Source organism: Sorex araneus, chromosome 1, assembly GCF_027595985.1.
Source record: "Sorex araneus isolate mSorAra2 chromosome 1, mSorAra2.pri, whole genome shotgun sequence".
NCBI classification, from domain to species: domain Eukaryota; kingdom Metazoa; phylum Chordata; class Mammalia; order Eulipotyphla; family Soricidae; genus Sorex; species Sorex araneus.
In genome coordinates this window covers 331,005,729-331,273,274 of record NC_073302.1, presented here as the reverse complement: position 1 = coordinate 331,273,274, position 267,546 = coordinate 331,005,729, and the positions used below count along the sequence as shown (strand labels likewise).

The 267,546-nt window shown below is 40.9% G+C and overlaps 1 non-coding gene and 1 pseudogene across 1 annotated transcript; one reads left to right on the top strand and one right to left on the bottom strand.

Annotated features, from left to right (window-relative positions):
* Positions 1 to 23,964: 23,964 nt before the first annotated feature.
* Positions 23,965 to 150,821, bottom strand: LOC129402299 (uncharacterized; annotated as a pseudogene).
* LOC129401364 (U1 spliceosomal RNA) lies at positions 112,010 to 112,174 on the top strand. The gene has a single exon (XR_008628292.1). It is a non-coding gene; the product is annotated as a U1 spliceosomal RNA (small nuclear RNA).
* Positions 150,822 to 267,546: the final 116,725 nt, after the last annotated feature.

Here is a 267,546-nt window from a genome sequence, read left to right as displayed (position 1 = left end):
CTCCATGTTTGTATGGGGCCCATAGAGTCAGTGCCTTCCTCAAAAACAGTGAAAAAGTTAGTCAGGTTTTAGAGATGCTGAAAAAACACAGTTCTGGAATTTTTAGCCCGTAGCTCAGCTTACCTTCTCCCTCCTGAAAAGAATTGAATTCCCACAGTAACCACAGCAGCTGAGAAGTCAGGCTTCCAGCAACTCTCATGCACATCCTTGGCACGGATCTCTCTGCTGTTCTTGCTGTTCATATTCCGGCCCCGCTGGCAGATGAGCTGTTTGTATGGGTCCCCAATGAGACACAAATTCAAACATGGACTGATTTCATTTTTCTAATGATAGTGCTTCTAGTCTTCCCACAACACTAATAAATTGCCTCTACAGTATTACTTGTTTAAATTATTTTCTCCCTTCTTTGCTTTTGGAGAACTAGGCAGTGCAGGAATCTCATTTAACTTCGTGACAACCCCTTCTTTGGCTACTCTGAGTTACTTTGGCTACTTTGTCTTCTTTGGCTACTCTGGGTACTCTCCACTACCTAGCCACCTCCATGCTCCAGGCCACTTTCCAGACACCTGGGCCAAACCTCACGCATGAGTGAAGCCCTACAGAACCAGATAAAGCAGAACTTTGCAACCGTGGACTCCAAGCTCAACAAGACCCAGAAACATGACCCTCTGTCTGCCTCCTCCAATCTTTGAAACTCCAGGGATCAAACACAGATGCCCCACCCTACCAAAGCCAGAGAAATACTTCACCGGCAGACCTCGACTACCTCCACTACCCAGCCAAAGCCATGCTTTAGGCCACTTTGCAGACCACGTGGGCACTTTGTAGCAGCGTAACACACGATAAGACACTTAATACCCATTTTCCATAATTTCTGCACCATATTTGATGGGGTTCATCAAATGTTGTGTGAACCATGGGAACACCTGTAAGGGTGATTGGAGACTGCCCTAAAAGCCTCCATCCCTCTCAGAGAGCCTTGCAAGCTACTGAGAGTACCCTGCCGACAGAGCAGAGCCTGGCAAGCTACCCATGGTGTATTGGATATGCCAAAGACAGTAACAGCAATGGGCCTCATTTTCCTGACACCAAAAGAGTTCCCAATATGGCAGGTTAAGAAGAATGAACAAGGAGAGGCTGATAAAATCTCAGGGACAAACTAGATTGCCAAAAACAAAGAAAGACTAACATGACTGTCTGTACTTTCAGCACACATATGCTGGCATCAGAAGCATCCATTGAGGACATGATGGTGCAAGTGCAGAAGATCAAGTATGACATCATTGGTCTGACTGAAATGAGAAAGCAAAAATCACATCACACCATTTTCGACACTCAGAACATGTGACAACAGAGGCATCCATGGAGTCAGTGTCCTTGTCAACATGAACTTGGCAATGAGTATTGATTCATTCCAATGCCTAACAACCCAAATTGGATGATTACGCACGAATAGATGTGGCTCACTGCCGGCAGTTTCTATCTTCATCGTCTATGCACCAACATCCAACTATGATGAAGAAGAAATTGAGAAGTTCTACATGGAGCTGGAGAGATTCTATAAAGAAGACCACACCTTCTACAAGATCATTGTTGGTGATTTCAATGCCAAGATAGGACTGATAAGGTCGCCCAAAGAAATCCACATTGGGACCCATGGCCTAGAATGAAACAAACAGGGTGAAAGACTGTCTGAGTTCATCATGTCGACCAAGACCATCTATGGCAACTCACAGTTCCAGAAGGCTGAATCTAAACACTGGACATGGGAGTCTCCCAGTGGACAGTTTCACAATGAAATTGACCACATCATATTCAATCGAAGGTTTTGCCTGACTGATGTCACTGTTGTCCCAAAATTCCAAATGGGATTGGACCACCATCTCTACTTCACAGAGCAGAGAGAAAGGTCTGCAAAGTTTAAGTTTAAGAAGAGAACTCCCAGAATGACCACCAACTGGGAGCTCTTTGGCACTATTACGGCAACATTGGAAGATGCTGTCATTGACAACATCAATGAGGAATAAGCTCGACTAGTTCAGTACCTCCAAGACTGCGCGAAAAATTCTGGGAGTGGGAAAGCCACAAACAGATGCCTATCTTTGAAACTTCCAAGCTCATTTGCCAACGTGATTTGGCATGAGCCTCAGGCAACCACAAGCTAACGTCCAAACTTGCAAAGCTGTGCAGAGAATCAATAAAGGAAGACCTCAAAGAGAGAAGAGCAGCAGTGATTGCCGATGTGGCAGAAGCCGGAAAAAGTATTTGCAACTCTTGCCTGTCCTTCGCCAAGTACAAGACCAAGATGACTGCCCTTGAGACATCCTGATGGATCTATCACAATCTTCCAGAAGGGCAATGGAGAGGATTATTTACAACTTCTACTAGGATCTCTTTGACAGCCATGTCCACTTGCCCACATACCAAATTCCACAGGATGGATATGTCATTCCCAACGTCCTCTTTTCCAAAATCCGACACACCATTTCATCAGTAAAGACACATACAGCACCTGGTCCAGACAAGATCAGACCCGAACACCTGAAGAATCTGCCACCAGTACTCGTCAATACACTGACTTGGCTCTTCCCATGCTACCTGTCTGAATGCAAGGTAAAACGGAAAACCGTGTCACCTTTGAAGATACCTTTATCTTCAATATCGTGGAGGGTTTCGCCGACCTTGTCTTCAATGTACCTTATGGTTTGTGGTCTAATGTTGAGGTCTTTAATCCATTTTGATCTGACTTTTGTGCATGGTGTCAGGTCAAGGTCTAAACCCATTTTTTTGCATGTGGTTGTCCAGTTGTGCCAGCACCATTTGTTAAAGAGGCTTTCCTTGCTCCACTTCACATCTCTTGCTCCCTTATCAAAGATTAGATGGTCATACATTTGGGGTTGTGTGTAGGGATATTCCACCCTGTTCCATTGGTCTACGGCACTGCCTTTGTTCCAGTACCATGCTGTTTTAATTGTTACTGCTTTGTAGTAAAGTTTGAGGTTGGGGATGGTGATGCCTCCCATCATCTTTTTCCCAAGAATTGTTTTAGCTATCCTTGGACGTTTGTTATTCCATATGAATTTTAGGATTGCTTGACCCATTTCTTTGAAGAATGTCATGGGTATATTTATAGGGATCGCATTGAATCTGTATAATGCTTTAGGGAGTATTGCCATTTTGACAACATTGATTCTCCCTATCCACGAGCAGGGTATATGTTTCCATTTCCTCATGTCCTCTTTGATTTCATGGAGTAGCATTATGTAGTTTTCTTTGTAAAGGTCTTTTACTTCCTTGGTTAAGCTGATTCCGAGGTACCTGATTTTCTGGGGCACGATTGTGAATGGGATTGCTTTTTTCATGTCCCTTTCCTCAGCCTCATTGTTTGCATATATGAAGGCCATGGATTTTTGGGTATTGATTTTGTAGCCTGCAACTTTACTGTATAAGTCTATTGTTTCTAAGAGTTTCTTAGTAGAGGTTTTAGGCTTCTCTAGATATAGTATCATGTCGTCTGCAAATAGTGAGAGTTTGATTTCTTCCCTTCCTATCTGGATGCCCTTAATCTCTTTTTCTTGTCTAATAGCTATCGCAAGTACTTCCAGTACTATATTGAAGAGGAGTGGTGAGAGTGGGCATCCTTGTCTTGTGCCTGATCTCAGAGGAAAGGCCCTTAGTTTTTCCCCGTTGAGGATAATGCTTGCCGTAGGCTTGTGATAGATGGCTTCGACTATCTTGAGGAAAGTTCCTCCAAACCCCATTTTGGCGAGGGTTTTCATCATGAAAGGATGTTGGATCTTGTCAAATGCTTTCTCTGCATCTATTGATATGATCATATGGTTTTTATCTTTACTTTTGTTGATATGCTGGATTATGTTGATTGATTTCCGAATGTTAAACCATCCTTGCATCCCTGGGATGAATCCCACTTGGTCGTGATGTATGATCTTTTTGATGAGTTGTTGGATCCTATTTGCTAGTATTTTGTTGAGGATCTTCGCATCGGTGTTCATCAGGGAAATTGGTCTGTAATTTTCTTTCTTAGTGGTGTCTTTGTTTGCTTTTGGTATTAGGGAGATATGTGCTTCATAGAAACTGTTTGGGAGAGTTCCTGAACAGAGATCAACAAATGGGACTACATTAAACTAAAAAGCTTCTGCACCGCAAGAGATACAGTGACCAGAATACAAAGACTATCCACAGAATGGGAAAGGATATTTACACAATACCCATCAGATAAGGGGTTGATATCAATGGTATATAAAGCACTGGTTGAGCTCTACAAGAAGAAAACATCCAACCCCATCAAAAAATGGGGCAAAGAAATGAACAGAAACTTTACCAAGGAAGAAATACGAATGGCCAAAAGGCACATGAAAAAGTGCTCTACATCACTAATCATCAGAGAGATGCAGATCAAAACAACCATGAGATACCACCTCACACCACAGAGACTAGCACACATCCAACAGAACAAAAGCAACCGCTGTTGGAGAGGATGTGGGGAGAAAGGGACCCTTCTTCACTGCTGGTGGGAATGCCGACTGGTTCAGCCCTTCTAGAAAACAATCTGGACGACTCTCAAAAAATTAGATATTGAATTCCCATTTGACCCAGCAATACCACTGCTGGGAATATATCCCAGAGAGGCAAAAAAGTACAATCGAAACAACATCTGCACATGTATGTTCATCGCAGCACTGTTTACAATAGCCAGAATCTGGAAAAAACCCGAATGCCCCAGAACGGATGACTGGTTGAGCAAACTTTGGTACATCTATACAATGGAATACTATGCAGCTGTTAGAAAAAAGGAGGTCAAGAATTTTGTAGTTAAGTGGATGGGCATGAAAAGTTTCATGCTGAGTGAAATGAGTCAGAAAGAGAGAGACAGACATAGAAAGATTGCACTCATCTATGGTATATAGAATAACAGAGTGGGAGACTAACACCCAAGAACTGTAGAAATAAGTACCAGGAGGTTGACTCCATGGCTTCGAGGCTGGCCTCACGTTCCGGGGAAAGGTCAACTCAGAGAAGCGATCACCAACTACATTGTAGTCGAAGGCCATGTGGGGGAAGGGAGTTGCGGGCTGAATGAGGGCTAGAGACTGAGCACAGCGGCCACTCAACACCTTTATTGCAAACCACAATAGCTAATTAGAGAGAGAAAACAGAAGGGAATGCCTTGCCACAGTGGCAGGGTGGGGTGGGGGGGAGATGGGATTGGGGAGGGTGGGAGGGACACTGGGTTTACGGGTGGTGGAGAATGGGCACTGGTGAAGGGATGGGTTCCCAAACTTTGTATGAGGGAAGTATAAGCACAAAAGTGTATAAATCTGTAACTGTACCCTCACGGTGATTCTCTAATTAAAAATAAATAAATTAAAAAAAAAAAAAACGGAAAACCAGCAGGACCGTTCTGTTATACAAGAAGGGAGACATCCATGACATCAGCAACTATCACCAAATCTGCCTGTTATCCGTCATCTACAAGTTGTTCACTCGAGTCATCCTGAATAAAATAGGCAGAACACTAGATGAAGGACAACCATGCGAGAAAGCCAGGTTCCAAAAAGGATTCAGCATGATCGACCATATCCACACAGTGACCAAGCTCTTTGAAGTTTCCTAAGAGTTCAAGATGCCGCTCTGTCTACCGTTCATTGATTTAAAGAAGGCTTTTGATTCTGTTGAGACTGAAGTGGTCACCGAAGCCCTAGCCAAACGAGGCATTCAAACAGTACATCAAGATACTCCAAGAGCCATATTGCGGATTCACCACCAGGATCTCACCATTTTACAAGGAAGTGATCATTGTTGTAAAGAGAGGGATTAGGCAGGGTGATAGCATTTCACTGAAACTTTTCAGTGCCACCCTCGAGAATCTCATAGGATGACTGAAATGAGAAGGAATGGGAGTGAAGATAGATGGCCAGTAACTACACCACCTCCGCTTCACTGATGACATCATTCTCATAGCACCAAACATTATCCAAGCAGCACAAATGCTGGCCAACTTTGACCGCGAGTGTTGAAAGATCTGACTGAAGCTGAATCTCACCAAAACAGTGTTCATGAAAAACGAACTGGTTCCCAATGTTCCATTTGCTCTCAGTGGAATGAACTTCTTTTTTATTATTAAAATTTTATTTTATTGAATCACCATGAAATAGTTTTAAACTTTCATGTTTGGGTTACAATCTCACAATGATCAAACACCCACCCCTCCACCAGTGCAATTCCCCACCACTGATATCCCAGGTATACCCCCCTTCCCCCCCGTCTCTGTGGCAGACACTATTTCCCATAATCTCTCTCTACTTTTGGGCATTATGGCTTGCAACACAGACACTGAGAGGTCATCATGTTTGTCAACTCAACAAAATTCTCCGAATGCAGCAGCTATGTGTACCTAGATTGAGAACTCAACATGAGGAACGACTTGGCACCAGAACTGCACAGGAGGAAAAGAGCAGCGTGGAACACCTACAAGAGCATCGAAGAAGTTGTTAATAGGACAAAGAACCTCCGGCTCTGGGCACATCTTTAGACTCCACTGTTCTTCCTGCACTAACGTATGCCTCAGAGACCTTGGTCCTACAAAAACAGGATGAGAACGCTATTAGAGTATCCTAAAGAGGAATCAAAAGAGCTATGCTTCGAGTTTCATGTTTCACTCAAGGGAGAGAAGGAATCTGGAGTTCCATCCTCTGTCAACAATCAAGAATCAAGGATGCTCTCTTGTTTGCCAAGGCATCAAAAATCAGATGGGCCGGACATGTAATGCGATTTAGAAAACGGCAACTGAACTAGAGCTGTTACTGACTGGATTCCACAGGATGTAAAAAGACCACGTGGCTGCCCACCAACGAGATGGCCAGACTTCTTCATCAAATCCCTGAATGAATGGTTTGAGGCTCTTCGTTTTCCTAGAGTGAGCAGATACCATTGGGTTACACTAGCATGCTACAGGGACGAAATGTGACGTTACTGGTGCCCACTCGAGCAAATCAAAGATCAACAGGATGACAAGTGATACTAGTGATATAAGTGAATGATAGCACTACTAGTCTTCCCACAACACTAATAAATTGCCTCTAGAGTATTACTTGTTTAAATTATTTCCTCCCTTCTTTGCTCTGGGGAACTAGGCAGTTCAGGAATCTCATTTAACCTCATGACAGCTCCTTCTTTGGCTACTCTGAGTTAGATCAGATTTAAATTTTTTTGCTTTATCTTTAATTTTTCAAGCAGGCTTTCTTATCTGTTTATCCTTTTTGGAATGCTCACTTCTCTCTCTCTATGTCTTTCCTTCCTTCCTTCCTTCCTTCCCTCCTTCCTTCCTTCTTTTCTTCCCTTCTTTCAGCTATGATTGGTATTAAGACTGAGATAAGACACTGGGCAGAATTCATTGCAATGAAATGACCAAGAGAATAGAGATATCCTTTTCAGGTCAGTCTGTTATTTTTCTTGTAAAAATGGTGCATGGCTCAAAAGCAAAAGCAAAAACACAGGAAATGAGAAAGTTAAATATTAGAAATGAAAGGGCTAAAGTATATAGTTGGCAGTTGGTCACTGTATAGATTATGGTGGGAGTGGTGATCATTGTGAACAGTATCTTCTAGAATTGTGCAACACACAGCCATACACTTGCACACTCACACAAGTGGCTGTAACAATTGGCACCAGAATTATAAAGAGCTTTTCCAAGTGTTCTAACTCTGGCCAAAGAAACTCAGGATGCCACTGGTCTGATCAGTAGTGTAATGATGAGATTCAAGGTTTTGGGTCAGTGATGATAGGTTTGAATATAAATACTGTCTCTTCTTAACTGTGGGCCCTTGGATAAGTAAAATACCAAGTGTCAATAAAGATTAGATAAGTAATCATGATTATTCTCACTATTGGCAGCATGGCTTTGATCGGGCTGAATTGCCTTTGCAGCTCTGGTTTCTGGGTGTGATTGTACACTGCCCGTTCTAACAGGAGGAACTTCTCCTCCTCCCAGCTTAGTTATTTGACAAGGAAAAAATGGGTTCTTTCTCTGCAAACTCATTTCAACTTTCTTCATAGACTAATGTGTTTTCAAAAAACAAGTTTTACCAGCATTTTGAATGAGAAATTAAAAGGGATGAATTTAATATCTCACAAGGAATATACATTTATAACAAATGACAAAGCTTATGGATTTTAAAATGAATCTAAGGCCCTCTATTTCTTTCTTGTATTTTGGTGATATTTTTCAAACAGAGTTTACTCCAAATATTTCTGAGTTTGCTGTATGATGCTATTTTGAGTTCTCTCACATGTGGAATTTATTCCTAAACTTAGCTCTTATACAGCATCCATGAGTATTGGAAAGTGTTTTCAATTGACCAATTGTAATGTATTAACAAATTCTTGCTTATACTTCTATCCTACCCAATTACCATACCAGTTCCACTCCCAAACAGAACTTTGTTAACTGCACCATTTTTCAAACTTTTGATACAAAAAAGCTCTTGGCTCAGGTTCACCATATTCACAGCCAGCCAGCAGGACAACCAGATTAGTGGATGAACCACACACAAAAACAGCACTCATCCACAAAGGAAATGTTCAGATAAATTATAATCAGAGGAAAACATTAGAAATGTATGTTATTAAAATTATTGTGTGGAGGTTAAATAACCAGTGTGTTCAGGGTTTATTCCTGTCTCTGCACTCAGGGATAATTCCTGGCTGAGCTTGGGGTTCCATACCAAGTGGACCTCATGCAAAGGAAATGCCCTACCTTGCTGTACTATTGCTCTGGCCCCAAAACAACGCCTTGCCCCTCTGTGTTGATAATCTCTGGTCAGAAATCCTAGTAGTAGTTGGTCTGACTTCCATTATGCATGAGCATAAACAAAAAATTTTGAGTGTCAAGCTCTGATTCACCCATCTTTTCTAATTGCCAAACAAAGTCTTCTGAGTCAACATTACCCCAGGAAAGCACAAACAATTGTCTACCCAGGGAACAGGGAGGGTGGACAACGTTTTGTGGTGTTGCTCTCTGTGGCATAAAGAATGAAAGTTGACACTCCCAGACCCTAGATGATTCAGTCCAAATGAAGCACTTTTGAAGCAAAAGATTGCCATAGCCCTTCCTCTTTACATTTCTTCTGTCAACTCACTGCAAGATACATAAAAGGAACCTCTTTCTTTCTGCCCACAGAAATCTTTCCAAAAAATAATCCAATTCTGCCTCAAATGTAAGGGCTTTCATTCTTATTCCTTTGTACTGTGTATCTTGTTCTTTTATTTCCAGCATTAGGATTTTTATTTCCTTTAGACCAAAGTTAAGCACATGGCTTATGACGGAGGACAATTGTTCTAGTGGGGTAAAGAGACCACGTCAGTACTTTGGCTAAACCAAAGCGGTCTGAGCTTAACTCATTGTAAGCAGACTAGCAGAGCAAATATATTCAATCTACAGTTAGAGGCAAATTACTTATAAATGATTAATCACCTCTTAGTAATAAAATACATGGTGGTACAGTATGGAATTTACAAGGTGCTGAATTATGCATTTTCAGGCAAAGTGAGAGCCAATGGAGCGCACACTTTCACGCACGCACACACACACACACACATTGTGTCTCTGTGTGGTCTTTCTGTGAAGCTTATAAAAGCAGATTCTCCTTTGAACAAATCAGGGGAAAATAATGTGTTCTCTATTGCTATATTACCATCTCAGTTATTCACACCTATCCATCCAGGCAACTCATGACTTATAAAATTTTTTGTATATTAGAAATGTCACCCAATAGTGTTTTGCTAAAAAATAGTGAAACAAATGGCATTATTCTCAAACACAGATCCCCTAAAGGAAATGCTATGGTGCCACCTAAATTGAATAAAAGCTCTACCCATGACTATTTCACAGCATAAAGTGGTGATGTGTTACACAAAGAAAATCTGGTTTTGACTTTATTCTATTAAAAATGGTATATAGGTCAATAGTAGACTTTCAAAATGTCCAAAATGACTCAAATACATTTTGTCAGAATGGAGACTGTCTTGGTATAACTGGTAACACAAAGAAAAATGACTGTGGTGTGTGGAGAATTAAAACTGATAAGATTTCAAATCTTTTCTGATTAAGTGAAGGGTATATCTCTTATGAATGTGATCAAAGACTCACATTCCTGGAGAAAGATCCTCCTCTTATTACTTCCTTTCCAGATAATTCTTTGGCATACATCTGTTTGTCTCAATCTCTACACTGAAATGACCTTCAGATCCTGCAGAGTTCACTTCTTTACACAAGTGGTCATTGCCTTCTCCTTTCCACTTCAATTACTACTAGTTCTCTTTCCTCTCTGCATTCCTGTTTTTAGTATCACTTGTCACTGCCTTCTACCTATTCTCTTTTCTCTGGACCAAAATAACCTTTTGTAAAAGAGAGCTCCAATGCCCTGTTACTGCTTGCAAATCACTAATATATTCTGGTTCTAATAAAGATGTGTTAAGTACACACTACAATTGAATGTGTCCAAAATCGCAAATATTATGTTTAGAGTAGCCCTGAGAACACAGAAAAGTAAAATAATATCAAGCAGGTTGGGAAAGGAAGAAGCACAGAAGCAGAAGCAGATGCAGTGACAAAGAGAGCTTAATGAACAGAGGAATGAAAGCCCTAGATTTCTTGTCAGTGGACCAGGTAAAGGGGAAGCTTAAGTGTTGGGAATTTCCAAGAAACTCAAGGCAGTGATCCCATAAAGTTATAAATAAAATCTTGTACTTCACCTGCTTGTATCAGTCCTGTACTTCACCTGCTTGTATTTGAGACCTGGTTGCAGGGTATGGATATTTGTAAGAATCTGGGGGCTAGGTGAATAGGGAAAGAACAGATTTAAGATACTCAATGAGAAATTTTTGGGGGGCTTTTTTGGGTCACACCTGGCAATGCACAGGGGTCACTCCTGGCTCTGCACTCAGGAATTACCCCTGGCGGTGCTCAGGGGACCATATGGGATGCTGGGAATCGAACCCGGGTTGGCCGCATGCAAGGCAAATGCCCTACCCGCTGTGCTATCTCTCCAGCCCCCACAATGAGAAATTCTTAGTGGCTTTACTAACAGAATGGCTAAAAATTGTTATACCAAGGGTGGAGAGAGAGAGAGAGAGAGAGAGAGAGAGAGAGAGAGAGAGACAGACAGACAGACAGACAGACAGACAGACAGACACAGAGACAGAGAGTACAGTATGCCTTGTATGAAGCTGACCTGGTTTGATCTCCAGCACTGTGTGATCTTCTGAGCCTGCCAGAAGTGATTCCTGAGCACAGAATCAGGAGTTATCCCTAAACATACCAAGGTGTGGCCCAGAACAAACAAAAAAAATATTTAATCTGAAATTTCATTTGAAGCTATTTAACCATTTCATAGAAAACATTCTAAATGTTTTTAATTTGCATAACAAAGCACCATCTTAGGTTATTCTAAAACCTTTTGCCATACATCACCTCTCTGTAAAAGTTTCTGACCCTTTTAGTCCTGGGTGAGAGGGTACATTAAGGAAAAGTCTTAATATCCTCATAGCAAAAAAAGCATCACTTCAGCCAAAATGCCTGTGGGCTGTCCCAAGTGCAGCTAATACAGATAAGCAATTGTCCCAACTCAGCATATTCATTTTTTAGCTTCTTGCATAAAGGTGGGATCATATAACCTATCTGTTTTCTCCAACAAAAGGTAATTCAAAAATCAATTCACAGAGAGGCAGCAAAAAAGCAATGTCAATTCACAGAAGCCAGCAAAGAAGCAGTGGTATCTTCTTCACTATACTGCTCCCTCTGCTAACCGGAGGCACCCATCATCATTGAACCTGGGAGAGGAGTAGAGTTCTTATTCATCACATAGGAGTTTTCTTCACATCATCAGCTAGAAGCATCATTAGATAGAAGCATCACCAGTTAGTAGCATCAATGGACTATTCTTTGACAGAAACAGAAAAAATTGATCCTAAGCAGGAGATTCTTTTGCTTAGCAGTTAGTGCTTCCCTGATCATCACACTTTCATATCTGGTGGGGCACCTTCTGACAGGGACCAGACTGAAAGTGGAAGAGGAGATGCATATGAGACACAGGGCTCTAAACAACCAAGAAGGATCAAGCTTTGGGAAATAGAAGCACTGATGTAAGCAAGGGCTGCCTGCTGGACATGACTGAGGGAGTTAAGCTAATGTTATGTAAATCTCCATAGGATTTGGGATCATAGCTTAGGATCATAGGCAGGAAAAACTCAGTCAGTGTCTGGCTCTTTTCTGCTGCTTTGTGGACAGCAGAATCCACTACTTGGTGTTCCAAGGCTAGCTTAATACCTGGTGTGCAGGACCTTCTCAAATGGTGTTTGGATCCTGCCATAAACATTTGAGTAAAATTAAGCCTCCTTCTATGAGGTTAGTATAATCTAATGTATCCATTGATCCAAATTTAGATTTTTGTATGCTGATTTCTTTAAGTAAAGCTCACCCCCAAATGGCCAGTAATCCCATTTTAAGAATAGTTATCAGACTTAAATATAATATGTTTTATATGAATTGGTATATAATTAGAATTAATTAGTTTAATATAAGTCAACTTCTGAAAGTGTTTGATGTGCAAAATATGTGTGGGTTTATACTATGTAGCTAATAGCTAAACTTTTAATAAGACAGAATATTTTATTTCATTTTATTTTTTCCCACTTTTATTAGCGCACCATGAAATACTGTTAATTATAGAGTTTCATGTGTACAACAATCCAATATGACCCCTACCAGTGGAGTCTGCTTCACTCCACCAATAGTACCACTTGTTTATTGTATACTGTTGTTGAATTGTATTAATTGCATTTATTTGGCTAATTTTACTTGCTTATTAAAGTTTGTTCAATAGCACCTCTATTTGAAACAACAAGAATTAAACTCATTTTCTAATTTTTGTTTGGGGGCCATACCTGACTGTGTAGAGGGCTTACTCCTGACCCTATACCCCTATACTCAGGAATCACTCTGCTAGGACTTAGGTGACCATATATAGTGCTGGAGATCAAACCTGTGCCTTACCTAAAGCAAGTGCCTTACATACTGTCCATCTCTCTAGTTCTGCCAATTTTTGAAAGAAAAGAAAAAGGAAAACATGGGGCTGGAGTGATAGCATAGCGGGTAGGGCGTTTGCCTTGCACGCGGCCGACCCGGGTTCGAATCCCAGCATCCCATATGGTCCCCTGAGCACCGCCAGGAGTAATTCCTGAGTGCAGAGCCAGGAGTAACCCCTGTGCATTTCCAGGTGTGACCCCCCAAAAAAAGGAAAAAGAAAAACATAATTGAATAAAATTTCTTGATCTCAAGCTTCTATACCTAGAACCTGGTACAGGAATGGCTCTCAGGGAACCCCATTCACACCCTACTTGGCACAACCTTTTCTCTTTCAGCTTATCTTTATGAAATGCTGATTGATTAGGAAGGTCCCTCTCTTTGCCAGTTAGGGCTGATTTATACTTAGTAATTTGTTTTGCTCTGGGAAGGATGGGCCACTGCACTCTCAGCTTATCCATTGGGGAAACCTACCTGCCCTTTCTGGGTATAATGGAATGGATTATACCTGCCCTGGGGTTAGAGAAGTACTGGTCACCTTCGGAGAATCTTCTAGCTCTGCAAGTGCCCACACTGGCTGCCTAGGGATGGGAACTAATAAGCATAGCTGCAGACCACAGGCCTCCTGGCCTTCTCACAGGTTATGTCTGGGTGACACATGATGGTAGAACATGCCAGGATAAACAGGGCCTCGAATCACCTCCCCTTTCTGAGGACATTCTCAATGTGAACTGGAGAAACCCTTTTCCTTAGGTAACTTCCTTATCACTTCCTGTTTCTGTGACAAGAACTCACCTGTCTTCCATTTATAAAGAGGTCCTTGGGAAGCCTGGGACTAATAGGCCTCCCAGAAGGCCCATTTCTTCCATGGGAAAGCTTTCCCCATGTGCCCTGACCCTGTTCTGTAGCATTTTCCTTTGGGCAACCTCCTATCCTTTCCCCTCTGATAGACTCACCTGAGATGTCTCTGTCTGTATCCCAGAGCTCCCTCAGGCTCCTAGTGTCCTTTATTCTGGACTCTCTTCCCTGTCTACCCTATTCCAGATTGCTTCTCTTGATTTTTTAAGATGCTAATTACCAGGTTACATGATTTATAAACTAAGATGAGGATGCTGATGCGCAGAACAGACCCCCAAATTGGTTTAATATTTTTTGTATGATGCCTCACCATCAGTTGTGATGGTATAACTGTATGAGACTCCTTTTGCAGCCAACCATGTTTGAGTTATGGGTAGTTTCTGATGGTTAGAAGGTTTCAGAAGGCAGCTGAGGCTTCCTTCTCTCTTGTAGGATCCCTGGGAGTAGCCACCTCCATTCTCTCCCCAACACTGGTTGCTGACCAGCAGCTGAGTCAGTAACCCTCTGCGTAGTTACTAGGATTATCTCCTTCACATTACCTGTAGGCTTTGTTACTTTCAGTTACTCTTCTATAAGTACCAGTCCCTTCTGTCCCCACAGCAGGAGAGCAAGTGTCCCTACTGAGGGGTTCAGGATATCTGTATATTCCCACCTTAGGCCCCCTGCATGTACAGGGAGATTGAAGAACCTGTGGCTTGGGTCTCAGATGAACAAGAGTTCACATTCTCACACTGTGACTCACTCTCCCAACCCACACTGTGTGTCAGAAAGCCACACCATACCCTCTCTGGTGCAATTTGTGGGGTGATGGATACAACCCTCCCACCCAACATGCTGTGTCTTATCGATGACCAGAACATATTGGTTATTATCTGATTCTTTGTCCCATGCCCTGCCCTTGTTAGGTGATTGGGCTACAGGCATGCTTCTCCCTTTAGTTGCTAGGGGGGGCAGAATGGCTAGGGCAATGAGCCATTCATTAGCAGGCTTCTGAATGGCAAAATCAGCAATCAGAGAGATGGCAAAGAGCTGAGCCCAGCCCTAGGGCTGGGCAACTGAGGATATCTGGGGAAGGAGGCAGCCTAACACAATCTAAAGCCCAGGGTTGTGCTGAACTGAACCCCTGTTACATGGCTGCCCCAGTGCTGAAACCAAAGATTCTTCTCTCACAATGGAGTCTCAGCAGGGCAGGGAAGGGGCTTCCAGAATTGGGTGCATCAGGCAGACAGTGGCATAAAAATGAGATCACAGAACACGCATGGAAGAGAAGGATGCTGTAGACCTTGTCTTTGTGTCCTTTTTAACAGCTCTTGTCTCAGTAGTCATGCAACATCCCTTCTCTAAGCCTCTAAGATCAGAAGAGTTTGGGGCTGGTAATGACAGCCATGGCAAGATGCCCCTCTACCTGTTGGGACGTTGCTGAGACATGAAATTAGAGTTCCTCTCTGGAGTTAAGACCTGTATAGCCCTGGACCCCCATCTTCCTAGATCCATTCCATGGACACTGTGGCACCTGTCCCACTTTGGGATTGGCCCAATACAGACCCTCCATCTCTCTACACCCACAGGGACAGAACAGAGGGAAAGGCCCAAGCAAGAGGGAGGGTCAGCTATGGAGGCTGCTTCTCTTTGGCATGTGTCACAATCTGACTCAGCTTCGGTGCTGGAGCACGGATGAGATGACTTGGCAGGGAGCAGCCAGTGGAAGGTTTTGCTGTCTTCTTTAGACAGCAACTTCCTTGTCATCTGTTCCAGGAAACAGGGATGCAGGAGATGGGCACAGGAAGGAGATAAGGAATCAGTTGAGATAGACAAAGTTGGTGGTCTATGTTAGTCCATGGCTTACTCATTTGTTCTCACCACAATCCTGTCAGATTATTTGCATGTAGCTTATAGCAGCCTTCAGAGCTCAGGAATTGCAGCTTAACCAGAGGTGCCTGCATGCTGTGTGAAGGGCTGTTGAAAGGAAATGTTCCTCCACCCCAGATCGGGGTCACCTTAGTCCGCATGTCTCTATCCGTACATAGCCTGGGCCCAGTGAGTCAGGCCTCTGAGAAGCAGGAAGAGAATCCCCATTTGGGGAGTTTTTTGGAGTGTCTCCATGCCTCTTGGCTCCCTTTAAGTTTTCTTAAAGCTTTGATTACTTCTACTGCTCCTGTGGCCTCTGAGTTCCAGGCGTTGCTCCCATTCCCCTGGTGGGGAGGTGCTCCCTGAGAGATATGGCTGACTTGTTTCAGTTGGAGCTGTGCCCCCTCCCTGGGCCTCAAATAAATTCCTGAGTGTTGGGGAACACTTGTTCTTGGGGGCTCTTGCTGGCCCCCTTTTCCTTCCTCCTTCCTGTCTTCTTCCTTTGGAGGCTTTGGAACACTATGGGAGGATGGATCTGGAGAAGCACTGAGGCCCTGGCTGTGGCTCTCCCAAGGATGCCTGCTCAGACCCTGGCCAGTGTCTCCACTGTGTGCTGAGGAATCCAGTGCCTGTGGGGAAGTGGCTTCCTGATAGTCAAGGGACAGCTCTCGCTGCTCAGCCATCAGATGCTCCTTAGCTACCTGTCTACCTACCTGTCTATCTATTATAAAAACTCTCATTCTAATAAAATTGTAAAAGTGTCACAATGGGTATGTCTCACAGATAGCAACCCCATGCCTTGACAGTCTTAGAGATGGCAGAATTTTAGAATCAGCCTGGTTTTCATGTGTGTGGGCGGGGGGGGGGGTAGAGTGGGGACGGGACATACCAGGCTATGTTCAGGACTTACTCCTGGTTCTGTGCTCAGAGATTACTCCTGGTGGTACTCAGAAGACCATATGCAGAGTCAGAATTCAAACCAGGGTTGGTTGTGAGCTAGGCAAGTGCCATACCTAATGTAATATCTTTTTGGTTAATTAAAAGAACCTGTTTAATGCCTATAAGCCTACTCAAATCCAAAATATTTCTATTTTCTTACAAGTAAAACAGTAAATTATAATACATTAAGAAAAGTACTTTTAGGGGGCTGGAATGATAGCACAGCGGGGTAGGGCATTTGCCTTGCACACGGCCGACCCGCGTTCAATTCCCAACATCCCATATGGTCCCCTGAGCACCGCCAGGAGTGATTCCTGAGTGCAGAGCCAGGAGTAACACCTGTGCATTGCCGGGTGTGACCCAAAAAGCAAAAAAAAAAAAAAGAAAAGTACTTTTAGGCTACACACTTAGAGAATTTCAACAAAGTTTCTCAAGTTACTCAAGGAATTTAAAAGAAGAAATTAGAATGTGATTACAGTACTACAAACAAAAAGGTTTCTTTTTTATGATCTAGAGTACATAGATGTATTTATTTGACAATACCCTCAATACTATTTTTCTGCCTGCCTCACTGCTAACACCAGGCATGATGACAGTGTCAGATCCCTCAGATGTTATTCTGAGCTTCCCCACACCAGCACACTCGGATCACGGATCTATTGACCGAATCATCAGAGGACCTTCATACCCTGATGAATTATTTCTGAGGACTAAGTTCTCAGTCTTTAGAGAAGAAAAATAAATCTCACAGTCTGATTTTCTGATTTAGAGAGACTTATTGACTGTTTCAGAAAGTGCAAATATTTCCAATGAAGGAGGAAAGCCGTGGTGAAGGGTGAGGAGGAATTGTGTGAGGCTGAGGGCATGGCAGAAGGATTGTCCCAGCAACAGGAAGAGGAGCTTCTCTGAACAGTATGGATAACCACAGTCCTGGATCCTTCTGGAAGAATTCCAGTGTCAGAAAGGGGTTACTCTAATCAGATCAAATGAAAGAGCAAAGAGGCCAGTGCAGGGAGTGCTAAAGGAGCAGCATAGTTCTGTGTGCTTGTTTTTAAAAAATAAATCTTACTCTAGGGGCCTGAGAGACAAAACAGAGGTTCAGGTGCATACCTTGAAGGCAGCTGACCCAGGTCTTCTCTGTGGCACCATCGAAAACTTAGGGCCATTGCAGCGAACCACCAGGCCAAGAATAGCCAGGAGGATTCCATGGACCTCCTAAACACACCCCACTGAATATTATTCTACTTGTATTGCTTCATTATTTTCTTTTGTGCTTACTACATTTTCATTTTTAAATACTTTATTATTATTACAATGGCATCAATAATTATGCTTTAAGTGTTACAGCTTAACTGCCTCTACACTACCACTAAAGTGCTAGACACCTTCTTCCAAGGCCTTGTGTCACTTTTAGAGGAACTCTCCTATGTTTAAGATCTTATGATTGGACATATTCTATTTTTGGGGGACCTTAACACTTGTCAGTATTCAGGACTTACTCTTTGTTTTATGCTCAGGGATTCCTCCTGGAAAGGCTTGGGGATAATATATTGTGCTAGGGATTTGAACCAGGGTCAGCCCCATGCTAGAGCAGTGCCTTAACCCTTATAATATCTTTCCAGTCCTGTTTGAACATCTTAATTTTATTTATGAAAGGATAGTTGGACAGACAAGCAAGTGGTTATTTTCTTCCCTTGACTATACCAGCACAGCAGGTAGGGCATTTGCCTTGCATATCGCCAACTCGGGTTCTATTCCTCCATTACTCTGAGAACCCGGCAAGCTACTGAAAGTATCCCGCCAGCATGGGAGTCTGGCACGCTACCTGTGGCGTATTCTATATGCAAAAAACAGTAGCAATAAGTTTCACAATGGAGATGTTACTAGTGCCTGCTCAAGAAAATCAATGAACAACGGGATGACAGTGCGACAGTGCAGTGCAACTATACCCAAACTACCACATAAACCACATCAGCAAGACTACTTCCAGAATATTGACAAGTCCCCACTACAGAACCTCACAGGAAATTGCCAACTGCTAGCAGACACAGGACCGGTGATTCATCTCCACTGAATAGCATCAGTGTTATTTAATTTTGTATTATCATTGTGGTCAGTGAAAGGAAAAAAGATTTTTCTATCCTGCTTGGCTGTATCGACAAACACTTAATAATTCATGGGAACAATACAAAATTAATGGTAGCTAGCGTTTATTGGGTAATTATCTATTTGGAGCTGTATTAGTCACCTTCCTATAATAGCTCACTCTACTATTCAAGATCACTGGGAAATAAGCATATTTTGCCGAAGAAAGTGAGATAACAAAATGTATAGCCATGCTTCAAACTCCTGGGGCAGATATTGTGGTGGAGCTGGGCTTCTGTCCTCTCTCTAGCTGATTCTAGATCCTGTACAGAGAAACTTCTGCAAGCAGGGAGAATTTTCAGGTTTTCAGGTTGTGCTTAAATCCAAGGTTGTCTTTTGTCAGCTGGAGTTTCTAATAGATCTTTCTTAACATTGCACAAATTTCCACCATTGGATGACTATGCACTTCTCCCCCTCCCTCAAATTTTAAAGGCTATTGTAGTAATTTCTATCCTAAGAATATCTATGTTGCTATACACTTTAGCTGTCCTTCTGATAAGTTAATGTTTGGCTAAGAAATGTTTTTTTTTAATTTTTATAAATCTTTATTGAATCACCATTTGGAAAGTTACAAAGTTCTCAGGCTTATGTCTCAGTTATATAATATTCAAACACCCATCCCTTCACCAGTGCCCATATTCCACCACCAAAAACCCCAGGATACTCACTGCCCCCTCCCCCCCACCCCCAACTGTATAACTGATGAATTTCACTTCATTTTCTCTTTACTTTGATTACATTCCATATTTCAACACAAACCTCACTATTGTTGTTGGAGTTTCCCCCCAAGAAAGACAGCCCTACTACCAAGGAAGCATTTGATAATTAGTTTTCCATTGCTGAGAATGAAGAGATATGTAGCCCCACTGCTCCAAGTACATAACTCTATTTTTTCCCTTTTTCCTTTGCCTTTCCCCCCCCCCCTCATCTCCCTTCCCGCGCCTCATAGTATGGTGAAGGCCATGCCACGTTTCTCCCTGAAAATGGGAAACAACCGGGAAAGAGGGATATTTCCTCTCCTCGTCCAGCGTGGGGCTGTTGCTTAGTTCACAGTCCAGAGAAATGGCTGCTACTTTAATAACCTTCAATATTTCAACAAAAACTCACTGTTATTATTTGGAGTTCCCTTCCCAAGTCAGACCTGTTAAAAAGGAACCATTTCACATTGCTGACAATTATAGATGTTAAGTCTATAATTGGTTTTGGATTTCTGTATAAAGTCCAGGGAAAATTCTGCCAGAAATTGCATAGCCCAGCTCACAGTCCCAGTGCATTGCTGTAAAAGTCTCTGGAATCAAAGTCTTTAGGCATAGAGGGTCCATTTCACTCTCAGCTGCTCTGAATTTATCTGGGCCGAGGGCATGCTGGTTACACCCACTTCCCATGATTCCCTAGGAGCCCCAAGTGTAAAAATCATATACCTCTGGGTTGGAGTCTTAGAATATGGCTCCTGCCATGTGGATGTTGCGGCCGCCACCATTTTCCATGCAGGAAGACAGGGTGGGGAGGAAGGATCCGCCCCCGGGCAGCACGGAGTTGTAGCCCAGTTCACAGTCCCAGTGCATTGCTATAAGAAGCTGCGCTGGATGCCCGAATGTGTTAGGTCTCTGGAATCAAAGTCTTTAGGCGCAGAGGGTCCCTTTCACTCTCAGCAGCTCCGAATTTATCCTAAGAAATGTTTTATTAATGTTATCAAGGTCTGTGTCTAATTTTTACACTGCATTTTTTCTTCAAGTCAAGATTTGAGGGGCACAGCAGGTAGGGTGTTTGCCTTGCACGCGGCTGACTCAGGTTTGATTCCTACCATCCCATATGGTCCCCTGAGTATCACCAGGGGTTATTCCTGGTGCAGAGCCATGAGTAATCCCTGTGCATCGCCGGGTGTGACCCAAAAAGCAAAAATAAAAAAAAAGATTTGAGAGTGAATTGATGGAATATTGTATGCCTGAAACTCTATTATTCACAGTATTATAAGTCATGGTGCCTAAATAAAAAAGTAATATTTATGTGCTATTTATGTACTATTGTTTGAGAGACATATGTCCACTCTCCTACTGAGAAATAGGATATATCTTAAAATTAGTAAATAGTTTTTTACTAAAGATAAAAACCATAAGAGTTTCACTAAAAAATTAGCTATGTACAGGGACTTTGCTGGTTATAATCAATCTATAGACAACATTTGTCAGCTATTTTATTTAAAAAATAGAGCTTTCATATGACCCAGCTATCCCACAATTTTATATATATATATATCCCAAACACTAAAACACTAATTTGGAAAGTTAGGCTATGGAATGACTCAGGTATTCAACACTATCCAAGTGGATAAAGAAGTTGCTATATATATATGCTATATATATATATATGTATATATACATATATAGAGATATATACATATATAGAGAGATAATGAAATAGTCTAGAGCCATAAGAAAATATGAAATATTATGCTTCACTTTGGGTTGGAGCGATAGCACAACGGGTAGGGCATTTGCCTTGCATGCAGTCGACTCAGGTTCGATTCTTCCGCCCCTCTCAGAGAGCCCGGCAAACTACCAAGGGTATTTCGCCCGCAGAGCAGAGCCTGGCAAGCTACCCGTGGCATATTCAATATGCCAAAAACAGTAACAACAAGTCTCACAATGGAGACATTACTGGTGCCTGCTTGAGCAAATGAATGAGCAACGGGATGACTGTGATATATTGATACAGTGAAGCTTCACTTTAAGTTGGATGGGATTGAATTGTATTGCGTTAGGTGAAGGCATTAGAGAAAGACAAACACTGAATGGTCTCACCTGTGTTATACAAATAAATAGGGACGGAAATAGAAGTAACAACTGTTGGCAAATTCTTGGTCCTAGATTACAGAATTGAGAATTCCAAGTAGGGGGGAGGAATAGTGGGAAAGGGGAATAATGAGGGCTACTCTATGTAATGGATGGAGTGATAGTACAGTGGGTAGAGTGTTTGCCTTGAACATGGCCTACCCAAGTTCAATTCCTCCGTCCCTCTCAGAGAGCCTGGCAAGTTACCGAGAGTATCCTCCCCGCATGGCAGAGCTTGGCACTACAGCTGTGGCATATTCAATATGCCAAAAACAGTAACAACAAGTCTCACAATGGAGACGTTACTGGTGCCCGCCTGAGCAAATAAATGAACAATGGAATGATAGTGCAGTGCTACAGTGCAACCATGATGCAGAATCTTGACTCCGCATTGGGGTGATATAATTTGTCTCCAATCTATATTCTGCCAGGTGAGCTTGGAGGGGGCATTTTGAGCTGCTGAATTTTCCCAGGTTCAAGGCCAAGAGTTTCAAATGAAGAGCTTTTGCAGAAATAGAAAGAATGAAGCAGGCAGAGTGTGAGTTTACAAGAGCTTAGATACTTGCTATGTTGAACCTAGAGGGTAAGAGAATATTATGAAGTCCTGCTCTGTGCAAGGTGGTGTGCAGCCTTCTGAGCTGGGTCATCACACTCAGTCTCTTAAACTCTGAAGCCAAGATTCTTGTCAGGCCACCATGTTGCCTCCAGGACACTAGGTGGGCAGGCATGCCTGTGTTACAAGTGGAGTTGGCTTTTACCCCAAGTCCTTCAATTGTTTGGTTTTATTGATTTACCAAGGTCGCTCCAACATCTCTGCAAATCCAAAAGACATAACCCCCTTCCTTTGGTGTTGTGTAGCCACTTGATATCTATTAGCTGTGTAGCCATTCTCTGAGACACAGTGAAAACAGGTTCCTAAAGGTAAGGAAGCCAGAAGAGTGGTTAGGTGCTCCACAGCCTGTCAGGAGGGAAAAATAGAATCCTATTGCATGGTTTGTTATTATCTCAGAGACAATCAAGTGTCTCTGAATTTCCCAGTTCTACAGGCTGCTATTGGTGTGTTCTGACTCTCTTTGCATCTTAATTAAATGAAAATCACTGAACTTTATTATTCGCCTGCTCCTGAAGCTGGTAACTTGAGGACATTCTGCCCCTTGATAAAGAGATGGAGAGTTAATGGCCTGTGAACTGACCCAAGTGCATTTGGGCCATTTAGGAATCAGATCACTTGCATCATTTGTCATCCCTTTGTTCTTTGATTTGCTTGAGCGGGTGCTAATAACCTCTCCATTTGTTCCTGTCACGTACTAGTGTAGCCCAATGTTATCTGCTCACTCCAGGAACATGAAGAGCCTCAAACCATTCATTCAGGGTTTTAACGAAGAAGTCTGACCATCTCGTAGGCCATGTGGTCTTTTGATGTCCTGTAGAATCCAGTCAGTAACAGCTCTAGTCCAGCGGTCATCTCTAAATCGCATTACATGTCTGGCCAATCTGATTTTTCATGCCTTTGCAAATGAGACAGCGTCTCTGATACTTGACCATCAATGAAGGTCAGAACTCTGGATTCCTTCTCTCACTTGAGTGAAACATGATACTCCAAGCATAACTCTTTCAATTCCTCTTTGGGATACATGAATACTGTTCTCATCCTGTTTTCGTAGGTCCCAGGTCTTTGAGGCATACATTAGTGCAGGAAGACAGTGGAGTCGAAAAAATGTGCCCGGAGTCAGGTTCTTTGTTCTCTTAACCACTTCTTTGACACTTGCTCTTGAAGGCGTTCCATGCTGCTCTCTTCCTCCTGCACAGTTCTGGCGCCAAGTTCCTCATGTTGAGTTCTCAACCGAGGTACACATAGCTGCTGCATTTGGAGATGTTCGTTCTGTTGAGAGCAAATGGAACATCAGAGACTAGTTTGTTTTTCATAAACACTGTTTTGGTGAGATTCAGTTGCAGTCCAACCTTTCCACACTCCCAGTCAAAGTCAGCCAGCAATTGTGCTGCTTGGCTAATGTTTGGTGTTATTAAAATGATGTCATCAGCGAAGTGGAGGTGGTGTAGTTGCCAAACGTCAATCTTTACTCCCATTATTTCCCATTCCAATCATCACATGACATTTTCCAGGGTGACACTGAAGACTTTCAGTGAAATGATATCACCCTGCCTAAATCCTCTCTTTACGTCAATGATCATTTCCTTGTAGAATGGTGAGATCCTAGAGGTGAATCTGTAATATAGCTCGCAGAGCATCTTGATGTACTGAGTTTGAATGCCCTGTTTGATTAAGTCTTCGATGACCATTTCAGTCTCAACAGAATCAAAGGCCTTCTTTAAATCGATGAACGGTAGACAGAGTGGCATCTTGAACTCTTACAAAACTTCAAAGAGCTTGGTCACTGTGTGGATATAGTCGATTGTGCTGAATCCTTTTCGGAACCTGCCTTGCTCGCATGGTTGTCCTTCATCTAGTGTTCTGTCTGTTCTATTCAGGATGACTCAAATGAGCAACTTGTAGACAATGGACAACAGGCAAATTGGTCGATAGTTACCGATGTGTGGATGTCTCCCTTCTTGTACAACAGAATGGTCCTGCTGGTTTTCCATTAGGACAGAACCTTGCATATGGCCAGGTAGTGTGTGAAGAGCCAAGCTAGTGTATTTATGAGTACTGGCGGCAGATTCTTCAGGCATTCGGGTCTGATCTTGTCTGGACCGGGTGCTGTACACATCTTTACTGACAAATGGCATGTTGGATTTCAGAAGGGAGGACATTGAGAATGACATATCCATCCTGTGGAATTTGTTATGTGGACAGGTGGATGTAGCTGTTCAAGAGATCTGAGTAGAAGTCGTGAATAATCCTCTCCATTGCCCTTCTGGAAGATGTAATAGATTCATCAGAACGACAGAGGTCAGTCATCTTGATTTTGAAGTTGGCGAAGGACAAGCTAGCGTACGGGATACTTTTCCCAGCTTCTGCAGCATTGGCAAACACTGCTGCTCTTCTCTCTTTGAGCTCTTCCTTCATTGCTTCTCTGCACAGCTTTGCGAGCTCATGGTTGCCTGAGGCTCGTGCCAAACCATGTTGGCTAATAAGTGCGAAAGTTTCTGAAGATAAGCGTCTGTTTGTGGCTTTCACACTCTTGGCATTCCTTACACAGTCATGGAGGTGCTGAACCAGTCAATCATATTCCTCATTGATATTGTCTTCCCATGTTGCCACAATAGTGCCAAAGAGCTCCCGGTTGGTGGTCATTCTGGGAGTTCTTTTCTTAAACTTAAACTTTGCAGACCTTTCTTCCCTCTCTGTGAAGTAGAATTTTGCAAGAAGGAGATGGTGGTCTGATCCCATTTGCAATTTTGGGACAACAGCAACATCAGTCAGGCAAAACCTTTGATTGAATATGATATGGTCAATTTTGTTGTGGAACTGTCCACCGGGAGACTCCCATGTTCAACGTTTAGATTCAGACTTCTGGAACTGTGAGTTACCATGGGTGGTCTTGGTTGACATGATGAATTCAGACAGTCTCTCACCCTGTTCGTTCCATGCTAGGCCATGGGTCCCAATGTAGAGTTCTTCGGGCGACCTTATCAGTCCTATCTTGGCATTGAAATCACCGACAATGATCTAGTAGAAGGTGTGGTCTTCTTTATAGAACTTCTCCAGTTCCATGTAGAATTTCTCGATTTCTTCTTCATCATAGTTGGTTGTTGGTGCATAGACAATGAAGACAGAAACCACCGGCAGTGAGCCACTTCTATTCAAGCGTAATCATCCGATTGGGGTTGTTAGGCATTGGAATAAATCAATATTCATGGCCAAGTTCGTATTGACAAAGACACCGATGCCACCACGCCTCTGTTGTTGCATGTTCTGAGGAACAGTTCTTCTCCAGTGCCAAAAACGGCATGATAACATCACACCAGGAATCAGATATGGAATTTATAAAAATTAGTGTGTGCATGGAGTTTTTAGAAGTTTTCTGATGGAATACTAGTGTGAGGACCAAGCAATTATTTTTTTTCTTATACGTATTCCTAGCAACCAACCTCTACTACCCAACCACTGCCATGCTCCAGGATACTTTCCACACGCTCGGGCCGAGCCTCACGCTGAGTGAACATATTCCTGGACTGCATGGCTGGAGAGTGGTCACGCAACACATTATAAGACACCCCCTACCCATTTTCCATAAAATCATAGAGAGTAATATATATGTGTGTGTATATATATATATACACATATATATCTATATATATGTATCATAGAGCCTGGCAAGCTACCAAGTGTATCCCTCCCACACAACAGAGCCTGGCAAGCTCCCCATGGTGTATTCACAATGCCAAAAACAGTAACAATAAGAGGTCTCATTTCTCAACCCTGAAAAAGCCTCCAATCATTGGGAAAGAAGAGTAAGGAGAGGCTGCTAAAATCTCAGGGCTGGGTCGAATGGAGATGTTACTGGTGCCTGCTCGAATAAATTGATGAACAATGGGATGACAGTGATACAGTGATACAGTGATGAATCCCTAGCCTGTTCAATATATGGATCCCTAGCCTGATTCCTAAACATTCCTTTCAGCAAATCTATAGTTCTACAGACAAAACTACTTTTTTGTGTGGAGGTGAGGTATCAGTGCTCTTTCAAATGCCAAACTCTACTTAGTAGAGGAAGCAGAACTCCTTGGAGTTGTGGGAAGACCCTGATTCTGTGTTCTCACCTCTGCTAACTGAACAGAAACCCTCAGGCATTTTTTATTCCAAATTCCAAGAATAAGGAAGGCTGTAAGTTGGGTGGTTCTAAGCTCTGCCCTCATTTTCTTCCTACTTCTCTCCCTTATTCTTCTTCCTCCTCTTAACCTTTCCTTCTTCTCTTTCTCTTCCTCCTTGTTCTTATCTTGTTCCTCTCTTTGTGGTTCTGGGGCCCCCACCTTGGATGCTTAGTAACTATTCCTGGCTTAGGCTCTGAAGTGACCCTCGACTGTGCTCAGGCACTCATATGTGCTTCCAGGGATTGAACAAGTATATACTGCATGTATAGCAAGTGCCTTAACCCTGTACTATCTCTCGGTCCTTTCCTTCTTTTCCCTTTAGAAAAGTGAAGGCAGCTTAAGGTTCATATGTTCATAAACCCATTGGTAAAATAAAGACATGGCCTCATGCCTATTGGGGGCTTGGGCTATTTGCCAATTTTGGGTGCTCAGAGGCAGGACTACTGTCCTCCACTCCACCCCAGGCCACCTAGGTGGGCGCATAGAAGCACCACTGTAGTTTGCACTACAGTGGTCCTGCAGGAGTGGGGTTATGATGACTCTGCTCTGAGGGATCTGAGAGCTACACCTGCCATGGCCAGTTCCTGTACCCCACCCTCACACACATAAAACTAGGGAACTAAGAGAAGGCCCCTGACTTTTCAAAAATAATTTTATTAGTGAATCACCATGAGGTACAGTTATAGATTTACAATTTTTCCTGCTTGTGTTTCAGTTATAAAATGCTCGGATACCCATCCCTCCACCAGTGCCCATTCTCTATCAATGATGATCCCAGCATCTCTCCCACTTCCCCCCACCAAATCCCCCCAACCCACCCCAACCTCTGTGGCAGAGCATTCCCTTTTGTTCTCTCTCTCCCCCCTTTTGGGTGTTGTGGTTTGCAATAGAGGTATTGAGTGGTCATCATGTTTGATCTATAGTTTGCTTTCAGCGCGATCTCCCATCACAAGCAGGTCATCCAACCATACTTTACCTGGTGTTCCCTTCTCTATCTGAGCTGCCTTTTCCTCCATCATGTGAGGTCAACTTCCAAGCTGTGGAGCCAACCTTGTGGTACTTATCTCTACTATTCTCGGGTGCTAGTCTCCCATTCTGTTACTTTATATTCCACAGATGAGTGCAATCATTCTATGTCTGTCTCTCTTTTTGACTCATTTCACTTAGCATGATACTTTTCATGTTGATCCACTTATATGCAAAGGTCATGACTTCATCTCTTCTAACAGCTGCCTAGTATTCCATTGTGTAGATGTACTAAAGTTTCTTTAACCAGTCATCTGTTCTCAGGCACTTGGGTTTTTTCCAGATTCTGGCTATTGTAAACAGTGCTGCAATTAATTTTCGAATGCAGATGTCATTTCGAATATGCTTTTATGCCTCTCTGGGATATATCCTCCAGACAGGTATTGCTGGGTCAAATGGGAGCTCAATTTCTAATTTTTTGAGAAGCGTCCATACTGTTTTCCAAAAGGGCTGAACCAGTAGACATTCCCACCAGCAATGTAAGAGAGTCCCTTTCTCCCCACATCCATGCCAACAGTTTTTGTTCTTTTGGATGTGTGCCAGTCTCTGTGGTGTTATGTGGTATCTTACAGTTGTTTTTATCTGCATTTCTCTGATGATTAGTGATGAAGAGCATCATTATTTTGCCATTCATATTTCTTCCTTGAGAAAGTTTCTGTTCATTTCATTGCCCTATTTTCTGATGGGGGTGGAAGTTTTCTTCCTGCAGATTCCAACCAGTGCCTTGTATATCCTTGATATCAACCTCTTATCAGGTGAGTATTGGGTGAATATTCTTTCCCATTTTGTAGATTGTCTTTGCATTTTGGTCACTGTATCTTTTGCAGTGCAGAAGCTTCGAAGTTTATTACAGTCACATTTGTTTATCTCCTTTTCCACTTATTTCCTGCCACTGATGTGTCATCTTTAAAGATACCTACAGTTAGCCTCAATATTGTGGAGGGTTTTTTGGACCTTGTCTTCAGTGCACCTTATGGATTCTGGTCTGATGTTCAGGTCTTAAATCTATTTTGATCTGATTTTTGTGCATGGAGTTAGGTTGAGGTCTAAGCCTATTTTTTTGCATGTGGTTGTCCAGTTATGCCAGCACCATTTGTTAAAGAGGATTTCCTTGCTCCACTTTGCATTTTTTGCTCCCTTATCAAAGATTAGATGTTCATACATTTGGGGTTGTGTGTAAGGATATTCTGCCCTGTTCCATTGGTCTGTGGCTCTGTCTTTGTTCCAGTACCATGCTGTTTTAATTGTTACCGCTTTGTTGTAGAGTTTGAGGTGGGGAAGGGTGATGCCTCCCATCGTCTTTTCCCCAAGAATTACTTTAGCTATTCGTGGGGGGTTTTTGTTCCATATTAATTTCAGGAGTGCTTGATCCATTTCTTTGAAAAAATTCATGGGTATCTTTATAGGGATCATATTGAATCTGTATAGTGCTTTGGGGAGTATTGCCATTTTGACAATGTTAATTCTTCCTATGCATGAGCAGGGGATATGTTTTCCATTCCCTCGTGTCCTCTTTTATTTTGTGGAGTAGCATTTTGTAGTAGTTGTCCTTTATCTCCTTAGTTAGACTGATTTGGAGGTATTCAATTTTCTGGGGCACGATTGTGAATAGGGTTGCTTTTTTTCATATCACTTTCCTCTGTCTCATTATTTGCATATGAAGGCCATGGATTTGGGGGTATTTGTTTTATAGCCTGCGACTTTACTGTACAAGTCTATTGTTTCTAGGAGTTTCTTGGTAGAGGTTTTAGGATTCTCTAGATATAGTATCATATCATCTGCGAGAATGATGATTGCCGTGGATAGAGACACAATACTGCAAGCAACAAGGTCAAACACGCAAATCACAAAGAAACACCCCTTAGATTTACAGCAGACCTATCAGAGAAAACCCTACAAGCCCAAAGACAATGGTGGGATATAGTGAAAAAACTCAATGAAATGAATGCCTCACTAAGAATACTTTATCCAGCTAAACTCTCACTCAAAGTTGATGGAATGATACACCACTTTATAGATAAGTAACAGCTCAGGAACTTCATAGACTCAAAACTAAACTTAAAGAAGTACTAAAAATCTCCTGTAAGAGAAGAAGAAAGACACACATAAGCACAACAAACCTTTACAGAAAGATAGCACAAAACCCCATGACAATAATCTCTTAATGTCAATGGTCTAAATGCACCAATCAAGAGACACAGAGTGGCAAAATGGATCCAAAAACTGAAACCAACATTCTTCTGCCTACAAGAAATACATCTGAACAATCAGTAAACACATACTCAAAGTCAAAGAATGCAAAACAATCCTGCAAGCGAACAACTCCCTCAAAAAGCTGGGATGGCCATACTAGTGTCTGACAACATAGATTTCAGGTTGAAAAATATTAGAAGGGACAGAGAAGGCCTTTTTCTATTTATCAAGGAAATGTACAACAGGATGCAGCATAATCTCGAGACCGCTTGAGACATTCGACTATCAATGGGATGATATTGATGATGATGATGATGATGATGATGATGATGATGATGATGTACAACAGGAAGAAATCACACTCTTAAATGTATATGCACCTAATGAGGGACCAGCTAAATACTTAAAGCAACTGCTAACAGATTTTAAGGAGGACATTGCTAGCAATACAGTAGTAGTTAGAAACTTCAACACCACCTTGTAACTTCTGGATAGATCAACAAGAACAAAACTAGGCAAGAAAACACTTGCTCTGAAGGAAGAAATAGAAAACAGAGGGCTAACATACCTATGCAGGGCTTTAAGGCCCCTGACTTTTTAAAGGAAGGACAAATGGTCTTTCCCATTCTGGCCAGGCCACGGGCCCTGTGAGACACCTGCACCTGAAACTTGATTCATGACAAGCATGAAAGGATTATAAATCAAGATTGAGTTTATCACCCAATTTGGAAGTGTTGGGATCAAGACCCAAGAAAGGGAAGAGAAAGGAGATTGGAGCAAGCATGTCAGTTTGAGGTGGGAACACATGAAGTCAAGGGAGGGTTATGAAAACTTCTGGTGGAAATAAAGTCCGTCAATGGAGAGAAAGACACATCATTGCAAGCCTTAAATTTTTATGGTAGTTCATCTACCTTGGCCTGAGAACTTGCAATTTCTCCATGAGGTTCTGTCCAGAGAAAGCAAGGTGTGCTTTCTCTAGCCACTAGGCAAATTGCTGTGTTTTTGAAGAAAAATGCACCCTTAGGAGGGATTACAGGTAACGAGCTTACAAGACATCACCTTAAAAATGACCTATTCTGGGGCTAGAGAGACAGTTTAGCTGGAAAGGTGCTTGTCTTGCTTCCTGGCTTCAATATCCAGCACCACTACCCTGAGCACTGCCAGGAGTGATCTCTGAGCGTAGAGTCAGAGGTGAGCTCTTAGCACCCCTGGGTGTAATCCAAAGAGCAAAATAAAACAGAAAAAAGGTGATTTGGTTTAATTATGCTATATGAATGTTCAACTCCCTCTCTCCTCACTATTTTTTTCCTGTGCTGGGGATCAAACCTAGGTCTTATGTATGCAGGGCAATTTATTTGCAGTTGAGCTGCGTCCCTGGTCCGGAATGTTCAACTCCTTTGAGTTTGAGAAATGGCATGTGAAGAACCAGACACAGTCCTTGGGGTGTACCAAACTCTATTTTAAATTCTGTACATCTATTTATAGAATTCAGGAGTGAATTTCAGGTTAGCATCCATAACAATACCTCTACCCCATTAGCACAGTTCAGGAGCCAACAGTTGGCTAAATACACACCAACCTAGCCCTGTGCTGATGCCACTGATCATTGAGCCAAGGGTCAAGACTTAATATCCTTATTCAGTAACTTTTTCTTATATTTTTCTCTTTCTTTAGTCGTTCAAAAGCAGTTTAGAGCAGGGATTCTAAAGTTTTTCCCTTCGTGATCACTTTTTGCCTAAGAAATTTCTATGTAACCCTATGTGTATAATATATAAAAATATAATATGCCACAAGTAACTTTATTTAAAAAAAATTTAAAAAATTTGTGACCCACAGCTTAAGAAGCTAGGGTTCTTTTATAAATGTATTATCTATAATTTTCTTACTTATGGAATAAAATTGCCTTTATTTTCTCCAAAGTCAACAGATTTTTATTTTTAACTCTCAATATTTGAAGATTTACTTCTTTTTTTTTTATGAACATTGTCGTACAGTCCCTAATGGATACAAGCCCAGAGAGAAGCCCAGAAGAGCTGTGATGGAAGGATGTTTAAAAAAGGAGGGGGACCTAGGGATAGTGGTAGAGGGATCTTTGTATACTGGGCATAGTGAAGTAGCACTGCAAATATAAAATGATGCTCTTGGTACTTTCTTAGAAAACAAGATGATCTCATTTATCTGTGGTATATAGAATAACTGGATGAGGGATGCAATCTATTAAGGGGGGATGTCAAGATCACCCTTGACCCCAGGGTATAGAGCGGAGAAGGACAGAGACGGAAAGAAATCACAGGGAGAAGTAAAAAGAGGCTGACAGGAAGTGACATGGGAGGAGGGGTCAAGGTCCTCCATGGGTGGTGTCGAAGAGTGGTGCAGCTCTATCTCCAAACACAGAGTCAACAACACTGAAAACAAGAGACCTGAACTTCGACAACCAAATAAACAAAAATATGCCTTTCAAGGTGTCAGTCTCGTGGGTTGGGAGGTAACCTGGGGAATCTGGTGGAAAATACCCTGGTGGTGGGACTGGTGCTAAAACACTGTATGTCTAAAACTCAACTATGAATTTTTTTGTAAATCATGGTTTTAAAATATAATTTTAAAAGTAATTGTTTGGGCCCCACCTGGCTATGCTCAAGATTTTTTCCTGGCTCTTCATTCAGAGATCACTCCTTGTTGGCTCAGGGGACCATATGGGGTGCTAGGGATTGAACATAGTTCAACTGCATGCAAGGCAAGTGTCTTACCTGCTGCACTGTCTCTCTGTCCCCTGAGAAATTAATTTTTAAAAATAACATTAACTGTAAAAAATATAAACGCGTGCAAGGGAGGGAGTGATGTGTGTGTGTGTGTGTGTGTGTTGTCCCTGGGCTCTCAGGGTGGCTCTCTCTCTCCCTCTTGCTGCTTTCGTTCGGTGCTTCAAACCGCTGTGTATGGACCAGATCGGGATGGCTCCTCCTTGTGTTCTGCTGCTGTGTGTGCCGCTGTGCTCTCTTCTGTATGCCTCTCTCTACCTCTATAGTCTCTCCTCTGGTCTCTTCCGATCTCTATTATTCCCATGTCTTTCTCTCCAGAGCCCTTCTGCTTCTCTCTCTGGAGCCCTTCTCACTCTCACTTCTGACTCTGACTTTTACTTCTGACTCTGACTCTTACTTCTGACTCTGACCCTTACTTCTGACTCTGACCCACTCTCACTTCTCACTCTGACTCTTACTTCTGACTTGCTTTGTGCTCTTTCTTTCCCCTTCTGTCTTCGATGACTTCCTGATTCTCTTTCTCTTTGTGCTCTGCTTCTGTGTCTTCTCCCCCTACTTCTCTTATAGTCTTTGTTTATATAGCAATCACATAAGGTGGTGACACAAAGGTGGATTGAACATTAACAAATCAACAAAGAGGGGTAAGACCACTTATCCAGGAGATTAACAAAATCTCATCAAAGGAGATTACTCCAGATTACTAAGAGATCTGCTTAAGGGGGGGAATCCCATCCAGGGAGTGTCACTTTCTTCTTTCCTCAGCTAGTAATCCACTTAAATAGTTGTAGTAAATTTACCTCTAATATTTGTAGCGATGTCATTCTGTATGAGCACAGTAAGAGATATATCAAACTTAAAGTTTGGTTCTTCCTGAGGACATTCACTATATGTTTCAGACCACAGTCCTCAGGTCAGGTTAGTCTTCCTAACCCCAGCAGGGTCCTAGTCTCATAGTTACCTTTGGATCATGACAGCATTTGTCTATGGCCATGCTCTCAACTTATAGTTGAGTATTGTGGTGCTTTGGCCTGGCCCATTTTGATGCCAGGGTAGCTCATAGTTTGCCCTGGGTCCATCCGTCCCTCATCAGGACCCTGCTTTTGGGGTGCTAGGAACTAAGGGCAACTGAGTTGAGAAAGCAAATGCCCAGGAGTAAATATTATTGGAGTCAATCAACTCCCAAGTTACAAATTGTAATATTAACTGTCTTCCTGTGTCCATGCAGAAAGGACATTGCTTTAAGGTGAACTAAGTTCCCTGTGGCAAGGCTGAAAGGACAAACCCAATGTTATCCTACAATTAACTAATAACTGAAAATATATTGGTACAGAGATGGGCAAGGATCCGGGCACCTATAATTCCTCCCTAACCATTACTCAAAATTGTGATTAGCTATTTGAATTGTTGATTAACTTTGTTAATATTTGTTGAGAGTTCAAGATGCTGCTCTGTCTAACGTTCATCGACTTGAAGAAGGCCTTAGATTCTGTTGAGACTGAGGTAGTCATCGAAGCCCTGGCCAAACAGAGCGTTCAAGCTCAGTATATCAAAATCCTCCATGAGCTGTATTGTGGATTCACCACCAGGATCTCACCATTCTACAAGGAAGTGATCATTGATGTAAAGAGAGGGGTGCAGCAGGGTGATACCATTTCTTTTTTTTTAATTTATTTTATTGAATCACCATGTGAAAAGTTACAAAGTTCTCAGGCTTATGTCTCAGTTATACAATGTTCAAACACCCGTCCCTTCACCAGTGCCCATATTCCACCACCAAAAACCCCAGTATGCCCCCCACCCCCCACACCCGCCTGGGTAACTGATAAATTTCACTCTTCTCTTTACCTTGATTACATTCCATATTTCAACACAAAACTCACTATTGTTGGAGTTTCAACACAGACTCACTATTTTTGTTGGAATTTATCCCCCAAGAATACAGCCCTATTGACAAGGAAATATTTGATATTGAGTTTTCCACTGATGAGAATGTAAAGATAAAATACAATTTCTGTATTTTAGTAATTAAATCCAGGGAGATTAAAGTTGGAAATTGAATCATTTCCCTTCCTGGAGCAGCATGGAGCAAAAGCTTAGTTCACAGTCTGGATACATGGTTGCAAGCACTCTCTGGAACCCCAAGACTTATAGCTGCCTCTGGTTCCTGCTCGTTCGGCATTCACGCGGCTGTGCAGAGGCATGGCCACCCGGGTCGAATCTCGGCCGGAGCCCGAGCTCCGGCCCCAGCCCGAGCCTGCCAAGGTGTCCCGGTTTCGGTGATATAATTTCACCAAAACTCTTCAGTGCCGCCCTTGAGAACATCATGCAATGACTGGAATGGGAAGGAATAGGAGTGAAGATAGATGGTTGGCAATTACACCACCTCTGCTTTGCTGATGACATTGTTCTCATAACACCAACCGTTAGTCAAGCACCACAAATGCTGACCAACTTCGACCATGAGCGTGGAAAGGTTGGATTTCAGCTGAATCTCAAACAGATGATGTTCATGAAAAACGAACTTGTCCCTGAGGCTCCATTTGCTCTCAATGGAATGAACATCTCCAAATGCAGCAACTTTGTGTACCTGGGTTGAGAAATCAACATGAGGAATGACTTGGTGCCAGAACTGCGCAGGAGGAAGAGAGCAGAGTGGAATGCATTCAAGAGCATCAAAGAGGTGGTTAAGAGAACATAGAACCTCTGACTTCGGGCACATCTTTTTGATTCCACCGTTCTTCCTGCACTAACATATGCCTCAGAGATCTGGGCCCTACGCAAATAGGATGAGAATGCTATTAGGGTATCCCAAAGAGGAATCGAAAGAGCTATGCTGGGAATATCATGTCTCACTCAAGTGAGAGAAGGAATCGGACTTCTGACCTCCATCGACGGTCAAGAATCAGGGATGCTGTCTCGTTTGCCAAAGCATCAAAAATCAGATGGGCCAGTCAAGTAATGCAATTCAGAGACCACTGCTGGACTAGAGCTGTTACCGACTGCATTCTATGGGACGTCAGAAGACCTCGTGGCCGCCCACCAACTAGATGGTCAGATTTCTTCCTCAAACCTCTGAATGAATGATTTGAGCTCTTCCTGTTCCTGGAGCAAGCAGATATCATTGGGCTGCACTAGCTCGCGACAGGGACAAATGGAGATGTTACTGGCGCCCGCTCAAGCAAATCGAAGATCAACGGGACTACAAGTGATACAAGTGAATATTTGTTGATAATGCAATGGTGCATCACTAATCACTTGACTCCACTTTGGACTACATTGACTATGTGGAGAATGTCATATCTTCACCAAGTAATTAATGTTCTTGTGTATAGGGTTCTAATAAGACAATGTGTTAAGACACATATACACTCTTGGGGCTGGAGCAATAGCACAGCGGGTAGGGCGTTTGCCTTGCACGCGGCCTACCCAGGTTCGATTCCCAGCATCCCATATGGTCACCTGAGCACCACCAGGGGTGATTCCTGAGTGCAGAGCCAGGAGTAGCCCCTGTGTATTGCTAGGTGTGACCCAAAAAAGAAAAAAAAAGACACATACACTCTCCTTTCAACTCACAGACACACACACACACACACACACACACATTCTACCCTTCTCTTCATGTATTGAAACTGCTTTTGTAGCTTAGAATTTAAAATACCCAGATGATATCCAGATTTATAAAGAAAGTTGGGCTCTCCTCACAGTGCTCAGCACCCTTGTCTAATTCTTTCCATTGCCCACGTCACTTGTTTATGTAATCATATAACTTCACCCTACTATAATTGTTTTGTCATATTAGAATTATTTTACCTTATATACACATTTCCTCATGACAGTTTTTTGCCCTTGGCTTGGTTTATTACTTCTATTTCTTTTAGTTGATGATTATATGTTAGCCTTTTTCATTTCCCCTGAAAAGTCAATAAAAACGTGATTGCCCCAAAGTTCTGGGAGAAAAGATTATCATCCATTTCATTGTCTGGGTTGCTTAAGAACTGTTTATTTTTGGACTGGGAATTTTGTATTTGCATCGGCTCTGCCTTTGTGTATATATCCACTGCAAAACAGAAATCCCTTTCCTGGGTTGGAGAGCCTTGGAGGCCTTTAAAATGAAGGCCATGTAGCAGATGCTGAACAGGTGGTCAGAACGCCTGCAGTTAACCCTTTCAGGTGCTGAGTTTGTTCTCCCACCAACAGAACAGGCAATAGTACTTTGCACATGTTCATACAAAATGCAGGTTTTCAAGTATGATTTAATATTTTAATATACCCCACATATTCTTTTCAAGAGGGGAAAAAACAAGAAATGAGTTTGTTAATCAAAAGTGTTTTTTAAAATTATCCAGGACTTCTTTTAAAATATAATACAAGGCCTGAGCTCTGTGGGAGTTATGATGCTATGAATGATGTGTTTAATCACAAAAAGGCCTTCCTCAGCAAAACTGAAAATCTGTTTAAGAAGATTATTATAATTATTATATTTTTAAAAATGTTTTCTGTTTATAATGATGACATGTTCATTGTAGGAAATTTGTAAAATATATGAAAATATAAAGAAAAAAATTTAAATCGCCCATATGCCACCATCCAGAGATAATCACCATTAACATTTGGTACAGTATTTTAGATATGTATGTATTCAAATTTCTTTTTACAAACTTGGGATAATATTAAATACTTTTGTGTGTGTTTATGTGTATGTGTGTGTGTGGCAAGTGGGGGGAGCGATGGTGTTTGAAAGCCATTCCATAGTGCTCAAGGGACCATGAAGTGCTAGAGATAAGAACATACCGGGACCCTAGCATGAATAGCACGTTCTCCAACTGGCCCTGTTGGGTGCTCACAGCCAGCTGGAGTATACATGAGAAGTGGCCCCAAGCAAGTTCAGACACTGCTTGTGAAGTGCCCCCTCATATTAAATAAATAAAATAATGAAAATATGAAGCTGCCTTTTTTTTTTTGGCTTTTTGGGTCACACCCGGCTATGCTCAGAGGTTACTCCTGGCTCTGCACTCAGGAATTACTCCTGGCGTTGCTTGGGGGACAATATGGGATGCTGAGAATCGAACCCTGGTCGGCCACATGCAAGGCAAATGCCCTACCCACTATGCTATCGCTCCAGCCCTGAAGCTGTCTTGAAGATATGAGAGTACATGAATGCACAATAGGTAACTGAACAGAGTTTTATCTTTTCTGCAACATATGGATTGAAATCATGGAAATATTGTGATATTTTTGTGTTCACATTTAGATGTACAGAGGAGAATTTTCTAGATGTGAATTTTATGACTAAAAATAAAAAATATATTTTAAGATTTAAAAACCTAGCATACAGGGGCTGGAGTGATAGCACAGCGGGTAGGGCATTTGCCTTGCACGCGGCCGACCCGGGTTCAAATCCCAGCATCCCATATGGTCCCCTGAGCACCGCCAGGAGTAATTCCTGAGTGCAGAGCCAGGAGTAACCCCTGTGCATCTCCAGGTGTGACCCAAAAACCAAAAAAAAAAAAAAAAAAAAAAACCTAGCATAGAGTGAGTATTAGTGCTGATATGCCTTTTTCTCTTCAAAAGAGTTGTAGAAATTTATAGACATCTATAAAAATGTATGATGGGACTGGTTTACTTCATTTACAACCAACCATAGTTGATATAATTTTTTAAATGTTTGCCAATGTGGTTATTAAGATTATATCTCATTTAAATTTTTGTTCTAACCAGAGAAGTTGAACCTGACTTCTTGTTCACCAGTCCCTTCTGTTTTCTTTTTTGTAATTTTGTGTTGTATGCATGCATGTTTTGTATCATGTTCTTACAGGGTTTTCACAGTTTAACTTGTTCACTTTATTTTAAAATTAAAATTTAATTCTAAGTATCTGTACAAGAATAAATACGTTTCTGGAATACTACCTCACACATTGGTATGTCTATAATGTTCTCCGCACTGACCACCATAGTCCTATTTCCATTCCCATAATCAGATTGCTTCCATTCCTCCACTCCTCACATCCCCATTTACATACCTTCTGGTAACATTGCACATTTTGCACATTTTGAAGCATATAACACTCATAAGAGTTATTTTGCCTTGATTATTTATATTTTGAATATAAAAAAGTCACTGAGTAATTTTTACTAACTTAGCAAAATCACTTGGTGATCTCATGGAGTGAACTTACACATTCTTTCTATGTTGTTAAAAATGAAAAAAGTCACTTTCAATAACTTTTTAAAGTTATTATATATATAAATATAAAGTGATATTCAGTTCCACTGAATATTACTGCATATATACTTATGATGTCCTGGAGGGGGGGGGTTGTCTGTATTTCTTTTTTGTCTTGCATCTTATCCAACCATTCATGAATGAGTATGAAGTTGTTTCTGTAAACTGGCTATTATGACTAACATGCTATGAAGTGTTAGTCATTGTAGCCTATGAAGGTGAATATGTCTTTATGAATTAGTGTTTTTGTGTTATTGCTAGTATATTGAAATTAATACCGCAAAGTACTATTTCTAGGACATATGGAATTTCTGTCTTAAGAATCACCATACTGTTTTCCATAAAGGCTGCAAATGATTCAGATTTCTACTAACAGTGTACAAGAGTTAATTTTTCTCTGAACCTTTGTTGACACATATTGTTTCAAGACTTTTTGATATAGGCCATTCTCATAAGTGTAATATGATATTTTACTGTGCTTCTGACATATTTTTCCAATAATAAGTTGAGGGTTTTTTTAAAATGTGACTTTTAGTCATCTGTTTGTTTTCTTTTGGAGAATGTCTATTCAATCATCTGCTTTTTATTTGACTGGGCTGTTAGATTGTTGTTGGTGTAAATGACGTGTGTGGTTCTTTATATATCTTAGATATTAACTCCTTGTCTGGTGTGTGATGTGCAGATATCTTCTTTCAGTTAGTGTGTTGTCTTTTCTTTGGTGGTGCTATTTTTCACTGTATAAAATTTTATGCAGTGTGGTTTATTCTTCCATGTTTTCTGAAGATGTCCAAATGATGATCTCCTGATTATTTTAAAAGATCTGTATATAATTATTATATTAGCCCTTTGTGTGTCATATTTGACATCATTTGTTCTCCTCATTTAAGATTGTTAAAGCTTAAATTGTTCAATTGAAAATAATGAATTACTCAGCATTTTGTGATATCTTTGCAACCTTAAAATCAGCTAAAATTGATGCTTTCTGTCTTGTTCAGTTATTTTTATTTTCTCTTAAATCACTTGTTAAAATATTCTATTTGTAATTTAATTGAGGTTTCTATTATGCCTTGGAAGAATATCTCAAAATCTTTGAGAGCCTTTGAGATGAAATTTACAGACTTGATGCATTTCACTTGTGCTGTCTCAACATATAAAGTGGTAAAACAATTTTTAAAAAAGTCAGAACTCCTTCTGGACTGCCGCCCTGGCAGGCGGCACACCAACTCCAAGCACCGCAGCCGTTTTCTCTTCCGGCCTAGGTGTGTGACATCCCCTACCCACCCTTCCCGCGTCCCACCCTGCTTCTCAGACACAGCTATTGTGGGGCAAGGAGTGTGGCCTCATCTCCAGGGGACGCGGCTAGGCAAAAGTGGGCATGGCCTCTTTGGGGGCCACAGTTATTTTCTCAACACCAAGCAATCTTTTGCTATATCTCAGCCTTCATTACCTATGTACATGAGTAACATCCTAGCTATCCAAAAAACAGTAGGATAATAAGACAGTAGTCTGTCCTAATTTCGCCCAAACACCAATAAATGCAAGTACCTGTGCAAAAGCCCAATGTAGAAGAGCACATTCTCTGAAAGGATCATTTAGGCCTCACCTAAGTATTAGAGGAACATCTGAGAGGAAGGACATGTTCTAGAAGGGGAAAATAAAAAGGTAACTACCATTGACTGAAAATCCAGATTTCTTTTACACAACAAGAGGGAACAGGGATAGTGAACTTGAAGGTCCCTCTTCCATACCACAACAACATGAAGAAACAGAGCAAATTCCCACCACAAGGTGAGGATGTTGAAAGGAGTCCAGAAGCCTCAATAGGCATTTCCTACAAACTTGAGCTCTCTGATTAAGAATTCAGAGTTGAAATGCTGAAGATGTTCAATGAACTCAACATAAAGATTGAAAAGGTATCCATTAAATTAAAGGAGGACCTGACAGAAACAATAGAATAGACAGCCAAGAAAATATGGGAAGAAATGAGAGCAGAAATAAAAATGTTAAAGAAAGAAATATCACAAATGAAGGATACAGTAGATGAAATAAAAAAGCTCAGTGGGTGCCCTCAACAATAGAATGACTACAGTAGAAGACAGAATCAGTGAGCTTGAAGATGAGCTACAGGAAGCCTACAGGCAACAACAAACAATGGAAAGAGACCTCAAAATATCTCTAGGACAAATCAGAGTCCTAAGGGATGATCTCAAGAGGAAGAACATTAGAATCATTGGAGTACCAGAAGGACAGGGAAGCAACCCCAATGAAAAAGTCACAGTCAAAGAAATTATTGCTGAAAAGTTCCCAGAGCTGGAGATGCAGGCATCCAGAATAAAGGAGCCCGAAGGGTGACAGCTAAAAGAGACCCAACAGAAAATCTCCGAGACATATCTTAGTTAGAATGATGGACATCATGGATAGAGACACAATACTGCAAGGAGCAAGGTCAAAGAATGAAATCACATACAAAGTAGCACCCCTTAGATTCACAGCAGACCTCTCAGAGGAAACCCTGGGACATGGTGGAAAAAACTCAATGAAATGAACGTTTCACCAAGAATACTTTATCCAGCTAAACTCTCGTTCAAACTCAAAGGAATGATACATTATTTTGTAGATAAACAACAGATCAGAAACTTCATTGACTCAAAACCAAACATAAAAGAAGGACTAAAGGGGCTACTTTAAGAGAAAAAAAAAAAACATATAAGCACAACAAACCCTTACAGAAAGATGGCTCAAAATCCCATAACAATAATCTCTCTCAATGTCAATGGTCTAAATTCAACAATTAACAGACACAGAGTAGAAAAATGGATTCAGAGACTGAACCCAACATTCTGCTGCCTGCAAGAAACACATCTGAATAGCCAGAACAAACACAGACTCAAAATCAAAGAATGCAAAACAATCCTACAAGAAAACAACTCCCTCAAAAATGCTGGGGTGGCATTACTAGTATTGGACAACATAGATTTCAGGTTGAAAAAGATTAAAAGGGATAGTTAAGGCCATTTTTTATTAATCAAGGGATATATACAGCAGAAAGAAATCACACTCTTAAACGTGTATGCACCTAATGAGGGACCAACTAAATATCTACAACAACTGCTAACAGACCTTGAGAAGGACATTCTGAGCAACACAATAGTAGTTGGAAATTCAACACCACACTATAACCTCTGGATAGATCAAGAAGATTAAAACTCACCAAGGAAATACTGGCTTTGAAGGAAGAAATAGAAGATAGAGGGCTAATAGATTTATACAGGGCATTGTATCCCCCCCAAAAAAGAATACACATTCATTTCCAGTGCACATGAAACATTTTCCAAAATAGTCCATGTGCTGGGCCATACAACATACCTCAACAGAATCAGCAAGATAAATATTGTATCAGCTATCTTTTCACACCATTGATGCACCGAAGATAGAAGTTAATCATGTACAGACACAGAAAATCAAATCAAACACCTGGAAATTAAACAACGCGATGTTGAACAATGAGTGGCTCAGGAAGGAAATCAAGGAAGAAATCAAAAGGTACCTGGAAACAAATGAGAATGAAGACACGAGCTACCAGAACCTGTGGGATGTAGCTAAAACTGCGTTAAGGGGGAAATTTATAGCTCTGCAAGCATTTCTCAGGACTGAAGAAAGGACCTAGATAAATAACTTGACATCACAGCTTAAGATTTTAGAAAAGGACTAACAAAAAGAGCCAAAGCCAGGCAGAAGAAAAGAGATAATAAAAGTTAGAGCAGAAATCAACTACATGGAAACCCAAAAGACAATCCAAAAGGTCAATGAAACCAAGAGCGGGTTCTTTGATAAAATAAACAAGATTGATAAACCACTAGCAAAACTCACAAAGAAAGAGAGAAAGAGAGAACCTTTATAAACCAAATCAGAAATGAAAAGGGGGATATCACAACAGAAACCAAAGAAATCAACAGATCATCAGAAACTACTTTGAAAATCTGTATGCTACCAAATGAGAGAACCTAGAAGCAACAGATAAATTCCTGGATTCCTATAATCTCCCAAGGCTGAATCAAGAAGACCAGGAACCTGAACAGTCCTAATAATATCAAGGAAAATAAAACTGTAATCAAAAGTCTTCCAAAAACAAAAGCCCAGGTCCAGATGAATTCACTAGCGAATACTTTCAAACATTTAAAGAGGACCTACTGCTGGTTCTTCTCAAGCTTTTCCAGAAAATTGAAGAAACCATCGCAAACAGTTTCTATGAAGCTCGTATCTCCCTAATACCAAAAGCAAACAAAGACAGCACAATAAAAGAAAACTACAGGCCAGTATCCCTAATGAACATGGATGTAAAGATTCTCAACAAAATATTAGCAAACAGAATTCAACAACTCATCAAAAAGATCATGCACCACAACCAAGTGGGACTCATCTCGGGGATGCAAGGATGGTTTAACATTCGGAAATCAATCAACATAATGCATAATATCAACAAAAGAAAAAACATATGATCGTATCAATAGATGCAGAGAAAGCATTTAACAAGATCCAGCACCCATTTATGATAAAAACTTTTGCCAAAATGGGTATAGAAGGGACTTTCCTCAATATAGTCAAAGCCATCTATTATAAGCCTACAGCAAGCATCATCCTCAATGGGGAAAAACTAAGAGCCTTCCCTCTAAAACCAGGGACGAGAAAAGGATGCCCACTCTCTCCACTTTTATTCAATATAGAACTGGAAGTACTTGCAATAGTGGTTGGGCAAGAAAAAGGTATTAAGGGCATTCAAGTAGGAAAGGAAGAAATCTAGCTCTCACTATTTAATACTATACTTAGAGAACCCTAAAACCTCTACCAAGAAACTCTTAGAAAAAATAGACTTGTATGCAAATTTTCAGGCTATAAAATCAATACCCAAAAGTCCATGGCTTTCCTATATGCAAATAACGAGAGAGAAGAAAGTGACATGAAAAAAGCAATCCTGTTCACAATCGTGCCTCAGAAAATCAAGTACCTCGGAATCAGCTTAATTAAGGAGGTAAAGGACTTGTAAAAAGAAAACTACAAAACGCTACTTCAAGAAATAATAGAGGACACGACAAAATGGAAAGATATCCCCTGCTTATGGATAGGGAGAATTAACATTGTCAAAATGGCAATACTCTCCAAAACATTGTACACATTCAATGCGATCCCTATAAGGATAACCATGACATTCTTAAAAGAAATGGAGCGAACACTCCTAAATTCATATGAAACAATAAGCCCCCATGAATAGCTAAAGCAACTCTTAGGAAAAAGAATATGGGAGGAATCACCCTCCCCAACCTCAATCTCTACTACAAGCGGTAATAATTAAAACAGCATGTTATGGAACAAAGGCAGAACCACAGACCAATGAAACAGGGTTGAATATCCTGACACACACCCTCAATTATATGATCATCTAATCTTTGACAAGGAAGCAAAAAATGTGAATTGGAGCAAGGAAAGCCTCTTCAACAAATGGTGCTGGCAAAACTGGACAGCAAAACGCAAAAAATTGGGCTAAGATCTCTACTTAATGCCATGTAGAAAAGTCAGGTCAAAGTGGATTAAAGATCTCAACATCAGAGCAGAATCCATAAGCTACATGGAAGACAAGGTTGGAAAAACCCTCCATGACATTGAAGCTAAAGGTATTTTCAAAGATGACACACCAATGGTCAAGCAAGTGAAAACAGAGATAAACAAATGGGACTACCTAAAACTAAGAAGCTTCTGCACCTCAAAAGAAACAGCGACAAAATGCAAAGACAGTCTACAGAATGGGAAAGGATATTCACCCAATCCCCATATGATAAGGGGTTGATATCAAGGATATACAAGGCACTGGTTGAACTCTTCATGAAGAAAACTCCCAACCCCATTAAAAAATGGGGGATGGAAATGAACAGATATTTTCTCAAAGAAGAAATTCGAATAGCTAAAGTACACATGAGAAAATGCTCTACATCACTAATCAGAGAAATGCAGATTAAAACAGCAATGAGATATCATTTCACACCACAGAGACTGGCCCATATCCAAAAGAACAAAAGCGACCAGTGTTGTTGTGGATGTGGGGAGAAAGGGATTCTCCTTCACTACTGGTGGAAATGACGACTGGTTCAGCTCTTTTGGAAAACAACGTGGACGATTCTCAAAAAATAAGAAATTGAGCTCCGATTTGACCCAGCAATACCATTCCTGGAAATATATCCTGGAGAGGTAAAAAGGTATAGTAAAAATGACATCTACATTTGCATGTTCATTGCAACACTGTTTACAATAGCCAAAATCTGGAAAAAACCCGAGTGCCCAACAAACAGATGACTGGTTAAAGAAACTTTGGTACATCTACACAATGGAATACTACGCAGCTGTTAGAAAAGATGAAGTCATGAAATTTTTATTTAAGTTGATCAACATGGAAAGTATCAGGTTAAGTAAAATGAGTCTGAAAGAGAGAGACAAACATAGAAAAATTGCACTCATCTATGGAATATAAAATAACAGAATGGGATACTAACACCCAAGAGTTGTAGAGATAAGGTCTGGAAGACTATACCACAGCTTGGAAACTAACCTTACATTCTGGGGGTAAGCGATCACTGTATGAGTGAAATGCAAACAAAAAAGTTCATAAGTTTGTAACTGTACAGCACAGTAATTCTATAACAAAAAATTTTAAATGTCAGAATTGTTTTTCTAAGTTTATTCATGAAATGAAGAAGAAAAGTTAGGGTCATAAAATTTCACAAAATTCCTGGAGTAGTGGGAAGCAGAAGAATCTTCAGTATGCACTAAAGTGCATCGGGAATGTTCATGCCCAAGAGAATCCCTGGACCAGGAGAGGAAAAATGTGTCAGAAGGTTGGGTGAGACCAGGGCTGATGATATTAGGGAATTAGTCAAAGTCACGGACATGGAAGGGATAAATCCCATATCCTTTCCAAAACCACAGGGGAAATAAAGCCCAAACCCAGACAGTAAAGCTCAGGTATTTCTATCTTATATGATTTAAAAATTGTCAGGAGACAAATACCATAGAGATACCTCACTCCACCCCAGGCTGTCTCATCAAGGGAAATCTGAAGGGGAATGGGTCAGTTACCCTCGCTGCCCAAACTGAGCCCCAGAAGCTGAAAATCTGTAGAACTCATTTGACCCAATAATACCACTTCTGGGAATATATCCCAGAGATGCAAAAAATTATAGTAAAAGTGACATCTGCACCTACACGTTCATTGCAGCACTGTTCACAATAGCCAGAATCTGGAAAAAACTCGAGTGCCCAAGAGCAGATGACTGGTTAAAGAAACTTTGGTACATCTACACAATGGAATATGATGCAGCTGTTAGAAAAGATGAAGTCATGAAATTTGCATATAGGTGGATCACGATGGAAAGTATCATGTTAAGCGAAATGAGTCAGAAAGAGAGGAACAGACATAGAAAGATTGCACTCATTTGTGGAATATAAAGTAACAGAACGGGAGACTGACACCCAAGAATAGTAGAGATAGGTACCAGGAGGACTATTCCACAGCTTGGAAGCTGGCCTCACATGCTAGGTGAAGAAGCAGCTCTGATAGAGAAGGAATCACCAAGCAAAGGGTGCTAGGTGGGCCCACTAGGGATGGGAGATACAGGCTGAACATGATGCCTACTTAATACCTCTGTAGCAAACCACAGCACCCCCAAAAAGAGAGAGAACAAAAAGGGAATGCTCTGCCAGAGAGGCGGGGTGGGGTGAAGGGGACAGGGTAGAGGTGGTGGGAGGGATGCAGGGACAATTGGTGGTGAAAATGAGCACTGGTGGAGGGATGGGTACTCGGTCATTGTATGACTGAAACGCAAGTATGAAAATTTATAAGCCTGTAACTTTACCCCACGGTGATTCACTAATAAAAAAAATCAGTATTAGGTCCTGCTCTAAGGGCAAGGTTTGAGGGAGAGGATGGAAACACTAGAAAAATGGCAGTGGATAGGTATAATGGTGGTGGAACTGGTGTTTGAATATTAAGTATAACAAATTATCGTGAACAACTTTTAAATTCAAAATAAAATTGTCTGAGGGACCCTCTGTGCTTAAAGACTTTGATTCCAGAGACCTAACACATTTGGGCATCCAGCGCAGCTTCTTACAGCAATGAACTGGGACTGTGAGCTGGGCTATGCAATTTCTGGCAGCATTTTCCCTGGACTTTATACAGAAATCCAAAATTAAGAGACTTAACATCTCTTAATTGTCAGCAATGTAAAACGGTTCCTTTTTAACAGGTCTGACTTGGGGGGGAAACTCCAAATAATAACAGTGAGTTTTTGTTGAAATATTGAAGGTTATTAAAGTAGCAGCCATTTCTCTGGACTGTGAACTAAGCAACAACCCCACGCCGGCTGAGGAGAGGAGATATCCTTCTTTCTCGGTTGTTTCCCATTTTCAGGGAGAAACGTGGCATGGCCTTCACCATACTATGAGGCGCAGGAAGGGGGATGAGGGTGGGGAAAAAAGAAAAAGGAAAAAGGGAAAAAAAGAGTTATGTACTCAGAGCAGTGGGGCTACATATCTCTTCATTCTCAGCAATGGAAAACTAATTATCAAATGCTTCCTTGGTAGTAGAGCTGTCTTTCTTGGGGGGAAACTCCAACAACAATAGTGAGTTTTGTGTTGAAATATGGAACGTAATCAAGGTAAAGAGAAAATGAAGTGAAATTCATCAGTTATACAGTTGGGGGCGGGGAGTGGGGGTGGGGGGTATACTGGGGGTTTTGGTGGTGGAATATGGGCACTGGTGAAGGGATGGGTGTTTGAATATTGTATAACTGAGACATAAGCCTGAGAATTTTGTAACTTTCCACATGGTGATTCAATAAAAATTTTTTAAAAAAATAAAATTGTCTGAAACTTGTGTGACTCTGTGTATGCTATAAGATTCTTATAAAATATAAATTGTCTATCTCGAATCATTTGCTCCCATAAGAGCAAAGATGTCTCTTATGGGAGATTATATTCTACTTCTTTATTGATGCATCCTTTCCTTGACTAAGTATTGGGTTTTGTTTTTCCTCTATGAAAGAAGCCATTTTCATTAGAATATAGGAAGAAGAGTGTCAGACTCTGGGTTCATATCTTCTTACCTGCTAGTGTGAGATTATTAACTTTTTTTTCTGTATATATTCAGATCCTGAGGCATAAGTCACAGGTCGGTTGGGCTGGTCGCAGGGAGTCACAGAATGAATACTATCTGAGTGAGGGAGACCTCAAGAGAATGGATGAATTTCAAATAGATAAAGACGATTATGGAGGGATTCCTGAGGTGGGCAAAAGCATAGAGAGATAAATGTACTAGTTGGCATTTGAGCATAATAAGTGGAAGAATTTTGTTCCTGAGCAAGATTTATAGAGGGAATTTTGAGAGATTAGTTTGGAAAGATAGGTAGGGATTGAATGATTTTGTCTCCTAAACACCCAAAGGTTTATTTTTATATTCTATTGCACAGGAGTTTAGTTTGTTGAAAGATGTGCCTAGGAGGACTGGGAGCAGTCTGTTCTGCCCACCTGTTTGGTGTGCTTTCCCCCCCACACACACATTGTGGTGTTCACAGGCTAGTTCCAGAACAAACATATCAGTGCATAAATCTAGAGAACAAGACAAAAAACCAAGGACCTTTGGTCAAAAGTTGGAGCTCTTAAGGAATCCACAATGCATTGTGGGTCCCAGACAATCCTCACTGGATTGGGGAAAAGAGGCCATTACTTACAGAAAAGCACAAAACACCTGTTCCAATTTATAGAGGTAAAAGGAGCAATAAAGGAGGCAGATTGGAACAAAGATTTCCCTCTGAGAGAAGAGAGGACAAAGTGATGATGTGATGTTGCTGGGCCAAGTTAAGGGATCCAGTACAGGAGTCCTAAGACTCCACAGACAACTTTGAGGTCACAAATAGTTCCTCAAGGAAGTAACAAAACAAAGAGGAATCAATTTTAGTTCTCTTAGTCTGAGGCTTTGGCTTAAAGTCAGGGTAATGGAGACATGAGAATCCAGCACCATGGTTCCCATTTGTCTTAATTACCTTATTAACTCAGAAATGAAGGCTCAAATCACAAAGTGAAAGGTATATTCACACCTCAAGGGGATAATTTTGATGTTTTTCCTCTAACAAAAAGTTGACCTTTAGAAGTAAACATGCATCCATGTACATACACGGTATTTTTTTCTTTAAAAATAGGAAAATGTATTGGTGTTTTCTGATCACATACATAATAAATGCTCACGATGAAAACTACAGTTGAATAAAAATTACATTATCTTTATCATCCTTGTATATTAGCATATTGGTATATTCTTTCATGCTCATATATATGTGCATATATATAAGATATAATCACGTAACTACATAAATATAAAATTCTAAAAGACAAACATATAAAAATGCACATTTTAAAGTATATATACACACATACACAGCATAAGACACTATCAATAATATAAACACTATGAACAATATAATATTACATTATAAGTAATGTATTCATTATCAAAAGATTATTGCAGTTATATTTGTAATCTTAAACAATATAAATTTTAAAATATCCAAATATTATTTCTCCTTGGAAAAATTAATTTTGGGGAATCATTCTGCGCACCCTCTGCCACCCTATCCAGGTACCAGCCTGCATAAGGGCTCCTGCCTGGAGGAGTGTTTTAAACCAGTCCCCAGGAAAGCCGGTTTTCACCCTTGGTCTGCAGGGGACAGGAATTGAGGGACACCATGCCACATCCAAAGCTGAATCGTTTGGCACACCCTCTGCCACCCATTCAGGTACCAACTCGCATCAGGGCTCCTGCCTAAATTAATATTGCATCATAAACAGAATAGTAACAGTGAGTGTGAAGGGCTGAGCCACATAGGTCACAATGGTAAAGGAACACAGATCCCCACCAAGCTTACTTGTTGAAGAAGCTAGCCCAGAAGACCCCAAGAGCAATGAAGTGCTATACAACCTCTCTGACAAGGAATATAGAAAGGAGATACTGAGGATGTTTAGGGAGCTAAAAGAAACAATGGAAAGCAACACCAATAAAATACAAGAGTATTTAAGATAGAGATGTGGAAAATACAAATGGAAATGTCAGACCTGAAAAACCTGGTAGGCGAATTAAAAAACTTACTGAAAGGCCTCAGCAGCAGAGTAACAGCTCTTGAGGACAGAATCAGTGAGCTCAAAGATGAAGTCCAGAGACTCTCTAGAAAAGAACAGAAAATGGAAAAGGGACTGAAAATCCGGGAAGAGATGGCAAGAGAATATCGTGATGAAGCCAAGAGGAGTAATTATTGAATTATTGGAATCCCAGAGGGACAGGAAGAAAACCCCGATGAAGAAGAAACTGTCAAAGACATCATTGCTACGATGTTCCCAGAACTGAAGAAAACATGCGACCACATTCAGGAGGTCTGAAGGGTACCAGCTAGAAGAAATACAAATTAAAATACCCCAAGACACATCCTGATCAAAATGACCAAAACCTTACATAGAGACAAAATCCTGAAAGCAGCAAGATCAAAGAAAGAAATTGCCTATAAAGTAGCATCCTTAAGATTCACAGCCGACTTGTCTGATGAAACCCTCATGGCCCCAAAACAGTGGTGGGATATAGTGAAAAAAAAACTCAATGAAATAAATGCCTCACCAAAAATACGTTACCCAGCTAGACTCTCATTCATAACAAAAGGAACAGCACACAATTTCACAGATAAACAACAGCTCAGGAACTTCATAGACTCAAAACCATGGTTACAAGAACAACTGAATGGGCTACTGTAAGACAAGACAGGACCCTCAAATACACCAAACTTCAGCAGAAAAATGGGACAAAACCTCATAACAATAATCTCTCTCAATGTCAATGGGTTAAACGCACCAATTTAAAGACACAGAGTGGCAGGATGGATTAGAAAATTGAACCCAACATTCTGCTGCCTGCAAGAAAAATATCTCAACAGTCAGAGCAAACACAGTCAAAGGCTGGAAAACAATCCTACAGGTGAACAACTCCCATAAAAAAGCTGGGGTAGCCATTCTAGTATCAGACCACATTGATTTCAGACTCAAGAAGGTGAAAAGAGACAGTGAAGGTCATTTCTTATTGATAAAGGCATCTGTACAACAGGAAGAACTAACAATACTAAATATATATGCACCTAATGAGGGACCAACAAGGTACTTAAAACAACTACTCATAGACTTGAAGAAAGACACTGATAGCAACACAATACTACTGGGAGCCTTTAAAACCACTTTATCACTTCTGATAGATCAACCAGACTCAAGCTTAGTAAGGACATACTGCATCTGAGGGAAGAAATGGAAGAAAGGGATTTAGTAGATATATACAGGAAACTTCATCCACAAAAAGCTGAAATATACATTCTTCTCAAGTGTGCATGGTACATTCTCCAAGATAAGCCACACGCTGAGCCACGAAACATACCTCCATAAAATTAAGAAGATAGAGATTGTATCAACGATCTTCTCAGATAATGATGTGCTGAAATTAGAAATAAATCACACACACAGAAAATAAAATCAAGCACCTGGAAATTAAACAGCTCACTATTGGACAATGAGTGGCATAGAAAGGAAATCAAAGAGGATATCAAAAAATTCCTGGAAACAAACGACAATAAAGACATGAGTTACCAAAACCTATGGGACACAGCAAAAGCTGTGTTAAGAGGAAAGTTCATAGGTCTACAAGCATTCCTAGGGAAGGAGGAACAAGCCCACAAAAGTAACTAACCTCACAGCTTAAGAGCTTGGAGAAAGACCACAAAAGAAGCCCAATCCTAACAGAAAAAAATAAAACAATAAAGCTCAGAGCAGAAATTAACAAGATGGAAACCAAAAACAAAAAACAACAACAACAACAAAAATACAATCAGAAAGATCAATGAAACCAAGAGCTGTTTCTTTGAGAAATTAAACAAGATCAATAAACCTCTAACAAAACTCACAAAAAAAGGCAGAGGTTTTCCAGCAGGTCCTACTTTGGGGTGGGAGGGAAACTCCAAACAATATTAGTGAGTTTTTTGTTGAAATATTGAGTGTAATCAAAGAAAGAGAAAGTAAAGTGAAATTTATCAGCTACACAGGCGGGGTGGGTGGCTGGGGGAATGGGGGGTAGGGGGGAGGTTTACTGTGGTTCGTGGTGGTGGAATATGTGCACTGCTGAAAAGATGGGTGTTTGAGCATTGTATAACTGAGACTTAAGCCTGAAAGCTTTGTAACTTTCCACATGGTGATTCAATAAAATTAAAAAAAGATAAACCAACTCAAAAAAAAAAGTGGGACATTACAACAGAAATTACAGGAAAACAAAGGATCCTCAGAGATTACTTTGAGAGGCTTTCTGCCACGAAACACAAAAACCTCAAGAAAATGGATAAATTCCTAGACTCCTATAACCTCACAAGGCTGAACCAAGAAGATCTGGAATACCTGAACATACCTATCACCATCAAGAAAATTGAAACGGTAATAAAAAGTCTCCCCAAGTGCAAAAGTCTTGGCCTAGTTGGATTCACTAGTGAATTCTTCCAAACCTTTAAAGAGGACTTACTCCCAATCCTCTTTAAGCTTTTCCAGGAAATTGAACTATCAAAAACAGTTTCTATGAAGCAAATATCACCCTGATACCAAAAGCAGACAAAGATACCACAAAGAAAGAGAATTGCAGATATCCTTGATGAACACAGACGCAAAGATCCTCAACAAAATATTAGAAAATAGAATCCAACAACTCATCAAATAGATCATACAACATGACCAAGTAAGATTCATCCCAGGGATGCAAGGATGGTTTAACATTAGCAAGTCAATCAACATAATTCATCATATAAATAAAAGAAATAATATAAACCATATGATCACATCAATAGATGCAGAGAAAGCACTTGACAAGATTCAGCACCAATTTATTATGAAAACTCTCAGCAGAATGGGCATTGAAGGAACGTTCATCAATATAGTCAACGCCATCTACCAAAAGCCCGTGGCAGGTATCATTCTCAATGGGGAAAAACTGAAAGCCTTCCCTATAAGATCGGGCACAAGTCAAGATTGCCTGCTTTTGCCACTCCTATTCAATATAGTACTGGAAGTTCTGGCCATAGCAGACAAGAAAAGGACATCAAGGGCACACAGATAGGAAAGGAAGAGGTTAAGTTATCACTATTTGCAGATGATATGATACTATGTTTGGAAAACCCTAAAGACTCTACAGAAAAGCTCCTAGAAACAATAGGTCTATATAGTAAATGTCAGGCTACAAAATTAATACCCAAAGGTCCATGGCTTTCTTATATACAAATAATAAAAGAGAAGAAAGAGACATTAAAAAAACAATCCCATTCACAATAGTACCTCAGAAAACCAAGTACCTTGGAATCAGCTTAACCAAAGAGGTGAAGGACCTCTACAAGAAAAATTACAAAACACTACTTCAAGAAATAAAAGAGGACACTAGGAAATGGAGACACACGCCCTGCTCATGGATAAGGAGAATTAACATTATCAAAATTGCAATACTGCTCAAAGCACTATACAAATTTAATGCAGTCCCTATCAGGATACCCATGACATTTTTCAAAGAAATAGACAAAAGACTCCTGAAATTCATATGGAACAATAAACCCTCATGAATAGCTAAAGCAATCCTTGGAAAAAAGAAGAAGGGTGGTGTCACCTTCCCCACTTCAAACTCTACTACAAAGTAGTAGTAGTTAAAACAGCATGGTATTAGGATAAAAAACAGACATGCAGGCCAATGGAACAGAGGTGAATATCCTGTCACAGACCCCCAAATATATGTCCACTTAACCTTTGACATAGAAGCAAGAAATGAAAAGTGAAACAAGAAAAGCCTCTTCAACAAGTGGTTCTGGGAAAACTGGATAGCCACATGCAACAAAAAAATGCAAAAAAAAGCTTCTGCACTTCAAAAGAAACAGTGACCAAAATACAGAAAGAGCCTACAGAATGGGAAAGAATATTTACCCAATACCCATCTGATAAGGGATTAATATCAAGGATATACAAGACACTAGTAGAATTGTTTAGGAAAAAATCCTCCAACCCCATCAAAAATGGGGAGAAGAAATGAACAGAAGTTTCCTCAAAAAAAAAATACAAGTGGCAAAAGGCACAAGAAAAAATGCTCCACATTGATAGTCATCAGGGAGATGCAAATCAAAACAACAATGAGATATAATCTCACACCACAGAGACTGGCACACATTCAAAAAAAAAAAACAAAAGCAACCAGCGCTGATGTGGATGAGAACATATGGAGAACAATATGACAGTCCTTCAAAACTAGAAATTGAGCTTCCATATGACCCTGCAATACCATTTATGGGAATATATCCCGAGGGTGCAAAAAAGCACAGTAGAAATGACATCTGTACCTATATATTTATTGCAGCGCTGTTCATAATAGCCAAAGTTTGAAAACAACCCAAGTGCCCTAAAACAGATGACTGGTTAAGGAAACTTTCGTACATCTACAAAGTGGAATACTTTGCAGCTGTTACCAGAGATGAAGTCATGAAATTTGCTTGTAAATGAATAGACATGGAGAGTATCATGCTAAGTGAAATAAGTCAGAAAGAGAGGGACAGACAAAGAAGGACTGCACTCATTCTTGGTGTATAGAATAGCATCACCTGAGGATGACACCCAAGGACAGTAGTACCAGGGACAGGGGGATTGCCCCATAGCTGGAAGACTGCTTCATGAGCAGAGAGAAGAAGGCAGATGGAATAGAGAAGGGATCACTAAGAAAATGATGGCTGGAGGAATCAGTTGGGGTGGGAGATGCATGCCAAAAGTAGATAATGGACCAAACATGATGACTTCTCAGTGTCGGTGTTGCAAGACATAATGTCCAAAAGTAGAGAAAGAGTATGGTGAATCTTGTCTGCCATGGAGGCAGGGGAAGGGTGGGAATGGGGTATACCGGGGATATTGTTGGTGGGGAATGTGCACTGGTGGAGGGATGGGTGTTTGATCATTGTGAGATTGTAACCCAAACATGAAAGCTTGTAACTATCTCACAGTGATTCAATAAAATTTTAAAAAAAGAAAAATCAAGTTTTGAAAAATTAGGTCTTAGCAAGCCCTTTTCTGTAGTGAAAGAATATCTGTATACAGGGTTTGGGTTAGTGAAGCAGATGCCATTAATCTGTAAGAAAAGGAATTTTACATTTCATGCTCCTCTACTTAGAGGGCCCACAGAAAATTATACACATGCTTTGTATGTTCACAGCTGTGTGTTGAGCAGTCTCATGAGACCCAAGAAGGATGAAGCACAAGCAAGGAGGACCAGTGCTGGGGGTACAGGGTTAGCTCCATGGGAGAGAGGGCTCCATCCCTTTAATTCCTCTATTGCCAAGGATCTAATTTCCAAAGACCAAGTAGTGTTTTGAACATATCTGTTCACTACACCATGGCAGAAACTATTCCAATTGCTAAAGCTACAGAACCAGAAATGTCCCCTTTTAGTTAGAGGAGGTGAAAGAAACTGAGTATTTGATGTCTGTTGGTCAAGAATCTAGAGGGAACAATTAACTAGAAAAGGGGTGTGAGGATCCTGGGGATGAGAAGTGAAGTTTTTAATTCTGCAGTCTGGAGAATGTGGGGTCCCCCCTGCGGGCATCATCCTGTCCCGCAGGGAGGACCCTTCATGGGGCTAAGGAGGGGACGCAACCGAACAAAGAGACCAGAGCCAGAAGGAGGAGAGAGAGAGAGAGTTTATTCACAGCAGTTACAATACTTATACCTCTTGGTGGGAGGGGGCGGCATGCATGCTTGGACCCCCATAGGAACCATAGTAAAATGCAGATCAGGCATGGGCGTTGGCTAGTGAGAGAGGAATGGCGAACTGATAAGATCAGTAAGGTCAGCAGTGGTGACCTTGTTACAGGAATCCCAAGTAAGCCTCCGCTTGACTAGAGGATAAGAGCTGGGCTTGTAAAATGGCTCCCTACATCTCCCCCTGTTTTGTTTTAAATTAAATGTGGTCAGGGGAGGCTGCAACTAGAGAATATCACATTTGAGTGATAAACAAAACATTTATTTTTACAGAGCTCCAAAGGCTGGAAGTCTGAATTTCTGGTATGGGTATATTGGTTTTTAAGTCTCCTAGGCTTGTTGAATTTCCTCTTCCTAGAGCCTCACATGTTTATGCCTGGCTGGGCGGATGCACGTCTTGTATTCAAATCTCCCCTTCTTATATGGATACAGTCATATTGGATGAAGGCCCACCATAAAACCTTATCTCAACTTCATTAACTCTTTAAAGACATCTTCAAATGTGAATCCCTTGGTTCTGAAGTGATAGTACAAGTACAGCATTTGCCTTAGATGTGGTCGACCCATGTTCAATCCCCAGCATCCCATATGGTCCCCTGAGAAGGAGTAATTCCTGAGTTCAAAACCAGGAGTAACCCTGAGCATGAGCATTGGTGGGTGTGACCCAAAAAGGAAAAAAATAAGATTTATATGAATCCCTTCTGAGGTACCACAGGGTAGGGTTTTTTTTTTTTAATTGAATCACCATTTAACACAGTTAAATAGTTGCTCATGATTGAGTTTCAGTCATACAATGCTCCAATATCCATCCCTTCATCATTTCCCACCACCAATATCCCCCGTTTCCCTCCTGCCAACACCAATCTAGCCCGCCTCTATGACAAGCACTATACTTCTCTGTCTCTGTCTCTGTCTCTCCCTCTCTCTGTCTCTCCCTCTCTCTGTCTCTCTCTCTCTCTCTTTCCTTTTGGGCATTTTGGTTTGCAGTAGAGGTACTGAAAGTTTATCATATGTATCCCTTTACCTACTTTTAGCATTCGGTTCTTGTCCAGAATGATCATTTCCAACTATCATTGTCATGGTGGTCCCTTCTCTATCCTAACTGATGCCACCCCCCACACAGTGTACAAGTATACACCAAACTTGAAAAAGGCTTTCAACCATTGACCAGTTCACCTGTCCTTTTTTTCTACTGTCCATGTCTCATACTATGTTTTTATATCCCACAAATAAATGAGAGTAACCAGTATATGTTCGTCCCTCTCTTTTTGACTTATTTCACTCAGCATGACACTATCCATGTTGGAAGATAGGTCTTAAAAACGCACATTTATTGTTGGTGTGTATGTAGTGGGGAGAGGTGAGGAAGCTCATATTGTCTCAGTCATTCATTGGAAAGATATTTACTGAACACTTACTGTGTGTTAGTGCACTCTGCTAGCTAGGCCAGAGACTTGTCCTATTTACACATCAGTGGGTGAATTGATTTAGACTCCATGTGACTTCCTGCCAAAGGATAGTGAGTATAGAAGAAGCAGGTCTGTGCTTCTGTTGAAATTATCAAGACAGCCCTAAGCTCCTGAAGTAGGAGCAGTAGGAAGTCCTTGTGAGGAGTTAAAATAGAAGTAATTGGGTAAGAGTCTTGCTGTTAAGTCTGCTTTACTCTTGGCCACTGCTGGAGGTTACAACTTTACCGATCTTAGGCTCAGAATAGACTTGGGGAATATAAGTCTGTGAGCTTCAACAAAATAGGGCTCTTTGAATATTTTGATTGTACAAATATCAACCATGATTTGGCGATGGCCGTAGAACCAAGAGCCATTGATGTGGGATAGTTAGTGGAAGGAGCAATTCTGACAGTGTGTGGGACACATGAGCAGAAGCACCCCAAGACATCAGTAGTGGAGGAAGGGGATATCTAGAAGTGGATACAAATAAACACAATTAACCCATATTAAGCACAATCACCAACTTTACCTTTATATAAATTAAACTTTCCATGTTGGTGATATAACTGCATCTTCTCCACAAACTCACTCACATGTTGAGTAAGTAATTCAGGTCTTGTGAATTCTCTCCGTTAAATGAAGCATTTAGGCTCAGAGAAATGATAGCTAGCAAGGGCCACACAAACATAAACAAAGTGTGGTTCCTGTTTTTTTTTTCTTTCCCTTTTGGAATTTATCCTGACACCCACTGTGGAGATTATTCAAAATGATTTGAAAACCAGCTCATCCAATCTTTGCAGTTTGATGTGTATTTTTGCTGAGTCTAAACCTTGTCCAGCTGTCCATCACATGTCAAGATACATATTTTAGGGGCTGAATCATAGCTAGACTTTATCCCTGAGTTTTACTTATGCCTGAGTTGTAGCAATAAGAAAGTAAATCTAACCATTCACATCTTTCTTTGATTCAAGTCCAGAGTTAAGACACTCTTTACTCTTCTTTCCCTTAGAACATTCTGTTGGCCTCCCTTGGTTTTCTAGATGTAAAGTCTTTCCCAAAAGAAATACCATCTTTCCATTGTAATTCCAAATCACAGAGTTCTGTAATGGAATCTTCTGGAAAGCTCTCCTTCTGGCCTCAAATTTAAGGTTCATGTCTTCTGCTTCCTACCTCCCAGCATTCTGGCACCAATTGCCTTAAGTGATCAATGCTGGTCAACCTTTTTGTGTTCTTTGCTAATCTGCAGGCTTCTCACGATAAGCTCCTGTTCTTATTAATCAATACTTGTGGGTGATACTAATGATCAAGAACATTCACACACACACACAAAGGAGAAACAAAGGAATGAGTTTTCACAAGTCCTTTCCTCCTGCTTCCTCAAAGCTCCACTCCCATCACAGAAGAAAGCAGGGACTGGAGGGCAGAATTCATTGCTTTTTTTCTGGAACTGGTCCATGGTGGGTTTGTTGTGAATATACTGCTCAAGAAAAAAATGAACCAAAGGTCCGAGTGATAAGAGGCAGACAAGGGTCACCCAAGAATCATTTACTTGGAAAGAAAGAGGAATGGAGACAAGAAGAATTGTTTCCTTGACCTTGAAAGGTAACTGAGAGGAAGAAGGAAATGGAGCTCTGGTAGTATGGTGGCCATAATTATTGATCCTGATGAAGGCTAAAAGGGTGGGGTCAAGCGTGCTATGGCTCATCTTGTCAGCTTCACATGAATATGACAGGCACAGTCCAAATTTGAGTTGGGAATCTGAACCTCTAAAAAAGACTGAGTGTTCAGACCCCAAAGTAAGTGACATTTAAAGCGGACACTGATATATATTGTGAGGGCTGCCATTTCCTCCATTTCCTATCACTAAACTAGATGCTGTCCTAGCTCTTTTCACACGCAGCTATTTTGTAGAACAAGCCATAAAATATGCCAAGTAAAGCACTTTGCACACATAAAATGAAATACAACTGATACTTACTATGACTTCCCATCATTTAATGTCTGAAAATAAATGTCTACCGTTTATAATCATTTTATGTGACTTTGATGGCTATTGGCTTTCACCAAACAAGGCAATAGAAACTGAGTTATGCATGGAAGGCACTGAGTGTCTTGGAAGTAAAATTTCCTTATTATAATAGCTTTTTGTTCCTCATGTTGGAAAGAAATTGCATGTCTGGAAGAGTCTACTTGTAGTACAGTATTTATTCACACCCCCATAGTAGGTAGTCAGTATGTTTTCATTGAGTGATTAATGATTGCACATGATTCAAGATAATTTAGGACTATAGGCTTCCATACAGAGGGGGTGGGGAGCCATCAAACATTGTGTACGATCCTGGCACATTCCTTTGAGATTGGAATCAAATTGTTGGCATTGTTAGAGAAAATATCTAAGTTATTTAAGCAACGTATTTTTCTCTAAATGTGAGTACTCCCAGGTTTTGAATCATTTTCCCCCTCTAATCCACATAAAAACAGTTTTTTGTTTGTTTTTTTTTCATTCATAATTTTGCCATTTTAGCCAAATATCAGCACTATTATGTTGGCTAAATTAGGGTCCTCATCAGGACCTCTCCACTTTTCCAAGCCTTTCATATCTAAAGATTAGGGGCTAGTCTAAAGAACCCTTTCTGACTTAATCATCTGTGATTATTCTGGAAACTCTCTAATTAGCCTGTCAATGGAATGGATTCACTTTAAGAGATAAACAGGATGGGGAAGGACCTTCTGAAGAGTCTCAATCATTTAACTCTGTGCTTAACAACGTGATTCACCTTGAGCTCCTGCCTGAATCATCGCCTCCAATATGCGGCATACTCCTGACAGCTGGGGCAACATTTGCTGAATTGAGGCAAGAGACACATTCTGCAACCACTCTGCCTCACCCACGCAGGAAACCATTCACCTCCTGCTGACCTAGCAACCAAATCATAAGCTCAACTGTGAAAGCAGAGATGGTGAGAAGTTATAGAGGGGGAAAGGACACAGTGGTTTTCTTCAGGGCTGTTATTCAGATTCATTCATTGCCCCTGTAAGCCCCTCACAGGATGTTGCTTAAGAGAATACTACTAAAATCTTCCTGCAGCTATTTTAACCTTGGGGTGATTTGTTTCAGTCCTAAAAGTGATTATGTTTCCACATTCAGCGTGTAGTAGCTTGATGAGATCAGAAGACTGCACTGTTGTTATTCATGAGAGTAAGATAGGTGTGCAGGCAGAAACAGATGTGGAAAAATCATCTCTTGCAACTGGGGTTAAAGTCTAAAGCCAATAAGAGCTCTTCAATTTGAGTGTAAAATAAAAAGATTGACAACATGAAATATTAACAAAAAGAACTTGTGAACTTTCATAAAAACTAAGTACTCCTTTTGCCTCCTGAACTCTCCTGAGTGGCCAGTCTCTTTGGATTCCACCCAAATTTTGTCCTCATTCAATCAATAGGCCAGGTGGCAGTCACAGATCCTTGTACACGCTTCTTGTTTCTCTTTTTCCTCTCTCATATATGAAGATACATGTATGCTTCTGTAGATGACTCAGTGTTATACCATGGGGCGTTGGAGTTGTATTCATTTGGCTCCAGTTTGATGCTATGGTAATATTGTTATGAAATTTTCTTATTATAAATCTTAATTTATTGAACCAACCAAAACCCACTTTAGTTAAGCGAATATTTACTCGCATCCTGAATGCTGGGAAATTGCAGGTACACCGTGGGTTCTAAAGGAACTCCCAGGGAGGTATACTGTGATTCTTGGTGGTGGAATATGTGCACTGCTGAAGGGATGGGTGTTTGAGCATTGTATAACTGAGACTTAAACCTGAAAGCTTTGTAACTTTCCACATGGTGATTCAATAAAAGAATAAAATAAAAATAAATAAATAAAGGAACTCCCAAACATCATAGCTGGTTTGTTTTAGTGGAAAATCATGTGGAGTTAAAAAGAGCTTCTGAAAAGAACTGTAACAGCAAGGAAATACACAAACAAGAGTGTTGAAAGAAGGAGAAGGAAAGAGAAAAAGATATAAGTTTTCCCTCTTGAGAATTCTCCCCTCATCAGCTCAAGCTAGGAGGCATTATGACAGCTTGATTCCTTATATACAGAGTTGCATGCTGTCCCACATTACAGACCTCGGGACCACTACAGGCCAACAGGATAACTGACAAGCCAGTTATGGGCTAGTCTAAAGAACCCCTTCTGACTTAATCATCTGGGATTATTCTGGAAACTCTCTAATTATCCTGTCAATGGAATAGATTCACTTTGAGAGATAAACAGGATGGGGTAGGACCTTCTGAAGAGTCTCAATCATTTAACTCTGTGCAAATCATGAGAGGCAGTGATAGACAAAAGTAACTTGGGATGGAGAGATTGTAACATAAAAAACCCCTACCAGAAGTTAGTCTGCAAAAAAACTTCTTCACAAGCATGTGGAAGCCTGTTGTATCTCTTCCCTTTGAGTCTAGGAGAGAGTTCATCTGGAATGGAGATGAGGACCCCTCCATCGCAGCTCCAGGATACAGAGAACAGTCTCTGACATGACCAAGGCAGGAGGAATTTTTTGGACACTCTTTCAGTGAGTCTTGAGGAACCATGAACAAAGTAGACAAAAGCTTACCTAATCCAAATCCAGGAGGAAAAAATTTCTATCCAGTCTTACATGCCATGAAGATACTTTTAGCAAAGGCGGAGGCCCTCAGCAGAGTATCAGTGCAAGTTGGGGAAGTATCGCAGTAATAGAGTTCATCTACTAGGTTTTTCCTTTTATTCATCACTGAGTAGACACAGGTTCTGAGTCATCTGGGAGAGACCTGGTTGGGTTTCAGATCTAGCCTCTGAGCTGTGGCAGCAGCATGCTGTTGAGTGGAAGATGATTGCTGGGCAACATTTTGTAAGGCCAATTAGGGGGAGAGGATCCTAAAATGCAAAACTGTTCTGAGTCATGCTGTTCTATTGGCCCCTCCCCTGGACGAGCTTCCTCTTTCCTCCTATGAGGCAATGTTGAGGTTCCTATCAGAGTCAATACACACAGAACCCCCAAATTGAGACACTACCCCTCGTAAGACTACTCATACTCCAATACCAGATCTGGAGTTCTTAGACCACCATATTCTCCTCTCCTCTCCCCTCCTCTCCCCTCCTCTCCTCTCCCCTCCTCTCCCCTCCCGTCCTCTCCTCTCCTCTCCCCTCCTCTCCCCTCCCGTCCTCTCCTCTCCTCTCCCCTCCTCTCCCCTCCTCTCCCCTCCCCTCCTCTCCCCTCCCTTCCTCTCCCCTCCCCTCCCCTCCCATCCCCTCCCCTCCCGTCACCTCCCATCCCCTCCCCTCCTCTCCCCTCTCCTCTCCTCCCCTCCCCTCCCTTCCCCTCCCCTCTCCATTCCTCCCCTCTCCTCCTCTCCTCTCCTCTCCTTTCCTCCCCTCTCCTCTCCTCTCCTCTCCTCTCCTCTCCTCTCCTCTCCTCTCCTCTCCTCTCCTCTCCCCTCCCCTCCCTTCCCCTCCCCTCCCCTCCCCTCATCTCCTCTCCTCCCCTCCCCTCCCCTCCTCTCCCCTCCCCTTCCCTCCCTTCTCCTACTCTCCTCTCCTCTCCTCTCCTCTCCTCTCCTCTCCTCTCCTCTCCTCTCCTCTCCTCTCCTCTCCTCTCCTCTCCTCTCCTCTCCTCTCCTCTCCTCTCCTCTCCTCTCCTCTCCTCTCCTCTCCTCTCCTCTCCTCTCCTCCCCTCTCCTCCCCTCCCCTCTCCTCCCCTCCCCTCTCCTCTCCTCTCCTCTCCTCTCCTCTCCTCTCCTCTCCTCTCCTCTCCTCTCCTCTCCTCTCCTCTCCTCTCCTCTCCTCTCCTCTCCTCTCCTCTCCTCTCCTCTCCTCTCCTCTCCTCTCCTCTCCTCTCCTCTCCTCTCCTCTTCTTTCTCCTCCCCTTCCCTCCCTTCCTGTCCTCTCTTCTCCTCTCCCCTCCCCTTTCTTCCCTCTCTTCCCTTCCTTCTCCTCTACTTCCTTTTCTTTTTTTCTTTCTTTCCTATTTTGGGGGAGGAGTGGGGGCCACATCTGGTGCTGTTCAGGGCTTATTCCTGGCTCTGAGCTCAGGACTCATTCCTTATGGTTTTGGGAGACCATATAGGATGGTGGAGATTGAACCCAAGTTGGCCATATGCGAGATAAGTGCCCTGTACTATCACTCCAGCACTGGCCACCATATTTCTGACCAAGTAGATGTATGCAACCAAGGAATTTTCCACTACTTCTTCAGCTTGGATTATTTATGAGAATGCCTCACAGAATTTAGGTATTTTATATCCTTGTGATTATAATTGTATTATTAAGAATAGAAATGAAGATCAGTCAAAGAGGTGCATAAAATAGTTTGCAAGATTCTAGCATATTGAGCTTACCAATACTAAAGCTGAGATCACCTTCCTGACACATCTATGATTGACTATATGCAAGGAAAGTTCAACTGAAGTTAGTGTCCATCGTTTTTATGGGGATTTCATAATGCAGGCATGGTAGAAACTTAATTGGGTCACTCGATCTCCAGAATTCACCTTTACCCCCAGACTGGCCCTAGCCTTCAAATCATGTGAGTGTTCTTTCTGGCCACTTTAAGCGATCTGCAAACTGTGGACTAGATCAGAGTCTCTTAAATTCTTTCTGTTTATGACTTCTTTTAAACTAAGAAATAAAATACAAGTGTATTATAAGTGTAATACAAGTCTAATACGAGAAATTCTTTGGATTTGCGGTGCAGGTGATTTTGAATAAATCTTTGGTCATTGCACATTCAGAAACTTTTACTGCTAAAATTTTGAAACACCCACATTAAATGAAGCAATACCATTTGGGGTCAAATGCACAATTTAAGAAACTAGGCTTAGAGCAAATGTTCCCAAACTTATTTGACCTACTGCCTTCTTTTTAGAAAAATAGAATCACTTGGTACCCCATGGAAATCTACCTTCTTTGAGCATATGAACAGAAAGCACTTTCCAATTTCACCCAAGGCTAATACCACTCCCTGGTGGGCCGATTCACTGGATTAGAGGCTCATAAGAGGTCTCCTTATTAGCATAGTTTCAGGGGTATTTCTAGGGACCCACCAGGAATAACAAAGTCACTCATCACTTAGAATGTTCTAAGGCCTTAGAAGCTACCTTCCAAGAGCTCAGGCAGGACCAAAGTCTTTATACTGTCTACCTGCCTTTCTCTTCTCCACAGGCAGTCATACTACTGGGAAACAGCCATGGTCTCACTCAACATCTTTGACCCCCAATTATTGACAGTGGGGACTTTCTTCTACAAAACCTGTATGAGGATTTAAGAACAAAACCTCCATATTTTATTTTATAAAGTTATAAATGGGATTCCTTTTTAGCTCAAATGCCCCAAGATTTCTGCAATCTAATATACCTCTTGGCTATGTGTTTGCTGTGAGGCTGTCCTGAACACAAAGAGCCAAACAAGGAGGCAGTTCCAATTTCAGATCCAAATCCACTGTTTCTTAGCAGAGTTGCCTTGCTGGGTTGTCCTAGGGGGTTGTGGACCTGGGTAAATATTTGTGGAGAATTTCTCCATTCAAAAATTGAGGAACCTGGAATCAGGGTGTTAATGTTAGCTGGCCCCATGCTCTGCCTAGTGACGTTGAATCAAAGTAGGAACAAGGCCCCTGATATAAATTACTCCAGGAACTAAACAAGTATGAATGGGTCACTTATAATGAACAGAATGGGTTTGACCAGGCTGTAAAAACAGGATCTGAGAAGCAAACTGGCTGTAAAACCTGTAACAGAATGTAACACCCATGAAATGCATTAACTGTGGAACATATCCTTCCCAAAGCAAATGTATTAAAACCTTGTGTCAACTGTGAATCTTGTAGCAGTTGACAGGTCCAGGTTCAAGTAAAGTAAACAGGATAAGTACACATACCTCTCTCCTACCTCTCTAGAGTTGCCTAATTCTGGGTTCAGACGGTAATCCATTCCATAATGGGTTACCGTCTGAACCTGGTCCTGGCCCAGGGCTCTGAGCCAACCTCACAGGCACAAGGCTTCTAGCTTTGGGGAATCTATATTTATGCCATGGGTATGTTCAATAAACTGTCTGAGAGAAGTGAGAACTAAGGCTCTTGCAAGACCTGACACACAGGTAAGAGGAGAGTGGGAACAAGTATCTGGTCTCCCTTACATACTCTTTCTACTTGCCAAAGTGTATCTGAAGGTGTCAGAATTGGGCAAATTACCTAACATCTCTCTCTCTGTTTCCTCCTCTGTAAAATAATAATAATAATAATAATGCTCACATTAAAAGAATTAAAAATCATCTCTTGGAGTTAATATAAGGACAAAATGATTTAACATGTTCAAAGGGCCCGAGAATAGAGTTTGACACAAAATGAGGAAACTTTCTGTGTGAAATATTGTGTGTGTATGTATTTGAACTCTTTTATTACTATTTATTGTTAGTGACTTCTTTTTTTTTTTTTTGCTTTCGGGTCACACTCAGCGATGCACAGGGGTTACTCCTGGCTCTACACTCAGGAATTACTGCTGGTGGTGCTGGGATGCTGGGAATCGAACCGAGTCAGCCACTTGCAAAGCAAATGCCCTACCCGCTGTGCTATCACTCCAGCCCCGTTAGTGACTTCTAAATAATCCACACAACTCTATGAATCATTTATTCTTTATTCAAAAATATTTTTTTATTTTAGGCACTGTGATTTATAATCCAGTTAATGATAGAGTTTCATGCATTCAATGTTCTAAGACAACGCCTTTCCCCAGAGTGTTCTTACCCCCCACATCCCTGCCAACTCACTCTCACTTGTTATTTTTGATTCACATTTTACTGAGGCTAAATTGAGATTACAGAAAGAACAATTTTTTTAAAAGTTACGTGTATATTTGTGAAGTGTCTGAGTCAAAATTTGAACCCAATGTAGCCTGACATTTTCCTATATGTTCCACTGCTTTCCATTTGCTCATAGGTTGAATTTATTATTACTATAAAATCATAGCCAATTCATACAATACATATTTACTTGTTTTGGTATTAGTGTGGGGGCATTCTTTCTGAAGTAAAAATTACAGACAGTACAACCATGGATGCTAGAGAACTCCCCGGAAGCAGGAGCTGAGTTGCAGAGTTGTGGCCATGGTTCAAGACCACTAGCAAATATGTAAGCACGAGAAAGTGACTCTAAAATTATTTCTCAATCTAGTTCTCAGAGCACAGTCTCATTCCTTCTAGAACTGACTATCACTCTCCCTTTCTCAGTTGGCCCCATCAAGCACTTCAGGCACTCTTTATTCCTCTAAATTCCTAGGAATATTTAAACAGCTTTACATTTTTGTGAAGCTTCTGGGAGGTACTCAAAAGGAGTCCCCTGCCATCATGATATTTGAGGAGAAATCACCTAGCGGTTAGCTGAAAAGAGCTGAAAAGAAAATTCCAGAAACAGGAATAGGAATATGTCATTGGTAAAACTCAGGCCTTACTAGTATGAGGCCTTGGGTTTGATCTATAGTACATAAAGAAGGGGGGAGAAGATAAAGGAGGAATGAAAGGGGACACTCTGTGCCTAAAGACTTTGATTCCAGAGACCTTCTAACACATTTCGGCATCCAGCACAGCTTCTTACAGCAATGCACTGGGACTGTGAGCTGGGCTACAACTCCCCGCTGCCCAGGGATGGACCTTTTCTCTCCACCCAGTTTTTCTGCACAGAAAATGGTAGCGGCAGCAATATCCACGTAGTGAGAGCCACCTTCTAAGACTCCTAACTCAGAGGTATATGGTTTTTACACTTTGGGGCTCCTAGGCCTTTTAGCAGGTCCTTTTTAGCAGATATGATTTTGTGGGGAAACTCCAAATAATAACAGTGAGTTTTTTGTTGAAATATTGAAGGTAATCAAAGTAGCAGCCATTTCTCTAGACTGTGAACTAAGCAACAGCCCCACGCCAGCCAAGAAGAGGGAATATCCCTCTTTCCCAGTTGTTTCCCATTTTCGGGGAGAAATGCAGCATGGCGTCCACCATACTATGAGGCACGGGAAGGGGGATGAGGGAAAAAAAAAGGAAAAGGAAAAAGGAAAAAAGAAAAGAGTTATGTACTTGGAGCAGTGGGGCTACATATCTCTTCATTCTAAGCAATAGAAAACTAATTATCAAATGCTTCCTTGGTAGTAGGGCTGTCTTTCTTGGGGGAAAACTCCAACAACACCAGTGAGTTTTGTGTTGAAATATGGAATGTAATCAAGGTAAAGAGAAAATGAAGTGAAATTCATCAGTTATGCAGTTGGATGTAGGGGGAGTGGGGGGTATACTGGGGTTTTGGGTGGTGGAATATGGGCACTGGTGAAGGGATGGGTGTTTGAATATTGTATAACTGAGAAAAAGCCTGAGAACTTTGTAACTTTCCACATGGTGATTCAATAAAAAAAGGAGGAATGAAAGAAGGAAGGAAGGCAGAAAGGCAGGAAAACAGGAAGGCAGGAAGAAGGAAAGGAAGGGAGGGAAGGAGGGAGGGAGAGAGGGAGGGAGGAAGGAAGGAAGGAAGGAAGGAAGGAAGGAAGGAAGGAAGGAAGGAAGGAAGGAAGGAAGGAAGGAAGGAAGGAAGGAAGGGAGGGAGGGAGGGAGGGAGGGAGGGAGGGAGGGAGGGAGGGAGGGAGGGAGGGAGGGAGAGAGGGAGGGAGGGAGGAAAGAGAAAGTGTGGGAGGGAGAGAGGGGATAAAATAGAAAGACCAATGGCCGTCTAAAGTTGGTTTCATTCAGTGGGAGAAAATGCTTGAATGGATATTAGAGGAATCCCATCAAGTAAGATAAACCATATAAGGTGATTGAATCAACTGGACTTGGGGCATAGTTGAAGTTGTGTGCCAGGCACAGATTCCAAGCATTAATCCCAAAGATTTATAGCAAGAAATTTTATGGAGAAAGGCAAGAAAAGGAAGCACATCTATCACACCCAGAAGCATGTTTAGCACCTGGGAAACTGAGTGGAATTATTACAGTGGGGCATCAATATCCAGAACTTTGCCAGTGAGTTCAGAAATCTGAACATCAATGAAATCTGGCCCTAGAGACTGGTCTGAGGAAAGCCTGATGTCTTTTTATGACTCTGTGAGCATTGTGTCCAGCAAAATGCTTTCCAATGATTCTTCAGGAAAGACTACTCTTTGGAGTGAACATGATGACCACTATAGAAATCTGCTTACCCAAGCTTCAATTATTGGGGTCAGCTTAGAGGATACTTTTGCCTGAGAATTAGTATAATATGGTCTTTTCATTTTTGATTCAAACATGGTCATAGAGACCTTTTTTCCAAAAGTGAGAAAATTGGTGAGAGTCATGGTGATGGGAAGGGTGAATATGATACAGAGTTGAGCTGGAAGCAGCTGTGGATCACTTCAAAAGGTGAAGACCATCCACTTGCCCTCTGTGGAGGGGCTTGGGCTTTCCAGGGAAGATGAGACCTGAGAACCCCCACTTTCTTTAGGTTAATGAAGGTTATGCTGGCCCATTGGGTGCAAAGGAGGTTGGTGACCACTTCTCATTGCTGTGTAGCTGATTCCAGTAGAGTGAGTCAGCAGGGAAGATTTCTCCTACCACCTTCACTCAAAATTGAGGAACTAGACTGCGTATGAGTGACATTTGTCTTGAGAGTTCTTGGCCATTTTGTCTGCAGCATGGGACCCCCGGCCATCCTAGGACTTCGGGGCCTCCCACTTATACCCGGACTTCTGTTGATGTTGTCCACTTTAAGTTTTATTCCCTTATATTAAGATTTTGGTGGTTTTGAAGATTGCTGCCTCTTCTTAAACACACTGTCATGCTTGCTGTTAATAGTTATCAAGTGTAGAGAACAATTCTTGGGATTGAATCCAGGACCTCAGCTATGCAAGGCATATTGGTCTGCCACCGAGCCACAGCACTGTTAGAGAAAACAACTGTCAGAAGTAGGAATTGAGGGGTCTTCTCCCTCCTTTACATCTCACCTTGTTAGTGCCTGGCCAACTTTGGGGTTGAATCCAGAAAACTCAACTTCTAATCTCTGCCTCTCTGTGGTGCTGTGTGCCTGCAGACATGTCACTTTACCTCTCAGGGGTTCATTTCCCTCACCTAAGGTGGTAGGACTGGTGTTGAAGAGATAGGACAATGGTTAGGGTACAGGCCTGGCCTGTGCCCAACTCCAGTCTGATTATCAGCACTATATGGTCCCCTGAACATCACCAGGCACAGGCTGGGAGTCCCCCAGCCAGGTCTGGCTCTGGAGGACACCAGTACCACCAGGTGTTTGTGTCTTCACCCAAGGACCTCCGCATCTCCGGGGTAATGTCCCCTGCCTTCTAGTTGACTGATAGTCATTGGGAGGGCCTTCCAGGCTTCTTGAGCACTGCTTCATAGGCTTAATTAAAATAAGTAGAATAGAATGAAGTTAAACAAAGTGACTAGGTGATCTCTAATGCGCTCTTAAAAGCACTCTTGAGTTCCCAGTGAGCATATTCTCAGTTCAGTCATGCGGATCAGCATGGTGTGAGCAGTAACTTGGTGACCTGCAGGCTGTCTCAAGCTGAGTGGGGAGCAGGATGGGGAAACTGATGAGAAACAGGAAGTACCCACAGCTCTAGCCTCAGATGGGTGAGAATGATGCCGGAGGCCAAGGGAGCAGACAGTTCATGAATGTGAGCAAACCTTCACAGTTTCTCTCCCCCAGCGTTCCTGGAGACATCAGTGCTGATGGGGCCAAGTGAGCTCCTTGCTGACCTAGGGCACATTTGGAAGCCAGAGAGAAAAGGTTGTGCAAGTGAATACTATTTCCAGAATGTTTTATATAGCAAAGCTCACACCTCTTTCCAGATCATGGGGTGAACACTTCGTTGTGACATGGCAGGAGAATCCACACTAGGACTCATCTTTCCTGTATCTGGGGAACAGGAAACTTCATACGTTGGAATCCCAGCTTCTCATGGTTTCTCAGTGCTATCACAGTAATATTTCAAAAAAGTACTTTTCAGTTCCTTCAGAGAATTTTCACATAAGTTAAATGTGCAAAGTCCTTTTATTTTGTTTTGGGTTTCGGTTTGGTGTCAGACCTGGTATTACTCTGATCATTGTCATTTACATTATAGGTGAGAAGGGTAGAACTGAAACTCCTTCCCTTTCTTCCTCCCTCCTCTCTCTTCTTTTTAAAAAAATTTTAATTTATTTTTATAAAGTAGTTCACAATATTTGATTACATTCAATATTTGAACACCAATTTTACCACCATTACATCTTCCCACCACCATATTTCAGGAGCTTCCATCCCGAACCCCAACTCCTACTCCAAGGCAGAACCAAAATAATTGATTTTGTATTGTTTGTTATGAATAACTGCTGAAAATTATTCAAAAAAGCTTCCTTACACTCCCCTTCCTTCCTTCCTTCCTTCCTTCCTTCCTTCCTTCCTTCCTTCCTTCCTTCCTTCCTTCCTTCCTTCCTTCCTTCCATCCCTCTTTCTTTTTTCTTTATTTCTTGCCATACCCAACTGTTATTAGGTCTTACTCCTAGGTCTTTGCCCAGGAGTCACTCCTGGAGGTGCTCAAAGATCATATGTAGTGCCAGGGAATGAACAGGGGTCTGCCACATATAAGGCAAGTGCTTTAACCTTTCACTAGCTCTCCAACCTCTGCTTCTTCTTCTTGCCATAAGTCAAGCTGCTTTTCCACAGCTCAAGCACCTTACAGAATAATTGACCCTGGCTCTGAGATTAGCTCTAGGTTGAAGGATGGGAAATCTCAAAGTAAGGAGTAGGGAGTAGGAGTAGGGAGTAAAAGGGAGTAAAGAGGACCAAGTCTCGCATTTGAGGCATAAGGCATCTTTCTTCACTGGGTCCAAGTCCTGGCTTTCATTAGGAAAGGTGTCACCAGAGAGTAATGGAGTAATTTGAGCCATGGCCTTGACTACTGTGAAGAACGATGGCCACACAGGCAAGACCAGTTGACCCATGACAATCTGTGCACTGGGCAAAGGGCTACCTCAAGATAAAGATCTGAGGATATCTTCAAGGGGTTCCATTGAGATCTGGGAAGAGCCCTGAGGAAGAGGGGTCCACACATTGCACTGGAGACTTGTCATCTTGTTTTCTTCACTCACTATTTCTGCTCTAGGGAGAATCCTCAGGTACGTGGCCCTGAAAGACCTTCCTGTTGAGCACATCCAGCCCATGATCTGAGCAGTAATTTCACATCCCAAATAAGAATTCCACAGGTGTACTGGTCCCAGAGGGGTGATCTTGTGCTTGAGAGAAGAAATTGCTTGCTCAGGTGCAATGGTGGGGGGCTGACAGTGTATAGGCCAGGAGCTTCTGTGAAGTTGGAAGTTATATCTCTGGCCAGGGTTTCTGAGACAGTAATGCTAATCAGAGAGGACACAATGTCAAGTGTTCACCCTGGTAGCTCTTAGCAATCATTTCTCATTTGCTGCTATTGCTAAATTCCATCTTTCCCAGCCTTGAAGACAAATGGAAAAAGGTTGATTGCTTTCTATGATTACACTAGGTAAATATACCAATTATATGATTTTTGAGGGCAAAAGAGGTGCTTGGATATTATCAACATCAGAACAAGCTATTAAGAGGAAAGAAGGGGGAAAGCTTTAAACAAATAAACCAAAACATTTCTCCTGCTCTGCTTAGTCCACCTCAAAAATGATGACTCATGTGTGTTGCGTCAGTAACCATGACATAAGAAGCCTCTGTGTGTGTATGCATGTGTGTTGGTGTCAATCCTGTGGTACCCCATTCTGTGAGTAGTGAACTGGTATGTGCAGACCTCTTGCTGTCATACCTGGAATGACTTTGCCATCTGTGGTCTGACCAGTGGCTGTTTGTCATTGATCATTTTCTCTGGGCAAGCAGCTTTAATATATAGGGCATCTATAAGTTTGGATAAAAGCATATAGAGTGTGATTAGAGGCTCTAAGATACTCTCCTGATAAGAATCTTAATTGTCCCCATCAAAGAAGCCACTGTACCAAGGTTTATTGGCTCAGGGAATGGAAGGGCTGCTCTGTCCTCCCTAGGACATTTTTAACCCAGAACCATGACAGCTAGGAGGGCACCTTTGATATCAATTTGCAGCAGATGTCTGTCTGAGAACAGCATCCCCACTGGGAAAGGAGAGGAGTTTGATGTGGGAGGTCCTTAGATCACTTTCTCTAGATCTGCGTCCAAACAGAAACTCCAATCACATCTGCACTGGAATGCCAGCTGCAGAGAACCAGTTCCAAGAGTACCTTGTAAAGAAAGTCCCTTGCTTGGAAGGGAATGTGCAGTGCTGCTTAAGCATACAGTCCAAATCACACAACAAAGCCAGTCCTGCAGAAATACCTTTACCTGTCTTTTTTTTATCTTGTCAAGGCTTTGTATTTAGCAAATCCTCTGCAAGTAACGACAATAGAGGTGGTTCTAGTCTAGCCATGATTCTTGATCTTGTGAGATCCACATAGGTTTGTCATAAAATGGCTTATTTCCCAGAACAAGTGACACTGTTAAGAGCTAACATTGACCATCACACAATTGACTACTTACAAGGAACGTGGGCTTGAGCAAGTAGCTACATCTAGGAAACTCAGCTTTTAGATTTTTCTGCAGTAAGGGTAGTAGTTATTTGCAGACTCCTTGTTAGAATTGCTGGAAGGAGGGGAGGGAACTGAGATGGGATTTTCCAGCAGAGGTCAATATTATAGTTCTGACTAGTTGAGGTATCAGGAATGTGGTTGGGCAGTAGAGCCTTGCACATGTGAGGCAGTGGGTTCCATGCCTGGAACCAGTAAAATAAAAGACAAAACAAAGATCCCAGATTATGAGTGCTCCAACAGAGCCAATGCCCTGCAGACCCCATCCTCCTCCAGAGCCCAGGAGAGATTCTAGGACTCTAGCCTGAAGTCACAGCTTAGTTCCTGTCCCAGAGGAATCCCAGCTCTTGGCCAATCTGCCTTTGACCTCCTGGAGGCTTTTCCAGCCTTGCCAGTTATCAGCTGACTGCCCGAACAGAGCCTGAGGCTCTGAGGGGTGCCAGAACCCCAGCCTCAAGTCCCAGGTAACAGACTCAAAGGAAACCTAATGGAACCTTCACCTCATCCCCCACTGCTGGAATACTGAACCATGCTGCCACAGACACAGCCAGGCAGGAGCTCTATTCCTTCAACTCTACTCTGAAAACACCAATATTCTCATCAAAGTCCACAATCCTAGAGAACACCCGTCTGCTTCTAGGGTCTGAATCACTAAGAGAAGTCTCATGGGAGTAAACTATGAAAATCACCCCAGAGATTAGAAGACACATATGTGAAAAAGTTTGATATAGGACCTTCAAAAACAGACATGCCCAGGTTCCTTAGAGCCTCCTTATATCCCAGTGCCTGGCATAAGCAAGTTGCTGAACTTCTTTGGGTCTGGTATCCCACTAATACACTTAAAAAATGACTTTGTAAATGAACCATAATAACGACTCATAGGCTTCTTGTGCATTTAACTAAACCAGCACATGTAAATACTTAACCCTCTGACGAGTGCACAGTAAGTAAATATTCAGAAATGTTAGTTATGAAAAATACCATAATTGGCTTCTTTCTGAACCATATTATATTAAATTAGGAAGTAAAACTTACTTTTTTCTAGTTTATTTTGCTGGAGGTTGAAAATATTAGAACACACACACACACACATATATATACATATATATATATATATATATACTATGCATGACTTGAAAGTTGCAGTACTTAGTGTAAATGTAATGGAGTGAAAATCTCTAGTCCAGGATTAATGGAGTGTTCTAAAAACATCTCAATTTGATCAGCACATGCTAGAAAATGTCTATAGTGCCCTTATGATGGTTCCACTTTAGGTATCAATTGACTGGGTCATGGGCTACCCAGCTATTTGGCAAAATATGATTCTGGAATCCTCTGTGAGGATATTTTAGATGAAATTAATGGGTAACTTGGTAGGTTGGGCAAAGCAGATTGTCCTGCTTGGATGGGCCTTAATCAATCAATTGAAGGCCAGATTAGAATCAAGACTCAATAATTCTTACTCACTGACTTTCAACTAGGATACCATCTTTCTTTCTAAATTTGGGTTTGAAATAAACATGAGCTCCTCTTGGGTCTTAAGCTTCATGTTTTGGATTAGAATTATCCCATTAGCTCTCCTCATTCCCAAGTTTCCAGACTCAAACTGGATCTAAATCAGTTGGTTGGCTGAATTTCTAAGATGCAAACTTACCCTTGCATGCTTAACTTAGAACTTGCCCACCTTCATGATTATATGAATCATTTCCTTATAATAAATCTCTTTTATATCTATAAATTCAATTGATTCTGTTTCTCTGAAATGTCACCATACAACAGACTTAGGAATTTGAATGACATTGTTGATCATGGTAAAGTCATTGATGATTGTGGAATAGTCATAATCCTATTAACCCTGATAATATCTGGGCCTTGGGAAGACAATTTTGAGAACAATGAGTAGAATAGATTGAGGGCAAAGATATCTGAAAGATCAGATCATGACTACTTCCCAGAAATAAAATTACAGTAGCAAGACTAGAGAAAATGACAGAGGTGAAAACAACAAAAAGGACTTTATATATTTTCATTTTTTAATTTAATTTAATTTATTAATTTTTTAGATCAGTACAAAGAAGTTCATGATTGAATTTCAGTCATACAGTGTTCCAACACCCATCCCTCTACCAGTGTACATTTCCCAGCACCAATGTCCCCAGTTTCCCTCCCACCACCATGCACCTGCCTTTATGGCAGGCACTTTTCTTGTCTTTCCCTCTGTCTCTCTCTCTCTCTTTCTCTCTCTCTCTCACACACTCGAAAGGACTTTAAAACTAACTATGCTGGGGTCAAAAGAGAGAAGAGTGGACCGCCGAGATGTGATCCCGGGGGCCGTGCGGCCCCTCTGCAGCTGTACAAGCGTGAATCCAGACCCAGCAAAACCTCTTTCTGTGTGAGCAACTCCTCGCAGAATATCTCCAGCCTGAGAACTAAGCCTCGGCCCCGTGCCTGCCCGGGAGGGGAAAGGTATTTCTCTCTCTCGCCTCTTTCTTTCCGGGGATGAAGGGCGCGGTGGCCGCCATATTAAGATGACCACAGATTGGGTTTTCAAGCCTGCAATTATCTAATATCTGGAAGAAATCTCCCTGGACTTCTTGTTAAAGTACAGAAATTCAAAACCGCGCGGCCGCTACCGTGGCCGCGCGACCTTATTTGTCTTCACAGTAGGTCTGAATCTAGTGGGGTACTCCTAACAACAATAGTGAGGTTTGTATGGAAATATTGAATGTAACCAAAGTAAACAGAATGTAAAATGAAACTTATAAGTTACAAGGTAGGGGGTGGGGGGGGCGGGATGGGAGGTGTACTGTGTGGTTTTTTTTTTTTTTGGTGGTGGTATATGGGCACTGGTGAAGGGATGGTTGTTTCAGCATTGTATAACTGAGACCTAAGCCCGAAAGCATTGTAATCTTCCACACGGTGATTTAATAAAATAAAATAAAATTTAAAAAAAAGAGAGAAGAGTGGAGAGGTGAATTGGGTGTCTGGACACAGTCTAAAAAAGTTGCTTTTATGGAAACATGAGTTAGGGTGGAAGGAATGGCTGGAAATGATGTGACAGGAGGGAGGACTAATTTGGACCCATGCTAATTTGGACTCAGGTTGTAGTGCTAGACGGATGTCAATGTATAAATTCTCCTTTATTTTTGTATTTTTTAAAATTTTGTTTTGTTTTGGGGACATGGGTTTTACATGACTATGACCAGGATTTTCCTGTGGCCCTGAAAACTCTCCTTTAGTCCTCAGGAGAGAGGGAAGTGCTTGAATGAAAGTAAGGTATTATCTGCCCCAGTATTATTGCTGAAGTTATGAACTTCTCTACCTGTATATGGCAAGGGGAAGGAGCTCCAGAAGTGGTCAGAAAGCCTCAAGATAGGGGAGAATTAAGTGAGAGTTTACACCAGAGCATGCTAAAAACTGCTGAGTTTGACATGACAACAACCCATAGGACTTGAAGACACTGTCTTGAAACAAATCCAAGGCTGGGCAGGCCAGGACTGGGGAAGGGCTTGCACTTAGTGGCTGAAGCCTCAATAAACACAAGTGGGCAACCCAGTCAAATCAAGGCAATAGGCAGTCACCAACCTGGATGTGAATAATCCCACAATGGCTGTGGGAACCAGCTGCTTAGTTCTCTGTGAGGATACCTCGGAGGGTAACTGGCCCTTCTGGAAGTGAGCCATGACTGGGCTCTGGTAGGCACAGAAACCTGGTGCTCGACCCTTAGCAGCTGTGGGACCGAGAGTATGTTTTATCTTTACTTTCAGATCCTGAGAGCCCAAAGTGAGGTTCCACAGGATCTGCACAGACCTTACAGCAATTTTATACTTAGTTTTTCTTTGTATTTGTAAATTGTATTAAATTCAACTTAATTTGAAAAAAAAGAGGACCAGAGAGATAATACAGCAGGGAAGGTACTTGCCTTGCATGTGACCAACCCAATTTGATCCCAGTCATCATATATGGTCCCCCAGCAACACCAGGAGTGATTGCTGGACATGGCTAGGTATGGCCCTAAAATGAGAGGCAAACAAATGAATTAAAGCTTTATAAAAAAAAAATCCTTAAGTCAGTAGGAAGAGGATTGGCCCTCCACAGCTTTCTTTTTCTAAGGATTTTATTGGGAATGAAGGTCGAGTGGACCTGGGGGAGGCAGCAGGATGGGGGCGGTGAGAGGGTGGGAAGGATAAATCTTTACTGATTTTCATCGTACAATACTTTTAAAGGGCATATAGAGCAGGTGTTGTTCTCCAACATGATAGCTGATAAAACCCAGGTCAGAGGTTAAGAAATGTCTCTAAACTCATACAAATCATTTAGTTTATAGAACATCATCTGTGCTCACTTTTGTGGGACACTAAGATAGCTCAGATTCTAATTAGCTGTATGATTTCAATCTGGCTTTAGGGCTGTTCCCTTTAAAAAGAGAGAATTCCTTACCACTAACCACCACATCCTTATTTCCCCCATGTCTTATGGAAGAACTTACGAGCCTTTGCCTGGGCTCTAAATTGGGATTTCAAATGTGTGAACCTCCAGATGAAGAGGTCTTGGACAAGAGATGTGGGATAGTTTCCTTCTGCTGACAGAATTAGAGCTAGCTTTAAAAGATGATCTTGCTTCTGTGTTTCCAAGATCATGGTGAGGTGTGGGCCAAAGAGAGGGTATTTGTAGACACAACTGATTTCATATTCAGAAGCTAGTAATTTTGTCCTATTTTGACCCTCAGTCTGGGTACATGGAATTATTCTAATATATAAATTTGTATCTTTAATTTTTGTTTGGCACACATACTTAGAGACTATTCAGTGCTTGCGACTTCTGGCATGGTGGGTACCATGCAATGCCAGGGATTAAACCCAGGTCTCCCACATGTAAAACATGTATGTTCTCTAGTCCTGAAAGCCTCTCTGGCTCCTAAAGTTTGTTTTTTTCATTTGAAAAATTCTGTATTCTTTTTCTTTTATTTCACTTTACTTTTCCTTTTGTTGTCACTATCGTGATATCTGGGATTGCACTCCCAATGATGTCACATATTCAGACATGCTGTCACTTGCTGTGTCCCCAACGATCACACTGGCAGTGATGGGGGTTGTGGTGAGTAGTGGGGGCAGAGCCAGGGATCTAGCACACAACCTCACATGTACAAGGCAGGCACTCTACTCCTGGGCCCTAAAAATGTTTTCTATATATCTAACATAAAATTACAGCTTAATATTCTAGTTATAACATCTATGTAATTATTACTGACTTTTAAAATAAATTTTGAGGCATCATTGATACAGAAGTTCCATGTGTTGAGCTTTGTCTGTAAAAGTGACATCATGATCCCCACTCCAAAGTCTAGTCCTCATATATAGCCATATACTTTTTCTCTCTTTGTGCCTCTTCCAAAGCCCTCTCTCCTCTTGTCACCTCCAATATGTTCTCTGTATCGGATTCTAGCTTTTGTTATGCTTCATTTGTTTGAATTGTTTCTATGTATAACACATGTGAATGGAAGCACAACCTTTGTCTTTTTCTTTCTAATTTCATTTAGCATGACCCCCTCAAGATCCATAGAAGAAGCTGAAGAGATAGTGTAGCAGGTAAGACTTGCAAGACATGTGTCTGACCCAGGTTAGGTCCTCAGCACCACATATGGTCCCCCTATCACCACTAGGTGTGAATCTGAGCAGAGATCCAAGAGTAAAGCCAAAGCACAGCTGGGAGTGTGCCACCCCAAAAGATCCATACAGTGTTTTTTGTAAATAGAAATATTTCATATTTTTTGTGGTGCATAGTGTTCCATTGTGCATATGCTCTTCCCCTTCTTTTTTTTATCAATTCATATATCACTGGGCACTTCAATTGTTTCCATCTTTTAAATATCATGAATATCAATTAATCCAACTACTATGAAAAATGTATGGATATTTTTCATGGAGACACCATGTGATCCACTTCTGGGTATTTATATAAAGAATGCTAAAGCACTAATTTGACTCCATAGACTAGGAGTCTTCACCACACTTGCTTATAACCATTGGGTCATTTGCCCTCAGTTCCCAAGTTCATAATCAGTTGGGCAGGATTGTATGTGTAAGTGAGAGAGAGAGAGAAAGAGAGAGAGATGAGAGGAGAGGAGGAGGAGCAGAAGGAGGTGGAGAAAGAGGAGGAGGTGGAGGACATGGATAGTTCTATAGAGTAAAGTTCAAGTTCAGATACCGAATCTGGAGGACTTCAGGAAGAACAGACTGGAGGTCTGGGTGTAGCCTTCAGCTCAAAAATCTCAGCTGTGCTTTAAGGGGCAGGGTTATCTGAGCATAATGATGAAGCTTAGTCTACTCTATACTGCTTACATGGCTGAAAGCCACTAGCTCATTCCACATAGCCAGTTCCCAAAGAACAGGTGGGAAACATCTGTGCTATCACTATCACTATCATCCCGTTGATCAATCGTTGATTTGCTGGAGCAGACCCAGTAATGCCGCCATTCATCCTAGCCCTGAGATTTCAGCAGCCTCTCTTTATTTGTCCTTTGCAACAGGGCCATATTAGAGGCTCTTTCAGTGTCAGGAGAACGAGACCCATCATTGTTTTTTGTTTGTTTGTTTATTTTATTTTTTAAATTATTTTTTAATGAATTATCATAAGGTACCATTATAGACTTACAAACTTTCATGCTTACATTTCAGTCATACAATGATTGAGTACCCATCCCTTCACCAATGCCTGTTCTCTGCCATCAATGTTCCCAGTATCCCTGCCATGCCCCCCATCCCTCCCCTCCACATCTGTGTCAGGCATATTCCCTTTTACTCTCTCTCTCCTTTAGGGTGTTGTGGTCTGCAATGCAAGTATTGAATGACTGTCATGGTCTAAACCCATAATTGTTACTGTATTTGGCATATGAATATGCCACGGGGAGCTTGCCAAGCTCTCCTGTGTGGGCAGAAAACTCTCAGTAGCTTGCCAGGTTCTCCGAGAGGGAGAACTAGGCTATAAGCGGTCACACAAAGCGGCCAGGTACTTCCAGGAGCTTTGTTTTTATAGTTTTTTTATAGCTTTGGTTTTATAGTTTCTGGATGTTGGCCATTGATAGGATTACACAACAGTATCTGGGTGTGACCACCAGCTACTGGAAAATGGGGGATCTGGGCCGAAGAGGCCCAGTCCTGATCTGAGCAGGCTTGGAGATCTCAGCCCCAGGTCCTGCACACCTGGGTTCCTCTGCGGATTTCTTCATGCGTGAGGCTCGTCCAAGAATGTGGAGAGTGGCCTTGAGCATGGCTATGGTTGAGTTCCAGAGGTCTTTAGCTGCCAGAGCTCTGCTCAGGGCGGGGAGAGAGACTCAACCCACCCCCTCCGAGGGGCTCCAATGAAGACAGCCAGGCTCGGGGGCAAGAGACTCTGCATTGCTCTCTTCCAGGAGCTTGACTTTATAGTCTCTGGAACATCTGTGCTACCATTTAATATTCTATCTGACCTCCTTCCTTTATTAAGTCAGGTACTACAGGACATTTAGCATGCATGAGTACAGGTGTTACCACAGGAAAGTGAGACTCTCAGGGACCCTGGGCAGAGGAAGAGCAGGCTGTCAGTTACATACCTGTTCTGAAAACTCAATCATCAGACCTATATGTAAATATAGCCACTCACTGTCAGTGCGCCTTCAATTCTATTAGAAAGATAAGCAGGAGGGAGAAGACCTCTCTTACGTCTCATGCGTAATGTTGAAATGTCATGCCATATAAGAAAAAGCAAATGTGTCTGAGGCAGGGAGGAGCACCAAAGGAAATACGCTCTCAAATGTGTTTCAGTACTTGCTAATATCTATATCTATATATCTATATATAGATATATCTATATCTATCTAATATATATTATAATATCTACAATATATATTTCTACTTGCACAAATGTCAAAATAAAATGTGGGATTCCTCGGAATGGGGGGAATGGGATGGGCTTCCAGTCCCTGAGAGGAATTCATCCCAAGAAGGAAACTACATCACACAGAGAAGGTGGTTTTAATGGTCATTTTTGCAATAATGGAGCAGGGTCCTTTTGAAATAGCGTGTATTCTCTCTGAGCTGGTTTCAATCAAAACAGATATCAGAGGAGGATGTGGAGAGGAGCCCTTGTGGACAGTTTGTGGGGATGTAGATTGCTACAGCCACCATGGAAAGCAGTTAAGGAAGGTCCTTGTGAAATTAAAAATAAAATGACCATATGTTCTAGCAATCCCACTTTTGATTACACAGCCAAATGAAATGAAAGCAAAATAAGAACCACATAGCTGTTCTACCATGTTCAAGGCAGTTATTCATTATAGCCAAGATATGGAAGCAACCAAAGTGTTCATCAATGGACAGATGACTAAAGATGTGTGTGGGGGGGGTGTGCATGTGTGTATTTGTGTGTGTGTACATGAAAATCCTGTCATTTGGGACAATAAAGATACACCATGAGGGCATTAAGTTGAGCACAATAAGCCTAACAGAGAAAGAAAAATGCTGCATAGCATCTCTTAATTATGGACTCTTTAAAAAAAGTTAGGATTTTCTCTCAAGCCCATGTTACACGCCACCCCTTTCTCTCTCCCTCTCCCTCTCTCCTCTTCTTCTCTTTATGCATTTATGTTTTGGGGCCACATCTGAAAATTCTCAGGGGTTACTCCTGGCTATGTACTCAGGAATCAATCCTGGAAGTTCTCTGTGGATTATATGGGATGCTGGGGATTGAAGCTGGATAGGTTACATGCAAGGCAAGTGACCTACCCACTGTACTATTGCTCCAGTTTCAACCTGTGTTTTCTTTTGAGCATGTATTTCTATTTTTCTTCTCTGCTATTTTCACTCTGGAGCAAGCCAGGTTTTCTCTTGGACACATATTCCTTTCTTTCTGTTCCCTCACCTCTTTCTCTCTCTCGCAATTTCTTTCAACAAAACTAGTTTCCTTCACTAAAAATAAGTTCACTTATAAAAGTTTTATCAGTTGACTTTTAAAAATAGATTAGGAGAGTGGTTCCATGGGGTTTGGAGTAGGGAAAATAGAGGCTGGAAAAGCTGCACATTGTCAGAGAAGTCTTGGCATGGATACATTCTCTGGATCTTATGTCTAGTATAGTGAATATAGTAACCTGCTGAAAGAATAGAACTGGGACTGGAGTAGTATTACAGTGGGCAGGGCATTTGTCTTGCGTGTGGCTGGCCTGGGTTTGATCCCCAGAAGCCCTATGGTCCTCTGAGAACCACCAGGAATAATTCCTGAGTGCAGAATCAGGAGTAACTCCTGAGCACTGCTGGATATGACCCAGGAAGCAAGAAATAAAAATTTAAAAATTAATAAAAGTATAGAGCTTCAATTTTTCCACCAAAGTAAATATGTGTATATGGTATGGATATGTAAATTATCTAGACTGAAAAACGCCTTCACAGTATATATCAAATGGTTATGATATGCCCTTACTCCATTTCACTGTCTTTTTTGAGGGGGGAGGGTGGTATGAGGCTCCAAGTCAGGAGGCCCAGGGGTTACTTGAGGCCTGCAGTGCTGAGGTTTGCCTGGACAGGTGCTGCGGACAGCACCTAGGGGGAATCTCTAGGACTGAATCAGACAGTTTGGGGCTACCCAGAATTTACTTAGGGGACCATGTGGTGCGAGGGATTGAAACAGGGTCATGGACTTTCAATCCTGTACTCCTTCCATAGTGTACAGGGGTGCAGAGAATGTGGCTGTGCCAGCATTGCTCATGGGTTCTTTTGCATGGAGCTTTGTCTCTATACCTTGACCCTTCCCTACATATTAGTCTGTGAACAAGATCCTCCTTTTAGCACAGGGTCACTTAGGCAGCACTCTGGAGGAAAGGGTGAGGGTGAGGGCAGAACAATAGATTTCACCAGTAAAGACGGGATCTGTGGGTTTAATAGCACTGGGATCCTTTCCAAGTATTCTTCTTTCAAGAGAACATGATGTCTAGGAAAGGCCAACTGATTTGAACTAAGGTGTAGCAATGCTTTGTGATGGGCAGCTCAGAGAATGGAGTTCAGGAGGCTCAGAAAGCCACTAGGACCTCAAGGTTGAGATGAGAAAGGTCCTAGGATCTAGGAAACCACTTTGTGCAGTCCCGGCACAGCCTCCAAACCCCCTCCCCACCCCCTGCATGGGGGTTTGAGAGATACTATTTTTTTTGTTGGGGAGTGAGGGTTGGGATTAAGTTAGGTGCTTTTGACAGACTGTATTAAGATCTGGTTCTGGGGACTAGATGTGTCCTTGGGGACAGAATGTATCAAATCAGATATGGGTGACTGGAGAGATAATACAAGGGCTAAGACACTTGCATTTTACATGGCCAACCCCGGTTCAGTCTCCGGCACCACATAGAGTCCCTGAGCACACAGTAAGGAGTAAGCCTTGACTATTTCTGGGTGTGGCCCTCCATCCTCCTACCCCCAAATAAAAATGAATCTCAGGCTGGGGATACGACTCAGTAGTCCATACATGAGGTCCTGAGTTTGAGCCCAGGTAATGTCCCCTCTCCCCACAAAATCAATTTTCTAAAAGGTCAGATATAGTGGATAAAAGGGATTAATTTTATGGTGAAGGATAGAAAATTGTACTTTTGCTACACATGTAAGTGGTTAATGTTCAACTGAAAACTTTACAAATTTTTACCTAAAAAATGTTTAAAGTGATCATAAACATGGACTTAAGGGGAAACATGGGCTGATTAAAGGATTAATAAGAAGTATTTAAAATTAATCAATTTCCTTCTTTTCCAATGAAGAGAACTCATCTCATTTAGATGGCCAATGGCAGACCCCAAGAACATAAAATATTCACATTTCTGGAGATGTAGGAGACATTAGGATTTTGTATAGGCTGAGCCTGAATTCTAATCCCTTTCCTAAGGTCCCCACTATCTCTCACAGGCAGCACACCCACCTATAACGGAAGGGGATCATGGCTAGATGTCCTTGCTTGGACCCTTCAAAATGCATAGCTTGGTGAGAGCCATCACACCCACCTTTAAAAAAAAATAACTCACAGGAAGAGCAAGATATTCCTAGGTGGGGAATTTTTTCTGACTAATAACTTGGGTACCCCTAAACCAAATTTATAAGTATGAATCTGGAAAGGAAAGAACTGGTCAAAGTAAAATTTACTTATAGTGAGGAATACAGACAAAGATTCAGAAGAATTTTTCTCTGGGCCACATCTGGTAGTACTCAGGGCTCATTCCTGACTTTGCACTCAGGAATTACTTCTGGTGGTGCTTGGGGGACCATATGAGATGCCAGGGATTGAATGCAGGCTGACCGCGTGCAAGGAAAGCACTCGCCTGCTGTACTCTCTTGCCCCTTAACACTCTTTTTCAGTGACTATTATTATGGAATCATGCTACATACCAGTTAAATCCCATTTTAAGTTAATAAATATGTTGATAAATTTCATTTTCAGTTGATAAAAAATGCATAGCTGGCATCCATCAGTCTGCAACCCTTTAATTCTAGATACCAGCCAGCAACCACCAACCACCCTCCTGCCACACTACCCCCCTCCCTCCACACACACACACACACACACACACACAAGGGAGTCAAGCATAGTTCTTATTAGGGACAGTCCCAGAGACACAAAGTAATATTTTGTTGTGATCCTTTCTTGAGAGCAAAGTCCATGGACTATGCTGTAGGTGTAAACAATAATTAGCTGGTTTCTGGCACTTTTCACATGTATCTTTTCTTGGAAAATATTTTGCTAACTTTCTGTCCTGTATTTACTTCATTTATATTACAAGATCAGTAATGGCAAACACATTCCATTTCAAGTGCAAAATTCTGATTGTTTAGTAGGTACCCTCTGGGCCATTGTATCAAGATAAAATGTCTTAAAGTTACATGCAACCTCTGGCAGGTTAATGTCTGTTGTGGATTATTCGTCATCTCGCTACTCCATATCTTAGCAGGCACCGACCCTGCCTTAGCTTTGATCTCTAATAATGAGCCTTTGATAATTTTTTGTAGTTGAAGTGTGTTTAGAGCTTTGGGGGCATCTTTCATCCGCACAAGCTTATTTCCAGCTCTGCCCAAGTTTCAGCTATTACAGAGAGTGACATAGTCCTTCAACAAATGCTTTTGATTTGTCCAAGCCTAAAAGTATGTACAAAATGAGAAACTTCAGAAGAAGAAGAGTATGAGGCATTCTTAGAAATCTTAGAAAGGAGAAAGGGATGCTAGTGGTTCTAGAACCGTCCAAAACACAGTTTTTACACACTCAGTGCCATGTGGTGCTGAGGAACTCTGTAGAAGTCAGGTAAAGGGTCCGAGTGGCAAGATGCCTCAGCAGGTTGAACAGACCAGCAAGAGCTGATGGTTCAACTTTCAGAAAAAAAATTAAGGCAGACCACATAATATATCTTGAAGTTGTTTATGATAGAGTATTTGCACCGTGGAAATTGGCAAAACTGACAAACCAGGCCTCTTCTACACAGACCTGGTAGTCATTTATCACATAGCACCAGCCATGTTCCCAAATTCCACGGGCATGGCACTGAAACATTCACTGACATTTAATATATTCTCCAACATAAACCAATCTGGCCTCAGTTTTGAATCTTGATAATTCTTATCAGGAGGCAAGATGGGGAAGCTCTCACTGCTATTTGTGCCCTGTGATTGATGTTGGAGCAGAAGAACAGAGGCCATTGAGGGTGTGGAGGCAGAAAGGCCACACCATGTGAGGCTGGGAGGTTCTGTCAATCACCTGGTTATATTCCTACAATAACAATGTGTGCAAGGAACGTGTCACAAGAACTCACTCACAGCTCATTTCATAGGAGGTGTAAACCCTTTTGGACTGCGTTAGAATGAGCCCTGGGGGGCAAGGAAGAGCTGGCATGGAACAGGTGCTGTCAGAGATTCCCAACTGAACTGAACAAAAGCAGCTTAAAGATGGTAGCAGCTATGTCATTCCTGGTCTTGGGGAAGGAGTCCATCCTTCCCACTTCTGGGGGTTGTCATGACAGAACCCATTTTTGGGATGAAGAGATTTGAATGCTTGTGGAAGGAGTACAGGAACACCCCAGAGGGTGTTCTATTTAGAAACCAACTCTTCAGTGTAGGCTGTGGGGGACAGTTACAGAGATGCCCCGTTATCTGGACCTTGATTTTTTCAAACCACTCTGCACCAAGGACAGCCGTACACCCATTTCTTTTTGTGGCAAATTACATAAGTAGTGGGGGCCCCAGTTGGTTAGACCAGTGTGTGTAATGACAATGACATGTACATAGTGATGAAATAATCACATGATGTATTTCTCAGAAAGTGGCATGTGACTGTGACAATTCAGAGCAAGAATGTGCCGATGAAGACTAGAGCAGAGTGGGAGGGCAGATAAAGGAAGGCAAACAAAAAAAATCCAGTTCCTCAACTCTCCAGAGAGGATGAAACAAAAATATTTGCATAGTATCTACTTACTAAGTACACTAAGAGAATATCCTCCTTCATCATTATTTACCTATGACTTGTTTTTAAAATAATTCATTAGAAAAAAGTAGCTTCATGTATGGTGGCATCCTTAAAATCTCAGGTTTTCGGGTTTTTGATTTTTGTTTTCCCAAATACACATCGCTAGACATAGGTGCCATTTATTATGTTTTTTAATTTTTTTATTTTATAAAGTAGTTCACAATATTTGATTACACTTAATATTTGATCACCAATCCCACTACCTTCCCCCACCATATTTCAGATGTTTTGATCTTGAACCCCAACCCCTGCCCCAGAGCAGAACCAAAATAATTTATTTTGTATTGTCTGTTATGAAAAATCGCTGAAAATGCTCCAAAAAAGTTTACTTAGAGGAAGGTGTGTGAAGATCATTGTAATTCACCCAGGGTGCTGTTAAGCCCTTCTATAAGAGATCACTGGCAAGGTGTTAAATGTTGAGTCTTGTGTGCTTATATATATGTATATGTGTGTGTCTGTATCTGTAAAAAAATCCTCTAAGATTGGTTGTCTCCTACTTAAAACCCCATGAAATGTGGTTTGGTACTCTTGGAGTATGGGTGGTGTGAGGTATGAGTTTTCCCGTGGCCTCGCAGTCCAGAAATACATTCACTTCTGGATGAAGCTCAACCCAAGAATGTGGACAGCGGCTGTGAGCATGATGGTGGTTGAGTTCCAGAGGTTTTTGGCTGTCAGAACTGGGTCCTTGGGTGGGGAGGGGTCTAACTCCTAACTCGTCTCCTTCTGGGGTGTCCTGAATGAAACAGCATAGGCACCATTTAAAATAGAAAGTCCTCATTCACATATCCCTGGTCACTTGGACCCTGCCACAATATGCCTTGCTGGGAATAACCATCTTCTGGAACTTATTCCAAAGCCACAGAAGGCACCTGACTCTGTGTTTCTGTCATAGATGACGGCCAACCCACACCCCATCCCTCACTCACCCTATTCATGCATTTATCAAAGCTCTACTTGACATCAGACACATTCTCCCCCTTTTAAAAGCCCTTGAGCAGAACAGGAATTAGAAGGTTTGTTTTGTCTTCTGGCAGGCATTTGTTCATGATTGGTTAGCTACATTCTGAGGAATGAAGGTCTTGTCCCTTTAACCACACAGGACTGCTCCTTTTAAAATAACTGGGATCTTTGTCTTCATCTGAAGTGTTTTGTGTTGATAAAAAATTCAAGAAAATGAAGGAAGAAAAATACAAGGAGTGATATAAATGCTCAAGTTGTCCCTCTTCCTTGGATTTATTTGGCCACTGCATCTTTATTTCATGTTGCTTTGTTTGTACAGTTCTGACTCTGGATACCTTTTTATTTATCCTAAACTCAAAGATGAAATTATGAAACTGCCGCCCATTTTTTTTAAACTCACAAGAAAGTGAGTTTTGTACAAACTGAAGCTTAATGTTCATTTTGTTTGTTTTCATTCTTTTACTATTTTCAATACAGATAAATTTTGAAAGTGGGTAATAGGAAATCCCTTCCCCAACATAAATCACCAAGTCAGTGTTTAAGTATGGGGCTGGCCACCTATTTGGATTATACAACCACTAGGGGGCACTCTCTTCTTTGTCTGTCAAACAATGTACAGCAGCACTAACAATAGAAATGCCGGTTTCCTTTTGGAAATAGCTGCCACTGAACACAGCTTTGGGAGAACAGAAAGGATATGAGGCCAGTTGCAAAGGAAACAGCTTTAGCAGCAAATTCAGCCAGTGTCATAGACTTAAGCCCATTAGCAGGGAAGCTAGCTGGTGGGAGCTGCCACATGACTAACATAGCAGCTTTCATGAGCTCCTTTCATCTCACAATTGTCAGTTATTTTCCTCCTCTAATTTCAATGGGAGCAAGAAATCCTGCTAAATTGCCTAGGACTGGAATCTCTAGAGGATGAATCCCAGGTTTGCTTGAATTTTTTTTGAGCCAGGTGAGGTATCAGCCATCTAGTCCTAAAGCACCTGCTTAAGGACACTTAGCAGTTTGTCCAGAACAGCAATTTTCATCCCTGGTCCATGAACCAGTGCCGGTGCGCAGGTGAAGAAAGGTTAAGCCTACTGGTCTGCTGGTCTGCTGGTCTGTTGCTGGTCCATGGAGCAGTACACAGACAGGTGCTGGGTGGTAGGCACTGAAAGATGAAAGAAAGCTGCCACACAATACTCAGTGGGGATAATAGAAATTCTTCCAAGGCTGTGTCTAAAATTCCGGATCTGGGTTTTTCCATACAAATGGTCCGCTTCTTGGCTTTCTGTGCTAGTGTTTATCAATGAGATTGTTAAAAAGAAGCCCTTTCTGCCTAACAGGATTCACCTATAATACTTGTAATAATTTACTATAGACATCTGGTTACAGGAGTTTTACCCTCCCTGAGAGTATTAAAAGTTTTTCCTTAAAATTCAAGATGTGTATTGCTGATGCATGCCCTTGGCACATGGCTTTAGGATGACTATTGTCACCTCCATTTTATAGACAAGTAGGTTTCCCAGGAGCAAGCACATAGTGAGATGCAGCTAACTAAGAACGTGGGCCTGGATCACTTTGGTTTTGAAGTCTTTCTCTCTGTCTCTCTCTCTCTGTCTCTGTCTCTCTCTCTTCCTCCCTCCTTTCCTCTTTGCTTCTCCACATAAACTGTTTTAATATATAATGCGAATTTGTGGCTTAGATTTTAAATCATGTTGAGACAGGGAAATGTGTCTAAACTCAAAAGGAAAGTGACTACACTGCTGGAGAGAATGCTTGCCCCATGTGCATTTTAAGGCCCAATTGCAAAGCATTAATAGTAAAGAAAACCATATGCCTTTATTTCTAGTTTCGAGAGCTGGAAACAGAAAGAATAGGAGATATGCTTCAAAGGGCGGCAGCCTCCCCTCAGTCACTGTGCAATGAGCACCTTCTATGACCACAGCTGATTTGCTGACTCCCAAAGTCAGCTTAGAATTCTCATTTCCAGCCACAGAGGAAAGGCGAAAAGGAAATGGTCTGGAAGAGGATTTTGATATCTGAGAGGCAGTGCAGTATACCAGGGGATATAAATTCACCCCTCCTCCCCCCCACACACACACCTCAGCAGTGTGCCATTGTGTGAGATTGCGAACAGGTCCCTTCCACTCTCCCAGGCTGTTTCCTCCAGTGACAAATGAGGAGGAGGCAATGAACAGCAGTCTGAGGGCAGTAGGGCCTGAAGTTAGAATTCTTTCGCTCTGCTCAGGGGGCTACCAGTCACCTTCAGCACCCAATGTTTCCTGTCGAAGAGTTCTGATTATCCTTCTTCTCTGTTCTTTCATGGGGAGGCTTAGTTCCTCTGTTTTATACCATAAAGCCCATAAAGCAGTGACCAGCTGTTTTTCTGATGCTGGTTGTGACTTACTAGGGAATGTGAGACTTGCTTACTGGGTTCACCTCAGGAGAACCAGACGTGTAGGAAGAAAATTTGGACACAGCCTACTTAAAGGCTGTAAAAGACAAAGAAGCTTATAGGCAGTGGCACCGTGAGTCTCTGCAATGCACGGGGACACGGTCACCTGGTCTTTTCTCTTTCAAATGATTGAGTATGTGTTTCTAAATAGACTCAAAGGGCCAGAGTAAATCAAACATCTGCATTTCTCTGAAGGTCCTCACTGCCTAGCTTAAGGTGTTCCTACTTTTTGTTCTCCACTGATTTTAATAGCAGTGTATTATTATTATTGCTGATAACCAAATCTGCATGAACAAGCAGAAAAGTTTCTATTTCAGGAGTGCAAAAACAGAAACTCATTCAAACCAAGGGAGGGTGAAAACTGCTCTTGTTCAGCATCTTTCCAATTCCTGCTTTCCCATTTGTGGAAAATAAAGCTGAGCTGAAAATCTTATCTTGGTTTGACTTTTTACCTCTCTTGAAACCAAAAATAGAAAGGTAATCTAGGTTGAAAATGTGTAGGGCCTCTGGCCAGGGTTCCCGAAAGCCCCCCAGCACCCCGCTCCCTGTCGCCAGGTTTCTCCACTCACCGCCCTAACACCACACTTCCCAACCAGATATCTGGGACCGCCCTCAGGCCCTCCTGCCTGGCCTGAAGGAGCTCTCCTGCTGGCCCCACCGGCAGGAGTCCCCAAGCCAGGCTGCATGTATCACCCAGGTTTCAACCCAGCTTTACCAATAGGTTGGTAGGGGCGTGCCCTCTATGTCAGGGGGTGTGACCTCAAAGGGGGCGTGGCCTCCTGTGGCAGCTGCAGTTATTTTTCCTTTTCCCTGCACTGCACACTTAGGTTACAATCTGTATAATCTATTTCTTTGAAGAACATCCTGGCTATCTCAATCACTATATGCCAATAGTCCATTAGCCTATCCTAATTTCATAAAAACTGTCAGTGAACACAAGAAGCTGCACAAAGCCCTTCATAAAGAGCTCATAATCTCAAATCCTCACTAGAGGCCCTACATAAATTAAGAAGAGTGCCTGAGAGTAAGGGACTATTCTAGAAGGGGGAAAAGGCTACCATCATCGACTTAACTCATCCAGAATCCCCTCGTGCAGGAAAAGGGAATAGGGATAGAGAACTGGAAAATTCCAACTCTATAGTCCCATAACAAAATGAAGAAACAGTGAAAATCTCCACCATGAGGATAGAATGAAGAAAACATTTCAGAAGCCTCAACAGGGGCTACCCACAAATACGACCTCCTCTAAGATAAAGAATTCAGAGAGGAAATCGTGTAGATGGTCAACGAACTCAAAGCAACCATGGAGCAGACATCCAATAAATTAGGGGAGGATATGAACACAGCATTGGAATGGACCACCAAGAAAATACAAGAAGAAATGAGAGTAGAAATTTCAAAGCTACAAACAGAAGTGACACAACTAAAGGAATCGGTAGATGAAATAAAACCTCAGTAGGAGCCCTCAACAGTAGAATGGTTACAGCCAAAGACAGAATGAGTGAGCTGGAAGATGAGCTGCAGAAAGCTTACAGGCAACAAAAAATAATGGCAAAAGACTTCAAAATCGCTAAAAGGTGAATCAGAGTCCTAGGGGATGACCTCAAGAGGAACAACATAAGAATCATTGGAGTATCAGAAGCACAGGGAATTAATCCCATTGAAGAAACCACAGTAAAAGACATCATTGCTAAAAGATTCCCAGAGCTGGAGAATGCATGCATCCAGATTCAAGGAGCCCGAAGGGTGCCAGCTAAAAGGGACCCCAGTGAAAAAAACTCCAAGGCATATCATAGTCAGAATGATGTATGCCGTGGATAGAGACACAATACCACAAGCAGCAAGGTCAAAGAAGGAAATCACATACAAAGAGCACCCCTTAGATTTATAGCAGACCTATCAGATGAAACCCTCCAAGCCTGAGGACAATGGTGGGAAATAGTGAAAAAACTCAATGAAATGAACCCCGAACTAAGAACATTTTATCTGGCCAAACACTCATTTAAACTCCAAGGAAACATACACTATTTCACAGATAAACAACAGCTCATAGATTCAAAACCAAATTTAAAAGGAGGACTAATGGGGCTACTGTAAGACAAGGAAAAAGCCTACAAGAACAACAAACCCTGCAGAAAGATGGCACAAAATCCCATGAAATAATCTCTCTCAATGTCAATGGTCTAAATGCACCAATCAAGAGACACAGAGTGGCAAAATGGATTCAGAAACTAAAGCCAACTTTCTGCTGCCTACAAGAAACACACCTGAACAGTCAGCAAACACAAACTCAAAGTCAAAGGATGGAAAACAGTCCTGCAAGCAAATAACTCCCTCAAAAAAGCTGTGGTGGCCATACTGGTATCCGACAACATAGATTTCAAGTTGAAAAAGATTAGAAGAGACAGTGAAGGTCTTTTTCTATTCATCAAGGGTTATGTACAGCAGGAATAAATCACACTCTTAAACGTATATGAACCTACTGAGCGACCAGCTAAATATTTACAACAACCCCTAACAGTCTTTAAGGTGGATATCACTTAGCACCACAATAGTAGTCGGAGACTTCAAAACTGCCTTATCACCTCTGGATAGATCAACAAAAACAAAATTAAGCAAGGAAACAATGACTCTGATGGAAGAAATGGAAGAGAGAGGACTAATAGACCTATATGGGGCTTTACATCCCAGGAAAAAAGAATACACATTCTTTTCCAGTGCACATGGAACATTTTCCAAAATAGACCACGTGCTGGGTCACAAAACATACCTCAAAAGAATTGGGGAGATAGAAATTGTATCAACTATCTTTTCAGACCACGATGCGTTGAAGATAGAAGCTACTCACACACAGACATGGAGCACCAAATCGAACACCTAGAAATTAAACAACTCATTGTTGAACAATGAATGGGTCAGGAAGGAAATCAAGGAAGAAATCAAAAGATACCTTGAAACAAATGAGAATGAAGACACAAGCTACCAGAGCCTATGGGATGCAGCTAAAGCTGTGTTAAGGGTAAAATTTATAGCTCTGCAGGCATTCCTCAGGAAGGAAAAAAGGGCCTACATAGATAACTTGAATTCACAGCTCAAAATCTTAGAAAAGAACCAGCAAAAGGAACCCAAACCAGAACAAAGGAAAGAAATAATAAAACTTAGAGCAGAAAATAACGACATGGAAACCCAAAAAACAATCCTAAAGATCAATGAAACAAAGAGCTGGTTCTTTGAGAAAATAAACACAATTGATCAACAGCTAGCAAGACTCACAAGAAAGGGAGAGAGAGAACCCTAATAAACTGAATCAGAAATGAAAAGGGGGACATCACAACAGAAACCAAGGAAATTCAAAAGATCATCAGAAACTACTTTGAAAGTCTGTATGCCACGAAACAAGAAAACCTAAAAGAAATGCATAAATTACTTGATTCCTACACTCTCCCAAGACTGAACCAAGAAGACTTGGAATACCTGAATAGACCCATTAATATCAAGGAAATTGAAACTGTAATCAAACATCTTCCCAAAAACAAAAGTCCAGGCCAGATGTATTTACTGGTGAATTCTTCCAAACATTTAAAGAGGACCTGTTGCCAGTTCTCCTCAAGCTTTTCCAGGAAATTGAAGAAACAGGAACTCTCCCAACTGGCACATATGAGGCACATATCTCCCTAATACCAAAAGCAAATAAAAACACCACTAACAAGGAAAACTACAGGTCAATATCCCTGATGAATATGGATGCGAAGATCCTCAACAAAATATTAGCAAATAGAATCCAACAACTCAAAAGGATCATACGTCATGACCAAGTGGGATTTATCCTGGGATGCAAGGATGGTTAACATTCAGAAATCGGGCCGGAGCGATAGCACAGCGGGTAGGGCGTTTGCCTTGCACGTGGCCGACCCGGGTTCGATCCCCGGCATCCCATATGGTCCCCCAAGCACCGCCAGGAGTAATTCCTGAGTGCAAAGCCAGGAGTAACCCCTGAGCATTGCTGGGTGTGACCCAAAAAGCAAAAAAAAAAAAACATTCAGAAATCATTTAACATAATTCATCATATCAACAAAAGTAAAGATAAAAACCATATAATCATCTCAATAGATGCAGAGAAAGCATTTGACAATGGGAGGCATCACCCTCCCCAACCTCAAACTCTACCACAAAGCGGTAACAATTAAAACAGCATGGTACTGGAACAAAGACAGTGCTACAGACCAATGGAACAGGGGGGAATATTCCTACACACAATCCCAAATGTATGGCCATCTAATCTTTGAAAAGGGAGCAAGAAATGTGAAGTGGAGCAAGGATACCTCTTTAATAAATTGTGCTGGCATAACTGGACAACAACATGCAAAAGAATGGGCTTAGACCTCAACCTAACATCATGCACAAAAGCCACATCAAAAGGTATTAAAAATCTCAACATAAGACCAGAATCCATAAGGTACATTGAAGACAAGGTCAGCAAAACCCCCCACGATATTGAAGCTAAAGGTATCTTCAAAGATGACATGCCAAGTGGAAAGAGATAAACAAATGTGACTGTATTTAACTAAGAAGCTCCTGCACTGCAAAAGATACAGTGACCAAAATACAAAGACAATCTACTGAATGGGAAAGTATATTCACCCAATGCCCATCTGATAAGGGGTTGAATTCAAGGGTATATAAGGCACTAGTTGAATTCTACGAGAAGAATACATCCAACCCCATCAGAAAATGGGCCAAAGAAATGAACAGAAACTTTTTCAAAGAAGAAATACGATTGGCAAAAAGGCACATGAAAAGATGCTCTTCATAACTAATCATCAGGGAGATGCAGATCAAAACAACTATGACATACCACCCACACCGCAGAGAATGGCACACATCCAAAAGAACAAAATCAACCAGTGTTAGCGTGGATGTGGGGAGAAAGGGACCCTCCTTCACTGTTGGTGGGAATGCTGAGTGGTTCAGCCCTTTTGGAACACAATATGTTCGCTTCTCAAAAAATTAGAAATTGAGCTCCCATTTGACCCAGCAATACCACTCCTGGGAATATATACTGGAGAGTCAAAAAAGTATACTCAAAATGACATCTGCACTTGTATGTTCATTGCAGCACTGTTTACAATAGCCAGAGTTTGGAATAAACCAGACTGCCTGATAATAGATGACTGGTTAAAGAAACCCTGGTATATCTATACACTGGAATACCATGCAACTGTTAGAAAAAATGAAGTCATGAACTTTGCATATAAGTGGATCGACAAGGAAAGTATCATGCTAAGGGAAATGAGTCAGAAAGAGAGACAGACATAGAAAGATTGCACTCATCTGTGGAATATAAAATAACAGAGTAGGAGACTAATATACAAGAATAATAGAAATAAGTACCAGGAGGTTGTCTCCATGGTTTGGAAGCTGGCCTCACATGCTGGGGAATAAGGCAGCTCAGATAGAGAAGGGAACACGTAAAATGTAGTGTTTGGAAGCTGGCCTCACATGCTGGGGAATAAGGAAGCTCAGATAGAGAAGGGAACAAGTAAAATGTAGTGTTCCCACAAGGGAAGGGAGTTGCGTGCTGAAAGTAGACTAGAATCTGAACACAATGGCCACTCAATACCCCTATTGCAAACCACAACACCAATTGGTGAGAGAGATCACAAGGGAATACCCTGCCACAGAGACAGGCTGGTGTGGGGGGAGATGGGATTGGGGGGTGGGAGGGATACTGGATTTATTGGTGATAGGAGAATGGGCACTGGTGGAGGGATGTGTTTGCAAACATTGTATGAGGGAAAAAACAAGCCCGAAAATGTGTAAATCTATATCTGTTTCCTCATGGTGACTCACAAATTAAAGAATTAAAAAAAAAAGAAACTTTGGTACATCTACACAATGGAATACTATGCAGCTGTCAGAAAAGATGAGGTCATGAACTTTTCATATAAGTGGATCAACATCGGAAGTATTATGCTAAGTGAAATGAGTCAGAAAGAGAGAGACAGACATAGAAGAATTGCACTCATCTGCAGAGTATAAAACAACAGAATGAGAGACTAACACCCAAGAATGGTAGAAATAAGTACCAGGAGGTTTGCTCCATGGCTTGGAGGCCAACCTCACATGCTGGGGGAAAAGGCAGCTCAGATAGAGAAGGGGACACCAAGTAAAGTGTGCTTAGAGGATTTGCTTGGGATGAGAGGCCTGCTGTAAACAGACTATAGATTGAACATGATGGCCACCCAATTCCTCCATTGCAAACCACAACACCCAAAAAGAGAGAGAGAATAAAAGGGAATGCCCTGTCTCCTTTGGGTTACGGGGGGATGGGATTGGGTGGTCAAAGGGATGCTGGGGTCAGGGATGCTGGAGTCATTGGTGGAGGAGAATGGGCACTGGTGGAGGGGTGGGTACTGGAGCATTGTATGACTGAAACGCAAGCACAAAAATACATAAATCTGTAACTGTACCCACATGGTGATTCATTAATTTAAAAATTTAAAATATTTGAAAAATGTGTAGGACCTCATACTAGTCAACAACAACACTAACAGTAAACACACACATACACACACACACACCTTACATATCCTTACTAAGAACTTTTAATCACTAAGAATTAATAAGGGAAAAAATCCCAGATTCCAAATAATGATTGAACAAAGGCTATCAACAGATAATTCATAAAGTTGGAAATGTAGATGGCAGGGGGGAAATCATGAAAAAAATGTTAAACACTCAAGTAATAGAAATTCAAACTAAAATGGCCACTCATCCAATTAGCAAGGATTTCAAATAATAATAGCAAATGTAGTTCTTATTTTTGAATAATGGGTACAATTATTGTACCCATGGAAAATACATACAAAATACAAATATGTAAAAGCTTAATAAGAACCTCCAATTATTTGAAGGGGCTACCATGCACTGAGAATGAATAGCTCTCTCTCTCAGCCATAAGCCCCGTGCTTTCTTCCTGTCAATAATGTTCCCACCTCAGAAAACAACTGTGATTGATGGGGACTGTCTGAGCCTTTGTTGTGATAACTCTGTGCAAGTCCACCATTATCTTAATTTCCTAAATTTCCTCTTGGGTAAAAGACTGTATTCAGGTCTTAGACTCCTATAGATCCCCATGGTAATGTTTCTCTTTGCTCTAAACTTCTGAAGTCTTCCCTCATAAATATGCAGGTACATAATGTGTATTAGATATGAGTTTCCTTTAAAACATCCTGCCCCATAGTGGTGGAGAATCTTGGGCACTTTAGTGGAAATGAGGTGCAGTAATTTGGTACACCAAAGTTGACACTACCATAATCAAGTTATTTCAACTACAATAAAATACAAAAATAAATTAATTTCAAAGCATCCATTTATTTTATTAATATTTTTATATTTTTAATTTAATGTAGATGAAAGCAGCAGCTGTTGATATAAATATAGGATTTTAAATGGATTATGTGACAAAGTTGCCATATTAAAATCAATAGATCTGGAAAAGAAATTTGTGTGAATATTGTTATATCTGGTTGCAGGGTTGGTAAGTCATTATTTTAGAATTTATTAAGCTTTTTGTTGCACGGTCCAGACACTTTCAGATCTATGGTCAGGGCCAGAGAGTTGACAAGTCGGCAGCTGTGGGAGGTGGGTGGGGCTGCTGGGGGAAGTGTGGGGGTCAGGCAGAGGCTTCCCATCCAGTCTCTGAAAAACTACACCAGAGTTCTCAGCCCAGGCACTGGGACCTGAAATTATTCAAAGATTGGTGTCTCTGCAGAGAATATTCATGGGGAGATGGACTTGAGAAAATGGCATAGCTGCAATGGTGGGGAGTGAATAAAGCATGCATTAAGTTATTTTAAAAATGGAGATTTTGTATGAGTGGAGCTCATACATGCTACAATGGAGGCTCCAGTTCTTTTGCCCACGAACATTTTCCTTCGGAGTGATGGTCCAATATCCACGGGGCGTCTGCTTGCTGTCCTGGTTCAAAAACTTGCTTTTGTTGTTTGTTTCATTTGGAGGGCCACAGTCGATGGTGTGGTGGTGTTCTCAGCTAAGTGTTTGCCCCAGTAGTGCTAGGGGACTGTATGATGCCAGGGATGGGGCACAGAGTTCTTAGCTTTAATAAGAACCACAACAGCACTACTGGGCAGGGACAGGGAGCAGGCCCAGTGACTTGGTGTTTGGGACTAGCAGTCCCCAACAGTGCTTAGAGAGCCACGTGTTAGAGGGAGAGAATTCAGGTCCTTTCCTAGCTAGACTTGCCTCTGCCCTTTGAGCTTTCTCACTAACTCCTAATATGCCAAAATAAAAAGAAATAGATAAATTCAATTTAGAGATTTCCTTTATAAATGTTTATAGACATACCCTGAACATCACCATGTTTTTGTGGTTCCCTGAGAAATTCAGGGTGTGACCCTTATAAAAATATTTATAAGAGCTGCAAAATTTTCCAATTGGGAAATGCCATTTTTGTTTAATTTGCTTATGGGGAGGGGATACTCTCAAGATATTCAAAAGGCCCTGGGGCCCTTATTAGTTATCTCTAGCTACCTACTCCAGTGATTCAATGCAGTACTGCTCAGGCCTATTGTGCCAGGGATTACCAGGGCTCTCCTGGTTATGATAAGGGGCTTCCAAAGCCACACTAAGGGTGCTTAGGGCTTGAGAGTTTCACTCAGCAATGCCTGGGGGACTCTGTGGTTCCAGAAATTGAACAGGAGTCAGTCTAACGCAGGTATTTGCCTTAACCCCTGTACTGTTTCTATTGTTCCTACTTCTGTCTTTTATTCCTATGAAATACTTGATTTAGAAATAATTGTGAATTTGCAGGCAATTGTAAGAAATAAACTGGAATACCTTTAATCCTTTAACTTTTGTCCCAGTGCTAACATCTTGCTAAAGGCCCAAACACTGCTACTGATTTCCACTCCTTTCGGGATCTCTCATGTATTCTGTTCACACTCAGCCCCAGCCACCAACCTCCTCCCCTCATCCCCTCTCTTAATCCCTGACAGTTTTCCAATTTCTAACATTTTTGTCATTCAGAAATGTTATATAACTTATAACTGGCAGATAACAGGTCCTGAGGATCTAATGCCCAGTATGGCAGATAGAGATAAGATGGAGTATAATCACATTCTCTATGCCTGTGGTCATTTCTAGTCTCTTTAGTGCTAAGTTTGGGATATAGGAAATAAGCTAATGACAAAAACAAAACAAAACAAAATAACCCAGGAAACATACCATAGAAACTTCTGGTTCCAAGATCCCTCACTGGTTGGTCTTCTCTCCGAACTTCAGTCTCTTAGGTTTTTTTATATACAATGCCCAGATTTGTTATTTGTACTTAGTTAGAATAGTAAAGAAGCATTTGTTCCATTTCCCACAAAAAGAAGTCACTGGGATTATTATTTTTAAGTAGTATCTTTCTAGTGAAATATTAAAATTAATAGTTTAGTGGTATTACAATCTAGGATAAAGAAAAAGTGACTCTCATCTCCCCCCTCAAATCTAAACAAAGAGCCAGACATTTAACATATCAGTTATTCAACTTGGTTCTTAGCTCTGGGTGCCTTTGAAGAATAAGCCTCCTGCTGGCAGGATTTCCAACCAGGGATCTCCTCAGTGTCCAAGCGATCTTTTGAAAGCCAACCTGGGTGGCATTGATAATATGTGATAAGCCTGAAAAATCTTGACAGCTGATATAGTATTTCAATGAAAACTGGTTTCTGTTTAGGGAAATTCAACACATTAAATCCCAACACTAACTCATGGGGAAAAATACTTTGAGAATGACTGTTCTGAAAGACCTATTAGGGAACAACTAAAATGTTCCACCACACAAGTGTCCACAAGATTTTTCTCTTATTCTGTTTCTGTCTTAACTGCCAACCAGCCGATGTCATGTACTCAGCTATCTGGAAAATGTAAAATCAAAAAATAAAGGGAAGGATATGTGAATGAATAAAGACCGAGGCAGTGAATGAATGAATGCAAAAGTGAAGTAATGTCTAACTGAATGAATCATAGATCACATGCATCTGCCTATTGTTACCTTTGGTTTCTGTATTGGAGGACAAATCATTTCAGACCCAGAGGGTACTTGTTGTATTACATGAGCTGAGATGATTAAACAAGCAGCTGATAATTGTGTATCGGTGCCTGCCAGGCTCTGTGCACGGCAATTTTAGAGACAATTGGCTTTTTTTTTTTACCAAATGTGCACTGCAATTTTTTATTAGGAAAAAATGTCTGTATTCTAAATATAAAACAACAATAGTAATGATACATTAAAAATTGATTTTCAGGTTGTATTTTATAAATCACATATTCTAGATTCTGGCACATGCCAGGATTAATACCAGGTATCACAGGTAGATTAATGAGTAAGTTAAACAATGGCTCTGTCTTTGGGGAACTTCTGTTTTAGGGAGAGAGACAAATGCCCCAAAAGAAGATAGCAGTTGGTTGTGATGAAAAACGTGATGGACAGGGTGCTGGGGTCCAGAGTAAGGGCAAGACACACTCCAGATTATTCCCTAGAGAAAGACATTTATGTTGCAAAGCTCCATTTTCAAATGAGGTACAAGGGAGCCAAGAGTTAACCTTTCAAAGTTCCAGCAGCATGGACGAATCTGCCTGCCACTTTGGCCTCTCTGGATGCATATCTACTCTGCAGAGGAGGTTGGCCTTCGAAACATGTCTCCTCCACTCTGGTGCATTTCTGCCCTTTAATTTTGAGAAACAGTCTTTGCTTTTGACATGTGCTTTCCCAGGAGTGCATAATTCTGCTTCTCATTAGTGGAGCTTCATTCAAAATCTTGGTGGCTATTGAGTAACTGCCACCAACATACTTTTTATGTGAATTATAAATTAACTGGGGGACAACTTTTTAATCTATGGAGATGCAAAGGAAAATACACACGCATGGTTATATCTACCATCTATTGAATACAGCAATAATTATATTCATAATGGAAGCAGCTGATGAGTCAAGGGTTCTCAGGAAGTGAGTGCAAGGGATATTGGGTCCTCTGATTAAATAACGTTTTATTTTTTTCTCTTTTCTTGAGTTGGCCTTTGGTCTGAAATTCACTGAAATAAGTATCTGCGCTCAGGGAGCTGTCTCAGTCCATGGACTAAGTATTCTCTAACACTGGTCATGGATACTGGAAGTGGAGGTGGTGAGCAAGTAAAAAATCATTGTATGGGGGGCTGGAGCGATAGCACAGCAGGTAGGGGGTTTGCCTTGCATGAGGCCGACCCGGGTTCAATTCCCAGCATCCCATATGGTCCCCTGAGCACCGCCAGTAGTAATTTCTGAGTGCAGAGCCAGGAGTAACCCCTGTGCATCGCTGGGTGTGACCCAAAAAGCAAAAAAAAAAAATCATTGTATGATTGTAACCCAAACATGAAAGCTTGTAACTATCTCACAGTGATTCAATAAAATTTTTTAAAAATTTTAAAAATTGTAAAAAATAATCAATGCAGAATTTTGTTTGGCAGGTGAAGTTTTATAAACCAATTTCAGAACTCTAAATACAATATAGTGGTCTTTTTGCAAAATAACTAATGAACATAAACAAACCTCAAATATAACTACTTATGTCAGTAACCATAAAAATATGGGTTCATGTGACTACATATGTACTATTGAAAACCATTTGTATTAGCATTAGTGCTTGCCCTTGATGCTAATAGCTCAAACCTATTAATTCTTGCCATGGGTGAAACAATTTTAAATCTCATTAATTATGCCTAGAATTTACATTTGTATTTTTATTCTAAGCTTTGATTGTAGTCAAATCAAATGACTCATCAAAATGAGTTTGCATTTTTAAGTACTTCTGTATTTCACAAGATTTGTTTTCATGAGAGCATAGCTCAGTCAACACTGATTTATTAAGGGAATAGTCAGGGGAAAGGGCTTTATTAAATAAAGAAATTGTTTTTGAGAAATAGTTGGAATGTATTAAATGCATGCTGAGCCTTCTTTTTCTTTTTAATTTAATTTATGTTTTTATCAAAGTGAAAGAGATTTTTAAAAATCAAAAGGATTACAAAACTTATAATGCAAAAAGTGGTTCATCACCCCACCATTCCCCATTTTTAAGCATCTAATGTTTTTTCTTGAATTTATAAAATTATTCTTAAATGTGTATAGGCAAGTATATCTATATGTATACAAGTATAAATATGTGATTATAGTCTGAATTTTTTAGTTTTGAAAATTATTTATTAAATTTAAAGACTGATTTGTTTATTACTTTACCATCTTTCCTATCCTTATCACTTATTTCTGGCTTGTCTCACTGGTTAAGACTTCCTCTATGATGTTCAAAAGAAATTTGCCTTCTTAATCTTTGGGGTGAAATTACATTAATTTGTTCATCATGAATGAGTATTAGCTAGTCGGCCTTATAGATTTTCTTTATCAAGCTGAAGATGTTCCTCTATGTTGTGTTTGTTTATCTGAATCAAAAATTAGTATTGGGTTTTAAAACTCCTCCAGCCCTCCCCCTCCCCAGCCTGCCACTTGATAGGCACATTACTAAGTTCATGATTGCAGCTTAAATCTCATGTTTTCTATGCTTTGGATATATAATTATACCACTCTCCCTCATCCTTCATATAATTAAAGCCCTGGTCCCAGGTCCCCATTACTTCCCTTTCTCATCTTCCTCCTCCTTTCATTGGTTTCTTTCCTTCTCTGTCTTTCTCCTCTTTAAGCTCTGAGATCAAGGGTGAACTGGGCATCCTCTTTTTTTTGTATTACTTTTCTTCATCCAGTTATTCTGTATATCACAGATAAGTGAGATCATCCCATGTTTGTTATTGTTCTTCTGGCTTACTTCACTTAACATGATATCTATATTTGTAAATTTATGTATGTTTTAGTTATTCCCTAATAGGTGATTTAGCCTGGAGAATGTTTCACGTGCACTAGAGAAGAATGTATATTCTTAATTTGGGGGATGAAGAGCCCTGTATGTGTTCAGAAATTCCAGTTATTTTAGCTCATTATTTAGGGCTCTTGTCTATTTACTGATAGTCAGATTTTTTAAAAAATTGTAAGCATCTTTTGACCCTCTGCGCCAAAAGACTTTGATTCCAGAGATGTAACACATTTGGGCATCCAGCGCAGCATACGATAGCAATGCACTGGGACTGCGAACTGGGCTACAACTCTGTGCTGCCGGGGGTGGATTTTTTTTCCTCCCCACCCTGTCTTCCTGCACGGAAAGCGGCGGCCTGGTGGCACCCACGTGGCAGGCGCCATCTTCTGTGACTCCAAACCCAGACGTATTCGGTTTTTACTTTTGGGGCTCCCAGGAACTCATGGGAAGGGGGCGTAACTGGCACGCCCTCAGCCCAGATAAATCCGGAGCCACTGAGCGTGAATCGGACACTCTGCGCCTAAAGACTTTGAATTCAGAGACTTCTTACAGCAATGCACTGGGACTGTGAGCTGGGCTATGTAATTTCTGGCAGAATTTTCCCTGAACTTTATACAGAAATCCAAAACTGCGCAGACGCGACTTAACATTTATAATTGTCAGCAATGTGAAACGGTTCCTTTTGAACAGGTCTGACTTGGGGGGGAAACTCCAAATAATAACAGTAAGTTTTTGTTGAAATATTGAAGGTTTTTAATGTAGCAGCCACCTCTCTGGACTGTGAACTAAGCAAAAGCCCCACGCTGGCCGACGCGCTGTGGCGTACACCATACTATGAGGCTCGGGAAGGGGGATGAGGGGGAAAAAGAAAAAAAAAAGGGAAAAGGAAAAAGGAAAAAAAAAGAGAGAGAGAGAGTTATATACTTGTAGCAGTGGGGCTACATATCTCTTCATTTCCAGCAATGAAAAACTAATTATCAAATGTAGTAGGTCTGTCTCTCTTGGTTGGAAACTCCAACAACTATAGTGAGTTTTGTGTTGAATTATGGAATGTAATCAAGGTAAAGAAAAAATGAAGTGAAATTCATTAGTTATACAGTAGGGGGTAGGGGGTGGGGCGGGGGGTATACTGGGGTTTCTGGTGGTGGAATATGGGCACTGGTGAAGGGATGAATATTGTTTGAATATTGTATAACTGACACATAAACCTGAGAACTTTGTAACTTTCCACATGGTGATTTAATAAAAAGTTTTAAAAAATTGTATGCATCTTTTGCAATGGTCATATGCATTTTCTACTAGCTGTTGCTATAAATTACATTGCAAGGTGATTTATACTGTACCAGGTGCATTTAGGCTGTACCAGCTGTGATCAGGTCTTACTCCTGGCTCTGTGCTCAGGAATCATTCCTGGTAGGACCATATACAGTGACTATGATCAAACCCAGAACATCTGGGGGCAAGGCAAGAGCCCCACTTGTTGTACTACCTCTCAGCTACTCTAATATTTAACTATTGGGCCATGATATATAATTCTTTTGAGGAAATTAACTTGTTAATATTCTAAAAGAGCTTTTGTGTCTATGCTCATACAATATTTAGTCTTTAGTTTCCTTTTCATGTATTATCTTTTCCAGATTTGAATATCAGGATTATGGAGAGTTTTCTTCTTAAGAAAAGAAGAAGAGAAGAAGAAGAAGAAGAAGAAGAAGAAGAAGAAGAAGAAGAAGAAGAAGAAGAAGAAGAAGAAGAAGAAGAAGAAGAAGAAGAAGAAGAAGAAGAAGAAGAAGAAGAAGAAGAAGAAGAAGAAGAAGAAGAAGAAGAAGAAGAAGGAGAAGGAGAAGGAGAAGGAGAAGGAGAAGGAGGAGGAGGAGGAGAAGAAGAAGAAGGAGGAGAAGGCGAAGGAGAAGGAGGAGAAGGAGAAGAAGGAGGAGGAGGAGAAGGAGAAGAAGGAGAAGAAGGAGAAGGAGAAGAAGAAGAAGAAGAAGAAGAAGAAGAAGAAGAAGAAGAAGAAGAAGAAGAAGAAGAAGAAGAAGAAGAAGAAGAAGAAGAAGAAGAAGAAGAAGAAGAGGAATGAAGAGGAGGAAGGGGGAGGAGGAAGAGGAGGGGGACGAGGAGGGGGATGGGGAGGAGGAGGAAGAGGAGGAGGAAGAGGAGAAGAAGGAGGAAGAGGAGGAGAAGGAGGAGGAGAAGGAGGAGGAGGAGGAAGAGGAGGAGGAGGAGGGGAAGGAGGAAGAAAGTCAGGCATTTGGTGGCAGAAAATGTATACTAATAAAGCAATGTTTGTTGGAACATTGTATGACTGAAACTCAATCATCAATAACTGTAACTGTGTATCTCGTGGTGACTCAATTAAAAAAGAAAAGGAAAAAGAAAGGGTTAATGCAGCATATTTCTCAGATGGAAAACTAAAAATATTTGGTGAACATAAATAAGCATTACATGGAACTTTAATCTACCTAAACCCAGTAAATTATAATTAAAATGTATTTTAATTAGTTCATTCACTATGTCCTTGTATCATAGAGATATCTAGACTTAAAGTTATATAAATCAATCCCCTCATAAGCATGAAAATGAACTTAGATGCAGCAGCAAAGTTTAAAGGAACAGATGATGAGCCCATATTCAGAGCATTGTGTTTTGGAAGATGTGCTAAGAAGGAGTCAAGGAATAAATGAGTACAAGAAGACCACTTTGTTATAGAGAAAATGGCAGGAATTGAAGTGTATGTCAAGTTTCAAACACTAATTTTTACAACTTATTGGATAAATAGCAATTTCCATTATTTCTCTGTTAGAAGATTATTTTCCTACATGAATCATAAAAAACAATATTGCATGTAAAATACTTTGTGAATCACAAGCACTGTTTAGCCATCATACTTTAATCTGAGATCTGATGCCTGAAATGTGTCCAGATTTTAATGAATCCCTGATTCTGTCTCAGAAATAGAATTGGCATTTGGCATGGTACAAACCCATATCATTTTCTCATGTTAGAAACTCCAATTTAAAATCTACAGAATGTAAAAGAAAATAGTATTTTGTAATACTTTACAGATTATTTTATAACACTTTGTATCAATTGAAAACTTAAAACACAGAAAAAGATTTCAAGTAACCAGGTTCATGATAAAGAAAAAAAGTAATAAAGAACAGAAAAAAGTCCTGAACTGAAAATAAAATTTATTTTCATAAAATAAAAACTCACTGGCATGAAACCAAAAGAAAAAATTTAAAAAAATCAAAATGTAAGTCATTATATCTTTCCACCTGATGTTTTAACATTGGACTGGAGTGATAGCACAGTGGGTAGGGTGTTTGACTTGCACGCAGCTGACCTGGGTTCGATTCCTTCATCCCTTTCAGACAGCCCAGCAAGCTACTGAGAGTATCCCACACTCCTGCCCACACAGCAGAGCCTGGCAAGCTACCTATGACATATTAAATATGCCAAAAATAGTAACAAGTCTCACAATGGAGACGTTACTGGTGCCGACTTGAGCAAATTGATGAACGACGGGATGACAGTGCAATGCCTGCTACAGTGGAGAGCTCATAAACTTTGTTGGAAAGTATTTCTGTCTCCCTTTATTTCTGAGAGAATTTGTATAACACTATTATTTTTTCTTTTCTTTTTAAAAAAATTTTTTTATTAGTGAATCACCATGAGGTATAGTTATAGACTTACAACTTTTCGTGCTTGTGTTTCAGTCATACAATGCTCAGGTACCCATTCCTCCATCAATGCCCATTCTCCACCAACAATGATCCCAGTATCCCTCCCACCCCCATCCCACACCACCTCTGTGGCAGAGAACTCCCTTTTGCTCTCTCTCTCCTTTTGGGTGTTGTGGTTTGCAATAGAGGTATTGAGTGACCATCATGTTTGATCTATAGTCTACTTTCAGCAAGCATCTCCCATCACAACCGGGTCCTCCAACCACATTTTACTTGGTGTTCCCTTCTCTATCTGAGCTGCCTTTTCCTCAAGTATGTGAGGCCAGCTTCCAAGCCATGGAACCAACCTCCTGGTACTTGTTTCTACTATTCTTGGGTGCTAGCCTCCCATTCTGCTACTTTATATTCCACAGATGAGTGCAATATTTCTGTCTGTCTCTGTCTTTTTGACTCAGTTCACTTAGCATGATACTTTCCATGTTGATCCACTTATATGCAAAAGTCATGATTTCATCTGTTCTAACAGCTGCCTAGTATTCCATTGTGTAGATGTACCAAAGTTTCTTTAACCACTCATCTGTTCTAGGGCACTCGGGTTTTTTCCAGATTCTGGCTATTGTAAACACTGCTGCAATGATGTCATTTTGACAATTCTATTTTTACTCTCCGGCATATATTCCCATGAGTGATATTGCTGGGTCAAATAGGAGCTCAATTTCTAATTTTTTGAGAAGCGTCCATACTGTTTTCCAAAAGGGCTGAACCAGTCGACATTCCCACCAGCAATGTAAGAGAGTCCCTTTCTCCCCACATCTACACCCACAGTGGTTGCTTTTGTTCTTTTGTATTTGTGCCAGTCTCTGTGGTGTGAGGTGGTATCTCATTGTTGTTTTGATCTGAATCTCTGATGATTAGTGATGAAGAGCATTTGTGCGCGTTCCCCTGGAGATCTCTCCGGCCCGCGGAGAGACAACAGTGGAAAGCGCTCCTAATTAGGTGGATTCTGTGAGGGTCCCGATCTGAAATAAGACTAGTGAGGTTAGTAAACAGGGGGCCCAAGACGACACATGCCGATCAAGGGCAACTTTATTAACAGCCATGCTGGTTTTATACTTTTCTTAGCAGGGGGTTGGTACATAAGTTGTCAATCATCAGGGAAGTGTCTTCTCAGACCAAATAAGGAAAGGTTCGGGGTGTATTAGGTGGGCTTACAACATTCTTCAAGAGTAGATTGAGAAATAGTGGGGAGGGGAAGGCAAGGGTCTATCTGGCAGGAGCATCTGGCAGGAGGAATGCACAAGGTAGAGGAAGGTATTCTACTTTAGGGCTTTATGAGGTCTCTCAGTTAACTGCCCTGGGCTACTTTTACCTCTTGAGTTTGGCAATTTCCTTTGTCACAAGGGCACCTGTGCCTCAGGTCAAGCAAAGCTGGTAATGGAATTTTCCGGTTTGTCCAGGGTAAAGGTTTCGGGGTCCTCTTTCGTTCAGGGTCCTGAGCAGTCCCCAACACATTTGTTCATGTGCCTTTTTGCCATTCATATTTATTCTTTGAGAAAGTTTCTGTTCATTTCATCGCCCCATTTTTTTATGGGGATGGAAGTTTTCTTCTTGCAGATTCCAACCAGTGCCTTGTATATCCTTGATATCAACCTCTTATCAGATGGGTATTGGATGAATATTCTTTCCCATTCCGTAGATTTTCTTCGTATTTTGGTCACTGTATCTTTTGCAGTGCAGAAGCTTCGAAGTTTATTACAGTCACATTTGTTTATCTCTATTTCCACTTGGTTGGTCAGTGGCATATCATCTTTGAATATACTGTTAGCCTCAATATTGTGGAGGGTTTTGCGGACCTTGTCTTCAATGTACCTTATGGATTCTGGTCTGATGTTCAGGTCTTTAAACGATATTGATCTGACTTTTGTGCACGGTGTTAGGTTGAGGTCTAAGCCCATTATTTTGCATGTGGTTGTCCAGTTATGCCAGCACAATTTGTTAAAGAGGCTTTCCTTGTTCCACTTTGCATTTTTTGCTCCCTTATCAAAGAGTAGATGTCCATACATTTGTGGTTGTGTGTAGGGATATTCCACCCTGTTCCATTGGTCTGTGCCTCTGCCTTTGTTCCAGTACCATGCATGCTGTTTTGTTACCGCTTTGTGGTAGAGTTTGAGGTTGGGGAGGGTGATGACTCCCATTGTATTTTCCCCAAGAATTGTTTAGCTATTCATGGGGGTTTGTAGTTCCATATGAATTTCAGGAGTGCTTGATCCATGTCTTTGAAAAATTTCATGGGTATCCTTATAGGGATCACATTGAATCTGTATAGTGCTTTGGGGAGTATTGCCATTTTGACAATGTTAATTCTTCCTATGCATGAGCAGGGGAGATGTTTCCATTTCCTCATGTCATCTTTTATTTCATGAAGTAGCATTTTGTAGTTTTCTTTGTAGAGATCCTTTACCTCCTTAGTTAGGCTGATTCTGAGTTACTTGATTTTCTTGAGCGCAATTGTGAATGGGATTCCTTTTTAATGTCCCTTTCCTCTGTTTCATTGTTTGTGTTTAGGCAGGCCATTAACTTTTGGATATTGATTTTATAAACTGCGACTTTACTATACAAGTCTATTGTTCCTAAGAGTTTCTTGGTAGAGGCTTTAGGCTTCTTTAGATATAGTATCATATAGTCTGTGAATAGTGAGAGTTTGATTTCTTCCTTTCCTATCTGGATGCCCTTAATGTCTTTTTCTTGCCTAACAGCTATTGCAAGTACTTCCAGTACTATATTGAACAGAAGTGGTGAGAGTTGGCATTCCTGTCTTATCCCTGATCTTAGAGGGAAGGCCCTTAACACTAGTAACTTTTATTTAAATGTTTTGTAGAATTTAATTTGAGAGAAGCTTTCTGTGAGGTTTTTTAATATAGCCACAAGATTATTTTTAAGGGGGTGCTGGAGCAATAGTATAGCAGTTAGCACATTTGCCTTGCATGTGGCTGATCTGGGTTCAATCCCTAGCACCCCATAAAGTCCCTGAGCACAGCCTGGATTAATTTCTCAGTAGTAACCTGTGAGCAACATCACATGGTGTTATCCCAAAAGCCAAAAAACAAAAACAAAAGATTATTTCTAGTTTTTATGTCTTCTAGTGTCTCTTTTGATAAGCTTTGACTTTCAATAAATTAATGTTTTTATCTAATTATTAAAACTATAGCTATAACATTATCTCCATTTTTATTCTTAGTATAAATTTCTAAAAAATTTTAATCGAGATTCTATGATTCACAATACTGTTAATGATTATTTCTCATGCACATAATTCCAATACCACACCTATTACCAGTGTATCTACTTCCACCAGTTATTCTTTAAATATTTATAAGATTGTGGCAATTCTTCCTTATTCCTGATGTTGATAACTTTTTTAAAAAAATTTTAAGTTTTATCTTCTAAAGCTATTCACAATAACTGATTACATTCAATTTTTCAACACCAATCCCTCCACCATTACACCTTCCCACCACCATTATATTAAATTTTCCCACTACCAACCAAGCCTGCCCCAAAGGCATATGCTAAATACTTATTTTGTATTGCTTGCCTACCTTGCACCCCATCAAATGTGGTGTGCTACTCTTGGTATGTCAGTGTCATAAAGAATGAGATGGCATGGTCACACACTCCAGAATTCTAACATTTTAAATAAGGTGCTAGAGTTGGAGTTAAAATTTTAACTGGATGGTGATTTGGGGCTCTGGAGGTATCTCTGCAGCGTGTTGCTCTCTTCCGAGATTTATTTGTGAGTATCTGGATCAGGGCCAATATTGAGTTACATGATGCCCAGAGGCAGTTCGTAGGCATGACTGCCAGGCTACCAGAAGCACAGGGACATGGGGAGACATCGCCCATTCTCGACTCTGTAAGCTTGGGGATTTCAAGTCGAAAGTCCCGTATACCTGGCTTTCTCAGCAGATTCATTCTCATGTGTGGGGGCTAGGGACAAGTGTGAAGATCAGCCGTGAGCATGGTGGTGATAGGGTTCTGGAGACTTGCAGCTGCTGGGGTTTTGGAGGGCAGGCAGAAAGATATACCTTCCCTGCTCCAGGTGCCCAAGTGAAGTCAGCCTAGTGCAGGGTGAGGAGACATCTCTGGAGTGAACTGCTCTCTTCAGAGATTTATTTGTCCTGATGTGGATAATTTGTTTGCCCCTCTCTCTTTTCTATTTTTTAATTCTAGCTTATCAATTGTATTGACTTTAAACATATTAATTATAAAATTATACTAATTATAGAAATATACCCTATTGAGTGGAAGAACATATTTATTCACCACATACCTGATAAAGGCTAATGTCCAAGATTTGTAAACGTCTCCCAAAACAACCATCATCCAAACAATGGCGAGATAATCAGAACAGACAAATCCTCAAAGAATATATAAAAATTGTCAATAGGCATATGAACAAATGCTCTTAATCACTTATTATTAAAGAAGTGCAAATAAAAATGACAATAGGTATTACCTCATACCAGAAAAAATGGCCCAAACCAAAAAACAGTAAGCAGCCCATGGTTGATAGGGACCCCCTTCATGGTTATGGGACTATCTTGTGGTTCCGTTCTATGGAAAACAGTATAAAATTTTCTCAAAAAATAAGAACTGAGATTCCACATGACCCCCAGTGATTCAACATCTTGGAACCTACCCCAAATACACAAGAAAGTTAGTTCAAAAAATGTGTGTTTCTATGTTCATTGGTGTGCTATTCACAATAGACAAGAGCTAGAAATAACCCATATGCCCAAGAGCTAGAATGTCAGAAACAGGAGAAGAGAGGGCTATGGGAATCAAGAGATGGATGGGAAGTAACATAAGGGCTTTGGTGGAGGACTTTGTTGGTATTAATAAGGAGAAGTAACGATACACCAAAACCTTAAATATCAATACTTCTATAAATACATGACCTAAGCCAACATTCTTCAGCTTTTTACACAGGTGGACTAGCATCTGTTCTGCATACCTGTCCACAGACTAGAAATTATAAACAAAGTGATAGATTGGCCAGTGGATTTTATCTTTCCTATACCTAGGTACTATCACCAGTTTCTAAATCATTGGTTAAAGATCATTACTTTTAAATACAAAAAAAAAAGAGAAGAAACTGTGGTGTGTATGCTTAATTGTATGTATGCACACAATTAAATACAACTCATCTGTAAGAAAAGATTAAGTCCTTCAGTCAAAAGGAGAGCAACTACTAAAGGACTACTATATGAAGTATAAAGAAATGTAATAAGAGAATTAAAAACAGGCCAATGATAATAAAACAGGGACCCTAAATTGACCACACAATAGAATTTGCTAAGTAAAGGATGACATGGGACAGGGCTTAGAGAAAATAGTGGAGGATACTGACACTGGTGGTGGGGTGGTGTACGTTGTATGCCAGAAACATCACTACTAACCATATTGCAAAAAGTGAAAGATTCATACATTCTAAAGAGAAACCAGAGAGTATTATTAACAATATTGTAAGTCACAATGCCTAAGTTAATAAAGAAAACTACGTATTCATTTTGATACTTTTTTATTGTTTATTTTTTATCTCTGATTTCTGCTATTATATCTTCTTTTCTTCTTATCTTGGGTTTACTTGTTCTTATTCTAGTTTCTTATGGTATGAGCTCAGAATATCAAGTTTACATTTTCCTATGTATCTGAAAAATATAAATTTCTGCTTTAGGAGCATCCTCAAATTGTGTTGTTTCTATTATTAAAAGATGCTGTCTAGTTTTTCTTTTAAAATTCTTTGACGCATAATTATTAAGAAGTCTTGCTTTGCTCCTAAATAATTTGGATTTCTCCACAGAAATTTTTCATTATTTATACTTACCTGGCAGGGGAATGTCCATGATCACTAAGGTGGTTTTTCCCAGAGCGAGGTTTGTCCGTTGCAGTACGGATGTGCTGACCCCTGCTATTTCCCCAAATGTGGAAAATTTGACTGCAGAATTTGTGGTAGTGGGGAACTGCGTTTGCACTCTCCCCTGGGAAAAAATATTTTTCATTATTGATTTTAATTCAGTTGCAGAATGTTAACATAACATTTTTAGGTTGAAGTAATGGTCAACATGAACTTGAACATTTAAGGAGAACGCCACTTCTTTACTCTCTGTCTTTGTCATCATATTGTTCCTAGCATATGTTATTCTTCTTTCTGTTTCCCCTTTATCCAAACTTTTTTGTTGGTTCAATAATTATACTTACACAATTTTATCCATGTAACAATTATTTTTCATTACTAAGCCATGATTACAGCTTTATTTTGTTTTTCTTTGATTTAGTGATTGCTGATAGGAACTTAAAAAATTTAGTAAATGACGGGGCTGGAGAGATAGCACAGTGGGTAGGGCGTTTGCCTTGCACGCGGCCGACCCGGGTTCGATTCCCAGCATCCCATATGGTCCCCTGAGCACCGCCAGTGGTGATTCCTGAGTGTAGAGCCAGGAATAACCCCTGTGCATCGCCAGGTGTGACCCAAAAAGCAAAAAAAAAAAAAAAAAAAAAATAGTAAATGAAAAACAAGATATCCAGATTCTAGAGGAGTCTTATAAACCCTTTCTCAGAATTGCAGAGAAAGATAGTGGAAAAAAAGACCTATTAAGTCTTTTATTTTCTACATGCTCAAATACACCAAGAATCTTATTGCTTACATTCCACCTGAAGCCCTTGGTACATTGTATTATAGGATGGTTCTGCTCCGTCCAGTACACAGCTAACAACTTAGAACTTTGGTACCCTTTTTTTCCACGTTTTTTTTGTGACCTCAGTTATTTGTCTTCCTTTTTCTTGTTTCATCCTCTTGTTTTGATGCGGCACAACCATGAAGCTGACTGAGAAACAGAGAGCGTGGGAGGTGAAATTTTAAAGTCCTTGCATATTTGAAAATGTTGGTTGATAGCTTGGCTGACTACAGAATTCTAATTTAGAATCATTATCCCTCTGGATTTTGAAAAAAAAAAAAGCCTTCTTCACTTTTTAGCATTGCTAGAAATATTGCTGGAGGGAAAACCCTATTCCATGCCAAAACTTGTACATGGCTTTTTTTCCTCTCTTCAGGCTTTTAGAATCCTCTCTCTGCATTTCTCTGCATTTTCACATAAAAATGCTATAGCAAACAATTTTTATGGAATTTAAATTTAAATCTGGAAACCCATGTCCTTCAGTTTGGAAATTATTTTGTTATTGTTGTGTTCCTACTTTCCTCTTTTTATTTGTTTTATTTCTCCTTTCTAGCACTTAACCATTTGGTTGTTGAAACAGATCTGATTTTTTCAATTCCCTCCATGCTCCTTGTCTTTCCTGCATTGTGGCAGTAGTTGTGAAGAACAGGAGTCATAATGTGCTTGGTTCTGGTGCTTATGGTGCACACACACATTCTGGTTGCAGTGTTCTTGGTGGTCACTGGGATGCTTAGGAAGTGAATGAAGGCAAAAATTGTACACCCTTATTTCAGTGTTCACGCACTCCCAGATGTACTGCTCTGAAGATGGTACATTCTATTGTGTCTCTGGGAAGCTTGGGTTCCCAGACAGCAGAGTTGGGGACAAATATATGTATTGCATTCACAATTGAAGTGGGGACCTCACTTTGCCAGGCACCTTTGCCATTGAAATCCCTATATCCTTCCATTAAAAAAAAAGTTTTTAATCCTTGAAAATTTAATCTTTCCCCACATTTTTGCTATCATTTTAATATTAAAAATAAATCATCATTTTGGGTCAGCAAGAGAGTTCAAGGGACTGGAGCACATACTTGGCATTCAGGTGACCCAAATTCATTCCTGAAGTGTTGCCAGGAGCAACCATCAGTACCAAGCCAGCCATAGGTCCTGAGCACTGTTGGTGTGGACAAGCACCTCCTGCACTTACCCCTAATCATTTTAATAGCATGAGGCTTGTTGACATATCATAAATATGTACAAACATTTTCTTTTTCTTTTTATGTCATACCCAGAGATGCACAGGGGTTACTCCCAGCTCTGCACTCAGGAATTACTCCTGGCGGTGCTTAGGGGACCATATGGGATGCTGAGAATTGAACGTGGGTCAGCCATGTGCAAGGTAAATGCCCTACCTGCTGTGCTCCAGCCCCACATTTTTCTTTTAAAATATGTTATAGATTGTACTGTAGTACTGTAGTTCCATTGTTCATCGATTTGCTCGAGCAGGCACCAGTAATGTCTCCATTGTGAAACTTGTTGTTACTGTTTTTGGCATATAGAATATGCCACAGATAGCTTGCTAGACTCTGCTGTGTGGGTGGGATACTCTCAGTAGCTTGCCGGGCTCTCTGAGAGGGACGAAGGAATTGAACCTCGTCGGCCGCGTGCAAGGCAAATACCCTACCTTCTGATAAATGAACATAACCATATAATCAAGTCAAGATATAGTTATACAACCACAATCACAATCAAGATATGTGCCTTGCTCCCAAATAGCTCCCTCTTGCAGATTATACCTTCTCTCAGCCCCTGAATCCATGGAAACCTCTTCTCTTCCAGTTCTGCCATTTGGGGTGTCATGTAGGTTGAATCATGCAGTTATATAAATGTTTTACCTCTTTTAGTTAATGTAATATTTTCAACTTTTACCCATTTGTTTAATGCTTCTGTAGTATCATTGTTCTTCACAGCTGGGGAGTAGTTCATTGTGTTTATATTCCACAATTCATCCAATTATTCAGAAGTTGGTGAACATTTGAGTTGTTTTCAGTCTTTGACTATCAATTAATAATAGTCTATTGACTATATGAACATAGACATAAAAGGGACTTTATGTGGGAATATATTTTACTTTTTCTTAGGCAAACACTTAAAAGTGGAATCGTTGATTTTGTTTTTTTTTTTTTTTTTTTTGGTTTTTGGGTCACACCTGGCGATGCACAGGGGTTACTCCTGGCTCTTCACTCAGGAATTACCCCTGGCGGTACTCAGGGGACCATATGGGATGCTGGGATTAGAACCCGGGTCGGCCGCGTGCAAGGCAAACGCCCTACCGGCTGTGCTATCGCTCCAGCCCCGGAATCGTTGATTTTATAGTCAGTATATGTTTAATAGTGTAAGAAACTTCCAAACTATAAGATTTTCAATTCTCATCAATAATGGACAGGAATTCCAATGGCTTAATTTTCTCGCCAATAATTTGCTATTACTAGTAAAATTATTGGTGTTACTGGTGTTACTATTTTTAAAACATTGGTGAACATTTGGAATGTTAAGTGGTATCACATGGTGGATTATTTTGCTTTTTTCTAATGATTAATGTTGTCCAGTATTTTTCATTGTGACCATTGACCATTTGCATATTTTCTTTGGGGTTGTGACTATTCAAATCTATTAACCATTTAAAAGTTATATTACTTGTCTTATCTTTGAAAGATGTATGTTTTAATGCATTATGTATGTAATAATTAATTATATGTGTGTCTACAAATATTTTGCCTTGTTTCTGGCATGTCTTTTCATATTCTTAATAACAACAATTATAGAGCCAGAGAGATAGTCACTGTCACTGTCACTGTCATCCCATTGCTCATTGATTTGCTCGAGTGGGCATCAGTAATGTCTCCATTCTGAGAGTTGTTGTTACTGTTTTTGGCATATTGAATATGCCACGGCTAGCTTGCCAGGTTTTGCCATGCAGGCAAGATATTCTTGATAGCTTGGCCTTCGGGGGACGGGAATTGAGGGACACCATGCAACATTCAAACCTGAATCATTCCGCAACTCTCTGCCACCCCATTTAGGTACCAGCCCAGGTCAGGGCTCTTCCCAGAGAAGAGCGGCCGTGATTATACTCTCCTTTCCATATCCCACAAGAACCAGAAGTCAGCATCTTAGCTGGAACTTTCACCAGGTTAGCTTAACCAACAGAAACACAGTAGCCAATACCTCAATAAGCCCACCTAAATTAATATTGCATCATAAACAGAATAGTAACAGTGAGTGTGAAGGGCTGAGCCACACAGGTCACAATGGTAAAGGAACGCAGATCCCCACCAAGCTACTTCTTGAAGAGGCTAGCCCAGAAGACCCCAACAGCAATGAGTTCTGTACACCCTCTCTGACAAGGAATTTAGAAAGAAGCTACTGAGGATGTTTAGGGAGCTAAAAGAAACAATGAAAAGCAATACCAATAAAATACAAGATTTGAAGGTAGAGATGCGGAAAATACAAACGGAAATGCCAGAACTGAAAAACCTGGTAGGCGAATTAAAAAATTCACTGGACGGCCTCAGCAGCAGAGTAACAGCTGCTGAGGACAGAATTAGTGAGCTCGAGGATGAAGTCCAGAAGCTCTCTAGAAAACAACAGAAAATGGAAAAGAAACTGACAATCCGAGAACAGATGGCAAGAGAATATAGTGATGAAGCCAAGAGGAGTAATATAAGAATTATTGGAATCCCAGAGAGACAGGAAGAAAACCCTGATGAAGAAGAAACTGTCAAAGACATCATTGCTATGATGTTCCCAAAACTGAAGAAAACATGTGACCACATTCAGGATGCCTGGTGGGTACCAGCTAGAAGAAATCCAAATTAAAATACCCCAAGACACACATGGCCTGAAAACGGTGGTTGGATATAGTGAAAAAAATCAATGAAATAAATGTCTCACAAAAAATACTTTACACGGCTAGACTCCCATTCATGACAGAAGGAACAGAACACAGCTTCACAGATAAACAAAAGCTCAGGAACTTCATAGACTCAAAACCATGGTTACAAGAACAACTTAATGGGCTACTTTAAGAGAAAACAGGACCCTCAAATACACCAAATTTCAGCAGAAAAATGGAACAAAACCACATACAATAATCTCTCTCAACATCAATGTGTTAAACACACCAATTGAAAGACACAGAGTGTCAGGATGGATTAGAAAATTGAACCCAACATTCTGTTGCCTGCAAGAAATACATCTTAACAGTCAGAGCAAACACAAGCTCAAAGCCAAAGGCTAGAAACAGTCCTACAGATGAACAACCCCCATAAAAAAGCAGGTGTGGCCAACTGAGTATCAGAGCACATTGATTTCAGACTGAAGAAGGTCACAAGAGACAGTGAAGGTCATTTTTGAATGATAAAGGGATCTGTACAACAGGAAGAACTAACAATATTAAATATATATGAATCTAATTGAGGACCAGCAAAGTACTTAAAATAACTACTCATAGACTTGAAGTAAAACATTGAGAACAAATATTACTGGGATATTTCAACACCGCTTTATCACCTCTTGATAGATCAACCAGACTCAAGCTTAGCAAGGACATACTGCATCTGAGGGAAGAAATGGAAGAAAGGGATTTAATAGATATATACAGGACACTTTATCCTCAAGAAGTTGAATATATATTCTTCTCAAGTGTGCATGGAACATTCTCCAAGATAGACCACCTGCTAAGCCACAAAACATACCTCCATAAATTTAAGAGATAAAAACTTTATCAACAATCTTCTCAGACCATGATGCGCTGAAATTAGAAATAAATCACACATACAGAGAACGAAATCAAACACCTGGAAATTAAACAGCTCACTATTGAACAATGAGTGGCTTAGAAAGGAAATCAAAGAGGAAATCAAGAGATTGCTGGAAAGGAATGACAATAAGGACACGAGTTCCCAAAACCTATGGGACACGGCAAAAGCTGTGTTAAAAGGAAAGTTCATAGCTCTACAAGCATTCCTCAGGAAGGAGGAGCAAGCCCACAAAAGTAACCTAACCTCACAGCTTAAGAGCTTGGAGAATGACCAACAAAAGGAGCCAATCCTAACAGGAAGAAAGAAATAATAAAACTCAGACCAGAAATTAGTGAGATGGAAACCAAAAAAAAACAACCTGAAAAATCAATGAAACCAAGAGCTGTTTCTTCGAGAAATTAAACAAGATCGATAAACCTCTAGCAAGACTCACAAAGAAGGGAGAGAGAAAACCCTAGTAAACCAAATTAGAAATGAAAAGGGGAACCTTACAACAGAAATTACAGAAATTCAAAGGATCCTCAGAGATTACTTTGAGAATCGTTCTGCGAGGAAACACGAAAACCTTAGGAAATTGATACATTCCTAGAACCTATAGCCTCCCATGGCTGAACCAAAAAGACCTGGAATACCTGAACAGACCTATCACCATCAAGGAAATTGAAAGGGTAATAAAAAGTTTCCCCAAGCGCAAAAGCCCTGGCCCAGATGGATTTACTAGTGAATTCTTCCAAACTTTTTTTTTACATTTTTGGAGAGGATCACATGACTGTCTCTGGAGGTTTTTGTGTTGTGGCCTGCCGAAAGGCAGCCTGTTCAACCTTCTTTTATTAAGTAGGTTGATGTACTAACCAATGATATTCAGCCACATAGGCAGAATACACAAATTAACTTAGTGAACGGAAACAGTATCAAAGTCAGTTAAAGTAACAGTAACAGTAACAGAAAACGAAGTTTACATCCAGGCTTTACTAGGCCTGAGATTATGGGATGATGCATACCAACATTTCCCCCTTTTTTGTTTAAAATGACCAGTAATAATTCTTCCAAACTTTTAAAGATGACTTATTCCCAATCCTCTTTAAGCTTTTCCAGGAAATTGAAGTATCAAAAACACTTCCAAACAGTTTCTATGAAGAAAATATCACCCTGATACTAAAAACAGACAAATATACCACAATGTAGGAGAATTACGGACTGATATCCCTGATGAACACAGACGCAAAGATCCTCAACAAAATATTAGCAAATAAAATCCAACAATTCATCAAAAAGATCATACACTATGACCAAGTAGGATTCATTCCAGGGATGCAAGGATGGTTTAACATTCACAAGTCAATCAACATAATTCATCATATCAATAAAAGAAATAATAAAAACCATATGATCATATCAATAGATGCAGAGAAAGCATTTGACAAGATCCAGCAACCGTTTATGATGAAAACTCTTAGCAAAATGAGCATCGAAGGAACTTTCCTCAATGTAGTCAAAGCCATCTCCCAAAATCCCATGGCAAGTATCATTCTCAATGGAGAAAAACTAAAAGCCTTTCCTCTAAGATCAGGCACAAGGCAAGGTTGTCCTCTTTTGCCACTCCTATTCAGCATAGTACTGGAAGTCCTGGGCATTGAAGTTAGACAAGAAAAAGATATCAAGGGCATACAGATAGGAAAGGAAGAGATGAAGTTATCACTATTTGCAGATGATATGATACTATACTTGTAAAACCCTAAAGACTCTACAGAAAAGCTCCTAGAAACAATAAGTCGATATAGTAAAGTGGCAGGCTACAAAATCAACACCAAAAAGTCCATGGCTTTCTTATATACAAATAATGAAAGAGAAGAAAGATACATTAAAAACACAATCTCGTTAACAAGAGTACCTCAGAAAATCAAGTACTTTGGAATCAGCTTAACCAAAGAGGTGAAGGACCTATACAAGGAAAATTACAAAACACTACTTTAAGAAATAAAAACGACACATCCCCTGCTCATGGATAGGGAGAATTAACATTATCAAAATGGCAATACTGCCCAAAGCACTATACAAATTTAATGCAGTCCCTATCAGGATGCCCATAACATTTTTCAAAGAAATAGACAAAGCACTCCTGCAATTTATATTGAACCCCCACGAATAGCTAAGCAATCCTTGGAAAAAAGATGGGTGGCATCACCTACCCCAACTTCAAACTCTACTGCAAAGCAGTAGTAATTAAAACAGCATGGTATTGGGATAAAAACAAATATGCAGACCAATAGAACATAGGTGAATATCCTATCCCAGACGGTCAAATATATGGCCACTTAATCTTTGACAAAGGAGCAAGAAATGCAACGTGGAACCAGGAAAGTCTCTTCAACAATTGGTTCTGGGAATTCTGAATAGCTATGCAACAAAATGAACTGTGACCTTTGTCTAATGCCAGACACAAAAGTAGATCAAAGTGGATTAAAGACCTCAATATCAGACATGAATCTATAAGGTACATAGAGGAAAATGTAGGCATAGCTATCCATGACATTGAAGCTAAAAACATCTTTAAGGATGAAACAGCACTGACCATGCAAGTGGAAGCAAACATAAACAAATGGGACTACATCAAACTAAGAAGCTTCTGCACTTCAAAACAAACAGTGACCAAAATACAGAAAGAGCCCACAGAACTGGAAAGAATATTTACCCAATACCCATCTGATAAGGGATTAATATCCAGGATATACAAGACACTAGTAGAATTACATAAGTAAAAACCTCCAACTGAACAGAAGTTTCCTCAAAAAAGAAATACAAATGGCCAAAAGGCACATGAAAAAATGCTCCACATAGCTAGTCATCAGGGAGATGCAAATCAAAACAACAACAAGATATCATCTCACACCACAAAGAGTGGTACACATTCAAAAGAACAAAAGTGATCGGTGCTGGTGTGGATGTGGGGAGAAAGGGACGCTCCTTCACTGTTGGTGGGAATGCCGACTGGTCCAGCCTTTCTGGAAAAGAACATGGGCAGTCCTTCAAAAACTAGAAATTGAGCTTCCATATGACTCTGCAATACTACTTCTGAGAATATATCCCGAGGATGCAAAAAAGCACAGTAGAAATGATATCTGTACCTATATGTTCATTGCAGCACTGTTCACAATAGCCAAAATCTGGAAACAACCCAAGTGCCCAAAAACAGATAACTGGTTAAAGTAACTTTGGTACATCTACACAATGGAATACTGTTCAGCTGTTAGGAGAAATGAAGTCATGAAATTTGCTTATAAATGGACAAACATGGAGAGTATCATGCTAAGTGAAATGAATAAGAAAGAGAGGAACAGACATAGAGGGACTGCACTGATTTATGGACTATAAAATAACATCACATGAGATTGACACCCAAAGACAGCAGATACAAGGGCCAGGGGGATTGCCCCATAGCTGGAAGACTGCTTCATGAACAGAGGGTAAAAGGCAGATGGAATAAAGAAGTGATCACTAAGAAAATGATGGCTGGAAGAACCAGTTGGGATGGGAGATGCATGTCGAAAGTAGATGATGAACCAAACATGATGACCTCTCAGTGTCTGTGTTACAAGCTATAATGCCCAAAAGTAGAGAGAATGTATGGGGAATATTGTCTGCCATAGAAGCAGGAGGAGGGTGGGAAAGGAGGGGTATAGCCGGGATACAGGTGGTGGGGAATATGCACTGGTGGAGGGATGGGTGTTTGATCATTGTGAGATTGTAACCCAAACATGAAAGCTTGTAACTATCTCACAGAGATTCAATAATATTAAAAAAAAAATTTGAAAAAGACACTCTTGATAGCTTGTCAGTCTTTCCGAGAGGGGCAGAGTATTGAACCCGGGTCCACACGCGTGGGTAAAACACTGTAAAGTAGCTGACCTAAGTTCATTTCCTGGCACCACGTATGATTTCCCAGATCTGCCATGATCCCTGAGCACAGCCAGGTATGGCCAAAGTAAAAATGCTAACTAAAGAGCAGGTATTTAAAATTTTATGTTTTTGTCAGTAAAAATAAGTAAAGTCAAGACATTATTTATTGGAGCCTTATCTAATTTTCTAACACATGAAGGAACTGGCAGAGGAACCTAGGCATGAGGGACCCAGGGCTGAGATCTCCAAGCCTGCTTGGATCAGGACTGGTCCTCATCCACTCAGACACCTCTCCCCTCATATTTTCCAGTAGCTTGGCAGTCACACCCACGGACTGCCCCAGGTGCCATGTAATCCGATCAATGGCCAAGATCCAGACTATATAAAACAAAGCTCTTAGAAGCCTCTTATAGTCTAGCCCACTGATGTGCCTAAAACAGCACACATGTGTTTGGTTTTAACATACTTGCTTGTAGGGCTGGAGTGATAGCACAGCAGTAGGGCATTCGCCTTTCACGTGGCCGATATGTGTTTGATTCCTCCGCCCCTCTCGGAGACCCTGGCAAGCTACCGAGAGTATCTCGCCCACATGGCATAGCCTGGCAAGCTACCCATGGCATATTGGATATGCCAAAAACAGTAACAATAAGTCTCTCAATGAGAGACGTTACCAGTGCTCGCTTGAACAAATCGATGAGCAACGGGATAACAGTGACACTAGAAGGATACTTGCTTGTATTCTCTGATATACATTCTGTGTCCCTCTCTCAATGCCCAGCAAGCTATCGAGACTATCCGCCTGCACAGAAGATCTAGCAAATTCCTCGTGGCGTATTTGATATGCCAAATACGGTAACAATAACAGGTCTCATTCCCTTGATCCTGAAAGAGCCTCCGATCATTGTGAAAGACGAGTAAGGAGAGGCTGCTAAAATCTCAGGACTGGGACAAATGAGAATGTTACTAGTGCCCACTCAAGCAAATTGATGAAGAATGAGATGACAGTGATAGTGATTTTTATTTTATTTTAAGGCATATTTGTATTAAATCACTGTGTCACTGTGAGATATAGTTACAAAGCTTTCATGGTTCAGTTTCATTCATACAATATTCCAACCCTCATCCCTCCACCAGTGTACATTTCTCACCAGCAATATCCTTTGTATCCCTCCTGCCACCCCCAACCCCCAGCCTGCCTCTTGCCTCTATAGCAGGCATTTTTCTTCTCTCTCTCTCTCTCTCTCTCTCTCTCTCTCTCTCTCTCTCTCTCTCTCTCTCTTTCTCTCCCCTCATCTGCCCCTCTTCTCCCCCTGTCACAAACACACACACACACACACGCACGCACTCATGCAACACACACACACACACACACACACACACCTCACATGCCTTTGCCTTTGGTCCTCTAGACTTGTCTCATAACATAGACTTAGGCTCTTTAAAAAAATCACTTCATGGTTGGTCGTTTGCCCACTTTCAGCACACATCTCCAGTCCAGAGCAATCCCTTCCAACCATTATTGTCAAAATGGTCCCTCCCTTCTCGGTACCAAATACCATCTCCCACAGCTTTTAGGCAGGCTTCCAAATGTGGATCATTTGTCCTGAGCTTTGTTTCTACTGTTTTGGGGTGTTAAACTCTTACTATTTTTTCTCTTTCTCTCTTTTATCTACCCCACAAATGAGTGAAGTCATTCCATGCCTGTCCTTCTTCTGATTAAATGCTCAGATCATGACATGTTTCACTGAACCTTGAAGTTTCACCCATGAGCACTTGGAAAAGGTGGCCAGAGACTATAAAACCAGGGACAGCTGGGGTACAATTAAAGAGTCCCAGCCACAAGATTTCAGACTAAGAAAGTGTACACTGGATACACAATAGAGCAGGAAAAAGACTCATCATTGTACACTGGAGGTGGGAATATGGAGAAGGACAGAATTTAGAAAATTGTGCATAAGACCTGGCAACAGGGGATAGGATGAATGATGTCATACACAAGTAAAAGGAGTGGTCTGCACATTTGGGAAGGGACCCAAACCATGTATTTGAACTCTACAATAAACTCTAACCTTTTAGCCTCTAAAAAAAAGACTGTTTCAGGTCTTTTGGATATAGGGCCAGCCTGGGAAAAAATAGAATAAGAAATTGTCATAATTTTACTCAATTTTTCAGAGGTGTCTTCTGTTAGACTATGCAAAATACCCGAGAATCTGCTCTTCATGTACCTATTTAACGTTGATGTGCTTGATAACTGTCCTTTATTTCTGTCAACTTAAACAACAGCCCACTTATTGGGAGTCTGGTGGGTTTGGGGAGTGATAGGTATTGAATAAATGGCCTGTGATACCACTGAAGGCTGCTCAGGGATCTTAAAGTTTGGACAGTCCATGCTTGTTTGTTCATCCCCTTTTCTGTATTCTACCTTTACCAGAATATACTGTTGTTCTTCTGCCAGAAGGAGAGGACTTCGGCATTTCTCTTTAAATAAGGATGGTCTAGGTGGCTCTGTTCTCCCTGTCCCACTCATTCTCACAGTCATATCAATATTTTGGGGTAAGTGGGGGACAGTTGCATCTAATTCTTGACTCTTTCCCTCATCTCCCCAGTAAATTGCTTTTCAACTTTCCCACTTCCTGATTAGGATTTGATTTTTTGCGTTCTTGATGTTTTGAATTATAAATATATTTTATCTGTGCTTATGGGCCTATGCTGCTTATAATATTTTGCTTTATTATTTTTTGCTACTACTCTAATAGGACTTAGATGGGATGATATGTGATTGTTTTCAAACTACCATTATGTCATTTGACTAAAATTCAATGAATGGATAAAAGTCTCTGCAGATAAAACACCTAAAAAAAATGATAGCCTGTAAAGTGTCTGTTATATTCTTGGCACCGTGCTTGTTACTATAGAATTCCGTAAGCATGTTTGATCTTCACCATAACCCTATGAACATTTGTCATGAAATGAACATTTGTCATGAACACACCTATGTTCATGGTAGCATCCAACTAAAAAACTCTGAGTCTATCAGACAGAATGGACAAAATAAAATAAGGACACAAATTTCAAGCATAAGTAAACATATCATTAAAATGGCCAGATTTTGATGGTGTAGGTGAAATAACTAGGTAATGGTTCTCCTTATCCCGAGAGAACATTGGTAAAATCAACTCTACTTGAAGAGCATGAACTTAAAGTCCATTGTTCACTAATGCAAACAAAAAGTAATTGGTATGTTAGACATTGGATAGGGAGAAACTTTCTCATTTGCAAATTACTTGGATTCTTCTCCTAGTCTTCAATCTTTTAATCAAGAAGCTCTTTTACTTGTTTGATATGGAACCTCAGTTCCTTAGGATCAGTTACTAAACTTGCCTAAGATTCTTACTAATGAGTCCAAGAATATTTTTAAATCTAGGAACATTTGAAATTGGGTTTATTTGGGGAGGAGAGGGTATAGTAAAGAAAATTCATAGACATTTAAAGAAATTGAAATAGACTTTGTGTGTGTTTATTTATAATGTTTAAGATACCTTGAATTTCTCTGTAAGTTTCATGTGTTAAATTAATAATAATTGAATTATTTGAAATATTTTTACTGAAAATGAAATAGAATATGTTAAATTATTATGCAAAGTTTAAGGTATAAAATTAAATAAGTTGTACTGATTTGAAGGAGCTTGGTTTATTTGACTTGGACTGATCAAATGTTAATCAAACTCCATCTTAAAAATGCTTGCTAAAATTTGTCCACTGCACATAGAAAATTATAAAAATTTTATGTCAATTCAAGGATAAAAATACTACATTATTAAATATCTCATGCATGTAAATTTTCAAATAAATTTTATAAAATGTTGAAAAAAATCCAAATATTGTTTGGAGTGCTCGGAGTCCGAGGAGCAGGCTATATTGAATGCAATCAAAGTAAAGAGAAAGTAAAGTAAAATTATCAGCTACACAGGCAGGGTGGGCGGCTGGGAGGTGGGGGGTTGGGGAAGAGGTGTACTGTGGTTCTTGGTGGTGGAATATATGCACTGGTGAAGGGATGGGTGTTTGAGCATTGTGTAACTGAGACTTAAGCCTGAAACCTTTGTAACTTTCCACATGGTGATTCAATTAAAAAAAAAAGCCAAATAGCAAATAACAGTATTTTCTGAACCTAAACTGTTGCCCTTATATTAAAATCAAAATCAAACCTGGGACCTGAAGTATACTACAGGATTAAAGCACTTGACTTGCATGCAGCTGATACCAGTTGGTTCCCTGGCATCACAAATGGCTGGTACCCTGAGAACCTCCAGAAGTGGTCAATGAGCACAGAGCCAGGAGTAATGGCTAAGCACAGCCAGGTATATCCCCCAAACAACAACAAAACAAAAATAAACAAAAAAATCAAACTCCCATATTGACCCCAAAGTGAAACTGAGACTCAGAGAAGGCAATTAATTTGGTAAAAAAAATCATAAACTCTACTGATACTGCATTTTTTTCTTTTTTCTTGTTTTTTGTTTGGTTTATTTTGGGGGAACAAATAAATCTCTAGTAAGAGAGCAACACAGAGGGACATGCTACAGAGATGTCTCCAGACCTCAAAGTCACCATTCAGTAAAAAAAAAAAAGTTAATTAACTTCAGTTGTATAACCGTATTAAAAATTTTAGAATTCCTGGAACGTGACATCTCATATTTTACACCACTGATGTATCAAGAGTAGCACACCACATTTGATGGGGTGGAAAGTAGAAGGCAACCTATCTCAGAAAGAAAAAAAATGTATATAGATATGCATACAAGGTTCAACCTGTAGCAATATGTTGGTTATCTCTTATACAAAGAGCTTAATGGCGCCAGGGTGAAATACAACAATATTCACACACTTTCCTCTAAGGAAACTATTTTGGATCATTATTCATAACCAGCAATACACAATAAATTATTTAGGTTCCAGATTTGGGGCAGGGTTTGGGGGTCAGGGTGGAAACATTTAGAATATGGTTGTGGGAAGGTGTAATGGTGGTGGGATTGGTGTTGGAATATTTAATGTAATAAATTGTTGTGTGCAAGTTCAAAAAATAAATTTTTTATTTTAAAGTGTGTGAAAGCAAGGCTGGAGCAATAGTACAGTGGGTAGGGCGTTTGCCTTGCATGTGGCTGACCCAGGTTCGATTCTCAGCATCCCATATAGACCCCTGAGCACCGCCAGGAGTAATTTCTGAGTGCAGAGTCAGGAGTAACCCCTGTGCATCACCGGGTGTGACCCAAAAAGCAAATAAATAAATAAATAAAGTGTGTGAAAGCACATGGCAATCATGACCCAATTAAAAACTCAATGCAGGTTAATCAAGAGGGATCAAAAGAACAATGATAATATTCATTAATTGTTCTTATTTGTTTACCAACCCCACAAACCTTAATATTTAAGTGAAAGTCTTTTCTTGTTATAGCAGCAATAAATGGAAGTGTGTTTATAATTCCCAGCTAGTTTTACATTTGTAAGTCTTGAATCTTACACCAGGGAGCATAAACCAACAAACCCTTTTATTAATTTCAAGCATAGAACAAGCCTCCATAGGAAAAAAAAAAATCCTTTCAATTTCCCCAGATCTGGGCTGCAGAATAGGCTTAAAAAATTTTTTTAACTGTAATCCTGAGTGAGGCAATAACCTCTGTGAAGGATGTAATAAAAATATTTGCCCTTTAGAGCATGAGAATGGAAATCTGGCAAATCATTTAATTCAAGACTTAGAATAAGAAAGGGATATAATACATAATAGCTGTTGTTATCATCATTATTGTTTTCACAAATGAAAGCCTTAATTAACATAATTAATTAGACAAAGAAGAAAATATAAAACTAAAACAAGGAATTAATCTATGCAGTGTATGTGTATTTGTGCGTGTGCATGCATGTGTGTGTGTGTGTGCTCGAGTGTGTATATGTGTAGGTACACAAGTATGGATGGTTATTATAAAATTGTCTCAGATGAGAGCATGCCGTGCAAATATGCAAACCCAGTAAGCTGTCATTATAACTGGGGTGTGGGGGTTGTAACAGAGAGAACTATGTGCAGTGACATATGAGGGGAGACTTCAAAGGAGAGTCTAGACGTGATGTGCATTGCCATTTTCACAGTTGCTCTCATTATTTTATACACAGATCATATCATTCTGTTGCAATCTCACTTATTTTCTACAACGTTGAAATTCTGAGTATAAACTACTTTCTTTTCTTCTATCTGGCAACTCTTTGTCTTTCAACCAGTGTATTTATTACTTTACACTAACTGTACTATTCAACTATTAAGATTTATATTCAGTGTAATCTTTTTAGCTATATTTTCATTCAATTTTTGTCTGATTCTCTTTTCATCATACTTTCATCCTATTTGGGGGGAAGATAAGCATCCAACTTCTGTCCTAAACTTCTCTGACTCTTAGGCTACATCTTAACCTAATTTTTTGTTCTGTGAAATTTAGGTGTGCAGAATTACTTAAGCTAATCAATCTTTAATTCATGGCATACTGTCAGTTTTGGTTCTTCAATAAGCCTATTTTATTAATTAATTGGTTTTTAATAATTTTAATAAACACCTATAAACCAACTCCCTAAAAAAAAAACACCATGATTGTGACAAAAACCTCAAGTTGCCATGTTAGTTAGTGTCTCCCATTTTATTCCTCTGCCTTCACTACCCAACGTGTCAGTCATCTTGAGTCCCATGTGTCACTTGAAAATTTGCTCTTTAGTTTCATTACATCTATGTGAATTCTCAATATTTATTTTAAAATTTTAACTGCTCTTAACTTCAATGAAATAATTTTATTCTACATGTAGCTTTTAAAGATTTAACTTTTCAATCAGCTGCATGTTACTGTTCTTTTTGAGCCCTACATATCTGTACTATGTTATAATTTGTGAATATACTCTCCAGTAGATGGCATTTCGGTGGTTTCCATAAGCTTGTTAGTTCATACTGCCATGAGCATTGTTTGTACATTTTTTATATTCCCCATATGTGCGCAATTTGTCTTCTATCTATGCTCAGGAAGAATTGTTGGTCTTATGTCAATTAATATTTAACTTAAAAGTTCTTGTCAATTTTCTAATTAACAGTCTCATTAGATATGCAGAGGAAAATCTGTATATTTATACCACCTCTATCACTTATGATTATTTGATATTTAAAAATTTTTGACAATTAGATCATCATCATCATCATCACATTGATCATTGAATTTCTCGAGCGGTCTCAGCAACGTTTCCATTCGTCCTATCCATGAGATTTTAGAAGTCTCTCTCTACTCCAAGGATGCCACATTGGAGGTTCTTTCAGGGTCAGGGGAATAAGACCCAGTTGTTAGTGGCTTTAGCATATGAATACACTATGGGAAGCTTGCATTGTGAGGCTCTCTCATGTGGGCAGGAAACTCTCAATGGCTTGCCAGTTTCTCCCAGAGGGAGAAGTAGGTTATAAGATATCAGGCTGCCTGCTCCCAGGAGCTTGCTTTTTAGTCTCTGGATGTTGGCCGTTGGTGGGACTACACACACCTGGGTTCTTCTGCCAGTAACTTCATGAGTGAGGCTTGTCCAAACATGTGGAGGGAGCCTTGGGCATGGCAGTGGCTAGGTTCCAGAGGTCTTTGGCTGCCACTGGGAACTCTGCTCCAGGCAGGGAGGGAAGCTGGAGCCCATCCCCTCTGAGGGGCCCCAGGGAAGACAGCCAGGCACGCAGGCAAGAGAATCTCTGCTGACAATTAGATAGGAAATATTATTGATATTATATATAACACCACAAAATAAATACTGTGGTGTTATAAATCTAAATAATTTACATTTCTTTAGATTTCTAATAACTTTTTGGTTCTAGAAATTTTTCAATTCCTTTATTTAACATAACCTGAAGAATTAGTCTCCTCCCTAAAATCTTATCCTACATAGGCTAGTCTTTGCATTTAATCCCTCATGCCTCTTAATAACAGTGATATATTATTTTTAATATTTTTTCTTTTTGGACAGCATTTTGGATAATGTCTTCTGACCTTTCTTACAGCATGCTATTTTACCCTCAGTTAAGTCTCATTTTCTCATATGTAAATATATTTATATGCATATTTTTCTTTCTACAATAACACTTGGTAAAAATATGGGAGGTATTTCCATTTTGTTCACAATAATATCTTCAGTGTTCAAGCAAGATAGTTGATGCTTTGTTCAATTAATAAACAAATGAGGATTTTTCTGCAATGTCAAATTATATTCTGAATTCCAAGCATTCTCACAAATTAATGTTTTTTCTAATTCAATGCTTCTCTAATTTTGTGAGCTTTCATCATTGACTTGTTTGATTTTGTGAGTGTGGCTCACCTCTTTCCTGGGTGTGTGGGATGGTATAATCAACATCTGTAGAAGTGCTTGCCCCTAGTCATTTGTGCACTTATTACAACTTTCCTAACTCCCAGTTCTTTTTAAATGCATGTGGGCAGCTTGCATTTAAATAAAAAGAATTTTTTATTGTGAATCTTTTTTCTTTATGAAATGACTCATTCCTCCATTTTTTTCTGTACTAGCTTAAAGGCAATTATACCTGAGTTGCATACATTTCTATTATAAAAGCTTTGGAATTAATTTAATGAGATAGTGACTCTCAGAGGTTCTTTGCTGAGCTAACTTTTGTCTTTGAAGTGCTGTTCTTGCTTTGTTTAACAGGGTTGCAGGTGATTGCTTTAACTAATATTTTGATGTACCAAGATTCAACCCAGGCCCTCCATGAACAAGGCATGAGCTCTATCATTGAACCACATCCCATGCCTATAAGTGAATGTAGTTTCTAGTACATCATCCAGTTCTCAGTATGTGTGATTAGTTTTACAATCTAAAAGTGCCATTGGGTTTTCACCCCATCCATGCTCCTTTGCTATAAAATGCCATGCAAACAAAGAGGCATAAAAGGAAAGGAAATAGTCATAATCATTTAAGACACATTAATAATCACTCATGACTCCTGACCTCTAACTCTATTCAGAATACTTAAAATAATCTTCTTCCAATTTACCATTGAATTTCTGCCCCTTTGCCAGCCCTGTCAGGTGCATCTAGAGCTCCACTTCCCCACATCTCTGCCTTCCACTATGATGATGCCCAGACTCCTCTCTCTTATGTCACATGCTTGATTCCCTGCAGGACCTCACTTTTCAATCAGCATTTTGGACCTTGGTCACCTGCGTTGCTTTTGACTTCTATTATTGTATGTTGACATCTGTTTCCCATAGACAGGGAGAAAAAGTGGCCACTCCAGCTGCTATCCTCCTGAACCTCTCCTACACACTGGCTGTCCAGCTGGGCTCTAGCTGGAAGATTCTCCTCATTCTGCAGAAGGAGAAGAACAGAAGATGTTATCCTAAAGGTGGGGAGAGAATGTGAAGGGCACCATTTCTGTATTTCAGATATTTTCAGAAAAGAAAAGAAAACTTCAGTGTTGGGGAGCAATTTTCTTATATACAATTATGCTTGGGAGTAAATTTTCTTGTTTAATTATGCATGACCCAGACCTCTTCAGTTTCTTCCAGTGATTATATGCTCTTCTATGCGAGAAAGAGGGTGGAGTCTCCATATCGATGCTATGCAGAGCCTGATGAACATCCAAACATCAGGCATAGAAGTAAGATTAATTCTGTTAATAGTTATTAGGAAAGTTATTCATATAAAAAGTTATTGGAGCACAACAGAAAGCACTGTTCACCTTTCCTGGGGTAAAATGGTAGGATTCAGGCAAGGCTTCCCACAAGAACTGACATCTGATCTAGATCTTGAAGAGTAAGCAGGAATTCTTCAGGGAAAAGTAGGAGGGCATAGTAATATTGAGACACAGGGCAAAAAGATATCGAGGCTCCTGAGAAGCTGGCTTGTTCAATCTGGTACCAGTCATGAAGGATGGATTTATAAAAATGGAAAGTGGAAGGAAGTAACCCCAAACAAGGGATGCTTATGGATTTGTGACTTCATTTATGATGGTGGGTGGAAAATTTAAGGATATCAAGCAGAGTACCAAAAGAAGCATTTCTGGGTTTTAGTAAAGTAGTATGGGGTTGAGGATGATGGTCAGCCAGGTTGTTGGGCGCAGGGTAGAGCAGAGAGAAAGAGAAATCCTAAAGCCTTGAATAACAGCTTAAAGCTCTTGACTTGGTTCTGTTGAGTGGCGTAAGAAACTTAATAAACAGTGGTATTTAGAGTAATGGAAGCAGTGGAACAAAGCAGTGTAAACCAGTGGGAGTGGAAGGATGTGCTAGTGGCTGTGCTACATGGAACAAAGAAAATCAGGGAGAAGATGGAGGAGAAGAGGATGATGTCATCCCACCTGCCTTTTGTAAATTGCTTTGCTTTCTCTGTATATACTGATATGTGTTTTATTTTGATTTTTCTTTTGTTTTATTTTTTTGTTTGCTTTTTGAATTAATATCAAGCTTCAAGTTGCAAAAGTAGAGCCACTAGGGTAAGTTGTTATTGTGATTTGCTATCAACACAGTCCCAATGCATTTCCTAAATGAAGTGCAAAGATAAGTCTCTACAAAACCTCACTATAGCCACCAAAATCTGGAAATGAACTTGGGTGCATTCCTACCACAGAATTCTCAGATCTCATTAAAGATTTTACAATTTCCTTGTAATGTTAAAGAGAGCAAACAGGACACATTCCAGGGTTTCCATTAATTTGACTCAATTCCTTGGGCTTTTCTCTTCTATGACTTTCACATTTTGAATATTTTAGGTCAGTTTTTTGGTTGTTGTTTTTTTTTGGCATATTTTATGGACTCTTACCTTTGGGGAAGAGAATTATTTCTTTGTAGTTAAACTCCTTGAAATAACACAGAAGTGATGTTATCAACTTTTTGTTGCATATGATTGGATTATGTTTCTTGTCAGTGTATTTCATTACCAGTGATATTTATTATTATTCTTTGATTGAGGTGTCTTCCAGGCTTCTCTGATGCAAAATTGCCTTTTCATCTTTATAACTCCTGAACATTGCAGAGAGGTCATTTAGTACAATGACTATCCATCAAAATCTTATTTTATTTTCTTCATACTTCATTCTTGTCCTTTCATTCATTTCTTCACATCTTTCTAGACCCATGTTTTCCTATTTTATTCCTTAAGTCCATCATTTGTTTCTACCATTACTTATTTTGATGCTCAAATTTTTTCAGAGATGACCAGTGGGAACCTTTTCAAGTTCCAACTTTTTAAACTATCTTAAAACATTTCCTTATTTTCTTTTGCAAAAAAGCATTTCTCATTGTCCTTGACCTGGCTATAAAATAAATTTTCCAGAGATATCTTCATATTTTTGTGAAATATAATACAGACCAATGTAGATACTAAGTACTTTGATTAGAAACTAAATTAAAAATTAAAAAATAAATTAGAATCAGTACTTTCACTGATATGATCTGGGGGACAGTAGAGTTCTTGATCATAGGATCTTTTAATAGAAAGAGCTAAAGACCACACACACACACACACACACACACACACACACACATCACATCCCTAACTTCCCCCCAATACAAACATACTCTCTCACACACTTATATTTATCTTTCGACATTACATCTAATATTAATCCCACACCACAGAATCCTTTCTAATTTTCTTTTTCATACTGGTAAGCCCTTCCCCAACTTTGAAAGTATAGTTCTCATTATCTTTAATATAATTTATGTTTGCCCCATCTCCCTCTCTGTAGACAATTTCCTGTAGCTGGGAGTCAACCTTCATTCACCTCTACTGTAACTGGATACCCTTTGTCCTCTTCACGGGCTTGGACACCCTAAGCCAGTTCACCCTCACCAGATGTAGGAAACTTCATTCACTCTGGCTCTATTACATTGTGACAGTCTACCTTCCCATATTCAAATCCTCCTGACCCTCCCCCTTTCTTGCCTCCTTAGAAGGGAAAGAGAGATTGTCATTGGAAAGGACAGGAAAGAAAAGAAGTGAGGGGACAGGTGTGGGAATGAAGCAAAAAGAAGGAAGAAGTGTCCTCTCTTGAGTTCTTCCAATGTGTAAGTAAGTATCTGAGCTGGTATTATTTGTCTTTGAAATATGAGCAGAGCAGTGTTTGAAGGATTACTCTCCTGTTGTCTCTGTCCAGTGGAGTGGTAGAGCTTAAGCTCATGCCTATGTTATTTGAATAAAATTTTCTGATTTAACCCTACATTGTCTATGCTTTCTTGGTCTTTCAGAGACATGAAAGAATCCCAAGGAATTAAAAATATTAGTTTGTTTAAAATGTGTCAAGAATCTCTAGCCTGAGGATCATGGTAGCAGGGCCCTTGGCTTCATGTGGCCAAGAGCTTGGGTTTTCAGCTGTGCAGAAGACAGAGGACCAAGCGGGTCCTTCACCCAGCAAGTGTTCAGTCTGTACGCTTGCTTCATTTGCTGTCAATGTGAGAACTTGGGGGCCCCTCCAGGCCTAAGGACCATGAACTGGACTTGACACTTTTCAAGGGGATCGTTTTCTGTCCCTGCCAGTTTCATGCTTTGGATAGCTGGGATTTTTTTCCAGGCCTTTTCAAAGCAGGTCCTGCCTCTAATACTGTGTATGTCTAAGGGAATCACTGGTTTCAGTATTTATTTACAATCATTAATTGGACTTTTCATATTAGATCTAGATTTTTTAAAAGCTTTTTTAAAAAAAAAATTTAAACAAGTTCAATTATGTTGAAAAATGAAGGTTTAACCTGTCAATATTGAGTTGCAACGCATAATGCCCAAAAGTAGAGAGAGAGTATGGGGAATATTGTCTGCCATGCAGGTAGAGGGAGGGTGGGAAAGGGGGCTGTATACTGGGGATATTGGTGGTGGAGAATGTGCACTGGTGGAGGGATGGGTGTTTGATCATTGTGTGTTGTAACCCAAACATGAAAGCTTGTAACTATCTCAAGGTGATTCAATAAAATTTAAAAAAAAGTCTATGGATAGAGCCCATGAAGATTTAGCTCAATAAGCTATCATAGGTGATTTTTATGACTGCCAAAGCTTAAAAAATGATCATCCATTTTGAGTGGATTATTCATAGCCAGCAATACAAGATAAATTATTTAAGATCTGCCTTTAGGGCAGGCTTGGGTGGTGGTTGGAAAATTAGAAATAGTGATGGAGGAGAGGTATAATGGTAGTGGGATCTGTGATGGAATATTGAATGTAATAAATTATTGTGAACAACTCTATGAAAGTAAATTTTAAAAAATAAAAAAATAATAAATAATGAAATGTGTCAAGAGATGCAATTGTGATAGTAAAATGGTATCTTGGCTACTAATGCACAAAAGATCTGAATGGTGTCCTGACGCTCCCTAAAATGCTCCCTGAAAGAAATACAACCTTCGCTGTTTCAGTGACTTCAGGGCAGTCAGCAGGATATAAACGTTTTCCTCCAGATCCTCCTTTTACTTTTTATCAAGGACTTAATCAGAAAGAAACTGGATGATCTCTCTCTCTCTCTCTCTCTCTCTCTCTCTCTCTCTCTCTCTCTCTCTCTCTCTCTCTCTGAGATTTGTGCAGTAGATGCTACTATTCATGGTATTTTCTGGAATTGCTAATAGTTCAATCTCTAGAAATCCAGAACATTCTATTCAGAGTATTGGTGATGGCAGTGGCAGAAATATCCCCCTAGAGCTCGTGAGACATGCCAATTCTTGACTCCCACCAAAACCATCAGAAGCAACAGTCTTTGAGACAGAGCCCAGGCTTTCCTGGAAAGTCATATGATCCTTTGTACTCCAGCTCTCCTCTGGGGTCTGAGATTTTAGGACCATAGTTGGAATGGCAAATCTGAGAACTACCAAATCAGAATCTGCATTTTAATCAGAGGAAATGAGGTTCAAATGCCTATTTAAAGTTTAAGAAGCAGTGTTGTAGAGCTTTCTCGGAGTTGTTTGTATAAAATCTTGAGCAATGTTCAAGATCAAAATGCCTGAGTAACCTTGCTATGTATGAAAACAAAACTTAGTAGATGGTCACTGAGCCACAACCCTTCTGCATGAAAATTTCTATTCCATGATGATCAGGTTTCATAATTATCTAGAATTAAAATGTTATGAATGGCATGGCAAATTGATATCTTTGCTCATACTACTCTCTCTGCCTGGGGTGATTGTTCCCTTCTTATCCTAGATGACTGTAGGAGCTTGATGCATGTGTCACTTTCTCAGAAAAAGTTTTCCTCAATAGACTGAATCCCTGAGATACGTATTTTCTTTAGCACCATTAGTCATAATTTCATAGGAATTTGTGTATGCTTGGAAACAAGTGGCTTGTCTGTTCTATCCTTAATCACCAGCATAATTGCAACCCCCTTCCGACTCTTAATAAGTATCTGTTGCATGCACAAGTGAACTAAAAGCTTCCCAAGAGCCCTCAAATCCCCCCTGGAACCCCTGCACATATGCTCTTGTAAAAATTCTGTTATAGCCTTAAATATGGTCAGAATATTGTCTCATTTAAAATACGACAAAAAATAATGTATTCTCTCTGAAAACAAAGTTATAGAAATAGAGAGTATTCATGTTGCCTCCTTTCTTCTTCTTCTTCTTCTTCTTCTTCTTCTTCTTCTTCTTCTTCTTCTTCTTCTTCTTCTTCTTCTTCTTCTTCTTCTTCTTCTTCATCATCATAATCATCATCATCTCGTTGATCATCGATTTTCTCAAGTCGTCTCAGTAATGTCTCCATTCGTCCTAGTCCCGAGATTTTAGAAGCCTCTCTTTACTCGTCCTTCCCAATGGTGCGGCATTGGAGGCTCTTTCAGGGTCAGGAGAATGACACTACCTTTATTCATGCTTTGCATTAAGACAGAAGCCAGCTGCCATATTATGAGCTCCCCTAGAGAGATAATTTCATGCTCAGGAACCATGATGTTCTTTAGCCAGTGAGGAAACTGCCAACAATATGTGAATGAGTTTAAAAGCAAATCTCACTTCAGATGAGACTTCAAATGAGACTCTAGTGCTGACCAACACTTTTTTTGCAATCTTGGATAGTCTCAGCCAGAGGCACCCAATTAAATTAACTATATTTTTAATCAATTGAAACTATGAGATATAAGTTTGTTGCTTGAAGCCACTATGTTTCTGGATAATTTGTTACACTGTAACACTGTAGCACTGTCCTCCTGTTGTTCATTGATTTGCTCAAGCAGGCACCAGTAACGTCTCCATTGTGAGACTTGTTACTGTTTGTGGCATATTGAATATGCCACGGGTAGCTTGCTAGGTTCTGCCATGGACATGGACAAGATACTCTCAGTAGCTTGCAGGACTCTCTAAGAGGGATAGAGGAACCAAACCCGGGTGGTCTGCATGCAAGGCAAACGCCCTACCAGCTTTGCTATGGCTCCAGTCCAATTTGTTACACACACAAGATAATTAATACAAAAATATTCATTAATTTAAATGAATATTCTATGTTAGATAGTTTACCATTGCTTTAGTCTTTACCTGAAAAGAATGTTATCCCTTCTTTACAGATGGGGATCTGATGATCAGAGACTAAGTGATATGTGTTGGTCACAGATCGTGACTGCCCAGGCACAGTTTGAATTTAGAACTAACTCCAAAGCTGAAAACCTTCCAATAAGCCATCCTGTTTCAAATTTCAAGACACAGACTTCATTTTATAATCCAAGGCAGAGGAGGGGGAAGAAACCTTCCCAACTCTTCACATTCACACAGTATGACTCATACTTAACTTTTCAAAGTAGTTTTAGTTCACCTTTTTGATGAATCTTTCATAAAGGCACTACAAATTGAATTTTGATCTTGTTACTCCCACTACCACCCGCTTCATATCCATTTTCCTAAATTTGCCAGCCTTAGCTCAGGCTGGGCCAGAGTTATTTCTCATACCCACCACCCATGACTCATAACTGAGAATGCAATCCTTTGGGGAGTGGCATAAAAATTGGGAGAGTGAACAGAGGCATGAGTCAGGGACTATGCATCTGATTTTATTGCTTTGTTTGATTAACTTTCTTTTATGAGTGGCAGAATTGTAGTCAGAGAGCAAGAGTTGACCCAAACAGACAACCAGTGGGGGGAAATGAAAGCCAAGACCCAAGTAAGGAGCTCTTCAAACTTCCACAGTACGGATGAAAAGAGCAGTGGGTGAGGATTACTACGTAGTCTTTTTTTTAGAATTTTAAAAAAATTTTAATGAATCATCATGATATAGTTACAAGCTTTCATGTTTGTACAATCACACAATGATCAAACACCCATCCCTCCACCAGTGCACATTCCCTACCACCAATATCCCCGGTATATCCCACCTTTCTTACCCTCCCCCTGCCTCCATGGCAGATAATAGTCCCTGTACTCTCTCTCTTCTTTTGGGTATTATGGCTTGCAACACAGACACTGAGAGGTCATCATGTTTGGTCCATTATCTAATTTCAGCACACACCTCCCATCCCAACTGATTCTTCCAGCAATCATTTTCTTAGTGATCACTTCTCTATTCCATATGTCTTCTCTCCTCCACTCATGAAGCAGGCTTCCAAATATGGGACAATCCTCCTGGCCCTTGTATCTACTGTCTTTGGGTGTCAGCCTCATGTGATGTTATTCTATACTCCACAAATGAGTGCAGTCTTATATCTGTCCCTCGTTTTCTGACTCATTTCATTTAGCATGATATTCTCTATGTCTATCCATTTATAAGCAAATTTCATGACTTCATCTCTCCTAAGAGCTGCATAGTATTCCATTGTGTAGATGTACCAAAGTTTCTTTAACCAGTCATCTGTTCTAGGGTACTTGGGTTGTTTCCAGATTTGGGCTATTGTGAACAGTGCCGCAATGAATATATAGGTACAGATGTCATTTCTACTGTGCTTTTTTGCATCCTCACGATATATTCCCAGAAGTGGTATTGTGGGATCATATGGATGCTCAATTTCTAGTTTTTGAAGGACTGTTCATATTGTTTTCCAGAAAGGACGGACCAGTCGACATTCCCACCAACAGTGAAAGAGCGTCCCTTTTTCCCCACATTCATGCCAGTACTGGTTGCTTTTGTTCTTTTGAATGTGTGCCCGTCTCTGTGGTGTGAGATGATATCTCATTGTTGTTTTGATTTGTATCTCCCTGATGACTAGCGATGTGGAGCATTTTTTTCATGTGCCTTTTGGCCATATGTGTTTCTTTTTTTGAGGAAACTTCTGTTCATTTCTTCTCCCCATTTTTTGATGGGGTTGGAGGTTTTATTCTTATACAATTCTACTAGTGTCTTGTATATCTTTGATATAAATCCCTTATCAGATGGGTTGGGTAAATATTCTTTCCTGTTCTGTGGGATCTTTCTCTATTTTGGTCATTGTTTCTTTCAAAGTGCAGAAGGTTCTTAGTTTGATGCAGTCCTATTTGTTTGTTTCCACTTGCATGGTCAGTACTGTTTCATCTTTAAAGATGCTTTTAGCTTCAATGTCATGGAGAGTTCTGCCTACATTTTCTTCTATGAACCTTATAGATTCATGTCTGATATTGCAGGTAGTCTTGACCAGATTAAAGTGACAATACATATGGCAGAGACTTCTCATCAGTCTCCTTACCTAGGAAACCAGGAGTGCAAGAAAGGAGAAATCTGCTGCTCTCAAGCAGCTGCCACTACTGAGATCTGATGCCTCATATTCATCCTTAAAATTCATGCAAAAATGCCCATTTCACATGACAAATGCACACTGTTTAACACAAAAAGATATCTTCTCCAGATTTTCAATTACCATTTATATTCAACGGAAACCCCATTTCCCGTGGCTTTGCACAACCCCTCCACACACCCACACTTCTTTTACTTATGCACAGAAGGAATTAAGAATATGCATTTTCCATAGCTTAGTTTGCTTCAGAAGGAATGACTTTGTCAATGAAAAGACAAAGCAAATCATGTTCACACGCACACACACCCACACCACCCTCCCCCCCCCACACACACACAGACACATTCGCAGTCTTTCCAGGACTCTAAACAAAATTATAAACAAAACCAACTGAACTGCATATACCATTTAAATAAACTGAAATGGAAAATCAACTATTATATTCCTAACAAAATTTCAGATTTATTAAGGACAGAGATTGTCCTGGAAGATTTATTCCCCACTTTCTCTGTGCTTGCTCTACTGTTGCAGATAGCTCTAGTGTTCAATACTCTCTTGGCACTTGGTTTATTTTCCTTCCTTGATTGCCTCTGAATGTACTGTAATCTTCTTTTCTGGTTACTATCCCTATTACTACAGGTAAGTCAACTGTATCCGGTCATGGGACTGATGCTACATGAAAGGAGAAAGTTACAATTGCGTTGTCTGTGCCTGTCACTCACTTCTGCGATTTAGAGCAGAGTTTTTTGTTTTGTTTTGGTTTGTTTTAAGAGTCTAAGGACTCAGACACATCTAGGAAATGGATGGGGAAACAAATCAAGCATTGAAGGGCTTGCAAATTCCATTCTTGGCTTTTTGTTTGCTCAGAAGTGGGTGGGACAAAGAGAAGGGGAATAATGGAGCTCTGGGTGGGGAAAGGTTTGCAATTTTTCAAATTCTCCTTTGGCTATGGACTGAAGGAAGGATGTGAGGGGAGCCATTTATCTTTTTCTTTATGCTCTGACCTTTTCCTAAATCACTGAGTGCCTTGAAATATAAAATTGTAATCAGGACTCTGTAATTATACATCAATTTGTTCAAAAAATGCACATGAATAGCCACTAAATTAAACTCAAATGGAACTTCAAGCAAAAGTAACAAAGGGAATGAAATGCCACTAGAGAATTACTCTATGTTTCTAACTTCCACCAATTTAATCCTTCAAACTCAGCATGTTGGATGTCTAAATCAGTCAAGCAAATTAACACTGGCCCAGAAGATGAAGCCAAAGTAGGGGAGAGGTCAGAATTAACACAGTAGTGGATGGTATCCCTATGTCCTGTGTCAATGCATGATATTTCACAAGGAATTTTTCCTTAAACAAACTCATATTTTTTCTTTTATTAACCCAATATTTATTGAACCCTTACTGTGTGCCATACACATCCACAGACACTGGGGACACAGAGAGAATTAGAGCACAGAAGGTCTCTAATTTCTAGTAGCTTCTTGCATACTGTGGTGCATATCTGTGCTAATGCTCCATACACTGCTGATGGGAAGATGTGTTTCAAACCAAGTGCTGCTGAACCCCAAGTCTAATACAGAGAAAGCAATCACATACGCTCTCACACAAATATCACCAATGGGGATTTCAACATGTAGAAGGTATTCTTGGTATGTTCACAACATGAAATAGTAGATGCCCTATCCAGGTACTTGAAATTCTTCCAATAGGGAGGAGATATGAAAAATGTACTAAAATAACAGTAAACCTTTTTAGCTCTGCACTAGACATGTAGAAATGGTACATATGAATGTAATAGGGTCCTGGAAAGGTAAACCATCAGTTAGAGTTTATGAGAGAAGCGTTGGTCATGGAAGTGGATTTTAAAGGATTGAAGGATTCAGTATATGGGGAGGCAGCTGGGCAGTCAAATTCACCTGAGATTCCATGTTCTTAACCTCGAATGCATAAAGTGAGCATGAACTCAGGAAAATGGAAGGCATTAGTGGGGGGGAGGGGACATTCTCCATTGCTTGGCATGCTTCCCAGGCACATCAAAGAGCAGCAGCCTCCCTTCTCTGCTTGATTTTATGGCCCCACATTTGTTATTACTTAACGATAGAAATACTGATGAAAATAAGAAAGTCCTCAGTGCGCACATTTTCTGTATTGAACATAAACTACTTTCAACACAAGAAAAATACAAAGAAATAAAACAGCATGTTTTGAAGATAGTCCTAGTGTGTGAAGAAAGGGATGGATTTCTGTAAGTTCCATGTCAGCAGAGTATCAAAATGAGGGCCACCTAGTTTTACAGAAAGGTTTTTTCAATCCTTCTAGTGCTGTTGAGCCCCTCAGAGACTGAACCAGAAGTAAGAAATGCCATGGCTGGATTGCTGTCAGCAGAGATTGGAGATGGCAATGTTAGATGAGATGTCTCCAACCCTGATGGCTGGTGTTCAATCCCAGCTGCACTGTGTCCATAGCACATCTTACCCCAGACTCAGGGAGAATTCCCCTGGTATTCTAGAGTCCATTTGGAGAAACATGCTCAGACCCCATCTCTTGCTTGCAGTCCTCAATGACTCACCCTGACAATATCCAATATAATTTCTAAGAAATGCTCTTAGTTTAGAGCATGGTCTCCTACCACCTGCTGTTATTATTGGGGGTGGGGATCTACTTCCACTGAAAACTATTAGTCCAAAACCTCTTAATTTAGTGAGAAAAGGGGGATCTGAGGAAGGCACAGTCATTTCTTTTTTTTTATTCTTTTATTGAATCACCATGTGGAAAGTTACAAAGCTTTCAGGTTTAAGTCTCAGTTATACAATGCTCAAACACACATCCCTTCACCAGTGCACATATTCCACCACCAAGAATCACGGTATACCTCCCCCCTTCCCCCCACCTCCCCAGCCCCCCACCCCGCATGTGTAACTGGTAAATTTCACTTTACTTTCACTTTACTTTGATTACATTCAATATTTCAGCAAAAAATTCACTATTATTGATTTGGAGTTTCTCCCCCCTAAAGTCGACCTGCTGAAAAGAAAGTATTTGGCAATTTGTTTTCCATTGCTGAGAATGAAGAGATACGAGGTCAGGAGGCCGCACTAGCAGCTGCACAGTTATGGATTTCTGTATTTTAGCATTTTAGTAACTAAGTCCAGAGAAATATCTGCCAGAAATCGCAACATTGTAAGCTTGTACCTCTCAGCTACTTTATATTCCACATATGAGTGCAATCTTTCTATGTCTGTCTCTTTCTTTTCGAGTCATTTCACTTAGCATGATACTTTCCATGTTGATCCACTTATATGCACATTTCATGACTTCATGTTTTCTGACAGCTACGTAGTATTCCATTGTGTAAATATACCAGAGTTTCTTTAGCCAATCATCTGTTTTCGGGCACTCTGGTTTTTTCAATATTGTGGCTATAGTAAACAGAGCGGCAATGAACATGGAAATGCAGATGTCATCTCTACTATACCTTTTTGCCTCTCCGGGATATATTCCCAGGAGTGGTATTGCTGGGTCAAATGGGAGCTCAATTTCTAACTTTTTGAGAATCGTCCATATTGTTTTCCAAAAGGGCTGAACCAGTCGGCATTCCCACCAGCAGTGAAGGAGAGTCCCTTTCTCCCCACATCCATGCCAACACCGGTTGCTTTTCTTGGGGGGGGATGTGGGCCAGTCTCTGTGGTGTGAGATGATATCTCATTGCTGTTTTGATCTGCATCTCCCTGATTATAAGTGATGTTGAACATTTTCTCATGTGCCTCTCAGCCATTCGGATTTCTTCTTTGGGAAAATTTCTGTTCATTTCATCACCCCATTTTTTGAATGGGTTGGCAGTTTTCTTCTTGTGGAGTTCAACCAGTGCATTGTATATCCTTGTTATCAACCCTTTATCGGATGGGTACTGCGTAAATATCCTTTCCCATTCTGTAGATTGTCATTGTATTTTGGTCAAGGCACAGTCATTTCTTACTACCCTAACAAACCAGAATTTCATCTCTGATTACTGTGGTTTTGTGTTAAAGGTTGAATTTTGAGTTCCACACCTGATACTCCCCAATAAAAGAAAGATATGTTAAAGTCCTAACCCCAGAACATCAGAATGTGACCTTATTTAGAAATTTGTTTGTTACAGAGCCAATCAAATTAAAATGAGGTCATTGGGATGGCCCTAATCCAACACATCTATTGTCTTTATAAAAAGGGAAACTATGGATCTAGATGCAGAGAGAAGATGTAAAAAGACACTGGCAAACAATGGAACATTTTGCCTGCTGAAATCCTGAGCAAGTCTGTAGCAGGTAGCCTATCAGCCCCAGGCACTCATTACACCTTCCAAGGTGTTTGATTTGTCCAGTAGTGTGAGAGCATAAGTATCCTATTCAAGACACTCAATTGGTGGGACTTAGTCCAGGTAGCTGTGGGAGACAAATAAAAATAGGGGGGTACTTTTACTAAAATACCAGATTAATTAGGATATCTAAATTCATTGAACAATTATGAGGTTTTCTGACACCTTCTAGAACACCAACAAAGAGCATAGATAGGTCTTCCGGGAAGTAGGTGCTCTTAGCTGTGGACCTATGTTTATCATGGCCGCTTTTTTCCACTTGGCCTTTATGTCCATTCTGTCAATTGTGTTGAACATTTAGTTCCATATTGTTTTAATTTCCAATCACTCAGCTCATCTTCTCCTACATAGAGAAGGAGAACTATGAATCCTGTGATCCTGAAGCACCATCAGGGACAGAAGAAGAGTCCAGCTCTGGGCAATTCCAGATTCCCATGAGATTTGCCACTTCTTCTAGGACCCTGTGGGAAAAGGCACAAAGTGCTTTTTGAATTACCTTCCTGGAACTGGGAGACAGAGGCCCATGAGACAGAAAAATGAATTCCAATGATGTTGCTACACGTTGTTGACTGCTTTGAGATGAAATGACAAATTGATATAGGAATGGTGATGGGGCTATTGATGAAAGTAGCATAAATCACCTTGGGTAGCATAAGGGTGCTAAGGTCATATCTGGAATTCTAACCACACTTTTTTGTACTGAGTCCTCTGAGTTCAGAGGTTCTAATGAGAGCTGAGAATAATGTTCATAAGATTCTTTTTTCAAGATTGCACTCATATGTGGAATATAAAGTAGCAGAGAGGTACGAGCTTGCAATGATGCAATTTCTGGCAGAAATTTCTCTGGACTTAGTTACTAAAGTACTAAAATACAGAAATCCAAAATCATGTGGCTGCTATTGTGGCCACTCGACCTCATATCTCTTCATTCTCAGCAATGGAAAACAAATTATCAACTGCTCATTTTTCAGCAGGTCCGACTTTGGGGGGAGAAACTCCAAACAATAATAGTGAGTTTTTTGTTGAAATAGTGAATGTAATCAAAGTAAAGTGAAATTAAAGTGATATTTATCAGTTACACAGGTGGGGTGGGGGGTTTGGGAGGTAAGGGTATGGAGGGGAGGTATACTGTGATTCTTGGTGGTAGAATATGTGCACTGGTGAAGGGATGGCTGCTTGAGCATTGTATAATTGAGACTTAAACCTGAAAGCTTTGTAACTTTCCACATGGTGATTCAATAAATAAAAGGGGGGAAAAGATTCTTTTTTAATTAATTAATTAATTTTTTATTTTAATGAATCATCGTGAGATACAGTTACAGACTTACAAATTTGAGTATCCATCCCTCCACAAGTGCCCATTCTCCACCACCAATGTTCCCAGTGTCCCTCCCACCTCCCCCACCCTTTCCCATCCCCTGTCTCTTACTCTCTCTCCTTTTGGGTGTTATGGTCTGCAACATAGGCACTAAGTAGCCATCATGTCCATAGCCTATTTTCAGCATGCATCTACATTCCTGAGTGATTCCCTCCAAGCATTGTTTATTTGCTTAGTGGTCTCTTCTTTATCCCACCTGCCTTTTCCCCCAGCGCATTAGATCAGCTTCCAAGCTGTGGGGCCATCCTCCTGGTCTTTATCTCTACTATCCTTGGGTGTTAGTCTCCTGTTATGTTACTTTATAGTCCACAAATGGGTGCAGACATTCTGTGTCTGTCCTGCTCTTTCTGATTCATTTCGCTTAGCATGATACTCTTCATGTTGATCCACTTATATGAAAATTTCATGGTTTCATCTTTTATAACAGCTCATAGTATTTCATTGTGTAAATATACCAAAGTTTCTTTAACCAGTCATCTGTTCTTGGGCACTCAGGTTTTTTTTCAGATTCTGGCTATTGAAAATATTGCTGCAATAAACATACAAGTGCATATGTCATTTCTACTATGCTCTTTGCATCTCCAGAAGTGGTATTAACACCAGGTAAAGTGTGGTTTGAAGACCCGCACGGGATGGGAGATGCACTCTGAAAATAGAATATAGACCAAACACGATGGCCACGCAGTGCCTCCACCACAAACCACAACACCCAAAAGGAGAGAGAGAACAAAAGGGAATTCCCTGCCACAGAGGCGGGGCAGGAGATGGGGTGGGAGGGTGGGAGGGACACTGGGAACACTGGTGGAAGGGACCGGGCACCAGTGGAGGGACGCAAACAAAATGCAAACATGAAAGTTCATAAGTTTGCAAAAAAAACAACAACAGCAAAGGTCACAAGCAGATCAATGGTACAGATTGTAGGGCACTTGACTTGCACACAGCTGACCAACGTTTTATTCCTAGTACCCCATATGGTCCTCCAAAAATCACCAGAAATGACCCCCGAGCATGACTGGATGTGGCCCCAAACCTGAAATAAATAAATTAATATGAATAAATAAAAAGAAAGCTTATCCAAAAAAAAAGGCACATGAAAAAATGCTCTTTATCACTAATCATCAGAGAGATTCAGACCAAAACAACAATGAGATATCATCTCACACCACAGAGACTTACACACATCCAAAAAAAACAAAAGCAACCAGTGTTGGTGTGGATGTGGGGAGAAGGGAACTCTCCTTCACTGCTGGTGGGAATGCCAAATGGTCCAGCTGTTTTGAAAAAAAATAATATTAAAATTCTTTTTTTAAAAACTTTTTGTTAGTAAATCACTGTGGGGTACAGTTCCAAACATAGGAACTTTCATGTTTGCATTTGGCCTACATCCCTCTACTAGTGCCCAGTCTCCTCCACCAATGTTCCCAGAATCCCTCCCACCACCCCAACACCAACCCCCACCACCCCACCCCGCCTTCGTGTTCTCTCTCCTGTTGATGTTGTAGTTTGCAACAGAGGCACTGAGTGGCCATCATGTTCGGTCTACAGTTCACTTTTGGTACGAGGCTTTCAACCTGAGTGGGTCCTCCCAACATTCTCTACTAGGTGTTCCCTTCTCTGTCTCTGCTGCATTTTCCCCCAGCATGTGAGGCCAGTTTCCAAGATGTGGGGCAGTCCTCCTGGTTGTAATCTCTACTACTCTTGGGTGTTAGTCTCTCATTCTGCTACTTTATATTCCACATATGAGTGCGATCTTTCTATGTCTGTCTCTTTCTTTCTGACTCATTTCACTCAACATGACACTCTCAATGTTGATCCACTTATGGGCAAATTTATGACTTCATCTTTTCTAATAGCTGCATAGTATTCCATTGTGTAGGTGTACCAAAGTTTCTTTTACCAGTCATCTGTTGTTGGGCACTCTGTTTTTTTCCAGATTTTGGCTATTGTAAATAGTGCTTCAATGAACATAGAAATGCAGATGTCATTTCTACTATACCTTTTTGCCTCTCCGAGGTGTATTCAGATTCTTTAAAAAGCGTGAAATTTTGGTATATATAACCAATATACCTCCCATTGGGGGGAAAGCAGGTAGGGCATTTTCCTTGCATGCAGACGACCAGGGTTCGATTCCTCTGTCCCTCTCAGAGAGCCCGGCAAGCTACCAAGAGTATCCCTCCCGCACAGCAGAGCCTAGCAAAATACCGATGGCATATTCAATATGCCAAAAACAGTAACAACAGGTCTCACAATGGAAATGTTACTGTTGCCCACTCAAGCAAATCGATGAACAATGGGTTACAGTGCTACAGTGCTAAAAAATGCTTTTGATTGAACGACACTAGAGGAAACAAAAATTAAGTAAACAGAAACAAATTTACTCATGTACATAACCTTAATACAATTTCTTAAATATCAAAAAAGGGAATTGTTAAGTGTAGTATTAATAGTTGAATTTTATACAATTATATGGAAAATATAAAGATTTTACAAAACTACATTTAAAATATTTACTTAAAATAATGAGAATATATTTTTTGTATAGGAAGGTCTGGAAAAGCATATTCAGAAAAAATACGTCAAAACATAGTAGATCAATTTTATTTTCTCCTTGACTGATCTTACATTTTATAATTGTTTTACAAGGTTTTAAAAGTTACCTCTCATTCAGGATTTGGCAAGTATGTAGTTTTATGTCTCTTTTACTTTTCTGTCATTGAATTAAGTATTTAATTCAAGAGTAACATGGCTACCTCATCTTTTAGATAAATTGCAACAAATCATCACAGGATGTTAAAATTGAAAAATGATTTTGTAAGTTAACTATTTGACCTTCTACAGACCTCTTCAAGGTCATAAAGCTAACTGAGTCGGTAGGTTTCCAGAATGTCAGTCCTTAATGTTTAGCCTCAATACCCCATTAGTCTACACATCAATGCAACGCGCTCTGGCATTCTACCTATGCTAATCCCCAAAATATTTAAAAAGTGATAAGAAATATGTGGCATTGTCGGTTCTTACTTGTACTCAGTCTAATCAACTTTTTTATTTGTCTCATGTTCTAAGTCCTTTACGAATCTACTCTCAGGTACTAAATCATCCTTCCAGCTCTAGCTTTTGTAATCATAGATGATTGTCTACAATGATAGATCTCTGGGTATGACCCCGATACCAAGAGGGAATCTGACAACCTTGTTGAAAACCCACAGATTTCAGAGCAATTCCATAACACTCATGAAGACATTGCTTTCCTTTTTCATATGCGTTATCTCATCAATTTCCAGTGTTGTTTCCAAAGCTTGTTGCCTAATGTGTGCATCTAAACAGACTGAAAACAGGGGAAGATATGAAGAACCCAGCTGTCTTCAATTAAACTCAATATAAAGGAAATTTGCAAGAAGCCCAACGGTAGCAGTCTTCTCGGTCCACATTGTTTTGTTTTAGAAAATATAGATTTTTATACTTTGATAAAATATAGAATTTATCCCACCCTACCGGAGCCAGATAAATACCTCACTGGCAGACCTCCACTATCTCCACTACCCAGCCACTACCATGCTTCAGGCCACTTTCCAGACCGCATGGCTGCAAAATAATACCCATTTTCCATAATTTTCGCACCATATTTGATGGGCTTCAAATATGGTATGAACCATGGGAACAACTGCAAGGGCGATTGAAGTCCACCTTTTAAGCCTCCATCCCTCTCAGAGAGCCTGGCAAGCTACCGAGAGTACCCGCCTGCAAGGCAGAGACTAACAAGCTATCCATGGCATATTCAATATGCCAAAAATAGTAACAACAATGGGCCCCATTTGCCTGACACTGAAAGAGCCCCCAATATGGAAGTATTAAGAAGGACGAGCAAGGGGCTGGAGAGATAGCACAGCGGGTAGGGCGTTTGCCTTGCACGCGGCCGACCCGGGTTCAAATCCCAGCATCCCATATGGTCCCCTGAGCACGGCCAGGGGTAATTCCTGAGTGCAGAGCCAGGAGTAACCCCTGTGCATCGCCAGGTGTGACCCAAAAAGCAAAAAAAAAAAAAAAAAAAAAAAGAAGGATGAGCAAGGAGAGGCTGATAAAATCTCAGGAATGAACTTGACTGCCAAAATGAAGAAACACTAAAATGACTGTCTGTACATTCAACAAACACTAAAATGACTGTCTGTACATTCAACGCATGTACGCTGGCATCAGAAGCATCCATCGAGGACCTGATGGTGCAAGCACAGAAGATCAAGTACAACATCATTGGTCTGACCGAAAAAAGAAGGCAATGATCACATCATGCCATTTTTGACACTAGAGAAGAACTGAATATGCAACAACACAGCCATCCATGGTGTTGGTGTCATTGTCAACATGAACTTGGCCATGAGCATTGATTAATTCAAATGCCTAACAACCTGAATCGGATGCTTGAATAGATGTGGCTCACTGCCGGCAGTTTCTATCTTCGTCGTCTATGCACCAACATCCAATTATGATGAAGAAGAAATTGAGAAGTTCTACATGGAGCTGGAGAAGTTCTATAAAGGAGACCACACCTTCTACAAGATCATTGTTGGTGATTTTAATGCCAAGGTAGGACTGAGAAGGTTGCCTGAAAAAGTCCACATTGTCCCATGGCCTAGAATGTAACAAACAGGGTGAGAGACTGTCTGAGTTCATTATGTCGACCAAGACCATCCATGGTAATTCACAGTTCCAGAAGGCCAAATCTAAACGTTGGACATGGGAGTTTCCCAGTGTACAGTTCCACAATGAAACTGACCACATCATATTCAACCAAAGGTTTTGCCTGACTGATGCCGTTGTTGTCCCAAAATTCCAAACGGGATTGGACCATTGTCTCCTTCGTGAAAAATTCTACTTCACAGAGTGGGGAGAAAGGTCTGCAAAATTTAAGATTAAGAAGAGAACTCCCAGAATGACCATCAACTGGGAGCTCTTTGGCACTATTGCAGCAACGTGGGAAGATGCTGTTGTTGACAACATCGATAAGGAATACAATCAACTGGTTCAGCACCTCCATGACTGCACAAAGAATGCCAAGAGTGGGAAAGCCACAAACAGATGCCTGTCCTCAGAAACTCTTGAGCTTACTCGCCAATGTGGTTTGGCACAAGCCTCAGGCAACCAAAAGCTAACATCTGAGCTTGCAAAGCTGTGCAGAGAAGCGATAAAGGAAGATCTCAAACAGAGAAGAGCAGCAGTGTTGGCCGATGTGGCAGAAACCCGGAAAAGTATTCTCAACGCTTCGCCAACTACAAGACCAAGATGACTGCCCTCCAACGTCCTGATCAATCTATCACATCTTACAGAAAGGCAATGGAGAGGATTATTTATGACTTCTACTTGGATCTCTTTGACATCCACGTCCACCTGCCCACATACTAAATTCCACAGGATGGATATGTTGTTACCAAAGTCCTCCCTTCTAAAATCCAACATGCCATTTCATCGGTAAATACTGGCACAACGTATAGAAAAGCCATGGACTTTTGGGTATTGATTTTATAGCCTGCAACTTTACTATACAAGTCTATTGTTTCTAAGAGTTTCTTGGTAGAGGTCTTAGGGTTCTCTAAGTATAGTATTATATCATCTGCTAATAGTGAGACTTTGATTTCTTCCTTTTTTAGTTGAATGCCCTTAATACCTTTTTCTTGCCTAACTGTTATTGCAAGTACTTTCAGTACTATATTGAGCAAAAGTGGAGAGAGTGGGCATCCTTGTCTCATCCCTGATCTTAGAGGGAAGGCTTTTAGTTTTTCCCCATTGAGGATGATAGTTACTGTAGGCTTGTAGCCGATGGTTTTGACTGTATTGAAGAAAGTCCCTTCTATACCCATTTTGTCAAGAGTTTACATGTATGTGGATCAATATGGAAAGTATCATGCTAAGTGAAATGAGTCAGAAAGAGAGAGACAGACATAGACAGATCGCACTCATCTGTGGAATATAAAATACCGGAGTGGGAGACTAACACCCAAGAGTTGTAGAGATAAGGACCAGGAGGTCTGCCCTACAGCTTGGAAACTGGCCTCACACACTGGAGGAAAAGGCAGCTCAGATAGAGAAGAGAATACCAAGTAGAAGATGTTGGGAGGACCCATTCAGGTTGGAAGATGCGAACTAAAAGTAGACTATAGACCAAACATGAAGGTCACTCAATACATCTATTGCAAACTACAACACCCAAAAGGAGAGAGAACAAAAGAGAATGCCCTGCCGCAGAGGCAGGGTGGGGGTGGTGGGGGATGGGGTTGGGGTGGTGAGAGAGATACTGGGATCATTGGTGGAGAAGAATGGGCACTGGTGGAGGGATGGGTAAACGATCACTGTATGAATAAAATGCAAACACAAAAGTTTGTAACTGTACATAACAGTACATAAGTTTGTAACTGTACGTAACAGTGATTCTATAATAAAAAAAATTTTTTTAAAAAGACACGTACAGCACCTGGTCCAGACAAGTCAGACCTGAACACCTGAAGAATCTGTCACCAGTACTCGTCAATACACTGGTGCGGCTCTTTTTACACTACCTGTCCGAATGTAAGATTCTGTCCCAATGGAAAACCAGCAGGACCATTATGTTGTACAATCAGGGAGACATCCACAACATCAGCAACTATCGCCCAATCTACCTGTTGTCTATCGTCTATAAGTTGTTCACTCGAGTCATCCTGAATAGAATAGGCAGAACACTGGACAAAGGAAAAACATGTGAGCAAGTCGTTTTCCAAAAAGGGTTCAGCGTGATCAACCATATCCACACAGTGACCCAGCTCATTGAAGTTTCGCAACAGTTCAAGATGCCACTCTGTCTAACGTTCATTGATTTAAAAAAGACTGAAGCGGTCATCAAAGCCCTAAGCCAAACAGGGCATTCAAACTCAGTTCATCAAGATCCTCCACGAGCTGTATTATGGATTCATCACCAGGAACTCACCATTCTACAAGAAAGTGATCATTGACATAAAGAGAGGGGTTTGGCAGAGTGATATCATTTCACAGAAACTCTTCAGTGCCACCCTCGAGAATGTCATGCGACAACTGGAATGGGAAGGAATGGGAGTGAAGATAGACAGTCGGCAACTACACCACTTCCTCTTCACTGATGACGTTTTTCTCATAACACCAAACATTAGCCAAGCAGCACAAATGCTGGCCAACTTTGACCGGAGTGTGGAAAGGTCGGACTGCAGCTGAATCTCAGAAAAACAAACTAGTCCCTGATGTTCATGAGTAACATGTTCATGATAAACAAACTAGTCCCTGATGTTCCATTTGTTCTCAACGGAACGAACATCTCTGAATGCAGCTTTATGTGTACCTAGGTCGACAACTAAACATGAGGAACGACTTGGCACCAGAACTACACAGGAGTAAGCGAGCAGCATGGAATGCCTTCAAGAGCGTCAATGAAGTGGTTAAGAGCACAAAGAAACTCCAGCTCCGGGCACACATTTTCGACTCCACCATTCTTCCTGCACTAACATATGCCTCAGAGACTTGGGCCCTACGAAGAAAGGATGAGAATGCTATTTGGGTATTCCAAAGAAGAATTGAAAGAACTATGCTTGGAGTATCACATTTCGCGCAAATGAGAGAAGGAATCCGGACTTCCAACTCTGTGATGGTCAAGAATCAGGGACGCTGTCTTGTTTGCCAAGGTGTCAAAAAACAGATTGGCCAGACACGTAATGTGATTCAGAGATGACCGCTAGACTAGCTCTGTTAACAACTGGATTCCATGGGATATCAAAAGAAAACGTGCCCCCCCCCCAACCAATGAGATGGTCAGACGTCTTCATCAAAACCCCGAGTGAACAGTTTGAGGCTCTTCCTGTTCCTGGAGCGAGCAGATATCATTGGGTTACACTAGCACGCGACAGGCACAAATGGAGACATTACTGGAGCCCACTCAGGCAAATCGATGATCAACGGGTTGTCAAGTGACAAGTGACAAAATATAGTATCTATCTTAGCAATATAGATGATATTCACAATGGTTGTTTTATAGTAAGTTGTAATTTAAGATTAATTTTCAGCTTAGATTTCTAATGCCTTTATCAATGATGTCAATTGATATCAGGATATTAATATATACTACCTATGGTAACATCAATTCTCTGGGGTCCTCATAAATCTGGACTCTGGAAAGAGTCTTAGGACTAGAATGTATGGAGGCCACTACCCTATACTACCTACATCCCCCATTCCTCAGCACACACTGGAGAAACCTCACACTCACACAGCAATGTCCTCTACCCCTGCTAGCAATCCAGGACTTCAAGTCCTTACACAAACAGAATCTGAAAAATGAAGAGCTTGGAAAAAGCTTTTTGGATCATGAATTTGGAATCTCCTTGGAATATTTCACCATAAGCTCCTCCTGGGTTACAACAATCAACAGGATGTTGAAGGAGTATGCTGACAGGGAAGAAAAGAAGGTCCCAAATGGGACCTGGATCCCTGACCTCTGGGAGCCTTTTGGAACAGAAATGGAAGAGGAGGGAATGAGGAGTAAGTGGAAAAATCTTAAATTAAGAAAATTGCCCTTTTCTTCCTTTCAGATCTTAGAGAGCCCGAATCACCCATCATTCAATCATTTCTCTTTATCAGTCAGATGGGTGGCAGCTCATGGAATATCTCCCTTTCTAGCTCTATCCCCAGTTCTGTTGGGGAGTCTGGGTGATGTCTTGGGTTCTGTTTTCTTGTTATCATTGTGGAACACCTGGTCCATCCAGGAAGTGTCTGCATGCAGGACTGGAAGCAGCCAAAGTGAGAGACCAGCCTTCAGGGAAGGAAACTCACAATCTTAAGTGAGCTGTGTACTTCAAGCTGTCTCACACACAATAGTCCTAGGGCTCTCCCTGCTTCCTCAGGGCTTAGGGGAAGACTGAGATTTTAGGGTTTCCTCGTGTGCTCCTTTACTCTCTCTGATGTGCATAGTCACAGCTTTCCTGCTTTGCTATCTTTGCTCACACTTTCACTTAGGAGCCAGGTAGGCAGCAACCTCCTGCACCTTCCCCAAGTTCTCTGGGAACATCTTTATGGCCAGGAGCAGTTCCCCAGAGTTAACTGCACACCTAGAAATGCTCACTCTCCGGGTTTGGGGACCCCTCAGTCTGCCTGTAGCCCATCTCTGAAGGCAGTGCTCCTAAACAGTAGTACCCCTAAAGCAGTTCTCTCAAGAAACCCCTAGTTAACTGAGTCCCCTCCCCAGACTCACTTTCTTACAGGGAAGTGAGACAGAGCCAGCCCCATATCAAGGCCTAGACATGTACACACGTGTCTGTTTTGCATGGGTTCCGCTCCAAAGGCCCTGTCTCCAAGGTTTCTGTTTTGCCTAAGCCAAGGACGCATTCCTGTCCTGGGTTCCCAAAACATACTCTTGGATAGTACATGCCCCTTCAGGCCAAAGGCCTAACTGTGCTTAGTGTGGGAGAAAAGCCTGCTACTCTCCCAAAGCTCCCCGCACCCCACCCGCCCTGCCACAGCACAAAGCTCTTTCAATAAGGGCAGATTTTGTCACTACACTATTATAGATGAGGAGCTGAAACAGAAATTCTACCATGGCACTTCTGCAGCAGACAGAACGAGGCACATGGTGACCTGGAGAGTTTGTCTTGAGGCCAGACGCGGGGGCATCAGGTCTTTAATTATTAATCCAGGTGATTCCACCTAGCAGCTGTAGGGAGCCATCTTACAGAGCTTGGCTCTTATCATCTAGTCAAGCGGAGGCTGCTTGGGATTCCTGTGATCTTATCATTTCACCACTTGTCTCACTAGCCAACAGCCATGCCTGATCAACATTTTACTATTGTTCCTGTGGGGGTCCAAGCATGCATACCACCCCTCCCACCAAGAGGTATAAGTATTGTAACTGCTGTGAATAAACTCTCTCTCTCTCCTCCTCCTCCTTCTGGCTCTGCGTCTCTTCATTTGGTTGCGTCCCCTCCTTAGCCTCACGAAGGGTCCTCCCTGCGGGACAGGATGATGCCCGCAGGGGGGACCCCACACCTGGCGCCCAACGTGGGGCACTAGGGGACCACCGAACGCCTGGTCAAGTTCACGTCGGCCGATGAATTCACGGAAAAGTGAGTGTCTCTGAGGGTCGCCTCTCTCTTGGCACACACCCTGCTATGGGACCGGGCTCAAATACAGTCTCGTGTTAAGGACGAGACGGTCACTGGCGAAAAGGCTTGAATTCCCTTGTCTTGTGTGTATGTGTGAGTGATTGTGCAGTCTTGGACGTCCTCGTCGTTGTACTGAGTCTGTGGCTCCATAACTTGGCATCCTTAAGATCCCTTTAAGGTTACAGAGTCCGATTGGGCTGTCTGCGATTCCACGAGGAACATATGGTCTAGGGTGGTGCTGGTTTAGACACCGGCCGCAAGTCACCTCTCAGGCTGATCCACTATGGCTAAGTTCCTCACCGGCCAGACATGCATCTGAGTGGTTTATTATGAGTGTCCCCGTCACCCCCCCGCCCCCTTCTTGTGCCTTTTGTGCTTTCATTTCCATTGAGTTAGAGAAACAGCCTGCCAGTGACCCTTTCTTTTCTGTACTTTCATTTCTGTTAAGTTAGCAGAAGCAGCCTCCCAGTGAAGACAGTCACTGGTGGAAGGCTTGAATCCCTTTGTCCTCTGTTTTTCATTTCTGTCGAGTTGGCAGAAACTACCTCCCAGTGAAGACAGTCACTGGTGGAAGGTTGGATCCCTTTGTCCTGTGTTTTCATTTCTGTCGAGTTGGCAGAAACAGCCTACCAGTGACCCTTTCTTTTCTCTTCTTGCTTTATGGCCTGCTTATCCTCTGTTTCCAAGGCTCCCTCAGTCTGTGGGGATGAGGCCACCCCCATGCACGGAGCTGACTCCTCAAATTCTACTACTATAGACTCTGACATCCTGCTTCCCTACATGAGCCCTCCCGCGCGGAGGCGCCTCCAAGACTTTAAAAAGAAAAACGGAAATTGGCGACTGCTACAGGATCTACGAGCAGTAAATAAAACTAGTCATTTTTGGGGCACTTCAACCTGGACTGCCGTCCCCAGCAGCCATTCCTTCAGAAATGTATAAGACAGTACTCGACTTAAAAGACTGCTTTTTCTCAATTCCCTTGCATCCTGATGATCACCCCCACTTTGCCTTTAGTTTTCTAGCTTCTAATTAGAAAGAGCCCAATGTACATTGGAGCAACCCCATTGTCAGGGGGATAAGACCAAAGATAATGTGGACGTCCATAGGGCAGGTTCAGGAATTTCAGTGTGAATGTGGTGAGTGGATGCGCACCCTCGTGAAAGAAGGACCGGTCCAAGCGAGTGCAGGAGTGTGCTTTGTACGTGTGCCTTTAGTGTGTGTGTATTTGTCTCATTATCTTTCTCTTAGTTCTGCTTATTATTATCAGCAAAGAAGGCAGGAAAATGCAAGATCATGTGGTTAAGCATTTTAATAATATCAGGAAATAAAAGTATATCACTAAGGTAGCCTAGCCCCAAATCTGATAAGAAGTCACTAGTTCCCTGCCTCAGAACTAGTCTTGACCAAGAAAGAAAAATGCTAGCACCTGACCACCTTAGGTTTCAACAATTTTGAAAAGGTTTTGCCGGCTTATATCAACAAAAGCGCTTTCTTGACCCATTTTTAACAAGCAGGAAACGGGCTGGTCAGGCAGAGAAACGGGGAGCAATGTTCCCAATCGGCCGACAGGGCTTAACTTTGCCCTGGGGACTTGTTCCTTCCTTTCTCGGTCTATCAGTTTTTTCCCTGCCATTTCTGAAGGGTCAGATCGATAGATCAACTGCAGATGTGTGCACATGTACGTGTGGTGTTTTTAGTGAACTTATTGTCTGTCTGTCTGTCTGTCTGTCTCTCTATGTGGAACACTTGAGTGCTGGAGTCAGAGTGAAAATCAGTGGTAAAAATTAGGCCTGGGGAAAACAGGATCATCTCAAGAGATCAGAGTGATATGCAGTTCAGCAATTTAAAGGATCTATGTGATTTTGGAACCTGTTTAAACAAAGATTTCTAATTAGAATGTGGTGCCTACAACGAAATTGAAATTTTTAATCTAAATTTCTTATTGGAAGAACATTAATAGTTATTAACAGTTGAAATTTTTTTGAATTCCAGTATCTGCACTATCTAGAAAAAGCTACAGAGCTAGAGCCAGAAAACTAAAAGTGAAATAAGAATTCAGAGAGTGCAAGGCTTTATCTTATAAGCCTCAGCCAATTTTAATGAGGAATTTAGCTGTTTTTCAAGCAACAGAGGTACAGAAATCCTCAAAATAAACAAAGTTTACTTGTGTTTCCATAAACATTTGACAGTCCAAATGCTTTTTTTTCTATGCTATTATCAAAGTTTGGTTAAAAATAATATATATATGTATATATATATATATATATATATATATATATATATATATACCCAAAGGGCTCTTTCTGTGTTTGAAAGCATATTTGTATTGTGGAATTGATAAAGTTAGAAAGCTTGTGATTTGAACTAATTAAGGTAGGAGAACTATTGAACTTAAGTCAAAGAAGATTTACTCATGTTTCATAAAAATTGATGGTTTAAAGGTCTTATGCTGTTGTATAAATGTACATATGCATCTATATTGGATTATTAGAATGTGAGCTGAAATAGTTGTGGTTAAAAACAGGTTAGAAGAGTAATGGTTTAGTTAAAATATGTTTTTCTAGAGTTATAAAATTGGTTGCAAAATTTATTCTACAAGTGTTTTATTTGATCTGAGACTCGGTAACTGAAATTTCTATTGATACTTAGCAAAGAATTATAATAGATTAATGTCAGGTGTCAGCCTGATAGTCTAAAGCCATAGTATTGGGCCTTGGTTAAAGTTTGAGATGTGGGAACTTTTACTGACTATTGTTAAGTCAGTCTGTCCAGTACATGAAAATGCATGTTATTATTCTGATAACTTTATTCATTGCAAAGCTTTGTCACCAGGTATCATACCTATCTTGGACCATCAGAGACCTTCGTACAGAAGTATGAGATCCTTAATGTTTTATGGTAGTCTATGGGTGTTTTAATCTTTATATTTGTGTTTTCCTAGAACTCTAAAGTTTTTTGAATATCTATAGAACTGACAATGCTTTTAAAATGGTATGGCAGAGTAGTTTTGTCATGTTAAATGAGATGATTGATAACTGGTGTCCAAATTTGGGAAATCATGTTGTACTGAGTTCAGTAAAATAAGAGTTTAAATTTGTGGGACGACTATAAGGAATATAGATGTATGTGTTAAGTCAGAAAGATAATGGATGCAGATATCATCAGTTGGAAAAAGGAAAGGATCCTGTTAAAGTGAAGTTGATTTTGAAATGGGTTGAAGGAAAGTTACAGGACAGAATGAATGTAAAAGAATGTGTAGAAGGTTTGAGGTTGTGTTTGAAGGAAGGAAAGTGATCACTGTTCTAAGAAACTCTTTAAATCACATGCAGAAATTGTTCTAGTATGTTTTTTGGTAGGATCTATGGAAAAGATATTGGATGGATTGTCTGGACTCCTGTTACAGTGCTCTTAGATAATTGAATTCTTCAAAAGTTGCGGGAAATCAAGGGTTTTTCAAATGGGATTAAATGAATTAGACATGTTTAACTGTACACTGGACTCCCAGTACAGTGCTCTTATTAATGGGAAGTCAAGGTTTTCAACATGGGATTGAATGGGTTAAATATGATGTTAAATTGTACACTTTCTCTACAGATTTTAGATTCTTTGGCTAGGAACTACAACAAATGGGTGTGTTGCATCTCACTGTGAGTAAAGTGAAATGTTTTTCTCTTCTTTGTACCTTCGGTATGTTTTTGATGCTTCATGGCACTATGTTGGTTTGCATAAATCCAGACAAAAGTCTTTTCTCTCTGTAATAGGGTCTACCCCTCATGCAGACAGGAAAATCAATTATGGGACCCTAAAGCCCTCTTTCAGGGAAAGAGTCAAGGGATTGGTCTAAATGACAGGAGCAGGTATTTAACAGGTACTGTTTCAAGTACCCTACAAACCTCAGGGAGACCCTAGAGGCCAGTTGGCTTAAGGAAAGAATGGAAATCATCACTGCTATGGAAAATGAGAAATCCGGGAATCTGTGTGACTGACACAATCTGGGCCTACTCAGCATCAAGAAAAACCCTGGAAACCAGGATCTCTCTCAGCCCTGAAAAAGGGAGGGGATGGACTCCTTTCTGCCAGGATGCATCTATGGAAAAGGCCACCTCCAGTTCAACCTGAAAGCTCGAGACCATCCAGTTCATCGTGGGACATTTATGGCCAGGCCTGGGTAACTCTGACGTGCCACATAAGATTAAGGCCATTATTGGTGTGCCTCCTGTCTTTAGCCCAACCCCCAGGACTTCTCAGTAAATAATGGGGTACCCCAAAATGGAGAGTTCTCCAATCTTGCTGTGTTTATGCAAAAGAACAAGTCAGACTTGTTAAGCCATCAGGCAGATTTTAAAATGAAGGTGGAGAGAAAACCATGTTTCTGTAACTTGCCTTTTAAAGAATCAGATTCAAATTCTACAGAGTGATCTAGTAAATGTATTCTAATCTTGATCTAAAGGGTATCCCTTCTGGGTAATTCAGGTAAAATGTGTTTTGCTGACTGTAAAGTAAGCAGCCTAGTCTTTGGGACTCAATGTTGAACTTGCTATCACTAGTCTGAAAGCCATCTTTCATGGGAAGGAACTCAGAACTGTGCTTTGTTTCACTAACGACCCTCTGGGCTTCCTTTCCTAACACTTGTTCAGCATCAAGGAACTCACCAAGGAAAGGATTGGCAGCTTGACATGCAAAGGATCAAACACTCATTCAAGGTATAAATATCTATTGGTTCTAATTGATAGCTTCAGTGGATGGGTAGCTTTTCCAACCTGAGAAGTGGCTTGGTGCCTCTAGGCCACTAGAAAAATCTGGACATAGGAAGTCATTTTCTATCAACCATGGGTGAAGCAGTTATTCTTTTCCATTGTTTTTTATGACAGAAATGGGTATGGCATTATGTTTTGGTTTCTGTTGTTTTAACTCTTAATGTTTTCTAAGAAGTCAGAAAGGACCTTCCACATCTCCAGGATCTAATCATTTCAAAGTGTCATCCCTCAGTCTAATTGATCTGATCCTTTCTTTCAGATAACTTCAGGAACCCAACCAGTTCATTGCCTGGGGTCCACTAAAACTAAGGTAGCTTGAGGTTTCACCCCTTGTGCAGGCAGGGTCTGCGCCCCTCTGTCAGCATGAAGCAGCTTCAGAAGATGGATCACCGACCATTTTCCACTTAAAGATTTAAGGTGGTGAAATCTCTAGGGGGGAATATGATGTCGGAAGGTAGATAGGGAAAGGCCCTTGGCAATGAAACAGATTAACAAAGTCTCTGGGAAGGAGAATCCTGAGACTGACCCACCTTGTGGATACAGAAAACAGACCTGATGAGACCTTCAGCAGACCCTGAGGAGGTTGGGCCCCTCCCCACGAAGTTCCTCGAATTCCCTCGACCTCTCCCTTAATCTGATTAAAATGTGATCCAGCCTAAAGAAGACCCAGCCTCCCTGGTAACCTCCTTAGCAACGGACTTTTACCTGGGAAGAAGCCCCACATGGGGGCAGGTTGAAGAAACCCTATAAAGGCCACCTTGAACAAAGGAAGGGCGCGCATATGCTGCCTGAGCCCATGTGCTGCTTGTGCCCATGTGGCGGAGCACATGTGGTGTCCGAGCACATGTGTCGCCCGCATCTCCCCCCTTGAGATGTGTACTTTCATGCTTTCGTGTTTGTGTCACAAGGGATACCGGACAATGCCTCCCCTGACCACATTTAATTTAAAACAAAACAGGGGGAGATGTAGGGAGCCATCTTACAGAGCTTGGCTCTTATCGTCTAGTCAAGCGGAGGCTGCTTGGGATTCCTGTGATCTTATCATTTCACCACTTGTCTCACTAGCCAACGGCCATGCCTGATCAACATTTTACTATTGTTCCTGTGGGGGTCCAAGCATGCATACCACCCCCTCCCACCAAGAGGTATAAGTATTGCAACTGCTGTGAATAAACTCTCTCTCTCGCCTCCTCCTCCTTCTGGCTCTGCGTCTCTTTGTTTGGTTGTGTCCCCTCCTTAGCCCCACGAAGTGTCCTCCCTGCGGGACAGGATGATGCCCGCAGTGGGGACCTCACAAGCAGCCAACAGTGAGGCTGACCCACAACACAAGGTAGAAAATCATCCAGAACCCCAGGTCCACCTGGAAATGGAGGGTGGCCATCCCCACTCCTGGCCACAGGAGGTGCCAGGGAAACTCAGGCAGGTGTCTCTCTTCAGCTCTAGGCCTTCATAGTGTGGGGGGATTGCTCTTTCCCCAGGCCTCCAGTTCTGAGCATCTAGGGAATCCTAGATTCTTGCTTCCAACTGGGCCTTTCCTTAGACAGCCCCAAGAAGGTATAGTCTATGTCACAGGAAAGTGAGAGAACCTCACCAGCACCTCAAATCAATCATCTGGACCAAAGATCAGACTGGTAAATCTTCACACATCTGAAAGTTCCACTTTAATCCATTGTTTGACTTCTCAGCTTGTTTGCTGACTCACTGCATGAGTCACCTCCAACCTCCTTCATCTGCCCTGAACTGAGGGCAGCAGGAGCAGAGGGAGAAACTTCCTTTCCTGGGTCTGTCTTCCCAGCCCCACCCAGCTCTCCTCAGTGACCTCTTCCCTGTAGTGGGGGTGGGTGAGGGTGGGGGGCCAGAAACCACCACAAGAGGAATCTGGGTGGGGCACCCACCTGGAAATGTCTGGAAGAGTGGGTGAGTTCACTCCTGGGGAAAGGCTCATGGATAGGTCAGGGAGAGGGAGCTGCCAGTGAGTGGCCTAGGGCATCCTGGACACATCTGACAGGATCTGGACCACTGTCCCTGCAGACTGGGGGCATGCAGGAGGGCTGAAGTAAGGAGGTCACTTGCCCGGTCCCCTCTCATGTGGGCAAGCTGTGACCACTTTACCCTGGTCTTACCTCGCCTCCCAGGTCCAGTTAGGTCAGCCTCACACCCCTCAACACCATTTTCACAGACTGATTCTGGCTTCACTGTACTGTCAGGCAACCAGTGAGGAAAAAATAAATTCAGTTTTTCTTTATCTGCACAACATTAGAGTACCTTGTACATTTGAAAAAGAATTTTTACTGAGGCACTATTATGTGCTAAGACCAGTGCTAGACTGTGGAGACCAGCGTACATTATAAAGGAGAGAAGCAAGGTAAACATACTCACTGCAGATTGCAGGACAATGACAGATACTGTGGGAACAGAGTGGGGTAGAGCCACTGACTCCAGCCTGAGAGAACTGGGGAAGGCTTCCTGAAGAAGGTGGTGTGGGGATCTAGCCTTAGAGAACAACTGAAGGCAAGCAAATAGAGAGGAGGGGTTAGCACCTGCAGAAGATACAGCATGCTTGTGGAGAACACAGTATTTGGAAAAGTGAGTAAAATATATTGAAATAGTGAGGAACTGGTGATACCCAAATTAGCTAGTGCATATGTATTGTGACAGGGTTCGAGTAAAGTGTCCTGGGTTTTATTTTATTCTATCTTAGACTGTTTCTCCTTTCAATATCTGTTCATAGTATAAAGAGGAGACTTTCCAGACCATTTAGCACACAGAATGCTCCAGAGACCATGTCATTCAATTCTTCTCTCTCACTATTTGCTCCCAGACCTCCAAATAGTAGACATCACTATTTGTGATTTTCTAAGTCTCATGTTTCTTCATTTTGTACCATGGAAACTGAGAATCTTATTTCCTCCATGCCTGCAGAGTGCCCCAGCCCAGACCAACACATGCACATATGTATACAAATGCTTCCGCTTCCCAAAACTGATTTCTTCCAGTCTGGATGTCTTAACATTGAGGTATTGTATTATCACATCTATGATGTCTCAAAGGAGCCATTGAATGAATATGTTATGTTAGGTATTGCTTTTTTTTAAATGTCACACTGCCATTCCTAGAGATAATTACAATTGATACTAGGTTTTCTTCAGATTTTTCATTTGTTTCCTTGTTTTGTATGTTAGGGAACCATACCCAGCAATGCTCAGGTCTTACTGCTGGTAGTGCTTGGGGAAAATTATGGGATAATGGGTATCAAACCTGGGTCAGCTGGGTGCAAGGCAAATGCCCTACCCACTGTATTATCACTCTAGAACACAATTAATCACTATCACTGTTATCCTGTTGTTCATTGATTTACTCAAGTGGGCGCCAGTAACGTCTCCATTTGTCCCAGCCCTGAGATTTTAGCAGCCTCTCCTTATTCGTTTTCCCCAACGATTGGAGTCTCTTTTTAGTGTCAGGGGAATGAGAGTGTTATTGTTACTGTATTTGTCATATAGAGTACACCACGGGTAGTTTGCAAGGCTCTTCCATGCAAGCCCACAATTAATATTAGATTTTTTTCTAATTTCCTACATGTCTATCACTAGTCCACCTCAGAGCTAAGAAGCAATCATAAATCTCCCCACACATGCAAACATATCGTGGTCAGCCATTTTTACTCCCTTCACCTTGGGCCCCAGTCTCTGCTAAGTTGTGATTCCCTGAAGTCACTAGTGGCTCATTATTTCATTATTAGAATGCGGGTATGTTGGGAGGGTGCATTATTTTGCCCATCACAGTACAATTTGTTCCACTTAAAATTAGACTGAAATGTTCAAATCAACCAGCCCTCTTTCTCTCAGTCCTCCTCCAACCCCAACTCTTTGCCAACCCACTTCTTGATTGTGTAGCTACCAGAATACATTCTCATTGGAATGTAGCCTTGGGTCACAAGGCACTTCATCTCTCTTCAGGAGTCAACAATCCCTGCCCTTATTTCACAGGGAAAGAAAGTATTCACATTTTGCTAAAATTCCAGAGGACAGAGTCTAGTCTGATTCTTCTGGATGCTGTCTGTGAAAGTATTCTACACTTAATCTCAACTAATAGGATAGATTCTCTGAGGATTGGCAACATAACAGCAGAAAACAATACCCTATGTTTTCTCATCTGGGGCAAAGCATTACCTAAACAAGCTCCTTGCACAGTGGGCTGTTCCCCACTTATCAGATTTATGGCATTTTGATCCTAAAAGTGAGCAGAATGTATGCTCACATAATTTTCATATTGTATTATTAGAAGTCTCCCTTAAAATTTCCATGACATTCAGTTGGCTGCCTGCCTACAGATACTAGCCTCTCCCTATGGAATGTATAAAGGCCTCTCTATCCTATAATACATCAGATATGGAGCTACTTAAGAAAAATCCTCTCAGGGCTAAAGGGATAAGGCACTTGCCTTGCATACGGCCATGCCAGGTTTGATCACTGGCTCCACATATGGTCCCCTAGGTCCCACTAGGAGTGATCCCTGAGAGAAAATCCAGGAATTAGTCCTGAGAACATCCAAGTATGACCTGTACTCCCCACCCCCACTCCAGAAAAGAACAAAAAGAAGCAGCAGCCTTCTTTCCTTTGTTCTAAGCTAACCAGTTTTGTAAAGACTGTTTAGAACTCTTGATTCCCCTTTATCTTCTGAAGCTCAAGTTCAAATTCAAGATTACTTCTTCTGAAGCTTCTCTTTGGTGGAGACCCCAGTTGAGACAATATAAAAACACCATAAGCACCTAACTTCATCATATAACATAGATGAAGCAAAAGCATCAACAGTCTCAAAGTGCGTCTGTGAAAAAGACAGAGTAGGAAAGAATCTTGGCTTAAAACTGAAAAGAGGAAATTGTATGCCTGAGGTAGTGAAAAGAGGAAAAGGTCCTGAGGCATCTATGCAGTCAGCTGTACCCCAGACCTTGAACATACAAACACTTCAGCCACAATTGTTGGGTAGATCTGAAAACTCACTGCCCTGTGCAGCAATGTTGTCTGTGTTTGTAAGTGAGGGCTTGTGGGTTTGTGTGTGTATGTTTATGTATTCCTGCATTCTGCTCAATGCAATTCTGTGAGTCCAAACCAGTGCATGAGAGAGGCAGCATGACAATGAGTCCAGCCCCTGGTGCTCAAGGAGCTGGAACAACATCAAGGAGTTGATGTTCTACCTCTCCCAGAAGAAACTGAGCTCAGATCAGTGTTACCTGCTTAGCCAGCCACTCATCAGCCAGAAACTCCCGAGGGAGCTCCCACTTGGAGGGAAACATTATTCAAGCATGGAAAAGTGGGATCTGTCCTCATTTTAATCTCAGATCATTTTCATCTGACGTTTTTCTGGCTCTTTTTTATGTTCCAGTCAAGTACTTTGAGAAAATCTTTGCCCCAAACTAGGTCAGGTTCCCCATTCCAGGCTCTTCAATAACCCATTCTGTTTCTCTGTAGCTCTTAGCATAATTATAATTATATAAGTAATGATAATTAGTTATTAATTTTCTCTTGCTCTTCTCACTTCTTTTTGCCTATTACCTTAATATTCTATACTTATTTGTCAAATGAATTGTCACTTCACATTCAAAAGTCTCTGGGCTGTGTAATAGCAACAAATCCAATTTAGAGGGATGTAGTGAGTAAAATTACTTTTTATTCTGAGGTGATATGGCTTCCTTTGTGGTTCTCTTTTTAAATCAAAATACCCAGAGAACAAACATTCAACTTCCGCTATAAGCCCCCTGGTGTGGCTGGGCTGTTTCTGGACACATAGGTGCAGTTAATGTATGTTACAACATCGGGTGGCCATGGTGAGTCAGCAGCTTGGCGATGCTCATTGAGAGAGTTATTGATTTCTATTTTGAGTATATTTTGTCCATAACAATAGCAGCAGTCATCACCATAATAGCAAACTCCAAGAAGCAACATATATTCACCACCTGAGAGCTCCCCCTTAACCTGTAACTCCTGCCTCCATTCACAAAGCTGGTGCAGTAGATTCCATCTTACCTTTCTTCCAGCACTTTTCTGTCCAGCCTTTACCTAGCACCCTGCATGTAGACCCTGTGTTATCCCAAAATGTCTGAACTCTCATTGTGCCTCTGTGCTGAGCTACACAAGCAAGCATTCAACCATTTGTAGTGTTTTCGTGTGCACGCAAGCCAGGCCTTGTATAAGCACTTGCATAATTTCAAAAAGATGATGTTCCTTATTCAGGTGACCCGAACACCTGAAGAATCTGCCTCCAGTACTCGTAAATACACTGGCTCGGCTCTTCACACACTACCTGTCTGAATGTAAGGTTCCGTCTCAATGGAAAACCAGCAGGACCATTCTGTTGTACAAGAAGGGAGACATCCATGACATTGGCAACTATCGCCCAATCTGCCTGTTGTCCATCGTCTACAAGTTGTTTACTTCAGTTATCCTGCATAGAACATGCAGAACACTAGACGAAGGACAACCATGCGAGCAAGCCAGTTTCTGAAAAGGATTCAGCATGATTTACCATATCCACACAGTGACCCAGCTCATTGAAGTTTCGAGAGAGTTCAAGATGCCACTCTGTCTAACGTTCATCAATTTAAAGAAGGCCTTCAATTCTGTTGAGACTGAAGCAGTCATCGAAGCCCTAATCAAACAGGGCTTTCAAACTCAGTCACAAAGATTCTCTTCAAACTGTATTATGGATTCACCACTAGGATCTCACCGTTCTACAAGGAAGTGATCATTGACATTAAGAGATGAGTTCAGCAGGTTGATACCATTTAACTAAAACTCTTCAGTGCTACCCTTGAGAACGTCATGCGATGACTGGAATGGGAAGGAATGGGAGTGAAGATAGATGGTCAGCAACTACACCACCTCCTCTTTACTGATGACATCGTTCTCATAACACCAAATATTAGCCAAGCGGTACAAATGCTGGCCAACTTTGACTGTGAGTGTGGAAAGGTCGGACTGCAGCTAAATCTCAACATAATTATGTTCGTGAAAAATGAATTAGTTCCTGATGTTCCATTTGCTCTCAATGGAACAAACATCTCTGAATGCAGCAGCTATGTATACCTGGGTCAGGAACTCAACATGAAGAACGACTTGGCACCAGAACTACACAGGAGCAAGCGAGCAGCATGGAACACCTTCAAGAGCATCAAAGAAGTGGTTAGAGCACAAAGAAACTCCAGCTCCGGGCACACATTTTCGACTCCACCATTCTTCCTGCGCTAACATATACCTCAGAGACCTGGGCCTATGAAAACAGGATGAAAACGCTATTCGGGTATCCCAAAGAAGAATTGAAAGAACTATGCTTGGAGTATCATGTTTCGCTCAAGTGAGAGAAGGAATCCGGACTTCCAACCTCTGTGGACAGTCAAGAATCAGGGACTCTGTTTTATTTGCCAAGGCGTCAAAAATCAGATGGGCCAGACACATAATTCAATTCAGAGATGACTTCTAGACTAGCTCTGTTACTGACTGGATTCCACAGGATGTCAATAGACCATGTGGCCGCCCAGGAACTAGATGGTCAGACTTCTTTTTTTTTATGATTTATTGATTTTTTTTAATTAGTGAGTCACAGTGAGGGTACAGTTACAGATTCACACATTTTCGTGCTTGTTTTACCCTCATGCAATGTTCGAGAGCCCATCCCTCTACCAGTGTCCATTCTCCACCACTTATGAACCCAGTATCCCTCCCACCCCTCTATCCCATCCCCCCACCCCACTCCGCCTCTGTGGCAGAGCATTCCAATTTGTTCTCTCTCTCTCCCCTTTTGGGTGTCATGGTTTGCAATAGGGGTATTGAGTGGCCATCATGTACAGTCTCTAGTCTACTTTCAGCGTGCATCTCCCTCCCTGCTTGGGATTTCCAATCACATTTTACTTGGTGTTCCCTTCTCTATCTGGGATGACTTTCCCCCAAGCTAGCGTGAGGCTAGCTTCCAAGCCATGGATGCAACCTCCTGGTATTATAAACTACTATTCTTGGGTATTAGTCTCCTACTCTGGATGGTCAGACTTCTTCGTCAAAACCCTGAATGAACGTTTTGAGGCTCTTCCTATTCCTGGAGCAAGCATATATTATTGGGCTACCCTAGCACGCGACAGGGACAAATGGAGATGTTACTGGCATCTGCTTGAGCAAATCGAAGATCGTCGGGATGACAAATGATACAAGTGATGTTCCCTATAATTTCACAGGGGCAAGTCCTAGGTTCTCTAGTTTTGTGGAGAAGGGAAAAGGGGATATGACAATCCTGTTTTAGGCAGGTAATCCCTGAATGCACTTAGCACAGTGCTAAACAATAGAATTTACTGATGATATTACTTTTGTAGCATGATGAATCACTTTTTTATAGAGCACACAAGACTGACTCATCCAAATGCATAATAAATAAGTCAATGTAGGGAACAATGACAAGGAGGTAATATGCAGAAAGAAGGAAACAGAAATATTATTTTTGGGGAAGGGATTGTTGATTCCCACCTGCTCAGGACATCTTCATACCTCTGTGCTCAGGAGTGATCCCAAGCAGTGCTTCCAAGAACCACCATATGAGGTATTGGTTATCGAACTGGGGTCAGCTGCATGTAACATACTATCTATTCAGCCTAAGCAGAAATATTATCAGAAAGGACTACAACAAGGACTTTGGATTCAGACAGTAGACTTTGGATCTACATAGTATCATTCACCCAATATGTCCCAAGAGGAGGCTCTTTCTGTGGCTTTAATAAGATGCTTGAGAGCTGTGGAGTAAGAGGCAAAGAGAGGGCATTCCAAAAAGAGTGCCATGAGACAGGAAAACGAAAGGAGAGCAATGGAGAGGAATCACATTATTTGGTGATATTCTTGCTCCCTAGAAAAGCTGATAGAGGGGCAGTAGCAGAGCCAGTGAAGGGCTGGCTAACCCACAGCTGGAAGCAGCAAATTCTGGTAGGCATAGGAGCTCCTCGTGGCTAACTCTGTCTCTGCATTGAGTTCAGAGAGCCTTCAATGTTCTATGAAGGGTGCAGACACAGATCCCTATGGCATCCTCTCAGTTCTTTGAAGAGTTGTCAAAACTGGCATGATTGGGAGCAGGAAATAGCTCAAGAGTCTGGAGCTCATGTTTTGGAATCTGAGAGACACCGAATTTGATCCTCATCCTGCTGGGTGTGGTTTTGGTCCCAGCTCTGTCAGGTTGGAGTAGTGAGTCATGTGACCTGATTTTTCAAATATAATAGGAAGTGATTCCAGATACCCCATGAGCACTTTTTTGGGTGTTGTCTCTTTTCCCAGTAAATACTTTGATTATCCTTCTGGGAAGAGCATTCTGTCACTTCTGCTCAGGTTTCTAAGCCCCTTTACCCACAAAAGTGGACCTGAAAACTGAGAAACTTGATTCCATCCCCACATTTTTAGACCTACAATTGCCTGAAGTCTGTTCAAGACCAGAGCATTTGATTTGACCTGCAGAAAATAGCACCAAAGGCCTACATTTAAAGGCTTTCTCATGCCTAGTCAACTTTAAATATGTTCTCTTCCATCCAGTGAAATATTCTTCCTAGAGCCACAGGATATGGCAGGCAGCAGAAACACAAAGCAAAGTTGCATGAAGTACAAGATATAAAACTTCCTAGGATCAGAGTGGGGTGCGGCTGTGGGTTGGGAGTGAGGGGTGGAGTTTCTCTGTGTGAGAGACCAAAGAAACTTCTTCAAATGACAAAAATCATTCATTAAAAAATAATGTGATATGTCTAGACTTAGAAAAATACAATCAACGACTCTTCTGAGAGTTCGAAGTCAGAGCCATTGAAGCAAGAGGCCCCAGCATTTAGCCAGCTTGGGGCCCTCATGGAAGGGAAGACCCATTGGGGTACAAAGAAAATGGAGGGCATCCAGAGATCCAGACAGAGCAGGATTGTAAACAGGCAAAAGAAACCTCAATAGAAAACATGTGCTCACGTATACATGCTGTTAGCAGGGAGGCTTAGTATAGCCTGGCTGGTGGTATTCTGCACTATCTTGGTAAGGAGTAAGTGGAGGTGAGTTCAGCTCTGTTACTTGCCGAAAGTCTATTTGTATCATCCCTGAATAGCAAGTTGCAAGGGATCTCAACTTCCCTCTGGTAAACTTTCTTTTCATCACTAGTTTCTTCAGGTCTTGTTTTATTCTAACCCCTCACCTCCCAGTAAAATAGTTAAGTTGTCAGGGATGTTGGTAAGAAAGTGAAGTCTCAGAATTTAGGCCATAGTAATTTACTCTCATTAGTAAAGTGAGAGCCCTCCCCACTCCAAGGGACCCAGTCCTGGAAGCCGACCTCCACAACCCAACTGCCACCACCCTCCAGGCCGCTTGGGCCGAGCCTCAAGCATGAGCAAAGTCCCATGGAACCCAGGTAATACAGAACTTTGTGACCTTAGACTTTGGGCTCAACCGGGATCCCAGAGCAGAGATTCTCTGCCTGCTTCCCTGTGACCTAGGGGTCACACCCATAAGCCACTTCCTGCTGGCACCAGATAATCTCCTCATTGACCACCTTCCAGAACTACCAATGCTTCTCCCAGAAGGGAGCATAAAATAAGGCCCACATAAACATGGCACCGGACACCGTGCCAGGCTGTTTTCACTCAGGGCAACCCATTGCGGGGGACGCGTGTAAGAGCCCTCCCTGCCCCAAGGAACTCAGCCCTGGCAGCTGACCTTCACAACCCAACTGCCGCCATGCTCCAGGCTGCTTTACACATGTTCAAGACGAGCCTCACATATGAATGAACGTATTCCTGGACTGCACGGCCATTTTCGTGGCCATGCAACACATCATAAGGCACTTCCTACTCATTTTCCATAGTTGCCACACCATATTTTATGGGGTTCAGACAGTAGGCAGCAAGTCATAGAGGCATATATATACATATATATGTATATACATATATATATGTGTATATATATATATATATATATATATTTGCCTCCACTACCCAGCCACCGCCACACTCCAAGCTGCGTTCTGGACGCTTGAGCTGAACCTCATGAATGAGTGAAGCCCCACAGAACCAGGTAAGCAGAACTTTTCAAACTTGGACTCCAGGCTCAACGAGACTCAATCTACCTCCTTCAATCTCCCCATCTCCGGTGCTCCAGGGGTCAAACCCAGTTGCCCCACCCTACTGGAACCAGATATACCTCACCGGCAGACCTCCACTACTCTACTACCCAGCCACACCCACGCTCCAGAACGCTTTCCAGACCACGCGGCCAAAAAATAATACCCATTTCCCATAATTTTCACACCATATTTGATGGGCTTCAAATATGGTATGAACCATGAGAGCACCTGCAAGGGAGATTGGAGGCCACCGTAAAAGCCTCCATCCTTCTCGGAGAGCCTGGCAAACTACTGAGACTACCCCGCCTGCACAGCAGAGCCTGGCAAGCTACCTGTGGCGTATTCAATATGCCAAAAACAGTAACAACAATGGGCCTCATTTGCCTGACACCGAAAGAGCCCCCAGTATGGCAGCATTAAGAAGGATGAACAAGAAGAGGCTATAAAATCTCAGGGACGAAATAGATAGCTAAAACAAAGAAAGACTAAAATGATTGTACTTTCAACAAACGTATGCTGGCATCAGAAACATTCATCGAGGACCTGATGGGGCAAGCACAGAAGATCAAGTACAACATCATTGGTCTGACCGAATAAAGAAAGCGTCAATCACATGATGCCTTTTTTGACACTGGAGAAGAACTGTTCCTTGGAACATGTGACAACAGAGGCGTTGGTGGCATTTGTCAACACAAATTTGACCATGAGCATTGATCATTCGAATGCCTAACTACCCGAATCGGATGATTACACTTGAATAGATGTGGCTCACTGCCGGCAGTTTCTATCTTCATTGTCTACGCATCAACATCCAATTATGATGAAGAAGAAATTGAGAAGTTCTACATGGAGCTGGAGAAGCTATAAATAAGACCACACCTTCTACAAGATCATTGTTGGTGATTTTAATGCCAAGATAGGACCAAGAAGGTCGCCCAAAAAACTCCACATTGGGTCCCGTGGCCTAGAATGAAACAAACAGGGTGAGAGACTGTCTCAGTCATCATGTCAACCAAGACCATCGATGGTAACTCATAGTTCCAGAAGGCCGAATCTAAGTATTGGACATGGGTGTCTCTTGGTGGACAGTTCCACAATGAAATTGACCACATCATATTAAACTGAAGGTTTTGCCTAACTGATGTCACTGTTGTCCCAAATTCAAAACAGGATCGGACCATTGTCACCTTCATGCAAAATTCTATTTTGCAGAGTGGAGAGAAAGGACTGCAAAGAACAGAACTCCCAGAATGACCACCAACTGGGAGCTCTTTGGCACTATTGTGGTAATGTGGGACAATGCTGTCGTAGACAACATTGAAGAGGAATAGAATCGACTGGTTCAGCACCTCCATGATTGCATGAAAAATACCGAGAGTGAGAAAGCCACAAACAGGCGTCTGTCTTTGGAAATTCTCGAGCTCATTCGCCAACGTGGTTTGGCACAAGCCTCAGACAACCACAAGCTAACGTCCAAACTCGCAAAGCTGTGCAGAGAAGCTATAAAGGAAGACCTCAAAGAGAGAAGAGGAGCAGTGTTGGCCGATGTGGCAGAATCCGGGAAAAGTATTCACAACGCTTGCCTGTTCTTCGCCAACTACAAGACCAAGATAACTGCCCTCCGACGTCCTGATCAATCTATCACATTTTCCAGAAGGGCAATGAAGAGGATTATTCAAGACTTCTACTTGGATCTCTTTGACAGCCACGTCCACGTGCCCACATATCAAATTTTTCAAGATGGATATGTAGTTCCCAATGTCCTCCCTTCCGAAATTCGACACACCATTTCGTCAGTAAAGACAGGTACAGCACCCGATCCAGAGAAAGTGAGACCTGAATACCCGAAGAATCTGTTGATGGTACTCGTCAATACACTGGCTCAGTTCTTCACACATTACCTGTCTGAATGCAAGGTTCCGTCCCAATGGAAAACCAGCAGGACCATTCTGTGGTACAAGAAGGGAGACATCCACGACATCGGCAACTATTGCCCAATCTGCCTGTTGTTCATCATCTATAAGTTGTTCACTCGAGTCATCCTGAATCGAATAGGCAGAACACTAGACAAAGGACAACCATTTGAGCAAGCCAGGTTCCAAAAAGGATTCAGCACAATCGACCATATCCACACATTGACCAAACTCATTGAGGTTTCATGAGAGTTCAAGATGCCACTCTGTCTAACGTTCATCGATTTAAAGAAGACCATCAATTCTGTTGAGACTGAAGTGGTCATCAAAGCCCTAACCAAACAGGGCATTCAAACTCATACATCAAGATCCTCTGCGAGCTTTATTACGGATTTGCCACCAGGCTCTCACCATTCTACAAGGAAGTGATCATTGACGTAAAGAGAGGGGTTTGGCAAGGTGATACCATTTCACCAAAACTCTTCAGTGCCACCCTCAAGAACGTCATGTGACGACTTGAATGGGAAGGAATGGGAGTGAAGATAGATGGTCAGCAACTACACTACCTCTTCTTCACTGATGACATGGTTCTCATAACACCAGACATTAGCCAAGCGGTACAAATGCTGGCCGACTTTGACTGGAGTGTGGAAAGGTCAAACTGCAGCTGAATCTCAACACAATGATGTTTATGAAAAATAAACTAGCTCCTGATATTCCATTTGCTCTCAATGGAATGAACATCTCTGAATGCAGCACCTATGTGTACCTGGGTCAAGAACTCAACATGAGGAACAACTTGGCACCAAAAATGCACAGGAGAAAGCGAGCAGCATGGAACGACTTCAAGAGTGTCAAAGAAGTGGTTAAGAGGAAGAAGAAACTCCAGCCAGGCACATCTTTTCAACTCCACCATTCTTCCTGCACTAACATATGCCTCAGAGACCTGGGCCCTATGAAAACAGGATGAGAACACTATTTGGGTATCTCAAAGAGGAATTGAAAGAGCCATGCTAGGAGTATCATATTTCACTCAAGCGAGAGAAGGAATCCAGAGTTCCCACCTCTGTCAATGGTCAAGAATGAGGGACGCTGTCTCATTTGCCAAGGCATCGAAAATCAAATGGGCTGGACACGTAATGCGATTCAGAGATGACTGCTGGACTAGAGCTGTTACCAACTGGATTCCAAGGGACGACAAAAGACACGTGCTCTCCCCCCACCAATGAGATGGTCAGACTTCTTCCTCAAAACCCTGAATGAGCGCTTTGAGGCTCTTCCTCTTCCTGGAGCAAGCAGATATCATTGGGCTACTCTCGCATGTGACATGGACAAATGGAGACGTTACTGGCACCCGCTTAAGCAAATCGAAGATCATCGGGATGACAAGTTATACAAGTGACAAGTGATATATATATATATATACATATATATGTATATATAGAGAGAGTGCACTGTCTATAGCATTCTCATTCCGTTGCTCATCGATTTGCTCAAATGGGCACCATTAACATCTCCATTGTGAGAGTTGTTGTTACTGTTTTTGGCATACCGAATACAACACGGGTAGCTTGACAGGCTCTGCCATGCGGGCGGGGTACTCTTAGTAGCTTGCCGGGCTCTCCAAGTGGGATGGAGGAATCAAACCCGGGTCAGCTACATGCAAGGCAAACGCCCAACCCTCTGTGCTATCGCTCCACTCCATATGCCTGACTGGGAACACCTGTAAAAGGCGATTAAAGACCGCCCCAAAAACCTCCATCCCTCTTGGAGAGCCTGGCAAGCTACCGAGAGTACCCTGCCAGCACGGCAGAGCCTGGCAAGCTACCCGTGGCGTACTCAATATGCCAAAAACAGTAACAATTAAGGTCCTCATTCTCCTGACTGTGAAAGAGCCCCCAATACACCATTTGGCTACATTAGTACGTGACAGGGATGAATAGAGACGTTACTGGTGCCCACTTGGGCAAATCGATGAACAACAGAATGACAGTGATACAGTGATACTGTATATAGAGAGTGAATTTACTCTCTAATTTGATGCTTATCACAGACTCTGGGACCTGCCTCCTATCCTCCCACTCCCCCGCACTCACTCCAATGTGATCCACCTCCTTGGAGCACCCTGCCCCCACCCCATGCCTGTTCACTGAGCACCCCATGCCTCTCTTTCTGGTTTCAAGCTGATAAGGCAGAGACTAAAGAATTGTCAGAGGCCCAGACCTTTCCTCACCTAGAAATACCCTGTTCATCCATGAGGCACGTGTTCCTGCCAACTCACTGTCTCCTAATTCTTTGAACAAAACCATGAGGAAGTGGCTATAAATTTTCAGTGTACAAGAAATCCACTAGCTCCCAGTCCATTCTATTTTTCCGTCCCTGTAGGATAACATTGGATTTGTCCTTTTAGCCTTGCCGCAGGGAATTTATATTTATCAGATTACATCCATCACAGTGCTCCCAAGTCGCTCCTATTCCTTTGTTTATCTGTAAACTCTTCTCTGCTCCCTCCTTCCCAACCAGTTAATTACCTTTTCCCTAATCAGATTCTGTTAGCTTGTAAGATCAGATCCTTCTAAGGACACTGAATTTGTAAGTTATGTCTTTTGCATAGTATACCTTAAAGCAATGTCCTTTCTGTACGGGCACAGGAAGATAGTTAATATTATGCTTTTGTAATTTGGAAGTTGATTGAATCCAACTCATATTTACTCCTGGATATCTGCTTTCTCCACTCAGTTTCTCTTAGTTCCTAGCACCCTAAAAGCAGGGTCAAAACAAGAAGGTGAATGGACCCAGGGCAAGCTGTGAACTAACCTTAGCTTTGAAATAGGCCAGGCCAAAGTGCTGCAATACTCAACTATAAGTTGAGAGCATGGTCATGGACAAATGCTGTCATGATCCAAAAGCAATTATGAGATTAGGACCCTGCTGAGGTTAGGAAAACAAACTGTGGTCTGGAATATATAGTGAGATGTCCTCATGAAGAACCAAACTTTAAGTTTAATATATCTCCTACTGTGCTCATAGAATGACATTGCTAGAAATATTGGAAGTAAATTTACTACAACTATTTTAGTGGATTACTAGCCAAGGAAAGAAGAAAGCTACACACCCTGGATGGGACCCGCCCTTAAGTGGATCTCCTAGTAATCTGGAGTAATCTCTTTAGATGAGATTTTATCCTTGAGTTAATCTCCTGGAGGGGTGGCCATATCTCTCTTTGTTAATTTGTTAACGTTCAACCCCACCTTTGCATCACCACCCTAAGTGATTGTGATATAAACTAAGACTGCAAGAGTGAAAGGGAGGCAGAAAAAGAGTCAGGGAGTTGTCAGAGTGAGAACCAGAGTCAGAGTCCAGGGATCTGGGATCTAGGAATGAGGGGCTAGGAAGGAAGAGTGTGTGAGATGGAAGAGACAAGAGGTTGAATAAACAGCAACTAATCAGCAACAAGCTTGGTCCTCCTTCTTCCTTCACCTGCCCATTACCAACAGCTGTCTCCATAAACAGTGGCTCAAGAGCACCAAATGCAGGTGGAGAGAGAGAGAGAGAGAGAGAAAGAGAGAGAGAGAGAAAGAGAGAGAGAGAGAGAGAGAGAGTCACCTGGAGAATTCGTGAACGCACATCACCCTTTGACGCATGTGTGTATATTTTTTACACACACACCCCAAATTTAAAAATTGTATCCAGGTTCTAGAGAAATAGCATAGTAGGAAGGTGGTCAACCCAGATTCTTTCCCTATCACCCCATATGGTTTGCACATGGTCAACCCAGATTCTTTCCCTATCACCCCATATGGTTTCTGAGCACCACCAGGAATGATCCCTGAGCCCAGAGCCCATAGTATGTCCTGAACATATCTGTTGTGAGTCAAAATCAAACAAAAAAAATCAAAAATCATGTCCAAAGAAAAAAGAAAAAATTTATTTTTATTCTAAATATTTTAGAGTAAAAGATCAAAATCATACTGAAGTTTAGAAATAAGATATGAATAGACCCGTTGCACTAATAGAAAAGAACCAATTGTATAAGCCATGTTTGACTATTACAAAATGTAAGGGAAATATGTAAAACATGCATACGGCTAATTTGTACAGGCACCTTTTTTTTTTTAGATACATATCAAAAGACAAGTCTGAGTTTAAAAGCTCTTCTTGATTTAATTATATGCTCTCCTCAACAAAGAATTTAGTTCCGGGTGTGGATGAGTTCTGGTACCCAGTAGCTTCAGCTGCTCTTTGCAGTTTGATTTATCATAGAGGCACCACACATGAGGCTGCAGAGTCTGCAGGCTTAGAGCTGGCTCCGTCAAAAAAGCATAAATCTGCACTTTATGAAGACACACAAAAGTAAGGCTCAGTGTGATTTGAAGATGGAGGAGCAGCAAAACATTTTCCATGGGCCCCAACCTCCTTGGTCTCCCCCCAAGAACTGACATATGATCATCAATCCAGATTCCCATTGTTTTAGCAAAGTCCTTCAGAAAGCAGAGAGGCAGGAAATGGTACAAGGAAGAAGCAAGAACAACTTCAAACCATGATGAGCAGACTGTCTTTATTGATCAGGCTCTTAGCCAATCTTCTCTCTTTTCATTGACACCAAAGCCCAGAAAAGCCAGAAGTTAAGAAACGTGAAGAACAGAACTGAGACTCGGACCATCTCATCCTTGATCAAGAGACATTCCCATTGTGACAGCCTTTTCATGGACATGATTGACCTTGACAATCTCTGAACAAGGACCTTATAGCTCAAGTGACTCCCCACTGAATTGCTGGGTCATGAAACTGTCACCAAGTCGAGGGGTGAGCCTTTGTGTGATGGCCTTTCTTGACAGTGGCCTTTGAGAGTCCTTGTGAACATCTGTCATAAGTCACTGATGTGCAACCACCCGGGCAGGTTCAAACTAAGCTTATGAAGAAACAAACAAGCCAGTGCACAGAAAGCTAATAGCATGCTGACACATTTGCCTCCTTGAATGGGGTATTAGGCTTGAATGATTGGAGCAGGAAATGCTCTCTATTCTGTAAAGGAAAGATGTGATTACTCATGTCAGTGTTCAAATTGTCATTTTTCATGAGAGGGTTAATCACTAGCCACAAAACCTGCTGTACTTGATATAAAGTACTTTCCTCTTCTCTGATTTTTTTTCTGTTAAGTGCTAGCATCTTAGAGATCATCACATGAGCCATTCCAAAAATTAAAACCAGAAATGAGTCCATGAATTCAGAGTGTATCAAGACTCTTCTAGGTTTGTAGGGTGGGGAGGTCACACTGGGCTGGTGAGTGAAGCAAAAGAGGTGCCTAGGGAGCAAGCCCAGGTGGAATTACCCTCCCAGGGTCTTAGCCAGGCGAGGTGGCACTGAAAATTAGTGCCTACTTCAATTTGATGCCAAAGGCATCTCACTGCCTTACCCTGCTTCTTCATCTTATGCTTTATTTTACAAGGTGACAGATGGTGGCAAAGGGGCAGGATTGGGAGACCTTAGTCCAAGAAGTATGGGTTGGGGAAGATCAGAAGCCCCAATTTAAAAATATTTAATATAAAATATTAGTGTATATTGTTATTTGATCTGCAATTAGGAGGTCCCTCTAGAGCAGTATTCTTTTCTCCTTGGGGAGAGGGATTGGGTCACACCTACAAGTGCTCAAAACTAACTCCTGCTCTGTGCTCAGGTGTCACTCCAGGCTCAGGGGATAATATTTATATATGTATGCATATATATGTATGTATTCATATTTATATATTCAAGAGACTGGACCAGGGTTGGCATGTCAGGCCAGTGCCCTGACCCCTGTACTATCTCTCCAGCCCCTTGAACAGTATTTTTCAACCTTGGCACATCTGCAAACTGACACTTGTCCTGCATATATTCCAGAAGCTATTACTAAGGTACTAAAATACCAACTTTCAACCTTTCTACACCTGTTGATCACTACCTGCCTGTGCATTACTAGTAGCTGAAGATCATTAGTTTAGAGAAAGTGATAGGACCAGGCTATGGATATCTTTAGTCAAAGTCCAGAGGCTGAGTCTAGGTGGGAATAACATGGATAACAAGTCTGAACGGGGAGACAAACAGCATTGGAAAGGTTAGTTCAGCAGGAGTAACAAACAGACTCCTTAAATAAGATAATGGTTCTAACAACTAAGCTCTGAGTCAGAGAAGGATTAGCATCCACACAATCATCATGCTAAGTCAGATGAGTACCCTTTCCCATACGGCTGAGGTTGTATGGTGGAGAATGTGATGAATTGGGCAGACCATGATTCTTGATAGTTTCCTCCATTTTTTCCCCTTTCTTGTTCATTGCCTTGTATTACTTTCAAACGAAGTACCTGATGCAATCAATAAATCTTTTTTTAATGTTAGAAAGAACGCTCCTAGAAGGAGTCTCTGTAGAGGAAGCCATGTTGTAGAATAAAGAAGTGAATTTTGAGTAGGTAGATATTAGAACAATATTCTAGTCTAAAAGTTTTTCATTTGGCATTCATGAATGGGCTTCTGTGTGTCTATGTGCAAAATTGTGTGGGCTTGCTTATTTTTATGGAAAGGAGAATTCCCTGAGCTATGAATTGAGGTCACAGGGGAACTATGACTTCCAAAATATCCAAATTTCTCATTTAGAGATGAGAGCTTGAACACAGATGGGGAAAGGCTGTGAGTTCCTCATCAACAAGGCCTTTGTCTTGCATCTGTTTATCTACAACACATATTTGTCATACAAAAGGAGCATTTGTAGAGTGAATGGACAAATAGATGAATGAAGGAATGGAGCGATGAATGGACGGATAAATGAATAAAGGCCCTCTGCACTTGATTCATTCAAACCTTCATCTCATCCAAATGATTTCCACTGGTCTCTGCAGCTCCATCTTAATGTGGGAATATTTCTAAACAAGAATACCTCTGGAATGGCAGACAGATATGTTTAATGGTGGAGAAATTATGAACAGCCCCAATCAGAAGTACCATTATGATAGAGCCTTGCTTGGTCTATTCCTGATGAAATCTTTATCTGTCTTCTTTTCTTGTTGCTGCCACAACTTCTCTTTAACAGAAAAGTAAAACTAGGGGATTTCTAACTAGTGGAACCAATTTATACTCACATTCCCAGCCTTATCAGTCTTCCTCCAGCTCTCAAATTGTCATTCTTTGTTTATTTTCAAGATAATGAGAGAACAGTTATGAGGATTCTATCTACTGACATCCAAAAGATGGTTGTTAATTGTTAAAGCATGACCATTTTGAAGCCTCCATCCCTGCCAGTTCTCCTAACGAGGGCAGTAGGAGTCAGCAGTGGTGATCAACAGAGAGAATAGGCTCTTGAATGTCATTAGCTAATTAATTGATGCCAATGTCTTATTTTGCCTTTCAGTTTTCCTTCTTGTCTTCCTCCTTTTCCTTCTTTCTTGCATCTTCTTCTTCCCTCCTTTCTCTTCTTCCTCTTTCCTTATCTCCTTTCTCCCTCTCTCCCATTTTCTCTCCCTCTCCCTCCCTCTCTCCTTCCCTCCCTCCCTCTTTACTGTTTCCTTTCTATTCCTCTCCTTTATTCTTTTCCTTCTTCCTTTTTTCTTTCTTTCCTTATTCATTCCTCTTCTGCACTTCTTACCTTTCCTTCCTTATTAGGACTCTGGATTAGGTACAGGAGGTGCAAAGTTGTATAAATCAGTCCTTGCCATATAGAACTCTATAGTCTGGTCAAATGCCCACAGAAGGAAGGCAACTATATTCTCATAAGGTCAGAAAAGGCCAAAAGAAATAAATAAGGTAATATTTTAGAGCACAGTTTTCAGGTAAACCATGAATAATGATAATGGAAGCAAGAAAAGGAAACATAGCCTTTGAACATAAACTGTGGGGTTTTGGAAACTAAAAGTCACTTAGTGTGATTAACATATGTATGTATGCTATAAGAAAATGGGTCAATGGGCCTGGAGTGGGTAGGGCACAAACATTGCACATGGCCAACCCAATTTCAATCCCCAGCATCTCATATGGTTCCCCCAAACACCACTAGGAGTGATTCCTGGGTGCAGATCCAAGAATAACCCTTAATCATCACCAGGTATGCCCCTCCCATTTTTAAAAAATGGCTCAAGAAATATAGGAAGATGTAATGCTAGAGAGTAAGTGAACAATTGATGTGTACCTTGAAATGACTAATATTATTATTAATCATGACAATAAGAATAACTACTAACTGGAAGTCTAGGAAAATGTGAAGACTCCTTTGGAGATTGAGTATATTATTTTCAACCAAGACAAATTATTTGTATTCCAAAAGCTTTCTGCCATATGTATTCCATCTCACTGTTAGGGCTCACTTCTTATAGGCAAGATAGAAGAGGACTGAGTTACAATGTGTTCAGGTCTTAGAACTCTACCTATAACATACACAGCAAGTGTTGTACATGTGTTTACTAAGTAGATGCAAAGAAAACATATATTGTTTGCTATGTGTGTGTCCTCGTAGGTACTTAATTGCTCCAAAGCAACCATAAAACTTAGGATCCATACTCTTTCTTCATACTTATTAACATTGGGGTTCTCAAAGATTAAGTGCCTTAACAAAATTTACAAGACTGACAAGAGAAAGTGTTGGGATTCAAACCCAGATCCACCCAGTACATTCTGTTACAACCAGAAGTGCTCACCTCACTCATGTCTGACTAAAGCCTTACCCTCATCTACCTCACATTTGGATATTATCAAAGTAACTGGTCTCTCAGCATGAGAGCCTTGGGTATTTGAAAGCACTCGGGAGGGAACACATCAGTCCTCTGTAGTTGATGGGGCAGGGGGAGGGTCATTTCAGCAGGCAGGGATCTTAACCTCTGGGTCTCTGAGCATTTCCTCCAGACATTTGGTGATAACTTGATTTCAGTACATTACAAGTACAAGAGAAAAGAGTAATCCAGAGGGAACTGAGTGTTAATGGGGACAGTTGTTTATAGAGGTCTTTTGCTTAAAATGAGCATGATTCTCAACGGATCTTGGCCCCATACCTTCCCTACCATTTAAAATTTCAGTCAGACCTTTATTAGACAGAGGTGCCTACATACTACCTTTAAATATACTTTGTTAAAAATATTGAACATTATTTTATACTTAAGAAATATATGGCAGTTATGGAAACCATTCCAGGGTTTTAAAAGCCGTCTCTTTCATTTTCTAGCTCTATGACTAGAGGCACCTTTTCTTCCATATACCTATGCTTTTCTCTGAAAGATTTGGGACATGGCATTGGTTATCTTAGAGAAAAGCACAGGAACAACTGAATAGAAAAGAGGGGCTTTATTGCAACGAAACAATTTACTTTGGGAAAGATGTCCACCACTTAGGGCTGAACAACAGCTTCAAAGAGCAGGAGTTGAGAATCTGGTTTTATGCCCAGCAGAGGTAGAGTGACATAATGGCTTGAAAATATTCTAGTAATTTTTCAGGAAACTTGTACAAATTCAACAGGGAGAATGGCTGACATGCATAATTGAGGAACATACAAAGAACATCCATATGTACAGAAAACGACAGAAATGTCATCAGGTGTGTGTATTTTAGTATGGTCATGAAAATCAAAGAGATTAGAGTCTGAAATGGATTCTATTCTCAGTATCCACTGGCTGGTACTCTTCAACCATAGGTCTGGGGTCCTTTTCAGAACAAAAGTTTTCTTAAGTCTCTGTGTTGGCCCAATCAAGCCTGTAGAATGCAGTGGTGCAGTTTCTCCCACAGAGATATTGTCTCACCCTCAAAGTGCACACTTTAGGCAAGTCTGTTATAGATTCCCCTAGCTCGGAGAGCTCTTCTAAATCTTCAGAGAGAAAAAGAAGAGGCAAAGTTTCAAAAAGCTTCAACACATAGCATTATGACATTATATAAATTTCAGGGGCATGTTGTTGAAAATCATGTGCATATGCTATATTAAGTTCAACACTGGAAGATCACTTTTACCCTTCACCATACAGTCGACTCCTCTTATCTTATTTACTTCTTTCCTTCCTTTTCATTCTGGTAGTCCAACTATTTTCATTTGATTTAATTCCTCTGTTTTCTCTATATACCATGGGAATGAAATCATACAGTGTTTGTCTTTGCCTGGTGTATTCCACTAAGCAGACAAACCTCTAGGTTGAGATGATTTTTTTAAATGCCCAAACTAAAGTGAGAGGACTTAATAATGAAACATGAAAAGTAAATTTTCTCAGAGCAGTGTGTCTCCTTCTCAAGGCTTGTCTCTTTTCTGAAATTTCCAAGCCTACAAGAGTAGCTTTGGACCCAGAATCCTTTCTTCTATTACAAGCCTTCATGGTTCTGGCCCTCTCATTTTTCCTAAGCACTTCAAAGCACCAATTCATTTTCTCCATGTCACCTACCATATAGTGCCTCCATAAAGTAATACATCTGTTTGCTTTTTACAGACTTTTATCTCCCACTAAATTGGAACTTCTATGAGAACTGCTATTCTGCTTGCTTTGCTTATCTATATGGACCTAGTATCCTAAATTAGCAACTTGAACATGAAACTCTTGGATAATGTCTATTTAAATATGTTAATTTGTAATTATTTTTTACTTTTTAGTCATTGGGGTTGCTCAGGTCTTATATAGATTATTAATAATCATTAAGGAAGGATTTCATGGGGCCATTCTTTGGAGACTAGTGCTTTGCAGGCTTTATCTCATCAACCCAATACAACTAGCTTTCATGACATGTACCACCAGCTTTGTGGTTAAGAACAGTAAGGTGCAGGAGACCCAGAGCAGCCTCACACGAACAGCTCCTCTGCTCCTAAAAGATCATGATCCCGGAGACCTACTAACTACTTTCATGACCCAGCTAGCTTCTTACAGAAATGCCTCTAGACTGTGAACTGAGCTGCGACCCCATGCCGTCCCGGGAGGTGAAAGGTTTTTCTCTCTCGGCCTTTCCTTTCCACGGTGGCGGTGGCAGCGGCAGAGGCCATGTGGCAACTGTCATCTTATAGAGCCCAGTAACTGGAGGTACAAGCTTACAGTGATGCAACTTTTGGCAGAAATTTCTCTGGACTTAATTACTAAAACACCGGAAATCCAAAATCACGAGGCTGCTATGACGGCCACGTGACCTCATATACTCTTTATTCTCAGCAATGGAAAACAAATTATCAAATGATGCCTTTTCAGCAGGTTTGATTGTTGGGGGGAAATTCCAAATATTAATAGTGAGTTTTCTGTTGAAATATTGAATGTAATCAAAATATAGAGAGCATAAAGTGAAGATCATTAGCCACACAGGTGGGAGGGAGTGGGATGGGAGGTATACTGGGGTTCTTGATGGTGGAACATGTGCACTGGTGAATGGATGGGGTTTGATCATTGTATGACTGAGACTTAAACCTGAAAGCTTTGTAACTTTTTCATGGTTATGCAATAAAAAAAAGAAAAGTAAAGTGCAGAGAAGTCATTTAATTACTACATTCTAGAAGTTTCACTCAAACCATGTGTAACTTGTCCAGAGCCTAAGCTTTGAACTTTTGAATCATCCAATGCTGCACCATAATCATTTCATCCAAGGTGTTTACTGATTTGAGACCTTTTGTGATAACAAATGGTTAGTATGATCAGAGCTTAGAGCCCTTGGTGCTATTATTCTGAAGCTCCAGTGTTCAATTGAATTCTGAAGTTCAGAGCCAGGAGTGATAGTTTAGGAACTCTCCTCACAATAAAATTTATTCTTGTATCCCTGGAGAGTTTAACAGAGAAACTTTCTTCCACCCTATGAAATGTAACTTTTCTTTGATTAGAGTACTTTAATGTGGGTTGCCAAGCTTCTGAGAATTAAAAGGACACTTGTGACTGGGGGCAGTTGCAGAGACTGAACCCCAAGTGAGCACATAAGAAAAGATGCACAAAGAGGAACTGAAACTAAATCCACTGGGGAGCATTTTCACTCAGTTTCAAATACCTGGGAAATGACTTGGCAACCACCAAATAAAGAGAAAGAACAGAACAGTATCCAATGCCAATTTGTTTAATTTTGGATTCTTTTTCCCCAGGGAATTAATCTGAGAATGGAGAGTAGGAAGACATGTTTGATATTGTCATGACTAATACTCCCTTCTGTAGATAGCAAGTGAAACCCTATAGAGTCACATCAAGGTCAAACTAAGTGACTACAAAGGCAAGAGAAGAATTGATGATAAAACTGTTCTACAGCACATGACCCCATAAGTCCTTAATATACTGCTAGAAACTTGCTGGGGAAGAAGCAGGTGGAATGTGGTGTGACAGGCAGCTCTCTGGAAGTATGACTATTGCTTTGTTTGAGGGAAAGTTAGCTTGCCAAGATCAGATATTAGAAATAAAGAATAATTTATTATTGCTTTTTTTCTCTAGTACTTGATTTTTTGTAATCCTTTTGCTTATTCTGGGGTTCCCTACTCCTCAGTCACATTGCTGTACTCTCTAGAGCAATTAAAACTGGAGGGACACTAAATATTCTGGACTGATCAGGCATTAGAATAAGCTAATGAGTTTAATGGAAGGATGAGCCATGTGATGGGAATTGAGGTAGCTGCTGAGTTTTAGAATGTTGTTCAAGGGCAGGATTCCAAGAGTACTATCCAGGCACTCAGGCTATGATATCTAAAGGATGCTAATAGACCTACTACCAGGTACTAAGATTGGGGAAGAACTGGGCTATAGTTATATTTCACAGGGTTTTCCATGCACTATTTCTACAAATTGACTCAGATTCTATGGTAACCCAATAACTTACTAATGCTCCAATAACTAGACAACGTGATTCAAGGAGTGGAACATGAACATGGTCGCATACCCCTGCAAATGGTTATAAGTTTCTATGAAGAGAAATGACTTGAGGAGTCCAGCAAGGACAAATAGTTTATACCGTCATAGGCATTTGATTCTGATTTACAACATGGTCAGGCCCTGATCCTCCTTCCCAGCATGGTGGTCCAAGTAATCTGTCCCTAGCTCCCACACTCTCCCACACAGCTCTCTATGGACAAGGACACTCTGTGCACTGGAGAGAGAAGCAAACTGCTAATGTGATATTTGAGCCTTTCCTGTGAAATGTGTGACTCAGACGGTGCCTTTGAAGCTGTGCGGGCCTGCGACATGAGGCCAGATTCCAAGGACTGTTGGTTCTCTGAGGCAGTTAATGGTCTCCATCTGAGAGAGACCTCTCAGCAGCCAGCCAGGTGTCATCATTCTGTTTCCCCCACCTTTGAGGGTCTTCCTCCATCTGAGACTTCCAGGAGCCCAACCGTTCTGCCCATGGGCCCTACAGTCCTCGTGGCTGGTCTCTCTTGCTCTGCAGTGCATGGGGCCATGTGGAAGAAGAGGTCCCAGCTTGGTCTCACATCCATGTGCTCCTCACTGCTTCCCAGACTTTTTCCTGCATGCTGTCAAGGCTGCTGCCAATTCCTCCTGGCAGCCTGAATGAAATCAAACATAGGAAGGGGATCTTTTCAACTAGCTGGCATTTTACAGATGTGATCTACAAATAACAATAACTCTACCACCTCCATTTCCACCCTTGCTCCTTACACAGATGGGTGACAAAGAGCTGCTTCTCCAGACATTTGCCTTTAAATGGCTATATGTCCAGCACAGATGGCCTGATGGCTAGAGATCTGAGGGTGACCTTACTGGGGCCATTTTAGAGTCTTATTAGGAACCACACCCTCCAATCTCGATTCACTTCCGTTAACAAATCAAGATCTAAATATAAGTTTATTTCCCCTGTGTTCTCTTAGGAATATAAGAAATGAAAGAAGGATTTAATTCACCAAACATCTTCAGACTCTTGAAGCAGTTCTAACAGTCTCTTTGAATTTGTTCATGTCTAAACACACACAAAATCCCAGTGATCTTGCTTTTCATATCATTCCCTCAATTTTTCTTTGTAGCCCATGTATTATTTTATGTGTGAATAAAGGTGCACAACCCAGCAGTGCTCAGGACCTACTCCAGGCTCTGTGCCAGGGTGATTTCTGGCACTATACGGGGTCAGTGGTATACAAGGAAAGCACCTTTGCCCCTGTACTATTTCTCTGGATCTCATTTTTATTTCTTTAGTCAGACATCTGCATATCTGAAACGAATTTACTTAGTATCAAGACGATTTAATAGGTGTTCTGGAGTAAACGTGGCTACATCTACTTACCTAGATACCCTTTTAACTATTATTTATAGTGTAAATATCTTTGTTGTCATAGCAATGGGGTATTTATAATATTATTAAATAAATTCCTAATCTGGCTATATATCTACAGGAGCAAACAAACCCCACAGAACTCTCATTATCTTTCCCATTGATTTCTTTCAAGTGCTCTGGCAAGTAATCTCCCTGCTGGACACTGCATGGCCTCAGCCTGCAAGAATATTCCCATTTATGTCCTCAAGATGGAGGAATGACCATGCACTCATTTTCACACTGGGGCTGGTACTGCTAAGGACAAAACGTGCTTATATAATAAATCTTGGCAGGAGATCAAGTTAATTCCCTATTCACAAAACATTCTCCTTAGTCCACTCTCTCTGTTCTATTCTAAAAGAAAAAGGAAAAAAGTTCGGAAATTAAACCAGCACTCTATATTTTTAGACAATCCAAAAATTTATTCACTTGAGGCATGTGGGCATGGAGCTATCTTTAGATTCATCATCCAAATGCTTTGAAATAACATTATTAGAGCCTGGGCAATTCTCTGGATTATTTTTTCAGTCTAGGAACCCTCAAAATAAAACAGGTGGAAAGGGATCTGACATCTTGCCCACTGGGTTTCCCCCATCATCTTGTCCTCAGGCTAGGCCCTTTGGAATCATTGTAGGATTTCAAAGTCCCTCATCCTTGTTCCCTAGGCCAAAGCTGTGATTGCGCAGAAAAAGCCACAGGGCCCCATGGGGAGGAACTAACTGACTTGAAATTCCCAACTGTCAGGGACAAAACAGAGATTTTGATTTCCTGACTACCAGTTAAGCATCTTTCCCACTACACAGCACATAAGATACTATTATAACAAAAATGACGTGGTTTTACCCCCCCCCTTCCTCCATGAACCAGAACAGTTCAGCTGAGAAACAGATGACTGGTTGGGAAAGCTTGCCTCCTGGAGGCATGCGGAAATCAAATGACTTAATTGAAAAGAGACAGTAGTTCTTTTCTTTGAGAGGAAAGTGAAAAGCACAGAGGAAAACCAGTACAAGTGTTTTCTAAAAGTCACTCCATTATTGCTTGCCATGGGTGGCACCACAAAAGGACCATGCACTGCTACATATTACCTGTGTGACTTACAGCAGGTCGCTTAGATTCTCTGGGCTTTGAGGGCTCTTATTCCTTCTGAGAATAGAGCAGAGACACTGTTCAGATTATTGGGTGTCATGAAGAGCTGTTGTTTCTCCTTGATAGATGCACACCCTATCAGGCTGTCCTCTAGTCTGTCTGTCTGTGTGACCTTCCTTCCTTCCCTCCCTCCCTCCCTCCCTCCCTCCCTCCCTCCCTCCCTCCCTCCCTCCCTCCCTCCGTTCCTCCGTCCAGAGTAGGGGGGGTCACAATTTCATTTGTAGGTCTTCACTGGCACTCATACATGGAGGGTGATGCGATGCTCTCTCTGTCTTTATCCAGCCTCCCTGCCCCCCAGTTCTTGCTAATATTTGAACTTTTACCCTGGATTCTGACACAGAGCTATTAAATCCTCTGAAATTTTCTAGGTGAGAGAAGTGGTTTATGTTCTAATGAAGCAAGTCTTGGTGGGCTCCTAGATGGGGCCAGTCTCTAAACAGGTCACGTCATAGAACTTTTAAACTGTCAGCCTGAGCTGAGATTGACCTCTATCCCCTGGAGAGGAGAAATTGACTAGAAATAGTGAACAATCCATCAGATTTATATGTGAAGCCTTCATAAAAATCCTTGCAGTACAAGAACTTCTGAGCTGGTGGAGACATCCATATGGAGGCCTCAACTGCCAGCAAGGACAGAAGCCTTATGTGCAGATTCTGCCAGATCTCACTTTCCCCAGATCTTCCCTGTCTTCCATGTTTGTCCTTTACCAGTCATAAGCCCGTTAACCTAAGTAAGGATTTCCCATGTTCTGAGAGCTGCTATTGCCAAATATTGAACCCAGGAGGCCAGTGATGGGAGTCTCAGTCTTGCAGTTAAGTTCTGCAGAAATGTTGGGCAATCTGAGGATTTACTACTTGTGACCGATATCTGAAGTGGGAGCATATTTGATGCAAATATTTTTCCTTAACTTGTGAAGTCTGTCTGAAAAGTTTTTAAAATTCAGATTTTCTGAGATTTAATGTTAAGGCAATAGGAATTCATTTGCTGTGAAATATGAACTTACATAAACATGCATGAAGCTGTTTGTACATGTATGAAAGATGTTATATATATGTATCAGTTGTTGCTTGCAACAATGATTTGATCTTGACCCTCAAACAGAAAGATAACATGGAAACAATCTAGATGAGGGAGTGAAGAAACCACAGTGCATTTTTCTAAGTAGCTGGATATGGGTAATATCTTCCCTACAATAATAGGAGGGGTTATGTTGTCTCCTTCTGTGTGTGCATTTAACTTCTCTTGTCCACAAAGACAGGTGAGCAGACAGACAACACTATCTCCTTTTGCTCTCCAATGGTAAATGCTTGGGGACTTTCCAAGACTCCTTGGAACCTCTGACATTAGGCTTATCAGATCAGTTCAGTTATCACAATTGATAGTGCTTCATCCGATTGCCCCACATCCCTCTGTTCCAAATCTCTATAACACACATCTAGATATAACACACACTCAGCTGGTACTTGCCAAGCACATTCACATGGGTTAGGTCTTGGTGGAAGAGTAATGGCGCCACTATGGTACAGCCACATTCATGGCACAGGTCTGAGGTTGGTGAGGAGCCCTTGAGTTCATCTCACAAGTTTCAACTCACAGACAACCAGCATCCCGTTTCCTCCAGTTCTTAAATTCTGGAGAATCTGTGTTCTTTTGTATGAGCGCCCACTCTCTTTGTGTGCCCTTTTGAAAAATTGAAATGTTCTCAAAGTCAAGAGACAAACATCCATATGAACTGCAACTGAACTGTTTAAATTCTTTTTTCTCCTTGGTTAAATCTCAGTGGAGCAGAGAATATCATAATTTTCATGGATACAAACGAAAGGTTTTGTCGCCTACTGAACAAAGTAAGTTTCTTCCTATTGCAAAAGAACTGATTCTTAGTCTCATTGAATTTGCATTTCCATAAAAATTTCCATTACCTCTGACTTCCAAGGGAGTTATAGATGAAACTATCCTATGTTTCTCAAGCAGCATCACTCCTAACTCAAAATGTGTGAATGGGACCTATGAGGGGAAGAGTCACACTTCCCTCCAATACCAATCATTTTTGTCAGAAAGAAAAAATTGTTGTCAGTCTTAATACGAATTTTAGGTTAGCTTTATTAATTTCACCAGACATACCAGGCCCAGAGGTATGGGATTTACATACAGTTTTAGTGGTAGAAGCAAATAACAATTTGAAGTTGTTCTAGTAATCTTGGTGTCTTCTCTGCAAGGGGTTAGATCTGAGCCAGGTTGTGTCCCCAGAGCCCTCATTTTCTTTGTCCAGTGTGGGTCACTCCTATATGACAAACTAGCCTCCAGATGACCTTCTCATAGCCCTGTAAAATAGACTGCCCCCACAGAATGCCAGTCTGGGTCTGCCTGGGCCTACGTGATCTTGACCAAAGATTTCATGTTTATCTCAGCTTTGTTTACTAGAAACCAGTGATCCTCGGTACTAATGCCTATCCTCCTACATTAGAGCATATTAGTCAAGTTGAATGCATTTAAAAGTGTTCTGTCAGCTGGAAAATTCTATTCTATCAGAAGAAAGACAGGTTGCCAAAGATCATAGGGGGAAAATGTGTGAATCAGCTACCTCCAGTACAAAGTCAAGTCTTCGTCTCTCTTTTCTGGAAACAATGGTGCTGACCCTGTATATCCATAGTCCTCTTCAGAAAAAAGAGAAGTCAAGTCCCAAGCTCTTCACTTCATGCTTTCCTAACCAACACTTCTGAGTCAGGGGGATTCTCTCATATCATTATCTGAGTGGATGCTTGACGCAATAAGAACAGCAAATTAGATAACACACCTCTACTGTAACTCTAGTTAGTAGAGGCAGTAAACTTCCAGGCTTTACATGCCTGACTTCATAACCTGAGATAACTAGCATAGATAATTTATGTTTGTAGGGGAACAATAAGAAGTTCCTGTTTTCAGAGAAAACAACTCAGAAAGAAGACAGAGCATTCAAATGATCCTGTCCCCATAAATTTACCTATCCTTCTGTTCATTGGAAATAGTCTCCATGGAAATTTTTTCTTTCAAAATTACCTTCAGGAGCTGAGTGATACAACAGGGGATGAAGCACTTGCTTTGCGATCTTAATTCAATCACTAGCACCTCATCACGGTCCTGAGCACAGAGTCAGAAATAGCTCCTTTAAACTGTCAGGGGTGGCCCAACCCTTCCCCCAAATACAGCAACAACAAAATCACTTTTCATATAGTTTCCTTTTTGCAAACACCCAAAGTACTGATGAAGTATAAGACACACATTCTGGAGAGAGGCAGAATTTAATGTATGCATAGACAGCTCTGTAATGCTTATGAAGACCTATAAGGTGATGAGAGTCATGACTGCCACATTAAGAACAAAATTGGGAAGCACAGAAATGTCATAGAACTTGTCCAAATTGTGGGGCTCCTAAGTGACAGAGACAGGCTCCATCCCAGGGCAGGGAAGTTAAGATCACTGTGCCGCAAAAGATCTGAAAAAAAAAAACAAAACACCCAGGGCACAATTAGCAGTTATCATTGAGAACTGAATGTGGATGAGAAATGGAAAGGCTTTCATTTCATTTTTTTCTACACCTAAGCATTCTCAAAACGTTTACCACATCTATATCATATCATGTTTATAATTGAAAATGTTTTTAGAGCATCACATCACTTTTCCCTAAATATAATTTGGGCATTAGGTACAAATCAATTATTTCTAATGAGGGGACTGACCTTTTTTCTAGGGAATCCCAGAAATCTTTTCTAAAAAATGCCAATAATGCCATGTTATTAAGAAACCAGAGCCTGCATTTGCCAGGTTCACTGAGAAGCTCAGGGGCCTGTGCTCTCTGTCCCCAACCTTTATCCCAGGACTCATCCAGCAGGGGCCCTCCAGCTGCCTTCTGCAGATTTATATCCACCCTATAGCAAAGGGCAAATGGAAAAATGTAAATTTTGGCAGTGGGCACTGACCTCCTGGGACACATTCTGGACCAGACTCACTCAGGGAGTGATTGCCCCACATCCGCTCTAATTTATAGGCAAGAGTTGTTTCTCTTCCTGAAGCCTAAGGAATGGCCTCACACAATTTTAAACAAATCCCAGCACAGGTCAATGAGAGGAACTAAATGCTCATTTCCTTACACCATCACCCATGCCCAGTTGCTGCTCATTTTTGAAGATACAGCACAAATAATCTCCAGACATTTTCCTTTGTCTCTCTTGCAGCCCAGACCAAAAGTAAAACACCCTCTCCTAAACTTGGTCCTTCACACCAAGCTCGTATATCTTTGTTCTGTGGTGCCTCGAGGCAAGAAATCGGTCCAAGAAAATCATTCCTCATGGTACAGAATGCTAGCTACAAATATATTTTCCACATTTCTCTAATGTCCCAAATATCATCAAATTAAGCAGGCCACACTTTTCTACATTTCTTTTTACAGACTAATAAAATCCACAGATGTGTTCGGCATTATATCTCTGGAACCTTAAGACAGGACAGGTGCATGTTTCCACTCCTGATTAGATGGGGTTTTCATTTGCTGTGCTAAGAAATTGTCTAAACATCTGGACGTTTATGGAAACGTCCATAGATTTTCTATAAAGGGTCATTTTGCCTGATGGATCAAATCCTCATTATATTTCATAGGATCCTTTTGCAGGAATGTTGTGATCATGATCATGGTTACATTAATGATTGCTACCATTCGCTGGAAAATGTCAAGATACCAGGCAGAAAGTAAACACTACTCTCAGAAACTGTTGTCTCCATTTCACAGAAGAGGAAGCCAGAGTTCTAGAAAGTGAAGCTCTCCTCCTCCATAAAATATAATGAATTATACAGGTCATTGAAGAATGAAATAAGAATTTATCTCCACACTAGGAGAAATTTAGGAATTAAGTATTGGGAGAAACAGACTATGCTCAGCCTTTCTTGTGCACCCTTCATCTGGCTTTCTTTCACTGCCACCTCTCCTTTATCAAGACACCTCAGCATGCCCTTGTCCAGGGAAAAGAGAAAGAGAAAAGCCTTTACTTGTGTTGGGAACAGCTGATTCACATGCCAATATATTTTTCTCTAACCTTTGTCCATCCAGCTTTCTTATGATGGACTAGAGTTTTCTAGTTGACAGAGTGCTTTAAATTGCATTCAACTTGACTGATACCCTCTAATGTAGGAGGATGGGAGAGGGAGTATTAGCACAGATGACCACTGGTTTCCAAAAACCAAAGCTGAGGGGAGGTGAGAGTTGCAGTCAAAATTACCTACCCTCAGGCAGAACCAGACAAGCATTCTGTGGGGGGCAGTTTACTTTCCAGAGCTGTGAGAAGACCAACTGGAGGACTGCTTGTCATGGAGGAAGTGACCTGACATAGCCCCCTAGCTGTGTTTACACTGCTTCCTCTGTCTGCTATACCGTCCTCTCCCCATTGCCTGGGAAACAGGGTCACTTCAAGACTCAGCAGTGATATCACATCCTCTCAGAAGTTTTAAGAAGCCAGTAATCTCTCTCATTCCCACATACCCTGTAGATACCACATGTCCTAATGACCTGCATATGGTCTGTTGACCTCCACAGTCCATGTAGAATCTCACATGCCTTGTAGACTATGCGGTTCTTTTGTTCTACTCTTCTCTATAGAAAAGTACACTAAAAGATCCCAGGCACTTCATTGTAGGTATTATTTTTGTCTCTCTTCAGCACTAAGCTTTCAGGCTCGGTTTTGTCTTTTTCAATTTCCCTCAGCTTGGATTTGTGCCTGGCTATTGATTGGTATTCGATAAATATTCTTGGCATCAATGGATGGAAGGAGGAATGAATAAGTACCTCCTAGAACTCAAATATATTTGTACATAGGAATTAGCAGTAAGAGGATTCAACAGGTAATGTGAATTTGTTGTAGTCTCTTTGAATATTTAAGTTTCCTTTAGAACGCAAGAAAATAGAGATCAAAAAGACAGTACAGGATCTAAGTAGCTTAATTTACATGCAACTTTATCCCAATTCAGTCGCCAACACTGCATAAGATACCCTGAGCACTGCTGGAACTAGACCTGAGCACAAAGCCAAGAACAACTCCTGAGCATTCCCAGGTTTGACCCAGAAATGAAAAAAAAAAGAAAGGAGAAAGAAAGAAAGAAAGAAAGAAAGAAAGAAAGAAAGAAAGAAAGAAAGAAAGAAAGAAAGAAAGAAAGAAAGAAAGAAAGAAAGAAAGAAAGAAAGAAGGAAGGAAGGAGAGAGGAAAGAAAGAAAGAGAAAGAAAGAAAGAAAGAAAGAAAGAAAGAAAGAAAGAAAGAAAGAAAGAAAGAAAGAAAGAAAGAAAGAAAGAAAGAAAGAAAGAAAGAAAGAAAGAAAGAAAGAAAGAAAGAAAGAAAGAAAGAAAGAAAGAAAGAAAGAAAGAAAGAAAGAAAGAAAGAAAGAAAGAGGGCTGGAGCAATAGCACAGCGGCTAGGGTGTTTGCCTTGCATGTGGCAGACCCGGGTTTGATTCCCAGCATCTCATATGGTCCCCTGAGCACCGCCAGGAGTAACTCCTGAGTGCAAAGCCAGGAGGTAACCCCTGTGCATTGCTGGGTGTGACCCAAAAAGCAAAAAAAAAAAAGAAAGAAAGAAAAAGTATACAAGAAATTAAATTAATGGGACTCATGAAATATTATCAATAACAATTAGCAAATGAGACAGACATAGAATTCATAAAGTGCATTAGGTATAGATAAGTGAGCAACCTATGAGACAGATTAGATATATTGAAGTTAGAACCTGTATTGCTAAACATAGCTAGAAAAAAACCACAAAGACCAAGAGACAAAAAAATTCATGACTCTTAAAATAAACATGAGGAATGGGAGACAGTAGTTATGTGGGCTTAAATTCACCACCTGTTAATGATACTTCCCTTCAGGTACCCTCTTCTCAGGAAATGTAGGTAAAATACAGGCTAATTTACAAATTCTAGCAATTCTTCAGGAGACTTGCCTTGAGGTCCTCTGAGACAGATTATTTTCACCATCAGAATGAATCATCTATTTTCTAGAATTCAGGAATATTGTGCAACTGAGGGTCAGGTAGGATGCCTGTCTATCCCCCTCCACTCTGTACTACCTGTGTTCCCCTATCTACCTGGCCTGTCTCTTCTCTCTGGTTAGTTAAATGGATTTAGCAAATGATATGTTTCAAGCAGATAAATTGGTCCTAGCCTCTCTGCACCTATTCTGTGGAATGATTTGCCTGGGAGCATACTTGCAGAATACCAGGGGATCAGGAAATTTCCCAAGGATAATTGTATTTCCTAAAAATATCATTTTTAGTCATAAGAGTTCCCCTCTTAGAAAGCAATGTGTGGCTACCCCTGTAAGATGGATCAACCTTTTCTCTGATTAAAGGAAAATTCAGTGTACTGGAAAATTCAATATCTATCCCACATTACAAACATACTGGGACTATAGACCCCCTTAAATTCCTTGCTTTAGAACTAGAACTGAAGTTGCAGCCCCTGTCTTTATAAAAAATATTTATGAAATATCTTACAGAGAATTTCCTAGTTCAGAACCTTTAGTTTTCTTGATTCAGTTTGGTAGTCTCTGTGTCTTTTCTCTAAGGATGACTAAGAACTTTTCTTTTTCTCAATGTTAGGGCAGTTCACAAATGTCAAGCCTACACAAATATGCCCTTGCAAATTCTATATTAGTACTCCATGCAATTTGCTGGAATTCCTCTGTGTGGGCTAATAAAGAGTGATTATCCTGCTGAGTGGGATATTGGCTCTTTGAACTGGTTCCTTAGATGGTGATATTATTTCACACTACCATTCTTGTTTATTTACTGCTGATAGTCCTGATAGTTGTATGAGTCCTATTTATTGCTGGTAGTTTCACATTGCTCAAATTCATATATGAAAAAATGCTTTCACGCTTGAATCACATTTACATTTATTCATAGTGAGCTCCAAGACTTTTCTTTGGACAAGATCTATGCCATGAATCTTTAGTGCCACTGATTCTTTCCCCTGATCCAGTCAAATGGTACCTTTAGAATGAGTTTGAAGGACTAGAGAACTAGTATAGCAAGTAAGGGGCTTGCATGGCATGCATCTTATCTTGGAGTTCAATTTCTAGCACTACATATAGTCCCCAGAGCCTTGAGTACAGAGCCAAGAATAATCCCCGAGTACTACCAGGTGAGCAGGTGAGCCCCCCTCCCACTGTCCCTGCCAAACAAAAAAACAAAGCAAACAAAATCAAATTAATTCCATGAGGATTGCTTTGTTAGTGTGTTTATGAAAGTCTAACAGTGCTACTACCAATACTTATTGTTCAGTAATTGTAAGAGAGAGAATGAGGGGGCTGAAAAGAAAGTATAGGGGTTAAGAAGCTTGCCTTATATATAGCTGATCCCTCTTGGATCCCTAGAATTACAAAGAGTGACATCCTGCGTGCAGAGCCTGGTGTGGCCCAAAAATCCAAAGAAAGAAGAGAGAAAAAGAGAGGGAAGGGAAGGGAGGGTGGCAGGCAGGGAGGGTGGAGGAAAAAGGAAGGAAGGAGGAAAGAAGGGAAGGAAAGGACATGCAGAAAGAAAATCACATATATATTGAATTTGCTTTCTAATAAGGATTTTAATATATAACAGGTATTCCATATCTACTAGGACAATGCTGTGACATCTGACTTAGAAAATGTCTAATGTTAGGAAGGTCATCTTAAGGGTTCTTAGGGACTGCTGATCAGGACCTGCAGAGATCGTCATTGGTACTACATAACAAGTTGGGGCTCTGTCATATATATATGTATGTATATATATGTATATGTACATATATACAAACACATACACATACACTTGTCTATATGTATATATACATACACACATAAATGTGTGAATTATATATGTATGTATATGGGATTTTCTATTCTCAGATCTCCCTAGATCTGAAATATTAAGATCATGCATTGCCTCCATTTGGAAGTTTCTTTTGTCTCCCGGAGGTCCCTTTATAACCAATTAAATTTCCTGCAGCTGAGAGAAAGGTCTCTGCATTCAACTCCCTGTAACTCTTGCCGATGGCTGTCATGAGGAGAGCCAGGGAACAGGTCTCTGTGGGCCATGGGAAGAACAGTAGGAATAGTGGAGCATCAGGGCTCCTCCTGGGCCAGAGCCTGAACTGCTGCTTGCTACATCCTCACCAAAGTGCAGCTCCCAGATCCCAGCCCAACCCCCAACTTCCTCTGAGTAGGCCAGCCCCAGTTCTCAATCCCCATTCTCTCTGTTACCTACAAGCAGAAACACTGGCTCCCAGGTGGATATGCTCTGGACACCCCCATTTCCTCAGCAGCTGCCCTGTCCTCCTCCCTGTGATAAGAGTCCTGGGGATAGGCCATAAATTGAAACAAACATTCTGGAAAGGGAGGTGACCCATTGTCTTTCCATCACATTAGGATGCAAATGGCTGCCACCAAATGCTGTCCTGACAGCTGGTTTCTGGGGCTGTGGGAGGGAAGAAAAATGCCACAGTGCAAGTCCGGGTCCTAAAGGCGGGTTCAAACCTTGCAAGCTGTCCTCTTTGTTCAGAAATTCTTGGGGGTGGTGTCTGGGTGTAGCTAGGGGTGAGGGATGGTGTAAAGAGTCCCTGAATTGCTGTTTCTCTCGTGTTTCAAATGCTCTGTTTATGTCATCACTTTTACAGCCTCACTTGAAATCTCCACTAGCTCTCGCCCTCCAAGGAGGTCAGCTTTTTAATCACCAGAGCGAATGGGCACAACTTAAAGCATTTTCCCTTGGACTGAATCCACCCCCACACCATTGCTCTCTTCCTCTGGGACTTCTCTTGCTTTGGAGATTTATGGCAGAGCATTTTGCTGTGTTTGTACAGAGGCTGACATGACTCTCAGGAAGTGGGTAGGCCTCAAACCACCCTGTTCTACAGACTGTGGGGGCAGGAGCAAAAGAGAATATGGAGTCCCCCCTCCCCCTCCATTGCTCTGAGCAGGAAATGGGCATCTGGGATGCATGAGCTAAGCTCATGGTTGCATTTCTCAAGGGCAGGAAGGGCATTGAATGGGTTTCCCACCTTTAATTGGTTTGCTCAAAACACTGTATTTTCTTCTTATTTTAAAAGTAAAGGAACCAGCCTGATCCGGGGTTGCCCCCAGCCCTTCACTGTCCAGGATCTTGGGCCTTTCCCCATCCTTCTCTTGTAGAGCCCTTATTGCCGCTCACTGTCCTGTCTTTTTTTTGAAATTAAGCTCACAGAGTGAAGCTTGAAACATGCTCCTTTTAAATTACAATTTGCTAAAAAGAGCACTAGCTCTGGTGTCTCCCGGGGTATATTACATTCTGACAAGGATCGAAGGCTGAAATGAAATAATTTCATCTCTCAGTGGAGTGTTTCAGCTACTGATACAGTAGGGGAGGAAGCAGCCCCACCCTCTTAATTTCCTTGAAATCATGGGCTGGGGGTATATTGTGAAGTCAGCATATATGCAACCCCTAGGCCATGAGTCATAAGAAACTGTGAAGATGAGATCTGAAAACGACTTCCTGCTGCCAGCTCACAGGTCCAGACTGAGAGCAGCAGCTCAAACCTGAATGCAGAACCCCTATTGGTCTTCCCTTGGTTCAGCAGGAACAAAGTCCTGATAATGATAGGGACAAAGGGGAATAGACAGAGTGAGATGAGGAATAAGACCTAAGGAAAGGAGTACTGCTGTGGAATGTCACAGGGGTGGGTCCAGGATATGCCTGATAATCTGAATAATTAAGATGACAGACACCAGAAGATTATCATCTCAACCTTCTAATCCCTGTTCTACCAGACTGTGTGTTCTTGAAGCTCAGTGAAAAATGTTCAGGGTAAAGGTTTCCGCCTTTCTCAGGAATTCTGTTTAAGCTCCCTCCACTAGTCCAAGAGGAGGATCCCAGCTTTCTTTCCTTCCCCTTCCTGTCCCTTCTCTTTAATAGATCCTTTACTGAAGTTGGCTATTTTCCTGCCCCTTACACTGCGCTTAAGGGAAAGAACCTGCAGGCCTGCACAAGCTATAACAATGACTAGTTTTTAGACAATATCTTTGAGTTCTATACCCTTGACCAAATCTGGCAACTAACAAGCAAGATAAGTGCTCTACTACTAAGCTACAGCCTCAGCTCTTTTTTTTTTTTAATTTTATTGAATCACCTTGAGAGTTACACGTTTTCATGTTTGGATTACAACACAACAATGATCAAACACCCATCACTCCACCAGTGCACATTACCCACCACCGATATCCTCAGAATAATTCCCCTTTCCCACCCTCCCCCTGCCTCCATGGCAGACAATATTCCCCATACTCTCTCTCTACTTTGGGACATTATGGCTTCCAACACAGACACTGAGAAGTCATCATGTTTGGTCTATTATCTACTTTCAGCACACACTTATCATCCCAACTGATACCTCCAGCCATCATTTTCTTAGTGATCCTTTCTCTATTCCATCTGCCTTCTCTCTTCCATTCATGAAGTAGTCTTCCAGCTATGGGGCAATCCTCCTGGCCCTTGAATCTACTGTCCTTGGGTGTCAGCCTCATGTGATGTTATTTTCTACTCGACAAAATGAGTGCAGTCCTTCTATGTCTGTCCCTCTCTTCCTGACTCATTTCACTTAGCATGATACTCTTTATGTCTATCCATTTATAAGCAAATTTTATGACTTCATCTCTCCTAACAGCTGCATAGTATTCCATTGTGTAGATGTACCAAAGTTTCTTTAACCAGTAATCTATTCTAGGATACTTGGGTTGTTTCCAGATATTGCTATTATGAACAGTGCTGCCATGAATATATTGGTACAGATGTCATCTCTACTGTGCTTTTCTGCATCCTCAGGATATATTAGCAGAAGTTGTATTGCGGAGTCATATGGAAGCTCAATTTCTAGTTTTTGAAGGACTGTCCATATTGTTTTCCAGAAAGGCTGGACCAGTTGACATTCCCAGAAACAGTGAAGGAGCATCCCTTTCTCGCCACATCCATGCCAGCACTGGTTGCTTTTGTTCTTTTGAATGTGTGCCAGTCTCTGTGGTGTGAGATGATATCTCATTGTTGCTTTGATTTGCATCTCCCTGATGATTAGCAATATGGAGCATTTTTTCATGTGCCTTTTGGCCATTTGTATTTCCTTTTTGAGGAAAAATCTGTTTATTTCTTATCCCCATTTTTCAATGGGGTTGGAGGTTTTTACTTACAATTCTACTAGTGTCTTGTATATTCATGATATTAATCCCTTATTAGATGGGTATTGGGTAAATATTCTTTCCCATTCTGTGGGGTTTTTTTCTGTATTTTGGTCACTGTTTCTTTTGAAGTACAGAAGCTTCCTAGTTATTTTTTTTTATTTTTCTTTTTTTTTTTTTGCTTTTTGGGTCACACCTGGCAATTCTCAGGGGTTACTCCTGGTTATGCACTCAGGAATTACCCCTGGAAGTGCTCAGGGGACCATAGGTCAACCTCATACAAGGCAAATGCCCTACCCGCCATGCTATGACTCCAGCCCCAAAACTTTCTAGTTTAATGTAGTCCCATTTGTTTATGTTTGCTTCCACTTGCATGGCCAGAGCTGTTTCAACTTTAAAGATGCTTTTAGCTTCAATGTCATGGAGAGTTCTGCCTACATTTTCTTATATGTACCTTATAGATTCATGTATGATATTGAGATCTTTAATAAACTTTAATCTGACTTTTGTGCCTGGCATTAGACAGAGATCAGAGTTCACTTTTTTGCAGGTAGCTATCCAGTTTTCCCAGCACCATTTGTTGAAGAGGCTTTCCTTGTTCCTGTTCACATTTCTTGCTTCTTTGTCAAAGATTAAGTGGCCATATATTTGTTAGTCTGTGACAGGATATTCAACTCTGTTCCATTGGTCTGCAGGTCTGTTTCTAGCACAATATCATGCTCTTTTAATTACTACTGTTTGTAGTAGAGTTTAAAATTGGGGAAGGTGATGCCACCCATCCTCTTTTTCCCAAGGGTTGCTTTAGATATTAGAGGGGCTTTAGATATTAGATTTATTGTTCCATATGAATTTCAGGAGTGTTTTGTCCATTTCTTTGAAAAAATACCAAGGGTATCCTGATATGGACTGCACTCAATTTGTATAGTGCTTTTGGCAGTATTGCCATTTTGATAATGATAATTCTCCCTATCCATGAGCAGGGGTTGTGTCTCCATTTCCTAGTGTCTCTTTGATTTCTTGAAGTAGTGTTTTGTAATTTTCCTTGCATAGGTTCTTCAACTCTTTGGTTAAGCTGATTCCAAGGTACCTGATTTTCTGAGGTACTATTGTGAGCGGGATTGTGTTTTTAATGTCTTTTCCTTCTCTTTCATTATTTGTATATAAGAAAGCCATGGACTTTTGGGTGTTGATTTTGTAGCCTGCCACTTTACTATATCGACTTATTGTTTCTAGGAGCTTTTCTGTAGAGTCTTTAGGGTTTTTCAAGTATAGTATCATAACGTCTGCAAATAGTGATAATTTGACCTCTTCCTTTCCTATCTGTATGCCCTTGATATATTTTTCTTGTCTAACTGCAATGGCCAGGATTTCCAGTGCTATATTGAATAGGAGAGGTGAAAGCAGGCAACCTTGTCTTGTGCCCGATCTTAGAGGGAAGGCTTTTAGTTTTTCCCCATTGAGAATGATACTTGCCATGGGCTTTTGGGAGATGGCTTTGACTATATTGAGAAAAGCTCCTTCGATGCTCATTTTACTAAGAGTTTTCATCATAAATGGGTGCTGGATCTTGTCAAATGCTTTCTCTGCATCTATTGATATGATCATATGGTTTTTATTATTTCTTTTATTGATATGATGAATTATGTTGATTGACTTGTGAATGTTAAACCATCCTTGCATCTCTGGGGTGAATCCTACTTGGTCATGGTGTATGATCTTTTTGATGAGTTATTGGATTCTATTTGCTAATATTTTGTTGAGGATCTTTGCATCTGTGTTCATCAGGGATATTGGTCTGTAATTCTCTTTCTTTGTGGTATCTCTGTCTGCTTTTGGTATCAGGGTGATATTTACTTCATAAAAACTGTTTGGAAGTGTTTTTGATACTTCAATTTCCTGGAAAAGCTTTAAGAGGATTGGGAGTAAGTCCTCTTTAAAGGTTTGGAAAAATTCACTAGTGAACCCATCTGGGCCAGGACTTTTGTGTTTGGGGAGACTTTTTATTACCATTTCAATTTTTTTGATGGTGATAGGTATGTTCAGGTATTCCAGGTCTTCTTGGTTCAGCCTTGGGAGGCTGTAAGAGACTAGGAATTTATCGATTTCCTTAAGGTTTTAGTGTTTCATGGCAGAAAGATTCTCAAAGTAATCTCTGAGGATTCTTTAAATTTCTGTTGTAAGGTCCTCCTTTTTATTTCTGATTCGATTTATTAGGGTTTCTCTCTCCCGTTTTTTGTGAGTCTTGCTAGATGTGTATCGATTTTGTTTGTTTTCTCAAATAACCAGCTATTGGTTTCATTATCTTCCAGATTGTTTGGGGGTTTCCATGTCGTTAACTCTGAGTTTTATTACTTCCTTCCTCCTGTTAGGATTGGGCTCCTTTTTTTTTTTTTTTTTTTTTTGCTTTTTGGGTCACACCCAGCGATGCTCAGGGGTTACTCCTGGCTTTGCACTCAGGAATTACTCCTGGCGGTGCTTGGGGGACCATATGGGATGCCGGGGATCGAACCCGGGTCGGCCGCGTGCAAGGCAAACGCCCTACCCGCTATGCTATCGCTCCGGCCCCAGGATTGGGCTCCTTTTGTTGGTCTTTCTCCAAGCTCTTAAACTGTGAGGTTAGGTTACTTATGTGGGCTCGTTCCTCCTTCTGAGGAATGCTTGTAGAGCTATGAACTTTCCTCTTAACACAGCTTTTGCTGTGTCCCATAAGTTTTGGTAACTCGTGTCCTCATTTTCATTCATTTCCTGGTATCTTTTGATTTCTTCTTTGATTTCCTTTCTAAACCACTCGTTGTCAAATAGCAAGCTGTTTAATTTCCAGGTTTTGATTCTGTTTTCTATTTGTGTGTTTAATTTATTTCTAATTGCAGAGCATTGTGGTATGAGAAGATCGTTTATACAATCTCTATCTTCTTAACTTTGTGGAGGTATGTTTTGTGGCTCAGCATGTGCTCTATCTTGGAGAATGTTCCATGCACACTTCAGAAGAATGTGTATTCAGCTTTTTGAAGCATGAAGTCTCCTGTATATATCTACTAAGTCTCTTTCTTCCATTTCTTCCTTCAGTTGAAGTATGTCCTTGCTAAGGATGAGTCTGGTTGATCTATCAAGAGGTGATAAAGCGGTGTTGAAGTCTCCAACTAATATTGTGTTACTATCGATGTCTTTCTTCAAGTCTATGAGTAGTTGTTTTAAGTACTTTACTGGTCCCTCATTAGGTGCATATATATTTAGTGTTGTTAGTTCTTCCTGTTGTACAGATCCCTTTATCATTCAGAAATTACCTTCTCTGACTCTTGTGACCCTCTTCAGTCTGAAATCAATGTGCTCTGATACTAAGTTGGCCACCCCCGCTTTTTTATAGCGGTTGTTCGTCTGTAGGACTGTTTTCCATCCTTTGACTTTGAGCCCGTGTTTGCTCTGACTGTTGAGATGTGTTTCTTGCAGGCAACAGAATGTTGGGTTCAATTTTCTAATCCATCCTGCCACTCTGTGTCTTTAAATTTGTGCACTTAACCCATTGATGTTGATAGAGATTATTGTTATTGGTTTTTTCCCATTTTTCTGCTGAAATTTGGTGTATTTGAGGGTCCTGTGTTTTCTTAAAGTAGCCTATTCAGTTGTTCTTGTAACCATGGTTTTGAGTCTATGAAGTTCCTGAGCTTTTGTTTATCTGTGAAATTGTGTCCTGTTCCTTTTGTTATGAATGAGAGTCTAGCTGGGTAAAGTATTTTTGGTGAGGCATTTATTTCATTGAGTCTTTTCACTATATTCCGCCACTGTTTTCGGGCCATGAGGGTTTCATCAGATAAGTCGGCTGTGAATCTTAAGGAGGCTCCTTTATAGGCAATTTCTTTCTTTGATCTTGCTGCTTTCAGGATTTTGTCTCTAAGGTTTTGATCATTTTGACCAGGATGTGTCTTGGGATATATTTTTTTTATTATTTCTTCTAGCTGGTACCCTTCGGGCCTCCTGAATGTGGTCACATGTTTTCTTCAGTTCTGGGAACATCATAGCAATGATGTCTTTGACGGTTTCTTCTTGATCCAAGTCTTCTTTCTGTCCCTCTGGGACTCCAATATTACTCCTCTTGGCTTCATCACTATCTTCTCTTGTCATCCGTTCCCGGATTGTCAATGTCTTTTCCATTTTCTGTTCTTTTCAGAGCTGTTACTCTGCTGCTGAGGACTTCCACTGAGTTTTTTAATTCGCCTACCAGGTTTTTCAGGTCTGACATTAACGTTTGTAATTTTGTTTGCATTTTTCTCATTTCTACCTTTAAATCTTCTTGTATTTTATTGGTATTGCTTCCCATTGTTTCTTTTACCTTCCTAAGCATCCTCAGTAGCTCCTTTCTAAATTCCTTGTTAGGGAGGTTGTATAACACTTCATTGATGTTGGGGTCTTTTGGGCTAGCCTCTTCAACAAGGAAGCTAGTGGGCATCTGTGCTGCTTTACCATTGTGACCTATGTGGCTCAGCCCTTCACACTCACTGTTACTATTCTATTTATGATGCAATATTAATTTAGGTGGGCTTAATGAGTTATTGGCTAATCTGTTTCTGTTGGTTAAGCTAACCTGGTTAATGTTCCGACTAAGAGGGTAACTTCTGGTTCTTGTGGGATATGGAGGGGAGAGAATAACTCTTGTCAGGGAAGGAGCGTTGACAAGGGCCGATACCTCGATGGAATCACAAAGGATGCGCAGAACGTTTCAGCTTGGGGTGCACGTGGTATGCCTCAATTCCCGTCCCCTGCAGACCAAGGCTGAAAACTGGCTTTCTAGGGACTGATTAAAAGCTGTTCTGGGAAGGAGCCCTGACCCTGGCCGATACCTGGATGGAATCAACATTCTCAGCTCTTATAAGGCTGGGAGCATGAATAGCTTTTTATAGGTTTATCTCACAGTGATTCAATAAAAAAGTTTTTAAAAAATAGTTTTAAACTCAGAGAATTTTCTGGCTGACTAGCCAGATCAGTCATTGACAGATATCCTTCAATATTAGTAAGTTCTATTCTGAAAGTTGTTCACTGGCTGTAGTTCAGTGCTTAAGCCATATGAGTAAAATCTGATGTTTTTTTGCATGTGATAATCTTTCAAGGGGCTGGATTTAATATTCATATCTTCACTTTCTGATTTTGATTCAATAAATTAAGAACTATGCCAGTAGAGTAAACTGAGCTAAAATTCCAAAGGAATTTATACATTGAGAGATATAATTACTATTAAATAATATCCAAACCCATTGATGTGTCTCTTATGGTAAAATGGGGTCTATGTTCTCCCCTTGCAGGTAGATGGGTTGGCACTCCCTTGACCTCCAGAATATTTCTATCATGTACTTTAACCTGGCTTGCTAGAATGCTTGGTTTGTTTATGTGCTTGCTTGCTTTTTTGCCCACACCCAGCAGTGCTCAGGTGAACTCTAATGCAATTAAAGAAAAAAGAAAGTTAATACTTTCCCTTAATTGTACCGGAATGAAAAAATAGGACTTTACTAGCTATTGATTATTAATATTATCATTATTTTAACATGGGCTGGAGCAATAGTACAACAGGTAGGATGTTTGCCTTGCACACAACCAACCCAGGTTCGATTCCTCCACCCCTCTCAGAGAGCCTGACAATCGAGATATGAGACTATCTCGCCTACATGACAGAGTCTGGCAAGCTACCCGTAGCATATTCGATATGCCAAAACAGTAACAAGAAGCCTCATGTCTTTCAGTAATGGAGACGTTACTGGTACCCACTTGAGTAAATTGATGAACAATGGGACAACAGTGCTACAGGTTATTATTTTCCCTTAGTCTCTACTTTTTAAATCTATTAAATAATGTATAATTTTAGAACAAATAAAAAAACTTTAAATCTATTAAATAATGTATAATTTTAGAACAAATCAAACAAACTGTACTTTTAGAATTTGTTATTTTTTAGATTAAAAAGCTATTTATATGCAATCAAAGTGAAAGTAAAGTGAAATTTATTAGTTACACAGGCGGGGGGGGCTTAGGGTGGGGGGGCTAGGGGCTTGGGGGGGGTTGGGGTGTGAGGGGGTGGGGTGGAGCTATACTGGGATTCTTGGTGGTGGAATATGAGCACTGGTGAAGGGATGGGTATTCGAGCATTGTATAACTGAGATTTAAACCTGAAAACTTTGTAACTTTGTAACTTTCCACAATAAAAAATTAAAAAAAAAATAAAAAAAATAAAAAATAAAAAGCTATTTATAATTGGGTCTCAGGTATACATTGTTACAACAGCAATCCCTTCACAAGTGTCCACTTCCCTCCATCAATTTCTTTCCCTTCCCCCATTTGCTTTCCACTCACTAGTCTACCTCTTTGAGGGGCACATTTTTATTTTCATTTCTTACTCCTGGTTCTGCCATCAGTTATCATTCCTGGTGGGTTCAGGGGACTTTATAAACCCGGGGTAGACTCATGCAAGGGAAACAGCCTGCCTGCTGTACTACTCCTTTGGCTCCTAGAACAGTTGCTTTAGGAGCTTCAGGCTCCAACATAAGAAATGCACTTTCTCAGTTCTGCCATTTTGCAGGAAGGCCAAGACACATGGCCAAACTTCTACAGCAGCTCCAGTTCTAGCTATCCCAACTCTCACATTAAACATGTGTGTGAAACTTGTGGCATGTGTGTTAAACTCCAGATGATTGAAGGCACAAGCACTGAGCTATATTCGGCAATTACAGTCCCATCATATATACTAAGAAGTGGAGATTAATCATCTCTGACATGCTCTATCTAAATTCCTTACTCAGAAAAATCTGTGAGTTTCATAGAATGAATATAATTTTACATCATTGGACTTGGGGTTGGTTTGTTAAACAGTAAGTGAAAGCCAGAACAGTGATGAACCCCTAAATCACTTCACTCATGCCTACTTCTGCCCAAGAGTAACATTAACATGAAATCCCCTTACTTCTTAAACTTGGCTATTAAATTTATTAATCTTAAATTTAAACCACAACTTCCTCCAGACAACCAAGAATAAGCAGAAATCTCATAAACTGCAGGAAGTAATCATTGAAAGAGGATGCATCAAAAGCAGTGCCAAGAGAATTCAAGTGTAAATGTCATGTCTTAGAACTTATTGCTTGATATTATACCTTCAAAGCTAACTGCTAGTTTGAGCTCCTTTATGCAGATAATAAAGACTTTGGGAATTCTCAATTCATCATCCACTATTAATTATCCAATCTTCAACCTTGCATTTTCTGCAGGAGGAAAACCAAATTGGATGCAAAATCTAGTTTAGTCCAACAGTCTTGTGTACTATAAAAATTAGAGTGATGGCAATACCAGCCATGCAAGGTGGAGGGGAGAATGGGAAAGTATGTCAGGAAACTCCTGGGAACCCAGTAACACTAACTATAGCTTCTCCGAATAATTGCCAATGTGCATCTTAGGTCTTTATCCAAGGTTTGAAAGACACAATGGACAGACAGGACCAGACTGAGGAGAAGACACCTTTGGCCACCCTCTCTGAGTCACTCATTAATGCTTCCGATTCCATAACTTCAAATCTACACTCAACAAAAAAGGGGTTGGAATTTGCCTTAGTTATTGATATCCATTACAACTAGAATAGTGCTCAATCCATAGTAGTACTCAAGCACAGATTTGTTATGGAAATAAATATCATTTAGTGATATTTCTTCTAACCTTCATCACAAATCTGGGGAGTTCACCCTAAGCCAGACAGACTGGGTTCTGTCTCCTTCCACCAGCCTCTACAGAGCACAAAAGGTCACATATGGGCAGTTTCCTCTGCTACACCTATTTTTCACTATTTAATTAGCAAGATGTTTAAACTATTATATGAATAGCCACACTTAAGCCATTTGTTATATGTAAAGTAGGGACATAACACTTGATAATTAAGGCCTCCTTCTGTGCCAACCAACACAGCTAGAAGTATAATTAAATATAAGTACTTGTTAGTTGGCTAGCCACTATTATTGGGCTTAAACATATATTCAGTCAGTTATTAGTGAAATTCTATAGTGTCCTGAGGACCTATTGTTTCAATAAATGAAGTAAGAGTTTTCTCAGCGAGTTCCATGCCTGTTCAGCTGATCATAGAAAAATTGGTACAAGTTTCTGATATATGGATATTCTCCATTTTCAATACGGGAAACTCAGATCTTGAGCACTGAGAATAGCCTCTTGACATGCTCTTCTGGTACACAATGGATATAGAAACAATCTTTTCTGAGACTTTTTAAGCAAAAACTCTGCTCCATGGAAAATAAGAAACAACCTACGAACACAGTACTTTTTATGTTTGAAGACACAGATCAACCAAGAACATCTAAAATGAATTAAACAGTATGTATTTATGAAGACCTTGTTTTGTACATAGCACTGAGATAGGACAGCATTGAAATACTCTGTAATGGTCTTGATGTAACATTTTATAAATAACCACATTCAACTATTTAGATCTCCATCTAATGGAAAGGATATGGAAAAGCAAAGATGGTGCGAGGGTAAGTGATTAACCCCCATAATCTGACTCTTGGCAAGCCTCTGCAATAGAGGAAGTCTTAAGAGAGGAGTGGAGAGTGCCTAATCCTCAGACTCAATGTTTTATTATCCCAGATTCTTTTTTTTTTTAATTTTATTGAGTCACTGTGAGATAGTGAGATAGTTACAAGTTTTCATGTTTGGGCTACAATCACACAATGATCAAACACCCATCCCTCCACCACTGCACATTCCCCACCACCAATATCCCCCGTATATCCCACCTTTCCCACTCTCCCCCTGCCTCCATGGGAGACAATATTCCCCATACTCTCTCTCTACTTTGGGGCATTATGGCTTGCAACACAGACACTGAGAGGTTATCATGTTTGGTCCATTATCTACTTTCGGCACACATCTCCCATCCCAAATGATTCCTCCAGTCATCATTTTCTTAGTGATCCCTTTTCTATCCATCTGCCTTCTCTCCTCCACTCATGAAGTAGGCTTCCAGCTATAGGACAATCCTCCTGGCCCTTGTATCTACTGTCCTTGGGTGTCAGCCTCCATGTTACATCTTTCTATACTCCACAAATGAGTGCAGACCCGCTATGTCTGTCCTTCTCTTTCTGACTCATTTCACTTAGCATGATATTCTCTATGTCTATCCATTTATAAACAAATTTCATGACTTTCATCTCTCCTAACAGTTGCATAGTATTCCATTGTGTAGATGTATCAAAGTTTCTTTAACCAGTCATCTGTCCTAGGGTACTTGGGTTGTTTCAATATTTTGGTTATTGAGAAAAGTGCTTCAATGAAGATATAGTTACAGATGTCATTTCTACTGTGCTTTTTTGCATCCTCAGGATATATTCCCAGAAGTGGTATTGCGGGATCAAATGGAAGCTCAATTTCTAGTTTTTGAAGGACTGTCCATATTGTTTTCCAGAAAGGCTGGACAAGTTGGCATTCGCACCAACAGTGAAAGGGCATTCCTTTTTCTCCACATCCACGCCAGCACTGGTTGCTTTTGTTTTTTGAATCAGAAATGAAAAAAGGGACATTACAACAGAAACTACAGAAATTCACAGAATCCTCAGAGATTACTTTGAGAATCTTTCTGCCACGAAACACAAAAACCTCGAGGAAATCGATAAATTTCTAGTCTCCTATAGCCTCCCAAGGCTGAACTAAGAAGACCTGGAATACCTGAACTGACCTATCACCATCAAGGAAACTGAAATGGTAATAAAAAGTCTCCCCAAGCGCAAAAGTCCTGGCCCAGATGAATTCACTAGTGAATTCTTCCAAACCTTTAAAGAGGACTTACTCCCAATCCTCTTAAAGCTTTTCCAGGAAATTGAAGTATCAAAAACACTTCCAAACAGTTTTTATGAAGCAAATATCACCCTGATAATAAAAGCAGACAGAGATACCACAAAGAAAGAGAATTACAGACCAATATCCCTGATGAACACAGATGCAAAGATCCTCAACAAAATATTAGCAAATAGAATCCAATAACTCATCAAAAAGATCATACACCATGACCAAGTAGGATTCACCCCAGAGATGCAAGGATGGTTTAACATTCACAAGTCAATCAACATAATTCATCATATCAATAAAAGAAATAATAACAACCATATGATCATATCAATAGATGCAGAGAAAACATTTGACAAGATCCAGCACCCATTTATGATGAAAACTCTTAGCAAAATGAGCATCGAAGGAGCTTTTCTTAATATAGTCAAAGCCATCTCCCAAAAGCCCATGGCAAGTATCATTCTCAAAGGGAAAAAACTAAAAGCCTTCCCTCTAAGATCGGGCACAAGACAAGGTTGCCTGCTTTCGCCACTCCTATTCAATATAGCACTGGAAATCCTGCCCATTGCAGTAAGACAAGTAAAAGATATCAGGAGCATACAGATAGGCAAGGAAGAGGTCAAATTATCACTATTTGCAGACGATTTGATACTATACTTACAACACCCTAAAGACTCTACGAAAAAGCTCCTAGAAACAATAGGTTGATCTAGTAAGGTGGCAGGCTACAAAATCAACACCCAAAAGTCCATGGCTTTCTTATATACAAATAAGAAAGAGACATTAAAAACACAATCCCGCTCACAATAGTACCTCAGAAAATCAGGTACCTTGGAATCAGCTTAACCAAAGAGTTGAAGAACCTATGCAAGGAAAATTACAAAACACTACTTCAAGAAATAAAAGAAGAAACTAGGAAATGGAGACACATCCCCTGCTCATAGATAGGGAGAATTAATATCATCCCAGATTCTTAAGCTGCAGTTCCAAAATTTCCCTTTAGGAGGTGCTTTGCAGTAGTTATCACAGACTTGTATTTTGAGGTTGCTGTTGTATAGTGAGTGTTCTTGAATTATTTGTGGTGATTTGCTGAGTTGAAGACTCAATAACAAAACATAAGGGAATTTAGAAAGTTGAGGTCACCTCTTAGAACAGCTACTACTGACCCCCTCCTGGTTGCAGAGGAATGGTTTAGGTTGTTCCATGTTGACCTAAGAGGGAATTAATGTACATTTGTAGAAGGAACCACATTATCCATGAGCGTAGAAGCAGCATTTCTCTCATTTGCTATGCAAATAGTTCAGGGATGTGTATGCAGATGACCTTGTGTTCCCTTTAAGCTCTGTTCCTATTATAGCCAGGATGGGAAATACAATGATATTTGAGGTCAGAATATGTATATTTATGTAGGGTGTTTGGATGAAATAAAGGTCACCAAGAGATTTGATGTAGATAATTCTCTGCTCTCAAAGAACTGGAGCAGAGAACTATGCTATATTCTGGAATCATAACAAAATTCTCCAGGGGCAAAGCCCACTGGTCATCCTCTAGCACTGAGCTCCAAGCCCATGGCATTCATCAGGGCTACTTTATGGAAACCAGAGAGGTGACTTGAGATGATGGAGTTAGGACTATTGTCAGTTTCAAGATTTGTTCCTCCCAGCAGCAACCCACCTTCTCCTACCTTTCTCCTACCTGAGTCTGGCTAATATCTGAAATCTTTTTTTTTAATGCTATGATGTTCCATTTTATATTACCTCCTAACCACTTTACCTTTGTCTTTCTGCCCAGAGATGAACCATGTGCTGCTTCAAGGATTTGGTTGATAGCGAATTATATGCCAAGGAATTCATCTCTACTAGGGGGTTGGGGTAGGATTGACTGTGAGGTAGCCCCTTTCTCTTTCATCCTCTCAGTGATCCTAAATGATACTACAGTTCAGAAAACTGAGTATTGCACAAAATAGCCTCTCCCCAGGCCAGAGAGAGAGCATTTTATATGCAAGGTGCTAAGTTCAATCCCTAGCATTATAACTGAGCATGACTAGGGTGATCCTGGTGGTTCCTGAGCACTGCCAGGCTGAGCATCAAGCCTGTGTTCCTGAGCATCAGTAGGAGTGGACCCTGGGGCTTGATGCTTTCAAGCACTGCTGTGTGCGGCCCATGTGAAACAAACAAAAATCCCTAAATATTCTCTCTTCTTTGAAACACATTTGTGGTAGGCAAAATGTTAGGTCTTGAGAAGGAATGTTGAGGAAGATAGACACACACATTCACAGTGTCTGCTCTTGCAGAAGATGTGAGGAAAGACCCATTCCATGGATAGTAAAGAGCACAGGGACACACAGAACATGGGGAGGAGGCTCAAGTCCAGAGAGGAAGTGATGCTATAGAAATAAGGACCAAATAGAAAAAAAAAACAGAGTTCCAGAGTCCTCATGGTGGGAGAATGGAAAGTGCAGAGGAAAGAAGGACAAAGAAAGGATTTCCAGGCAAAGAAAGATGGCAAAGATTGGGCTGAAAAGAGTAGGCAGTGGAGCTCACCCTCTCTTCTTTCCCTAAAGAATAAATCAAGGCTTACCATGATGCAAACATGGGTAAAAAAATCACAGAAGAGAAGAATTTAAAAAGAAATTGAGCTTACAACAAGACTTTGGGAACTCTCACCATAAATGTAAGTGTCTTTGTTACACAGGCCATTATTTGATTGTAAGATTTCTAGAATCCATAAAAGCTGATTACTTATCCAGAACAAATTTCCTCAGGGAGAGAGCAAAGAGACTTAGAGGCCCTTGCTGAGGCAACGTTAAATGGCTCCCCAGGACATGAGTCCTTCTCATCACCCCAAGATGCCGCTCATAAAAAGAATTCAGATTTGTAGAAATCCCCCAATTCTGTTGGAATGAATCATGTGAGTAGACACCAGGGAAATCCTTATAAAGAACGATAGAACTGCTTTTCCTTTAAACAATGGTCTCTAGCATAACCTCTTTCAACCAAGTCTTTGGAGTGTAATAATGATAAGTTGCAAAGGATACTTCCTTACAGAGGGCAGAACTTAACTATGTTGTGAGTTTAATATAGACTCCTGTGACTTAGCATAAAAAACTGAGGGCAGATGCTGCCTAATTTAAGAGAAAGAAAAAAGTCCCCACTCTACTTTCTTCACTCAAGTCCTATCAAAAAAAAAAATCCTCTCTTTGGAAGCTCTGTAGGTTTCCCACTCAAATTTAATTTTCTATCCCCTAACCTCTCATCACATTATTTTTGTAAGGCAATGATTACTTTTGGTTTTGTGCTGTGCGTCTTCAGAGCTTACCTCCCTACTGAGCCAGCACAACTCTGGTCATGATCAATAAAAGCTGATCAAATGGAAGCAATACCCTCCAAAGCACAAATCTGAGCGCAACCTGCTCTTGACTATTGTGCGTGTGGAGTCAGCCATTCATATGGAAGATGTGCACAGTGCCCTTTAATTTCTTTGTATAATGCTTTGTGTTAAATCTGGAGCTTCTTTGGTCTGCGTGAGACCTTTTGTGACCTCCCCATCTACAAGACAAGGTCATGGGGAAAAGTCATATCCTTTGAGGAAATGTAAGAGCAGATGGAACAAGGAACTGGAAAAAAAATGTAATGCAGGAAACAGCCTTGACCTCTGGCCCTGACACACAGATTGAGTGGATTAGAGATGCTTCTGTCTTACAATACAAAGCCTAACATTCATGGAACCCTCGTATGTGATGTAAAGTGTGCAAGGCTTCTTAAAACATTTGAGTAGGCAAGAGTTATTTTATATACTAAACACAATAACCTGAGTGTTCTTGTGATCATGTTTCAGGCTTGGACACTACAGTTCAGTGTCGTTGAGGAAGCTATTCAGACAATCCGGGTAAAATATTTTCCAAAGGACTTAACATCAAATTCATCTGACCTCAAAGTCCAGTCCCTTTCAGCCATAAAAGGATTAAATTCTAGTTCTGTCATATGGGCAACCCAGGAAATACCACCTAATCATTTTCAGCCCTAAGTTTGTCATTTTAAAAAAAACAGACAAGAGTCCATGAGATGACTCAAAGGACCGAGCTTTTGATTGTATGGGGGAGGCCTGGGTTCCATCCCAGCACTGCCAGGAATGCTTAGTACTGCTGGGAGTAGATCCCAGGCACTAGCAGGTGTGCCCCAAAAGTGGGGAAAAAATATGCAATATAAGATATGGGGTCAATAAGATAGTGCAGGAGTCAAGGCATTTGATTTTTATGTGGCAGAACCCAATTTGATCCCTGACACCACATATGATCCCCTGAGCTCTGCCAGGAGTGATCCCAGAGTACAGAGCAAGGACTACACCCCGTGTACTTCAAATTGCAGCCCAAGTCTGTTACTTCCCCTAAAAACAAACAAGCAAAGACAAAACGTATTATTTTGAAAATCAGAAAATATAGTTAGTGGTACTTGGCAACTAGTATGTGTTCTACAACATTTTACAATTAATATTATTGCTAAGCTCTAATATTTATTCAACAGGGAAATGTGTGCATTCAAAGTAAGTCATTCTCGGAGAAGATAAGGCAGATGGAATAGAAAAGAGATCACTAAGAAAATGATGGCTGGAGGAATAAGTCGGGATGGGAGATGTGTGCTGAAAGTAGATAATGGACCAAACATGATGACCTCTCAGTGTCTGTGTTGCAAGCCATAATGCCCCAAAGTAGAGAGAGAGTATGGGGAATATTGTCTCCCATGGAGGCAGGAGGAGGGTGGAAAAGGGGGGGCTATACCAGGGATATTGGTGGTGGAGGATGTGCACTGGTGGAGGGATGGGTGTTTGATCATTGTGTGATTGTAACCCAAACATGAAAGCTTGTAACTGTCTCATGGTGATTCAATAAAATTTTTTAAAAAAGAGTAAGTCATTCTAACCCCCAGAGAACTCAAATTCATCAATATCTCAGAGAAGTGTATTAATTTGCTAGAACTGCCTGGGTAGCTGAACAACAAAGATTAATTTTCTCACAGTTCTAGAGACTAGAAGTTCAAGATTGAAATGTCAGCAGAACGGTCTCTTCTGATACATTTCCTGCATTGTTGATGGCTTTCAATATCCTGTGTCTTCACATGGTCTTTCCCCTTGGAGGTCTGTGTCCTTATCTAACAGAGACGCCCAGTCAGGAAGGTACAGGGGCCAATGGTTGTGTGTGTGTGTGTGTGTCTGTGTCTGTGTGTGTCTGTGTTGTGCGTGTGTGTTTGAAAGACTGAGACAGAGACACACAGAGAGAGACATAAAGACAGAGAGACAGAGAGACAGACTGAGAGAGAGGGAGAGGGAGAGGGAGAGGGAGAGAGAGAGAGAGAGAGAGAGAGAGAGAGACGGGATTGCTCCCACGGCTCAAAGCAACAAGGCATGTTCTTTTGCTACTTACAACTCTGCCCCTTCTTATGACCTTACTTTAATCTAATTATCTTATCTCAAATGCAGCCATATCCTGAGATATGGAGGGCTAGGAGAATAGCAGACAAATTTGGGAGGAATATAATTACACACACAACCAAGGTCCTCAAAAGCATTTTTCTAAAAATATGTTGTGTTTTACATGCTCTCAGTGAAAGACATGTTGCAACTTCAATACTTGACTTTTACAGGAATGTCTGTTTAAAAGACTTTTGGATACAAATGATTGTTTTTTATCCTGGGCTGGAGTGGGAGTGGGGGTGGGAGGGAGGGGTGGAACTTGGGTTTTTACACCACACCTGCTGTGCTCAGGTCTTATGAGCAAGACAAGTGCCTTCCCTGCTATTATCTCTTCTCTTCCCCAAATGATCACTTTTGTCAGAAATGACATTGTGTCTGGGATGACCAGGACTTTTGTTTCTTTTCAGTTTGGACTCTCTGATCTATTCCCCTTGGCTGAAGGCTGTTCCCTTTATCTGAATCCTGTCTGTCAGGATCCTTTGCTCCTAGGGATAACCAGATGCTGGATAGAGAGGCACAAACACCAGAAGTGAATTAACAGAGGTGGGAGATGTTAGCCTGGAGACAATACTTCTTCCTTTTAACTGAAAAATGAAAAAGAGCAAGGTCACAGGTACACATTTTGGCTCACAGTAGGGGATATTACATTACAAACTACATTGCTGTAATCAAAGCCCAGTGACTTTGGTAGAATAGATTCTTTGTCTCCCTGGGGTTGATAAACTTCCCCCAATTAGCTGATGGACAGATAGCCCCAATTAACAGTCTCCTGTTTCATTCTCTTGCTCTCTTGCCTTGTAATTTCATAGACTCACACTGCTATGTCAGGCCTGTGACTTGCCCATTTATCAGAAAGTCTTTTATAGGCCTGGGCCTGAAGAGGCCTTGTGGACTTCTGTTCTCTTCCTTGAACTTTCATGTACTTGAACTTAGGCTTTACTATAAAACAATTCTAGCTAGCTATCTAGCAGGCTTGTGTGTGTGTGTGTGTGTGTGTGTGTGTGTGTAAGACTGAGACAGGCAATGTAGAGTCAAGCAATCAGCCAACAATCAGTGTCCAGAATTAAAGCCACCCAGCCAGTTTACATCTGATCACAGAAAAATGAAAAAGACCAGCCCAGCCCCAAACCAGAAGGACAACTTAGGGGTGGACTACCAGCTCAAACTGCTGATCTGCAGAAACAGGATCTTCTAAAATCATAGTTGAGGAGAGCCACCCACCTAGATGCCGCTGGTCCTTTCTACAAGTGCATCTGTCTGTTCATGCCCGCCCAGCTTCTCATACCCCCACCCCCAATGCCAGGCTGGGGGACAGGACCCTGTGGGCCCTAGGTCTAGCGTTGGGACTGGCTGGGGTGTGGCCTCCACTGTAGAGGGCGTGGCCTCCGCGGAAGTTGGTGTGGCCTTCTATGGGCCGCAGTTATATTCCCCCTTCTGGACTCACTCTGGACTCGTATCCCAACCTTCAACACCTAATTCTGTGGAAAACGTCCTGGCTGACTCAAACACAATTTAAAAATAGTCCACTGGCCTACTCCAATTTCACCGAAAGACCAGCGTACACAAGAAGCTGTACAAGCCTAATTTAAAAGAACACATCCTCCAAAGCATCCTACATGCCTATCATAGTCACAGAAAAATGTCTGAGTAGGAGAGAAGTGTAACCACCGTTGACTGAGCTCATTCAGAATCCTTTTCCTCAATAAGAGGGAACAGTGCTAGTGAACTGGACAACCACAACAACATGAAGAAATAGTAAAAATTTCCACTGTGAGGAGAAGACAAAGAAAAGAGTCCAGAATTCTCAACAGGGGTTACCCACAGATACAATCTCTCCAATAAAGAATTCCGAGATGAAATGCTGAGGATGTTCAAGGAACTCAAAGAAACAATGGAACAGACATCCAGAAAATTAAAGGAGGAAATGAAGGAGACAGTGGAGAGGTCAGCCAACAAAATACAGGAAGAAATGAGAGCAGAAATAAGAAAACTACAATCAGAAGTGTCACTAATAAAAGTTTTGGTAGATGAAATATAAAACTCAGTGGATGCCCTCAACAGTAGAATGGCTACAGCTGAAGACAGAATCAGTGAACTTGATGATGAGCTGCAGAAATCACACAGGCAACAACAAATAATGGGAAAAGACCTCAAAATAGTTCTAAGACGAATCAGAGACCTAGGAGATGACTCCAAGAGGAACAACAGTAGAAGCACCGGAGTACCAAAAGGGCAGGGAGGCAACTGCAATGAAAAAAGCCACAGTTAAAGAAATCATTGCTGAAAAGTTCCCAGAGTGAGAGAATGCAGGCATCCAAATCCAAGGAGCCAGAAGGGTGCCAGCTAAAAGAGACCCTAATAAAAACATTCCAAGGCATATCATATTCAGAATGATAGATGCCATGGATAGAGACACAATACTGCAAGCAGCAAGATCAAAGAAAGAAACCACTTACAAAGAAGCACCCCTTAGATTCACAGCAGACATATCAGAGGAAACTCTCCAAGCCTGAAGACAATGGTGGGATATAGTGAAAATAAAACCTCAATGAAACGAACACCTCACCGAGAATACTTTATCCAGCTAAACTCTCACTCAAACTCGAAGAAACAATACATCATTTTATAGATAAACAACAGCTCAAGAACTTCATAGACTCAAAACCAAACCTAAAAAAGAACTAAAGGGGCTCCAGTAAGACAAAATAAATCACCTATATGCACAACAAACCCCTACAGAAAGATGGCACAAAACCCCATGACATTAGTCCCTCTCAATGTCAATGGTCTAAATGCACCAATTAAGAGACACAGAATGGGATAAATGATCCAGAAATTGAAACCAACATTCTGCTGCCTACAAGAAACATATATGAACAGTCAGAGCAAACACAGACTCAAAGTCAAAGGATGGAAAACAATCCTGCAAGAAAACAACTCCCTCAAAAAAGCTGGGATGGCCATACTAGTATCTGACAACATAGATTTGAGGTTGAAAAAGATTATAAGGGACAGCAAAGGCCATTTTCTATTTATCAAATGATACGTACAACAGAAAGAAATCACACTCAAACATATATGCACCTAATGAGGGAGCAGCTAAATACTTAAAACAACTGCTAACAGATTTTAAGGAAGACATTGCTAGCAACACAATAGTAGTCAGAGACTTCAACACCACTTTATCACCTCTAGATAGATCAACAAAAACAAAAATTAGAAAGGAAACACTGGATTTGAAGGAATAAATAAAAGAGAGAGAGCTAATAGATCTATACAGGGCTTTACACCCCAAAAAGAAAGAATATACATTCTTTTCCAGTGCACACGGAACATTTTCCAAAATAGATAATGTGCTAGGTGACAAAACGTACCTCAATACAATCAGGAAGATAGAAATTGTATCAACTATCTTTTCAGAGCACAGTGGGCTGAAGATAGAAATTAATCACAAACAGAGCCGGAGAACCAAATCAAATACCTGGAAATTAAACAACTCAATGTTGAACAATGAGTGGGTCAGGAAGAAAATCAAGGAAGAAATCAAAAGATACCTGGAAACAAATGAGAATGAAGACATGAGCTACCAGAACCTATGGGACGCAGCTAAAGCCATGTTAAGGGGAAAATTTATAGCTCTGTAAGCATTCCTCAGAAAGGAAGAAAGAACCTACATAGATAACTTGACTTAACAACGTAAGATCTTAGAAAAGGACTAACAAAAGGAACCCAAACCGAAGGAAAGAAATAATAAAACTTAGAGCCGAAATTAATGACATGGAAACCCAAAAAGTAATCCGAAAGGTCAATGAAACCAAGAAACTGGTTCTCTGAATAAATAAAGATTGATAAACCACTAGCAAGACTTACAAAGAAAGAGAGAGAACCCTAATACACCAGAAATGAAAAGAGGGACATCACAACAGAAACCAATGAAATTCAAAAGATCATCAGACACTACTTTGAAAGTCTGTATGCCATGAAACAAGAAAACCAAGAATCAATGGATAAATTCCTGGATTCCTATAATCTCTCAAGATTGAACCAAGAAGACTTGGAACACCTGAATAGACCAATTAATATCAAGGAAATTGAAGTTGTAAACAAAAGTCTTCCCAAAAGCAAAAGCTAGATGAATTCACTAGCAAATTCTTCCAAACATTTAAAGAGGACTTGTTGCCAGTTCTCCCCAAGATTCTCCAGGAAATTGAGGAAATAGGAACTCTTCCAAACAGTTTCTATGAGGCATATATCTCCATAATACCAAAGGCAAACAAAGACACCACTAACAAAGAAAACTAGAGGCCAATATCCCTGATGAACCCAGATGTGAAGATCCTCAACAAAATTAGCAAATAGAATCCAACAACTCATCAAAAAGATCATACACTATGACCAAATGGGACTCATACCAGGAATGCAAGGATGGTTTAACATTCGGAAGTGAATTAACATAATCCATCATATCAGCAAAAGAAAAGATAAAAACTATATGATCATATCAATAGATACAGAGAAAGCATTTGACAAGATTCAACACTGGTTTATGATGAAAACTCTCACCAAAATGGGTTTTGAAGGAACTTTCATCAAGATAGTTAAAGCCATCTACCACAAACCTATGGCAAGCATTATCCTCAATGGGAAAAAACTAAGGGCCTTTCCTCTAAGATCAGGGACAATACAAAATACAAGGAGGCCCACTCTCACCACTTCTGTTCAACATAGTATTGGAAGTACTTGCAATACTGGTTAGGCAAGAAAAAGATATTAAGGGCATCCAAATATGAAAGGAAGAAATCAAGCTCTCACTAATTGCAGATGATATGATACTATATCTAGAGAATCCTAAAACCTCTACCAAGAAACTCTTAGAAACAATAGACTTGTACAGTAAAGTCTCAGGCTATCAAATCAATACCCTAATGTCCATGGCCTTCCTATACGCAAATAATGAGACAGAGGTAAGTGACATGAAATAAGCAACCCCGTTCACAATCGTGTCCCAAAAAATCAAGTACTTTGGAATCAGTTTAACTAAGGAGGTAAAGGACCTCTACAAAGAAAACTACAAAACGCTACTCCACTAAATAAAAGAGGACACGAGGAAATGGAAATATATCCCCTGCTCATGGATTGGGAGAATTAACATTGTCAAAATGGTAATACTCCCCATAGCATTATGCAGATTCAATGTGATCCCTATAAGGATACCCATGAAATTCTTCAAAGAAATGGATCAAGCACTCCTGAAATTCATATGGAACAACAAACTCCCATTAATAGCTAAAGCAATTATTGGGAAAAAGCCAATACGAGGCATCACCTTCCCCAACCTCAAACTCTACTATAAAACGGTACCAATTAAAACATCATGGTACTCACAAGCCTACAGCAAGTATTATCCTCAATGGGGAAAAACTAAGGGCCTGTCCTCTAAGATCAGGCACAAGAAAAGGATGCCCACTCTCACCACTTCTCTTCAATATCATACTGGAAGTACTTGCGATAGCTGTTAAACAAGAAAAATAGATTATGGGCATCCAGATAGGAAAGGAAAAAATCAAACTCTCACTATTCACAGACGATATGATACTATATCTAGAGAAGCCTAAAGCCTCTACTAAGAAACTTTTAGAAACAATAGACTTATACAGTAAAGTTGCAGGCTAAAAAATCAATACCCAAAAATCCATGGCTTTCCTATATATAAACAATGAGGCAGAGGAAAGCGACATGAAAAAAACAATCCCATTCACAATCGTGCCCCAGAAAATCAAGTACCTCTGAATCATCTGAACAAAGGAAGTAAAAGACCTCTACAAAGAAAACTATAAAACGCTATTCCATGAAATATAAAAAGGACATGAGAAAATGGAAATGTATACCCTGTTCATGGATAGGAAGAATTAATATTGTCAAAATGGCAATACTCCCCAAAGCATTATACAGATTCAACATGATCCCTATAAGGATACCCATGACATTCTTCAAAGAAATAGATCAAGCAATCATAAAATTCATATGGAACAACAAACGCCCATGAATAGATAAAACAATTCTTGGGGAAAAGACGATGGGAGACATCACCCTCCCAACCTCAAACTTTACTACAAAGCGGTAACAATTAAAACAGCATGGTACTGGAAGAAAGGCAGAGCCCCAGACCAATGGAACAGGGTGGAATATCCCTACACTACACATAACCCTAAATGTATGATCATCTAATCTTTGATAAGGGAGTAATAGATGTGAAGTGGAGCAAGGAAATCCTCTTTAACAAATGGTGCTGGCACAACTGGACAACCACATGCAAAAGAATGGGCTTAGACCTCGACCTGACACCATGCACAAAAGTCAGATCAAAATGGATTAAAGACCTCAACATCAGACCACAAACCATAAGGTACATTGAAGACAAGGTCGGCAAAACCCTCTACAATATTGAAGATAAAGGTATCTTCAAAGATGACATGCAACTGGCCAACCAAGAAAAAACAGAGATAAACAAATGGGACTACATTAAACTAAAAAGCTTCTATACCGCAAAAGATACAGTGACCAAAATACAAAGACAATCTACAGAATGGGAAAGGATATTCACCCAATACCCATCAGATAAGGGGTTGATATCAATGGTATATAAAGCACTGGTCAAACTTCACAATAAGAAAACATCCAACCCCATCAAAAAATGGGGTGAAGAAATGACAAGAAACTTTCCCAAGGAAGAGATACAAATGGCCAAAAGGCACATGAAAAAGTGCTCTACATCACTAATCATCAGGGAGATGCAGATCAAAACAACCATGAGATACCACCTCACACCACAGAGACTGGCACACATCCAAAAGAACAAAAGCAACCGCTGTTGGAGAGGTTGTGGGGAGAAAGGGACCCTTCTACACTGCTGGTGGGAAGGCCAACTGGTTCAGCCCTTTTCGAAAACACTATGGACTATTCTCATAAATTAGAAATTGAGCTGCCATTTGACCCAGCAATGCCACTGCTGGGAATATATCCCAAAGAAGCAAAAAACTATAGTCGAAATGACATCTGCACTCATATGTTCATCGCAGCGCTATTTACAATAGCCAGAATCTGGAAAACACCTGAGTGCCCTAGAACAGATGACTGGTTGAAGAAACTTTTGTACATCTATACAATGCAATACTATGCAGCTGTTAGAAAAAATGAAGTCATGAACTTTGCGTATATGTGGATCAACATGGAAAGTATCATGCTAAGTGAAATGAGTCAGAAAGAGAGAGAAAGACATAGAAAGATTGCACTCATCTGTGGAATATAGAATAACAGAGTAGGAGACTAACACCCAAGAATAGTAGAAATAAGTACCAGGAGGTTGACTCAGTGTCTTGGAAGCTGGCCTCACATTCTGGGGAGAGGGTGACTCAGGTAGAGAAGGGAACACCAAGTAAAATGTGGTTGGAGGCCACGCAGGGGAAGGGTGATGTGTGCTGAATGCAGACTAGAGACTGAACACCTTTGCAACACCTTTATTGCAAACCACAACACCTAATTAGAGAGAGAGAACAGAAGGGAATACCCTGCCACAGTGGCAGGGTGGGGTGGAGGGAGATGGGACTGGGGGGGTGGGAGGGATGCTGGGTTTATTTCTGGTGGAGAATGGGCACTGGTGAAGGGATGGGTTCTCAAACTTTGTATGAGGGAAACATGAGCCCAAAAATGTATAAATCTGTAACTGTACCTGTGTTACACACACAACTCACTGTGACTCACTAATAAATAAATTTAAAAAAAACACATCATGGTACTGGAACAAAGGCAGAGCTGCAGACCAATGGAACAGGGTGGAATATCCCTACACACAATCCCAAATGTATGAACATCTAATCTTTGATAAGGGGGCAAGAAATGTGAAGTGGAGCAAGGAAAGCCTATTTAACAAATGATGCTGGCTTAACTGGACAACTACATGCAAAAAAAAATGGGCTTAGACTTCGACCTATCACCGTGCACAAAAGTCAGATCAAAATGGATTAAAGACCTCAACATCAGACTACAATCTATAAGGTACATTGAAGATAAAGTCGGCAAAACCTTCCACAATATTGAAGCTAAATATATATTCAAAGATGAAATGCCACTGACCAACCAAGTGGACACAGAGATAAAGAAATGGGATTATCGTAAACTAAGAAGCTTCTGCACTGCAAAAGATACAGTGACCAAAATACAAAGACAATCTACAGAATGGGGAAGGATACCCATCTGATAAAGGTAGAAATAACAGATGACTGGTTAAAGAAACTTTGGTACATCTACACAATGGAATACTCTGCAGCTCTCAGAAAAGATAAAGTCATGAACTTTGCATATAAGTGGATTAACTTATTAGAAAGTATAATGCTAAGTGAAATGAGTCAGAAAGAGAGAGACAGACATAGAAAGATTGTACTCATCTTTGGAATATAAAATAACAGAATTGGAGACTAACACCCAAGAATAGTTAAGTTCGAGGAGGTTTTCTCCATGGCTTGGAAGTCGGCCTCACATGCTGGTGGAGAGGGCAGCTCAGATAGATAAGGGAACACTAAGTGAGATGTGGTTGGAGGACCCACTTGGGATGGGAGATGCGTGCTGAAAGTAGACTATAGATCAAACACGATGGCCATTCAATACCTCTATTGCAAACCACAACACCCAAAAGGAGAAAGAGAACAAAAGGGAATGCCCTGACACAGAGGCAGAGTCGGGTAAGGGAATGGGGGGGAGGGATACTAGAATCATCGTTGGTGGAGAATGGGTACTGGTGGAGGGATGGTATTGGAGCATTTTATGACTGAAACACAAGCATGAAAGTTTGTAAGTCTGTAATGTACCTCATGGTTATTTACTAATAAAATTTTTTTAAAAAATAAATAAAATCATATTTATTTGAAACTATTAACTTTTAGGGGAATTTGCAACAAGAGAAACCTGAGCAAAAATCACTAGCTGTGAGTTTTTTCAATAACAAAGCCATGATATATATATGGCTTTGGCTCAGGGACCAAGCAGGATGCACAGGCCAGAAAGACAACAGAATCCGAGGGGTGGAGTGGTGGAAGGTAGAATGATTATCTCTATTAAATAATGTGAAACAATTGGTAAAACCCATTGCCTGGGGTAAATTGGAAGACAGAAAATCATTTTTAGATTTGAACATTGAGATTTCTAGGTTGAAGTTGACAGTGTCTACTGTTGGAGAAGAAACTGACCAACTTTCAAGCTGAATTTAAGAGACATAGAGGCTACAGAAAAAGTTAGGCTAGAAAATAATACTTTTATGTCTTTAATAATTCAAACCAGAAAGGATCAAGCCCAGAGTAAAATAAAAATCAAAATAGTAAACACAAATTAAAAATTTAACTTAAAAAGTATTTTTAACTTTTTAAAAATGTTTAAAATACAAACGGTTATATGCAAAGCAAATGCCTTAACTTCTGTTTCACTTCTCCAAGCCTTTAAATATGACATTTTTTTTGCATTCTTTGTTTATTCTTCTTGATTTTGTGACATGTCAGGCTGTGCTCAGACCTTCCTCTGACTCTGTGCTTAATGATCACTTCTGGAGGTGCTTAGGAGATACTATGCAGTGGCAGAGACTGAATCAGGGTTGCTGCATGCAAGGCAAGTGCCTTACTGGCCATATTATCTCTTCACTCCACGCCTCCCACCCCCAATATAAAAATTTTAAAGGAATTGTCAGGGTAAAAGTGCCACAGGTCTGGAGTAAAAGATTCTGAATTAAATTGTGCAAAAATGTAAAAGTCTGAGTATGTGGCACCCTGGCCAATGCCGCTTCTCCAAAGTGGCAATGGGAAAGGAGAGATGATCCAGGCACAGAGCCCAATGTCTGGGAAATGATGGTCTGCAGAGCCATGCCACAACACTGCCCAACCTCTGAGTGTGAGCAACGTGGACTGGATGACTTCAGCATCGTCTACGGCAGTCCAGCCGCCTGCACCCTGAACATGGCAGCGCTTTTTTTCCAGATGCTATCTTATGCCTGTTTTATCATTGGGGGTTGAGGGAGGTCAAGAGGATATGATCCTGATGTTGCTCACATAATCAACACGGGGACTTGACATTTGCTCACAAGTTCCTTACCTGGGAACAACACCCAATGCCATGATTCATGCAACTTTTGGAGGTTTTTCCACATGAACTTGTGGTTATGAGATGGATTATGATATAATAAATACAAAATCTCCAATTCTCTACTCAACCCCATGTGGACTTTGCAGTTTCGTTTAGCAAGAGTAGAGTTCAGATCTTATAACTTAATTAATGAACTATAGAGGAAGTGATGGGTCACTAGAACTAAATCTTGGCTCATTTCTACTTCTTCTTTTTCTCTGCCATAGATATGAGAATAATCCTGGAAAATCCTACTGGAGTAGGAGAGCTATGCCATCCAAGTCAAGACCACCTTAAGTGAACCCACCTTCAGGCACAACTGACCACAGATAGGTTGGCATACTTAGCCAAACTTATCTGAACTCTTTCCAAGTAAGTGGAATTCACCAAGAGAAAATCTAAGTAGTGGTGATTTATTGCAGGGGCATGTTTTTTAGGCAATAACTGGCAGTAGTCAGGGCTTATCCCTAGCTCTGTACTCAAAGATTACTCCTGGCAGTGCTCAGCAATAATACTCTGACACCTTTATGGCAACCCAGATATTGATGGCACATTAGTGGCGATACAATTTGGGTATGTCAACATATGAATTCTATCACTGGGTTCAAAGACATTGCTTCACTTGTCAATACTTCACAGCAAGAAGAACAGAGAAAACACCAAAGGAAGTGCATGGATAATATGTTTTTTAAAGGAGAAGACTCTAAATTTGTACTTCATTTCAATAGTTATTGATATTGCCACATCTCATTTTTACATATAATTGCAAGGATTAGGTAATGTAGTTTTAGCTAGAGAGCCATGTGCCCTGGTAATTAGTTGTCATAGGTGAAAGGAAGATCTATTACCCAAAGAAAGAAAATAGAATGAGATCTTTTGTGAGAATTAAAATATCAACTAAAATCTTGTGACATTTGATGACTGACACAACTTTATTTTGACATGAAGGATGTCAGTATTCAAATGACTCGGTCGTGTGAGAACCTATTAAAAAAATGTACATTTGAGTCAAGTTCTGGAAACGCGAATATAAATCCAGCTTCTGCTTTCTGCTAAACATACAAACTTGGCTAAGTTATTTAACCCAAGTTCCTTTTCCTTTCTAATTAAAAGGAAAAAACTTTTATCCCAGGCTCCAAATATGGAAACTGAATCATATGGGAACCTTGATGTTAACTGAAAGTAGAAAGCAATGAGAGATACTTATAGTTATAGAGTAAGATATACATACTATCCCCAAACATGGTCTGTAGGATCTTGATCAGAATGACAGTTGTTATTTTTGTGCATAGATGTTGCATTTTACTTGGCAAGAAATCAAGTGCACTTTTGGTGACAGCATCTCCATTCTAAAGATTTCTTTTGTTCCCAAAAAGACTTTGTTCCATGGCATAGAAATTCAGGCTAACTAGGGAGCAGACAGAAAGGCCACCATCTAACAGTTGTGGGCTGGAATGAGTTTTCAGCCTGTCCTTTGACCTCTTACTGTCGAGTTGGAACAGAACCTCTAAAAGTGCTCCCACTGAAACCAAATCCATCCCAAGTAGAAGCTGGCATAGCACCTGAAACTTGCAGTGCTGAGCCTCTGTCCTCTGGGTGGAAGTCTTAGGACTAATTAGTTCAATCAATGTTTTCTAAGCTCTCAAAGGTCTTGATTGTTCCCGGCAACACCCGGAGAACCTTCCGTGCTATCTGATAGATGTGGAGGTATGTTGTTCCATCAAGGAGAGAGAATGAACCTCATGGAATAAGGAAAGCTAGAAGACTGGGAAAACTCTCTTGGGCTGTTACCACTGTCATTACTTCTGTGTTTCTAGATTAATTGTTTCTCTTTTTCACCTGCACTTGGTCAAAATAAAAGAATGCTTCCTTTCTGCTCTGCATTCTTCCTAAACTCCTTGGATATCACTTGGTTGCCTGCATTGAACCAGTTCTACCCCACCTTTCCCTTGCCAATTTGCCATTCTGTCCCTTTGTTCCATGCTGTTCCCACTCCTGGCATCTCTTTCTCCCATTTCTTCTGACAAGCACCCATAAGACTCCCCGTGAGAGTCCATTATCTCCACTGGTTACTTCTGCACTGTGTCACCATGTTCTGACACAAATTGAGATAGGTAACATTTGTCTACTTGCAATTCTGTCTTTATCCCTGGGCTGGCAACTCCACAAAGGCAGGAACTCTTTCCTCATTTTTCACACACAACATCCAGGAGCATGTGTACAATGAGGAGGAGCTCATCCAAATTCACAAAAGAATGAAAACAGAATGCCTGGTTCAGGATTTCCTGTTAAGTCATAAGCATGCTAATCTCATCCTACCATGCAAGCTCTCAACACTAATGGCATCTTGCTTTTCAACTTCTATCTTTCTAGGATATAAGAAACAAACTATTAAACAGGAAGCAAGACTCATGGGATACACATTTTTCTGCACGGTCACCCCATCTTACCTGTGTTGAGGAAAAAATGTGGGTGTTAAAGAGGAAGAAGAACACTGTTTGGTTCATTTACAACCTGGATGAAAAGCAAAGATACTCCCACATCAAACCCTAAAATTGAACCTCCCCCTATTATAGCATAACTGCCCCATATCAAACCCTAGTACAGCACCTACATCTACCAGTCACATGGCATTTGCAGTTACCTTGTGCTTTATTGAGCTTCTCTACCTCAAGAAAAAGACTAATAAAAGCAGAATTCTGAGCCAACTAGCATAGTGTTGAGGAACTCTTGGCTGAGCTGGATGGCTGGTATGAAAAAACCTGAGCCTTTGAGGAAACAGTGTCACAGTTCATGGCCAGAGACATTCCAAGCCACTCTGCATATACAAATTCTATTTCTCCCAGCTTTTTGCATCTTGAGTGACTACTACCATTATACGCTAAGTCAGGAGAAGAGTCCTTGTGGGAAATTTTAGCAGAGACTACTTGATCTAGAAGAACAGTCAGCTGAAATTTGAATATCTACAGGATTGGCAGAGAAGTGTGGAAAGTGTGTGTGTGGAGGGGTGTGGCTTGGCAGGACATTCAGAATAAGATGGCTCCTTAAGGGCCTTGTTTATTTATTCATACAAAAATTTCTTCATATTGAGCTTCTACTTAGAAGCTTGCACTGAAACAAAACATGTTACACTGAATCTTGATTCTGAGACCACAGGGCAGTCAGAATTCTAAAGTGGCCTCCCAAATTTTTAATGAAATTAAGACTATAACAACAAAGAACTCCACGTGAGCAATTTTATTCTGTTCAGAGATTTTGCAAAGATGTGTGTAGGTGCAATAAGCCCTTATTTTACATCACTCATAGGTTCTTGGAAAATGCAACTTTAAGTGAAATGTATAAAGAAAGCAAGTGCTCCAATAATGTCATTTTTGTTTTCTTCACCCATGTTATGACAAAATGACGTGGAATAGCATAAATTATTCAAGAACCACTTATATACATGTAAATATATGAATATATTGTACATATTGTATAGGTATAATTAAGCCTACTAATCAATTTGAATTCATTAATGGGGAAATCTTCAGGTGGACCTACATACTCACATGAGTCCATTAAGTCTAAGTAAAGAGGACCAGAGAGAGTCTCTAAACAAAAATTATTCAGTTCCTGAGGCTTTTCCATTTCTGGCTTTGCAATAGTAGGGAAATTGACAATGGCCCATAACAATCCAGAGAAGTCCCCTGCCAGTGTTCACTAAGGAAATAGGGACCTCAATTCTGCAGTCAGAATGAAGAGAACTGTGTCAGTGACCTGCAAGGGCTTAGAATGATACCCCATACTCCAGATAAGAATGCAGCCTGGTCTACACCTAGAGTTTGGTCTTGGGATACTCTAAACAGAGACCCCAGACACACAATGCACAGATATCTGACCTCTGAAACTATAATCTCATAAATGATTGTTTTGAAAATTGCTGAGTTTACATTAATTATTTTATAGAAAATTTTGATAGCACATTTACTCACAAACTCAGACTTGAATAATATTAGGGCATATCTTCTATATGCTGAGGGGTAGTGTCAGAAATGCTCATATATGCTAAAGTGTGTGACACTCCCTTAAATCCACCATGAGAGCTGCTCTTTTCATTGATATCACCAACATACCCCTTTCCCACCATGAAGCAGGATGATTGAGTGATGGTATTCTCAAAATGAGTAGCATTTCCATCCATCTTGTAGAGAATAGACAGCCTAGACATAAGACAACTATTGCATAACATTCATAAGGTCAAATGATTGTTACAGAAATGACAACAGAATATCAGTTAATTCCAAAAGTGTTCTTCAGCTATTGGGGGAGGTGCCTTTCTACCTTGATCTGGTACATCTGAGAATACTGGCTTCCATGCAATCATTTTACAGCAAAGAAAAAGCAAATAAAAGACAGAAATAAGAGACTCCAAGAAATGCATTTGGGTTTTTTTTTTTGCTTTTTGGGTCACAACTGGTAATGCACAGGGGTTACTCTTGGCTCTGCACTCAAGAATCACCCCTGGCAGTGCTCAGAGGACCATATGGGATGCTGGGAATCGAACCTGGGTCGGCCGCATGCAAGGCAAACGCCCTACCCGCTGTACTATTGCTCCAGCCCCAAGAAGTGCATTTGGAATCCTTCTCAAGTCAGGCTTGCCATCCTGCCCCAAGGGACTTTTTAGTAACCAGGGGCTAAATAATTTTCTATGGCCTTGAAACCACTCCAAATTTTGTTGTTGTTGTTATTTGCAAGTAAAGTCATCCTAACAGATACATGACTAGTCTTATTGGATATACCAGAAACTGGAACTAGATGAAATTACATCCCAGATGAAACAAAGCCAATCAGTGGCAGAGTGAAAGTTGGAAACCCCGGTACTTTAGCCCCACACTGTTTATTGTTCATACAACCTCAACCTACCTCACCCACTTCAGTTTTTGTCCCTTCCTAACTGGTAGAATAGATTTGCCTTCCCTAGGAAAGTCACTCTCTTTTTAGCAATTCTCTACTTCTTATTTGCTGGAAAGGGACTCCCCCACCAGCTTCCCTAATCTTCATAATTAAAATGTTTCCACATCACAGTTTCTAGCTCCATCCAATGTCTCAGCCTTACCAACCACAGTTTAAATCCAATAAAGCCATCAGGCACCCACAGATGACTCTGTTTATTTTTTTTTTACTTCACCCATTGCTTTTCCCTTAAAAGGGTCCTAACACCAAGTCTTATGGGAACTACATAGACCTTTCTAAGGGGCAAAGAATAGGGGTCATATCATCACCATAAGTGAGGTAAATCTCTTTACTCTGTTCTACCAAGGAGCTGAAGACAGTCCCAAGAGGTGTGTAGCTGGAAAACAAGGGGAATGAGAAGAGGGCCTACCCTTTAGCAAGAAGAAGATCCATTCATCAAAGTCAAGACACCCCCGATTGCCATCTGAAAGAAAATCCAGTAACCAAATACCAGTTCCTTTCTGTTGGTGGAAGGCAATATCATTAGCAAATTAGCAAACACATCCATCAGTGGTTCAAGAAAATCAATGGATTGGAGAGTTTTACAAAAACAGAAGAGAGGAGAAAGCTTGCATGAGAGAGGAACCATGCTCTTGGGTGTGTCCCTTTCATAAATCATGGTGGCTCTACAGATTCTCTACCCTCCACCTGCCATGATCTAGGAAGGTCTCACCATCTTCCCCAAACCCTGTGCTCAGGAATTGAGCTGTAGACCTTGTCACTGACTGCAAAAAAAAAAAAAAAAAAAGATGGCCCAAAATACAGAAGCCCCTTGCCAGGAGCCAGCAGGGAGATGCTGGTGGGACATCCTTTGAAGTCCTTGTGGGGCTTGCAACAGGGAAAGGGTTGACTGAAGGTTCCTGGGGATCTCTTCTGCCAGTGTTTCCTGGTAGCAAGTGACTGAGCAGTAGCTTAGAAACAGCCTGAAAATGACTAAAGGGCAGTGTGGGTTGGCATCCAGTTTCCTGCTTGAAGAAACGTAGGTAGCACAGGGAACACAGAGGAGCAGAGAACAGGAAGGGCAGCAGCCAGGCCCTGAACCCTAAGGCAGCTGGGGCATCAAATCAGGAAAGGGATTCTGCCTACCCTGCCCTTCTCTCTCTCTCTCCCCTTCTCTTTCCTTTTTATTTCCTTTCTCCTATATCTCCCCCTCCTTCCCTCCTTCCCTTCTCTCTTCGCTCCCTCCCTCTTCTCTCCCTTTCTTCCCTCCCTTCCCCGTCTCTCCCTCTCTTCCTCCCTTCTCTCCCTCTCTTCCTCCCTCCCTCCCTCCCTCCCTCCCTCCCTTCCTCTCTCCCTCCCTCCCTCCCTCCCTCCCTTCCTTCCTTCCTTCCTTCCTTCCTTCCTTCCTTCCTTCCTTCCTTCCTTCCTTCCTTCCTTCCTTCCTTCCTTCCTTCCTTCCTTCCTCTCTCCCTCCCTCCCTCCTTCCCTTCCTCTCTCCCTCCCTTCATCTCTCTTTCTGTCTTTCTCTGTCTGTCTCTCTGTCTGTCTCTCTCTTCCTCTTTCCCTCACCCCCTCCATGTCTTATCCTTTAAAAAATTACTTTTTTCCTGAGGCTCACACACCTTGGGTCCATTTGTTCCAATGTGCCTTTTTTTAAAAGTTTGATATTTGAATTTATGTATTAATTTTAGTGTGATTGAGGTAACCTGAATATGATAGTATTAGTATTTATGATTTTGGAATACAAAATTCCTGGTAGTGTAGCAGCTCTTTGACTAAGAAAAAAAATCTCCATAATCTGGCCTCCTTCTCAATGAAGTGCAGCTGAGGGCGTGAACCTGACACTGCATCAGGGCAGCTGAGATCCAGGCTGCTTTGAACTAACAAAGGGGGCTTAAATCATGAAGCAGAGCAGCACTCTGCTTCTCTTTCCAACATCTGGAATTTTAATGAGGTAGCATCAGGCAGGCAGATCCAGTAAGCATTTTCTAGTGCTCATATAAAACACTTTCAAAGAAGCCTTTTAGTTGATATTCTCAACAGACAATAGGCCCTCAACAACAGAGTTTTGAGAGTTTGAATAATAGTGCGTATTTGGAATAAAGATTAATAATACTCCACCTCTGCAGACATAGGAAATGTTCATTTGGGCTTTTATAAGGACTAGATGATATTTAGGTGAGCACATGACTCTCAAAGGCAAGCAGAACCCTTCCCTTTCTGGGGTGACTGGCACAGAGAATAAGCCCAGCTCAGAACTGTCACAACCCAACACACCTCCAAGCTGTTGCATTTCAGAATCTTTCTAAGATAAGTCACAAGCATATTGCTGCTCTCAGCCAGCCAGATCCACCATGAGAGGAGAGGAAGGGGACTCACGAGAACCAGCTATTCTCTTTTTGGCTTCAGGTGCTCATCAGAAACTTGCCTTCAGAGCCCCCAAATCAGCCCATTCACATTTCATATGTATCCACATACTGAATATCCTTTCCTCAGAGCTATGAATTACTTCTACAACCACAGTCCTTTGATGAGGGCTCTGCATTCTTTATGGAAACTGACCTCTGCTTTTAAAAGACTTTTTTTATCCTATAGTCCACTGTAAGATAGAGATTAATTGATTGGAGTTCAATCGCCCCATGAGAATAGCTTATTCATCTATGCCATACCACCCCGAATGTGCCCGATCTCATCCGATCTTAGAAGCTAAGCAGGGTTGGGCCTGGTTAGTACTTGGATGGAAGAATAGCTTATCCTTCAGGAAGTCAGGGGAAAGTGAAGGGACCTAAAAATACTCTGAGCATCCAGAAGTGGGAAGAAAGTATAAGGAATAGTGTCAGAAGAGCAGGCCCAGCAGGGCATTTCATCAGGATCTCAGTGGACACAACTTCTCTTGGTTTTGGGATCTGGGCTCATTTTCCAGATTCCTGGACAGATTGGGCACTTCTGTCTCTGGGGACTCTTCAGTGTCATAACTTGATAGGGAAGTTTCATGCCCAAAAGGCAACCCTTCCAACAAAACTTAGACCAGAAAAGACTGAAGATATATCAGAAAATTGTTTCCCTCCTGGTCTTCATTTGCTAGATGAGGAAACTGAGGTCCAGAGTAGTTAGACAATAAAATGCTTTTTGTAACATTTGGCAAAACCACTTACTTGATCTTTGACATGCTGTCCAATCTTTAGTCTTAGCATTGAAACAATGTAGGTGTGTAAAAAGCAGATCTGCTGAAGGAACTGAGAATCTAGGTGGAGCTGTGTTTTATTTTTAAAAAATGATAGGCCTCAGAAGTTGAGGAGGCTTTCTTCTCTACCACAGATAAATTGAGGACAAAAGCAAATTATAATTAAAAAAAATTCTTGAATCATTGTGACATATATTCTTACAAAGCTGTTCATTCATGATTAGTTTTTAGTCATACAGTGTTCTAACACCTACCCCTCCATCAATGTACATTTCCCAGTATGTGTCCCCATCACCTCCCACCCCAAAACCCCAGTGGTGCTTTTCTGCTTTACTTCTCTCTCTCTATCTCCCCCACCTTCATTCTCTTTCCTTCCCCTCTCTCTCCCCTCCCTTCCCTCTATCTCTCCACCCCCTCCCTCTATCTTTCCCCTTCCCTCCCTTTCTCTCCCTTCTCTCTTCCTCTCTCCCTCTCTCTCCTCCCCTCCCTGCCCCCTCTCCTTTTAGGTATTGTGGTTTGCAATGTTGATATTGAAAGGTTATCAAGAATATCCCTTTACCTACTTTTAACCCTCAGATCTTGTCCAGCGTGATCATTCCCAGCTATTATTATCATATTGGTCTCTTCTCTCTCTTACCTACCCTCAGTCCCACACACACTTGTGGTTAGTTCTAACCGTTGACTGGCCTCCTAACCCCTGTTTTCCCTAGCCAAGGATATTAGTCTCCTACTATATATTTTTTATTTACCACAAATGAATGCAGTCATTCTGTATCTGTTCCTCTCCTTCTGACTCATTTCATTCAGCATGATACTCTCCATGCTCATCCACTTATAGGAAAATTTCTTGACTTCATTTTTTCCTAACAGTTGCATAGTGTTGCATTGTGTAGATGTGCCATAGTTTCTTTTTCCATTTGTCTGTTCTTGGGCACTCAGGTTGTTTCCAGATTCTGGCTATGGTGAATAGTGCTGTAATGAACATAAAAGTGCAGATGGTATCTCTTCTGTGTATTTTGAGCCCCCAGGGTATATTCCCAGAAGTGGTATTGCTGGTCAAATGGGAGCTCAATTGGTTTCAATATTTCTGAGGAAGCATCCAGAGATCCATAGGCTAAATCAGTTGCCAGACACTTAGTCAAATCTCAACCTTTATTTAATACCTGGAAATTTGTACACAAAGGCATAAGTAGAACAAAGTCCTTGTTTTCTGAGCTTGAATGCTCATGGGAAAGACAAGCATACTTGCATTTTGTAGCATATGCATATTTCTATAAGGAATAAACAAAAACACGCTAGGGACATAAAGTAAAGACCTTTTCCCTCTTTTGGGTAAAAGAGCACATCTGCAAGGGGCTGATATGGTCTCCCAGAGTGAAAAGATGACTGAGTCCAACAGACAGAGAGGATGAGGGTGTGGGTAGCACAGTGTGTGGAGTACATTCAACCCAAGTACATAGCACACCTGAACCCATAGAAGTATGACGTGGCATGAAAGCAAAAATGAGCCCAGAATCGGCACCCCCCAACTCTTCTCCTCCTCTGGCTTCTCCCTGATTATCTGCAGGTTTTGGTTTAGATAACAGTTTCTACTATGCCCACCCCCTTCCTCTTGGAACTACTTGCCTGATCACAGCTCTTATCCTTCTACTCCTGACTGTTCCCTGGTCTGTGCTCACCATGAATTCAAATCCATGAAGACAAACCAGTGTGTGTGGTTGTTTACAGTTAGATCTCTAGCATTGAGTTATTGTAGCATGGCACACAGCATGAAGTAATCGCCAAGAAATATCATTTGTTTGCTTAAACCAACATTTCTACAAAAATGTCTTGTGTGTCTTTTTGGTAGAAGTAGAAAAAAAAATTTTAATGTTCACAGAGAGTGAGTGGGCAGATTTAAGTGCAATCAAGAATTTGCAATCAGTTCTTTGAGGGAGTGGAATTTCAAGACATACGTCTAGGAGAAAATTCTCTCTCTCTGTTACTAAGAAATTGTGGATCATACATGAGGTAAATTTCTTCTTTGAAACTCATTTTTCTCTGAAAAATAATAGTATTTTAAAGTTGCCTCTCATGTTCATTCTTAGTCTTAGCCAAAACTCAGGCAAAGCCCACAACCATATTTTGCTGTTTTCTTTTGCTTTGGTTTTTTTGAAGGGTTATGTTGTGGGGAGAGGGTCCAACTTGGCTGTGCTCAGGGTCTACTCCTGCCTATGCCTCAGGGATTATGTCTGACCGTGCTCAGAGGACCATATGTAGTACTGGGGAATTGAATCATGGTCAACTACATGTAAGACAAGTATCTTATCCATCATACCCTCTCTCCAGAACACAAACACAGATTTTTTTTTAATTTTATTGAATCACCATGAGAAAGTTATAAGCTTTCATGTTTGGGTTACAATCATACAATGATCAAACACCCATCCCTCCACCAGTGCACATTCCCCAACACCAACATCCCCAGTATAAGCCCCTTTCCCACCCTCTCCTTACCTCCATGGCAGACAATATTCCCCATACTATATCTCTACTTTGGGGCATTATGGCTTGCAACACAGACACTGAGATCATCGTGTTTGGTCCATTATCTACTTTTGGCACGCATCTCCCATCCCAACTGATTCCTCCAGCCATCATTTTCTTAGTGATCGTTACTCTATTCCATCTACCTTCTCCTCTCTGCTCATGAAGCAGTCTTCCATCTATGGGACAATCCTCCTGGACCTTGTATCTACTATCCTTGGGTATCAGCCTCATGTGATGTTATTCTATACTCCACAAATGAGTGCAGTCCTCCTATGTGTGTCCCTTGCTTTCTGCCACATTTCACTTAGCATGATACTCTCCATGTCTGTCCATTTATAAGCAAATTTCATGACTTCATCTCTCCTAACAGCTGCATAGTATTCCATTGTGTAGATGTACCAAAGTTTCTTTAACCAGTCATCTGTTCTAGGGAACATGGTTGTTTCAATATTTTGGCTATTGTGAACAGTGCTGCAATGAACATATGTCATTTCTACTGTGCTTTTCTGCATCCTTGGGATATATTAGCAGAAGTGGTATTGTGAGGTCATATGGAAGCTCAATTTCTAGTTTTTGAATGACTGTTCATATTGTTTTCCAGAAAGGCTGGACCAGTCGGCATTCCCACTAACAGTGAAAGAGCATCCCTTTTCCCCCACATCCATGCCAATACTGGTTGCTTTTGTTCTTTTGAATGTGTGCCAGTCTCTGTGGTGTGAGATGATATCTCATTGTTGTTTTGATTTGCATCTCTCTGATGATTAGCTATGTGGAGCATTTTTTCGTGTGCCTTTTGGCCATTTGTATTTCTTTTTTGAGGAAACTTCTGTTAATTTCTTCTCCACATTTTTCGATGGGGTTGGAGGTTTATTCTTTTTTTAACTTTTTTTTAATCGTTCCTTTTTTATTTTTATTTATTTTTAATTATTTTTATTAATGACTCACCATGAGGGTAAAGTTACAGATTTACATATTTTTGTGCTTGTGTTTCAGTCATACAGTGCTCAAGTGCCCACCCCTCCACCAGTGCCCATTCTCCTCCACCAATGACCCCAGTATCCCTCCAACCCCCTCACCCAACCCCCACTCCCACACCCTCCACCCCCTATTCTGTGGCAGGGCATTCCATTTTTTTTTAATTAATGAATCACTGTGGGGGTACAGATGTATATTTACATATTCTTATGCTTGCATTTCAGTCATACACAGCTTGAGTATCCATCCCACCACCAGTGCCCATCCTCCCCTGAAGACCCCATCATTCCTCTCATCCCTACAACCCCATCCCCCCACCCCTTTTATTCTTTCTCTCCTTTTAGGTTTTGTGGTTAGAAATGGAGGTATTGGGTGGCCATCGTATTTAGTCTATAGTCTGCTTTAAGCACACATCGGTTGGATTTTTTTTCTTACAATTCTACTAGTGTCTTGTATATCCTGGATATTAATCCCTTATCAGATGGGTATTGGGTAAATATTTTTTTACCATTCTTTGGGCTCTCTCTATATTTTGGTCACTGTTTCTTTTGAAGTACAGAAGCTTCTTAGTTTGATGTAGTCCCATTTGTTTATATTTGCTTCAACTTGCATAAACCCGAATTTTAAACATAGCTTAAATCATGTTCAATCATTATTATTTTGTTAATATTCTTTGAGATACCTCCAGGAAGCATCCACATTTTCTCAAATAAAATTTTATATTGAGCCCAGTTCACTAAGAACTGAGATATAATTCTCAGAATATGAGGTAACCTGGGTGTGATTTTGACCAAACAAAATCAATAAAACTTGCTTGATTGGCTGAGAACAGACAGATGCTGTAAAATGATCTTCTGTTCCCTTAAGAGGATAATTCGGCCACCCTATCCAGGTACCATCCCGGGTCAGGCTCCTACCAAGAGCTGCGTTTTTAACAAGTTCCCAGGAAAGCCGGTTTTCACCCTTGGTCTAAGGGGGATGGGAATTGAGGAACACTGCACTGAATCCAAAGCTGAAATGTTTCGTGCACCCTCTGCCACCCAATCCAGGTACCAGCCTGGGTCAGGGCTTCTTCCCGAAGCCACAGCCACATTATTCTCTCCCCTCCATATCCCACAAGAACCAGAAGTTACGCTCTTAGTTGGAACTTTCACCAGGTTAGCTTAACCAACAGAAACACAGTAGCCAATATCTCATTAAGCCCACCTAAATTAATATTGCATCATAAACAGAATAGTAACAGTGATTGTGAAGGGCTGAGCCACATAGGTCACAATGGTAAAGCAACACAGATCCCCACCAAGCTTACTTGTTGAAGAGGCTAGCCCAGAAGACCCCAACAGCAATGAAGTGCTATACAACCTCTCTGACAAGGAATTTAGAAAGGAGCTACTGACAATGTTTAGGGAGCTAAAAGAAACAATGGAAAGGAATACCAATACATTACAAGAGGATTTAAGGTAGAGATGCGGAAAATACAAACAAAAATGTCAGACATGAAAACGAAATATCAGACATGAAAATCCTGGAAGGCGAATTAAAAAAACACACCGGACGACCTCAACAGCAGAGTAACAGCTGCTGAGGATAGATCAGTGAGCTCGAAGATGAAGTTTCCATTCTCTAGAAAAGAACAGAAAATGGAAAAGAGACTGACAATCGGGCAAGAGTTGGCAAGAAAATATCGTGATGAAGCCAAGAGGAGAAATATAAGAATTATTGGAGTCCCAGAGGGAGAGGAAGAAAACCCTGATGAAGAAGAAACTGCCAAAGACATCAATTGCTACGATGTTCCCAGAGCTGAAGAAAACATGCGACCACATTCAGGAGGCCCAAAGATTACCAGTTGGAAAAAATTTAAAAAAAAAATACCCCAAGACACATTCTGATCAAAATGACCAAAACCTTACATAGAGACAAAATCCTGAAAGCAGCAGATCAAAGAAAGAAATTGCCTATAAAGGAGCCTCCTTAAGATTCACAGCCGACTTATCTGATGAAACCCTCATGGCCCGAAAACAGTGGTGGAATATAGTGAAAAGACTCAATGAAATAAATGCCTCACCAAAAAACTCAATGAAATAAATGCCTCACTTTACCCACCTAGACTCTCATTCATAAAAGAAGGAACAGGACACAGCTTCACAGATAAACAAAAGCTCAGGAACTTCATAGACTCAAAACCATGGTTACAAGAACAACTGAATGGCCTACAGTAAAGCAAGACAGGACTCTCAAATACACCAAACTTCAGCAGAAAAATGGGACAAAACCTTATAACAAATTGAACCCAACATTCTGCTGCCTGCAAGAAACACATCTCAACATTCAGAGCAAACATGGGCTCAAAGTCAAAGGATGCAAAACAGTCCTACAGATGAACAACACCCATAGAAAAGCTTGGGAAGCCATCCCAGTATCAGAGCACATTGATTTCAGACTGAAGAAGGTCACAAGAGACAGTGAAGGTCATTTTTGAATTATAAAGGGATCTGTACAACAGGAAGAACTAACAATAGTAAATATATATGCACCTAATGAGGGACCAGCAAAGTACTTAAAACAACTACTCATAGACTTGAAGAAAGACATCGATAGCAACACAATACTAGTGGGAGACTTCAACACCGCTTTATCACCTCTTGATAGATCAACCAGACTCATGCTTAGCAAGGACATACTTCATCTAAGGGAAGAATGGAAGAAAGAGACTTAGTAGATATATACAGGAGACTTCATGCTCAAAAAGCTGAATATACATTCTTCTCAACTGTGCATGGAACATTCTCCAAGATAGAGCACATGCTGAGCCACAAAACATACCTCCAAAATTAAGAAGATAGAGATTGTATCAACAATCTTCCCAGACTACGATGTGTTGAAACTAAAATAAATGACACAAACAAACGGAGAATGAAATCAAAACCTGGAAATTAAACAGCTTACTATTGGACGAGTGGCTTAGAAAGGAAATCAAAGAGGAAATCAAAAGATTCCTGGAAACGAACGACAATAAGGACACGACTTACCAAAACCTATGGTACACAGCAAAAGCTGTGTTACGAGGAAAGTTTATAGCTCTACAAGCATTTTTCAGAAGGAGGAGCGAGCCCACATAAGTAACCTAACCTCACAGCTTAAGAGCTTGGAGAATGACCAACAAAGGAGCCCAATCCTAACAGGAGGAAGGAAGTAATAAAACTCAGAGCAGAAATTATCGAGATGGAAACCAAAAAAACAATTCAAAAGATCAATGAAACTAAGAGCTGGTTTTTGAGAAAATAAGCAAGATCAATAAATCTCTAGCAAGAACGACCAGGATCCAGATCCAGCTATACTACTTAGGGTCCCAGAGAGTGCTTGCAGCCATGTCTCCAGACTGTGAACTAAGCTTTTGCCCCATGCCGGCTAAGGGAAGAAATATCCTTCTCCCTTGGTTTTTCTTCCCTCCAGGAGGAATCTGTATAGCGTCCGCCATTTTATGGAACCTTTAAACAGGTATGAACTTTGTGGCTCGGGAAAAAAAAAAAGTGTTTTGAACTTGAAACAGCGGGACGCTTGGGCAGTCTGGGCCAGGGCCAGTGCCGGCTTGAGCTCTGCCGAGATTCGACCCAGGTGGCCATGACTTTGCACAGCTGTTTTGCTGCTGAACGACCAGGATCCAGATCCAGCTGTACTACTTGGTGTTCCAGCGAGTGCTTGCAGCCATATCTCCAGACTGTGAACTAAGCTTTTGCTCCATGCTGCTCCAGGAAGGGAAATGATGCAATGTCCAACTTAAATCTCCCTGGACTTAATTACTAAAAAACAGAAATCCTAAATCGCGCGGCCGCTACTGCGGCCGCATGACTTTATATCTCTTCATTCTCATTAGTGGAAAACTAATTATCAAATGTTTCCTTGTCAATAGGGCCGTATTCTTGGGGGATAAACTCCAACAAGAATAGTGAGTTCTGTGTTGAAACTCCAACAACAATGGTGAGTTTTGTGTTGAAATATGGAATGTAATCAAGGTAAAGAGAAAAGGAAGTGAAATTTATCAGTTATGCAGGAGGGTAGGGGGTTGGGGATGGTGGGAGGTATACTGATTTTTTTTTTGGTGGTAGAATATGGGCACTGGTGAAAGGATGGGTGTTTGACCATTGTATAACTGAGACATAAGCTGAGAACTTTGTAACTTTCCACATGATGAGTCAATAAAATAAATTTTAAAAATAAATAAATAAATAAATAAATAAATAAATAAATAAATCTCTAGCAATTCACAAAAAAAGGGAGAGAGAAAACCCTAATAAACCGAATCAGAAATGAAAAGGGGGATCTTAGAACAGAAATTACAGAAATTCAAAGGATTCTCAGAGATTACTTTGAGTATCTTTCTGCCATGAAACACAAAACTTCGAGGAAATCGATAAATTTCTAGACTCCTATAGTCTCCCAAGGCTAAAGCAAGAAGACCTGAAATACCTGAACAGACCTATCACCATCAAGGAAATTGAAACAGTAATGAAAAGTCTCCCCAAGCACAAAAGTCCTGGACCAGGTGGAGGAGTGAGAATTCACTAGTGAATTCTTCCAGACCTTTAAAGAGGACTTACTCCCAATACTCCTTAAGCTTTTCCAGGAAATTAAACTATCAAAAACACTTCCAAACAGTTTCTATGAAGCAAATATCACCCTGATACAAAAAGCAGACAGAGATACCACAAAGCAAGAGAATTACAGACCGATATCCCTGATGAACACAGATGCAAAGATCCTCAACAAAATATTAACAAATAGAATCCAACAACTCATCAAAAAGATCATACACCATGACCAAGTAGATTCATCCCAGGGATAAAAGGATGGTTTAACATTTGCAAGTCAATCAACTTAATTCATCATATCAATAAAAGAAATAATAAAAAACATATGATCATATCAATAGATGCAGAGAAAGCATTTGACAAGATCCAGCATCCATTTATGATGAAACCTTTTAGCAAAATGAGTATCGAAGGAACTTTCCTCAATATAGTCAAAGGCATCTCCCAAAAGCCCATGGCAAGTATCATTCTCAATGGGGAAAAACTGAAAGCCTTCCCTCTAAGATCGGGCACAAGGCAAGATTGCCCACTTACGCCACTCCTATTCAATATAGTATTGGAAATCCTGGTCGTAGCAGTTAGACAAGAAAAAGATATCAAGGGCATACAGATAGGAATGGAAAAGGTCAAGTTATCACTATTTGCAGATGATATGATACTATACTTGGAAAACCCTAAAGACTCTACAGGAAAGCTCCTAGAAGCAATAGGTCGATATATTAACATGTCAGGCTACAAAATCAACGCACAAAAGTCCATGGCTTTCTCTTATACAAATAATGAAAGAGAAGACCAAAACAAATTCCCGTTCACCATAGTACCTCAGAAAATCAGGTATCTTGGAATCAGCTTAACCAAAGAAGTGAAGGACCTCTATAAGGAAAATCACAGAATACTATACAAAACTCTACAAAACAATATCTTGTCACAACCCCCTAAATATATGGCCACTTAATCTTTGACAAAGGAGCAAGAAATGTGAAGTGGAACAAGGAAAGCCTCTTCAATAAGGTGCTGGGAAAACTAGATAGCTACTTGCAAAAAAATGAACTCTGACCTCTGTCTAATACCAGGGACAAAAGTCAGATCAAAGAGAATTAAAGACCTCAATATCAGATATGAATCTATAAGGTACATAGAAGAAAAGGTAGGCAGAACTCTCCATGACATTGAAGCTAAAAACATCTTTAAGGATGAAACAGCACTGATCATGCAAGTGGAAGCAAACATAAACAAATGGGACTACATTAAACTAAGAAGCTTCTGCACTTCAAAAGAAACAGTGACCAAAATATAGAAAGAGCCCACAGAATGGGAAAGAATATTTACCCAATACCCATCTGATAAGGGATTAATATCATAGATATACAAGACACTAGTAGTATTGTATAAGAAAAAACCTCCAACCTCATCGAAAAATGGGGAGAAGAAATTAACAGAAATTTCCTGAGAAAAGAAATACAAATGGCCAAAAGGCACATGAAAAAATGCTCCCCATTGCTAATCATCAGGGAGATGCAAATCAAAACAACAATGAGATATCATCTCACACCACAGAGCGGGCACACATTTAAAAGAACAAAAGCAACCAGTACTGGCATGGACGGGGGGAGAAAGGGATGCTCCTTCACTGTTGGTGGGAGTGCCGACTGGTCCAGTCTTTCTGGAATATAATATGGATATAGTGAATATAATATGAATATAATATAATATAGTTCAAAAATTATAAATTGAGCTTCCATATTACCCAACAGTACCACTTCTGGGAATATATCCTGAGGATGCAAAAAAGCACAGTAGAAATGACACCTGTACCTATATGTTCATTGTAGCACTGTTCACAATAGCCAAAATATTGAAACAACCCGAGTACCCTAGAACAGATGACTGGTTAAAGAAACTTTGGTACATCTACACAGTGGAATACTCTGCAGCTGTTAGGAGAGATGAGGTTATAAAAATTGCTTATAAATGGATAGACATGGAGAGTATCATGCTAAGTAAAATGAGTCAGAAAGCAAGGGACAGTCATAAAAGGACTGCACTCATTTGTGGAGTATAGAATAATATCACATAAGGCTGACATCCAAGGACAGTAAATACAAGGGCCAGGGGGATTGCCCCATAGCTGGAAGACTGCTTCATGAGCAGAGGTGAGAGGGCAGATGGAATAGAGAAGGGATCACTAAGAAAATGATGGCTGGAAGAACCAGTTTTGATGGGTGATGCATGCCAAAAGTAGATAATGGACCAAACATGATGATCTCAGTGTCTGTGTTTCAAGCCATAATGAGCAAAAGTAGAGATAGAGTATGGAAATATTGTTTGCCAAAGAGACGGGGGGAGCGGACATACCCATGATATTGGTGTTGGGGAATGTGCACTGGTGGAAGTATTCGTGTTTGATCATTGTGAGATTGTAACCCAAACATAAAAGCTTGTAACTGTCTCACAGTGATTCAATAAAATTTAAAACAAACAAAACAAAACAAAACAAAAAAAACCACAAGTCAAAGTGTGATACTGAATCTAGATGTGTAGCCCACTAGTGAACTAAATTTCAGGCCCCATTTCCCAGTTTCACTTTGAATCAGAGTTCACTATATATCTAACCCCCCACCCCCAAAATAAAAACCAAAAAAGCTATTATATAGCTCCATGATGTATATAACTTATTGGATAAATTGCAATTACATTAATTATAGAGGTGAGCTCTTTATAATTTAACATAAAAACATAGCAATAAAAATTATTCATACAATAGGAGGCGTTTGGATCCCCCATGAAACTAATGTGACTGCTATCATTAGGGCTTTTGAAGCTGTTTATCCAAAATGTAGGGTGTCTTCAGATTGTGGGCTGAAAATTTGACATTATCACCATCAGGCTTGAGACCAAATGAATCTTCACAAAATCAAAATGCATACATCATCTTTCCTCCAAAAATGTACATAAGTAACCAAGGACACAGACTACTTTCCAAAAAGGGAAATCTTTATTTAAAATGAAAAATGAAAAGGGAGCTACAATATTGGCCACTGAACCATATCTAGTAGAAGTTATGCTATAACAAATTTTGATGATAGGACAGTAATATTGGAAAGGAATAGAGGAATTGTCAGAATGTGTTAGTGTGTCTCTGGTGCTGCTGAGAGGCCAGCATTCTGCCCATTCTCATCTGCATTCCCTCCAGGGAAATTGGTACTATCAAGCTATCATAACTCAAGCATCTGAAGCATCTGACTTCTTTATTCAACTCTGTACCCACTGGGAAGACATCTGATATTGACTTGCTTTCTCAATAAATTTCCATATGGGAAAGAGAATGTGCAAACCTGCCAAAAGGATTTTCAAATATCTTGAGAGATCTATTTCTCAATGAGCTATTAAGCAACTTGCTGGAATTTGGAATGAATGAACCAGGCCACCAAGTACAGATAGACTGAGTTAAGTAAGTTGACAGAAGTCACTGAATATCATGGTGATGCCACCAGGAAGCAGGCAACCTGAGAAACTGCTCATGACACACTTCCTCACCACCATGCTTCATGGGGCCATGGGATGAATGGACCTTTGGCAGGATGTACATTCCAGTGTGTTTTCTTTGAGAGAATGCACATTTTTAGAAAGCTATTGAAGCAGATTATTTAAAGAAAAAGCAAGCTTTGTGGAGAAAGAAGAAAGACAACGCATATGATGGTCTTTGTGAGTTATAGGTTATTTACAATGAAGATCTTGGCACAATGATTCTAATGGAAATCTTAGTCGATGTTGTACCTATCATGTGCAAGGTAGCATGAGGGACAGAGACTAGAAATAAGCACGTGTTTCCTTTCAAAAATGTTCAGTCTAAGAACAAAGAAAACATAATCTTTATGATAGAAAGAAGAAATTGTTACAATAGGAATGCTATTAATATCAAAAAAGAAACATTTATTTTACTTAAGCACTTACATAGCATAGGCATTGTTTTAGGCACCCTGCATTCGCTTGGTCAACACTCATAGTAGTTTGTGAGGTAGACACTATTATTTCTACTTTAAAGAAGGGGAAACTAAGGCAAAAACATAGTAAGAAACCGTATAATAGATTAACAAAGTGGCAGAACTAGGATGTGAACTGTGACAGTCTGCTCCCAGAACAACTTCTCTCTGTCTTACAGATGGAAGGTTTTGTGAAGGAAAAGATATTTACACAGAGCTATGAGAGGATGGGTGACTCTCTGATATGCAGACATGGAAGGAAGCACATTCTAGGCAACATAAACAGTGTCAGAGATGGGAGGGAGTCTACATGCCTGAAACTAGTGTTTCCTAGCAAGCCAACAATAGCCCTTCAGCTTTTGCACAAGTTCAGGTTCAGAAAGACAAACTTGTCAGAAGATATAGCAATGAAGGACAAGCACAGTACATGAGAATCCAGCCTTTAAACTTCAGTTTCTATAATTTTCATTCTCTGTCAATTTTTAGTTGAATAACAGACAAATTGATGTGTAGTTCAGGGCAGTTCCAATAGTAACCTAAATGGCAAGGACCCAGAAGTAGGGTTAACTACTGCCCCAGACCTCAGGGTTTGGTATTTCCTCTTCTATGAAGAGGAGCATAACAGGACCCACTCATTTTTCTATATCCTGGAACAAAGCTGAAGTCAGTGTTGAGAGACCAGGTGTGATGTGTACTCTCTCTCTCTCTCTCTCTCTCTCTCTCTCTCTCTCTCTCTCTCTCTCTTTCTCTCTTTAGGACACACTCAGTTGTGCTCAGGGATTACTCTGGCTCTGTACATAGGGATCACTCCTGGCAGGGCTCAGGAGTGCTGGGAATTACACTCAGGTGATTTATATGCAAATCAAGCACCTTACCCCTGGACTCTTGCCAGCTCCCATAACTCTGCTTCTTAAGATGAATTCAACTCTACTTAAAAAGTAAGATTTCTTTCATTGCTATAAGGACATGTGATGGTGCTTTAAAAAGCAACCAGAGCATAATAGCATCTCTCTTCATAAGCAGTGAGATTACTCACTCAGTTGCCACTGAGAACAAAGCTTAAAGACACTGTTATGGATAAATGCAGGATATTTCCTTGAATGAATTCTGGATTTGCTTCATACCCATCCTCTGAACTGAGACCATGATTTAAAAGCAGAAATACTAAAGAACAAGCACATGATTCTCCCCCTCCCCCCAAACTGAGTCATAACAAGTGACTACATACACAGAGGCTCTGGACCTTTTCCTTCTGGGGTGATGTGGAGAGAAGCTTTCACCCCATTAGACATGTACACCAGCCTCCAACTCATGTTCGTGGCTCTGCTGCAAGTCGGGAAGCAGTGTCGTGCTGTAAATCATTCCCTTTTGAAGAAAACAGGACCCAGAGGTCAGATCCTCACATTTTCCATCTTTATCTGAAGGGTCTGTTTGGTAGAGAAGAGAAGGTTAGTGTAAAAAATCTCTGCCAGGGGGCAACCGAGGGAGAGCCGTGGTGGCTTTCCCCTTGGCCACCCCCTGGGTTTCAGGGGATCGGTCCCGGGCCACTCACCCAGCCGGAGTGGTCCAGGCCATGGGGCAGACGGAGGAGGAAACGAGGGCCAAGCCGAGGGCCAAGCCTGTTGATTGATCAGTTGCCATTTATTCCGTTCTCTCCTCGCGCCTATTTCAGTCTCTCTGAGCTCCCCATTTCTCCACTCTCCTCTCTCCCAGCACTCTTCCTTCCTAGCTCCTCACTCCTCCATTCCTGCTCTCTGGATACTCCCTCTTCACTAGTCTCTCCCCCTACTTGTCTCTCTCCACCTTGCCCTCTAGACTACATCCAGTCTGGTAGCAAAATCAACATAGGAAAGCCCTTCCTGAGGGCCACCAATTTCAAAGGAAACACCACCTAGGGGCATTCCAAAGCCCTTTGTGACTGCCAGCAGGCAAAATACCTCTTAAGGTGTTTTTCTCCTTTCCTCAGTCCAAAAACTCCATCAACATCTTAATACTAGCTATTTTGGTATAGACACAGTAACTTTGAGAGTAACATGGACACAGATACATTGAGGCTTGCAGGGAAGCTCTCCTGGGAACATCTTGCAGACTCAGTCTACAGCGCTCAGGCCAGATTAATCTTTCCTAACCCTAGCAGGGTCCGAGTCTAGTATTACTTTTTGGATCATGACAGCATTTGTCCATGACCAAGCTCTTAACTTACAGTTAAGTATTAGGCACTTTGGCCAGGCCCATCTCGATGCCAGGGTAGCACATAACTTACTGCTTGCCCTGGGTTCGTCCTATCCCTCGTTGGGACCCTGCTTTGGGGGATGCTTGGAAGTAAGGGCAGCTGAGGCTTAGGTCAGAGAGAGAACAGATGCCCAGGAGGAAAATAACATTAGAGTCAAATGACTCCCAGGTTACAAAAGCATAGCATTTGCTACAGTCTTCCTGTGCCCATACAAAAGGACATGGCTCTGAATAAACTATGCAAAGGACTCAAGGAGAAGAGAAAAACAATATTTACAAGTCAACAGAACACTAAGAAGGAAGTTACAAATAAACAGAGGAAAGTTCCCAATAAACCTAAACTACCTGAGGCTATATTATACTACAGGTTAGCTTTGGTGGTTCCAGACAGCCCCAGATGCAAATCCTTTCTAGATCACACACTAGCTTTGAGGAACTCACCTCACATCAATGAATCTCCCTTATGACTATTGAAGAGTATATTTAGAGGGATCGAATACTGTGATGTAACAGAAGCACAGTGACTGATTCCTTGCCTTTATCCTCTTCCAGATACATGCATCCTCCCGCCATACCCTTCATCCTGACACCTGTTCCAACCACTCCTCAGTTGTTTCAACAAAAAACAACTCATATCTCATAAAGGAGATAAAGACTTGAAATGACGATGAGACAGGAAAGATGAGAGAAGAAAGGTAAGTGACAGGAAGGCAAGAGAAAGGCCTTGTTTCAAGAACACCATAAAGTCAACAGAGGAAAGCGTTCAGGCCTCCTAGTGTTCTAGTGTTGCCTGTCTGCTGATTCACGCCTCTGATCAGCCATGCCCCTAGCATGTTCTTTACACATGGACCCTGTCCTCTCCCTCCTCTATGGACAGCCCAGTAGAGAAAGGGCCACCTGATTTGGCAAAAGGACTGGCTATTGACAACACATCTCTGCAAACAAATCTGAGAGGTTTTGGGGTGGTGAGAAGTGGGGGATGGGCTCTTCCTATCAATTTCTTGAAGGATTTATTTCCCCTTTCCCCAACAGAATTGCTTCGGTGTCAGGTATCCCCTTGGAGAATGAAGCTTGAGCCCAGAGGCTGGTATGTGGTAGACCTCCCTAACAATCACCCTGGTCCCCCTCCCTCTTCCAACTCAGGGGTTCCTCCCCACCGTGAGAAAGCTCTGAAGCTGGAGCAATAACTGGAGGTCACTAGGCCTGTAACCTGTGCCCCTCTTTTGAAAGCGGCAAAGATTCACCCACCAGCCTCTGCCCCTGCAGGGTTTGTCTAGCTCCATAAAGCTTTGAGGTCTTCTGGTTTGGTATTATAAATTTGCTACGGCTGAAGCTGCTGTTTTCCCAGGAGCTGTTGGGGTCAGGAAGGTTCTACTCAGTCAGTGAGATGTCTATTTGCCACCTGGGGTTAGGATTCCTGAGCCATAATTCTTTCAAGATTTCTTATCCTCCCTTATTCTATCTAATCTAAAACACTAAAAAAGGCAGTATGATTTGGGGCGTAAGCCTGGTTTCACTGAGGGTCTCTGGCTTAAAAAGCAAAACTCTGACTCTGAAAAGAAATCTCACTCCTGCTGCATTTGGGTGACAAACACATTTCCAGGGTGAAAGGAAGAAAGTACAACTGGGAATAATACAAAATGAGTACAAATCATGGGCCTAGGGCTTAATTATGGCAAATTTGAAGCCCAAAATAAAATAAAACATTAGCATAAAATATGAAAATTATCAAATCAAATCAACATATTGATTTCCTACTGGCTGTTTATCAACTGCTCTCAAAGAAAGTATTTCCATATCCCTGATTTGGGGACTAAGAATAACTTATAGTAATTTGCCAAGTTTTTCTAAAATAACACAGCATTTTTCTTATAATACTGTTTAAAATTTGAAAAACACACAAAAGGAGCAAAACGAAGAAACTGAAAATCATGCTGAGTTCTGTACATCAGAATTGTTGGAGCCAGGGAGACAGTACAGGGATTTGCGCTTATGAATGTACCCAACCTATGAGCATTCACAGGTGGCTTGGGAGGTATCCCAGCCCTTCACCAGAGGTGTGGGTCCAAAACTCTCAAATGCCCCTAGGGCAGCCTGGTTAATTCCCAGCACCACAGGCCCCTAGAGCACCACATCTTTGAGCCCTCATCAAACCTCTAGCCCAGTTGACTCAGGTTCCTCAGGAATAGACCCGGGTCGGGTCATCTGAGCATTGTTTGAGGAGCTCTCATAAAAGATATAATTGTAAGTATTTTAGTCATTTTTCTTCTACTACTTCTGTGTTACAGAAATATATTTATATAATGGGAAAAATTTTATATAAGATGCAATCATTTGAAATTTTTAGTTAATAGACCAAAATACTTTTGCATGATCACTTAATTGAAATTAAATGTGTCTCCAGTTTTAATAATAATGGACGCTTTTTGTAAGCCATACAAAATATATCAATTTAAGCAAAAATCATATTGTCAATTGGATTTGACAAAGGCGATTTTCCAAATGAGAAAAGGCTGCTATGTTAAATGAATGGCTTTAGAGCAATTGATTATTCATTTGGGTATTTTTTAATTAAATCTTTATTTCAATTCATGAATGCAAAGAAATACTAGATGTATAAAAGCAAAACTACAAAATCTCAGAAAATCACATAAGAGTCTATCTCACTGATCTTGAGGAAGGAAAATTCTTAAATATGGCCGCGGGATACAGGGCCAGCCCCAGCTGGGGCCGGTGCTCGGCTCCGGCCGGCCGGGTTTTCGGCCCGGGTGCCCATGCCTCTGCAGAGCCGGTGGATGTGGAACGAGCGGGAACCAGAGACAGCTTTAGGAATTGGGGTTCCAGCAAGTGCTTGCACCCATGTATGGAGACTGTGAACTAACTTTGGCTACATGCTGTTCCAGGAAGGGAAATGATTCATTTTCAAACCTAAATCTTCTCGGACTTAATTACTATAATACAGAAATTGTAAACCGCGCGGCCACTACTGCGGCCGCGTGACATTTTATCTCTTCATTCTCATCAGTGGAAAACTTATTACCAAATATTTCCCTGTTAATAGAGCTGTATTCTTAGGGGATAAATTCCAACAAAAATAGTGAGTCTGTTTTGAAACTCTAACAACAATAGTGAGTTATGTGTTGAAATCTGGAATGTAATCAAGGTAAAGAGAAAAGGAAGTGAAATTATCACTCACGTATGGGGTGGATTGGGGGGTGAGGGGTGGGATGTATACTTTTTTTGTTGTTGTTTTTTTGTTTTGTTTTTGCTTTTGTTTTTGTTTTTATTGGTGGTGGAATATGGGCACTGGTGAAGGGATGGGTGTTTGAGCATTGTGTAACTGAGATATAAGCCTGAAAACTTTGTAACTTTCCACTTGGTGATTCAATAAAATAAATTTTTAAAAAATAAAATAAAATAAAAAATTTTAGTATTATACAGAAAAAAAAGAAAATTCTTAAATATGTTAATTAGAAAAATCAGTAATTGGAATGTATGTTGAAAATCTCACAAATCACTAACAGATAAGACACACAACAAGAAAAATAAACAATTAATGTAAAAAACATCTCGCAGAAGAAATGTCTAAATAAATATATGTTGCTGTGTTCAGTTTTTCAACTTGTCAGATAGACATTATAACAATATAAAGATACACTCTCTCCTTGCCAAACCACAAAAACATTAGATGATTAGCAATAAGAAGATTAGTAATAAGAAGATTAATAATTAGGAGATTAGTTGTGTTGACAAGAGTAGAGAAATGGCATTTCCATCACATTTGGGAAAAAAAGTTTGGGCAGAAATTGTTGATATTTAAAACACATACCCTTTTTCATCTGGTAATTTCATTTTAAAATATTTCTTCTGGGAACACACATAACATTTACAGAAGGAACCAAACTAGCTTTACTGTAGCTATGTGGTATGATAACAACAGTGGAGTCAGCTAAATGCTCATCGACCAGGGGGTGCTAAGCCAGAATTTATTCCATACGAAGTAATATATACATATTATCAAATATGATGTGGAATCTAGTCTAAAGATTCTTATGCAGCAGCTAAAATAAAGCAAAAAGCAAGGAAGTCACCAGTACTGATTTGGAAACCTAAATGTGACCTGTTCCATTAAAAAATGCAGAGCAATAGAACAAGTTTAACTACGTGTAACAATGCACACAAATAAGGTGTCTATGTGTGTGTGTCTCCTTTTAGACTGTGAACAGTGAGATGGAAGATGAGACAATGATGGGAACTTCTGCTTTTTACCTAAATTGTCAGAAGTTTTTTCATTAAGGACATGAGCACACATCAATTCTGCAATTATGAATATGCATTTATGAATGGGAAGTGATGAGTTGAAAGAGACAGGGAATATGAATAACCACTCTATAAGACCAACCTCTACCTCTATGGGTGAGCAAGCTTTCTGGATACCCCTTTCCATTAAAATAGAGCTATGTAATATGCAGAACGTAATGGAATTCACAAATTTATTTGTTCCTTCCACCAACATTTAAACATTTTTATGATGTTTAAGATTTTGGGTACAGTATCACTGTATCACTGTTATCCCATTGCTCATCGATTTGCTCGAGCAGGCATCAGTAACTTCTCGATGTGGGACTTGTTGTTACTGTTTTTGGCATATTGAATACGCCATGGGTAGCTTGCCAGGCTCTGCCGTTCGTGCGAGATACTCTTGGTAGCTTGCCGGGCTTTCGGAGAGGGGCAGAGGACTTGAACTTGGGTCGGCCTTGTACAAGGCAAACGCCCTACCCACTGTGCTATCGCTCTAGCCCCTGGGTACAGTATTTGATTTAATTCTCTGAGATTATTTATGGAGAAATCTCAAATGAGCAGCTGTGGAATAAGATTCCAGGGACTAGTGTCACCCAAATAGAACTTCTTCCAGGAATTTGACACCATGTATATGAAAAAAATCCTCACAGCAGAACCAGTAACAATGTGTAAAACACTACATATATATGTATATATGTATATATTTGTGTATATATACACAAATATGTGTGCCTAAATAATGAACTGTAATAAATGATGTTGCTGAATTGCTATAGTAAGATACATTCCTCACATTTTGAAAGTATCTTTAGGCTCAGATTAAAATTTCAGCTTTCTAATTCTGACATCTAAAATGTATGTGTCTTATTTTAAAGAGTTCATAAATTTTTACAATTGTCAATTTTAAAAACACAATGGTTAAAAAAACTGGGCAAAATCTTTATCAAGATTACTGTTTTCAACATTATGTCCTGCTTCTCTCTGCTTGGCAAATAAACCCAAATGATTCCCCGAAAGTGAGTAAATAAACAAAAATAATTCCTTAAAATTAGGTTAATAAAGGCAACAGAAACAAGCCAAGAAAAATATATCATTTCAGTTGTAAATAATGTGAATTTTTCAACTAGTAGATGCACCACAATATTTTTAATGGCAGTGCATTCCAATGTATAGATGAACCATATTTTATTCAAATATCTAATCATTAAATACTTGAGTTATTTTTACAACTACAAACATATGCACTTGTCATGATCCTTTAATTTCTAAAAGTGGGATAGTTGGATGTTTCAGTGGCAAAAGAATTTCTTAGTTCCGGAAGTTCTGCCCAGAGTAAATTCTTTTTTGTTTTGCTTCAAGGTTTTTTTCTTTCTTTTTGGTTTTGGCTTTGGGGCCACACCCAGTATTGATGCTTAGGGATTATTTCAGGCTCTGCACTCAATAATTACTCCTGGTGGTGTTGAGGGGACTCTATAGAATGCCAGGTCAGCTATGAGCAAGGCAAGCATACTACACTCTATACTATCTCTCCAACCCCAAGTAAATTATTTTTTCCCCTATTCGTGTTGGGTTTTGCCTGCAAGTCCCTATGGAGTCTTATACCCTTTCATTCAGAAGAGAACAGCATTTCTGTCAAACCATCTCAGGAGGTATGACAGTGGTGGCCTAGAGTGGAGGGCTTGGCCTGCTGCATTGGGTTAGCCTTGTGTCTGGTTCATATACTCCCCTTTCAGTTATAGAGAAAACTGCATATTCACTACATGGTCAGCTATTAAGGGAGATTCTAGCTAGACTTTTATTGGTTGAGCTATAGAAAATTATCAGCCCTTGAGATGTCAAGTACACTAGTAGAACATCTTTCTACCTAAATTTACACTATTGAACAATCATCTCACTATTATTTAGTATATATAGGTCAACTAACAAAGGCAATCATCTGATAGTTAAATAAAACGTCTTAAAGGATATTTCCCTTGGATGGTCTCAGAATTTCAAGCAGAAATAGTATCAGAAAATATTCTTCTCAATGAAGATTCAATAAGTGATATACAGTCATCTAGACATTAATTAATTAAAGCTCAATTTATAGAAAAAGTAGAACAGAGAGGTAAGGTAAGTTGACTCTAACAAATATGTAGCCAAACTAAAATAAGAACCCAGATTTGCTAAGGATAAATCCTGTCTAAGCACTATTTTTTGCTGCCTATGATCATTTTGAGTATAAGGAAGGTACATAGAATTTTACATTTTATTCATTTTTTTGTCTACTGCTTCTTCAGAAACAGTTGATTAGTTAAAACTCAATAAGTGCTTAGGAGAACATTTTCCTATTATTTTTTAAAAAATCTTTAAAAAATTAAATTTAATTTTAATTAATCGTTTTTACAAGCATTGTCCACACCGTGCTCTGCTGGGCCTCAGACCCCAGCCTCCTGCGTGTGAAGCTCCTGCCTGGTGAGCCCTGCCTCCTACCCCTGTTGCTGATATCTGTTAACCGTGACAAGCTACTCTTGGCAAGATACCGAGAGTATCTCACCCGTACGGCAGAGCCTGGCAAGCTCTCCATGGTGTATTCAGTATGCCAAAAACAGTAACAATACAGGTGTCATTCCCCTGACCCTGAAAGAAGCCTCCAATCAGGAAAGATAAGTAAGGAGAGGCTGCTAAAATCTCAGGGCTGGGACGAATGGAAACATTACTGGAGCCTGCTTGAGTAAATTGATGATCAATGGGATGACAGTGATACAGTGATATGGTGAAACAAGCATTTACATAGTAAATAAAAATGATTTTTTTCAAAGGTTTATTCACTTTTTATTATCTCAGGATTACATTTCCATTTTTTTTATTTCACTGTTTATATTTTCCTTTTTGATATTTTATTGTTCTTTATTTTCAGATAAAATCTTTTGTTCGGCATTTTAAATGGCAAAATTTGCCATTGTCATTATTTTTTTAATTTATTTTTTTTATTGAATCACCATGTTGAAAGTTACAAAGCTTTCAGGCTTAAGTCTCAGTTACATAATGCTCAAACACCCATCCCTCCATCAGTGCATATATTCCACTTTTAAAAACTTGCTTATAATCTTCTGTTTTGATGTTTATGATAAGACTTTAAATTCCTAATATGTTAAGATTTTTCTATTATTATAATCTCTGCAAGTCAGGTGACTTGCAAAATGGGTTGCAAGCCATAGCTGAACCAGAAAAAAAACTTAGAAGATAAAAAACTTTTCCTACATACATGCCATTTCCCCGATATTTTGGCCTCAAGCTCTGTTCTGCATCAGACCATGGCTCTGTGTTGTCTGCAGAATAATCAGGATCCAATTCAGTCACAGTGCATGTAAAGAACCCCCTAAATACCGGCCCATAAAAGTCCCTTCTGCAATTAACAACAAGAGATGTAGTCTGGGCCTTTGCCCATAACTGGGACAAGGAGCAGCAAGTGAACAGCAGGCTAGAAACAGTCCATAGAGACGGGAGGAGTGTGGCCACTGAGACCACACTCACCAGGGACAGAGCCCCTGAGACTCCAACCTGGATTCCGTGAGACAACCCTTAACTCATAACAGACAACTGCTGGTGTTTACTGAAGAAAATTGAGCTGGGCCTCTATCATTTGTCACCAATAGGGTCTATATTAAGAAGTGTAAATCTTTCCTTCTCTGGACCATTCCCCATATATGTTTTAAATTGGGGTTCTTCATACTTGAATCTGTAGGACCTAGGAAGACTTCCTGGTCCCTCCGCTCTGAGTACTATCTCCAACACTGCAGATGGCGCAGTGGCTGGTAAACTGATGGGGACAATAGGCCAGGGCTCAGGATAGGTAAGATGTATTTGCATAAATAAAACTTTTGTACGCATGAACCCAGTGCTTATTAAGTAAACCTTAGAATCTGCTCTTTCACCCCCTCGTGTGTGGGGCCTTCTGTAGTCCTCTGTAGTCCAGCTGGACAAAAGCCTCCTTGTAGGCGGAAAATCTCATGACCCGAAAAGTAGGTGGAGGGTCCTTCCTCTGCTGATGGAATGGGGCCCATTTAGAGGAGGGAGAGGGATGAAAGAGCAAGGGACTTGTAGCGGAAGCCTGGTTTTCAGAGCTGGCTCTGGCATTTGCTAGGATGACCTTGATCAAGCCTACCGTTTCTAGATCTGTAAATAGCAGAAATGATCTCCCCAGTTGTGACATTGCTGAATTAAAGGGGGCCTTATTTGAAAGTGCCTTCTCATTCCTTCCCCAAATTGTGTTGTTTGTGACTTTTAGGATATCAAATTTGCTGTCACACTATACTCAGATATGCAAAATGCAATTTTTTTCACATTTATCATAACTGACAGTCTTTTTAAAGTATATTTAACAAAACTTAAATTGAGATTCTGTGGTTTCCAATGATATTAACAATGTTTTCTTATGCACATAATTCCAATGCAAAACCCATCACCAGTGTACTCCCTCCTCCTCCCAAGGACCCAAGAAAGAAGAAAACAAATCTAGTTTTCACCAGAACACCCTGCCTCTCTGGGGAACAAGATCAGTCATAGCTAGGACAAAGAATGCAACCTATCTCAAATGGCTTGTAAAAACCATTTTATTCTCACTGCAACTCTTTGAAGTAGGTAGGGACCATTACCAACTCCAATGTAGAGTACAGGTCCTTGACTACAAGGAGATTTCATCTTGATAAACCCATTGTAATTGAAATTATCATAAAATCCCAGGTGCATTTAATATAGTTAAAATATATAAGCTATATTTCATAGCTAAAAATGTGCTTAATGTAAGCTATAGGTATACTAAGCTAAGCTGAGCATCATAGCTTAGTATGGCTACCAAATATGTGCACAAAATACTGACATTATTATGCAAACATAAGAACAATCACCAAACACAGTGCCTTTTTTCCAGCCAAGTATTTATTCCATGTTACTTATTGAACACTAGACCTAAAGAGAGCAGCCTTCTTTAAATTATTGCTATTTCCCAAGACAATGGGAGGCATCACCGTCCCCAACCTTAAATTTTACTACAAAGCAGTAACAATTAAAACAGCATGGTAGTGGAACAAAGGCAGAGCCGTAGACCAATGGAACAGAGTGGAATATCCCTACACACAACCCCAAAAGTATGATCATCTAATCTTTGATAAGGGGGCAAGAAATGTGAAGTGGAGCAAGGAAAGCCTCTTTAACAAATGGTGCTGGCACAACTAGACAATCACATGCAAAAGAATGGGCTTAGACCTCAACCTGACACCTGACACCTGACACCATGCACAAAAATCAGATCAAAATGGATTAAAGACCTCAACATCAGACCACAATCCATAAGATACATTGAAGACAAGGTCGGCAAAACCCTCCACGATATTGAAGCTAAAGGTATCTTCAAAGATGACACGCAACTGACCAACCAAATGGAAACAGAGATAAACAAATGGGGCTATATTAAACTAAGAAGCTTCTGCACCGCAAAAGATACAGTGATCAGAATACAAAGGCAATCTACAGAATGGGAAAGAATATTCACCCAATACCCATATGATAAGGGGTTGATATCAAGGGTATATAAAGCACTGGATGAACTCTACAAGAAGAAAACATCTAACCCCATCAGAAAATTGGGTGAAGAAATGAACAGAAACTTTCCCAAGAAAGAGATACGAATGGCCAAAAGGCACATGAAAAAGTGCTCTACATCACTAATCATCAGGGAGATGCAGATCAAAACAACCATGGGATACCACCTCACACCATAGAGAATGGCACACATCCAAAAGAATACAAGCAACCGCTGTTGGAGAGGATGTGGGGAGAAAGGGACCCTTCTACATTGCTGGTGGGAATGCCGACTGGTCCAGCCCCTTTGGAAAACAATATGGATGTTTCTCAAAAAATTAGAAATTGAGCTTCCATTTGATCCAGCAATACCACTTCTGGGAATATATCCCGGAGAAGCAAAAAAGTATAGTTGAAATGATATCTGCACTTATATGTTCATTGCAGCACTGTTTACAATAGTCAGAATCTGGAAAAAAGCCCAGTGCCCGAGAACAGATGACTGGTTGAAGAAACTTTGGTACATCTATACAATGGAATACTATGCAGCTGTTACAAAAGATGAAGTCATGAACTTTGGATATAAGAGGATCTACATGGAAAGTATCATGCTAAGTGAAATGAGTCAGAAAGAGAGGGGCAGACATAGAAGGATTGCACTCAACTGTGGAATATAAAATAGCAGAGTGAGAGACTAACACCCAAGAATAGTAGTATATAATACCAGGAGGTTGGCTCCATGGCTTGGAAGCTGGCCTCACATGCTGGGAGAAAGGCAGTCCAGATAGAGAAGGGAGGGAACACCAAATAAAATATGATTGGTGATCCTGCGCGGGAAGGGAGATGCATGCTGAAAGTAGATTAGAGACTGAACACGATGGTCACTCAATACCATTATTGCAGACCACAACACCCAAAAGGAGAGAGAGAACAAAATGGAATACCCTGCCACAGAGGCGGGGTGGGGGGGGAGGGATTGGGGGGGTGGGAGAGATACTAGGTCCATTTATGGTGGAGAATGGACACTGGTGGAAGGATGGCCTCTCGAACATTGTATGAGGGAAACACAAACATGAAAATGCATAAATCTGTAACTGTACCCTCACGGTGACTCACTAATTAAAAAATAAATAAATTACAAAAAAAATGCTATTTCCCCTCTAATAATGTGACTGGGTTCCTGGCACCAGAAGAGAATACCTAAAGCAGTCATTTGCTATCTCTGTACACCTGCAAACCATCAGTGAAAACCATCATTTGCACAGGGGAAAAAAGAAAACAACTTCAAACTTGGAAGTTGGAAGTCTTGTTTCTACTGAATATATTTTGCTTTAACACTATGTAGAGTGTATTGTAAAGTCAAAAAACTATGTAAAGTTTTTTATTGTAAAGCTCAAAAACCATAAATGAAGCCATTGTATGTCCCAGATTGCCTGTAGAAAGGAAACTCATATGCTAATTAACAATTACTGAGTTTCTTCCTGCTTCAAAGTTCTTAACTTTTCAAGTATCAAACAGCCCTTTTCAAGGAAATGTTTTAAGTTCACCCACCTCTGCCTTTCAGAGCTAGTAATGGTAGTGGAGGGACTTGGCTAAATCCCGTGGTGGCATTGTAACTCCCTTTCCCTTCACCATGGTGCCTTGGTTCTACCTTATCCAGAGGGCAATGGCACCCCCCGTTCTTCCTGAACCTGCCAACACCATAGCAAAGACACTGGCTACTCTAACACTGCCAGGCCCAGAGTTTCCCACTGCCTCAGGCTCGTCCAGCTCTCAGAGTGCAAGCTAACACCCCTGCAGATACAACTGCTCCTCCAGCTCAAAGGTTCCTCTTAGCAAGCTTCTAAAAAGTGATCCCCTTATATGTTACTCTTGCTGCCCCTCCCGTTCATCCATGTTCCCCCATAGGGGCCCATTCATGCTTTTTGAGTTGTGTGACTCAACCCATAAGAGCAGCACATCCTTCTAACTCCAATATAGTCACCCCAGAAATCACTGAGTCCCAGACATTGCTCTTTGCTCTCGTGGTTCTTGTTCTTGGTGCTCCCTGACCTTCCGGAGCTTAATTCCATGGCAATATAGGGTTACCCTTTGAGGAGAGTTTCCTCCCGGGGTCCCAACAAGAAGTGGAGCAAAGCTATCTTTCATCTTGACCTTCCTCTCAAAGTAATGGTTCCCCTTTTTTGGAGAGGGAAACCCGGACATATGATCTCAAATTCATACAGTGCCCCCATTCTAGAGAGTCAAAAAGGATTGACATTTTGCATTATTTTTCTTGGTCCCCAATCCATCCCCCTATAGGATAAGGCTTGGGAAGGGGTGAAGACATAATTATTCTCCATTCCCCTAACAGCACGCCCTGTTCTTAAGATGCTAGAGAAAAAAATTCAGGGTTTAAAAATGGATTTTCTTTACAGTGTCTTTCAGTAGCATTGTCCTGATAAATTTTGGGTGCATTCAATCTCAAGGTTCAGTTATTTTTTTTTTAGCTTTTTGGGTCACACCTGGCAATGCTCAGAGGTTACTCCTGGCTTTACACTCAGGAATCACTCCTAGCGGTGCTCAGGGGACCATATGGGATGCGGGAATTGAACCCGGGTCAGCCGAGTGCAAGGCAAACGCCCTACCCACTGTACTATTGCTCCAGCCCCAAGGTTCAGTTCTTAAGGTGCAGTGTTGATAGGGAATGTGATTTTAGGGGAAAGCAAGTTTGCAGCAGCAGCATGGAGAACAGTGAGACTATGCAAAGCAGAGACATACTTCTTTTTTTTCCCCTTTTTTTACAGTTGCAAAACTTTCATGTTTGAATTTCAGTCATACAATTATCGAGCACCCATCCCTCCACCAGTGCACATTCTCCAACACCAATATCCCCACTATTACCCCCGTCCCCTTTCTAACCCTCCCCCTGCCTCTATGGCAGACAATTTCCCCCATACTCTCTCTCTATGTTGGGGCATTATGGTTTGCAAATAGACATGCTTCTATTTGAGGCCAGTTATTTTCCCCAGTTCTTTTCAATGTGTGTTGTGTGGTTCTTTGTAATAATGCTAGGGGAAACTGTGAAAACATTTACATCCAAATTTTTATTGAATAAACAAATGATGCTGTTCAGTGTAGAGTGCCCATCTTGCATGTGTGAGGTCCTGGATTTGATCCCCAGCACAACAAATAAGCATATTGGGCTCTTTGAGAACATATTTCATGTCATTTCTCTCAAGGAATAGAGTTTGAGGAAACCAGTCTACAATTAATGCACCAAAACCATGTATTTAAGTTTACTCAACATTGGACAGTAAACACAAAGATAGATCTTGCGTGTGATGAAGTTAAGAGAACATTGGCCTGTATGAAGCAATTCTTGACCTATCTATACAGGGAAGAGAAGGATGAATATGGGATAGAATTGTCTTGTCTGAGGCTTTTCCTTGAAAAGCTATACTGGGATAAGCAAAGGGGGCAGGAGGAACACAGGTAATACAGGAGCAGAAAGGCAAGAGTGAGTGTCTCTAAGAAAGAGTAGGAACTGGACTCTCCCCATAAGCCAGGAAGAAATCCAAACTGTAAATCCCAAGAAAAATTCCCTTAAGGCAAAATAATGCCCAATCAAATTTTTCCCAAAGAGTTAATCAAACTTCTAATTACAAACTTATTCCCACCCCACAAAGCAGAGGTTAATTCCTAACCCTGATGTTTGTATTATACAGCCTTCCTGGTTGGTGGTAATTGAACAGTCATTGGTAAAGAGTAGCTCCACCACCTTAGTAGGGTCCTGTGGCAATGAGTAGCTCTGCCATATTAGTGGGGTCACTGTTAAAGAGATGCTCTTCAAAGCATGTGTCTATAGTGCCATGTGCCACAACAGATCCCAATAGGGAATTTAGTTTACCTTAGAGCAATGGCCTTTCTGTATGGACACAAGAAGAAAGTTAATATTATACTTTGTAATTTGGGAGCCAATTGACTCCAATAATATTTATTCCTGGGCATCTGCTTTCTTGACTCAGTTGTCCTTAGTTCCTAGCACCCCAAAAGCAGGATCCTGACAAGGGAGAGAATGGACCCAGAACAAGCTGTGAGCTACCCTGGCATCAAAATGGGCCAGGCCAAAGCACCACAATACTCAACTATAGGTTGAGAACATGGTTATAGACAAATGCTGTCATGATCCAAAATAAAGACGAGACTAAGACCCTGCTGGGGTTAGGAAGACTAACCTGACCTGAGGACTGTGGTCTGGAATATATAGTGAATGTCCTCAGGAAGAACCAAACTTTAAGTCTGATATATCTCTTACTGTGGTCATAGAGAATGACAATAACATTGCTAGAAATATTAGGAGTAAATTTACTATAACTATTTAAGTGGATTACTAGCTGAGGAAGGAAGAAAGCGACACACTCTTGTTTGGATCCCACCCTTGAGCGGATCTCCTAGTAATCTGGAGTAATCTCCTTAGATGAGATTTTGTGAATCTCCTTAAGAAATGGTCTTACCCTTCTTTGTTGATTTGTTAATGTTCAACCCACCTTTGTGTCACCACCCTATGCAATTGCTATAAAACTAAGACTGTAAGCGGGAGAGGGGACAGAGGCAAGACAGAAAGGCAGAGGCAAGACAGAAGGGCAGAGGTAAGACAGAAACAAGGAGAAGAGACAGAAGCGGGGAGAGAAGTTACAGAAGCAAGAGAAAAGACACAGAAACAGAGTCAAAGAGAGGTCGGAAGAGACCAGAGGAGAGACTACAGAGACAGACATAGAGAGACAGACAGAAGGGAGCACAGTGGCACACACAGAAGCAGAGCATAAGGAGGAGCCATCTCGATCCGGTCCATACACAGCGGCTCGAGAGCAAGGAACACAAGTGGCGAGAAAGAAAGCAAGTGCGCTGCCCCGAGAGCCTGCAAACACAGCACACACATCATCGCCCCCTCCCACGCATGCGCTCTTAGTAATTTTTTACAGCCCATTAGATTTTCTTTCTTAGTTATCCCACAGATCCCACTGAAAGGCCAATAACTTTCCTGGGAATGGCAGGCAGCTCATAGTTATTTGAACATTTGTTCCTCAGGAGACCTCAGCCTTAAAGGTTGAGCCCTAGATCAGCTGGTTTTGAGAGAGAAGTTGGAGAGGGAAAGGAAAGTATAAAGTCCTGAGTGTCGCCACAGATGTAGGCCTACATGGAAACAAGCACATATTGTGTCCCTCACAGTTTTGCCTTGTTCTACAGAGAAGTATATCTCTTCACCTCCTCTAAAAAGCACAAGAAAAGCATTGATCCACCTATCATTCACTTCATAATCTCCTCCTGACACAGAGAGGGAGCCCGGGTGGATACAGATTATCACAATGAATGTCATCAGGCCAGCCAGCACCAGAAGCAAAGATGGGGGTACTTTTGGCAGCAAAGTGCTGCGGTTGGAGAGTTCTCCAGATGTCCAAATACAAATTCCCCTGGATGAAGATGGTATCAGTCCCTCTAATAGAAAACTCTCTGCAGAAGTGACTTCATTCCTTGAGTAGATTAATTTTAGATTACTTATTTTTTCTGGTGGAAATGGTGGGTTGTTCCAAATAGCCACATGTCTCATAGGTAAGAGTGACCTGGGGGCAAAACAACCTCAAACAGGCCTGTGTTTATTACTTCTGGCTTCAAAGAAGGCTGTTCTACTCCATTGCCTTCCCCTCATAAGAAGTATCTTCACGGAATTTTCTGAGTCAAACTCTCCTGCCCTTGGGAAAGGATGATGAGATCCAGATAGGAGACAATTCCATTTTCCTTTCTGTCCCTTCCCTTCACTTCTCCTCCCCTCCCCTCTGCTCCTCTCCCCTTTTTCCTTTTTGGAAACCCAACAGTGTTCAGGGCTTACAACTGGCTCTGCTCAGGGATCACTCCTAGATGACTCAAGGCACAATATGGCATGCCAGGGATTAAATGTGAATTTTCTACATACAAGGCAACCACCCTACCAGCTATACCAGCTTCAGCCCCATGTCTTCAAGAAAATTGCTGAAGTGCAGGCGTTTGGGGCTTCTGGGAAAAGTTTGTTGCATTTAAAGAGATTTCCTTTACCCTCCACGGTGAATCAATCAAGCCATTTAAAGGATATAGAATGTATCATTTCCAAATACTTTCCCAAGATTTGAGTTGCCCACAACCTACCATCCTTTTCCATGTTAGGTACCAAGGATGGGGGTGACTTGAAAGAACATCTGTCAAGGTCACTAAATCACAGGCTCTCAGGAGGCAGAGAGGTGAAAAATTGAGTGAAGCTAATCAGTTGGGGACCATGGAGACCTCTTGGAGTTCAGACCTTAATCCACGGAACAAAATACCAAAGAATGTGAGGTGCAGGTTCTTTTGACACTCCTCATGACCTTTCCCCTTAGTCTTAAGGGATTAACTTCCTGTGCTTCTATGACCACAGAAACTGTCCCCCAGTGCTGGAGGTCCTCACTCCCAACTAGGCAGAGTGAAGAGAAAATCAAGGATCCCTCCAGCATCCCAGTCATTTGACTCCATGTTTGTTCTTACATATACTTCTATGTAAGTGTCTCCTTAACTTTTTCACTTGATACCAATAGTAGCTTATGTACTAAGATCAGGACAGCAAAATGCATGCCTCATATATATGAAGTTCTGGGCTTTATTACTAGTAGTGAAATAAAAGGTCAAGCCTACCTTGTATTACTATGAGAGTGACTCACTTTCTCTTCTTGGTGTGGATTAAAACTTCTTTCTCTTCCTTTTTTTCTTCAGTTTTAGTTTGAAAAGACAGTGCTCAGAGGCTACTCCCAGATTGGTTTCAGGTGGGGGTAGTTCCTGGCAGTGCTGGGGGGCGGGGGGGCATCATGAAGTGCTAGTATGGAGCCTGTGCTTCCTATTTACTTAGTTCTTTGAGTCAGATCCCTAGTCCTTTCTCTTTTTCAGTTCATTCTACACACATCTCCTCCCACTCAGGGCTAGCAGGACTGCATTGCTTTTACTGGAGGGGATCCTGCCAAATGTTAATATGTTTCAGACATCCCAAGAAGATTCACTGAAGAGCAGAAGGCTGGGCTTTACCCTTAGAACTGGTGGTTTAGTAGGGCTGGGGTAGTGTCAGAATCCCTTCACCAGAGGTGGAAGTAAGGCTGCTGGTGAAGTTAGAACCATCCCCCTAATTCAGCACCATATTCCTGTCCTTTGATGGCATTAGCTTCATTTTATCTTTCAAGTACCACGTCACTACTCTGCACTCTCCAAGCTTCTGCTCAATTCCAACCAGGTGGAGCTAGCATTGATTTTATTTCCTTCCTACACCCATTGACTCACCTGAACATTTCATGCTTTTAGTGCTCTTCAGAAACCTTCCCTCTGTTTCTGAACCTTCCCCATCAAAATTGGGAAAACTTACGTGTCGGTTTCTTGGAATCAGATAACTGGAAAATCTAGTCCAAGCTTAGGTGGTCGCCAACCTTAGTGACAATCCTGACTTAAGCTACTCTACATGGACTAAGCAAGTGGGTAGTCTAGCATTGGCCCAGGATACTGATAGAGCAACTATACTACCCCTCCACCCACCCTGATCCTTCTGTGCTCACAAGGCCCACGTGCCCAGGAGTACTTAACCCTCCAGGGGGAAGTTGTGGAGTGTCCAGGTGCCAGCCGACTGTCTTCCCAGGACATTGAGCAACACTTTGTGAAGCATTTCCAGAGTTCATGCCCACCCCACAAGCCTGCGAGACATTTTCTCTAAGAAATTTCAACACACATAACTAGTGCTTTGTTCCAGAGTGAATGAGGGTTTGTGCGGGTGCTGGGTTTCACCATACAGGAGATTAGCAAACAGGAGCTGAACCCTCTCAGCAGCTACAGTGCGGGCCACAGGATCTTTCCTCATACTGGACACAAATGTCAAACCCCTTGAGAAACTAAAGGGGAAGGAAGTGTCAGTCCTATTTGAAGGTCTAATTCATCACCACATTGTGCTGTTATAAACCTTTTTCATGTCAAGCAGCCACTGTCAGTTTTGTTAAAGAAGATCTGCGCTTAAGGGGAGGGGGGCATGTGCTTCTCCCAGAATCCTGCTAATGGCATGTTCCTGTCCTTTGGTGGCATTTATTCTCAAAATGCCTTACTTGGGCCACGAGGACTTGTCCATGGTTAGAAACTTGTCACAAGAAAAGAGGTGGGGGGCCAGGGATGTGGGAGAGGAAAATTAGGAGAGAGAAGAGCTCACTGTCACAATGATAGTTGGAAATGACCACTCTGGACAAGAACTGAGTGCTGAAAATAAGTAAAGGGATATGCATAAGCTTTCGGGATCTGTATTGCAAACCATATTCCCAAAAGGAAAGAGAGACAGACAGACAGACAGACAGAGACAGTAAGACAGAGAAAGAGAGAATAAAAGTGTCTGCCATAGAGGCAGGCTTGAGGGTGTGGGGGTGGCAGGAGGGAAATTGGGGACATTGGTGGTGGGAAATGTACACTTGTGAAGAATGGGTTTTGGAACATTGTATGCCTGAAACCCAATCATGAACAACTTTGTAACTGTTTCTCATGGTGATTCAACTTTTAAAAAGCCTCACACTTTCCCTTCTATCCTTACAATTGATTTTTTGAAAGAAATAACTAGCCAAGTGCTATTACTCACAAAATGCTTCTGCCTCCATGAACACACCAAACTCTAATGAAAAGAAGGGAAGGTGTAACTTGGTCTTTGGTTAACTCAGGGAATCAGTTGAGGCTTGGTTGGCTGATCTTCTTCTAAAGAAGGGATATGTCATGACATCAATTCCTTGTTCTAAACTCCTAGAAAACTTCCTTGAGAGAGGTTTATTAAGCTGTTAGTGTTGCAATAAAAAAGTGCCACAAACTGGCCAGCTCAATGTAAAGTTATGTCCACATATTCAGGAAGCTAGAAATCCAAAACCAAGATGTTATCTGGAGAGATTTCTTCTCAGGCTTCTTTCTGTAGCATGTAGGGTTTCTCCTTGTGTCTGCATGTGTGTGTGTGTGTGTGTGTGTGTGTGTGTGTGTGTGTGTGGTGTGTCTTTGTGTCTGTGTGTCAGTGTATGTGTGTGATAATCCCTTTTTATGAGGAAGTCATTCATGTTGGATTAGCATTTGTCCGTATGACCTAATTTTACTTAATTATCTCTTTAAAGACTTAACTTCTAAATATAGTCACATCTTGAGGTGCTTTGAGTTAGAAATTCAACCTGTGGATTTTCAGGGGCTTGGGGGAGACACAATTTATTCTACAAAATTATTATAATTCAAACCATTTGTTATTTCTTATTGATTGCAATGAACATATCATTTTGTGGGTTTTGATTATTTCTTCTCTGTTCTTTGGAGGCCACATCTACTGGTATTTG